Consider the following 206,342-nt stretch of genomic DNA (forward strand, 5'->3'; position numbering starts at 1 on the left):
AAGCTTATAAACACCTAACAATACGGCTATCTCGCCCAGTAAACGCATAGAGCAGTCCAATGCATGAAATAGGCACTCACGTGATTGATATTCAAATCTCCGAATATACAATTATAATCTTTTCCAATGACCTTAAAATCACTTGGAATCAAGTGACAATCAGTTTGTGTGCGTTAGGTTCAGCATCTCGACTAGCCCAGCAGTCTAAGACTTTTCCTACGATACAATCATAGTACAAAACACACCTGCACTGGCCCAGACCACGTCTGAGTGAACAATTAACACAAATATTTACAAAAGGAGCACATTGCATGGTTCCTATTCAGAAATGAAAGCGATTTCATGGGTATTTCCGTAATTTGAATTTCAATCACGTGAGTGCCTATTTCATGCACTGGATTGCTCTATGCGTTTACTGGGCGAGATAGCCGTATTGTTAGGTGTTTATAAGCTTTGTATCCTTGCTGTTGGAGACTGTCTCACTGATGTATCAACCATTCTGGTATTTGTTTGCAAAAATCGCGTCATTTTGGCCGAATTTCAGCATATAGATGGCTCAGCCAGATGGCTAACAAGCTTCAATTATAACCATACTCCGCATGCAAGTACTTTACCTAGTACTGGTCATTGCTGACCCACGGCGCAGTTGCTGCTCTGCTTGTCCTGTGTTCCAGAGGAAGAAACATTTTGTCTGTCGTCAAAAAGCTGCACAGATCGTGCTGCCACCAGAAACTGACCTATAAAATCAAACCACCAATACTTTGAGTTGATGATAGACTACTTGAACAATGTTGAGAGTGAATATCGTGGCATACGAAGAACCCTACGAACCGCTGCAGCTAAAAATCACGTGATTTTAAGACATTTGTATCGTTTTCTACCAGAAGAAAGTGACAAACTTGGCTGCCACGCTGGTGTTATTCAAGTTACACTTAGCCTAACACATGACAATAGTTAGGTAGTTGATTGGAGGATATCGATTTTTTGCGTTGCGGACCCTACCATAGATAATATATACCTTACTATGCGTAAATCCACAGCGCGTTTATTTCACTACACGTGAGCAGGTATAGGGGTGGGCCACAACGAATATGACAAGTCATGGCCACTAGTACGCTCACGCTCCTGGCTAAGTTACCAGATGGTGTTCTGTTTGAGAATGTAGAAAGCATTGAAGTGAAGATCACTACTAAAGGGGTTGAATTATCGGGGCAACATCGTCTTGCGGACCGTGATCATGATTCAATTCGAGAAGCGAAGACGATTTGTGTGGAATTAAGTAAGCATGAAATTTGCTATGTGCTGTACTGCTATTCTTGTGTTGCTAGTAGCTCACCAGGAGTCCGCGGGCCAAAAAAATCGGCGCGCTAGCCACAACTGGCTCCGCTGTAATTTATAGTCACGCTGGGGTTGGCTTTTTTTTTCGGCATTTGTCCTGCTTTACTTTAGGATACTAAATTCAACGATTTTCGCTTAGGTTCCCTGGGCTAGTGGTGAAGCACCTCGTACAGGCTCTGCCTTCTGTGCAAACCCTCCAGTGCCCAACTGGTAGACTTGATAATAATAATAATATAGTACTTTCATTTCATAATTGATGGTTTTCTCTCAAACCACAACCACTAGACACCCCATGTTATGTACCTATCAATGTAATCCCAACTACCACTAATACGGGCTGAGGTGGGGGAAGGTCGAGATTTGCATCACAGAAAATTACAATTCCCCCACCTACTGGGGAAGTGCTGGCGATGCAAGCCCTGGCCAAGTCTCGATCTGCAAACCCCGGGAATACTGAGGCTCGGAGGAGATTTGTATGGTCATGTGGCGTTGGTCTAGTGATGAGTTAGCTAGTTCGAGTGGATTCTGGTATCAATGTAGTAGCTAGCACCTGAGACACTCCTTCCTAAACTGAAAGCATACACCTTTGCTGTCTGAGTGAATTTCTTTAGTGAAGACAAATCCCCACTATGTCGGGGAAATTTAGTGCCATCAATTCACCCACCATCCCCGACCTTTCCCCACTCTCAGCCCATATCAGTGGTAGTCGGGCATTACGTTGATATGCACATTACAAAGGGGTGTCACGTAGGTACGTGCTGTAGGTAGATCTGTGACCGCGGTCAAAGTCTTGACTGGCCGAAATTTCGCTTTGACCTGTGACTAAGAGCCTTTTTTCGACCTTTGACTGGTGACTTAGCGATGATAGTTTAGCACTTTTTGATTGTGGGTTGGAAGCTTTTACCCTTGACCGTTGAATTGGCACGATTTTGGTGGCCTTGACCTTTGACTTAGACTTTGACTGTGGTCGCAGATCTACCTACAGTGAATGCCTGTGTGTCACCCCCTTGCATTACATGTACAATGATATAAAAATAGTTATACTACACAAGCTTATTTAAATAAAAGTCCTAAAATAGACTATAGGGTACAACAACTAATAAAACTACATAACTATCTACTTTTAATACATACTACAGTGGCGGACCTAGAAATTTCAGAGGGGGTTTCATGTTCACTGAGGAAGTTTCAATAACCGTGAGATCCCAGACAGTCCAGCTGGGGTAGCTACATGTTTATTAAACTTGATAGCTCAGTGGCCTCATGATAGCTACATAAATCTACAGCTAGGCAATGAATCAGTAAAAATCACTCCACAACATTGTTTCACAGTAGATCGGATCTTACCAATACAGGCCTTTGCAGAAAGTTATGAAGAAACATTAAAACGATAATTATTTTTATTTTAGCATTTTCAGTCATTTCAAGGGCGAAAGTATGAAGTTTGGCCAGTAGGAAAAGTCTCAATATGATAGATGATTTTATTGCCCACACAAATCGTAAATGAATTTGGGATGCTCGCTCTATTTTCAGATGGGTTTCAGCTGAAACCATTGCAACCCCCTAGTGTATCCGCCACTGTACTACCACAACTACAAGCAAGGGTAAGGGGTCTGCAATAAGCTGGAAATCTCAACTGTTCTCAGGTTATGTGCAATTTTGCATACTTGACCTGGAACAGACGTAATAATTTTATATACATATGCACTACTATACAGTGCACTTATGCATGCTGATGGTTAGCAAATTAAATAGGTGCATGCACTGTTAAGTGCTTCAAATTCATTGCCATACAAGCATTGTTTGACAATTGTATAGCTGTTAGAGACTGTAACATGCAACATAGTAGATGTAGTTCAAATGTCATAATGCATGGGAAGTTACTGTGTATAATATAGCCTTCTGTTACCTATATTTGTGTTTTTGTGAAGCTCCAATATCTCAAGAACAGAGTATGAGAATTAAGGATAATAACCAAGGAGCTACTTTCAGGAAGGCCAGTGTTTCTGCGACTCCAAGCAAACTTCCATTATATTCGAATGTATTTCAATTTGAGCAATCAAAAAATCTGATCACTGAAGTACAGAGAAAGTCAGCCTTAACTGAGGACATGCATTATCATAGTCTTCCAGAAACAAAGGTTGCACAGCCTGTGGATATATCTCGACCCCATAGTGATACAGACATCAGCACATTTCCTTGTCAAACACAAGATGATGCGACTCCTAGTAGAAAATTGTCATTGCATGTTAAGGGAGGTGAAAAATTAATATTGGAGGAACCTTTTCACGAGGGACTGTCTGTTAATATTGATGAAGTTGACTATGCTGAAGATGAACAGCATGAAGAAGAAACTTGTGATCCACTCTCTTCATTGGTTTCTCACAGAACGCGTACAATGTTTTATATACCAGATAGTCCAACAACTCCCATCGCTGAAGCAAGTCCTTTTCTGATGCTGAATGGTCCTACTCAAGCTGAGTCAACTCCTGGTTTATCGAAGAATGTGATAGGTAGTGGAGTGGATTTGTCTTTCTACCTAAAAAACGGTTGGTGTATAAGTACAAAGTATATGTTGTTATGTGATGACTTTCGTTATAGAATACAGTGGCCATAATACCGTGTTTAGGTCAGAGGCAGTGTTTCCTTCACAGAAGCCATTTGTATCAACTGGTGGTGGTGATCAGTTTCCTGATGTTTATGTGGGGTACTCAGTAAGTTATTATATCAGGTCTATTGTGTGGTTTTAAAGGGAATTATTTTACAATTATTATAATTCCCTTTAACAAAGGTTATGTAACACAACTGCCACTTCCCTGTATTCAAAGACAGTACTGCTAAAGTTAAAGGGAACCTTTTATGTGTGACCCACTGAGCAAAAACCTGACTAGTTAGCAATTTTCTTGAACTTCATTAATTTTTATGACTTATTTGTTGTCTAAAGAGAAAAACCAATCTGGTGAGTACTTTTTGAGCAAACAATCGATTTGTAAAGTGCCCATATATGGACAATAAAAAGCAATTATTTAATTGATCATAAGTTACGAGTGTAATAGGCTATATGGAGTTGGGACCTGTGTCATTGTGTTCACCATGAACTGGGGCATTCATTATATCCACCCATGCTATCCAGCAAGAAACAAAACAAAGGTATTCTGACTGGTGAATGCAGTGGTGTATTAGATATTTCAATTCAAATTTTTGTTTACTAAAGTAATTAAAGCGTGCGTAAATTTTGTAGCATGCATTTTTACCCAATGTAGTTCAATATATGGCATTAAATTTTATCTCAGAAACAGAATTATTCGAGTTTTTGCTCAGCGAGTCATGTATTGTTTGTTTTTGTGGGTTGAATAATTTGCTCAACCTTGCATGCACATACGTCATACTCACAGAAATGCGCATGTGTACTCATAATGCATAGTGCAGCACACATGTAAAAGGAAGTAGTGAAGATATTACTAAACTATAAAAGCACACTACATGTACTGTAAATGTAGCTGATAAACGTGACTGCTCAGCAAAAATCTGTCTAGTTCACAAACTTCCGGATTTCTTTTTATTTTCTCAGTGTTATCTACATTGTTCAAGAAATGGTTCACCAAAGTTTCAGTGAGTAGTTTTGGAATTACAGTGCTAGACAGTAGGAAGAGCAAGGAACTGTGTATACTAAAAATAAACTTCAGGCATTACATTCGCAGCCATAATTTCCATTTGGATTAGTCTACAGAGTTGGGATTTGGCTTACAATGTTCACCGTGGATTGGCAGATTGACCAAGGTTTAGTTTTCACCCTTGCGCATAGGCATATGAAGGCAGTTTTATTGAAGAAACGGCAATGATTTTGTTACTTCTACTGCATCGTAAAGATTTTTGAACTAGGCGAATAAGATGGTGTATAGGTTTAATTACTTTTTTTCTGAGTAATGGCTTGATTAAAACTTGCGTAAAGTTTTCTTTGAAACATGCATAATTTCACCAATTTCTTTTAAATTTCATTTTTCTCAAAACGCATGCTTGTGCGAACTAGACAGGTTTTCGCTGAGACGGTCACAAATATGGCATTATAAGTTGTAAGTATGTAGTTCAAGGGTACCATGACAAATGGAAGAATGGTAAGGCCTCCACTAGAAACTCTTGTATTATTTAATAAAATTTGGACTAAAATGTATGATGGTGGTACAAGGATTGTTGCATGAAATTTAATTCACTTTGAATGCATTTGCATTGTGTACTTGAAACGTTAGTTCCAAATACACTCATTGCTTTCATTTACACTTATTACAGCTGGGTTGTAACTTGGTCACATTAACTACATCAAATTTTGTCTGGGCTAAGTGGGTCTCATCTCTGCTTTTATCATACAGTGTGACCTCCCCACTATTATTAACGATAGTACTGTATATTAGCGATCATATATAGTACGTTCACGTTCAGCTGAATCCTGAAAAACAGCTAAAAATTAAAAGTGGATTTTTTCTCAACAGAGTTAACATTTCAGCCAACCAGATGATTATTGGTAACAGCAAAGGTGTCAACAACAGACATGTATGGTTTGGCTCCATTACAAGTTCGGGAAAGGGCTATAATGGACACTGTACTTATATGGCTTCCCCATAGGAAATGTATTGTGAAAATTTTGATTGACTGTAAATATTATGTCAAACATTTTAACAAAAAGATTTTGAAATATTTTTAGTGGGTCAAGCAGTACTACAAATGAGCCAAATTTCAAGATTGTGTGTAATTGCATCCATGAGTTATTAAATGTTTTTGAGGATTCAGCTCAATGTGAACATACTATAGGTTTGAGCTTATCTGGCCAAAAATATCACCCCAAAACCACCCTCACAATACCTTCATGGCACCTTGGCAGTATTGGTGAGGCATAAGCAAGCCCAAAAGTGTCTACAGAGCAGCCCAAAATGCTTCCTATAAGTTGCTATGGAATTTTATTTTTTATTTGATAGAATTTTCTACTTTTCTACTGACTGACTGACTGAATGCCTGCCTACCTGATGCCTTCAGACAAGTGTAACTTGACAACCACTAAAGCTATGAGCCTGATTTTTTCACTGTTAGACATTGCTTCAGCCCAACTGGTGCCTTTTGGCATACCACAGTACGTACAATGTACTTCATGAACTTACCTGTGTCCTCCTTTAAGCTCCATTTATCTTTGCTGACAGCGTAAGGTGTTATTTCATATCAAGGTGTCAATTTGTGGTAGCGCAGTGTGATGGCTTCCCTATACATAATGGTAATGGTCAGAGTTTTCCGTTGTTACTGGATTAATTGCAGAGGTCCTTCTTGTAATGTTCTCCATTTGTAAAGCTGTGCAATGAGCTGAACGTAACTGAAACGAAGTGTAATGGCACTTTGCTTTTCAGTAGTACTTGATGCGTTCAGATGCAAAATTAATTTAATGGCATTATATTTAACGGCATGTCTGGCGTCATTCTTCCTTTTGATACAGTATGTGCAGGTTCATTATTCATAATAATATTTATATTACTAAATAGTAAACCAATAAATATATAGAAGAAAAAATTAGGAACATGTAATTAAGCTATTAAAAAAGTGAACAAACAAATAGAAGGAAAATGAGGAATTTTCAGTTGATTAGAGATCATAGCCATAAAAGGTAGGGAAGCAAGGGAGGTCAAGATATACTAGTGGACATTTAATCCTTATAACCATGACTGAAGTAAGAATTAAATGTCCACTAGTATATCTGCAGGTGTAGTGACCTCCCTTAATTGTTTTCCCATGGCTATGATCCCTTATCAAATTGAAAATTCCTAATATTTCCTTCTACTTTTAGAATATCCAGATTTGGTCATGTGAAGTAATGAAATAATTGTGTTTGATGATGATATAAGGGTACGTGCTCATTAAGCATCAGAGCACATCATTGTTGTTTGGTTTCCACTATTGGAACTATAAAGCTTGTAAATACAGCTAAGACCTGGGTTATTTAAAGTACAATGCAATGAGCTCTCTGACTTATTTTTCCTTACAGATAGACTTTATAGGTGCCCACTTGTACTATGTAAGTAGAATGGAAACAGATCATTGAGAAGTGCACAGTACACATGATGCCATGCCAGGTACATGTCCAACAAATACTGCCACTCACAATTTCATTAACTGAAACAAAATGTTTTACAGATCAGTATTGTTCAAATCCATTATATTATGGGCACAAATCATGGCTTCCTAGTAGAAGCTCCTAGCTACTTGGTTTCATCTCTGACTCTGTTTTCCTCTTTTGATAATGCTTCAGTTTAGCAAAATTAGAGTTTCTTATTGTTGTGGACTTTGCAGGAAAGAACATTTTGCAATTTACATAGAAGGTATTGCCAAAAACCTTATTCGGTATATATTTCAAATAATATGTACCTTAGTATTACTAAATATAGGTTTTGCTCTTGAATGGATAATGCTGTTGAATAGGAATGGTATTTAGTGAGGCAAAACGTTTACTCTTAGCTACCTATTTTGATGCCACAAAATCTAATTCCTTGTATTTTACAATAATATTATATTTGGTATTTTTGATATTTCAGTATCACAGTTCAGTATTGGGCTTTGGTATATAGTATTGTGGCTTTTTAATACCTCTGACTAAATATAGGTATATTGCAGAGCCCTGTTCACATCATACAGTACGATAGTACTGTACCGTAAAGTCGGGTTGTTAAGCGTGTGCGCTTGTAATTTTCAGAGAAAACTTTTTGTAAAAATCATACTATCTGTTAGGCGCATATGCCTAATAAATAATTGTGGTGAGTGTAACACGGAATCACCACATTGTGAGAGTAGTTAATAGTTGCCACGCCAGTGTGTAAGAATATTTGGCTCCATTTCTGGGTGAAATCCTTCGTGATAAACAAGATTATTACTATCCAGATGGCTGATTTGCTGTATACGTAGCAAAGGGAGACCTCAAGGGAGGTGTAAGTGCTTGATGAGACATTAATTTTTCAGTACTCTTAGGTTTTCTTGACGTTTCTTGCTGTGTGTAGCTTTATCGTCGCATTTTCCAATGTGTGCTTATCATCCATGGTTAATTGCAAGAAATGTGTATGTGCTTAACTTGGGCACGGCACCATTTCTTTCTTTCGGTATGCGTGGATTGCAGAGGTGGTTTTTGTGCAGTTCTTGATTCGTAATGCTGTGTAATGGGTTGAGCTGACAATGAAGCTTAATGGATACTTCACTTTTCAGATGATAATTGGGGCGCGTGGCACCATTTCAAATGTGGTATGTGTGGGTTCACCAATCATAATAATTATTTACAAAAAAAAGTTAACAAACAAGTACACAAATTATATTTTAACTAGAGCAGGGACCATAGCACATTGATAAAAGTACTGAAACAAGCTGGAGTATAGTGCACAATATTAAATCACTGTAAAACAATAAGAAGTGTGATATCCCTACTGTACATTTTTATTATGGTATCTTGAGCACAGTAGGGATATAACGCTTCTTATTGTTTTACAGTGATTTAAATATCGTGCGCTACTCCAACTTGTTTCAGTACTTTTTATCGATGTGCTATGGTCCCTACTCTAGTTAAAAATTCCAAATTTTTTGTGTACTTGTATATACACTTATAGTTATAACACGGTTACAAGGGATATGACAAATATATGCACAAGGGCCGCAGGGCCCGAGTGTGTATATTTTTGTCAAATCCAAAGTAATCGTGTTATAACTGTTATATTCTACATCCCAGTAGATGAAACAATTATAGATAGCAACTTATAGTGAAACTGTACCTGTTGAAGATGGAAATCAGTAGAAATCCTTGATGGATGAGACATTTTAGACTCTTTAGTGGTGCCATGCCCATCTACTTGCGATTAGTGAAGGAGACAAGAGTTAGTGAAGGAGACAAGAGTTCATCGAAAATCCTTTGCCTTGCTCAGGTAAATAATTCTTGGTTGATTTAGCCACTTGTTATTAGAGGCTTGTTTAGATAAGGATTTCATGGAATGTGTGAAGTTACACCATATATGGTAAGTGTAGCCACAAAGCTTGGTATATCACTTTATATACCTAGGGACCCGCCGATTATACTCTTAATTTTACCTATTATGCTATGCTGCACTGCTAAAAAATTTACCTATTATGCTTAAATTTATGCTCAGTACTTACCTATTATGCTCAAATTATGCCCAATTATTTATGCCTCAGTTCTCATGCTCTACTAATAATTTCCAGGTAATATGGATAAATAATAAGTGGCTCAAGCACAAACTTACTTGTCAAAATGCATATCACAGAAAAGATCGATGTGCTCTAATAGAACAGTCAGCTATGTGATTGTTCTATTAGAGTTACTGACTGTTATATTAGAGTATATCGATCTTTCTGTGATAGCTATTTTATTAAGCAAGAATTCATACTATTACACAAATGTTCTACCTCTTATGCTAGCATTATGCTCAATGCTTTCAGGCACTTATTATGCTCACAATTATGCTAGCATAATCGGCGGGTCCCTATATATACCACAATTTGCCTTGGTATATCAGTTATATACCACAGCACAGTGCTTTTGATCTCAACCATAGGTGTGGTATATATATACATAATTTTTGTGTTGCGTATGTTTTAGCATCCACTGAATAATATTGTAAGTTGCTTTATCTTTGTGGAAAACTATATTTCATGTTTTCGTATGACTTACACTGAACAGAATATATTTTTTGCAACTGCTCTATTAGAGTATATCAATATTTTGTAGCACTAGTAGCTACAGTGGTAAAAAGGATTTAGCCACGATCTTGATGCTTACTGTATCTTAGATGAAAGCCAGCCAATGGCTACAGTATTAGCTAAAGGCAGTAAGCCACAGCTAATGCTTGGAAATTTTCCATAGCTATGTAGTTGAGCAAAAAAAATTATGTAAGATACATAATTTTTGCATGCCATAATGTTTTACAACGAAAAAACAAATTATGGTATCACACTGTAGTCCAGACCTACTATATGGCCAGAGCACCAGTACACCGAGAACCCAATGAGATATGATGTTGGAATGCTACCTAAGAAGAGTATGAATGATGTATACTATAGCTTAGATGAACGCTTTGCTTTCAAAGAAGAACGAAACAAGGTATTGTGCTCGTATTTGTTATTGCACTGTGTACACATTCATGTATTTTCTACTCAGATTTTGTTGATAAAAAAGAAGGATGTTTTTCAAAGAATCATTCATTTGGACCCTAACAAGTTTGTGCCGATAATTGCTTACTTACATGGTAACCAGTACCAGTAGCTAAAATGCTGATACTTTGCTAATGCACATGTAGATGGGCGTCCTAATAGAGATCCAACAGTTGGATATCAAATTATGGAATATTATAAAGATGGTATGTGTTTGATATCTGTGTCTGTGTTCACCAAAAATTAGCTTACGACAGTAATAATAACTTGGCCAGGTATAAAGTTGAAAATGAGTTGGATCACTCTGATTATCCACGTCACCCAGGGGTCATTCCATGTCAAATCAACCAGGAATTTAGTGTCACCTCTCGGATTTTGACAAAACTTGGTGTGTTTGTAGTACCTGTGGTGCTTATCACTCATGCTAATTTTTAGCTTCATACATCTGATTTATGACCACAAATATTTTGAATATTTCATGAAAAATTGGTCCATCTCTAGTAACATTGCTCAACCTCGAAATATTTTCCCCTCGAAATATTTAGGCTATATGGTATGTTGTGGTATGCAGTGGAATTTTGTAGCCTATTATTGCTGTATGGGAGTGTACACCTCCAATAATCACTCACAACAAGGCCAAGCCAAGTTTGTCTTATAGAGTGAAGGTGTCTAAGTACAGTGCAACCTGTACTGGTGACCACTTGTATTGAAAGACCATTTATGTGATGCAGTAAATTTATACTTTTCTAATTGGATATTAATGGATAGCACCAAAGCATCAACCCTTTCTAGCAAATCCAAAAACGGTCTTTATTATACAGGTGGACTTTAAATGAGATAACCATGCATCGACAAACATGTGAATGCTGTACCATCTCTTCAGAAATGCTTTATTAAGTCATATCCCTCCATAGTGCACTTACATACATAGCCCCACTCCACACCATTCAAGTTACATACATGGCTACATAGGTACAACAGACCTCCTCAAAAAGGATACCGTATAGCTGATAATTATTGAAAGGTTTTATTTTCAGATATTTCGAAGAGGCCCTTCTCTTCGAAAATAAATTCCCACGTCTGGTTGTTCTTCGAAAATAAATTCCCACAAGTGAAAGCAACGATCCAACTTTCGGTGATTCGCTTGTGTATTCCTCGAGTTTTAGCTCAGTATTACCGATGATAATGAGTAAACTGTATCATTACTGTGCCAATAACCAGAAAACAGGTGATCCAGAATGGGATTGATGCCGTCTGCTCTAGAATCTATGCTAGCTACGATCGAGCATGATCGAGCCAGTGAATTTACTCCACTTGAAACTCCCCCAGTCTTCTCTCCAGTGCACAGGGATAGGGGTTATTCCATCAGTAAGTCAGTTTTTGGCAAACATTCACGCATCTTCATAATTTGTAATACGAATTTCTTTTATTTGAAGTCCATCCGGACTTCGAAATATACACTCTTCGAAATTAAAATCCTTAGAAATTCAGATTTTGCTTCTTGTGCAAAATTTAAATAACCCGCTATATGGTACCCAGACACCTTGATAGCCAGGATATGTTTTCTTGACCTCACTTTGTAATTGTATGTACGTTTGGACCCAACACAAGTCTGTGGTTTCTCACTTTATCAATGGTCCAGAGAATAGAAGAGTTACACTGTATACAGTAGATGCATTACTTGTACCAAGAGTTTTTTATAATATGAGTACCTCACTATGTGATTTATAGTACTATAATTAATAAATGGTTTTTCGAAGCATTTTGCTGCATTCATGCTTTGAAGATCAGTACAGGCAAATGCACATGAAAACGTGGTAAACATGCTTACATCCTGCGTGAGTATGTGCATGAATTTATGATTTGATCTTCAAAGTGGTCATGAGTGTAAACTAATTTAGTAATTAATTTCACACATTGAGGTACAAGTAATGCTTGTATATGGTAAAACCCCTCCATTCCTAGGACCATAATACAGTGCTCATATTACAGAAACCACAGAAGTATCTTGGTCCAAATGTATGTGTACCATTAGCAGGGGCAGATCCAGGGTTTGGCAAGAGGGATGCACCATGACCAGCATAGTAGGTAGCTATATAAAGCAGAAGCACAGGAAGCTATAGGTATCTTATGACTGAACATTTTGATGTAGGGTAGTTTTACACAAAGATCTAATAAATCATGCTTTCTAAGTAGTCTGCATCAATCAAGAGCTGTAGAGATCAAGTAGTGACATGCAATCACGAGTTCAGTTACAAACCCAAAGGAAGTTGTCATATAGAATGACATGCAAAGGATCAAATGCATTAAAATTCCTAGCAGGCTATACAGCTAAGTGTACATATGTCCTAGTGCTACAGATGCAAGAACTCATAGTGGATTAGTGCTACAGATGCAAGTTGCAATTACTGTGGAGGTTAGAGTAATTGACTGACTACTCTTTTGGAGTATCTCAATCTTTTGTATGATTTTTTTGGAGAGGAAGAGGGGCACATGCTCCCTGTGCCCCCCCCATCCCTTCTCTGGATCCGCCACCGACCAGAGTGGGAATATAAACAGGCATCCTGCTTATCAAGGTGTCCAGGTATCCCTTTGAGGAGTTTTGTTGTGTGTACCTATGCAGCCACATACATAGCTTAAATAGGGCTAAGTCTAGTACAGTGGGATTAAGAGATGGTACAGCTTTCACATGATATGTTTATGGACCATGGTTGTAGATCTGTAATTTAAAGTCAACTTGTCTAATAAGGACCATTTTTGGATTTGCTAGAAAGGGTTGATGATTTGGTGCAATATCCAATTAAAGTAATTGATGGTCTTTCAATACAGGTGGTCACTAATACAGGTTGTACTGTACCTAGACACCTTCACTCTGTAAGACAAACTTGGCATTGCCTTGTTGCAAGTGGTTATTGGAGGTGTACACTCCCATACAGCAATAATAGACTACAAAATTCCACTGCATACCACAACATAATTCATTATATCTCTTGATCCCATTGTGGTCCCACCACAAACATTTTATCAAACATAGACCATGATCCAATCATTATTCACAAAAAAATTTGAAGAATTTCAAACAGCACTTTTCAAAATATAAAGGACTATAGTTTTCAATACAGTACTTTCGAACCATAATTAAGCAGATATCCCATAATTTAGGGATCACTGAAAAGGTAAATCAACAGTCTTCCATCAGTGAAAATTGTGTTTAAAAATATTTACACAGTGCAAAGTTACAGTTGATTTTGTAACTAGAGATGGAGCAAATTTTCATGAAATATTCAAAATATTTGTGGTCATAAATCAGAAACTATGGGGTGTATGGAGCTAAAAATTTGCATGGGTGATAAGCACCACAGGTACTACAAACATACCAAGTTTTGTCTAAATCCGAGAGGTGACTCTAAATTCCTGGTTGATATGACATGGAATGACTTCCAGGTCTGGGTCAAGCAAGCCTTATCTGCTTAATAGAATGTGTATTTCTGCCAGTTGTATGTATGAAATAAGCTCTTGCATGAATGGGGTTACATGAACATGTCTCACTTGACGGTGGCTATAATAGGGTTAAGGTGTTATAATACATTCTACGCCATGTGTTTTTATGAATGGACTATACCACTTCCCTCCCTCCCTCCCAGTAGTACCAATATAATTAACTATTTATAGGTAGTGTCTTTGGAGCTTCATGTCATTTAGTTGATGTGTAGTTAATGCATTACATATGGACAAGATTTAGTTGGTTGTATAAGTTGCGTGTCTGTGTTTAAAGTCATTGACAGCAGCCCACGGTTGTGGCGCACTATCCAATGTGGTGTTGTGTAGGGTAAGGGGGTAATAGTATGATGAGGGAGATCCAGCCATATTACGTCGCATGCATGTGTCAATGAATTAATTTTGCTCAATTGTGTTTGATGTACTATAGTGTCCAGTCCTTTTGCCCAGTGTGGAACTTATTTGGTTCAGTAATTTTACTACATACTACTGTAGTATGTATACAAAATAACACCTGGATTTAAAAGTTGTAATTTTAAAGGTGGTGGCTAAGAAATAGCAGCAATGAATATTAATGTTAGTAAGTTTTAATAGTGACTGCATTGTTAGCATTAGGACCATTGTAGCCATTTCTTGGGTACTAATTTTAATTTTGCATCTGGCATTTTAAAGACTGTACCCTTTTACACTTGGCTTATCTGTTTTTTTGTTTTTTTTTGTGTTGTATAATACATTTTAGGATCAATTCATGATCTGTTCAAAGTTTGTGTTGCTAAGGTTCAGTGTAATTGCTTCCTGGAGATTTATCAAAAGATATATGAGAAGTACTCTAATGCAAAGAAAGAGAGGGACAAGCACAGAAGTCCTTACATGTTCAATCTACCTCCACAGTACTACCTAAAGCTTGAAGGGCTGGAAAAAGAAGTTTCTTACTTTTCAATTCAATTGGAAAACCTTGTCAGGAATTTCAATACAATAGTTGTTCAAATGCTTGAAGCTGTTATGAGTCTTCATTCTCACAATCTCATACACAGGGATATAAAACGTTAGCACTACATGTCATTTGTTTGTGTGCTTGGGTACTGTATATACGTGTGTAGCTCTTAAAATTACTTTTTATTATTTGCAGCACACAACTTCCTAGTCAAAAGGTTGGAATCTTGTCACTGTCCGCAATTGATTTTTTGCTCCTGTGAACAGCCAGGCTTTCAAGTTCTCCTAGGAGATTACGATTTTGTTACATTTGCCACTGATGAACAGTGGGATTTTTTAAGGACAAAGTATGAATATAGCTATACCACTAAACGTGGAACTGTGGGCTACAGACCCATAGAGGTGTGTATAAACAACTTTTCTTGTGTGTCAGTGTGTACATCTTTGTAGCTAAATTTCAATAATGAAGGAGTGGAGATCAGTGATCCGAAAAGTGACATATATAGCTTAGGAGCATCTATCTTAGAAATACTTGTTGGTAAAAACTGGAAAACATGTGACAGAGAGGTACGTATGTACTTACGCAAGCAGACAATTTACTTTGTTCTCTCTATATAGATTGAAGACATGCTAACGGTTTGTTTGTCCCCTCTTTCAAAAAAAACTGAAGAATCATTCAAGCCACAACAATACCAGGAAGAATTAACTGAGGTTTGTATACCTTAATGATGAATTAGGAAACCCATTTACAGAGTGTGTTATAACGAGAATCTGTTGATATGGACAATTGTTAAAGCTAAATGTACTGTATACATATGTAATTTTATATAGCCTATGTCAGGTGTGTGCCAACAACCAGCTGTGGGCTCACTTGGTTTCCTGAAATTGTTCCTGTTAGGTGTATCTACCTTTCTATGTTTGCTTGTCCGTATGCATCCATGTGAGCAAACTGATTATGTGGTAAAAGCAGCCAACATTTCAGAAATGAATAAAGGCTAAATGAAGCCTGTATTAAACTTCTGCACAGGTAAGCAGCTTTTGCCAGTTTGAAAAACAAGTGTGGCAATTCGCTGCTGACATTGTGAATGAGCCTCCTATTGGTTGAAAATGCATTTAAAATGAAGTTGTAGGCCTTGCAGGCTACCAGAATAGTGTATTCCTTCAATTTAAAAGGTTGCATGTCCTCTTTTTCACTAGTATGTGTACATTAATGAAAAGCAGCCTAGTGGCTTTGTCTAGCATTAGAAAGCATGATAGAGAAACAAAGAAAAGTTGAGAAGACACTTCTATGCATAATTTGTATTGAAAGTGGTTTGTTCAGCTTTATATTGTTGAATTAGCATGCAGTGTATAGTAATACAATTAATTTGTTTCAATTATGAAATACATTTTATTACAATTCTACAATACAAGAAAAATAAACTAACAAAAAAGGTGATTAGCTATACTCACTTACATTGTAGACATTGATGAAGTATAACTAAATATTTTCTCATGTATTATTACAAAACAAAGACTAATGATCTAACTGCATGGCATGACGAAAATCATCTTTACGGAATGGACTATATGCGTGGTCTATTTATTCAATGAAAAATAATCAATTTGCATTGATTAGCGGCGTGCCTGAGAATTTTTGACAGTGAACGACTATTGCAAAACCTCATTAGACAATCAATTCTTAAATTCTTCCACCAATAGCAATTGCCTTAATTTTGCAAAATCTCCACCGACCTTCTGGGAAGCACACCATTAGTCAAATAGATGTTCTTTATCCCAAGCAAATTCAACAAAAGTTTGTTTGTTACCCTTTGAAGTGTTTCTAAATTACTGTCTGTATGCTTCGGGAACAAGCTCATATGCTTTCAAAATAGACTCTTTAACTACTGGCACTCTGCTCACCAGGAAGGGCTGAATAAATCTCTATGGCCTTTCCAATTAACACACTTTGTAATAACACTGTCCAGATTTCTTCTGGCCACTTTAGGCTGGCAGCAATTTTCTCGAAATGCATATAATATTTATCCACCTCTACTTCCTGAAAAGGTGGTACAAAACGAAAGTGCTTTCCAACATCTACAACTGCTTCTGTGTCTACAGGAGTAGCTACTTTACTCTTAGCCTTCTCTAATTCTATCTCTTTGGCCTTGTATTCTATTGCTAGCTCTATCTCCCATATTTCTAATTCCTTTAACTTTAACTGTATTGACTTATATCTTTTCTGTAGCTCAAGCTTCTTAAGCTCTAGAACATCTTCTTGACTTGTATTCGCTCTTTCCAGTTCTTCTTCAGACAGGAGCTCCTCCTCGGTTAAATAGCTTAAAACTATCTTCTTGACTTCTCCCTTACCCATTGACGATGTGACTGACAGCTTGTAATGTTAAGCGACTAGCAACAATTCAGCCTTCTTGAGGTTATTAAAAGCTTCCAAAGTTGAACTAGCCGTGAAACTCTCTACTTCAAATGACATGTTAATAACAGTATTCGAATTAACTCCAGCAACGAACACGTAACAATCTCAAACACACAGCAACAAGTAGTTAAACACCAGTAGTGCTGTAAAGCCTTAATAAATAAACTAAAGTCCATTTGGTTCCACAAGTGGTACTTTGAGATAATAAGTCACTCTCTAGAGTTCCTATGGATATGTATATCAAGACTCACGGTAGTGAGTCGCGCGGCCAAGAAACTACAAAGCGCATGCCCAATTAAAAGACGCGCGGCCACTACTGTGAGTTATTTACGTGTAGAACCGGTTTCGCAATATTAGTCCTAGATTACGCAACATCTGTCAATAGATTTGTATTGCGTTACGTGATAAAAAAATCTTTAGGAGTCATCATCATAGTTTTCTTGCGACCTCGCTAAAATAAAAAAGTAACCATCGCAAAATAAAAAATAGGCGTATTTCACTTTATTTCTCTACCTTATGTTACAACTACTGTCACGTTATACCAGTCAACATAGTCGTGTTTGTATAGTCCATCTAGCACTGACATTATCCAATCCTGGTTTGCCTATACGCGTATTTTCTTCAATCAAACCTCTAATCCCTACAATAACTTTTAAAGGCACGACGTGGACACAAACTCTAATGTCTGATAAACAAGTTGTGACAACGTGCTGAACCGTAAGTTCCCTAGGGATGGCGTTTTAAGCAGAAATCTTTTAAATTCCATTTAGTGCCACACCCCAATCGAGCGTTTATAAATCGCCAGTTGTCTTATGGTGTGAAGAACAAAATCACTAGCGAAGGTGCTTTAAGCATACTCTTCAATTCTCTATTTACATGTAATTTTTAATAGATTAACCACAAAGGCCTGAATACAAAAGGTAACAAGCCTTTAGGGGTTACCACCTCTATGTAGTGTTTACCATGTAGCTTGTGCTGTGGCTTTCATTAAGTATTATGCACACACAAATGGTGCAACAAAATTTTGTAATGGATTGCTCGAATGTGGTTGGTGGTGTTGTGGCTCGAATGTGGTTCGTGGTTTGCCAGTGACCATGTATGAGTTGGGGTTGTTCCACACAACTTACACAATATTTAAATTTCATGATGGCCATGAAAATTTCTTGCCATATGGTAAACATACAACAATGTATAACAACGTTAATCAACATCACATCAAGACTTGACTAAAAATAGTTCCAACAATAGTGATGATTTCTTGTATGTCAGCATGACGATACTGAGACCTGTAAAAGAATAAGCAGGCACTGAAGTTAACCTTAAATTAAACACTCATGCAACTGACCTGGAACATTGGTCGCAACACCAAAAACACTTGTTTCGATATCTGATGACACAATCCAGCAGGCACTGAATTAAAAGAGAATGTATAAAAAATCAATATGCTGGGCTGTATCAATAATAGCATGGATAATCAAAATGAACAAAAATTATATCCCAGGCTAAGTGAATGAATAACATAACTGTTAGGTAAGCATGTCAAACCTGAACATTGGGACATTAGTCAAACAAAAGTACGCTATCACAACTTGGTCACAATACAATGTTTGTACCACTGGACTTCACACTGGTTGCCCAAAAATTGTGCCATTCCAGGGCAACAGCATAATTATGAAACAAATAGTTACTACAACACAGAAGGCTTACTGTTGTACCGTCTACACTGATATACCATAATTTAAAAACATAACAGGTAGCTAGGCATTAAATACAATACACTTAACATCTGGGTACTAGGAATCACTAACATCACAACATGTAAACTGACCTAGAAATTAACACCCTTGATGCCACTACAGTCTACACTGGATATTTGTTTGAACCCATCAACACTATACCCGATACATCTGAGTAGACTGACCTGCAAATTCACATCACTAGTATACAGTGATAATTGATAACTACAAAAACAACAATTGCAATAATACAATTCTTCTGTACGTCAACTGACCTGAAATTCATGACACTAGATACCGAGACCTGTAAAAGAATAAGCAGGCACTGAAGTCAACCTTAAATTAAACACACATGCAAACTGACCTGGAACATCGGTCGCAACACCAAAGACACCTGTTTTGATATCTGACGAAGCAATCCAGCAGGCACTGAATTAAAAAGAGAATGTGCAAAAAATCAATATGCCAGGCTGTACCAATAAAGGATGGATAATCAAAATGAACTAAAAATATATATATCCCATATGCAGGTTAAGTGAGTAACATAACTGTTGGGTAAGCATGTAAACCAGAACATTAGGTCATTGGTCAAACAAAAGTACGCTATCACAAACTGGTCACTGATAATTGATAACTACAAAAACAACAATTGCAATAATACAATTCTTCTGTACGTCAACTGACCTGAAATTCATGACACTCGATACCAAGACCTGTAAAAGAATAAGCAGGCACTGAAGTCAACCTTAAATTAAACACACATGCAAACTGACCTGGAACATCAGTCGCAACACCAAAGACACCTGTTTCGATATCTGACGAAACATTCCAGCAGGCACTGAATTAAAAAGAGAATGTGCAAAAAATCAATATGCCAGGCTGTACCAATAAAGGATGGATAATCAAAATGAACTAAAAATATATATATCTCATATGCAGGTTAAGGTTACGGTATAGTCACGGGCAATCGTTCAAAATTTTGAATGCCTATCGATACTTTTTGAGAAGCCCATAAAACCAGTCTAGCAGCGTAAAAAGTTTTAAATGAAGGTGAAGCCCTTCATATTTAATGTTTTTATGTAGCTACAGTGTAGTTTGAGGCAGGTGGAACACTACAATTTGTTGTAGTAACACAAGTAAGCCAGCCCGTACATCGCTCAGCTCCAGCTGTCACTACCATGTTTTTCCGCCGCCAAATACAGCAAAAGCGCCAAATACAGCAAAAGCTGTAGGCTCTATTGGCTTTTCTGGGGCATAGTGATATTGTATATTAAATTTATTAGGTCCTGTGGAAGCGTTTTTGGCGTGTTTCTTCCCAGTGACTCAGATACATGCCTTCAAAGAGCTTGTTTCACTCGAAAAAACTACTAAAAGTGCAATAAAACGTCTATACAACCAGTAACTTAAAAAATCGCTTCCACAGGACCTAGATATTTAAATTGTTTAGCCACTTGTGTTGAAATTATAAGGATTCAGTAATCTGTTAGTCTGGTTTTTGGCGGCGCGTTTTTATAAAACATCGCTCTATTGTAGACCACACACCCAAGAACAGTCGTTGTTCTGTAGTAAAAACAAACAAGCACAATTAGTTGTATTGCTAACACAACACAGTTGTTGAAATTATTTATCCCTGCTTGGTTTAAAGCAGGTTTTGTAATTTGTTCCGCCCACGCATTTTAAACTATTCCGTAACCTTAAGTAAGTAACATAACTGTTGGGTAAGCATGTAAACCAGAACATTAGGTCATTGGTCAAACAAAAGTACGCTATCACAAACTGGTCACTGATAATTGATAACTACAAAAAGAACAATTGCAATAATACAATTCCTCTGAACGTTAACTGACCTGAAATTCATGACACCAGTATCTTTGTTCTTGCATGGTCTCAACTTACATATGTACCATGATCACATTCAACTGCTAGTGGATAAACCAGTATGACCAGATGGCCTGCAAAAACCAACAAGCAGGTGTTAAATACAATACACCTAAAGCCTGGAATATGAAAAATATTATAATAAGCATTATTCCACACTGATATAGTAATAGATTATAGGACGTTGTGGAACTTGCCTAAACGTGTAAACTTGAACAAGAGGACAACTGCATAATCTGGACACTTGGAATTGTCCAATACCTGATGAACAAGTTAGTACTAATGATATTCACGTCAACATTTTATCCCAGCTGGGCGAATCTCTTGTAACTGAGTAAAAGGTGTTTATTTTCCACCTGCAACCAAAGTTCTACATTTCTGTGGTTGAGTGTACATAAACTGACCAGGAAAATCAGTATGCCATAGGGTATGGAAATGGTTCCTTTCCTTCTGTTGTGACATTACTTACAGCTGACTGGTAAATGATCATCGATGTCCCCATGGACCCCAACAATGAGTATACCAATAACTTCACAAGTTGGAATAAATTTCCTTTCAACATGTGGTGGAATGAATTTCCTTTCAACATCTGGTGGACAGGTCCAAAACCCTATCGCACAAACACGGTGAATCAGTGTGTGGCGATGTGACACGTTGCACAAACTTCACTCCTCGTTTCGTTAGCATTCAAGACCGGCATATATCATAGAGTCCCTCAGTATTCTTGACTCTTACTTTTTCAAGCGTTGCTCAAGCGATGTAGTTTCTCATGAGGGGCTCGAGTTTCTCAGTAAAATCGAGCCGATTAAAGTACGCCTCACCATCTAGTTACATTCTTAAAGCATTCAATTTAAAACCACGTATCACGAGTGTCCGCTTAAGGTAATTAGGGACTTTCCACGAGATTTCCCCTAAATAGATCACGTGTTAGTTGTCAATCCGGTGGATTCTGGTGGTATACATGGTTCAACAATGCAGTAAGTGTACATATGCTGTCAATAATTGTTTGTGCACTGCTAAACTAAGTTATTTTTGTGTGGTAAGTATGCTTGAGGAAGGGTCTGGGGGACGACACTAATGTTTTGACAGCAGTTGATGATGGCCAGGCAAAGAACTGCGAGAAGAACTACTGTGATAGTGTGATAGTAGGGAAAAATTCCCACCCCTATAGCTCTGCCTAGGGGCATTAACTACAGCTACTGTATTATGTTACTGATATGTACATCCGGGCCAAGAATAAAGGTGAAAATGGTAGTAAGGCTCAATCCTATTATTCTGCTGAACAGGCAAGGGAGTCTGGGACTCTGGGGGCATGCTCCCTCAGGAAAGTATAAGTACTACAACTTTTTTGTTTTAATTGCTTCATCGAGTATAAAAATTTCAGTCAAAAGGTGATGATCGAGGCACTGGTCTTATGCACTGGTTGGAGTGGTTGTATCGATACTGCACTGTGGCAACCTTGAGGGGTTAGTGCTGGCATTATCCTTGGCAATACTATTCCATCTCCCCGAGTCTTGATGATTGAGTCCTCCATTCCTTTCTCTGCTGCTCCAATCCTGAAGTTGTGACCACAGTCAAAAGGTGACGATCGAGGCTCTGGTCTTGCATCTATACTGTACTGCAACACCCTTGAGGGGTTAGTACCGGCATTGTCCATCGCAATACTGTTCCATCTCCCATATACAAGTCTTGATGATTGAGTCCTCTATTCCTTTCTCTGCTGCTCTAATCCTGAAGTTGTGACCAAAATAATAAAAAATGGTTATAACATGATAAATGATTATGGTGATAACAATTACAAATGTATTTATAGCTGTGTAGCAACTGTAAACTAATTGGTCACTTGCAAGTTTAATTAGGTGTCTGAAGCATTTAACATGCACAGATATGAGATATATTCGTCACATGCAGGCAGTAAGGATAGATTTACTCTAATAGAACAGTCACACTACACCGTAAATTCATACTTCCGAATTTACGGTGTTATGAAACAATCATTATTATGTATGGATTTTACTGACTCTCCAAGATAATATTCTGCATTAATGTTAATTGCTCATTTCCAAAAAAAATTACCTTTTAAACCAAATGTAGAGTCTATCACTGACAAAAATGAGTGATATCCACCCCAAAAACACCTTTGCTGTAAAAAAGGCGCGCCCAAGAAACTACAAGTACCTGGAACCCAATGTAAAAAAACAAAAAGAAAACAGCTCAGCTGAAGTGAAAAGTAACTGGTAACTTAAAGAGCTGATATCTGAAGCGGCCAAGAATACAATTACTAAAGTTTAATCCATGCAAGAACACCTTGGCTATAAAACAGGTGTGTACATGAAGTAACTGGCAACTGAAATGGCTGATAACTGAAGCGGCCAAGAATGAATGGTCATATACAACTAATTCAAAAATTTAACACTGAACCTTTATAATTCGGCTGTGTTCTATATTCACTCTTGCTGCATCGTAAAGTAATTTCTTTTAACTCTAATTGGCTGGTAATTTGGCCGCCTTTTTTAATAGTCAGTATAATAGAGCAAAAAAAGGCGGCCAAATTACCAGCCAATTAGAGTTAAAAGAAATTACTTTACGATGCAGCAAGAGTGAATATAGAACACAGCCGAATTATAAAGGTTCAGTGTTAAATTTTTGAAATAGTTGTATATGACCATTCATTCTTGGCCGCTTCAGATATCAGCCATTTCAGTTGCCAGTTACTTCATGTACACACCTGTTTTATAGCCAAGGTGTTCTTGCATGGATTAAACTTTAGTAATTGTATTCTTGGCCGCTTCAGATATCAGCTCTTTAAGTTACCAGTTACTTTTCACTTCAGCTGAGCTGTTTTGTTTTTGTTTTTTTACATTGGGTTCCAGGTACTTGTAGTTTCTTGGGCGCGCCTTTTTTACAGCGAAGGTGTTTTTGGGGTGGATATATATATATACTTGAAATCGACTAGGAGAAAACATCCTGACTGCCTGGCAGACTCCCGTAAGCATTCAAGCGTTAACCGAATGGCTGCAGGTTCGAGGCTGACCAGGTCCAGTCATGAATTTTTTCTCCTTTCTCCACCTTACAAAGTACAAACACACTTTATATAACAACTTTAAACAGGCTGTAGGACCAGGTGTCCTGCAGACCTTCAGCACTTGTGCTGTAAAGTCTTAATAAATAAATAGACTAAGAAATTAACAGCTGTTAATTTCAATTATCTAATTAGTGTCTGTTACATGTGATAATCTTCTCGCCAATCACAAACAATCTACAGGAACCAAACACATGAAGAACAACAGAATTAGCCATATAAAGCAATCATCACCTTTACAGGTACCATTAACCCATTACCAAGGACTTTAAGACTGGTGGTCTGGGCTAACCTAACAACTGTGATGAAAATCGGCTAACGAATCCACTCAACAAACAAATCGGTGACAACGTAGTTGTTCTTGGCTCCCAGACAAGCCCCCAAAGTTGTTACGGGCACGATTGGACGTAAGGCGAAGGATCAAGGTTCCGCTGTGTTTTCACCTCAAACACTCGTTATTAGCTCTTAATTATGCATGCGCTACAACCACAACACTAATAGTAATAGAGGCTATTTTTGTAGCATACATTCATTCATTTGTTGCTCCAGTACCTAGCACTAGCGTTTACGCTTCAATAATGAATCAGTATGTAGTCTTAGTCATAGTCTGGCACTGCCCACCTACTCAATATCAAATCAGTGAGTTTATACCAATTTGTAGTTGTGCATTCACTGTAAATGTTGGCTAAACTGTATAGGAATATCTATGCCATCCTACAAAGCTGTGGTTTTGACTACTATCATGCATAAATATTCCAATAATTTAGGGCATGTACGACCTTCGTGACCTAAGAGGAAGAGCAGTACCAGCAGTTGTAGCTCGATAATGGTGTGTCCAGACAAATAATGCCTGGATTATTGTTAAGGAGCTGTTTTCAGCTCAGTCCGTGAGTCCACTCAATGAGTCCAGTCTGCAAAATACATTAGGCCCATGATAATTGCCAATTAAAATTAGGTAATGTCTATTATTTCCAACGAATTAAATACGATTATCACAATAACCAAATAATTGCCCATCCATGTTATAAAAATCATATTATTTGTTCTTAAAGAGTAGTACCGTACATTAGGGATCATGAAAGTTGCACCTTCTCACAAAAAATATTGTACAGAAACCATGCAGCCTCACTATATACTTTTATGGCACCTTGGAAGCTGAAAATGAAGCATGATGGCCACTTTGCTATTTCAGTAATTGATAGTTAGGGCATGTACTCAAATGAAAATATTAAGCCTGGTGTCATTCTTTTTTCTAATGTGTATGTGCACTTTTGCACACGCCTACCAGTCATAATAATGTAATTACAATAAAACAAACAAGTATGGTTAAGGATTAAATGTCCACTCAGGTGTTTCCTTGTACTTGTTATAATAACACACTGGTGTCAAGTGCTGGCTTCTTTGGTTGCACAACATACTACTGTATGAATCTGTAAAGAAAAAGAAGTGTATTACACACTGCAAGCTACTAACTGGTAGACACTTATGTATTTGATGAATTCACATCATATGTGCACACTCTTATGGTTATATTATTTTGGCTGGTTAGTTTTGATATTATGCATATGTGCAACTTCGATTGTAATTGTTTCTTTTGTAGCTTGGTATTAGTTTATTTGTGATGTCTACTTATATATAGAAATATATTGATCTGGAAGAGAGGAACACAGAACTCATGGGACGAGGTATTGCTATTAAAGAATTATCTGAAATCAACCAAATCCTCGCATCTGTAAGTTTTAACTTATTGAACTCTCATTTATAAAATGTCTTCCCAAGATTTGTACTACTGAGTCGTCGGTAGATATAAATGAGACAGTAAAACAATTCAAAGTGCTTGCTGTCAAAAGTCATGATGGGATTCGCACTGTTTTAAGTACAGTGATTAAGGCAAGCAGTTTATTATGTATGTGTGATTATGTGTGATTATTTTAATACACAGGCTAGTCATGTCAATGACAAGTGTATCATGCACTGTTGGAACGTCTACGAGAGTAGCTGGATATGTGAAATTATTCAACAGTGTGTTAAGGTACAAAGGTGATAAGATTTTGTATTATAGTGTTATGATATATTATGTGTATAGGTTTATCCGCAACAGAGACCACACATTCAGCAACTGCTCAATAAAAAATGGTCATGAAATGAATGCAGTACACCTTGCTATTCCATGGAAAAGTGAACATGTGGTAGCTGGTTGGTGGAAGAATGCATAGCAAAGAACAAATATAGATGATATTTTTTGAAATCTTGTTCATTAATTTTTTTTTATGTTTTAGCAATATCACTCTTAGTCCACGTAATCTTCATCATTAGTTTCTCATCCTCCAACACTCAAAAGCAATGAGGGAGATTAGATTTTTATTTATTTACTTAATAACTGAATTATCTAGTTAAAATGACCCAGAATGCGTGGGATTTTTTTTACTGCTCTAGCTAGGTACCACTTTAAAAGGTTGCGCTCAGCTATCAGTGGTACAAAAAATCCTTGATGCAATCAGTTCTGGATGGGATAATAAACAGTTGTGTGGCCCTATTAGACTGTAATTCTGTGGATCCACGTAGCTCGGCAGATGTTATGCATAAAGATGACCACCTAAAAGTTAGCTCATGACAATGGTGAACATTCATCAATATTGATGAAAAGTAATCAGTGCTGATCATGCATGATGTGACTGCGGTTAGCTATAGTTCTGATTGTTTCGCGGAATCAAATTACGTAATAGTACAAACCCTAAACAATACCCTTGTAAAAAAAAAAGTACCCTTGTAAAAAAAAAGTACCCTTGTGGTTTTATATGACGAAATTGGCGCAATGTATTATATAGTTAGTTAGCTGGTTAGCCCGCCATATCAAAGCTACAGTTTTATTACACCTCTATAGCTAGTTTGCCTTGACCAGTTAATGGATGTGCAACTGAAAGTATCAAAATTTACAGAAGGAGCAATTACGTGCAGTTTACACTACTCAAAGCTACCTAATTCGGAAGATGAACTGATTGAACTTAGTCAACTGCCGAACACATTGACTTTCGAGGTTCCGACATCATCATCAGTATGCAAACAATTGCAAGCAGTTAAGCACTGCCTTAAACTTTTAACCTTGTTCGCCAACGACTTACTTATCAACGACGATGACCTGCGTTACTGCACTCAGTCTGTTGAATATGTGAAGTCAGAACGTGTAGAAGGCGAAGACGATCAGAAAAATGGCATTTGCAGAAGCGAACTTTCAAGGTATAGTTATCTAATCCAAAACAGCCAAGCTGTAAAAAAAGTGTGCGGCCCTCAGAAAGGCTATGGTGAAAAAAGATGTGAAATCCAAGGTGGCGGCCAAGAAATGGCTGTGATGGTAGGTCAATGGTAAAAATTTTAATAACGACAATTCAGGTGAATTTTTGTGCCACTTCACAAAATTTACCTAAATTGTCATTATTAAAATTTTTACCATTAACCTACCATCACAGCCATTTCTTGGCCGCCACCTTGGATTTCACATCTTTTTTCACCATAGCCTTTCTGAGGGCCGCACACTTTTTTTACAGCTTGGCTGTTTTGGATTAGATTTCATTTCTTTTTGTATTTGTATACCCCAAAGCCGGCCTATGGCCAGCTTTGGGACTTTTTTAACCTATGTTTTTTTCTTTACTACAGGAAGAAGAAAAGATGAAGTAGATGTACTTTAAATATTTTATCAGTAAATGTATAAATTATATATACTGTATAATACATATGTGACCGGATTTGCGAAAAGGGGTCTTCCACACACATCCAATTTGCCAACTTTGACAATTGATAACTTCAGATTGGAAAGAGCTATTGCCTTGAATTTTGGGCAGTGGTGAGCACCACTATAGCTGAATACATGGTGAAATTTTCAGGTTAATATGTTACTTGAACACTGAGTTATGGTCTCCAACGGTTACAGAATTGGATGTGTGTGGAAGACCCCTTTTCGCAAATCCGGTCACAATTAATAATATTATATTGATTACAGAAATCTCCATGGTGGTTTCTTTGTAACTGAACACTCTACAAGGTGACTTCTTCTAATTGCTCTCTCTACAGGGTGAATTGTTTGTAGCTGAACGATCTACAAGGTAACTCCTTCTAGCTGATCTCTCTACAGGGTGATGTGTTTGTAGCTGAATTCTGTATAGGTGATTTGTTTGCAGCTGAGCTCTTTACAGAATGGTTTCTTTGTAGCTGAACTCTCTAAAAGGTAACTTCTTCTAACTGATCTTTCTACAGGGCAATTTGTTTCTGGCAGAATTTTCTACAGGGTGATTTCTTTGCAGCTGAACTCTCTACATGGTGGTTTCTTTGTAGCTGAACTCTCTACAAGGTAATTTCTTCTAGCTGATCTCTCTACAGGGAGATTTGTTTGTAGCTGAACTATCTACAAGGTAACTTCTTATAGCTGATCTCTCTACAGGGTGATTTGTTCGTAGTTGAATTCTGTACAGGTGATTTGTTTGCAGCTGAGCTCTTTACAAAATGGTTTCTTTGTAGCTGAACTTTCTCCAAGGTAACTTCTTCTAACTGATCTTTCTACAGGGTGATTTGTTTGTAGCTGAACTATCTACAAGGTAATTTCTTCTAGCTGATCTCTCTACAGGGTGATTTGTTTGTAGCTGAATTCTGTACAAGTGACTTGTTTGCAGCTGAGCTGTTTACAGAATGGTTTCTTTGTAACTGAACTCTCTACAGGGTGATTTGTTTGTAGCTGAAATCCCTACAAGGTAACTTCTTCTAGCTGATCTTTCTACAGGGCGATTTGTTTGTAGCTGAGTTCTCTACAGGGTGTTTGTTTGCAGCTGAATTCTCTACATGGTGGTTTCTTTATAGCTGAACCCTCTACAAGGTGACTACTTCTAGCTGATCTCTCTACAGGGTGATTTGTTTGTAGCTGAACTCTCTACAGGTGATTTGTTTGTAGCTGAACTCTCTACAAGGCGATACTTCTAGGTGATCTCTCTACAGGATTCCTTGTTTCTAACTGAACTCTCAACAGGGTGATCTGTTCATAGCTGAACTTTCTACTGGGTGATTTGTTTGCAGCTGAACTCTCTAAATGGTGGTTTCTTTGTAGCTGAACTCTCTACAACGTGACTTCTTCTAGCTGAACTCTCTACAAGGTGACTTGTTTCTAGCTGATCTCTCTACAGGGTGACTTGTTTCTAGCTGAACTCTCTACAGGCGATTTGTTTGTAGCTGAACTCTCTACATGGTGGTTTCGTTGTAGCTGCACTCTCTACAAGGTAACTTCTTCTAGCTGATCTTTTTACACTGCATATTTGTTTGTAGCTGAGTTCTCTACAGGGTGATTTGTTTGCAGCTGAACTCTCTACATGGGAGTTTCATTGTAGCTGAACTCTCTACAATGTGACTTCTTCTAGCTGAACTCTCTACAGGGTGACTTGTTTCTAGCTGAACTCTCTATAGGTGATTTGTTTGCAGCTGAACTCTCTACATGGTGGTTTCTTTGTAGCTGAACTCTCTACATGGTGGTTTCTTTGTAGCTGAACTCTCTACAAGGTAACTTCTTCTAGCCGATCTTTCTACAAGGTGATTGAGTTTTTTGCAGCTGAACTCTTTACATGGTGGTTGCTTTGTAGCTGAACTCTCTAAAAGGTGACTTCTTCTAGCTGAACTCTCTACAGGATGATTTGTTTGCAGCTGAACTCTCTACATGGTAGTTTCTTTGTAGCTGAACTCTCTACAATGTGACTTCTTCTAGCTGAACTCTCTACAGGGTGACTTGTTTTTAGCTGATCTCTCTACAGGGTGACTTATTTCTAGCTGAACTCTCTACAGGTGATTTGTTTGCAGCTGAACTCTCTACATGGTGGTTTCTTTGTAGCTGAACTCTCTACAAGGTAACTTCTTCTAACTGATCTTTCTACAGGGTGATTTGTTTGTAGCTGAATTCTCTACAGGGTGATTTATTTGCAGCTTAACTCTCTACAAGGTGACTTCTTCTAGCTGAACTCTCAACAGAGTGATTGATTTTTTTTGCAGCTGAACTCTCTACATGGTGGTTTCTTTGTAACTGAACTCTCTACAGGGTGATTTGTTTGTAGCTGAACTCTCTACAGGGTGATTTGTTTGTAGCTGAACTCTCTACAGGGTGATCTGTTCATAGCTGAACTCCCTATAAGGTAACTTCTTCTAGCTAATCTTTCTACAGGGCGATTTGTTTGTAGCTGAGTTCTCTACAGGGTGATTTGTTTGCAGCTGAACTCTACATGGTAGTTTCTTTGTAGCTCTACAATGTGACTTCTTCTAGCTGAACTCTCTACAAGGTGACTTGTTTCTAGCTGATCTCTCTACAGGGTGACTTGTTTCTAGCTGAACTCTCTACAGGTGATTTGTTTGCAGCTGAACTCTCTACATGGTTTATTTCTTTGTAACTGAACTCCCTGCAAGGTGACTTCTTCTAGCTGATCTCTCTCTACAGGGAGATTTGTTTGTAGCTTAACTCTCTACAGGTGATTTGTTTGCAGCTGAACTGTCTACATGATGGTTTCTTTGTAGCTGAACTCTCTACAAGGTAATTTCTTCTAGCTGATCTCTCTACAGGCCGATTTGTTTGTAGCTGAACTCTCTACATGATGGTTTCTTTGTAGCTGAACTCTCTACAAGGTGATTTCTTCTATAGCTCATCTTTCTACAGGGTGATTTGTTTGTAGTTGAACTCTCTACATGATAGTTTCTTTGTAGCTGAACTCTCTACAAGGTGATTTCTTCTATAGCTGATCTTTCTACAGGGTGATTTGTTTGTACCTGAACTATCTACATGATGGTTTCTTTGTAGCTGAACTCTCTACAAGGTAACTTCTTCTAGCTGATCTCTCTACAGGACAATTTGTTTTTACCTGAACTCTCACATGATTGTTTCTTTGAAGCTGAACTCTCTACAAGGTGATTTCTTCTAGCTGATCTTTCTACAGGGTGATTTGTTTGTAGCAGAACTCTCTACAAGGAAACTTCTTCTAGCTGATCTCTCTACAGGGAGATTTGTTTGTAGCTGAACTCTCTATACACGATTTGTTTGCGGCTGAATTCTCTACATGATGGTTTCTTTGTAGCTGAACTCTCTACAAGGTAACTTCTTCTAGCTGATCTCTTTACAGGGTGAATTGTTTGTAGCTGAACGATTTACAAGGTAACTTCTTCTAACTGATCTCTCTACAGGGTGATTTGTCTGTAGCTGAACTCTATACAAGGAAACCTCTTTTAACTGAGCTCTGTACAGGGTGAATTGTTTGTAGCCGAACTATCTACAAGGTAACTTCTTCTAGCTGATCTCTCTACAGGATGATTTGTTCGTAGCTGAACTATCTACAAGGTAACTTCTTCTAGCTGATCTCTCTACAGGGTGATTTGTTTGTAGCTGAATTCTGTATAGGTGATTTGTTTGCAGCTGAGCTCTTTACAGAATGGTTTCTTTGTAGCTGAACTCTCCACAAGGTAACTTCTTCTAGCTGATGTATCTACAGGGTCACTAGTTTGTAGCTGAATTCTCTACATGGTGGTTTCTTTGTAACTGAACTATCTATAAGGTGACATCTTCTAGCTGATCTTTCAACAGGGTGATTTGTTTGTAACTGAACTCTCTACAAGAAAACTTCTTCTAACTGATGTCTGAACAGGGTGAATTGTTTGTAGCTGAACTCTCTACAGGGTGATTTGTTTGTAGCTGATCTCTATACAGGTTACTTATTTCTAACTGATCTCTTGAATTCTCTTCAGGGTGACTGCTCTATTAGGATGACTGCTCTATTAGAGTATCTCGATCTCGCACTTGCTACACCAAGTTGGATTTCGTGTTATAACTCCGTGGCTTTAAGTCTGATTCTTCTACACCATTGAAGAGCCTTTCTAAGATGATAACTCCATCTGTACAGCGATTTTCAAAGCATTACCCCAAGTGGTTTATCTGGTAGGCGTGGCAAGCATAATAATAATAATAATAATAATAAAAATTAGCTAATCTCGATTGCGTAATTGTTACACACTGTTGATTTTTTCGCTGTATTTTCCTGGTTTTTAGCTCGATGTCTTTCAAACCACAAAAGGTTTGAGGTTCAATAGTTAACCTATTCACCCACCGATTTTCAGCTTCTTCCCATACGCGGTTTACCCTGTAGGCGTGACAACATATTGGTGTTATTTTTCGTGCATAATCGCTCATAACTCTTTGCCTGTTTATGGTATTCCAGCCAAAGTTGGTACAGAGATGCGCCTTTATACCCCCCTTCTGTGTGCCAAATTTCAAGGCAATCGGATAACGCGTTCGCGTTTTATAGCAGTTTTTGTAAGTGTGCGAAAAGAGGAAGAAAAATAAGAAGAAAAAAACGAAGAAACTAAGCCAATTTTTGAAGTCGCATATCTCAGGAATGCCTGAAGCGATTTCGCTCAAATTTGGAATGTGGAGTACTGAAGTTGGAGGGAATGTACACAGCAAAATTTGTCTTGTTTCATCAAGGCAGCACAGAGCTACGGAGGTGCGAAAATTGCGTTTTCTTTCTTCCTGTCAATATACTCACGGGGTTGTGCTCCGGCTTCTTGGGCCGCACGACACACTACCGTGTGTCTTGATAACCACAGGCGCAAATAGTTACCGCAGTAGCTATCGAACCTCTTTGCATGGACCCGCCCCTGTGAAATTCACGATCAGCAGCAGAGGAAGAACATATAAGTCAAGATTTGATTTCCACTGCATACTAGGAACCTGATGCCTGTTCATCTTTTCTAATGATTATCATACAGACCAGGCTGACCTAGAAACAATGAAGTGCTATTGAACCATTTCAGCTTATATTATATCAGCTTAGTTTTAATAGCTATGTGGACCCAAAGAAATGTTGTTGAGATCTGTTGTGCTTACGTGACCAAAGGTCAGCTGCACTCTTCCATGCCATGGCACTACAAGTAACAAGATGTAAAAGTCAAATGTACAGCCTTTCATTGCCACATTTCAAGTTTGTTCCAAATTTTGATTGTTCATTATGTTAGCTAGCTACCACGTGATATAATATTGAATTAGTTAATGTGTAACTATACAGATTACACAATAATAGTGCTAGCTATAGCTTATGCATAGGTGAAGTTCCCATGTACTTTGGATTTTTAAGGTTGAGATACTCTAAAGATACTCTAATACAATACTCTAATAATCTAATAAAGCAGTTGGGCACAGTTGAGTCAGACTGCATGCATTGTAAAACAATTAACTATAGGGTCATTCCATACCAAATCAAAAAAAAAAAAAAAAATTCTAACCCCTTTCGATTTTTGTGAAACTTGACACAAACGCTGACCCTATCAAGAAACTTTTTCATACCAAAATTTGGTTCATTTCATTGGTCTCCCTTTAAGTTATGACCACTCAAAGTTTCTGCTCAAAATTTTATTTTGCTTACACATCTTCAATAAAATGGCCATAACTTTGCTTGCAATTCATGTAAAAGCTATTGGGTCAGATTTGTGAAATCCTTATTAAATTCTCGTTTAGGTGATGTATAATGTTTTATAATTGCTCAAAGGAAAAGATCAAACCACAAAAATGTAGCTTTTTCCTTTGATCTTAATTTTCATATATATATATATATATATTATTTAATTAAATTTATTTTTGGTTTACATGTTACTCTAATACCTATCATTCATCACTGTGAGTTCAAAGTTGGAATCAATAGTAGATCATGAGTTATAAGTGTTAATGTGTAGCCTTGTAATTACTGCTGTTTGTATGGTATATTTACTGTGTAATTTCCAATACCAATTGCAAGTAAACTTATTCTTAGTATGTCACAAATCATTTTATGCATTAAAATAGTTGGGGTTTGTATTGACAAGGGCTCACTACAGTGAAACCATACTAACAGAACCACTTTTAAAGCTAAGAAAGTTCGAGCAATAATTTGGCTGCCTAATATAGGAATCACTGCTTATGTTTTTGCTGCGAGTTCATGCAGTGTCCTATAAAATAGAAGTGGCTAGTACTGGCCATTATAACAAGGTGGTCTTATTATAGAGGTAGCTATATTTATAAGGGATTTACTGTACAACTAATGATATTCCAATCTATTTTCATTTTACATACTGTATAATAATAATATTCGGCCACAGATTATGATGATAGTTTCCAATCTTATACGTGTGTATAATGGATGCAAATGACACAGTTATTCATACATATGTACATGTAAAGTGGAATCGAAATGACATGTCTTAGTGATATTCAAAGCTTCTTGGTCTTAATACCTAGATAGCTGCTTCATATAGTTGCATTAGAGCAGAAATATCCTATTTTAAGTTGGCCACCCTTATAAAAAGGTGGCATTTAAGGTAGCCGCTAAGATATGTTACACTGTATATCACTTTTGAATCATACATTGAAAGGGCAAACCTACTACTGACCACTTAAAGGCCACCTTTATATGTTTGTACCTATAAACAATGCCTTTGCTGGAAAAGTGTACACCTCTAAAACCACTATGCATAATTGTCTTACTCGTCAAAAATTTGATGGAATAGAGTGGAAAGTGGCCACTTGTATAGAAAGGCCACCACTCCATAAGGGCCAATTTTAAATTGTTGCTATGCACTTATGCAAATGTATTAAGCAGCTATCTGCACATTAAGGCCCAGAAATTTTGGCCCTAAAGTAATTGGCTTAAACTCCATACATCAACTGTATCATGATGAAACTACTTGGATATAGCAATGTAGCTCATAATTTGATTCTATAATTGAGAGTTGTAGAATCATAAAAATGTTCCATTGAAATTACATCGTACAAAGGTTCACTACAGCAATTGCACACTGATACATATTTATAGCTTTAAGTGAAATACATCAATAATCGATTAAAGAAAGGGTCAAGGCAATTAACTTCAGAGTGTTATAGTAAAAGTTGAGACTGAAAGTGGTGCATATTGCATGATGGTCTCTACAATCATTCACATGTAACTTTGATATGCAGTGAAATCTGATGCATTGATATCAGTACACAGTTGAATTTTTGAAGGTGCAAGTTAAAAAGACTGTTAATACTGCATCAGTCATTCATTACTACTTGTTAGAAAAGCTCTAGTAGATTACAATATTAAAACATTCATGCCTGTGTTAAGAACAAAGAATGCAGCTACATAACATTATGTTTTATTTGTAAGTGTTTCTAATTACAGTGGAACTTGTCTTAGCGGTCATCTGTAGTGAAAGGCCACCTTTCTATTAAGGGCCAACTTTAAATTGTTCTAGTAAGACATGTATACTCATCAAACTATATAAATAGCCACCTGCATATTAAGGCCAAAAAAATTGACCCTGACTGGCTTAGACAGTTTCCACTATAGCTACATTAACTTTGTGTATCAAAATACATACAGGTGTACTTGCATATCAACAATCAGCATTAAATGCTAACAGTAGCAGTAGCAGTTACTGTAACTAGTCAAAATTTCATCAAGTTCAATATTTCACTACTATATAATAGACTTGGTGTCATAATCAGAAACAATATAATTATAAAACCTTAATAAGGGGTAAATTACTTGAGTATATGTATTTAAGTATAAGCTTTTACTGTTTTTTTTTTATAAAACATGAACAAATTAACTTTACTTACAAACCAACAATGTATAAAATTATTGTGACATAGTATTATATAAAGTTACTTGCAATTGGTATTGCATCTTTGCATACTTGAACCATACAAACAACAATAATTACAAGGCTACACATTAACACTTATAACTCATGATCTTCTATTGATTTCAACTTTAAACTCACAGTGATGAATGATAAGTATTAGAGCAACACGTAAACCAAAAATAAATTTAATTAAAGAATATATATTTTTGAAAATTAAGGTTACGGGATACTGAGTGACTGTCAACCAAAAATGCGGGCTTTGTGTTGTTGTGCTGTGTATCAGCTGGTAACAGGTTTACATTGTTGGGAGAATCATAGCATGCTGACTGGACAGGTACAAGGTACAAGAAAACACACGTAACAGTACAAGATAACATAGAAACAATACACTTAGCAACTGGCGCACCTGTAAGCGCATGCACAGTTTTGTTGATTAATGGCGATATTTTACTGAACCAAAAATCAGGACTGTCAAACTAGTTGTTAACATTTTGCATAAACAGACTACTAGTTTGGCTTCTTGTCTAGGTCCTGATGGAGCCATTTGTTAGAAATAATGTTTCTAGTGCTTGTGATATCAGTTTAAAAATTAATTTTGTGATCACAGTGTCTTGATTTAGGCACATTATTCACAAATTCTCTTGTCAGTCTCTCACAAGTGATGTTCTTCAAACCTTAGAATTGTTAGTAAGTTCTCATGGTTCTTCATTGGTCTGATTTTTGGTTCATAGTTTTCACTAATTGACATGGGAACAACTCATGTTTCCATAACAACATTTGAATTCCATGTCGATTAATGAGAAGTTAAGAATGCATAAATATTTGATAACAATGCATTAAGAAAAATCAAACTCCTAATCATGAAAAATGATTGATAATGTACATGTGGGGTTTACAGTATCCCGTAACCTTAAGATCGAAGGAAAAAACTACATTTTTGTGGTTTGACCTTTTCCTTTAAGTAATTATAAAACATTATTGCCATTTTATTGAAGATGTTGTAAGCAAAATAAAAATTTGAGCAGAAACTTTGAGTGGTCATAACTTAAAGGGAGACCAATGAAATGAGCAAAATTTTGGTGTGAGAAAGTCTCTTGAAAGGGTATATGTTTGTGTCAAATTTCACGAAAATCGAAAGGGGTCCAGATTTTTTTTGTTGATTTAGTATGGAATGACCCTATAATATTATTGTATGCTTATTAACCAGTATATATAACTGATGTGAGAACAATAATAGTCTATGTTGCTCATGATCAGTAACTCTTGATTCACACCACAACAGTCAGATGCTGATGGTCTGACAGCAACCGGTGCTGTAAGCATTAAGTAGCTAGTAGTGATGCATTACATAATTATGCACTTATGCATTAGTTATATAATTGGCAGTAACTGAAAGTGGCATAGCTATATTATCACTTTTGCATAATTATATGGGTGTAAATTCAGCTGAAATACAATTCAGTACACTGTTAAAATGAGGTGTTACAGGTGCACCCATCGTAAAGGTGTTCATGTACACCCATGGTATTTACAACACCCTAAGGGAGTACTGTAGCACTAGGGGTGTTATTGAACACCACAAATGTCACTTTATTCCCCATAATAGCTAAGCCACTGTAAGGGTGTTTGCCTACACCTTGGTATATTGAAACCCACAATCGGATGCTTCTATTAAAAATTAGGTTATAAATACATTTTGTTAACTTCTATAAGAGTGACTTGGAAACAATCATGTGATAAGTATAAAAGTGTCGCAAAAATATAATTGTGTACTGCTAATGTGGTTTGTTGTTGTTAATCATTGCGTATAAAGTGAAATCAACATGAAGGTTACCGGAATGTTATAGCAAGCCTACATTTCTTTTCAACAAAATGCCACCATGGAGAGCACTAGAACACCTTTAAAGTGTACTGTGACGCCTTTATAGCTATTCCTAGAACACCCTTAGGGAGTATTGTAACGCCTTTGTAACACCTTTTAGTTGCTCCTAGAGCACCCCTGGGGAGTACTACAACTCCCTTCAAAGGAGTTTAATTTAAACAGCAGTTAGAACTCCTCTAAAGGTGACTGGATTACACCCTATTTTTAACAGTGTAGTGACTTTTGAAGTATATTGCTTTTAACTGAATCAATGGCTGCCTGCCCTTTCATGCTTTTTTAAAAAAGCTTTGATGATAAACTATGTAACTTTTAATAATAATATTATTGTGTATTAGATCAACCTATACTGGTTCTAGCTGCAATAAAGTTTTGAGTAGGTTGGCTGTTTGGTAACATGACCACTTTATGGGTACTTTTACATGTTAGGTCCTAAACACTGAATGAATTATATAGCACTTTTTTTGTTTATCTTAAAGTTAATCTGTGTAAAAATCTCTGTAATAATACTGAATAAAAAGGCACTTTCCTATTTAGAGTGGAAACCCTAGCAGTGACGTAGTTATGCTATTGTTGTGATACTCTACATTATCTTTTTTAGTCTTCTGGTAAAGTATTAGCATATTCATTGAAATAAGCAAATATAAAGGTAGTTCAATAATCACTGAAATAATGTAGTTATATATATAATAATAATATCTAATCCAAAACAGCCAAGCTGTAAAAAAAGAGTGCGGCCCTCAAAAAGGCTATGGTGAAAAAAGATGTGAAATCCAAGGTGGCGGCCAAGAAATGGCTGTGATGGTAGGTTAATGGTAAAAATTTTAATAATGACAATTCAGGTGAATTTTTGTGCCAAGACCCTTGGCTGCCACCTTGGATTTCACATCTTTTTTGCTATATCTAGCTTCTCTCTCTACAGGGTGAATTGTTTGTAGCTGAACGATCTACAAGGTAACTTCCTCTAGCTGATCTCTTTACAGGGTGATTTGTTTGTAGCTGAATTCTGTACAGGTGATTTGTTTGCAGCTGAGCTCTTTACAGAATGATTATTTTGTAGCTGAACTATCTACAAGGTAACTTCTTCTAACTGATCTTTCTACAGGGCAATTTGTTTGTGGCTGAATTTTCTACAGGGTGATTTCTTTGCAGCTGAACTCTCTACATGGTGGTTTCTTTGTAGCTGAACTCTCTACAACGTAATTTCTTCTAGCTGATCTCTCTACAGGGTGGTTTGTTTGTAGCTGAACTCTCTACAAGGTGACTTCTTCTAGTTGATCTTTCTACAGGGTGATTTGTTTGTAGCTGAACTATCTACAAGGTAACTTCTTCTAGCTGATCTCTCTACAGGGAGATTTGTTTGTAGCTGAATTCTGTATACCGTATAGAGGGAAACTTTGGTGGGGGTAAACTTTGGCGAGTGGCAAGCTAAATCGCATTTGGCGAAATAAACTTTGGCGAATTCAAGCTCAATCCATAGCTATAAAGATGCTAATCTCAGGTGCTATGAGCAATTGGCGGGTTAAACTTTGGCGAATTTGTAGCAAATTCGCCAAAGTTTTCCCCCGCCAAAGTTTCCCTCTATACGGTATTGGTGATTTGTTTGCAGCTGAGCTCTTTACAGAATGGTTTCTTTGTAGCTGAACTCTTTACAAGGTAACTTCTTCAAGCTGATGTCTCTACAGGGTTACTAGTTTGTAGCTGAATTCTCTACATGGTGATTTCTTTGTAACTGAACTCTCTACAAGGCAGCTCCTTCTAGCTGATCTTTCTACAGAGTGATTTGTCTGTGCTGAATTCTGTACAGGTGATTTGTTTGCAGCTGAGCTTTTTACAGAATGGTTTCTTTGTAGCTGAACTCTCTACAAGGTAACTTCTTCTAGCTGATGTCTCTACAAGGTCACTAGTTTGTAGCTGAACTCTCTACATAGTGGTTTCTTTGTAACTAAACTCTCTCCAAGGTGACTTCTTCTGGCTGATCTTCCTACATGGTGATTTGTTTGTAGCTGAACTCTCTAAGAGTATATACTTCTTCTAGCTGATCTCTCTACAGGGAGATTTGTTTGTAGCTGAACTCTCTACATGTGGTTTGTTTGCAGCTGAACTCTCTACATGATGGTTTCTTTGTAGCTGAACTCTCTGCAAGGTAACTTCTTCTAGCTGATCTCTCTACAGGGCGATTTGTTTGTAACTGAACTCTCTACATGGTGGTTTCTTTGTAGCTGATCTCTGTACAGGTTACTTGTTTCTAGCTAATCTCTTGAATTCTCTTCAGGGTGACTGCTCTATTAGTGACTGCTCTATTAGAGTATCTCAATCTCGCACTTGCTACACCAAGTTGGATTTCGTGTTACAACTCCGTGGCTTTATGTCTGATTCTTCTACACCATTGAAGAGCCTTTCTAAGATGATTACTTCATCCATACAGCGATTTTCAAAGCATTACCCAAAGCGGTTTATCTGGTAGGCGTGGAAAGCAGTCGTTTTTTATTAGCTAATCTCGATTGCGTAGTTTTTAAACACTGTTGGTTTTTTCGTTGTATCTTCCAGGTTTTTAGCTCGATTTCTTTCAAACCACAAAAGTTTGAGGTTCAGTAGTTAGCCTATTCACCCACCGATTTTCAGCTTCTTCCCATACGCGGTTTACCCTGTAGGCGTGACAACATATTGGTGATATTCAGTTTCATGAATAATCGTTCATAACTCTTTGCTTGTTTATCGTATTCCTGCCAAAGTTGGTACCGAGATGCGCCTTTGTACCCCCCTCTGTGTGCCAAATTTCAAGGCGATCGCGGCCGCGATCGGATATGGCGTTCGTTTTTATAGCAGTTTTTGTAAGTGAGCGAAAAGAGGAAGGAAGAAAAATAAGAAGAAAAAAACGAAGAAACAAAGCCAATTTGTGAAGTCGCATATCTCGGAAACGCTTGAAGCGATTTCGCTCAAATTTGGAATGTGGAGTGCTGAAGTTGGAGGAAGTGTCCACAGCAAAAATCGTCTTGTTTCATCAAGGCAGCACAGAGCTACGGAAGTACGTTTTCTTCCTGTCAATATACTCACGGGTGTTGCGCGCCGACTTCTTGCAATTGGGCCGTACGACACACTACCGTGTGTCTTGATATATGTAATAGTTATATCGCAGGCACGAGTGCGTATATACAGGCAAAGTACGAGTGTCCGTGATATAACTAATATGTTATGTAGACTCACCTAGTTAGCAAAATCTTTAGTTGCTATACCCTTCTCTTATATAAGGAACCAAGTAAACTGTGATTGTGGGATTGAATGTTGCTAAACAAACTGTGATTGTAGGATTCAAGTTTAATACATCAAACAGTAGTTTGATTTTATTATTGTTTTAATTATAATTGCTACATTTACAAAAGTAAAAAAAAAAAAAAACTACTGTTGATGTATTAATATTGAATGTCACAATCACAGCTTGCTTGATTCCCTATATAAGAGAAGAGGATAACAGTATATGAAAGAAATTTGATGATTTCTGGATATAGTGTGCACTCCTATTAGGTGTGCGATGTCTCAAGTTAATGAGATATATGCACTGGTGGCAGTGCGTATATCTCGTTAAGGCAGTGTGTAACAAGATAATATATGCACTGCCTTAACAAGATATATGCACTGGTAGCAGTACATATATCTCGTTAACATTTTGAGTCAGCGCAATATGTGATATGTACTGGCTTTCCTTTGATCTGTGGTAGATATAGACTCAAAATGTTTATGAGGTATATGCACTGCCTTAACGAGATATACACACTGCTACTTAACAAGATATATTCACTGTAAGTGTGTATATCTCGTCAACTCAAGACATTGCACACCTATTAGGAGTGCACACTATACCCAGAAATCATTAGATTTCTTTGATGTTATACTTTATCTCTCTTTCCATATATAGGGAAGCAAGCAAGCTGTGATTGTGGGATTGAATTTTTCTTAACAAGCTATGGTTTTGGAATTCAATTTTAATGCATCAACAGTAGTTTGTTTTTTGCTTTTATAAATGTAGTAATTAAAGTACACTAGTCTCTTAAAATCGCTATATTAGCAAAAGTAAAATCAAACTACTGTTTGATGTATTAAAATTGAATCCCACAATCACAGTTTGTTTGCCATAATTCAATCCCACAATTACAGCTTACTTGGTTCCCTATATAAGTAAAGGGTATAGCAATGAAAGGCGAGTCTTCATGCTAAACTGGAACATATTAGTTACATCACAGGCACTCGTACTTTGCCTATATATATGCACTTGTGCCTGTGGTATAACTATTGCATATATATGCACTCATATATATGTGTATATATACAATATGCACTTTTACTATCATATTGAGAAACCCACTGTATTGTATCTAGCTATGATATCTCTTAATTTTATGTACATGACTATCATGTATCCATATTAGATCACATACACTTGATGCTGACAGTACAAGGCAAGGCACACAAGTGATTACATCAATGGCATCTGAATCCTTTTCATCTATAAAGAGCAAGCCAACTCCTAAAGTAAACAGCTGCAGTGGTCGTGAACCTGTGCGTACATCAAATAGTTCTAATACTCCAGCAGTAGAACAACTGCCACCTTCACAGATAACAAAACCAGCATTTTTGCATCACCAAAACTTGGCACAAGTTGATCATAATACCGAACCCAAATCAGAAAAAAATATAGTGTCTTCTGGCCACAGTGAGTGTTTATTCTTGTACAACTTTTTTTTCATCAATACTAGCTACTGTAGAGTATAGAACTATAGATAATCAATGTTGGAACACTCTAGATCTGTTCCATACCATTATACTTAATAGGAAGTATAGGAATAATAAAGTATATTATCTGCAAGTGTATATGTGACACCCTTGTTTATAGCTATTTGACAATTCAACTCATTTTAAATTGTTAACTTGTGATCTTACTATTGCTCTGTCATTTATATTATGGAGATTAACCTTGATTTGGGGTTTCCCATACATTGATCATTATGGATTGTTTAGTTTTTATTATAAGCTATATGTTATTTTGTAATATCAGTTTAAGATTACTTTGAAACTTACTGTCATATGGAATGTGTGCTTACTTTCAAATGCATATTGTTACTTTGGACAATTTTCTAATTGTTGTGTCACCAAGTCAGCATAGCAATGATATGACTGAAATCACAACTCTGCCTTACATATCGCATCATGGTAACACCTTCACTCCAATTGTTATATAACGGCCTTTATAAGTTGTTTGCTTTCACTTAGTTGATATAACTACTTACCTATGGGTATATACACTGTTGTATTGACAAGTGTACATGTGCAGTATAGGCGAAAGATATAACATGTTTTGCTCATCACAAATCATTCAATGATCACTGAGAATCAGCAAACCAAAAGGTTACTCTCAGTACATATACAAACTTGCAACTGCAATTTCATGACAGTCTAGGGTACTAGCTAGATGGCTATACACATGTACTTCAGTTAATTGTGGCATAATCTCAGGCATAATAGGTATGCGTGGGAATCAGGAATTATGCTAGCATTTTGAAGTGATTAACAATAGGAAAATCTGCAGATTGCACAATTTTGTTAAAAAAGATTGAGATACTTTAATAGAGCAGTCAGAAACTCTAATAGAACAGTCACTGAATATTATTTACTCTAATAAAGCAGTCACATTGCAACAAAATATTGTAATACAGCACCCAACCAAAGAATTCAAGACCATTGGAAGCTTAAACATCAATGAAAATAGTCTGATAAAGTATAAACTAGCATTATTAGCCAATTATGGTGGCATAATGTTGGGAATAATGGGCAATTCTCAAAAGCATAATAGGTGATTTTTTGAGCATTGCTCAAAAGCATAATGCTCAAATTTTGGAGCATAGCAGCCTCATGCCTAGTCATTATTTTCTATAAAATGTGTGTTCTGGAGATAAAATGTACCTATTTTCAGCTTTTAAAGAACTATGTATGCATGCCAAACAGCACCTTTGCAATCAGTCTGGCTATTTCAAAAATGTAAACTATTCCTGTTATATAACATGCATTATATAAAACATGGTAGTCAGCACAGCCACAGGGAAGCCATTACATGCAATTAATTGATACCTTTTAAAAAAGAAATTGGACACATCCTATTGCAACTTAATTACTTTTTGGACAATCGTAACTAGTTACAAGTTACTAGGATTGTAACTAGGTATATATTTATGTACTTTTTTTAAATTACCAAAGCAACTAGTTATATACCCCTAACTCTGTTATCTTAATAATCGGTTATGTATAGGATAACAAGCATCCTAAAGTAACTTTTAGTAACTATTGTAATATAAGATACCTGTTGCATACTGACCAGTATTTCAGCTGTGGGCGCGCGCCTGGTTTACTGAAATTGTTTTCGTAAAAGTGTGTGTGTGTGTGTGTGTGTGTGTGTGTGTGTGTGTGTGTGTGTGTGTGTGTGTGTGTGTGTGTGTGTGTGTGTGTGTGTGTGTGTGTGTGTGTGTGTGTGTGTGTGTGTGTGTGTGTGTGTGTGTGTGTGTGTGTGTGTGTGTGTGTGTGTGTGTGTGTGTGTACCTATATATATCTACCTATCTATATGTTTGTCCGTACGCACCCACGTGAGCAAAATCGTTTAATGACGGTAAAAGCAGCTTTTACGTAAGAAGTAAAAGTGAAATGAAGTCTGTAATAAACTTCTGCATAGGTGAACTTTGCTCTGACAGGGCCGTAGCCAGACTTTTTTCTGGGTAGGTTCTTTTAGAAAAAAGTGGACCTTTTTGAGGCCCTTTTTATGCACACCCAACATGCGAAGCATGCTGAAACTACTGAGGGGGGTCTGGGGGCATGCCCCACAGTGAATAACACAGTGAATAAGAATATGAAAGATTGAGCGCTCTGTTGGATCGTGCATTGAAGCATGGATGCTATTTATGGGCTCTGCATGGGAGGGGTTTGTCCACCAAAATTTTTATATTATGAAAGTCCTAGTTTAAACAACTGTTTTGTAAATAAAATAAGTATTATTGTAGCTACCTAATGTATTTGTGTTTATGCGATTCCTGAGCACACCAGCAGGGCTGACTGCTCTATTAGAGTATCTCGATCTTGCATTGCATTACAAGCACTGAATGAGCCAGCTACTCGGAGCACTTAATTTAGCTTCTTATTAGTGGTGTTTATTAAACTGAAGCTAATGGATTTCAAGTTGGTTACTGAAAATCTGGATTTGTATACTAAAATTGTGGACCCTTTTGCTAAAATTGTGGACCTTTTTCCCAAGAGGGCGGTTCTTCCGAACCCCCCTGGCTACGGGCCTGTCTGAGGCGAGGTCTGAGGTAGTTTCCGGCTTTTCGGCGGACTGAAATACGAGTGTGGTGACTTTCCTCAGACTATTATTATTATTATTATTTGTTTACTGTACAGAAACCTCCATATGGAGTATATAGTACAACAGATTAAATTAAGAATAAATTGTAGTGATTGTACTTAGCTATAATTAATACATTGTTTAAATGTGCTTAAGGTAGGTGATTCCACAGTACTGCTAGATAGGTTATTCCATAATTTAATTGTAGAGGGGTAATAAGAGTAAAGGTAAGAATCAATTCTGGAGTGTGGCTGCAAAAATCGTTGATCGTGACTTCGTGTTTGGCTTGCTGTTGGGATTAAATAGTTTCCATTATCGATGTGAACTTGTCTATGCACCATTTTATACATCATGACTAGCTTCAAATTGTTCCGTCGTTGTTCAAGAGTTGGTAGATTCAGGTGATCTAGTATCTCAGTTACACTAGCCCAGGGTGAATAATTGTTTGTAATAAACCTTGCAGCTCTTCGTTGGACCATTTCTAACTTGTAGATGTTACTGTTAGTGTATGGAGACCAGACAGTTGATGCATACTCTAAGATAGGACGTACCATTGCTAGATAACACAGCTTCTTAGTTTGTTGAGTGCAAGAGCTAATATTACGTCGCAAAAAAGCATTCAATTTGGCTGAGTTTGCTTTACAGGTAACATGTTGGATATGGTTTGTCCACTTCAGGTGTTCATCTATTGTTACTCCCAGGTAAGTGGCATTGTTAGATCTACAAATTTGATGTTGTTTCAGAAAATATGTTGAGTTAGTTGTTAATATCCTGTTAGTGATCTTGAGGTGTACACATTTGCTAAGGTTGAAAAACATTTGCCAGTCTTCACTCCACCTCACTATGGCATCAAGGTCTCTCTGCAATACTAAAGTGTCTTCATTTGAATAAATCGGTCTAAAAATAAGTATATCATCAGCGTAGAGTCGTATCTGAGAGTTCACTAGAGCTGGTAGGTCGTTGATAAAACAAGTAAATAGTAAAGGGCCAAGTACTGTACCTTGCGGGCCGGGCCGGCTTGCGGTACGCCAGAGATAACTTCACACTGCTCACTAGTTACATTCCTCTTGAGGCATTTAGCAACTGAAAAACAACGGTGCAGGCCTCGTACAGTACCAGGAATAGCCTATATCGCTTCGAGTTGAAAGGGGGCGTATCCCTTACGTACGCGAACGAAAATGAAGAGCAGCTTTGAGACTTTGTCGAGAGAATTTGTGGGGAAAAACACGTTAGTCACACTATAAAACAGTTTAGAAGATAGTTCTGTGCGTAATATGTTGGTAAAAGCGGTTTATTTAACAAACGCTTCCTTAGCAGTGCATAGCAACGTAATTGAACGAATTACGAATATTTCATGAATTACAAAATAAGAGAATTAGCTAATAATACTATTGCACAACCCAAAACTACCCTATTGTAAAGTAGTAATACATAGTTGGTTAATTCATAGTAGCATATACTGTCTATAGTTATTCCAGATGAGTTAGCTAGCTGCATGGCGCCTGGTTTTTAGAAGTAGCACAACATTAACTTGTTTCCGGCATAAATTAGTAAAATTGTTTTATGTTCAACAGTTTTTCTTTGATTGAGCATCAGAGCCATTGAAATCTACTCCTAAAAACTGTATACATGACGTGTTGGGCATATTCTACATAATTCATTTGTATGTGCTTGCTATAAAATTATATGCTAAAGAAATGTTTCCATTTATGCTTTCTACATTTTATGAAGCTAAATCATTAAAATTAATGATGTCAGGCATGACTATTCACCATGTGTGTTTATTATAAATGTTTGTTTGTTCATAGTAATATGTAACATAATATGACAAAAGGCTTTGGGCTAATCTGTGCTCCCTGGTAAGTGCATGGTAAGGCCAGGTACTTGTTCTTATTTGCACAATTTGAGATTTGCATGGTAATTTTATATTCATTATTGAAGAAAAGGCTCCAAGACACATGTAACTGTAGGTTGTCTGGTACTACTAAAGGATAGATAGAGCCTATACTATAGTTACATCATTTGGAAACAATTTTGCGACATCAGTGAATGTTCTATTAGAGTATGTAAATACAGTCTTCATGGATTTCATTGATATACATAACACATTCAGAATGTTTGTGTGTATAGACACCTAGTAAAGTGCTATATACATCATATGGACCAATGAATTTGCTTTAATAATGAATAACATTTAAGAAACCAAATATGTCATACCTGTCTCATTGAGTGGTATGAATATACTTAACAGTTGTAAGGATTTCATTACCTCAATAAGTAAGTAGCTGACCACTAAAGAAGGCAATACAGAACAACTGACTTTAAGTACAATTGTTTCTGATATACAATAACAATTATTTTGAAGTTCTCTAATAAAGCAGTCGGCCAGGTTTGGATTTAATTTGTTTACAGTAAACAGTGATCACTTGAAGAAAATTCAAGGGTTTGCCTTGAAGACAATTATTATGTGCACTGTATGAGCTAATGAATTCCTTTCAATAATGAATCATGTTAAAGAAAATTAATGTGACATAGAAAAGGCTTACTGTTGCATAATGCCATATGAATATAATTTGCACTTGTAGGGATTTCATTGGTTAGATAGGCAACTGATCAACAACTAAAAATGTTTGTATACATCAATCATCTCTCAGTATGGCTATCTCTGTTATATGACAGAAAGATTTTCAAACACTCTAATAAAGCAGTCTGTCATTTTTTTGTATTGAATTCTTCCATATGTTTTACTGTAACAAAGAAGCGTGAAGCAGTGGAGATACACAGCAATTTAGTTGGCCCAATTTTAATAAAATTATGCATCATACAGTACGAAACTCGTCTAGAGAGACTTGGTTTATATTCACTGTATTGTAGACGTCAAAGGGGAGATCTAATTGAGACCTACAAGATATTGAATGGTTACTATGACATCAACCCTACCTCATTTTTCACTTTGAGTAATACGGATACCACCAGAGGTCACTACCGTAAACTCTTTAAATTTCGATCTCGGCTGCTAGTGAGGCATAATTTTTTCACCAACAGAGTAGTTAATTTGTGGAATTCTCTTCCAGCAGATGTTATTTCTGCACCAACCGTGGCATTGTTTAAGAAGAATCTTGATGATTTATGGAGAACAACAAGATATGGGCACTCTCAAAGGCCTGCGGCCTAGCTTGACAGTCTTGTACTGCCAAGCAATTTTTGTCCATTAATAATAATAATAATAATAATAATAATAGTACGATAGTAACTGTATAGTAGGGACCACAAAGGAGTAGGCGTGGCCCACGAAATAATATCACCCAAAAATCAGCCTCAATTTTCCCTTACGACGATGAGGCAGCATTGGTGAGGTAAAACTAAGCCCAAACAAGCTTTCACATCGCCCCGAAACGCTTTCAACAAGTTGCTACGGAATTTAAAAAAAATTTTATTCAACAGAATTTTCTACTGCCTGAGTAACTGACTGACTGACTGACTGACTGACTGACTGACTGACTGACTGACTGACTGACTGACTGACTGACTGACTGACTGACTGACTGACTGACTGACTGACTGACTGACTGACTGACTGACTGACTGACTGACTGACTGACTGACTGACTGACTGACTGACTGACTGACTGACTGACTGACTGACTGACTGACTGACTGACTGACTGACTGACTGACTGACTGACTGACTGACTGACTGACTGACTGACTGACTGACTGACTGACTGACTGACTGACTGACTGACTGACTGACTGACTGACTGACTGACTGACTGACTGACTGACTGACTGACTGACTGACTGACTGACTGACTGACTGACTGACTGACTGACTGACTGACTGACTGACTGACTGACTGACTGACTGACTGACTGACTGACTGACTGACTGACTGACTGACTGACTGACTGACTGACTGATGACTGACTGACTGACTGACTGACTGACTGACTGACTGACTGACTGACTGACTGACTGACTGACTGACTGACTGACTGACTGACTGACGCCTTCAGACAAGCGTAACTCGATAACGGCTAAGGCTACGGGCTTGATTTTTCACTGTTCGACGTCGCGTCAGCCCGACAGGTGCCTTTTGGCATACCGCAGTACGTACAATGCATTCTTCATGGACTTACCAGTGTCCTCCTTTGTGTCCCATTCATCTTTGCTGACAGGGAAAGGTGTCGATTTGGCGCGAGCGCGGGATGGCTTCCCTTCGAAACGGAAATCGTCCGTATTTTTCATCGTGGCTATTTTGATATGCAGAGGTGCTTTTCAAACAGTTCTTGATTCGTACTGCTGTGTAATGGGTTGAACATAGCCGACAGCGAAGCGTAATGTATACTTCACTTTTCAGATGATAATTAATATGATTGGGGCGCGCGGCCGATTTCTTTTTTGGTATGCGTGGATTTCGGAGGTGTTTTTCGATTCGAAATGCTGTGTAACGGGTTGAACATAGCTGACAACGAAGCGTAATGGATACTTCGCTTTTCACACGATAATTGATATAGCTGGGGCGCGCGGTGCCTTTTCAGATGCGGTATGCGAGGGTTCACCAGTCATAATAAAATTATTTACAAAAAAAGTTAACAAACAAGTACACGAAAAAAATTGGAATTTTCAGCTAGAGTAGGGACCATAGCACATCAATAAAAAGTACTGAAACAAGTTGGAGTAGTCTATGATATGTAAAACAATAAGAAGTGTTCTGTATATCCCTGGAATTTTCAACTAGAGTAGGGACCATAGCACATCGATAAAAAGTACTAAAACAAGCTGGAGTAGTCTATGATATTAAATCACTGTAAAACAATAAGAAGTGTTCTGTATATCCCTACTGTGCATTTCCGTTATGATATCTTGAGCACAGTAGGGATATAACACTTCTTATTGTTTTACAGTGATTTAATATCATGGACTACAACTTGTTTCAGTACTTTTTATTGATGTGCTATGGTCCCTACTCTAGCTGAAAATTCCAAATTTTTTCGTGTACTATTACCTATAGCAGTATCCCTACTATGTAAACTAAATACATTGCAGGTGGGTTTTGAATTAACTATATATTGTCAAAATGGCTTCCCTGAATACAGTTTGAGTGCAGAATTTGAGGGTGCATGCATTGCTTGTACATGTCATATAGCTATCAACAGTTTGTTTTCAGTATATAATTGCTGTATATGTCTTTATTACAGAATCAATGCGTAAGCATAGCAAGGTATGCAAGTAGCAAATAATTATATAATATGTCTGTGATAGTTATAGTATTTGTAATCGTACTATATACTTAGCTACTGTATGTGCTGTATACAGGTATAGTTGGAAAGTTTGGTACCAATTTATCATTGTAGCTACTTAAAACATTTTTTCATTTTAACAAAAACTATAGTCTATGAATTTACTTGTGTTCCATATGACTAAAGTAGAATTTTGTTTTAAATAAACAAATGTAACTGGGGTATTTTTAAGTTTATACTTAATAATTTAAACTATACACACATTATGTAGTTGGAATCAGCGATGTCTTCTCTTGTGGAAAAAGATAGCAGGTTGATATACACAATGCATGAAGTATTACATTTTGAGGACAGAGCTATATATTTAAAAGAGGTATAGTAACTGACTTTATCATGACTTTACATTCAAAATGTTTACTTTTATAGTTAAATGTAGGTGAGATTCATGATACATCCCACTGCAAGGATTATAGCATTGAAATCAAAAAATATTTTGAAATTTTAAAGCAATGCAATTGTACTGCTGAAGGATATATTCTTTGTAAAGATTGTAAAAAGTACTGGAATTATGTGGAGCATCATTTACAGGACAGAAAATGCCCAGACAATTACTGTCCTTTGTGGTGAGTAGCTTAACTTATATAGATGTAAATGTTTATATTTATGTACGTCCATGCGTGTGCGTGCATGTGTGTGTGCACATCCAGTTGTCTGGTGTCAATTGGGGAAGCAGCCACCCAACTCAATGGGTACTTGGTGTTAACCAGGGAAGTAAATGTTAACTTTTCATGTCCCACATAATGAATTATGGTCCAGATGGAACTTTGGATGGCCACATTTTTACCTGTAAGACATGGCAGTCTCCTGCAGTTGCTAGTCCTGCCTCACGAAGTTTATTTGTGCTAAGTCACAGCACACAGGTGTCCCAGGACTGGTTCACTGGTTTTACCAGCATGGTGCTTTTGTGTAGATATCAATCACATGAAGGAAGAGTTAAATCAGCCATGCTGTATAGGCTATAGCCTTAGCCTTGTAGACATATACACCTACTGCCAGAGCTGGGGTAAATTATATACAGTACTTGCAATAAGCATCTTATTAATGCATATTCAATACTTCTATGCAATATTTAATGGAATCTATAAAGACTTTTGATTAAGTATATGGATGCATATACTTAATCAAAAGGTCACATTTTTAAGGTTGGCTATACAGCATAATTCCTACTCTACAGCACCTGATTTCTTTTATAAATACTATATCTCTGTTATTATCAGTTATAATACTAGAAATGCTAACAAGGCTCAAGTAGCTTTCAGGTCTTGTGTTATATGATCTGAGTGTGCTTGTATACAGCCAATCAAAATTTTGAGATTTTTATCTTGCTATTTTATCTTGTCTAATTAAATGTAATTACAATGTAAAACACTTTTCAAGTAGTTCTTGTATATTTTTAAAGTGCGCAAAATGTGCATGTGTGTATCATTAATGTATTTCTTTGCACCTACCAGGAGACTATGCCTAATGGATAAAAGACAATTTAGTGTGTGCAAATTTGCACCGCCTGGAATGGTGCTGTTTTCTGTAAGTTTGTAGGCTGACAATACTCAATATATTTATTATTACCTTGTAGCGAAAACAAGAAAGAGTTGGAACAGTTACTGAAGATTACAGCAATTACAATGCATTTAAGGAAATTGGTTATGGAGGATTTGGAAGAGTATATGGACACACTGTACAGAAATCTGGCAAGAAAGTAGCAGTCAAAGAGGAAGCAAGAACGGTTAGTTATGTACACTTAGTAGTAACCTTTAAATGCAGTGTATGTACCTAGCTATCTTTGGTCAGTAATCTTGAACGTTTTACGGAAATTCAGAATTTGGATCACCCAAATGTGCTGTTCTTAGATGAATATGTTGTAGGTGTGTATCTTTGTATTTGTGTGTGTGTGTGTGTGTGTGTGTGTGTGTGTGTGTGTGTGTGTGTGTGTGTGTGTGTGTGTGTGTGTGTGTGTGTGTGTGTGTGTGTGTGTGTGTGTGTGTGTGTGTGTGTGTGTGTGTGTGTGTGTGTGTGTGTGTGTGTGTGTGTGTGTGTGTGTGTGTGTGTGTGTGTGTGTGTGTGTGTGTGTGTGTGTGTGTGTGTGTGTGTGTGTGTGTGTGTGTGTGTGTGTGTGTGTGTGTGTGTGTGTGTGTGTGTGTGTGTGTGTGTGTGTGTGTGTGTGTGTGTGTGTGTGTGTGTGTGTGTGTGTGTGTGTGTGTGTGTGTGTGTGTGTGTGTGTGTGTGTGTGTGTGTGTGTGTGTGTGTGTGTGTGTGTGTGTGTGTGTGTGTGTGTGTGTGTGTGTGTGTGTGTGTGTGTGTGTGTGTGTGTGTGTGTGTGTGTGTGTGTGTGTGTGTGTGTGTGTGTGTGTGTGTGTGTGTGTGTGTGTGTGTGTGATATCCACAAATGAATCAAATTCAGCTGATGATGATAAACAACATCTTGAATTACCACTGTTATTTGTTACCAGACACTATTATCATCGTGAGTTTATTAGCACACATAATTTTGTCATGTCATGACAACTTGGTTATACAGGAGGATTAAATGAACCATTTGGAAAAGGGAAGCCCAAGTGCTTGCTAGACTACATGTCAGCTGCACAAGCTCAAGCTTCATATATCTTCCGCAATCTTTTGGTCATTTCACTGCATACGTTTAGGGCATTGGAATATTTTGCATCTAAAGGTCTTGTTCATAGGGATGTAAAACGTATGAATTTTAAGAAGTCTTATTTCACTCTATATGTACATTACATATTATAGGCTCAAACATTCTTTTAAAACTTGATTGTCTTTGTTCTTCTGGTATCGAATGCTCATGTCCTGGCAAAGGAAGGGTTACTGCTATACTGTCAGACTTTGATCTGGTAGAGAAAGCTACTGTTGATGGTAAATGGGTAAAGTTAAGTGATAGTGAGCCTTCTGGAACACGTGGAATGAAGGCGCCAGAAGTAAGAAGTAGAATTAATACATACCTATACATCTTGCATTTATTTAGCTATTTTTTGTTGATGAGAAAGGAGAAGATACATTTACTGACAAAGCTGACATCTGGAGTGCTTTTTTAACAATAATGCATGTACTAATAGGAAGGAATGAAAATGAAATGGCTCTGGATAAGGTAATTGTAAAAATTATGTAATATATTGTATGTGGAAATCCTATACATTTTGGGAACATTGTACATCCATTGTTATATAATTTATATAGTAATAACTTGCTTATAACTTGGCAACTACATAGGTAAAGTTTTCCCTGAAGATGAAGATATTTATGACCTTTCATGCCATCTAGAAGCAGCATCTATATAATTTCCTGCCAATTTAGATAGGATTACTCATAAGTGTCATAGTGACCAAATTACACACTTTAAAATTGTCATTTTTAGTTAGTCAAAGTACACACCTTGGGAGTTCTAGAAATGGCACAAAACAAACACATTACATCTTTTTGCAACTTTTTCATATACTACAAACCAATAAGTGTCTGAAGTGACACAGTGTCTTCCCAGAGCCTCTATAGTGGTGTGTGGGTTTTGAGCTTTGGAAAATTCAGTACTTTTTTGTACTCACCATTTTTATGAATTTCTTTACTCAGTAAAAGCTGTTACTACTTTTGCCATGAGAAGATCACATGTACCCTCCCGCTTTCAATTTGGCGATTGTGGCTGGACTAATATAGAAGGTTGTGGGTGTAGCGAAAAGGAAGTCAGCGAAAAAAGGAAGCCAGGCACGAATCGCATACATTTGGTTTCTTGTGGTGCACAAAAAGAATGTTTCAGTTTCAAGCAACAACCTGCTGTAATATTCCTCCTCAGTGCTGAGTTAAACTTGTCCAAAGGCTTCAGTCCATCAGTTAAAGTTCATTGAAAAATAGATGCTCATAGAATACATTTCTGCAGCACATAACTATGCCCACCAGGCTGCATCCTTTTTGATTTGGTTATTTATGCATGGTGTATGAATAGTCCAACTCAAGCATAATAATACAGCATGTGTTCTCCTATAAAATATATACTTAAGTGTACACATTACAATACTGATGCATCAATGAGAATTGTAATGTTGTAAAATGTCATGTATATGAATTGTGTATATGTATGTATGGTTTATAGGTTACTGAGTTCTTAGACGATATCAATTCAGGGATCCACAAAAGCGCAGATCAACTCCAAAGCACTATACAGGTTTTTAAATACTTATGTAACTTACAAATTGGTTGATAGCTATTTCATTGTTCAGGAATTACAAGATTATTCTCACCAACATAAGGATGGTACACTTGAACAGATCATCAGTGTATGTAAATGTAGCTACATAAAGCACAATAACACCTTATTGCTTGTAGGAGCTTGAAGATGTTCAAAGTAACATAAAACAGCTGTGTAGATTTCAAGGAGGAAGACAGCAAACTGAACCTTCCACAAAAGCATATTCAAGAGGCAATTACTGTCCAAAAGCTGAGCTACTCACAGCAGTACATGGGGTATGTGCATTGATTTGTTAATATTAAAACTGTAGGGACAGATTTGAATTGTATTGTAGTTATTGCACTGAAGCTGAATGCTGGTACATTGATGAGCCATATAGTATGCCTGTGCATGTACCTTGTTCACATGAAGCACATGCATGGTGAATGTCAACAAACAGTACATATGTCATAATGCTTTAATGAGTGATTTCACTCTAAAAAAAATGCTAGCCATTTTTTCACATCCAGCTATATAGCTATGCTTTATTGCTACTAAATAATTATAGTTATACAAAACATGAAAACTACATTCTATATGACATTCAATTTTTCGTTGAGTTAATATTTCTCCATAGTTTTACTGTTATTGTCATTTATTGAAATATAATTATTTGCATACATCTTTGAGCTAATATCACAGTAGGACTAAAATATCTTACGTTATTTACAATTGCAAGTCCAAGGAGAAGTATGATGCACATGTGGGCATTTTTGTGCAATTTCCACAAAGGTGACTGTGCTAACAAGTCCACAGTATAGCTAAATCTAATGTATAAGGTTTATAATAAGTCACTATAACAATGTAGGTCACTGTGATGCCTCAAGTTTGTATCAAGAAAGCACAACATGTGTTCAAGTCGGAAAATTCAGTACAAGATGCAATGAAGGAAACATGGGAGATTATACAGAATGGGATGTGTGTAAGTTACACACCAAGCACTTCTATAGCACTGTGTGCATCCCATATACATAAACTTTTATAGTTTCGTCCTGAAAACAGACCTCAGGCTAAAGAAGTTGTTGAACAATTTAGTAATTGCCTGAATAAATTTTTAGAAAGCAGTGCTTTCAATTGAGAGAATCACAGCCTCTTTCAAGTGTGAATAATTCTTGGTCTTTGATGACAGCAGAACATAATACGTCATAATAATTTCACAGATAAAAGTGAGGAAAACAGACAAATTTGTTATAGACTATATGTGACCGGATTTGCGAAAAGGTACCTTTTTCACACACAAAATGTGACCTATTTTTTGAACTTTAATGCTTCATAAATTTTTGATCATAGCATATAATTGCTTGAAATTTTCAGTGGATGTAGCTACTGTATCTGGCTACATTTTGATACCTAGAGCAAGTTAATCAGTATAAGGAGGCAAGTGTTACATCATTTTGTTTGCTGGTATGTCAAATGTGTGGAAAAGGTACCTTTTCGCAAATCCGGTCACATATAGCTAATCAGTGCTATTATAAGTTTTATGCAGTGTGTATGTATAGCGCTAAATATTTTGCTTATTTTGACACATCTAGTCATTATTATAGTATACAATGATTTCTGATATAATATTGCCATGCCATTCTTGTTGTTGTTAAAGTGGTTATAATAATACTATGCATGGTATTATAAACACGCTTATTTGGTTTTCCTTGTTAACATTTAATGTTCTGCACTGTAAATACTATGTAATTATATAAGAGCTATACTGCATGTATACCTGTCCTGGTTGTCCAATCATTGCTTGCATGCCATCTCAAAACTTTGCCAACAGTACTACATAGTTGAGACACAGGGGAGAATAAGAGACTGGCTGGCTGACATGTCATCTATTGTGTTTGTTTTTGTCTGAGACAATTACATGCAGTTGGTGAATGATTAAATTAAAGTGCACACAATAAATTGCAGGTTTTAAAGTAGAAATCAAAGCAATTATTTTTTTTTACATCTGCAAGCAATATACATGGGATATGCAAGTAAAATAGGTATAAGTACTGTAGCTGCATGAAGTATAACAAAGCAGCAAATGTACCATACCTGACAAGCTGCTAATGCTAGCTAATGTATAGGCTATCAGATAAGGTACCTTAAACTAATTTGCTACACCCATTCACTATAGTCTGTTAATAGGCATTTAACTGGAGTGGTGGATCTAGGATTTCAGAAGGGGGGTGCTATTGGGAATTTATGATGGGAAACTAAGAAAAGTGATAATTAGATTGTACAAATAGCAGTACAGTGTGCAAATCATATAGGGTCTGGGGGTATGCCCCCAGGTGAAATTAAAGTTTTGGTAATTTAGCCTTCTGAAATTGAATTTGGAAATAGTTTTGACTGAAGAATGATGCCACTTAATTTTTTACATGGGTCACAATGTTTAAATGTAATAACAATAATGAAGTGATATCATAATTCTACAGTAGTTGTAAATCTGGCTGTCATATACAGCAGTGGCGGATCCAGGATGGGGCATTTGGGGCAAATGCCCCCCCCCCCCCCCCCCTTCAAGAAATTGCATACAAGATCGAGATACTCTAATAGAGCAGTCAATTACTCTAATAAAGCAGTCACGATGTTCATGAGGCAGTGTAGCTTACCTATGAAGCTATAAATAGGATTTTATTTTACATAACAGACGTGATATAGTTGGTAAGGATAACTAGCTATTATTGTCGTGACCTTTTTTTTTTTTTTTTTTTTTTTTTTTGGTCTTAGCATTAAGTTACTAAAATATCCACTTATTAAGCAAAAAGAAGTTGTTTCAGAAAGATTTTCAAGAAGAATTATTGATGATTGTATAATGCAGTGCATGAAAAGGAATAAAGGAATAACAACCTAAGCACTGTGTCTGAGCCGGCTTATCGCAATCCATTACCCTGCTGAAAGGGGTGCTGATGTGGAATTGTGGACAACTACAATAATAATCACTGCTTGAAGTTTCTTAGTTTACTAGAGTGGTATATCCCCAGTATATGGAACAGTTAATTGTTTGGAATTTTAGTAGCTTTTCAGTAAACCTGCATTCACTGATGTTTACTGAGAGTTTAAAACTTAGTAAAACAATTATGTTCCATTTACTTAAAGTTACTGACATTTTACTATCAGTATAACTGGGCACAACTACAGTAAAGCAGCTTAACAAATTAGTAAACTAAGAACCTTCAAGCAGTGAATGCAAAATGTGAAAAGTAACACTTCAAATAGAGAATTTTGACACAATAGTGAGATAGTAGTGCACAGGTCAAGAAGTAATTTCAGCTCAAACATACACTAGTCCTAATGTGGATGTTCTATTAGAGTAGTTGACTGTTCAATTAGAGTATTTCAATTTTAGCAGCTTTAAAATATAAATCTTTCTCCTAAATTATAATTTGAACCTTTCTTGAAAGAGATTAGCCAACTTCTCTTGCTCTTTTCCATCTTCTCATTGCCCATGAATACAATTGCACCTGTACTGTAACTTCTAGTAGTTTCATATAAATTTACACATCATATAGTGTAAATTTTTGGAGGAGGGTCTTTCATCCTTCAGCATCCTGTATTTGTGCAACCGCATATACAGCATGCAAGTACTGTATGATGCACACCCTTACATGCATGTGATCTGATGAAGGAACTTCTTTAGTTTTGTCCAAGCACAACTGTTTAAGTCATGGATATATACCTGAAATTGAATTACGTTATATTGCATGGTTCCATAAATAGCTACTAACTGGTCTGTTAGCTATATTTCCAACATTGCAACATCACTGTTTTACAACAGTATAGAATAAGGGGTTTCTACATATCATTCATGAGGATCTGCACTCCTTAAATGTACCACCAATGTGCTGTACTAGCTATACATACATCAAAATGTGAAGAAAAACAGCCCACCAGAATCTTAGAAAGGGTACAATACTTACAGCACTTACACTCTACCTAGCTATGTGTGGTAAGTGTGCAGTCCATTCACACTCATTTAACAATGTTCAGTTAAAAGACCAATGCCTTTCATTGATATTCTAAATAGCTAATCTTGTAGGAAACTTAAAAGTACTAGGTAAAATACAATGGGACTTAATTTAGTACTTAAAACTTCTTTTCATCTTAGTTAAAGCATCCTTCCAATAAAATTACTGATAGAAGTCATTTGCTGCCTATGTAGCTAATCACTGAACCTACAAAATAAATTGCAGCCAGCTAGTGCTAGCTGACCAATAGTTAATGGATTATGGATAAGTCAATATATCAACTAAATTCGTACTATAATATGGTTAGTTTATTTAGCTATCAATAGCTCACTAGGCAAGCAACAATTATTTTGGAACATTTTAATCAGTGAATGCTCGATTAGAGTATTTCACTACAAAGTGACTGTTCTATTAGAGAGTATTGATCAACTCTTTGTTTCATCTTGGCATTTGCCCTTCGTTATCACTACTACCATCACCTCTTCTGTTGTTCGAGTTTTGCATGTAGTCTTGGAAGGTTTACTACTAATGCACAAACTATATAAAGATTAAATTATGGGCATTAAGTAGAAGTTTAAAACTTGGGGTGTGATCCTTTGCTGTAAGAAAGTGATAGTATCAGTTAGCTGATGGATATTGGTGAGTATGATACGTGTGTTATGTCCTATGGGATGGTTTGGTTGTAGCTAGCTAGTTAAGGTAGAGATTTCCAACTAAATTAAATAAGTAAAATTCCATGCATTTATTGGTATGACATATATTGTACTATTTTTCAGGGTCATTTTAGTACAAACCTCACCCCAATTGGTGGTTCCTATCAAAAGATATAAGAGTTGACAGTGTGATGATTTTTGTGTACAGTATTTTCAGTGCTTTTTACATATATCACATGGCACCAAACACAATATTCAAAGTGTCATAAATCTAGATACGAAACTAATAATGACATGAAATTTTCATCACATAATTATTTTATGGAGAACAGCATATGAGCTAGGTAAAACCTCTCAAGAGTGACCCATACATGACCACTTCTTTGTAGACTGACCACTCAGAACATTACATGAATAAAGCAAGTGATTTACAAATAAAACTGTGTGTATTGTGTAATACTAAGTATACACAGGTACCCAATGCATTTTCAAGGATAGCTAACTAGAAAAATTAGTAATATTATATAACCGATGATGGTAAGTAATGGCATCACAAGTCACAATTAACAAATACTTCAGAAACCTGACAATCAGATAGCAAAATGTAAGACCAATATTACTATTAAAATAGATTTGTTTGGACACTGTTCAGCTTTATTTGTCACATTGTAAGCACTAAGGATAATAATTATTATATAACACAATGACATCACTATACTACAAAGAGAAATTATAAATTGTTTCTGACCAAAATTACAATCACTGAAGCTGCTATAAAATGGATCAAAACAGCAATAAATACACCAACAGGTAAGTTTGAAGCCATGTAAGATTGGTATCACATGCCAGTCTCCACTTTTGAAAAGATTATGCTCAACCTTGAACCTTATATTGCAATTCCGCACAAGACAACAAACTGCTCACCTTCAAACTATACTTGCATCGATGCAGAAGGATGCCTTGAAGCCCAGGGTGATTGTAATGCTGAATTCTGAACAGTGTTAGATGATGGCGATTTACTGCCTTTAAAAGGGCCACATTTTCGTCGTAATCTAACGTCAATGGTCCTCCAATCAAAAAACACACTGAAACATTGAAATCAGCATATACGGTTTGCCCAGAACACTTTCTTCGTCCTCATCTGCCATAGATTCACGCGGAAACACTCGGAAACTTTGGCTATCACCGGTGCCGTATTCTTCCAATCAAGACACACGGTAGTGTGTCGTGCGGCCCAAGAAGCCGGCGCGTAACACCCGTGAGTATATTGACAGGAAGAAAGAAAATGCAATTTTCGCACCTCCGTAGCTCCAGGGGCGGATCCAGGGGGGGCTTTGGGGGCTGAAGCCCCCCCCCCCTCATATTTAGGCTTTACTTGATCAATATGCTGAGTATCATAGGCGACGGAAAGGGGGGGGGCTAGGGGGCTAAAGCCCCCCCTCAGAATGATATCACACCGAAATTATCTTTCTTGGAGTGGGGCTGAAAACCGTGATAAAGATCGAGATACTCTAATAGAGCAGTCACTCTAATAAAGTAGTCAGTGTGTAGCGGCTATGAAAGGATTTTTATGTAGTTTATCAGCTAGAAATGGTAGTTGGTGAGGTGGAAAGCTCTTGTCAGTTGGTTGCGACCTTTTTTTTTTTTTTTTTTTTTTTTTGGTCTCACCTTACCAAACTATAGAAATAAGTCTGGGTCAGCCCAGCCCCCCCTCATATTAACTACTTCCTCCGCCGCTGCTGAGTATTATAATGAAATTTTGTCTTAGCATAATGATCACTAATAATACAAATACTCATAAAACCACCTTATAAACATCTTTCCAAGGTATTATCAGTGGATTTATGCTAAAGTTTATGCAATAAGGACCCGAATCAGCATTGGAGGTGTACAAGATCGAGATACTCTAATAGAGCAGTCAGCTAACTACTCTAATAGAACATTCACTGGAAACATCATAGTGTTGATTCTGTTATGGAATTTTTCCAAATCTGTCTGCACCTATACATACAATAAAGTGTATTGGTCTGTTTAAAGGGCTTCATTCATCTACCTGTGCATGTAGTTAATATGTATGGTAATACTCAATTCAGGTACACAATTTCCATTGAAAATGCTCTCAGATTCAATCTTGTATTGTTCAAATTTCAAAATTTTCCACTTTCAACATTATTATTCTAACATGCACTTATTCACTGTTGTGCAATTGTGAGAGGGGTGCATCATGTACTTGATTGTCCGTACCTACCCAAACTTTTCCATTAACAAAATGCTTCAGAGAGCCATACCTATAATCTAAATGCAGTATATAAAATATCTACAGGCAGAAAATATTATGAATTTTATGTGGAAATGTCCCCAAATTGCAGTATTTTAGGATATATTTTCCAAAATTTTCCTGGGGGGGCATGCCCCCAGACCCCCCTAGTTCCAGCATGCTTTGTATGCTGGGAAGTGTGCTTTGCACACCTCTACCCAAGAGATTAGTACCTTGAGTTAGCCCCCCCTTTTATAAATCCTAGATCCGCCCCTGAGTTCTGTGCTTCCTTGATGAAACAAGACGATTTTTTCTGTGGACATGCCCTCCAACTGCAGCACTCCACATTCCAAATTTGAGCGAAATGGCTTCTCGCGTTCCCGAGATATGCGACTTCAAAAATTGGCTCAGTTTCTTGGTTTTTTTCTTTTCTTCTTCTTATTTTTCTTTTTCTTGTCGCACACTTACAAAAACTGCTGTAAAACTCGAACGCCATATCCGATTGCCTTGAAATTTGGCACACAGAAGAAGGATATAAAGGCGCATCTCGGTACCAACTTTGGCAGGAATACGATAAACAGGCAAAGAGTTATGAGAGATTATTCACGAAAAATAACACCAATATGTTGTCACGCCTACAGGGTAAACCGCGTATGGGAAGAAGCTGAAAATCGGTGGGTGACTAGGTTAACTATTGAACCTCAAACCTTTTGTGGTTTGAAAGAAATCGAGCTAAAAACCGGGAAGATACAACGAAAAAACCAACAGTGTGTAACAATTACGCAATCGAGATCAGCTAATAAAAAAACGACTGCTTGCCACACCTACCAGATAAACCGCTTTGGGTAATGCTTTGAAAATCGTTGTACAGATGGAGTAATCATCTTAGAAAGACTCATCAATGGTGTAGAAGAATCAGACTTAAAGCCACGGAGTTATAAAACGAAATCCAACTTGATGCAGCAAGTGCGAGATCGAGATACTCTAATAGAGCAGTCATCCTAATAGAGCAGTCACCCTGAAGAGAATTCAAGAGATCAGCTAGAAATAAGAAACCTGTATAGAGATCAGCTACACACAAGTCACCCTGTAGAGAGATCAGCTAGAAGAAGTTACCTTGTAGGGAGTTCATGCAACTATGGAAAGAGATAGTTCAGCTAGAAAAAATCACCTTGTAGAGTTCAGCTACAAAGAAACCACCATGTAGAAGAAGTTACCTTAGAGAGTTCAGCTACAAAGAAACCACCATGTAGAGAGTTCAGCTGCAAAGAAATCACCCTGTATAAAATTCTGCCACGAACAAATTGCCTTGTAGAAAGATCAGTTAGAAGAAGTTACCTTGTAGAGAGTTCAGCTACAAAGAAACCATTTTGTAAAGAGCTCAGCTGCAAACAAATCACCTGTACAGAATTCAGCTACGAACAAATCACCCTGTAGAGAGATCAGCTAAAAGAAGTTACCTTGTAGATAGTTCAGCTACAAACAAATCTCCCTGTAGAGAGATCAGCTAGAAGAATTACCTTGTAGAGAGTTCAGCTACAAAGAAAACACCATGTAGAGAGTTCAGCTGCAAAGAAATCACCCTGTAGAAAATACTGCCAGAAACAAATTGCCCCATAGAAAGATCAGTTAGAAGAAGTTACCTTGTAGAGAGTTCAGCTACAAAGAAGCCATTATTTAAAGAGCTCAGCTGCAAACAAATCACCTGTAGAGAGATCAGCTAGAAGAAGTTAACTTGTAGAGAGTTCAGCTACAAAGAAACCATCATTTAGAGAGTTCAGCTTCAAACAAATCACCTGTAGAGAGTTCAGCTACAAACAAATCTCCCTGTAGAGAGATCAGCTAGAAGAAGTTACCTTGTAGATCGTTCAGCTACAAACAAATCACCCTGTAGAGAGATCAGCTAGAAGAAGTTACCTTGTAGAGAGTTCAGCTACAAAGAAACCACCATGTAGAGAGTTCAGCTGTAAAGAAATCACCCTGTATAAAATTCTGCCACGAACAAATTGCCCTGTAGAAAGATCAGTTAGAAGAAGTTACCTTGTAGAGAGTTCAGCTACAAAGAAACCATTTTGTAAAGAGCTCAGCTGCAAACAAATTACCTGTGCAGAATTCAGCTACGAACAAATCACCCTGTAGAGAGATCAGCTAGAAGAAGTTACCTTGTAGATAGTTCAGCTACAAACAAATCTCCCTGTATAGAGAGATCAGCTAGAAGAAATTACCTTGTAGAGAGTTCAGCTACAAAGAAACCATCATGTAGAGAGTTCAGCTGCAAAGAAATCACCACTGCCCAAATTTCAAGGCAATAGCTCTTTCCAATCTGAAGTTATCAATTGTCAAAGTTGGCAAATTGGATGTGTGTGGAAGATCCCTTTTCGCAAATCCGATCACATATGTATTATATATATAATTCAGTACATTTACTGATAAAATATTTACTTCATCTTTTCGTCTTCCTGTAGTGAAGAAAAAAACATCGCTGTGCCTAGAGTCACGGCAATCACGTGAATAAAAAAAAAAACTTAGACAAAAAACCTAAGAAAACGAAAAAAAAAAAGTTTGGATAAAGCGAGGATCGAACCCAGGACGTCCCATACTCTAGCCCAGCGCTATATATGTCATTCATGAAGAAGCCTATATAAATAACACCAATAAAGAAGAAACTAAACCTGAACCCTTACCTAACCCTAACTCTAAAGTACAAGGCGCATCCCCTAAAGTCGAATGCTCGGGGCATACTACCAGGCGCATCCCCTAAAGTTGAATGCTCGGGGAATACTACTAGGCGCGTGCCCTAAAGTCGAATGCTCGGGGAATACTAGACTCTGCCAACCCTAGCTCGCCTCAAACTCAACAAAAACTTACCTTCATACAACTACTGTGTGAATTCTGGTTGACTGCGCCGTGACTTTAGCACCAGTCACGGTGCCGTGACTCTAGGCACAGCGAAAAAACATAGGTTAAAAAGTCCCAAAGCTGGCCATAGGCCGGCTTTGGGGTATACAAATACAAAAAGAAATGAAATCTAATCCAAAGCAGCCAAGCTGTAAATTAAAAAAGTGTGCGGCCCTCAGAAAGGCTATGGTGAAAAAAGATGTGAAATCCAAGGTGGCGGCCAAGAAATGGCTGTGATGGTAGGTTAATGGTAAAAATTTTAATAACGACAATTCAGGTGAATTTTTGTGCCGCTTCACAAAATTTACCTGAATTGTCATTATTAAAATTTTTACCATAACCTACCATCACAGCCATTTCTTGGCCGCCACCTTGGATTTCACATCTTTATGACAATTCAGGTAAATTTTGTGAAGCGGCACAAAAATTCACCTGAATTGTCGTTATTAAAATTTTTACCATTAACCTACCATCACAGCCATTTCTTGGCCGCCACCTTGGATTTCACATCTTTTTTCACCATAGCCTTTCTGAGGGCCGCACACTTTGTACAGCTTGGCTGTTTTGGATTAGATTAGAATTACGTACGCAATTATTTGTATGGGATTCGTGTAGGGATTTTTATTTCTCAAACTTTGATTTGACATATTTCAATAAATACCGCATGGATTTTAATCCAGTAAAGTGCATTACGAAGTACGAAGCACTGACTACGATTAACTGGAACGTCAGCTTGTGAAACATTTATTGAAGGTGTGTAATTTAAGTAGCAAAAATATGTGTGAAAAATTGGTTGGTTGGAAATCGCTAGTTAAGGAAGAATCAGTATAATAGCTAGTTGCCTAAGGCCACTCCAAGTCATACCTTAGTTTCTGGTCACTCCCTAGCCCAAAAAAGGATGTGGGCGGGCGGATGATCAGGACTTCAGAACTATAGACTCTTACATATACAATACACACACAGGGGGGGAAACTGGGGCATTTTTCCCCGGGCCCCAAGGCCCCATGCATGAAGGGCCCCTTGAATACCTGTTTAAAAGACCGATTTACTCTAATAGAGCAGTCAGATCTAAATACTCTAATAGAGCAGTCACAGTATTGTTCAGAGGTGCAGTGTAGCAAGTTTATAGATAAGGAGATATGGTTGGTGAGGGGTAGCTGATGTCATTGTCAGCAGGTCACGACCTTTTTTATTTTTTTATTTTTTTTGGTCTTCAACTTACAGCTTGGGTGAAGTTGTGATTCAGAATGGAAACCTCCTTGCCTCTGGGGCCCCACTTTAACTTTTTGCCCTGTGCCCCTTAATTTCTCTGGGCGGCCCTGGTGATGACACACTGTTATTATTTGCTCAATTTAGCCAGTTCATGTTAGTGTATTAATAATATTCTTATACATGGCATACTAGCTAGTTATGCTTGCATTAGAAAAAATGTTGATGACTAGCTTAAAAACAACTGAGCACAACAATGTACAGCTAAGCACTATAGGAAACATTTAAGCTCTGCTCATGTATAGCTACTTTTGCTTTCCGTGCAAGTGGAATGTCTCGTTTGCTATGTCAGAAATTATCAAAGTTAAGTTGTTCAAATGATCCAAAATGAAGTTTTTGCACACCAACAACTCTTCATTCAAATGTGTTTTCAGCATTTGAATGAAGAGTTGAAGTCTTAGCCCACTATGTGTTTTCAGCATTCTATTCAGTAAACCTTGAGAAAAGTAACTGTTAAAATTTTGAGTCATTGAGTACTCCAGGCTGGTGCTTTTCAGTGATCATGTGGGAGGACTTGCCAATCTAGGACCATACAGTTATTTAATCATGAAAAAAATTGAAGTTTAAGTTCACCAAATATTACCGGCTTTCCAGTCAGTGTGCCATTGTCTAATGATAAAGAAGTTCAACTAGAAGAGTAAAAAAATTTTTTTTCACATTAAACTAGAAGAATTACTAGAATCATTATAGAGGACCACATTTGAAGGTTAAAGCCGGCTATGGCCTATTAGGCTAGTGGTTAAAGCTATGATTATACTGAAGTTACTGGTAACAGAAGCACCTATATAATCAACTAGTCAGAAACGTATTAGTAGTGTGGCATATAATACCTGGCTGTTCTATTAGAGTTAAGGGTAGTACCACTGCTCTATTAGAATCCCTAACTGCTCTATTAGAGTGTATCGATCTTTAGCTGTGTTTAAAAAATCAATGTCCTTGGTTTTCACTGGGTCATGCACACTTAAGTGCTTGTTGGGGCGAGCCCCACACTATAGCTGGAAAACGGTACGTGCGAGCGGCATGTTTACAGACATATACGAGAAAAAACTATCAAATTCCATATTGTAGGCATTCCAGTATCCAAGATTTTTTAATAAAAAATACTCCATATACTCCCCCAATAGAACCTTGGCACAAAATGACAACTCATGTTTAACTTGAGATTGCTCCGTCATCCAAACTCCAATAAGGATGAAAATCGCTGTGGGATTTTTCCACACGCTGATCATCATGAAAATCTTAGTTTTATCATGCGCGTTACATATAAGTAAGTTTTGTGTTGTTTTGTAATCTTTTCAAGCCTTGTAATGTATGTAGAATACTTTAAAACTTTAAAAAATGTACTGTCGGGTGGAAGGTAGTCACTGGTGCTTACTTTAAAGTGCGTAGTTACTTCACTCGGGTTAGCGATTTTCAGCTCCAGAGCAATTTTCTGATGGCTGTGTCATCAGCTCAAAAGTATAAACCACTTCAAAGTTGGCATAACAATGCCGTAATTGAAACCACAACTCCACCTTAGGTATTGTTGCATCATTGTGGCACCTCCACTTTAGTTGTTTACCTTTATGAATTGCTAACTTGATGTTTTTACCAACTTAAGATAGCCATTTGCCTATGGATATACACCATTGTATTGAGAAGTGTGTAGTAGGTGAAACATATTTGCTCACCACAAAGCATACAAAGATTGCTGAGATCCAATAAGACCTGAAGTTACTCTCATTACATGTACAAACTTGCAGCTAGAAGCAACTGCAGTTTCAAGACAGTCCATATTGCTAGATGGCTTCCTGATTCAATTGTGCCATTTTTTCCTGTAAAATGTATGGGGAGCCCCGGAGAAAAAAATGTACCTTTTTACAGTTTTTAAGCACTGTGCATCCCAAAGTAGCTAATTCCAACCCAACATACTATATATTTCTGAGATCGGCAATCAATACTCTATCTATTGAGCATATAAAAAGTCCGTTTTTCCAAAATTTAAAAAATCGGTCTGGAATGCCTAACAGCGATTCTGGAACTCCATAAATTTTGCACAAAATTTTCTCCGTGAATCTTCCATTGGAGAGTTGGCACAATCAATTCGCTGCCATACGAGTGATTGAACAAACGATTGGATCATTTCTAGGGTTTCTGGGGGCAAGGAATGCGATGGCACAGCTAGTTTTCTGCTAAAAATATTTTTGTGTGGAGTTTTATGCCATTTGTAAGATTATTTTGCAATATAGCCACCACAATGTAATGTTCTCTTTGCAAGAAATGACTCAGCACATGTTAGTTACACCAAGGTGAGCATTTGTGTCCATGTAGTTTTCAATATTACTGTGCTAAAAGTCAGCAAATTTGCACCACAAGTAGCTCATCTCTTTGATGCACTATTTTGGTAACTGTCAAGGAGCTGTACATTAAGAGAAAAAATAATCATGTAGCAGCTACAAATCAACAGTACAACTTGTTTTACATGCACATTGTAGTTTTGAGTGGAGGTGACCAGTACAGAGTGGTTGCACTTCACCATGTGTATGCTGTTTTGCCATCCGCAAGATGCTAAATGCATGCAACTATTTAGTGGCTTTCTATGGAGGTGACCTTTATTCAGAGAGTCTTACAAGTAAGGTTACACTGTGGTCCATGTATTAAGGTATTTATAACAGAAAACAGAAGTTCAAAATGTTATTGCAAAGCTGAGTTATAAGCCTTTGTTCAATTTTGCCATTTTTGGGACTTTTTTCAATGGAAGGATATGGAGAAAATTTGCTTATAACTCCACCATCCTATGACGGATTTTTAAAAACTAAATGTTTATGAGATCCTGCACAAGGCTCTGCTAAATAAAAACTATTTCCATTAATTTTAAAATTCTCCCGGAATCGCTACCAGAAACTAAGGTTTGACTTGGTGTAGCCTAATGGCTGGACAGCTGTTCTGAAGTAAGCCAAACCCCAAGGGGTTTCCGGAAACCCCAGAAACTTGCCCCTGTTAGGGTTGGTATTCCCCGAGTATTCGACTTTAGGGCAGTGGCGATTCTAGACCTGACCTACGGGGAGAGTAGGGAACAGCATATAACTATTGTTGTATGGCTGTAATATAAAGTAGGGGGTCTGGGGTTGCAACCCCCAGAAGCTGCAGGATCTTTGCTATTTGAAAGCTTGAAAATAGCCTAAAATTTATGCTATAAACATGAAAAATGCTAAAAACAACAATGCCAATCTATACTGCAACTTTCTCCCAAGATTTCTATGGAATCAAACTATCAATCAATGATATTCTTTCCCTAAATGATTTAGGAAGCATTCTTCAGTTAACACTGACACATTCAATGAAAAACAGTAATTAATAATCTAAGCACATTGTTTTTATACTCAAATTTGTGAGTTTTACAATTATAAGTATATATATATATTTTAAAAGTTATTTTTCAGCAGACTCCCCCTTAAAATTGCCTATGCTTAGGGGCACACATCTAGCAGTTACCCTGAGTATTCGACATTAGGTCACGCATTTAGTAGTTGCCCCAAGTATTAGACTTTAGGCCAGGTAAAGAATAAAATAGTTTGTAGGAGCTTGAATGTTTAAACATTTAGAACCAGGGCAACGGAAGTAAAAAGTACATAGTTTATTGCTGTCAAAATTGTTAACAAAATCATTCCAAAAATAATTCTTGAGTTTGAATTTGATAGTTTGGAGTGTTTGGCATAGGTCAATTAATGGTAAACTGTTCCACAATCTGGGTATACGGTATAAGTAGGAATTCATTACACTGTTTTTAGATGCTGTCGTGTGTCTGAGTTGATCCTGTGGGTCCAGAGTTAAATTCTACAAAGTTTAATATGTTGAACTTTTCAGATGGAAATTTTACTGATTTTATAAAATAAAATAACAACATGATGTCAGCTACATTGTAAATATACATGAGTGGAAGAAGTTTCAGTTTCAAAGGTCTTTTTATAGTTACTGGTGTAGTCGTTAAGGATATATTTGGTCGCCCTCCTTATACTCTTTATAATATCGGTAGCTCAAAATCAAATAGTAAACAGGGCTTCCACAAGCAAGAACAATACATTAAAGTAGATCTAATCATCGAAATATGCAGTTTCTTTCTAGTCTCCAAACAGGTAATTACTAACTGTCTTTAAATTTATAAGCTCTAAAAGTAAAGTTTAGATAGTGTAATCTCCATGATAAAATAGATCTTTACAACTATCAGAGTAAGGAATGGCATTTCTGTTTATAGTATACAATGAATTAAATTTGTTGTGATAACGTAAAAATATTGGAACACTGAAGACGGAGTTATTGTTACCACTCCAATGAGATACTGATGACAAATCATCTTGAAATTCATACATATTGGATGAATGAATAGCAGAGGGAAGGTCATTAATGTAAATTAGAAAGAGTAAGGGGCCAAGTATAATTCCCTGTGGTACACCTGACAATACTGGTAAGCAATTAGACAAACTGTTGTTGATAGAAACACATTGTACCCTATTGCATAGATATGATTTAAAAGAGTGCCAGTGATCCCAGTGTTCCAGATTTTGATGCTAAGAAGGCTGGATATCATTTTATAGCATAGCAAATGTCACTTGCACCTCAGAAATACTGGTAAAACATAAGTACTATTTCTTTAAAAGGCTTTTGCCAACCTTTATAGTAGCAGATAGCTTGATTTGGAGTATTTTCTTTAATGAATAATGAAAAATGACCTCTTGCCTGCCAATTTTTTTGTGGATGAGAAACAAGTAATCAAGTTTGCCTGGCCTTAGGGCATACGTCTATAGTAGTTTCCCTGAGTATTCAATGTTAGGGCATGCATCTACTAGTTGCCCCTAGTATTCAGGTTTAGGGCACGCAATAAGTAGTATTAGCATTAGGGTCGGATTGATGGTTTCCTCTTTCCCTTTAGGTTATGTTTTTCTTGCTATATACAGCTTGGACTACTACTTGAGTCACATTTATAAGATAGAAAAGTAGGGGAGGTGGGTAGCTAGCAGTGGTAGCACTATGGTTAGCACACTCGCATACCACACCAGGGTTCAAGTGCCATCTGAATTTTGTGGTTTGTTTTCATTTTAATGACTCTTCTTTTACTGTCGGTTTAATAGCCAGTAGTGATGGATTAATAGCCTGTAGTGACGGCTTGATAGCTTGTAGTGATGGCTTAATGAACCGACTTTCGGTTCAGTATCCACTGCCTAAAAAAAGAGAAACAATTAGCACATGAATACAAATTTGCATGACCAGAATTTAGAATACAGTGAATTACTACAAGTTCTAGGAGCAAGACCAGGTCGGTAGAATCATTGGCATGATGTGTGGTATGTGATCCACACAGATGCATTATGGTCAGTCTTAGCAGAAAAAAGCATATCTAACTTGTATTGTAAGAAAATAGATTGCCGTTATCCAATTTTTTAATTTTTTTTACAATTAATCAACATATTATAATGACAATAACAATTAGATATATTTTAAGACTGAAAAAGGGACAACTAAGTGTCCCTATATAGGGCCACTCATTATGGGGAAGCATCTGATGATCTGTAAGATATGGAGCGGATTCCCCAAATACACATGGCAATAGAGAAAAAGATAGGGTGCAGCAAAGCCATGCCAAAGTGTTGCTGTAGGATAAAGCACTTTGTTTTGAGAAGAGCTCAGCAAGCCAGCAATAAAATGTGATTGCTTCCTTTCCCATACCCCCAGTTGTTGTAACAAGCAATGGTGTAAAAGAAGCTAACTCCATCTCATGAACTTGGTCACCACATACTCCCTCTTCTTCTGCATCTCGTGACGTCTATAGACAGATGGTATATATTGATACATTGTGGTAGCTCTGTGCGTTTGGGTGAAAAACCCTTACATTGAAAAAGGCACTTTGCTGGCGCCCCCAAAAACCATGAACATGAATGTCAGCCCATTTTCCAATCTATATTATAAGAGTGAAAAGCCGTCTGTCTGTCTGTCTGCATTCCATTTGATGTCACGCATTGTACTCTCGAACCGCTGCGCGTTTGGAAGCGTCTTTGGCATCACGGAAGCGCTGATTATTGAGCTCAATAATGACGCTTTCGAAAAGTTCGTGCGAGCTATCGTTAGTCGTCTAGGGGCCGTTGAAGGAAGGTGTGTAGACTAAAATTCGCTTGAATTCTTTCTATAAACCGCATGCAAACCGCAAGTAAACACCTATCTCAGTCCATTTGTACAAGTCTTTATAATACTAAAATATTGCTGTAACGATGTGGTGAAGTAGATAGGTTAATGGTTTAGGTGCCTGCCTTACGTGCGTGAGGTTGTGGGTTCGAGTCCAGCTGGTGTTAATTTTTTTTTTTCGTTTTGGGCACCTTTTCAGTACACCTTTTTTCGCACTGTACCGCATGTGTTTTTGCCAACTGTACACACGTGATATTTCTAATTCAAATTCATTTGATGTGCTGTGTAAGCATGCCCGAGCATGCCGCCTAAGCGAAAACGATCGTCTACTTTTTGTGCGTTTCAAGCAAAGAGACGCAAGCACAACCAAAGATTGGATCCAGAGAAGAGACGGGAAGAAGCAGAACGACAAATACTGCGCCGCCAGGAGGCTTCAACTGGAGCTACCACCTCATCCAGTGCTAGGTGTGAACTGGACTCACAACAGAGACGACGACAACGTGACGCAGAAGCCCATCGTGTGGCCCGCCAGGACGAAGAAAGAAGATCACAGGAACGGATCCACGATGCAGCTGCCCGTCGACTTGCGCGTGCGGACCCGGCCACCAGAGAAGAAGAACAGCAGCGTGATACAGCTGCCCGTCGACTTGCGCGTGCGGACCCGGCCACCAGAGAAGAAGAACAGCAGCGTGAAACAGCTGCCCGTCGACTTGCGCGTGAAGACCCAGTAACAAGGAGGGAGGAGCAACAACAAGATACAGCTTCCCATCAACAAGCTCGAGCTGATCCACTCTACAGAGCTATGGAGCAGCAGGCTAACACAGCACGCAGACAACAGGTACGTGCAAGCACACACCCAAGCTTTAGGGGGCTTAACTATCAGCCACACAACTTCTTCAACACTACAGATGTAGGCACACTTAGTGTAGAATGCACACACTGCGGTGCATTAAAATTTCCCCAGGAGACCGAATCCCTTTGTTGCTTGAAGGGTAATGTCCAGTTAGAGGCATTTCCACAGCCCCAGTCATTCTTGAGACACCTGTATGAAGGTACAAACACAGCAGGTAAACATTTTCTAGCTAGCATACATAAGTATAATAGTGCATTTCAAATGACAAGCTTTGGCTGTAACGAGATAACTATGGCTGGCTTCAATCCTTCTTTTGGAGTACAGGGTCAAGTCTATCATCGTATAGGTAGTTTAGTTCCATCAACAGGTGAGTCTCCTAAATTTTCCCAAATTTATTTTATCGACAACCAGCAAACTGAAGTAGCTACAAGATGTGGGATAGTTGATGGGTTAAGGCTTGACATAGTTAGGGGTATTACTGAGCTTTTGCATGACGATAATCACTATGTTTAACTTATTAAGGTAGCTAAAGAAATATTTGAGCAGCATGATGAGCCAGCAAATATTAGGGTAGTGATTAATGAGAACAAACGGCCTGTAGGAGAGCATGCTAGGAGGTACAATAGCCCGATGTGTGACGAGGTAGGAGTGCTAATGCCTAATGATAATGTAAATAATAGGGACATAGTTTTGCACTATAGGGATGGGTCTTTGCAGTGCATTTCTGAACTTCATAGGGGGTATGATCCTTTACAGTATCCTTTACTCTTTTCTTATGGCACCGATGGATGGCACATCAACCTGAAATTGGCTAATGGTAGGAAATTGACAGCCATGGTGTATTACCGCTACCACATCATGGTCAGGCAGCAAGTTCCTGTATTGCTTAAGGCTAAAAGGCTTTTCCAGCAATTCCTGGTTGACGCCTGCTGTAAAATTGAAACTGAGCGCTTACAGTTTCTCAGGCGTGAGCAAAAGGCACTACGTGCTGATTGCTACCAGGATTTGCGGGATGCAATGGTAGATGGGGATGGTGACCCCAGGAATGTTGGTCGTAGGGTGATCCTACCGTCGTCATTTACTGGTGGACCACGCTACATGCATGAGCGTCAGCAGGATGCAATGACCTACGTTAGGAAGTATGGCCACCCCGACCACTTTATCACCATGACCACCAATCCTAATTGGCCAGAGATTAGGAACAATCTACTACCAGGTCAAGAGCCTCTGGACCATCCAGACTTAGTGGCCCGTGTGTTTAGGCTTAAAGTGAAGAAATTGTTAGAGATGCTCACAAAGGAGATGATTTTTGGGAAACCACGGGCTTGGCTCTACTCAACAGAATGGCAAAAGGGAATGATAATCCAATGGAAGGCAAGTGCATGCTACTGTGTGGTGACTTCAGGCAGATTCTACCTGTCATTCAAGGTGGCACTAGAGGTAACATTGTTGATGCTTGCCTCAAGCGATCTCATCTGTGGGACGGTGTGGTGGTTAAACAACTACACACTAACATGAGAGTGCACCTGTGTGGGGATGTGGCAGCTGGACAATTCGCTGAAGAACTATTGGCCATTGGAGATGGGAAGTTTCCTATTGACACTCTACCTGATGTTGTCCAGCTACCTGACACCATGGGAACCTTTGTGGATAGCAAGGAGGAACTGGTTTCCAGGGTGTATCCAGATTTGCTCTCTAACTTTAGGGACTTGGCTTGGCTTTCTGAACGCTGCATTCTTGCTCCTCTTAACAAGACCACTCATTCCATCAACATGACTCTGGTGGAGCAGTTACCTGGTGACTGCTGTGACTACAGGTCCTTGGACACCATACCTGATGAATCTCAGGCTGTTCACTTTCCAACAGAATTCTTGAACTCTTTAGAGGTATCTGGACTACCTCAGCATCTTCTCTTACTTAAAGTAGGCGCTCCTATTATTATTCTACGCTCTCTAGATCCTCCAAGGGTTACTAATGGCACTAGGTGTGTAGTTACTAAACTGTCGGCTAACACAGTCAAGGCCAAGATTTCTCACGGTAGGTATGAAGGACACGATATTATAATACCATGCATTCCTCTCATTCCGAGTAACTCGGTTTTGCCTTTTGAATTTAGACGGCTTCTATTTCCAATTGCACTTTGCATTGCCATGACCATTAACAAAAGCCAGGGCCAAACTTTTAAGGGTGTAGGATTAGATTTGACGGACAAAACCTTCACACACGGCATGCTTTATGTGGCACTATCTAGGGTAGGTTCAGCAGATAGATTGACACTTTTAGTTAGAGGGGATTGCAAAACACGTAATGTAGTCTATAGTGAGGTTTTTAGATAGGCAAACACATGCACTTTAGTTAGGTTTGTCTGCTGCTACTGCTGCTTTGTGATATTATGGATCAGCACCTGTGGATGGTGGTAAGGAAGGTATTATGGTAAAAAAAATGTATCAGATGGTTGCTTTGTATATTTATGTATGTGTGAAACTATTTATCTTTTCTATTCTTTTGTCTTTATGCATATCCTGGATGGTTTGCTCGGAGGAGGGATGACTGCAGCTACACAATGAAATGACACAGTCCCGTGGCAGACTGTTCTTCACAACGTGCCCTGGGAGCTATTTATAGACTTTGCAGCAATGATTTGAACTCTTTCTACACATGCATACAAAGCAGAGTGGAGCATTTTTCGGTTTTTCCTGTGCAGCAAAACAAAAGAAAAGGCTGGCAGGTTTTTTCCATGAGCTGTTTTGGGCTGGATGACTCAAAATATTTTGTTTTCATTTATTATTATTTCTTGCTAGCCCCCACTCTGTGCCCATGCTGTTATATTTTATAAAGCCGTTATATTTTGTCATAACAGAATCGTTGTAGTGCAGATTACAGTAATTCATGGTATGTTTGGTTGATGGTAGAATTTGAGCAACTTAAGTCACAAAATATTCCAATAAGAGTGCACTTCTCCACAATTATTGCATTCATGCCAATCCTTACACCACATTGTTTCCTTAGTCTTTTATAAAGTATCTATAATAGTATATTACCAACTGTAATTTCATTTAATTTCCATGTCATTGTACATACTGCCCTGCACGATAGGGCAGGTACTACAGCTAGTTATACTATATGTGCAAGTGCTGCAGTATGACAATCATGTGCACACAACATTAAAGTGCATTTAATTATTTTTGCTAGCTAGCCAAATAGTAAGCTTGACGGTTGCAACTCGGAGTGGCTTCGGCCACTCCAAATAAATTCTCTCCACCTCCCACATCTGGTTACTCTAAATATTCCATTATTCCGTATTCTTCCAGTTATTCTAGCATACTGTCAGGCTCAGTAAAAACCATATTGTATCAGTGTCAGCTCACGTGTCAGTGTGCTGTCAAGTCTGCCCAAATTCACGTTTGTGTTTTTGCAAATTAAAAAGCAAAGTACAAGCATTAAGCATGCTTTATACAGCCTTCTATAGCTGTGCCAGGCATAATTCAAAAATGATTTTACAATTTTGATCTCTTTATCATCATTTAGAGAATGACCGGTTGGAGGGAAGAGGACAATTCCTTTGATGATCATAGTAATGAGAGCCCCAGCAGCCAGGTTTTTGTACTGATGGTGAACAGGTGTTTGTAGTGAACTGGTAGTTAAAGAAGCCTCTCATTCCAAGTTAGAAAATAATGATTGTGACAGTAGTGATTCTCTTTCTAATTGCAGTGTTTGTTTTGCTGTGCCTGGTTTTCTTCACTTTTTATGGAAGAAGTTCTTCAGGATTGTCAATTCTTAGAGCCTCCAGATCCAGTTGATTTGCTGCCTTCTCCAAAACTTCAGAGAACTACTGTGAAGAAAAAGGGAGGACAAGCTGTTTCATCAGGGTTACCTAAGGCCACTCCAAATAAATTCTCTGTTTCCCGTCTTGTACTCAAGCATATTTGCATGTGGGCGGGCGGTCCATTTCCATTATTTCATTAGATTGGTAGCTGTTTAAGCCATTATTATAAACTGTATAAAAGCATGCTTAAGCTTGTTCCTTCCTTTTAAGTTGCAAAAATAGCACAAATGGTAAGTTTGTGCTGACTTGATAGCACTGCTGACGCGTGAGCTGACATGGTTTCAAATGAGCCTGTCAATAACCGGAAAATAATGGAAGAATATGGAATAATGGAATATATAGAGCTGACAGTAACTATAGATGCGGGCGGTGGAGTCATGGAACAGTTATTGACAATATTGATTCTTACAAAGACTTGGGCATTATTTTGGACCACCAACTTAAGTTCCACCTGCATACCACAGAGGTTGCTGCAAAAGCTAATCGATTAGCTACTAGGATTAATTAAGAAATCTTTTGATTATTTAGATTCTGATATGTTGACTAAATTATTTACAGTTTTCGTACGTCCAACACTTGAATATGATAACGCAGTATGGGGGCCTTTCTTTGTACTTGATCAAAGGAAAGTGGAGAAAGTCCAACATAAGGCTACACGTTTATTGCCATCATTATTAAGAGATAAACCGTACGAAGAGAGACTAGCAGCGCTGCAGCTACCATCCTTGGCTCACAGGCGTCATAGAGGTGATATGATACTACTTTACAAAATTATCAATAACTATTTCAATTCAGATTTTTCCATCAAGACACACGGTAGTGTGTCGTGCGGCCCAAGAAGACGGCGTGCCACCCGTGAGTAATATTAACAGGAAGAAAGAAAACGCAATTTTCACACCTATGTAGCTCTGTGATCCCTTACCCGATTGGAACCAAATTTGCTAGAGAGCTGCCGGCCTGTAAGGGGAGTCCACACACCAAATTTGAAGAACATCGCTCCAGCCATTTCCGAGATACGAGCGAACAACATTTCGTTTTAATTTCTTCGTTTTTTTTCTTCTACTTCTTCATTTCGCACACTTCGCAAAATCCGCCATAAAACACGAATTCGTGCTCGGATCGGGCTGAAATTTGGCACACTTAAAGGGCTCATTAAGGCGGATCTGTGTACCAACTTTGGTAGGAATCCGATGAACAGTCACGGAGTTATGATCGATTATTTGCGTAAAATAAGGTCGAAGGTCTGTCACGCCTACAGGGTAAACTCCTTTGAGGAATCAGTTGAAAATTGCTATGTAGATGGAGCAACCATCGTAGGAGTGCCTTTTTGTGGTTTGAAAGGAATCGGGATAAAAACCACGGAGATATGACACAAAACCCGACCTGTGTCAAAATTACGCGATCGATTTTTATGAATAAAAACTATTAGTTTTCGTGTCTATCAGGCAAACCGCTTAGAGCAATGAGCTGAAAATCAGTATGTAGCTGGAATAATCATCATAGAAAGTCCTTGCAGTAGTACAGAAGAATTGGATTACAAACCACTGAGTTATGATTCGAAAGGCAACTACGTGTAGCAAATGCGAAATCGAGATACTCTAATAGAACAGTCACCCTAATAAAGCATTCAGCTGCATTTATAATTTACTCAATTATATTACATTGCAAATTATTCTGTAGGGAATTCAGTTACAAACAAGTCACCCTGTAGTCAGATCAGCCAGAAGAAGGTACCTAATAGAGAGTTCAGCTACAAAGAAACCATCATGTAGAGAGTTCAGCTCAAACAAATTGCCCTGTAGAGAGATCAGCTAGAAGAAGTTACCTTGTAGAGAGTTCAGTTACAAAGAAACAATCATGCAAAGTGTTCAGCTACAAACAAATCACCCAGTAGAAAGTTCCGCTATGAACAGATCACACTGTAGAGAGTTCAGTTAGAAACAAGTCATGTTGTAGAGAGATCAAGTAACCTTGTAGAGAGTTCAGCTACAAAGAAACCACCATGTAAGAGAGTTCAGCTGCAAACAAATCACCTGTAGAGAGTTCAGCAGAAACAAGTCACCCTGTACAGAGATCAGCTAGAAACAAGTCACCCTGTAGAGAATTCAGCTACAAACAAATCACCCTGTAGAAAGATCAGGTAGAAGAAGTTACCTTGTAGAGAGTTCAGCTGCAAACAAATTCCCTGTAGAGAGTTCAGCTAGAAACAAGTCACCCTGTAGAGAGATCAGCTAGAAACAAGTCATCCTGCAGAGAGTTCAGCTAGAAGAAATTACCTTGTAGAGAGTTCAGCTACAAAGAAACCACCATGTAGAGAGTTCAGCTGCAAACAAATCACCCAGTAGAAAGTTCAGCTATGAACAGATCACCCTGTTGAGAGTTCAGTTAGAAACAAGTCATCCTGTAGAGAGATCACCTAGAAGTATCACCTTGTAGAGAGTTCAGCTACAAACAAATCACCTGTAGAGAGTTCAGCTACAAACAAATCACCCTGTAGAGAGATCAGCTAGAAGAAGTCACCTTGTAGAGAGTTCAGCTACAAAAAAACCACCATGTAGAGAGTTCAGCTGCAAACAAATCACCTGTAGAGAGTTCCGCTAGAAACAAGTCATCCTGTAGAGAGATCAGCTAGAAACAAGTCACCCTGTAGAGAGTTCAGCTAGAAGAAGTCACATTGTAGAGAGTTCAGCTACAATGAAACTCTCATGTAGAGAGTTCAGCTGCAAACAAATCACCCTGTAGAGAACTCAGCTATGTACAAACAAATATGCCCTGTAAAATATCAGCTAGAAGAAGTTACCTTGTAGAGAGTTCAGCTACAAAGAAACCACCATGTAGAGAGTTCAGCTGCAAACAAATCACCTGTAGAGAGTTCAGCTAGAAACAAGTCACCCTGTAGAGAGATCAGCTAGAAACAAGTCACCCTGTAGAGAGTTCAGCTAGAAGAAGTCACATTGTAGAGAGTTCAGCTACAAAGAAACCACCATGTAGAGAGTTCAGCTGCAAACAAATCACCCAGTAGAAAGTTCAGCTATGAACAGATCACCCTGTTGAGAGTTCAGTTAGAAACAAGTCATCCTGTAGACAGATCACCTAGAAATATCACCTTGTAGAGAGTTCTGCTACAAACAAGTCATCCTGTGGAGAGATCAATGCAGCTAGAAGAAGTTACCTTGTAGAGAGTTCAGCTACAAAGAAACCATCATGTAGAGAGTTCAGCTGCAAACAAATCACCCAGTAGAAAGTTCAGCTATGGACAGATCACCCTGTTGAGAGTTCAGTTAGAAACAAGTCATCCTGTAGAGAGATCACCTAGAAGTATCACCTTGTAGAGAGTTTAGCTACAAACAAATCACCTGTAGGGATTTCAGCTACAAACAATCATCCTGTAGAGAGTTCAGCTACAAAGAAATCATCATGTAGAGAGTTCAGCTGCAAACAAATCATCCTGTAGAGAGTTCAGCTATGAAAAGATCACCCTGTAGAGAGTTCAGCTATAAGAAGTCACCTTTTAGAGAGTTCAGCTACAAATTAAAGCAACCACCATGTAGAGAGTTCAGCTGCAAACAAATCACCCTGTAGAGAATTCAGCTACAAACAAATCTCCCTGTAGAGAGACCAACTAGAAACAAGTCATCCTGTAGAGAGATCACCTAGAAGTATCACCTTGTAGAGAGTTTAGCTACAAACAAATCACCTGTAGGGATTTCAGCTACAAACAATCATCCTGTAGAGAGTTCAGCTACAAAGAAATCATCATGTAGAGAGTTCAGCTGCAAACAAATCATCCTGTAGAGAGTTCAGCTATGAAAAGATCACCCTGTAGAGAGTTCAGCTATAAGAAGTCACCTTTTAGAGAGTTCAGCTACAAATTAAAGCAACCACCATGTAGAGAGTTCAGCTGCAAACAAATCACCCTGTAGAGAATTCAGCTACAAACAAATCTCCCTGTAGAGAGACCAACTAGAAACAAGTCATCCTGTAGACAGATCAGCTAGAAGAAGTTACCTTGTAGAGAGTTCAGCTGCAAACAAATCACCCGGTAAAGAATTCAACTACAAACAAATAGCCCTGCAGAGAGTTCAGCTAGAGTCAAGTCACCCTGTAGAGAGAATCCTGTAAAGAGCTCATCTACATACAAGCAGATCACCCTGTAGAGAGTTCAGCTACATTTCAAGTCACCCAGTAGAGAGATCAGCTGCAAATTATCCTGTGGGGATTAATTGACATGTAATAAATATATGCAAGAGTTCATAATATAATGAACTCTTGATATATGCATTATATGTATATAATTTGTACATTTACTGATAAAATCAGAATGAGTTAAAGTATTTATAAAATCTGCTTCATCTTTTTCTTTTTCCTGTGATAAAGAAAAATATATAGGTTAAAAAGTCCCAAAGCTGGCCATAGGCCGGCTTTGGGGTATACAAATACAAAAAGAAGTGAAATCTAATCAAAAACAGCCAAGCTGTAAAAAAAGGAGTGCGGCCCTTGAAAAGGCTATGGTGAAAAAAGATGTGAAATCCAAGGTGGCGGCCAAGAAATGGCTGTGATGGTAGGTTAATGGTAAAAATTTTAATAACGACAATTCTGGTGAATTTTGTGCCAATTGACCAAGGGGCACCAAATTCACCTGAATTGTCGTTATTAAAATTTTTACCATTAACCTACCATCACAGTCATTTCTTGGCAGCCACCTTGGATTTCACATCTTTTTTCACCATAGCCTTTTCAAGGGCCGCACTCCTTTTTTTACAGCTTGGCTGTTTTTGATTAGATTCTATATACCTACTCTGATACCACCATAATTACAAGGGGATATCAGTTTAAGCTTTTCAAATGTCACTCAAGATTAAACTGTCGATCAAAAAAAATTTTAATAGGTTAATTAATAATTGGAACGCTTTGCCTGCAGTTGTAGTCAACGTAAATTATTACTTATTTGATTTGAAATTTACTTTTGTATAATGGTTAATTGTATATTGTGTGCAGATCCGGTATACAGGCTGTGCCTTTACCGGTACTTAATTTAATCATAATCATAATAATCAAGAGAGTCTGGCACTCCCCAACCACCTACAACTTTGCCTGTTTGTGCCCCTCCCCTTGCCAGCTCCTGGATCCACCCCTGCTGATGATATTGCCTGGTTTCTCTGGTAATTGAAAGATAATTGGATGGAATAGATAAGGGAATTTGGTTGTGAAGTGCTTTGTAAAATGTCTGCAGTCTGGATATCTTATGTCGAGTTTTAAGTTCAGGCCAGGAGAGATGTTGGAGCATAGAAGTAGCTAACTAAACTGTATCTACTGTAATCTTTCAATACCCATCTTGCTGCTCTTCTTTGAATACTTTCAAGCTTATGTACATCACTGTTATAAATAGGGTCCCATACTACTGAAACATATTCCAGTTCCCATGCTTGAGCACAAATCTGTCCTGTCCTCTCAAGTCACACGTACTGGGAAATCAAATTGGAAATCGTGTGCGTTTCCTAACCCTTTTATGTACACTAATATCTATGGTAATTCGTAAACGAATTTATATGGTTATTCGTTGCCGTTCGCTGACATCCAACCTGAAAACCTCTGTACTGTATTTTTCCAAGTGTACAAAGTGCCATGCACTAAGGCGTGATTATTAGTTTTGCATCTAGTTTATGTATGTGTATGTATGTAATTGAATGGGTGTACAGGCTTCTAAGCCTCATCCCAAATCACATCATAATCAAACTATGTACTAATCCAGTCTTTCTATTTATTATGATGCGGGCGGGAGGGCATTACCATTAGGCCATTATATTATTAATACACTGATGTACAGGCCTTGTCCAAATTCTCCTTCTTTCCTCCCACAAATTAACATTGGTTTTTAGTTGCAATCGTGCTCTATCGAGCTAGCAGGATTTCAGTTGACTTGAAAAACAGTCGAAAATAGAATCCACTGCAGTAATTTGCCAAGGAAACAACACAACAGACTCCTGGCGCACTGTAGCGTTAATTAAAAACGTCATCGATGACGGTTTGGTATCACGTGTTCTTCTGAGGATGGACAGAGTAAATAATGGCTTACCATGCGGTAGCCAAAGAAGGATGCGGGCGGTGGATGAGAAACTAATAAGGCAGGTTATATAGAGCCGGTACCGGTTACACTGTTTTGCCGGCTATTTTGCCGGCAGTGGAGGGTATAATACTTAGAATGTTACGTGCATTAAAAAAAAACTTGTACAAAAAACCTAAGAAAGCGAAAAAAAAAAGTTGTCTAAGCAAGGGTTCGAACCCGGGCATCCGTACTCATAAGCAAAGTTTGTAGGTGGGGACTATGGGGTGCCATTTGTCTCAAAACCCCAAAAATTGAGATCTAAACTAAATATCGTCGATATTTACTAAACATCGACGACATTTGCTAAATATCGACGACATTTAGCTAAACATCGACGACATTTGCTAAACATCGACGACTTTTGCTAAACATCGATGATATTTACTAAACATCGATGACATTTACTAAACATCTACGATATTTACTAAACATCGACGACATTTACTAAACATTGATGACATTTGCTAAACATCGACGATATTTAACAATTCATCTGTTTTTGCGTTTTAATTTTCTGCGAATCCTTCAGTATAATAATATTATGGGCGCTTATACTTGTAAATACTAATTGCTGATTAGCTGCTTGTGACTGTAGATGAACCATCTGTGGTGCTATGCGTGACTCATTAGGCTTGTTTTCATTCGGATGAGTCCACGACCTTTAATGGAAATAATTGCTGCACATTTATTAAGATCAATGTTGCTGTCATCGGCGACGAGAGGAACTGATTTCATCTGTGACTAAGGATGTGAGGTATGGAGTTACCTTTTCAGTTGTAAATGTGACAACTTGTAAACTGCACGTATTTCACTTTTCATCACTGGGTGCCAATACGCTCGGTGACAGCATTATTGAATATAGCATTATTGAATATAGCATTATTGAATATAGCATTATTGAATATAATGCTGTCCGCTGTCACTGGGAGTATAATTCGGCTGAGTATAATTATTTAGTTGCATGAATCAAGTAGTGTTTTATTTAGTTGTTTATTAATACTTTACAGGACTGTAATGCACCTATCAATGTAATTCCTGACTACCACTGATACGGGCTGAGGGTAGGGGATGGTGGGGGAATTGATCGCTAAATTTCTCCGACAGTGGGGATCTATCTTCACTAAAGAAATTCACTCAGACTGCAAAGGTGTGTGCTTTCAGTTTAATTAGGAAGGAGTGTCTCAGGTGCTAGCTACTACGTTCGTACTAGAATCCTCTTGAACTAACTCATCACTAGACCAACGCCATACAACCGTACAAATCCCCTCCTAGCCCCGGTATTCCCGGGGGTTACAAGTTGAGACTTGGTCGTGGTTTGCATTGCCAGTACGTCCCTACTAGGTGGGGAATTGTAATTTTCAGTGATGCAAATTCCTACCTTCCCCACCTCAGCCCATATTAGTGGTAGTCGGGGATTACATTGATAGGTGCATAACAGATCAATACACAAAATTAATCTAATAAAATTGCTTGTTGTAATATTCATATGAATCTCAGCAGGCCACAATTTGAGTGCTCTTGTCAGACTGGTACTTTTTATTTAGTCAAATTTTCCAACCAAACGATATAATATGGACTTGCCTGCAAAGATGAAATTCTGAGATCATTTCAACTTGTCAACTAGCTACATACAAGGGTAGTTCCAGAAATTTGCTGCCTGGTCTCCCAACTCAAAGGTAGAGCAACTTGTTAAGCTTGATTGTCAGTTGTGCATTATTGGTTGAATGCTTTTAATTCACCCTCAAGGAATTTTAATATTGGTAACTTAGATCAAGATACTCTAGTAGAGCAGTCAATATTAAATTACTCTGATAGAATCATCAACATTATAGAGAGGCAACAGGGATAATTGAAGAATTTTATTTACTATAGAGTCATCGGTATAATTTATTTTATAGCAGGTACAGTGGAACCTCTCTTATCCAGGTAGTCTGGTATACTGTCCTTATCTCAGAAGTATCTGTAACTAGCTAATATAGTAAAGCTAACTGTTTTGCAATGTTACTATTGCTACTATACATTTTAGTGGGTAGAAGGGGAAGTCACTACAGAGCATTCGTGGTCACTCCCCTGGGTTGTAAATTTTTTATCACCTAGCAACCAAGTGGTAGTTAGAATCAACAAGCCATCTAACATGTAAACATCTTATTTTCAATACACTACAGGCCACATGCATGTGACTAATTTGGACTGTCTGGGCCTGGATAAAAGAGGTCCAGATAAGAGAGATTTCAAGGTTATTTCACAGGTCCCTTAGTCCTGTAGAGCAATGTGTGAGTCAGAGGCTGTACAGTTGAATTACAAAGCGCAAAATGATTCCAGTTTGTGTCAATGAACGCCTATCTACTGTATCAGTGTGAAAAATTTAAAGCGAATGAGAACGTTTGTAGCTATATACAGTAGTTTGAGGCAGGCAAGTTGTAGTAGCAACTAGTGATGTGCGATATGTGATATATATCGAAATATCGTGATAATTTTTATATATCGTAATACAATATAGAATCTTTATATCGCGATATAAGCCGAAGTATAGATTTTAGTTATAATTAGAGAAAACTGTACCCAAGATGTCATTGTACACTGTAATATTTTTTGATAAAAGAACTTGTAATGTTGTATGCTAGTGATGTACCATGTTGTATTGTACTTCTAGTACATTAGTACTACAAGTGTCATCGGTGTAAGTACATGTACACAAGCTGAGTGATGAGTTTGTATATCGTGATATATATTGTATCGTGATAATTGTGTGTAATAATCGTGATATGAAAATATCCTATATCGCACACCACTAGTAGCAACACTGGTAAGCATAGGCGGATCTGAGGGGGGGCCAAGGGGTGCTGTGCCCCCCCTGGCCCTTCTTTGGCCCCCCTTGGACCTACAGTACCATATGTATACCAGAAACTAGAATCATGCATTCACACTGCATTTAGAAGTATAGAAAGCCAATTGGCAAATAGAAGACAACGCTTATAAATGTGCCTAACATTTATAGTTAAACTGTACACTGTAAAGAAAGTGAGGCAAATAAATTTGAATTTTGTGCAAGGATCGAGATACTCTAATAGAGCAGTCACTACTCTAATAGAATAGTCGCAATTCTGATGTCATCAATTTACAAATTTTACAAATCGTAACAATGCTAGCTACTCCTTATTTTGATTTGGTATACACTTTACCATCAAACAAGTTATCTCAGATAGGCTAACCAATCTTTGTACGCATTGCAAATCATACACTTTTAAGCTAAGCATTATCAAAAATGCTCTGAAATTCAAACCTGGGAGGTCTGATTTTTAAAATTTTCTCCAACTACAGTTTTACAAACTGTATGCCCATCGTTCATCCAGCTATATGCTGAATAAGGTTATGCAAATGAATATAACTTGTGTTCTAGAATTTCCCCATAGCTCATAGTAGAATAAACACTGTTGTGCACTAAAACTTCTTGCCCCCCTTGGCCCCCCCTGACAGTGTCTCCTAGATCCGCCTATGCTGGTAAGTCAGTTGTACCTCGCTCTCACAGAGGCTCCAACTCTCATGCCTTAGGTGTGATTCATAATTTGGCCTTCAATCACGCCCAACATTCTCATGCCTAAAATTGATGCTCACTCCCAGAATTTTCTATTGCTGACTATGCTTCACTGAAGGCTCCCTGAGGCTAAAAAAGGTTGCGGCATGTGCAAGGATTTCAGCAGTCACGTGGTAATCTCTCGTTAAAACTTTAGTTTGGTGGTCAGAGTTCTCAATGGCGGTTGACTGGTTCCACAACTGAGGAGAGTTGTATAAGGACAGCAAACAGTGTACTGGAACTTTGAAAGGTCACTGGGAATCCAGGCGGTTGGTTGCTACAAGATAGCTACAACCTGTGTGGACATGGTTAGAAGCTAGATAGTTGAGCTGGCAAGACATCTTGTAGAAGTGTGTACTCCAGCTGATCACATGAGCGTCATGTTTGTAATAGAAATTGTAATGAATTGCCACAGTTGTAATGTACAGTAGCACACAAACACATACACACATACACCAGCTATTAATATTTTACACTTTTAGCTAGTAATACACAGTTTCTCAATGATGTAACTATGTGCAAACACTTTCAAATATAACTAGTACAAGGAGGCCATGTTATTATGTTATGAAATCCTGAAGTACTGGTTATAATTTAACTTTGTTGAATTGCATGCTTGGACTACATCTCCACTGTTCACCTTTATGAAAAATCTCACTCCCAAGAAAGATCCAAGGTTGGAGCCTCTGCTTTCACTCAGCTATCATGTTATTCTGCTGCACGATACTGCAAAAGATGTAGACTCTACATTTCTGGGGCATATTGATACTGTGTGTTAAATTTTATTTGGGCCTGTGGAAGCATTTTTGGCATGTTTTTCCCAGTAATGAAGATACAAGCCTTAATATAGCTTGTTCACTCAAAGAAAGTAATAATGGTCCAATAAAACATCTTCACAAACATGAACTTTAAAAATAAGACCTATTTTCATTCTGTAGTTACTTGTGTTGAAATTATAAGAATTCAGCTTCAGTAATTTGTGAGTCTGGCTGAGGAGTATTTTGGGAAATCATCACTATTGTGGACCACAGTACCACACTCCCAAGAACAGATGTTTTGCAGTGTTGTATTACTACCACAACATAGTTGTTGAAACTCTACAACACATTTTGTAATTTGTGGAGGTTTTTACTCCCATACATTAAAAATATACACCTTAACCTTAACTGGTATACGGAAAATGGCTGTGTGTGGTTACTAAGCACAGCTATGTATAATTTCAGTCTTGGAATATGGTGGTGGACCTGGACCATGTTGTCCAAGTGGACCAACTAGCTATGCAAATACAAATTGCTTAGCTTTTACAACAAAAATTAATGTGACCTTAGTCATCTATCATTTGCACATTTACAAGGTTTTATATAGGGGGGTAGTGCATCATAACCTGAGATTATGTCTAATCATTATTGGGTACCTGAGAAAGCACCAGAAGCAGTTTGTCAAACATTTCCTGGAGAAGAATACCCACACAGATCTGCAGAGGAGGTATGACACTCTTTAAGTGTCTTCAATAAGAATTTGTGTTAATTGTATAATTATTTTTGACTTTTAAACTACTGCTGCTTAGCCTAGGTTTACTGGATTGTGGAGACCTTGAATACAATTGCTTTCTTTACCTTTTCAAACATACTTTCTTTAAACAGGTTGGTAGGATCAGGAATCCTATAGACCTTCTTCAACACTTGTATTGTAAAGCTTTAATAAATAAAATTGACAGTGCTGATCTCTTCCATTGTTGCCATTTCATGCAGTAAGCTCTTTATCACTTGATGACGTCTCCAATTTCCTGGGGTTCAGCGAGGTCAACCAGTTTTTATTGAAACCCTTCTAAAGTAGCTTTATTACTCTGTACAAATCCTATGAGCTCACATGAGTGTGTTGTACATCTTCTGGTTCACTTATATGTCAATGAAAGTATGAAATTTTTATAAACAGTTCATATTTAATTAATACTTGGAAAGTACTGCTTCTACCTTTTGCTACCATGTCAGTACTCAGCAGCAGGCTGCTACAATTTTCAAAGTCAATGGCAATAAATCATCACAGTTTTTTCCAGTTTTAAGAGTCAACAATTTGTAAACACCTCAGAACATGAGACATATTGTGTGTAAATCAACAGCTGTAATTTCAAACAGCTATAGTGTATTTTTTTACATCTGTACAGCAAACTGAAAAACACACATGTGCATTGTGTGATGTCACTAAAGTCTAGCCTCACTATATTATGTTTTTTTTGTTTTCTTTCCTTTTTAGTTGTCTCCTGGTATACACTCACAAACTTGATGTGGACATTCTGACAAATCACAAAAGAAACCCAAAACAGTACGTTTCTGAGCTCTGACTGTGGATCATCGATAGCGAGTTGATGAGCAACTGCATACTAGGTAGACCTACATATGAAGCAAATACAGTGGAGTAGAATCCTACACTGACACTGCACCATTTAGTAATATGCTTAATTCTTTGTTCCACTACTTGAGAAACTTTGGAAGTGGTGAAATTGATTGTCACCAAAGATCTGCTGTAGTGATTTCAATGGTTGCATACTTCATACTAATTAATTAATAAAAGGTTAAACATGTTAATGTTTAATATCAGTACAAAATACATAAGTACTATACACATGTGTAACTCAGTAGCTGCCAAGCACAGATAAGATGTGCTTTATTACAAAAGGTCATCTAAGAATAGATGTAGGGGTGCTCGAACACTTTCTTTTTACTGTGTAGTAACTACAATAGGAAGGTACTGCTATAGAAGCTACAGGTGCACTTGTATTTTATAAACACTAATATCTTTTAAAAATTAATGTGCTTGTGCCAATTATGTTGGCATGATTGTATATTAACAGGCTAGCAAAAGCATCAAGTATTATGCCAGCAAATAATACAAGATTTTAAAGCAATGTGAATGTAAGAAATACGTGCAGCAAAACATGAACACACTATGCATAATGCTGCATTTGATATCAAATGCACAGTACTCTTATTTTTACAGTTTTTGGCTGATTTGATATACTCTAATAGAGCAGTCGCTTACTCTAATACAACAGTCACAATTCTAATAAAACAGTCATCTCTCAAGCATATTATTTAATTGCATGTGATAAGGCATTTAGAATGTAACAATATCTTCTCAACCAATCAGTTTGGTTTCCACCAAAAACATTCTGCTGATCTTCAACTACTATTAACTGTCCATGACTTAGCATCCAGTTTAAATGACAAAGCACAAACTGATTGTATACTGCTGGATTTCAGCAAGGCATTCGACAAGGTTTCCCACAAACTCTTACTGTTAAAGTTAAGGTACTATGGAATTACCAGAGAGACAATTAACTGTATTTGGTCTTTTTTAGCCAACTGTAAATAGTAAGTTTTTTGTGATGGTTCTATTTCAGAAGCTGTCAACGTTACCAGTGGAGTACCTCAGTGCTCTGTATTGGGCCCCTTACTGTTCTTGTTTTTATAAATGACTTTCCCAGCTGTATTAAATCTACTTGTCACCTAATTTGCAGATGACTGTCTGTTGTAACGTATTAAGACATGTACAGATAGGTATCTTTGGAATAAGAAGGCCAATAGCTAGCTAGCATTCACAGTACATTAGTCATCTTGCATACGATACGCAAGGAAATTTTGACATAGAAAAATTTAACAAAATTGACGAATCAATTAAATTCATCAAACTTAAGTTCGTCAAATGTCTTTAAAAATACAGGTTTTGTCTATAATTTTTTGATTTCGACAACATTTTATTCATCAAATCTGCTGAAATGTGAATTCGTCAAACTTTTCTTGCATCAAAATTTCCTTGCGTATGGTACAGCAGTGTAGGTAAAGTACAAGAAGTGATGCATACACATTTTTAAGTTGACATATAGAAGTGTAAAAACAAAATACAAGAATGGGGTATGGTATCAATGAGACAGCAACTCATTTACAGCCATATGCATATAGTGCATTTTTGAGCTAGGTTTTGAATATATGTTAGGTGGTTATTCACTTGGGTCAGTCAAGCCCATGAAACAACTAATTTAATTGCCATGTAATAACACTATATGTAAATGGGTAGTGTCAAGACCAGTATAAACCAAGATTTGAACTGTACTAGATCCCTTCTTCTCCCTACCGAATTGGTCTGGCCACACAAGGCAACCCAACATACACCACGCATGCACAAATTAAAGTATGTAGCTGTCATTGTGCACAAATCCTGTATGTTATAGAGTCTCTAGACCCTCGTTCACGTGAGAGTCTGTCTCTGCCAGACTGAGTTCTGTCACTGGAACATTGAAAAGTGAAAAACGTGCAGTGTACATGCTGTCACATTTACAGCTTTGGAGGCTAACCCCATACCTCTTATCCTCACAGATGAGTTCCTTCCTCTCAGTCCAACTCGTCGCCAACACAGCAACATTAACCTTAACAGATGCGCAGCATTAAAGGAGGTCCGAATGCCTAATGAGTCATGTAGTACCACAGATGATTCATCTACAGTCGCAAGCAGCTAATCAGCAATTATTAGTATTGTACGCGCCTATAATGAAAGGATCCGCAGAAAATTAAAACGCGAAAGCAGCTGAGTTGCTGAATATCGTCGATGTTTAGCAAATGTCATCAATGTTTAGCAAATGTCGTCGATGTTTAGTAAATGTCGTCGATATTTAGCTAAATGTCGTTGATGTTTAGTAAATGTCATCGATGTTTAGCAAATGTCGTCGATGTTTAGCAAATGTCGTCGATATTTAGCTAAATGTCGTCGATGTTTAGTCAATTTTTGGGTTTTTGAGACAAATGGCACGCCATAGGGGTCTATTCTACGGAACGGAACGGAACGGAATGATGGACTAAACTGCGGAACGGAATGCTTTCTCAGATTGAAGCTTGCAGCTTACCATTGCTGTACAAGTTATCAGTGGCACTTTCCAGCAGGTACCCCAAGAAAGATAAAACGAATGATTTAAGGATCGATTGTGGGTTCTTGTTGGTTGTTATTAGTAACGAAGTACTAATTGTGGGAATAGCTGACTCAGTGTGTTCATCTTCGGATATATCAAGTAGGGAACTTAATGCATGACTTGTTTTTACTAGTATGTGAGTTATTTTTACTTACTTGACTTTAGAATGTACAGTCTGAGGCCCAGCCTTTCTAATTGGCATAAATCAGTATGTGTATAGCTACACTACAAAGGAAACAAGTATAGTGACAAGCTGAATCAACTCAGTCTAAGCAGAATCTAAAGGAATTTTGTGCAGTGAGTGAGAAGCAAACATTCAGATACCTCAAGGAGGCTATATTGTGTGAACATCAATGATTCATTAACAGAGTAGTGGACTATTGTCAGATATCTCAGCCTGAGTACTGAGTTGAATTCTGGATGGGGTCTATTTTACAGAATGGAATGCTTTCTGAATCAACTTGCAGCTTGGCTAGCTGCTACCATTGCTGAAATTGCATTTTATCAGTGGAACCTCCAGGAATTCAAAATGGAATAGGATAATTATAAAACATTAATTGATTGTTTAGGTAATCATGACTTTATTCAATCTAATAAACAGAATATATGGTTGATTGAGTGAGGTATCACTTTCAGAATGTTCAGACGACCAGTGATGAGATGCATGGATTCATCGAATTTTTGTTGTGGTTGGAGACATTAAATATCCAAAAGCAAACTGACTGTATAATATTAATTCACTTTCTTTATATTTTCTCAATTTTGAGCCTGTATACAAATAATTGAATTTTCCTTGTCAATAGAAATCCTAGAATAAGATGGGAGAGAAACTTATCTTTGTTTACCAAGAGTTCGTAATACTGATTTGTATGGGAGAGAGTGTCTAACTCTCAGTATGGCCTGTACAAACACCCTGCGTAAAGTTCACCTTTCATCAAATCAACACCTTTACTGGGGGATAGAAAACTGTTGATTAGTGTTGCTGAAGAAGGTAAAGCCTTTGTTCTGAAAGAAGGCCGAGGTGTTACTTTAAGCAGGGTGTTTGGTGAATGCATTCAAGTTAGACACTCTCCACCTTATTATGAACTCTTGGTACAACTTCAAAGGAAAATGAAGAAACATACAGATGAATCAATAAAATCACTACAGTAAGGTGAATTACAGACTAGTGAGATCTTGGTTAATTAATGACAGTGGTTGGAGATTAAGTGTGGTAGCTTCTTGTTCTTGAATATGTTGCAAAGTGGAAGTACAAATCAAAATGGGATATCAATTTCATTATGAAAAATTTGTATACATAAATAATCTAGCATTACTATTTCATTTGTCCTACACTTAAACATGCTACAACAGCAGCGTTGAAACCGGGTCGGGTCATCCGGGTCATCCGCGTAAACCGGGTCACGTTTTCTCCGGGTCTGACCCGGTTTACAAATTATCCGGGTCTGACCCAGATTGGATCACGTGAGAAACGAAATTGATCGTTTGACGACGTGGAACCTATAAACGCTAGTCGCGTAGCTCTTTCGTGAGCCACGCCCACTTGTCGCGTTACAAACATACGCTCAGCCACGCCCATTTATTAGTAAGTACAGTCTGTAGCATGAAACTGTGTCCGTTTCTGTCTGCAAACTTACGTGGGGCCACGCCCACTAATCGATTAATGTATGAGTTGTATATAGTCTAGGTCTAGTCTTGCAGCAGGATAAGTACTTTTGTGAGCCACACCCATTTTAATATATTGGGAAATTGCAATACTAAGTATGTACGAAGCCACACCCAATTGCTGTCTGTAAACTCACAGTAGCTACGTGGAACCAAACCCACCCACTAATTTTAAATTATAAACTTACCGGCTTAGTTATCACATAACTACTCGTTTACTCAACACGAATCGAAAGCTCAAAACGCCGCCTGAGTCGCTCGAGAATACCCGAAACATAGCTCTTATCGCGCGCCTCGGCTTAATTTAATCCGGGTCACATCCGGGTCTGACCCGGATTGCTATCCGGGTCAGTGGGTCATCCGGGTCAGCAGTAGTGACCCGGTTTCAACGCTGTACAACAGTACTAGTGTCAGTACATTGGCAGTGAGTCTACCATGAAATTTCAACTCTAGAGTAGATCCAACACAGGACAGCCCGCACTATAACAAATACATGTGATCCCATTGTAATTTCATGGACCAGCTGGACTGGGAATCACTTGAAAATAGACGAACAAATTTAACCTGTTTTGTTTGAAGTAAAGCATGTGAAATGTTACACCTAGGATTCTTAGGTGGTATGTAATTAATGTGAGTGTTCCATTTCAGGTCTGACTAGATACATTGAAATTACACACACATCCTGGTCCAAATCACGTTTGCCTGGTGGCTACGGGCATGGTTTCACATGCGGCTTATAATAGAGATTAGGCTGATCTTGGAGTTTTGGCATTTAGCCTGATTCAAGGCTAGCAGTCAGACACATCCTTGAATTGCGCAACAGATAAAATCAGCTCACTATTGAATACGGCATTAGTCCACTGCACCAGCTGTTAATATATAAATAACTCCATGCATACACTTCAGTGATGTTTGCAGAATATACTCTCCTTGCGGTCTGCCAAAATATTTGCTCCTCACACACTGCACAAAATTCTTCAAGTTTTAATTCAGCTGGCTCTTTCCTGTTACCAGTATCATCCTGCTTGCTTTATTTATACACTGACTTATGACTTGAAAGACCGGCCCAGACTGTTTTCTAAAGTCTAAATAAGAAAAACAGCTCACATAAAGTTCCCTTCCGTATGGATGAACATCACTGATACAGCTCATCCCACAATAATACTTCGTTACTAATGACAACCAACAAAAACCCACAATCGATCCGTTAATTCTTTTATCTTATGTTTAATTACCCACTGGAGATGCCACAGCTAACTTATAAGGGAAGTTTCAGCAATGGTAAGTTGCAAGCTTCAATTTGAGAAAGCGTTCCGTTCCGTGGTTTAGTCCATCATTCCATTCCATTCCGTTGAATAGTCCCCACCAAGTTTGTAACGATTATACCACCGGTGCTGCAGCTAGTCATATTATTTAGTTTCTACGTTATAAACATCCGACTGAAGTGACTTCTATATATAACAAGAGTGAAGAAGAAACCAAAGCTGAACCCTAGCCTACCCCTAATGCTAAGGAACTACTTTTCGCATCCCCTAAAGTTGAATGCTCGGGGCAACCTACTAGACGCGTGCCCTAAAGTTGAATGCTCGGGGCAACCTACTAGTGCCGGCACAATAGCCGTTAGTGTTTGCAAACCGGTACCGGCTAAATATACACTTCGAACTAATAATCACCAAATAGGGCCTAATGCGTACGCATTCGAGTCACGAAATTTGGAATTAAACCGCGTGGTCATACAGTACAAATACTGTGCCGTCAAGAACTTGTGGTAGTCTTCTACTGTTCATTAATCATACCGAACAGCATTATAACGATGTCTGAAACCGACTGATCGGCAATCTGAATGGCTCACTTTGCCAGAATGATGCGCGCGCATTGTTAGCGCATGGCGCTTCGTATACCGCAAGATCTTGGAACAATACATGAATCCCCCTTGTGGGCTGTGACATAAGTAAACATACACTCCTCGGACACACCCGTAACCACCATGGCGCGTGACTTACCGTATTTAGTGAAGGCATTCGCGCATTCAGCAAGTAGTAAACAAACCAGAATTGTTTTTAGCTAGGTGTAGCTAAATCTCGTATCGCTCAGTTGCATAGCCCATGATGAAATATTAATACGTAGTTTGAATGGATCCAGACACTTTGAAGACTGATTATTCTACAGCCAAAATAAAGCTGTGTGGCAAAAAGTTGATTACAAGTGTGACTCATTGTTTGCCAAAATCTGAACCAAAAGAGTACAAAATTCCGAGTGTTGCTATTCCAGAATTTCATATACCAGCAGTAATAGAGCTGAACATAAAAACTAAAACCGATATTTTTCACCGTAATGTATATGGTAGTTCAGGAAATTGGCTCTGTTTTATTATGTCACAACTGAGCAATGGGCTGAAGTACGCTTCCAACCAGTACCAGCAGCAGATGGCTATAGAAAGGTTAGTAATAGATTTTTGCAGTGCTCTTTATAGCAGGGGCGGTTCTAGAAAATTTTCCGACTGGTTGAGTCCAGCTCTAAGATGGAAAAGTTACCATGCAGGAGCGGGTCCATATAGACCATGCATGTACACGCTAAGGCGTGGTCCGGAAAAAGTTGCTACGGCTTCACAATTCACGATATTTTACGGAGAAAGTGAGGGCAAAAGTATCTAGCGTTGTGTTGCAAAAGCCTTCCCTAAGCGGAATAACCAGCCATGGAACAAGTATGTTATGTACTTTTACCTAGTAACTTTTCAATAGCACTGGTCTAGTACGATTTCTTCGCATTAGCATTTATATGTACAGAGCGCGTAGCTAATACTGCTAGTTGCACGAATCTTTAAAAATTGCGTGACGCATACGTGTGTGCGCACACAAGATTTAAAAACATTTTGTTTCACGAAACAGGTTGCTGATGTCGGGGACTAAGATTCCCAATGTAAGCAACCCTTCCGTGAAACAAAACACTTTAATTCTTGTGTGCGCATACATGCACGCATGCGTCACGCAATTTTTAAAAATTCGTGCAATCAGCAGTACTGCGGTTTTCCAAGTCCTTGCAATGCAAAGCGTCATGCGCTAATTTTGTGTCAGTATGCGCAGTTCTTTAAATACACCTGTAATAATCTGTGGCTGTCGAGTTGTATGCGTAGGCATGCTTGAAGTCCTGTCAGTCAGTAGTTGTCACTGAAAATCCACTGTTGAACAACTGCGCACGTACATGCTTGTATAGCGCATGACGCTTTGCATTGCAAGAACTTGGAAAACCGCAGTACTGTATTTTTCCAAGATCTTGATGTGTACAAAGCGCCATGCACTAACAATGCGCGCGCATCTGACGAATAAGGCAGTGCTGATTCGGTTTTGCACGTCGTTTTATTCAGTTTAGTACTGATTAATGAACAGTAGAAGACTAACACAAGTATTAACAGTACATTATTTAACTCTCTATCACTGTAACTTACAAATTTCGTAACTCTCATGCGTGCGCATTGTTAGTGTATGGCACCTCGTATATTGGAAAAATACAGTACTGCTGATTGCATGCATCTTTAAAAATTGCGTGATGCATGCGTGTATGCGCACACAAGAATTAAACAGTTTTGTTTCACGGAACACATTGCTTAGGTTGGGAATCTTAGTCCCCGACATCAGCAACCTGTTCCGTGAAACAAAATTCTTTTAAATTTGGGTGCGCACATACGCATGTGTCACGCAATTTTTAAAGATTTGTGCAATCAGCAGTACAGCGGTTTGCGTGAACCCTGCAAAAAAATGTTCCAGTAGAATGACGCATATGCGCTAGCGAATTTATCAGTTTTGAATGTCAAAAGTAGCCGCAAGTGTTTTAGTAGTGCCTGATGGCAGTTGTTAAGGTGGCGCTAAAGCAATAATGCGCATTCTTGACAACAATCTGCTGTGTCTCAATTTAAGACATATTGAAAGTTAGTACTTGATTTTGCATATAAATAAACTATGCATACAGGAATCTATCATTCGTAGAGAGTATAAAACGTAGAACTGCTCTCAAACCAAGAAATTGGTGGTACTTAGTGGACCAGAGAAGACGCGTTATCTCGCAATAACCTAAAGTTTTAGCTCCAATACTTCACATGATGAAAGCACAGTATTACAAGAATCATTCTACATATCAATAAGTGGAAGCGATTTACAAGTCGAAATAATATTATTATTATATGACGTTTACAAGCAGATGAGAGCCTTGTTCCTCCGTTCACATCAAGCGAAGAAGCCATGCAATGGATATATGATATACCGATACTTAGAATTATTCAGACACTATTGCTTACCATTCATACAAAGTTTCGTGGCTGTTCAACCCGAGTCTACAAAGAAAAGATAATGTTTGTAACAGGCTCTATGATGATTCGAAACAATAATAATTATTAATGGCGCTTGTTTTCACATTCTCCGCAAGGTTGTTAATTTGTTGTAAAAGTGAGTTACATTCCACCTGAACTGTGTAACAGCAGCTGCTTGTTGTTTTTGCTAACAACTCACCTGTTATTCCTGACTGTTTCTACACTTGGTAAGTTTATATTATGGCGTAGCACCGAATTAGCCCTGCCTGATTTACCACAAATTGCGTAGTATATGATATGTTACGTCATATGCATTTGCTATGGCTTCTTGTGTGCGTCATTGCTTTATCGCCACCGTAAGGACAGAAATCACTTCTCACAGCTGAGTGTCATTCCAGTGTGGCACGGAGTCTACAATTCACTCTGTATAAATACGTGCATGCGTCTAATTGGAATAATTTTTGCAAGGTTCACGCAAACCGCTGTATATTATCTACCTGGAATTTCAGTTCCGTTTGAAAATTATACTGTTTGCGTGATGACGTCAACCGGTTCAAAACAATGCGATTACATCATCACGCAAAACGCCTGTTTTCAAACGGAGCTGAAATCCCCAGTATGGTGCAATCAGCAGATTACATTTCCGTTTAAAAGTTTCGTGATGCATGCGCGTATGTGCACACAAGACTGAAGGTGTTTTGTTTGACGGAGTAAGTTGTTGACGTCGAGGACTAAGATTTCCAGTCTGTAAAGGCAACTCCGTGAAGGATTGTATTTAGTACAACTGTGTGTATTAATGCAGCGAAATTGTCTTTTACAATCGTCCAGCACGTGCCTTTCTTTGTGCTGGGGGTGGTAGGCAAGGGCAGTCCATCAAGCCCGGGTTAAAAAAAATTTATATAAATGCAGCACATGCATTACGCGATTTTTAAACAGAAATGAAATCTGCTGTAACTTTTGCTTCCATTTGAACACTTGTCACGTGCATGGTTCACTCAATACGCAAGTGTTCAAACGGAAGCAAAAATGTCCACCATGCTTTTCATTTTGCTTTTATTTCTTACATAAAAGCTGTTTTCACCATTTAATGATTTTGCTCACGTGGATGCGTACGGACAAACAGATAGGTAGATAGTTAGGCACGCACGTACGCACACACATGCACACACACCACACACACACAAATACACACTTTTATAAAAACAATTTCAGTAAACCAGGCACACACCTGGTTTAACAACATGCACTACTGAGCTCGTTAAGTCAATAATTAAGACTGGAATATGCGTGGTAAGGCATGTGTATGGGCAGCTGAATTGTCCATCTGCCCGAGCTATTACCTATAGTCTAAAACCATACTGTATTTAATGGAATACTTGTGGAAGACTAACCACTCACTGCTATAACAATATTCACTCACTGATGAAGAACGGTGTATACTACACTTTCACTGTTTAGTAAAATGGTGAGTAAAATTTGGTGATTCCATGCATACTTGCCAAATTCGCCAAAATTTTCTGCTTTACGGTGGTATATCAAACTTATTTCCATCAGCCAAGAAATGATGCAGTAAACAATAATGTGTAGTGTGTTGCATTTTTGTGTGTGTACATTACGAATTTACTTTAAAATTTTGAAAATTGTCCTATTGTGCTGGCATAATGCTTGATGCTTTTGCTAGCCTAATATGTTCCAAAATTATGCCAACATAATTGGTACATGCCTAGACTTCACTACTCACAGCTCAAACAGAACATACAATTTTGTGAATGAACTATGACAATTTTTAATACTGCCTATTTTGTTTTAGACACTTTACAATCCAACAGTCTATGTTTTTCAAAGTGTAATAATAATTATCAAAAATGCTATCAAATCAGATATTCAAACATAGCTAGCTATAGGAGGTCTAATTAAAACCATTTCTCTGAAGATATCCAACTAGAGTCATAGAATGGATATACTGTATCCAGTGTTGGGGATAACGTGTTACGTAATAATTATTACTTTTGTGGTAACAAAGTAACATAATGAAATACGCTATAAAAACAGGTAATATAACTCAAGTTACTTTACTTACAAATGTAACGTGTTACCTAAGTAATATAGTTACTGTAACGAGTCTAATATTATGTAGTATTATTACTACAAGTAATGAAGTTACTAATCTCGTTAATAATCCACTGAGTAACGCCTAGCCACAATGAAGTAATGAAGCCTACTGAATGAAGCTTATTCACCAGCTTCTTACAAGATTTGCACATTTCCCAACAGCACAATCATGTCGCGTTATAAGGTGGTAGTTTCACACGTGACAGCTTAAGGCTGTGGACACAAAGTAATATAATATGTAATATTATTATAGTTACTTTATTTTTTGGGTAATATGTAACTGTAACTAAATAGTTCTGTTGCAAGTAATATGTAACTAGTTGCTTGTAAAAGTAACTGTCCCAACACTGACTGTATCCTTCATTCATCAAGCTATACCAACCACAATTATGCAAAAGGATACAAACTACTTTATCCTAAAACTCCTTGCCCCTCCTCCAATCTGCCTATGCTTGTAAGCCATGCTTTTAACCTAAATTAACATTTGTACCATAACTAACCACTTTCCAACTTTCGATAAGCATGTAGGTCATAGTAATCTCTAAGAAATTATACAAACCTTGCTGTTGCACAAAAGAACTTATTTACTATTTGTATAAGTTGATTCAAACAGTGATGTTGCTAATGTAGAAAAAAAGCTCTTTTTAGCAATCTATTTGGACTCTAGGGCAACTGATGGAAGTACAAATATTGAAAACTGTAAAATCAGCTTCTAGAGAGTGCTTAAACTAGGTAATCTTGTCTTCAAGAGCAATGTACGTAATTACTACATGCATGGTCATTTCTATAAGCAGGTCCAACCATCCACACATGTCAGGTCACAAAGTGCCTTTATGTAAATGCTAAACCTTCTTTAGCAATATGCAATCTCAAATTTTTAGTCCTTTCAAGTGTTACTTCATCCATCATACAGCCTGTAAATGGCTAAGCAATTGAATCGTTGCTGTACCCTGTGATTTCCTTTGTAACTGCATGGCACGCTTATACATTTTACTATTTGCACACTCTCCGAAACTGATGTTTTTGTATTAGAGGAGCCTTCAATGTATGCCAAAGTTTCATTATCTATCTTTGAATTTGCACTACAGCAAATCTTGCATCTGAGTAGAGAAACACTATCAATGCTAGCTACTATACACTTACTACGTACACTACTTAACTCAGTTGAGTTGACACCTTGTCATTATCTTTATGTACCGTACAGTAAAAACTTTGGCAAATATTATTTCAATCACCAAAGTTTTTTTCCACCAATTTTTTCAACAGAGGGGTTTTATCACACTTTTTAACTGCCAAAATTTTTTACTATACGATAAATATGCCACATTTATAAATTCAGTTACTACTTATGATGTTCATACAGATAGTGTACACTGTCAACCAAAAGTTTAGCGTAATCTCTTGTCTGGATATTTTATAATTCCAATTTGAAAATTCCACAAGTTATCACCAGAAAGCCGCTGATTGCTGGACATTATTTCTAGCACTGTTGTGGTAAACATTTTAATATAGAACTACTGAAGTACTTCATGATCCCTACTATACAGTACAATGTATATCATATTGTATGTATGATATTATGTGTACAAATACAAAGTATTAACATTTTATCTTTAATTTTTTAGGCCCACTTGTGATGAAAATTCATCATTACCAAATATATCTTCTGAGTACTCCAGTACTGCTTGGACTAAACCTATAGAAGAGACACCAAGCAGCTTACCACAATGGCCACAGTCTGCACAAGTCACATCGATGTCAACGTCAAACTACAACTATAAGTCAAATTGTATGTCAAGTACTTCGCTAACATTTATGCAAAATGAGGAAAGGTTTTCAGTGGGATTCACTAAAGGTACAGCTATGTTGTAAGATATCGTGCAGTCTATTTGATGTACAGTACATGAATAGGTTACAATTCAGAGAAGAAAGTTTGCACAAAGGTTTGCATGCATTTACTAGGATTAAACCATGGTTTCTAGTCATTCCTTTATCCACTAAGCCACATGCAGTCCACATACCATAATTATATAGATAAACTACAGTACAGTATGATAGGGAATTTTGACGGAAGAAAAATTTGACGAATTGGTTACTTTCATCAAATTTTATTTCGTCAAATGTCAGTAAGCATACAAACCCTTTCCTATATTGTTTCTTTTTTTGCTTCAAATTACAATGTTTGTTCTCAACCATCAACACAAGGACAAGGGCAGCTCCAAGAATGTTTGCACATTTTCTGTTGCATGCACAAGGGGGTCTGGGGCATGTTCTCCCAGGAAATTTTTGAAAACTATGTATTCTGAAATTGAATCTGTTAGCAATTTATATTTAAAGCTGGCACTTTACACATAATTAGTAATTGATTGGTATAGGATGCTTATGCTTGCTTCTGCTGGCACAGTATCAGGAGTAGGCTAAAGAGTAAAGAGCTATGTAAAGTTTGAAGGATACAACAAATGGACATCCATTCTGGGGGTCTTGGCCAAGGCATGCCCCCAGGATAATTTCATGTCTTAAACTCTCGTTAGACTATTTTCACTGTTTTGGTACAGGTAGGGTAGTTGACTGCTATATTAGAATATTTCAATCTAAACCTTTGAAAATCAATGCAAAATCAAAATTTAGCATACTTGACCAGTTTCTGGTCAGAATCCCCCCTGGATCTGACTCTGACAAATAACTAGACTCACAGTAGAGCTTGGAGAATCCATTTATAGTACTTAAGGATAACTGATAAAGGATAACTGTGCCAATTATTCCAGTGTAATTTTGAGCATAAGAGGCTAGCAAAAGCATCAAGCATTATGCCAGCATAATAGGATGATTTTCAATATTTTAAACTAAATGTGCAATGCATGCCAACAACATGAACACACTACACTTTCATACTGCATTTCTTATCAAGAAAGTGTGTAATGTTTTTACTTTTTATTGTTTCTTGGTACACTTTGCGGAAATAAGATTGAGACACTCTAATAGAACAGTCACTTACTCTAATACAGCAAAGGCTGATATACTCTAATAAAACAGCCAACTCTAGAGCATAATCTTGATTTTAAGAGCACAATTTTGAGCACAATTTTGAGCACAATAGGCTGGATTTTTGAACACTGCTAAAAAGCATAATAGAGCATAATTGACTTAAGCTATTGCTGTGATTATTAAAACATGAAAAAGATCCACAGAGCGTTTACAAAGTGATGCTATATACAGGCATTAATAGTTGATTCTGTAATATGGTGAACATTACGGTGTGAGGGTTGACTTACGTACTTTAGCCATGCATGTGGATGTGACCTTATAAAATAATTTTTCTTTGTGAAATGTTATATCTATACCCCATAAAATATATTACTTAAGGTGTCAACTTGCATCACTTATACATTAAACTTAAACACAGTCCCTCCAAAAATACCAAAATACAAATGCGCTTCCTGCAGTAGGACCTTGATATTCTTTTGGATTTTGTTAGCCACTTGAACTATTGAAACATTATAACTTGCAATTCATATAATTAATACAATCATGTTACATACTATAGTGAATTGTTGTGTACAGTGTAAATATTTTATGCTTTCAAAATAGTCAGAATACATCACTTCATTAGTTTCATTGACAGATCAAACCGTGACAAGTTCATTAGAATGTGATTCATTCATTAATACAGAAAAGTTATCTGAGGTAAACGCTCACGTATTTATGCATCTACCTACATATACAAGTGCTTTTTGTTTGTTTATATAGGTGACATTGTTGCACACTGTCTATCATGTTTTACACCCAAAAGGGTCAACTTGTGGTTTCAATGGACGAGAGGTAAAAATTGATACAAGTCAATAATTTTCAGCTTATATATAAATGAACATAAAATGTTATAATAATGTTTCTATTTCTGGTGTGTTTACATTAAAACATCCATATGCAAACTATTATTATTGCCTACAAATATGAAATGTCTATTGATATTTCAAGTACTGTATGTATGTATTACTAAGACTATTTATTTATCAATAGGATTGTGAAGTGGAATCCGACATAAATTTTGCTGTTTCATTCAAAAATTATTTAATTAATGTGAAAGAATGTTCTTGTCCTCATGATCAGCATCTCTGTGCAAAGTGCAACCAATATTGGAAGTATGTGAAACAACACTTGGAGGATCGAAAATGTCCATTGGATCATTGCCCAAAACTCTGGTATGCAAATTTTATGTATAAGTTGGTCATACTACTTTGTCAGGTTAATCAATGCTTTTATCTCAATTATCTATTCTGCACACTTGTAGGGAAATTTGTATCCACAAACAACAGTACAAGTTCTGCAAATACACTGCACCACCAGGGCTAGTATTATGCTCAGTAAGTATACAGAAATATTGACTTTTTACTCTATTACTTATTTAATTTACAGGATAATCCTAAGAGAGTTGCAATAGTACAAAAAGAATATAACAATTTCAAAAGAGATAATATGCTTGGATGTGGTGGATTTGCAAGAGTTTATCAAGTAATCCTACAAAGAGGTGGTAAATTGGCCTTAAAAGAAGAACTTTTACAAGTACGTATCAATCATAGTATTTGAATATTCAAATTATAACACAATTATCACCATTATCATAGCAAGCTATAACTTATATCATGCAATACGGTAGTATTGTATATTAGGGATCAAGGAGGTTTTGGTTTTTCTGGCCAAAAGTATCACACAAAAACCATACCATCCTGGTGCCTTGGCAGTATTGGTTAGGTATAACCAAGCACAAAAGTGCCTTCAGTATGACCCTAATTGCTTCCAAAATAGATAGCTACAAAATTTTTACAAGAATCATTCAATGAAACTGACTTTAACTGCCTGCCTGATGCCTTCAGACAAGCATATCTCAATAATGGCTAAGGCTATGGGCTTGAGTTTTTCACTGTTGGATGTCGTTTCATCCCGAGACATACCTTTTGGCATACTACAGTACATACAATGCACACACCTTACCTTTGTCCTCCTTTGTGTCCCACTTCTATTTGCTGACAGCCCAAGGTGTCGATTCATGGTAGTTTGTAAACGGGAATCATTTGTATTTTCCGTGTGACTGGATTGATGCTTCTAATACTGTTCTTCTTTTGTAATGCTGTGTAATTGGTGAAAGCAAAGTGTAATGGCCAATTCACTTTCCTGTCAGTAATTGACAGTTGGGGTGCACGGATTGTCTGTTTGTCTGTAGTGCTGTGTAACGGACTGAACATACTTGAAAGTGAAGTGTAATGGCCACTTCACTTTCGAGTCAGTAAGTGATAGCTGAGGTGCACGTTCAGACAAAAACATTAACTCTGATGCCACCCTTTCTTTTGATCTTGTATGCATGGGTTCACCAGTCATAACAATGTTACAAAAAAATAAACAAAAAAGTATATATTAAGGAATTTTAAGTTTGATTAGGGATCACGGATCACAGAAAAAACAAAGTTAGGAAACAAGGGAGGTCACTTGCACCTGCAAGTATACTGTGAACATTTAATCCTTAATTCAGTCATGGGTAGCAGCAGACTGAATGTTCACTAGTATATCTGCAGGTGAAGGTGACCTCCCTTGTTTCCAAACTTTTTTTCTGTGATCCTTATTTTAACTTTCCTTAAATACTTAACATAAACATAGCAGGCTGCAAGGTTGTACATTCTAACTTCTTGGTGCACCAATAAGTGACATTTTCAAATGTCCTTTCCTAGATATTAAAATTACTCCTTTTGCTACATTTCTTTTAAACCCTTCATGGGTAGTGTATAAATGCATACATTTATCTACACTTACAAACTGCAATAGAGCAGCTCCTTATACTCTTTAATAGAACAGTCACTTAATATTGATCTACTCTAATTGAGCATTCATTGATTAAAATGTTCCAAGATAATTGTAATAACAAATGTTGCTAACGTAGGAGCAAAATACAAGCATAATAGGAACACTGAAAGAGCATAATGGGTGAAACTTTTGGGAAACCCTTAAAGTATTCTGGGCAAAATTTTGAGCATATTTAACTCAGACCTATCTATACTCATGATGGAAACTTCTGCCCTCATGTCCATATATCAAGACACACAATAGTGTGTCGTGTGGCCAAGTACAGCCAGTGTGGGTGCATTATATTCAGACAAATTTGTAGAACTAAGAACAGAAAATAACTATTTTTGCTGTGGAAAGTCAGTCCCTCGGTGTGGAACACATTCTGTTTCAAATTGGAGCTAAATTGTCCCAGCCATCACTGAGATGTGTGTCTTCAAAGTTCAAGTATCTTCAGTTTTTCATCTTCTTTTTGCACCGCATAGAAAATTGTTTTAATGCATGTGTGCTTTAGTAAATTTACTTCAAATTAGGAAGGCAGTATATAAAAGCATAATGGAGCACATTAAACAGTCCAAATGTCATACACATCAGATAAAGAACAATGGAGTTATGTGAAATTTTTGAAGCGATTTTTGCTTGATAGATTGAGGAGTCATACTAGAATAATGCATAAGTTGTCCATAAGTTTTTATCACACCCCAAGTAGTTGAAGTATTATAAGCAGACTGATTGCAGGCACACTTCATGCACGTATTATTATCAGTCATATATATTTAATCAAGAATAGCCAAGCTGTAAAAAAATGTGCGGCCCCTAAAAAGGCTGTGGTGAAAAAAGATGTGAAATGCCAAGAAATGGCTGTGATGGTAGGTTAATGGTAAAAATTCTAATAACAACAATTCATGTGAATTTGTGTTTCGCACCAAATTCACCTGAATTGTCGTTATTAAAATTTTTGCCATTAACCTACCATCACAGCCATTTCTTGGCTGCCACCTTGGATTTCACATCTTTTTTCACCACGGCCTTTTTAGGGGCTGTACCTTTTTTTACAGCTTGGCTGTTTTTGATTAGATATCACTTCTTTTGTATTTGTATACCCCAACTATGGCCGGCTTTGGGGCTTTTTAAACTTATCCTTTTTCTTTACAGAATAAAAAGACAAAGCAGATTTTTAATACTTCAACTGTTTTTGATTTTATCAGTAATTATACAAATTATATTCATATATTTATTATATGTCTATGATTCCCTACTGGAAACTTGTTCGCAGCTGATCTCTCTACTAAGGGACTTGAAATGTAGCTGAACTCTCTACAGGTTGATTTGTTTGTAGCTGAACTCTCTACAGGGTGATTTGTTTGCAGCTGAACTCTCTACAGGGTGATTTGTTTGTAGCTGATCTCTCTATAGGGTAACTTGTTTCTAGCTGAACTCTCTACAGAGTGGGTTTTTTTGTAGCTGAACTCTCTACAAGGTGACTTCTTCTAGCTGATCTCTCTATAGGGTGACCTGATCTCTCTGTAGGGTGACTTTTATCTAGCTGAACTCTCTACAGGGTGATTTGTTTGTAGCTGAAATCTCTTGTTTCAAACTGATCTTACTGTAGGGTAACTTGTTTGTAGTTGAACTCTCTACAAGATGGTTTCTTTGTAGCTGAACTCTCTATAGGGTGACTTCTTCTAGCTGAGCTCTCTCTTGTTTCTAGCTGATCTCTCTACAGAATAACTTGTTTGTATAGCTGAACTCTTTACAGGGTGGTTTTTTGGTTGTTGAACTCTCTACATGGTGAGTTGTTTTGTAGCAAAATTCTCTACAGGGTGACTTGTATGTAGCTGAATTCTCTGCAGAGTGACTTACTTGTAGCTGAACATTGTATGAACTATAAAGTGACTTGTCTGTAGCTGGAATCTCTACAGGGTTACTTGTTTGCAGCTGATCTCTATAGGGTAACTTGTTTGTATAGATGAATTCTCTACAGGGTAGTTTCTTTGTAGCTGAACTCTCTTCACAGTGACTTGTTTGTAGCTGAATTTTCTAGAGAGTGTAGCCGAACTCTCTACAGGGTGTATGACTTGTTTATAGCTGAATTCTCTTCAGTGTGACTTGTAATGTTCAGATTCTTCTGAATCACTACAGCGATATATTTGTAGCTGAACTCTCTATAGGGTGACTTGCTTCTTGCTGAACTGTCTATAAGATTAACTATTTGCAGCTGAATTCCCTACAGAATAACTTGCAATGTAATAGAATTTTATAATGGAGTAAATAAATTAGCTGAATGCTCTATTAGGGTGACTGCTCTATTAGAGTATCTCGATCTCGCATTTGCTACACGTAGTTGGCTTTTGATAGGCTTGAGTACATTATGCTTTTAAAATTACCTATTATTCTTTCTGGCAATTCTTTTTTATTCACCTATTATTCCCAAAATTATTCCCAAATATTCCTGGAGTAATTCCTGGAATTGTAAAAGTCAAATGGATATTCTTCTGCAACTGAAAATTTAACCACTTGCAAGCATAAAAACTATACCAAACATCGAGATACTCTAATAGAGTAGTCACAGCTAAACTTATTTGAGTGTTTTATTAGGGTAAGTGACTGCTCTATTAGAGTATCTCGGTCTTTTTGCCCGGTTTTGTGCCAGCAATGGTTGTGCATGTTCCTTTACGAATTTTCTGCGATACTACATGAAAAATGTGTGAATTCTAATTAATTATTCTGAAAGATCACCCTATTATTCCGGGATTATTCCTGATTCTTTTTACCACCTATTATTCCAAAAATTATTCCGGCATAATGTACGCATGCCTAGCTTTCGAATCATAACTCAGTGGTTTGTAATTCGATTCTTCTGTACTACTGCAAGGACTTTCTATGAAGATTATTCCAGCTATACACCGATTGTCAGCTCATTGCTCTAAGTGGTTTGTCTAGTAGGCGTGAAAACTAATACTTTTTTATTCATAAAAATCGATCGCGTAATTATGACACAGGTTGGGTTTTGTGTCATATCTCCATGGTCTTTATCTCGATTCCTTTCAAACCATCAAAAGGCACTCCTACGATGGTTACTCCATCTACATAGCAATTTTCAATTCATTCCATGAAGCGGTTTAACCTGTAGGCATGACAACAAATCGATCTTGTTTTACACGAATAGTCGGTCATAAATCCTGAACCATTCATCAGATTTCTACCACATTTGATACTAGGATTCGCCTTTGGACTCCCTTTCTGTGTGCCAAATTTCAAGGTGATCGGAGTACGTGTTTGCATTTTATAGCAATTTTTGCAAGTGTATGAAAAGACAAAGAAGAAAAAAAATGAAGAAAAAATCGAACATTTGGCAGCTTGTATCTCGGAAATGGCTGGAGCGATTTCCTTCAAATTTGGAATGTAGTCTCCCCTAGCTTGCGGACAACTTTGTAGCAAATTTGGTTCCAATCGGATAAGGGATCACCGAGATACAAAGGTGTGAAAATCGCATTTACTTTCTTCCTGTTAATATACTCACAGTGTGGTGCGCCGGCTTCTTGGGCTTGATGTATAATAGGAACATGTAATGTGGGAAAACTACATGAATAAGCTAACAATCAAAATCAGCTAGACTTGAATGGTCTGCTTTTGCTGGCTGCTTTTCCCATGCCCAGTGGCAATCCATACGTGCAGTGTGGGGCCTTAATGGAGCTCTGGTCAGCCTGGGTATGGCTGTATGAGGCTGTATAGCTCCGTGGTGTTGAATAAAGACCTGTGCTGTTTTCCTTTCATTTAAGCCTGTTTTGAGACCTGATTGACCCATAACTTGGCCTAATTTATCCCTATGCCTTCCTTTTCAATTTTTTAAAACAGCCTCTTGCCCTCCGTCCAGACCCCCGCCGTAATGCCCTATTAAAGCTCACCTGTCATTTTATAAACTATCTAAAATGGCAGTAACTTAGCTGTTGGCTACTTGCACAGTGGATTCTCAGGAAGGTAAGGAATTGTTGTAAAACATGTGAAAAATTGGTACATATAGCTTCAAACATTGGCGAGTAACAACACACTAAATACTTAAAACCAGCATTTCTCGATACCTTTAAATAGGCGATAAGACCAGTGCTCCCAGACTGGTTCACATATATTTAACAGGCAAAGCATAACCCAAAGCTAAGCAAAACAGCTACTATGTTTGCCAGGAATTAGTAGTTGGGTACAAGTTTTGCTGCCTAATATATACATCTGTTCCATTTCTTTCTATTGATGTGCATGGTGTACAAGAGGTCACTTTTAAATAGATTATATTACAAAACAGTTAACTGTATGAAAAGGTATTTTAATATCTTTTTCCTATACACCTTTGTGTACTTGATTCTAATATTGCATTATATAGCTTACCATGTGTTGTACATATTTTATAGAAGATGCCTACTCAAATGAAAATGAATGCAAGACAGCTCAAAATATTACGAAGCTTTAATCACAAAAATGTGATAAAAATTAAAGAAGTTGTGATAGGTCAGCAAATTTATAATTTATATGTGTATATGATATGTATATTAATTTTGTTATAATTCTGAAAATGATATTCTTTATAGAAGATTCTATTTTCAGGTCAGCCAAATGCTGAAGGAAGAGTGCCTTTCTTGTATGTAATGCCTTCAATCAATAGACGTGAGCTTTTGTACATGTGTATTTGTACACTTGTGTGCTCAATATTATCCATTGCAAAAGAACACTTCTGTTTATAACTGCACGAAAATGTAATCAAGCATAAGCAGATCTAAGAAACATTTTTGGGCAACAATGGAGACTTCAGTGGGATAAAGAGGGGCATCAAGGATAAACCTCATAGGCTATTTTTTCTTATGTATGACTTGTTGCATGAAGCACACTTGCATTCAAAGAGTCTACTGGTTATCTACTGAGAAAGATTACACTCCTTGTGATTGAATCTGAGGGCATCATCATAGACATTCAAGTGTGCTGGTTTAAAAGCATGTGAAATTAGTATGCTGGGATAGAACCGGTTTAGCAGTCATGTGCAAAAATTTAAAGTAAACTTGTTGTGGTGTAAATCATGTCTAAAATCCAATGGAGGGGTTGGTTAGGAAGACAAAAAACTCTCACCACTCCTGCTATACTTGCCTTTAGAATCCACCTATTATACAGTATGGTAGTACTGTTTAGTAGGGATCATGGAAGTTTGGACTTTCTTGCCCTTCAATATCACCCAAAAAACAGCCTTGCTATATATCTTTAAAATAGCTAGGCAGCATTGGTTAAGCAAAACCAAGTCCCAAAATGCCTTCACAGCAACCCCCAAACACATCCTAAGAAAATATTTAACTGAACTTTCTAGTAACTGACTAACTGATGCCTTCAACTAAGCATATTTAGCTATAGACTACACGTATGCTTAACACTATGGGCTTGATTTCTTCATTGTTTGATGTCGCTTCTGCCTTTTTTGCCAACCACAGCAGCTACAGTACATTCATCATAGACTTACCTTTGTCTTCCTTGTGTCCCATTTCTTTCTCCACTGCCTGAAAGGTGTTGATTTGTTGTAACACATGGTGGTGTCTATAAGTGCTACAAGAATTGTCAGTAACTTCCAAGGTGAGTGGGTTGATTGCAGAGGTGCTTCTTGTACTGTTCTTTGTAACACTGAATAGCAGCTGAAAAAGAGTGAATAGACATTCGCTTTCCAGTAGTTGATAGTCAGGGAGTGTGTTTTATCACAATTTCTGAAGTGACTGGATCAAGTGCTTCTTGCACTGTTCTTCATTTGTAATGCTGTATAATGATGGGTGGAGCAAAGCTGAAAACGAAGCGAAATGGCAACAATACTTTTCAGTAATTGATAGCTGGGCATTATGCGTTGGTTCACCAGTCATTGTTATATAAAAGTAAACATACCAGTATAGGGAAAATTTTATATTTGAGTAGGGATCATAGAAATAAAAAGCAAGCAAACAAGGGTCACAGGTAATAGTTGTAACATGGGCATGAAGGCTTTAATAGCCTGATATGTTTGCCTGACTGCCCAATGGCCGCAGGCCCAAGGGAATACATATCAGGCAAAGCTCGAATGCCCCATGTTACAGCTAATATGTAATACGTATCAAGCTGACAGTCTGCACAGGGTGATCGATCACCCAAACCAATACAAATGCAGCCAATGGGTATATTATAGTGTTCTATAACTGCCCAATATAGAACACTTGGGCTTTTATGGCGAATGTAGAACCCTTTTTTGCTTTGATACTCCCACACAAAGTTCTTTATATATATATATATATATATATATATATATATATATATATATATATATATATATATATTATATATGTGTTTCTGGTTCCCTTCCTAGTCATTGTTTTGCTGAATGAATTGTGCAATCACCATGCAATTATTTGAAAGGTTTTCATGTCTTGCACTTTTTCTTATAAAGATATGATGCACTAACTACATTAACTTTGTTTTTCCCATGTTACTGCTATGTCTTCATTACTGTAGTGTACTGCATCCAAAAATTGGGGGAAAAAACAAAACAAAAAAAACAAGTATAGTCAAGAGTTCATAATATATATATTATGTACTCTTGGTATAGTTAATTTCGGGGAATTGGTAGGACCAGAAGCAATTAATTAACTTTGCGTGGCCAATCAACTCACTAAATGTACAGAGTCTAATACTACTAATGTGTGTGTGTATTAATTATCGCATTGCAGTATTGTAGCATGTTTGTATGTTTCCCAATGATATACTTGCATATAACAATGTGGATAGAGTATTATGGTTTTGTGTGTACTTCTTACAGGAGGACTGAATGAGCAGTTCAAAACTGGTCAACGGAGTATTTTGGAATATTTGAAACATTATCCTGGTCATAAAGATATAATTCTTCGAAACTACCTTGTAGTGGCATTGCACATCAATGAAGGATTAGCATACTTTGAAAAACTAGGCTTAATTCATGGAGACATAAAACGTAAGGACTGCAATATTTGACCGGTTGAGCAAAAACTGGCTATTTTTGCACATTCATTGAATTCCATTTGTTATCATCTATAGTAACAAAGGGTATACAGCCAAAGTTTCAGACTTTTATGATGAATATATGGTCTTGGAATTATAGCGCAAGACAGTTGGAACAGTGATAAACTTGATTTATACAGTAACAATATAGCAAATAAATTACAGGTGCTTAAATAATCAACCATAACTTATGACTGAAATAAGCTATGGAGACAGCTTGGCTCATTCTGTTCACCATGAACTGGCAAATATATCAAGGTATAGTGCTTTCCCTGTACTCCCCGTGCTGACAAAGAAGGCCATTTTAACAAAGAAATGATGATGGTAAATTTTTCTACTGCATCATAAATAAGTTCCCATAACTCATGTATACTTTGCTGTACGAACAAGCAACAAAGAGTTTCTTACTCTCTATGGACGGTGGAATTCAGTAGTGTATAATTTGTATTGATTTGAGCTTCGTTTCAGTGCATACCAAAGTGATTAAAGTGTGCATACATTATATATGTAGCATGTGTATTTTTACCCAGTGTATTTCAATACATTTTAAGCAAACAGATTGTGCGAAAACAGATTGTGCGAAAACAGCTGGTTTTTGCTCAGCAGGTCCCATATGTTTTTAATTTACTGTCATCAATATTGCAGGTTCAAACCTCTTAGTGCGGCAGTATTGCAGGTGTCGATCGATCTTTCTGTGCAGTTGTTGGCCAGTAAAGTTTAATATCATGCTAGCAGACTTTGATTTCATCAAAGAAGCAACAACTAATGTGGAAAGTGCTGTTTGGGCAAACTTGCTGCCTTATGAACCAGCTGGAACTGTTGGAATGAAAGCACCAGAGGTAGACATGATGATCATTTATACTGTCACAGTTATAGTAGTAACTTATCACTTGCTCATTTTATGTACATGCTGCAGTGTATAAATAGGATCTATTTTACTTATAGCTGCATTTCGTGGATGCAAAAGGTAATTTAGTGGTTACTCCAAAAGCTGATATGTGGAGTACATCAGTTACTATCATGCATGGACTTCTTGGGAGAGTTGACCAAAATGATTATGCACTAGACAAGGTTAGGGCTAGCTATAAAAAGTAAAATGTAAAAAAGAAAACTAGAACACTATTCATTGTTGTGCAGATAAATGAATTTTGTGGTGATGTCAGCAATGGGGTCCACCAAAATCATGAGCTCTGCCAAGAAGGAATTGAAGTAAGTGATCATGATGTATAGTTTAATAGTAGAAATAGTTCAGTATTGGAAATCATTCCAACTGGTGATCAAACCATTTAAAAAATCATACTTACCTGTATTGGATTGTTTAAGGCAACAATGCAAGGTGCAAATTTTCTATCATGTGTATGATGGATGTAGCAACTAGCCAATCATCGCAAGATTCATTATCTTATATGCCTGCATGCTTACTGGTTCACTGACTTGTTGCCTAACATTTCATGTGGTAGCTTCTGCTTGATAAAAGGTGTAACAATTACTATATCACCAAATTGTTCCAGAATCGTGTGCTGCATGCTGCGTTTCATCAAATCTTTACAATCAGTGTTAGCACACCAGTGTATAGAAAAGTGGTATGATTGCAAGCTGTTCAATGCCTGGAGTCTCTTTTTGGCTTAGAGCTCTGTAATGGTGGCACAAGGATACTTGTGGGTAGGCCTGCACCTAAATATGTGTCTTTAAGAATTATAGGTCTCCAATTTTGTGAGAATAATTCCAGAATTATAGGATGTTTACAAGCATAATAATACAACATTTAGACATTGACGGGAATGTTCGGTGGAATAGGTGTAACTTTCTGAATTAGCTAAAAGGATATGTTGAGTAAGAATGAGATCTTGTTGATGCTACATTTGTAGAAATGAAGGCTGAAAGCTTTAATAGAATGTTCAAATACTCTAATAGAGCAGTCATTGTTTTGTCATAATTATAATTAAAACAATCTTCTGCTAAGTAAAAGGATGGAATTGCCCATAACCTGTCATTGTGAAGCTTGAATATAGCTAAACACTAAAACTTGGTCATAACAGAGATGGGCTATACAACTGCAATGAGTATAAATAACTTCTTCTCATTCTCATTAGCTAGAACTGATGTTAGAGATGTAATGCTTTTTGTGCCAATAGCTTTAAAGAGTAGTAAATTAAAAGAGCTACAGATACATCTTTAGGTAAAAAGCTGAAAATGAACTTTATTGGAATTATAGGTTAAATATGAGAATAAAATAATAATTAGAAAATGACATGCATAATATGCTTTGATTTGGAGGAAAATGAGGTCTTTAAAATCCACTAAGAGACCTGCTAGTAGGTTCTTAAAAATGGTTAGAAACCTGCTAGCAGAAAGACCTCAAACACCACAAATCTGACTTTTGATGCAATGTTCCCTCCAAGCATATTCAGGCTGATAGCCTGCAGTGGACGACCAGTCACCCAGACCAACATGTGGATAACCACTCTATTCATTTTATAGGCATAATAACTAAAACCTAAAAAAAAAATTCGGTTATGGGAGGTACAATCTAATGTTGTACGCACATTCGTTACAATGAATGGAGAAGTCCAGAAATATCACGGAAAATTCTGTTTGGTGCCCATCTATTTCTTTTGTCTTCTATTAAACAATGGATGGACTTTAATTTACTAAAGACCTAAATGGGTAAGCTTAAGCTTCCTTGTAGAAATGTTATGCTATGTGTAATGTGAGTGGGGTCCGTATTCGAAACTGTGCCTGTTTTTCGTACTACTGTGGCACCACTGAAGGTGCAACTTGTGACAATTTGTTTCCACACATGCTGCTTCTTTGACACATGTGTTCGTTACACTGCTGTGAACACTGGCTACCGCTGATCTGGGTAGACCTTATTGATTACTGCTGTTTCCCAGCTGTGTCAGATCAAGTCTAACTTGTGAAAGGAAGCGGTGCAAGCTTTGATTTTTCAGCACTTCGACAAAAGCACATTCAGTCTTCCGCAATTATTTTAACAGTGTATGACAATTTTAGAACGACATATAACCCAGTTCCACAATGACTCCACCTATATTCCCATATAAAATGCTTACATTTCTAAGTTGGTTAGAGACCATGCCCTTGGATCTCCGTGGATTTTAAAAACCTCGCTTTGCTCAGTTTTTAAAATTCACAAAGATCCTCATACTAGGTTTCTAACCTACACTACTAGGTTAGGAAATGCTGGAAGGAATAATTGGTAAATTTTTGAGCATATTAGGCTTAGGACTACTTATGGCTATTCACCAATTAAGATAATTCATCACACCAATGTTTGCTAAGATAATATAAGCTTTGGCATCTTAAGGATTAATAACGTAATTTGCTTTATTTTTGTGTAAAAATATTTTCGTAAATGGCTGCTCTATTAGAGTAGTTCGATCTTGTATAAAAATTTTGTGCAAGAAATTTTCGTACAGATTTTGCATACGAAAATTATTTTACAATGAAAAAAAATCAAGGTCATTTTAAGAGTTAGTGTCAATTGTTAGTGCATCATCTAACACCTTTCCTTTACTTTACTTATATAATTATTTTGAATGCCTATCAGTAGTTTTTGAGAAGGCCATAGAACCAATCTAGCAGTCTGAAAAGTTTAAAGTGAACATAAAGCCCTTTATATTAATTGTTTGTGCATAGCTACACTGTAGTGTGAGACAGCTGCAGGTGGAACAATGGACTACGAGTGGCTGTAGTAACACAGGTTAGCCAGCCCTAACAACACTCTCCAGCTGTCATTCCTGTAGAAGCATTTTTTCCCAGTGACAGAGATACAAGCCTTCAAGGAGCATGTTTTACTCAAAAGAAACTACATAAAATGTCTTCACAAACAGCAACTTAAAAAATCACTTCCACAGGACCTACATATTTTAGTTGTTTAGTTACTTGTATTGAAATTATAAGGATTCAGTGATCTGTTAGTCTGGTTTTTGGCAGTGCATTTTTATAAAACATCACTCTATTGTGGGCCACATCCAAGAACGGTTGTTATTCTGCAGTGAAAAAAACAAGTACAAAAAAGGTTGTATTGCAGCACTATTGCCACTTGTTGACTCATAGAAAAAAGTAGGGAAACAAGGGAGGTCACCTACACCTGCAGATATACTAGTGGATATGTAATCCCTAATTCAGTTTATATGTGCAAGTGTGGGTGAACTCCCTTGTTTCCCCACTTTTTTCTATGATCCCTAATCGAACTTAAAATTCATAATTTTTCCTTATACTTGTTTGTTTACTTTTTTGTAACATTATTATGACTGGTGAACCCGTGCATATTAGAAAGAATGGTGTCCGGATGAGTTAATCAGTGTTTCGTCTTAACATGCACCCCAACTATCAATAATTACTAACTCGAAAATGGCCATTACACCTATTTACACAGCATTACAAATGAAGAAAAATAGGAGAAGGTCTCTGCAATCAGTCCAGTCACCATGCACAGAAAATATGGACAATTTGCGTGTCCCAACTATCAATTACTGACTTGAATGTAAGTGGTCATTATGCTATTGCTTTCAGCTATGTTCAGCCTGTTACATAGCATTACTAACAAAGTACAGTAGAAGAAGCGCCACTGCAATCAATCCAGTCACCACTGAGATTCCTATTTAAAAACACAGGGAAGTCATTGATCTACTGCAAATTGACACCTTTGGCTGTCAGCAAAAGGAAATGGGACACAAAGGAGGATAAAGCTAAGTCCTCTGTACATACTGCGGTATGCCAAAAGGCACCTGCAGGTTGAAGCGATGTCGAACAGTGAAAATATCAAGCCCATAGCCTTAGCCGTTATTGAGTTACACTTGTCTGAAGACGTTAGTCAGTCAGCAGAAAATTCTATTGGATATATTTAAATTCTGTAGCAACATATCTGAAGCGTTTTGGCCGTTCTGGAGACACTTGACTCTACATAACCAATACTGCCAAGGTGCCTTGAAACTATTGTAAGGCTGATTTCTGGTCAATATTTTCTTGTGAAAAGCCATGATCTCTATTATACAGTACTACTGTACTGTATGATACTCTTTAATAAAATATTCAGTATGTTGAAATATTATACTTTAGTATATAATAATATTTACTGTATGTAAGAATGAACATTAGAGCACAAAACAAACACAATTAACACTGAAGAATTTGGAAGTTCCTGAAATCATTTTTATCTGTTATTAATGTGCATATTATAATAATTATAGATACTGGAAGAAATTTTTAAACAAGGAAATCACCAACATAATGTACTACTCAATAAAGCTTTGCAGGTACTATTAATGGTGTGATATGTTCACTTAATACACATTCATATATGCATGCATGTATAAAAACTTCACCACAAATATCATGTTAGTTTGGTATGCTGTAGGTACATGGATGTAAAAGTGCTTGTACCTTCAATATTAATATCGTTATTGTGAGATGTACCTATTATAACATAGTAAATGTAGCTAATAGAACATTAATTTTATTCCTTACATACTATTTTACACACTTGTGATTGTTAGAGTGGATCTTAATTTTGTTTTTTACAGATTTTTATGACTGTTAAAAGCAACATGGTTGATCAGTGCTACTTTCAAACTGGATTTCGCCATAACACAAATTCAGAGTGCAACTTACCTGTCAAAAAGCATGAAGAAAAGAAGACTTCACCCATGGCAAACATCATGACTTCAGTACACGTGGTATGAACGATAAAAAATACACTAATGACAATATCATTAAACTAAATCAATTCTTTACAGGCTTGTACAATGCCCCAAGTGTGTCTCGCTGAAATGCCAGGTATGTTTCAGTCAGATGACCGCCAGCAGCGAGCTATGAAGAAGATTTGGAAGCTTGTTCAGGATGGCCTTTGTGTAAGACCCATGCACACATATTCAATGCAAACTGATAATGTATATATGTGCATAGTTTCGTCCAAGTGCCAGGCCGAAAGCTTCACAAGTGTGTGATGATTTAAATCAGTTTATTAGAGAATATTACCCATAAAGCAAGTAGACATAATCGGACTGAATTTCATGGACATGACCACTATCTGTGATAAAAGGATCGTGATTTTTGGATTTCCATTTCTGTATCAAATAACTACCTATAGTCTGAAGTATGGAAGAGCAAATGTGGAACAGTGCAATATGATGTAATACAGTATGGGTCGCAGAAAATACTGACGACTATTGGTGACTACAATCTTGCTGCTGCCTTACTTTTTTGTTGAAAATTTGCAGAACTTTCCCCCTTATATTACAAGTAACTGTTGAGTGTATAGTAATGTGTAGCAGCAAGAACTTCTTAATTGTTTGCATAGAACACTATAATACAAACTTACATTATATTATGAGTGTACAATGATATGTACATGGAATGAGTAGTATACACCAGGAAATATTAAAAAAACACTACACACTACTCAATTTATTTCCCGATCAATTCCTGCAACATTTTCTAGAGTCATCTCCAAATTAAATTTACAAATAACACTAATCAAAATTACTTGTATCCCAGAATGGAACAATTTACCCTATGTTTTGTATACGGCCATGCGATAATGGCAAACCTATATCTCAATAAGTAACAACCATTTTATCTTGATAATTGATATTATTTCAATAATGGTGTGACATCATAGGACTGATAAGTGACCGGATCTGCGAAAAGGGGTCTTATAGCCTTTCCAATTGCATGTAGTTGGCAATGAAGTTTGGTCACTTTACACTCTTAACATAGCACTATTCCTGGATGTAATTTTGAGACAACAGGTTAAACACATGATGAGTTATCTTGGAAATTTGGAAAGGCTATAAGACCCGTTTTTGCAGATCTGGTCACAGTTTATCTCGATAATGGTATTACATCATAGGACTGTTTCATATAAAATCAAGTAGTATTTTATTTTATTCATTTATTAATGCTTTACAGCACAAGTGTTGAAGGTCCGTAGGACACCCGGTCCTACAGCCTGCTCAAAGACCTTAGCTACTCAGACTTTAGCTACTTAAGGTGTGTTTGAAAAGTTGGAGAAAAGAGTAGTCTGGTTGTTAAGCAAGAAATGTATCACTTAGGTTGGCACCTTCCAGTATGACTGTGGTTGGTTTACACAAGATTTCGATAAGTAAATTCATTAACTAATTTACGATAGGTGATAAGGTATCTAAATAATCTTTTTGTACAATGTAAAAACAGAGTGTAGTTAATAGTTATTTACTTGTTGTATATATTTCCCTTTATAGAGCTAGCACTGCCATGACACTGTACCTGAACTTGCATTGTTTCTAACCACACAAGTATGATCTGACATGGTCACGAAATAGAAGTATACTATCTTTACGATCAAATTTAAATATTTGTTTGGCTATAATGCCAGTTGTATTCTATTCCTTATAAATATTTCTATAAATACAAATCACTATTAACGGGTTATGTACAAAACTTAAAATAATACATACAGTATGTATAGTCTTCATGTAAAATAAGTACATGCATGTACATAAACTAGTATCTAAATATTATAGCATTACAAACTTCAGCAGTTGCATTGCAGCAAAAGTTTACACACATATATGTAAGTTACAAACTTGAAATTTACATAAAAAAACAATACAAAAGTACTTCTTCACAATACAAATTCCATTTGGTAATAGTTTTACTTATTATGTTCATTCTTAAAGTATACATAAGTGAGTAAGAAAGTTTCTTGTTTAACTTGGATATACTGTTTTTAATGACTCTATTACTTCATTAGCAGTTTTTCGATTGTCTGGCATAAACTGGAAAACAGAAAAAAAATTAATTGCAGAATTTTCTAAAAATGTACCCACAGCTTAATTGCTACAGCTCAAGAGTAAATACACGTGTTTGTACAATTCCAATTTTTTGTTTACTTTCTCAGCATTATCTATACATTGTCCAAGAAATGGATCACCAAAGTTTCAGCCTATCGTGGAGAGTAGTTTTGGAATTATAGCACTACACAGTGGGAAGAGCAAGGAAATCAATTTGTACAGTGACCGTATACTAAAATAAACTACAGCTGGTTGATTTGTTAATCCATTATGAACATTTTTAAGCCACATTCCAACATTGTAGATTAATGCAAATAGAAGCTACGGCTGCAAATGTAAGCACAAGGCATACCTATAGTCACTTACACATATAGGTATGTAGTTGAAGAAATGATGACAATCTTGTTTACGTTTACTGCATTGTAAACCATGTGACTTGCATACTGTAGGAGAATGAAACAAAGATTTTTGAACTCCCATGAGCAAGTTTTAAGATTTGAGCCTTTCTGCAGATGTAATTTTACAATTTTACTTTGTTTTTTTCTTCAAACACATGCTTGCGCGAACAAGTCGGGTTTTTGCTGAGACGGTCACATATTGTAGCAGCTGCCATGTGTTTCAAGATATCCAAAGTTATACAGTATATAAACACACAGCTTACATAGATTTCAAGAAGATCGACTACATATTAAGCTATAATATTAGTTTAGATCAGTGAAATAGGAAGTCTGGCAGCAGGGGATCTGGGGGATGCAGCACCCCCTCCCCCCCAGAAACTGTAGCATTTTGGCTTTCATGATGTCTCAAATTTACCAGAATTAATTTTGTATAGGCACAATTTAAAACATTTTCAAAGTTTTTAACTAAAGAATGATAATTTAGGCAAGATATCACTCTAAGGAGGGTTCAGCCCCCTAGCCCCACTCTTCCACCACCTATGGTTTAGATAGGCTAAATGTTGGTTCATTGAAAAAAGGATTTTATGATTCAAGATTGTGCAGTTAGGCAACTAGGCATCACTAAGTACTTGGTTTTCATGATCGAGGGATCATTTTTATACATGGAACATTTCAACCACGTGACTCAGAAGCTCAGTAACTTATTTTCTTAAGTTCTTATCTCAGCGAATAATCTTAGTTTGGGGTCTCTTTATTGGGGTTAGATGGCTAGAAATGGTACCACTAAAACCAGCGAAATCTATTATTTGTTTTGAAAAGTGCTGAATACATATTACTTATACCATGCCCACTCAGGATTCACCTGATAACACTGTATATGCCCACACCCTTGGGCATATATGTGACCGTCTCAGCAAAAACTCGACTTGTTCGCACAAGCATACGTATTGAGAAAATTGAAATTTTAAATACTTCGTAAAATTACGCATGCTACAAAAAAATTACACAAGGTTTTATCAGGCCAGTACTCAAAGAAGGAAGACTCAAATTGATTAAAACTATATACCATCATATTCGTCTGTTCATGGAGAGTTCGAAAATCTTGTTTCGTTTCTTCTACCAAACCGCCTTCATATCCATATGCGCAAGTATCTACAGGGATAATACTATACCTTGGCTGATGTGCTGATCCATGGTGAACGTTTTAAGCCAAATTGCAATGTTGTAAACTAATCCAAATGGAAGTTATGGCTGCGAATGTAAGTGCTTGTAGTTTGTTTTCAGTATAGTCGCTGTACAAATCGATTAGCTTGCTCTTCCTACTATCTAGTGCTATAATTCCAAAACTACACATCACAGAAGGCTGAAACTTTTGTGGTCCATTCCTTGGACACTGCTGATATTGCTGAGTGAATAAAAAATTTTTTAATTGTGCGAACAAGTTGGGTTTTTGCTGAGGCGGTCACATATATCAGGTGAATGCTGATGTATAAGTCCGAGGATCATCCTTATAATACCCAAGCTCTCCAGCTTGCAGCCCTTAATATATCAGGCAAATCCCTTGTGGCCATGGTACAATATATGTATACACTTGCTAGTTGTATACATATGTACATACAAATATGTGACCGGATTTCATATAACAAGGCTTCCACACACACAAAATCAAACTTACGATTTTACCAGAAATGGATTGCTGGTCTAATACACTATCATATTTCACACTGTACTTCCTTCAGCACTGGCAAGTCTGGTTTCTGTAGCAGCTTTCTTCTGACCCTGTCAAAGCCACGAGTGTGAGATTGGCACTATTAAATGGCCATGGCTTTGTGATAATGGTGTGTAGTGAGCTGGGACTTCACAGAGAGCTCGCCAATAGTGTTCTCAGTCAATTTGGAGTAATTTGAGGGCCATGGAGAGCCCAAACTTGGCCTCTTACTTCATTTTATACCCGTATATTAAGACCACCGTCCACCCCCACCCTCCCACCCTATTACTACCACCTGTGATATTATTACCCGCTCGAAAAAAGCTGCTCAAAACAGGGCAAATTTTGGGTATCAGAAATGTATACACCCACTCAGTGATAGCTAGTGAGCAGATGAACAATTGGTGCAAATTTTGTTAGCACAGCTGTAGGCACTGGGAAGTTATTACACAATGATTCCTTAAAATCGCCATATCTCCTAACAAAGCTTTGTGCGTCGAAGCCTTGTTTTGTCAAATTCAGTCACATATACCCTTTTGGGAAAATTCAGGTACATTGATATATGCCTAGCTGCTTAACATGTGTAGATTATACCTGTACTCCTGAATCAATGACCTTAATGGTTCGCTTCATAACAATCCACAATGGTGTCTTGTAAATATCAGGCAGCTGGGATAAACACCTCCAGTATAAAATCTTAGCCTGAAATGCATATACATGTATTATATAATACTAACAAATTTATGGACCATTCACATAGAGTAAGTAAATTGCTTTTATTGGTGCTAATGAATGCTATCATAAGGCTACTGCTATTCAAAGTGACCTTTTGCCATTAGTATTAATCAGACGAGATACGACACTAACGTGAGCTTGTAGGATTTGTATAGAGTAATTTAGGAGGGTTTCATTGACAACTAGGTACTAATGAAAAGCTTTTCTTATATGCAATTTAATGGTGTGGTGAATCCCACTGAAACCTATAGTGGTTTCATATTAGTTACAGGGCAATTGGGACTGCATCATCACATGATAAAGAGCTTACTTCACAAAACAGAGGGCAAACGACAAAATTGGTATTGTTGTATTATGACTAATAAACTGCAATACTACATGTAGTTGCACAGCACTAGTAATATGTACTTTTCATAAAATAATATACATACATATTATTATCAAGACACACGGTAGTGTGTCGTGCGGCCCAAGAAGCCGGCATGCCACCCGTGAGTATATTAACAGGAAGAAAGAAAACGCAATTTTCACACCTATGTAGCTCTGTGATCCCTTATCCAATTGGAACCAAATTTGCTAGAGAGGTGCCGGCCAGTAAGGGGAGTCTACACACCAAATTTGAAGAAAATCGCTCCAGCCATTTCCGAGATATGAGCGAACAAAATTTCGTTTTAATTTCTTCGTTTTTTTTTCTTCTACTTCTTCATTTCGCACACTTCGCAAAATCTGCCATAAAACACGAATGCATGCTCGGATCGGGCTGAAATTTGGCACACTTAAAGGGCTCATTAAGGCGGATCTCCGTACCAACTTTGGTAGGAATCCGATGAACATTCACGGAGTTATGACCGATTATTTGCGTAAAACAAGGTCGAAGGTCTGTCACGCCTACAGGGTAAACTCCTTTGAGGAATCAGTTGAAAATTGCTATGTAGATGGAGCAACCATCGTAGGAGTGCCTTTTTGTGGTTTGAAAGGAATTGGGATAAAGACCACGGAGATATGACACAAAACCCGACCTGTGTCAAAATTACGCGATCGATTTTTATGAATAAAAAAACTATTAGTTTTCGTATCTATCAGGCAAACCGCTTAGAGCAATGTGCTGAAAATCAGTATGTAGCTGGAATACTCATCATAGAAAGTCCTTGCAATAGTACAGAAGAATCGGATTACAAACCACTGAGTTATGATTCGAAAGGCAACTACGTGTAGCAAATGCGAGATCGAGATACTCTAATAGAACAGTCACCCTAATAAAGCATTCAGCTACATTTATAATTTACTCAATTATATTACATTGCAAGTTATTCTATAGGGAATTCAGCTACAAACAAGTCACCCTGCAGTCAGATCAGCCAGAAGAAGGTACCTAATAGAGAGTTCAGCTACAAAGAAACCATCATGTAGAGAGTTCAGTTCAAACAAATTGCCCTGTAGAGAGATCAGCTAGAAGAAGTTACCTTGTAGAGAGTTCAGTTACAAAGAAACAATCATGCAAAGTGTTCAGCTGCAAATAAATCACCCAGTAGAAAGTTCCGCTATGAACAGATCACACTGTAGAGAGTTTAGTTAGAAACAAGTCATCTTGTAGAGAGATCAGCTAGAAGAAGTCACCTTGTAGAGAGTTCAGCTACAAAGAAACCACCATGTAAGAGAGTTCAGCTGCAAACAAATCACCTGTAGAGAGTTCAGCTAGGAACAAGTCACCCTGTACAGAGATCAGCTAGAAACAAGTCACCCTGTAGAGAATTCAGTTAGAAACAAATCACCCTGTAGAAAGATCAGCTAGAAGAAGTTACCTTGTAGAGAGTTCAGCTACAAACAAATCACCCTGTAGAGAGATCAGCTAGAAACAGGTCACCCTGTAGAGAGTTCAGCTAAAACAAGAAGTTACATTGTAGATAGTTCAGCTACAAAGAAACTACCATGTAGAGAGTTCAGCTGCAAACAAATCGCCCTGTAGAAAATTCAGCTACAAACAAACCACCCTGTAGAGAGTTCAGCTATAAACAAGTCATCCGGTAGAGAGATCAGCTAGAAGGATAACCTTGTAGAGAGGTTAGCTACAAAGAAATCACCCTGCTTCATCTTTTTTCTTCCTGTAGTAAAGAAAAAATGATAGGTTAAAAAAAGCCCTAAAGCCGGGCCGGCTTTGGGGTATACAAATACAAAAAGAAGTGAAATCTAACCAAAACAGCCAAGCTGTAAAAAAAAAGTGCGGCCCTCAGACAGGCTATGGTGAAAAAAGATGTGAAATCCAAGGTGGCGGCCAAGAAATGGCTGTGATGGTAGGTTAATGGTAAAAATTTTAATAATGACAATTCAGGTGAATTTTGTGCCAAGACCAAGCGGCACCAAATTCACCTGAATTGTCATTATTAAAATATTTACATAAAACACGAATGCGTGCTCGGATAGGGCTGAAATTTGGCACACTTGAAGGGCTCATTAAGGCGGATCGCAGTGCCAACTTTGGTAGGAATCATACACGGAGTTATGACCGATTATGTGCGTAAAATAAGGTCGAAGGTCTGTCACGCCTACAGGGTAAACCCCTTGGAGGAATGAGTTGAACATTTATATGTAGATGGAGTAACTATCGTAGGAGTGCCTTTTTGTGGTTTGAAAGGAATTGAGATAAAGACCATGGAGATATGACACAAAACCCAACCTGTGTCAAAATTACGCGATCGATATTTATGAATAAAAAAAACTATTAGTTTTCACATCTACCAGGCAAACCGCTTAGAGCAATTAGCTGAAAATCAGTGTGTAGCTGGAATAATCATCATAGAAAGTCCTCGCAGTAGTACAGAAGAATCGGATTACAAACCACAGAGTTATGATTCGAAAGGCAACTTCGTGTAGCAAATGCGAGATCGAGATACTCTAATAGAACAGTCACCCTAATAGAGCATTCAGCTACGTTTATAACTTACTCCATTACAGAATTATATTACATTGCAGGATATTCTGTACGGAATTCAGCTACAAACAGTTAATCTGATAGACAATTCAGCTACATGCAAGTCACCCTGTAGAGAGTTCATCTAGAAACAAGTCACCCTGTATCAGCTAGAAGAAGTCACCTTGTAGAGAGTTCAGCTACAAAGAAACCATCATGTAGAGAGTTCAGCTGCAAACAAATCACCCTGTAGAGAACTCAGCTACAAACAAACATGCCCTGTAAAAAGATCAGCTAGATGAAGTTACCTTGTAGAGAGTTCAGCTACAAAGAAACCACCATGTAGAGAGTTCAGCTGCAAACAAATCCCCTGTAGAGAGTTCAGCTAGAAACAAGTCACCCTGTAGAGAGATCAGCTAGAAACAAGTCACCCTGTAGAGAGTTCAGCTAGAAGAAGTCACATTGTAGAGAGTTCAACTACAAAGAAACTACCATGTAGAGAGTTCAGCTGCAAACAAATCACCCTGTAGAGAACTCAGCTACAAACAAATCGCCCTGTAGAAAGATCAGCTAGAAGAAGTTATCTTGTAGGGAGTTCAGCTACGAACAGATCACCCTGTAGAGAGTGCAGCTACAAACAGATCACCCTGTAGAGACTTCAGTTACAAAGAAACCACCATGTAGAGAGTTCAGCTGCAAAAAAATCAATCTCTCTGTAGAGAGTTCAGCTAGAAGAAGTCACCTTGTAGAGAGTTCAGCTGCAAATAAATCACCCTGTAGAGAATTCAGCTACAAACAAATCACCCTGTAGAAAGATCAGCTAGAAGAAGTTACCTTGTAGAGAGTTCAGCTACAAAGAAACCACCATGTAGAGAGTTCAGCTGCAAACAAATCACCTGTAGAGAGTTCAGCTAGAAACAAGTCATCCTGTAGAGAGATCAGCTAGCAACAAGTCACCCTGTAGAGAGTTCAGCTAGAAGAAGTCACATTGTAGAGAGTTCAGCTACAAAGAAACTACCATGTAGAGAGTTCAGCTGCAAACAAACACCCTGTAGAGAACTCAGCTACAAACAAATCGCCCTGTAGATAGATCAGCTAGAAGAAGTTACCTTGTAGGGAGTTCAGCTACAAACAAATCACCCTGTAGAAAGTTAAGCTACAAAGAAATCATCATGTAGAGAGTTCAGCTGCAAACAAATCATCCTGTAGAGAGTTCAGCTATGAAAAGATCACCCTGTAGAGAGTTCAGCTAGAAGAAGTCACCTTTTAGAGAGTTCAGCTACAAAGCAACCACCATGTAGAGAGTTCAGCTGCAAAAAAAATCAATCACTCTGTAGAGAGTTCAGCTAGAAGAAGTCACCTTGTAGAGAGTTCAGCTGCAAATAAATCACCCTGTAGAGAATTCAGCTACAAACAAATCACCCTGTAGAGAGTTCAGTTACAAAGAAACCAGAGTTCAGCTGCAAAAAAATCAATCACTCTGTAGAGAGTTCAGCTAGAAGAAGTCACCTTGTAGAGAGTTCAGCTGCAAATAAATCACCCTGTAGAGAATTCAGCTACAAACAAATCACCCTGTAGAAAGATCAGCTAGAAGAAGTTACCTTGTAGAGAGTTCAGCTACAAAGAAACCACCATGTAGAGAGTTCAGCTGCAAACAAATCACCTGTAGAGAGTTCAGCTAGAAACAAGTCACCCTGTAGAGAGATCAGCTAGAAACAAGTCACCCTGTAGAGAGTTCAGCTAGAAGAAGTCACATTGCATGTAGAGAGTTCAGCTACAATGAAACTCCCATGTAGAGAGTTCAGCTGCAAACAAATCACCCTGTAGAGAACTCAGCTACAAACAAATATGCCCTGTAAAAAGATCAGCTAGAAGAAGTTACCTTGTAGAGAGTTCAGCTACAACGAAACCACCATGTAGAGAGTTCAGCTACAAACAAATTACCTGTAGAGAGTTCAGCTAGAAACAAGTCACCCTGTAGAGAGATCAGCTAGAAACAAGTCACCTTGTAGAGAGTTTAGCTAGAAGAAGTCACATTGTAGAGAGTTCAGCTACAAAGAAACTACCATGTAGAGAGTTCAGCTGAAAACAAATCACCCTGTAGAAAGTTCAGCTATGAACAGATCACCCTGTAGAGAGATCAGCTAGAAACAAGTCACCTTGTAGAGAGTTCAGCTAGAAGAAATTACCTTGTAGAGAGTTCAGCTACAAAGAAACCACCATGTAGAGAGTTCAGCTGCAAACAAATCACCCTGTAGAAAGTTCAGCTATGAACAGATCACCCTGTTGAGAGTTCAGTTAGAAACAAGTCATCCTGTAGAGAGATCACCTAGAAGTATCACCTTGTAGAGAGTTCAGCTACAAACAAATCACCCTGTAGAGAACTCAGCTACAAATAAATATGCCCTGTAAAAAGATTAGCTAGAAGAAGTCACCTTGTAGAGAGTTCAGCTATAAAGAAACCACCATGTAGAGAATTCAGCTGCAAACAAACACCCTGTAGAGAACTCAGCTACAAACAAATCGCCCTGTAGAAAGATCAGCTAGAAGAAGTCACCTTGTAGAGAGTTCAGCTATAAAGAAACCACCATGTAGAGAATTCAGCTACAAACAAACACCCTGTAGAGAACTCAGCTACAAACAAATAGCCCTGTAGAAAGATCAGCTAGAAGAAGTTACCTTGTAGGGATTTCAGCTACAAACAAATCACCCTGTAGAGAGTTCAGCTACAAACAAATCATCCTGTAGAGAGTTCAGCTATGAAAAGATCACCCTGTAGAGAGTTCAGCTATAAGAAGTCACCTTTTAGAGAGTTCAGCTACAAAGCAACCACCATGCATGTAGAGAGTTCAGCTGCAAACACATCACCCTGTAGAGAATTCAGCTACAAACAAATCGCCCTGTAGAGAGACCAGCCAGAAACAAGTCACCCTGTAGACAGATCAGCTAGAAGAAGTTACCTTGTAGAGAGTTCAGCTGCAAACAAATCACCCTGTAGAGAATTCAACTACAAACAGATAACCCTGCAGAGAGTTCAGCTAGAGTCAAGTCATCCTGAAGAGAGAATCCTGTAAAGAGTTCATCTACGTACAAGCAGATCACCCTGTAGAGAGTTCGGCTACATTTCAAGTCACCCAGTAGAGAGATCAGCTGCAAATTATCCTGTGGGGATTAATTGACATGTAATAAATATATGCTCTCTTTTTATATTATGAACTCTTGATATATGCATTATATTATATAATTTGTACATTTACTGATAAAATCAGGATGAGTTAAAGTATTTATAAAATCTGCTTCATCTTTTTCTTTTTCCTGTGGTAAAGAAAAATATATTGGTTAAAAAGCCCCAAAGCTGGCCATAGGCCGGCTTTGGGGTATACAAATACAAAAAGAAGTGAAATCTAATCAAAAACAGCCAAGCTGTAAAAAAAGGAGAGCGGCCCTTGAAAAGGCTATGGTGAAAAAAGATGTGAAATCCAAGGTGGCGGCCAAGAAATGGCTGTGATGGTAGGTTAATGGTAAAAATTTTAATAACGACAATTCAGGTGAATTTTGTGCCAATTGACCAAGCGGCACCAAATTCACCTGAATTGCCGTTATTAAAATTTTTACCATTAACCTACCATCACAGCCATTTCTTGGCCACCACCTTGGATTTCACATCTTTTTTCACCATAGCCTTTTCAAGGGCCGCACTCCTTTTTTTACAGCTTGGCTGTTTTTGATTAGATTATATATTACATATATGTATGTACTCTTACATATGTAGACAATTACATGGACAAGTACATGTAGATTTTGTGCTGAAGGTAAAACTCAACCCATTCATGCACTTTGTGCCACTTAAAGTTTATATTCACACATTATTAAAAAATCTAACCCCATAAACAGAAGTTAAAATTCTTGCCAATGGATTTTCTTCTTTATAAATTTTATATTCTTCTACTCCTTGGAATGAGCGCATCCTTTCTAAGCTCACTATGCCAACACCAAGCAGCTGCATGAATCATGTGTAAACAAATTGAGTATAGATGGACACAATAAAATACCATTTTCAACTTTTCAAGAGAAGCTCTAATAGAATCCATTTCATTATTTATCAATCCACTGAGTTCACTGTCTGTTGCTGATGTTTCATTTTCTGCTGAGAGTAGACTATGTTTTTCTTTAACCTCAGTTTGTATAAAGACAACCTATATTTTAAATAGAATCTTAATGATATTACTGGTGACAACTAGTATAGCACCTTTTCCACAATCTTCTCTAATAGCACTGAAGATTGATTAATGCCATGGGATGCATCTTTAGCACATTTGTTAGTAGCCTTTAAAAACTCACTGATCTAAGCTTTACATAACTAATAAACATTTACAAGTGCCATTATACCTGGTTCTGTAATTCTGAGTTCGCTTCTTTGCCAACCAACACATTTGTCATTGTAACACACCCAGACCACACATCTGACTTGTGATTAATCACAACACCACCTTGATCGGATTTGAAGAATGACTATACACACAACAGGTAAAATGAAAACACCATGAATACATTCATAATAGTTTTAACAACTCACTACAAACATCGAGATATAGTAGGTAAAAGCATTGAATTGTCTAATGTATTTGAATATATTTAAGAACATGCAGCTGTAACACTAGACTGACAATAATTTATGATTGTATTAGGCTATAATTGTGTATCACGTGAATGTAACTGATAGTGTAAACACGTGTGAGTGTGCGATATTAAGATCGAGTTACTGTCACTACACTGGTAGAAGAGGATGGTTTAGTCAGTATGGCAGAACATCATATAAGTTTACCTAAACCCTTTTCGGGTGATGATGCGGCGGATTGGTTTCAACGATTCGAGATCTGTTAGAGAGCCAACTGATGGAACGCAGCGGTGAAAGCAGTGAAGCTACCAACCTTGCTGGAAGGGGAGGCACTGGCTGTTTGGCTGGGACTCATGACAGAACAACAAGACGACTACACTATCGCTAAGAAGGAGATACAGTCGGCAGTGATGCCCATGGAGTTCGTATTGCTGGATGAGTTTCACCGAAGAAAGTTACGCCCAGGCGAAGCAATATCGATATTCGTCCACGACCCCAAGAAGCTGCTAGAAATGGCGGTTTCGTCACTGAATAAAGAAGCTAAAGACCCACTTTTGTTGCACCAGTTTGTAGCTGGCTTGCCAGAAACTATAACTCGGCAGCTAAGAGCGTCCGGAGAAGTAAAGACCCTCGAAGCAGTAGTCACACGTGCAAGGCTTTTGATGGCAGTGGATTCTCAACCTGTTGCTGCTATTGAAGAACCAACCAATGAACCATCAGAGGTACGACAGCTAAAGGATCAGGTGGCAGTTTTGACAGAGCAAGTAGCCCTGTTGTCAACACGTCAGAGGAGTACTAACCAACCACTACCCAGGAACAGACCACACTGTTTTAGTTGCAACCAGTTCGGACATGTACAACGTGATTGTCCTGTCAGGAATCGTCTGTGTTTTACCTGTGGCCAGCCAGGACACCTATCAAGAAATTGCTGGTATCAGGGAAACGAGCAAGGGGCGCCTGCACTGGGCGACAGGCGTCCCCGTCAATAAGCCCTCACACTGACCTTATGGATGTTATGACTGTTACAGTTAAATCTCAAGCGACCATAGTAAAGGGACAGTTAGGTGGTGTTGCAGTGGATCTTATGCTTGACTCAGGTTCGTCAGTATCTTTGGTGCAATGTGATGCACTATCAAACATACAAAACATTGTTGATACACCCCAAGCTAGGCCACTGCGTCTTGTGACAGCCTCGGGAGATCAGTTGCCGATCCTCAGACACATAAGGGAAAAAGTATGGCTGGGTGAGTTTGATGTGTTCCATGATTTCGTGGTTGTTAAGAAACTTGTCACATCTGTGATTCTAGGAATAGACTTTTTACAACAAAATGGGCTAATTCTGGATTTCAGTCAAACCCCAGTTGCTGTCCGTAAGAAATCCCCTGACCCTCTCCCATCTACAGATCCTGTTGCATTGTCCCAAGTTATTCCAATATATGAAGATGTTTGCCAAAATCAAGCCCATGTGTGCATGTTACAATCCCTTATTACTGAGCCAGAAGTTGACGTTGTAGATGAGTGTGCCATCCTCGACTATAAAAAGTCATCTCAGTTTGAGCTTCCAAAATGTACTAACTCCCAGCTTAAATGTATGTTGGAAGGTTATAAAGAACTGTTTTGCACGATCCCTGGCATGACAGATAGTACACACCACTACATACCTACTGTAGGCAATCCGGTGAGGGTCCCACCCAGGCGTGTCCCAGCACATTATCTTAGTGAAGTAACCCAGCAAATTCAGACCATGCTAGAGCAAGGTATTATTGTTCGTAGCAAAAGTCCCTGGATGGCTCCAGCTGTTTTTGTGCCCAAAAAGTCAGGCCAGTTGAGAATATGTGAGGATTACAGAGAGTTGAATAAACGCACTACCAAGGATTCGTACCCTTTGCCACTTCCTGATGAAGTGCAAGACCAACTTACTGGGTCCATCATATTTTCGACGCTTGACTTACAGAGCGGGTATTGGCAGCTGCCTGTTAATGTTGCTGATAGGGAGAAAACAGCTTTCTGCCCGGGCCCTGGTATGGGACTATACGAATTCTGCAGGATGCCCTTTGGATTGACAGGTGCCCCTAGCTCATTCCAACGTCTTATGGACAAGACCTTGCATGGGTTGCCCTTTGTTACTATATATCTCGACGACATTTCAATCCACTCAAATGATGTTCAGGTACATGCCCAGCACTTAAAGGTTGTATTTCAACGCTTACAAAATGCTGGCTTAACACTTCGGGGTATGAAATGCCACATTGGATTACCCAGTGTGCGCTATCTAGGGCACATTTTTTCAGCCAAGGGAATGTCGCCTGACCCCAGTAAGGTTCAAGATATCACAGATTGGCCAACTCCAACAAATCCAACAGAAGTCCGCCAGTTCCTTGGTCTAGCTTCTTATTATAGACGTTACATTCTCAATTTTTCAAATATTGCTGGACCCCTTTACTCTCTTACACAAAAGAATGTACCCTTTACTTGGGATCTAGCATGTAATGAAGCCTTTAACACCCTAAAGTCTCATTTGGTACAAAACCCTGTTCTTGCATATCCCTGTTTTCACCAAGAAGCTGAACCATTTGTTCTACGAACGGATGCCAGTGCCATAGGATTAGGAGCTGTCTTAGAACAATATGGGCATGTGATAGCATATGCTAGCCGGTCTCTTACATCCTCAGAGCGTAATTATAGCGTCATACAACGTGAATGTCTTGCTATTGTCTTTGCCCTTAAACAATTTCGTCACTATCTCCTGGGAAGGTCATTTCAGATTCACACTGATCATGAACCCTTACAATGGTTGTCTGCACAAAAGATGGAGGGTATGTTGTGTTGCTGGGCCCTAGCAATGCAGGAATATGACTTCACCATAGTGCATCGGAAGGGCTCGGCCAACACCAATGCTGACGCACTGTCACGGTTGCCACCACCTTTGTGTGCACTTACTGTAGCTTTACCACATTACTCACTACCAGAATTGAAGAAAGCTCAAATGCTGGACCCCATCATATCTGTTGTTCACAAAGCACGACTGCAATCCTGTGATGTGCCTCGTGATACCACGTTCAATCGAGGTATCTTACGTAGGTACAAACAGTTGTGGAAACAACTGGCAATTGCAGATGGTGTGTTGTGTCGAACATACTCCCTTGGGCCTTTGGAAGGAGCTGTAACAGTGCCTATTCTTCCACCTTCATTCCAGCAAGAGGCGTTGACCCTAAGCCATGATATACCCACTGCTGGCCACCTAGGCATAGACAAAACCTTAGATAGACTGCATAGGAATGCCTACTGGGTTAGCATGGCAAGGGACGTAGAGCGCTATTGCAGGAACTGCACTATTTTCCAGAAATCCAAACTTAGCCTACCTCCACGTGCTCCGCTACAGAATATGCCGATTGGCCAACCATGGCAAATGGTTGCTGTTGATATATTGCAGGTCCCACTCTCAACCAACAATAATCGATATTTGCTTGTCCTGCAAGACTATTTCACTAAATGGGCTGATGCTATACCCCTTCCGGACCAAACAGCTAATCGTATTGCTACAGAAATAGTAAAAATTTTCTGCACATATGGACCACCACTATCCATTCACTCGGATCAAGGTCGCAATTTTAAGAGTACCATTTTTGCACAAGTCCTACAGGCCTTTGGTGTTCATAAATCTCGTACCACTCCCTACCACCCACAAGGAGATGGTATGGTTGAGTGTTTTAATCGAACGTTACTCCAGTTGCTTCGGGAATATGTTACCTCAAATAGTGACTGGGAGGTGTACCTTCCCCATGTGCTGTATGCATATCGAACATCATGCCACACCACAACAGGAGCTTCTCCTTACTTATTGCTCTATGGTAGAGACCCACTGACCTTCCAAAGAGAAAAGCAGCTTGCGTTTGATCCTTACACATACTCGGTATCAGTCCAAGCTAGACTAGCAGAGTTGCAAGATTTTGTCCACACCAACATTGCCCTGGCAGCCCGTAACCAAAAATTACATTATGATCAACACACAAGTACCCCATCCTTTAAACAAGGAGACCCTGTGTGGCTCTCTGTCCCAACTGTAGGCAAATTGGATCCTCGATGGGAGGGGGAATGGGTTGTAAAATCTGTGAAGAGTCCTGTCAGTATTGAAATAGATGATAGTAAACGAACTAAGATTGTGCACACTAACAGACTGAGACACTGTTATATTCCAGATGTGAAAGAGTGTACAACACATGGAGCTGAGGATGCTAATACATGTGCTGATACCTGTGCTAGAGGTGACTGGGCACCACCAGGAATTGAACATGTTATTCTGCCATCATCAGATAATATTTCCGAATCAGTTCCACGCTACCCTCAGAGACACCGCAGGCCACCAGATCGTTATGTTCCATGACATGCTTGTGGACAAGCTTCTTCTGGGAGGGGCAAGTGTAACACTAGACTGACAATAATTTATGATTGTATTAGGCCATAATTGTGTATCACGTGAATGTAACTGATAGTGTAAACATGTGTGAGTGTGCGATATTAAGATCGAGTTACTGTCACTACACAGCTATGTAAAACAAAATTCTTTGTGTCACTTTGTGATGTGTCATGTTGTAAATTCACCAGTATGGTCTTTAGTATGGAGGTCTTTCTCAAAAATATCAAAACACCAGCCTCACTATAGCTTGGTAGGATAGGCATAATCAAGCCCATAAAAATCTTCACAGGGATCCCAAACCCTTCCAATGAACTTATATGAAAACTGAATTTTGTACTATCCGACTGCCTGACTCAATCCAGCCAAACATAACTCAACTACGGATAAGGCCATGGGCTTGATTTGTGATAAGGTCAATTTGGCTCAAGATATGCATTTAGCCAGCTGAAGCAGCTACAATTCACACAGCTTGGACTTGTCTCTGTCCTCCTTTGTGTCCCATTTGTTTCTCCACTACCATGTAGGTATTGATTTGATGGTAACACATCATGGTTAATTTTTTTGTAGTGTGACCGAATTGATTGCAGAGACACTTCTTGCACTGTTCTTTGTTTTTAATGCTATGAACAACAAAGCCATTTTGTGTTCAATAATTGATACTTGGGGTGCACATTCACTTGCACGGTTAATTTTTATTTGCAATGCAATTCTATCCTTTGATACAGTATGCAATCGTGCACCAGTAAGTAATGTACACAGACAAGTGTAAGGAAAAATAAGCATTTGAGTAGGAATTATACAGATATTTCAAAAAGCACTCAAACAAAGGAGATCATTTAACTATATTATATACCTGCAGCTATGGACATTTAAATCCTTACTTCTGTTACGACTATACTATTGACAGGTGGTATGTGAAATTAAATGTCCACTAGTATAGCTGCTGGATGATCTCGAATGTTTCATTACTTGTCTGATTCTGAAAATAGAGCACGAGGGGGACATAATGACAGACTAGTATAGCACAAGGCAAAATCAACTGTTGTATTAGTCTTCAGCCTCATAGACAGTGCTTCTTGAGAGCATTCATTATGAGTAATCAAACTGCTTCAGTTTTTGGCCATTAGACTATCAGTAAGTAAACAATCTATTATCACAGAACAAACTACTGGTTTCAGCGATTTATAAAACAATGCATGTGATCAACTATGGTATAAATGAGGTTATCTTTTCACTATTGTACTGTACCGTATGGAAATATGGTACACTTCAGCACTTAGTATATATAGATAGGTGACAACCTCAGGTGGCTTAAATCCTTCAGTTCCAGCTGGATCTCGCTGGACCATTCTGTCCCACATGTCAGATGAACAGTCTTCCTCAAGACACAGCAAGTCCAAGTCACCCAACACATACAATACTTCACCATCACCAGGACATGTGCACAATAATGGACCAACACACTGACAGTTTTTGTGCACCAAAATATTAGAAGCTGTGTATAAAATTATGATGATGCCATTGTTACTACAGTGTAAAGAAACTTACATTTAATGTCTCGATGTACAATTTTTTGACCTTCCAAATAACTTAGTCCTTCAAACACATGTCGGAATAGGACAGTAAAGTTGCGGAATACAAAATCCTTTTTATCCTGGTATACTCTCATGTAATCCAAAACACACTTACAATCACAGTCCTCCCGGTTAAATTGTGCATCAAGGCCTCCTTAATATATGAGACGGCAAATGTTAATTATTACAATACATACTGTATCTATTCAGACACTTACTTTGGTTCTTAAAAGGCATGACAAAGAGAAATAGTCTTCTATTATTTTTACCACATGGTCCTACATACATTAACACAAACCTTCATATCTTTCAAAATGCATACTACATGTACATACCTACAATGTACTCTAAGACATTTATTACATGTTTGTGTTCCAGTCTAAGTATGCGTTCAAATAATCTGCAGCCACCAGTGATCAAGGGATGCTACCAAATAAAGTGAAATGTTTCAATTTGCTGATTTATACGTGAAATATCTCTACCTTATTCTCCACTTTAAGGGCAAGTTGTGGTCCAGATTCTGATACGTATCTGTAAACTATACCAAACCCACCACGTCCAATAAATGTAAAATCTTTGTATTTCAAGTAGTCGTTACAAATGCCACCAACTTTCCCTGGTCTGATTTCCTGGTAAAACAAATATTGTAACTACAAACAAGTTGATATTGTGGTACTTATAAAATACTATCCCCTACTATATAAAAATTGGATTATTACAGATTTTATAATAATATTATGGTCTTAGCTCAGTTATTTAGTTTTGGTTTTGCATTATCGTATTTTGCAATCCATTAGTTATTTCATAATTCACTAATTACCAATTTTTCATTGCTAAGTAAGGGTAATTCAAATATGTAAACACTATAAACCACATATAACGGTTTTCTGTTAGCTTAGCTGTTTTATAGAAATGACTCACTCGACAACTTGACAAAACCTCAAATCTGTTTTTTAATTTTATGTGTACAGGGGGACATATCCCCTATCAACTTGAAAGGATATAAAATTGCTGGTAGTCTAAAAGGGCCCAAACTACAATTTTTGGTTGTTACAATACTCGTACAGCCTATTATGGCTGCATAAGCCAGTATAGTGACAATATAAAAAAAGCATGGAAATTGCACGATGTTTAAGTGACAACTGTTTTGATAACAAAACTGACATATACTCACAGGTATTAAAACTAAAGCAGCTAGTACTGTTTCTCTACTTGTTTAATGCCTAATTTGAGTTGAAAATCTGTCTTTGAGGATAAGGCAATCAGTGAAACTTGTATACCACTTTGTTCTTTGTAATATGACTTCAACATTCCGAAAATCTAAACTGCAATTCTATACAACCTCTGTATATGAGTTATCGATTGATTATATTAATACAGTGGTTCCTCTATTATCTGAACTCATTGGGTGTTCAGAGAGATATCAAAAAGTTCAGATAATAGAAGCCCATTAGGCATACTGTATGCACATGTTTTTTTTTGGAAAATGATTTTAGATAACCAGGAATGTCTTGTTAAAAACAGCTACATGTACACAGCTCACTTACTGAATGTATCAAAAGTCCTGCATCAGCAAATTGCAGCAAACTATATTGCTTCCTTGCTATACAGTACTTCCTATAATGGTACAACGAAGAATGCTAATTAGTGTTAATTGCATAGTAAGTAAACATACAGACTAGAAAATAGTACAGTCTTCATGTAAACTGAGTATAAATAAATCATGTACAGTAAAGTTTCCCTAAGGACCTTTCAGTCCAAATATGAGTTAAGTATCCAAATCTAAGTGACTTCCCTAAATATTCATGTGAGCTATGCAGTATGATAAGATGGCATTATACACTATGAAGGTACATATATTTGAGGCACGTAGTTTTTTTGGTATGAAAATACCCAAATTCAAGGAAATATCCAAGTAAAAAGGGTCTAATTACATACCTTTAGATATACACATTTATTTTCCATCATGCACATGTACTTGTGGCTGTGTCACTATATTTTGCTAACTCTAAGTTCCACAACTAATTTACTGTATGGCTCTACAGTATTGGTTCACAGGAGTGATTAAATATTAAACCTGATATTAAGGATTCCTTGCTATAGTATGTTCACGTTGAGCTGAATCCTCAAAAACATTTAATAACTCATGGATGCAATTACACACGATCTTGAAATTTGGCTCATTTGTAGTACTGCTTGACCCGCTAAAAACATTTCAAAATCTTTTTGTTCAAATGTTTGACATAATATTTATGGACAATCAAAATTTTCACAATAAATTTCCTATGGGGAAGCCATATAAGCACAGTGTCCATTACAGCCCTTTCCCGCACTTGTAATGGAGCCAAACCGTACATGTCTGTTGTTGACACCTTTGCTGTTACCAATAATCATATGGTTGAATGAAATGTTAACTCTATTGTGAAAAAAATCCACTTTTAATTTTTAGTTGTTTTTCAGGATTCAGCTCAATGCGAACATACTATAGTCAAATCAATAAAAGTAGAAAAGGCATACTTATATCTGTAGATAAAAATGCAACTACACAAAATCAAGACACTGATAGTGTATTGTGCGGCCAAGTACCAGCCAGTGCGGGCATGCGATAGACAAGTTCATATTTTACAGGTTCCATTTTCATGCATCTGTAGCTCGATGGTTCCTAAATGGAAATTAACCATTTTTGCTGTGGAAACTCCCTCGGGTGGGGCATCTCTTTTTCAACAAATTTGAGCTGAATCTGCCTAGCCATCAGAGATAAACATCTTTAAAGTTTGTTCTACTTTCTTCATATTTTCTTCATCATCTTTTTGCACCAATTAGAAAAATGATATATCTTGTATGTACTTTTGTCAAATTTGTAAGAGCATAATGTGCATATTTATAGTCCCAGTATTGTACATCAGATAAAGAACAAAGGAGCTATGTATGATTTTAGCACAAACTGTAAAAGTAACTTTTATCATATCCGCAGGGTAAACTGCTTGAAGGAATGAAGCACTATTGTGCAAAACCTTTGGGGAAGTTAAATAAACATATGGATGCACTCATAGTGTCAAGTGACAACACGTCGATTGGCTTTGCAGTTTTTTTTTTGTCCCATCGGGGACACGATTGTCACCTTGATTAGCACACAAACTAGGTATAAAAATGCAATTTGTACATAATGAACAACTAACAGTAGCTTTGGCTCCACTTTGCACACAACAAGCAGCAGTGAAATAGCATAGTAACTTAGTCTTTGTGTGACAACATATGGACCATTCAGCACTAGCCTTTTTGGCACACTCTATTTTTACTATATACTATACGGTTATCAACCATGTGATCTGTGATGGCTTGTTGATTTCAAGAGCCAAGAAGCTTCTAGTATAATCCAAGGGATTCCCATGAAGTCTGAAACTTTGTAGACTGCTGGTAAAATATGGACTAGTTAATATCTTATGGCAATCTTGAAATCTCACTTGCAATCTTAGAGATGTCGAATCTTATCCCTGATTTTATTGAGTATTATGATCCCTTGTCTGAATTAGTGGAGTATTGCTAGATGTACTATGGTTGAAAAGAATTTATTGCTATCACTTTTGTACATTGAGAGTTCACAAAGAAGTGAGGAAGGCCAAGACAAACAGCAAATATTGCCATAACCTTTAAATAAAGTGCTTGCAAAATAATCCACACGTGTTTCACTTGCTAAACTCATCAAGAGAAGCCTATTGGCACCTTGTATTTAACCTATAAATGAAGTACGCAGCAGTTAAAGTGGTAACAAACAAATTCACACAGAGCCACACAAAACAACTACCATAACCCTCGGCGCCCTGAGGGATAATTGGTATGTGCATGGAGTAATCATCATAGCGCAAACATTTTGTGGTATGAAAAGAAATTGCGATAACAATAACAAAAACGCTTGCTATGTGTAACAAAATGCACAATCACATTTTGTTAATAATAGGTGTATGGTAGATGTTGAAGTGTAGCACCGTTGAGTGTGGCTGCTTTACTCAACTTGTCTTCAAGCTTGTGTGTATACTAGAATAAAAAAATATTACTTGCCACATCTACCAGGCAAATTAATTGATGAAGTCAACTGAAAATTGGTCTAGCAGATTAAAAGCCAACTAGGTGCAACAGTGCACAATTGAGATACTCTAATAATGCAGTCATCTTATTAGAACATTTAGATATGTTATAAGTCACTCTATTAGAGTGTTCAGCTATTTTTATTTTTTACTTTTCTTATTAAGGCTTTATACATACCACAAGTGCTTAAGGTCTGTAGGACACCTGGTCCTACAGCCTGTTTAAAGTTGTTATGTTTGAAAAGGTACAGAAAGGAGAAAAAATACAACATGTAGAGAGTTCAGCTACAGATAACACCCTGTACAGGGTTCAGTTAAGTAAAAAGTCACCGTATTAGCTACATGATAATTATTAGACTCAGTTTATGACACATACGTAGTTAGAAGCCTTTTTCTTGTTTGACGATTCCTAAAGATAAACAAGAAGCCATAGGCTGGCCTTGGGGCTTACAAATACAAAATTAAGTGATATCTATAGCAAAACAACCAAGCTGTGAAAAAGAGTGTGGGTCTTCCAAAAAAAGCCAAGGTGAATGGCCAAGAAATGGCTGCAATGATGCTAATGCCAATCATTTTTAATGATCACAAAATGATTGGATTAGCATCATTGCAGCCATTTCTTGGCTGCCAGTCTTGATTTCACAATGACTGACTTTTCACCCTGGCTTGTTTGAGGGGTCGCACCCTTCTCCACAGCTTGGGTATTTTGGTATAGATATCAGTTTCTGCAGGCACATGCAATGTATCCAGCTTACCACAACTGATCACAGGTAGATGGACACATTTTATGTCGCAAATGATGAACAATGTAAAGATGGTACTTCATGTCATCATTTTGATTGTCATCATTGTTGGCAGCAGCCTGTGCAGTTGCAGGTGAATCACTTAGGAACTTTTCAAAGCCACTAGCAAACTCTTCATCAAAGTGAGCGTGACATTCCTGTTTAATAAGCAAGAAATATACTGCTAAACATTGCTAGTATGGACTATTACAAGTAAATCCACAACATAGCAATAAATCCAATCAGAACATTTATTTCTTTACTTGTCAACTACTGTGTAACCTGTTAATTGGGACATTTGAAAATGATGATACCTGTATTTGGTAAGGGTTCTAATGTATCCCTTAGTATGTGAAAAATCAAGATAATCAGGATACCTTTGGTTGGCCTTCATACACTGGTTTCACTTTAAATGTGTTCTATTGTATTAAGGTACTCATCACAACTAACCTTCATCGTTTTATAAAACTTGCAAACGGGAACTTCAATTCCATGTAAAATGGAGTACAGTGTGTGAATCCTCTTCTTAGAGAGCTTAACAACCTGTTTTACTTCAGAAGGTTGTGTAGTTAACTAAAAAAAGATATTGCAAGCAACATAAAACTTGCTACAATTGTGATTTTGTGATTTATGATTTACCATGTGTGGATAAAATTACACAAACACTGTTGTATAAGTTATTTACACTGTTTACATACAAACCAGAGCTTCCCCAGCAAAATAAAGTAGAGCGGTAAAATTGTCAATTTGTTACCAACATAAAAGTCAATTTGTTAATTATATGCATTCTTTTTACCACATCAAAAGAATTTTGAATAAAGTAGAGCGGTGCTGCGCCACTCTACCACTCTTTAGGGAAACCCCTGCAAACTAGAATGACGAATGTTTGGAACTACTAGTAGTCTAAGAAAAATTTCTAGTTTTTCCTTACAGTAAACATAATAAGTTGCAGCAAAGGAATGAACAACACTAGACATGTGAGGTGATAATTACATAACAAAATACACACCCTTATACTAATGCTAATACTACATAGCCCTATGTGAGGTTTGCCTAGAATCACTCTGCTTGCTTCGATCATTGGAGGCGTGATGTGAAACAGTAAAGTTTCAAAAGATTCATGTTTTATTCGTTGTGATAGACAACACACACAAATACATCGATGTGATACCCATGCATTGATACCTTCCTGCCACAAGTAAGAAGATATATGGAACACAAAAGAGGACAAAGGTCAGTCCATGATCTGCACATTATACAAACCTACTTTGGTATGCTAAAAAGCACCTATCAGGCTGAAGTGACATATAATAGTGAAACCCATAACACTATAGCCATTACTGAGTTGTGCTTGTCTGAAGGCATTTGGCAGTAAATCAATCACAATGCTATTTTGAAGTACAATACAATGTGTCATAAATAACCAAACTTGTCCATATTTGCATGTATGTAAAGCTGAAAAGTCATTTGGTCATCATCATTTCAGGCAATTGAAAACAGTGGAAATAGAAACTGGAAACGGAAAGTGGAAATGGAAAACAGAAAATGGTCAAATCATCATATAAATGTATCCTAGTATAAAACCCTTGTTCAGTGGCCACCTCTTAAAGACCACGTTCTTATAAAGACCACCTCTGTACAAAGACCACATTGTAATTAGGTCTCAAAGATGGCTAAGGCATATACTGACCACTTCATGGTCACCTTTTATAAGATCCCCTCTTTACAAAGACCACCTCTTCATATTGCAATAACAGCAGGTTCCTAATATCCTATGTCATGACTGCTTTATCAAAACAGCTAAAAGACTAGTGTCTTAAGGTCACCATCCTCTATGAGACTTCCCTTTTCGTTGATACAATAGGTTGCAGTGTACTAGCTACTGTACATTTGACTTACATGGAACATATTTCTTGTATGACACATTCTGGTACCATATTATTATCTATGCTGGTACAAACTAAGCGATGATGGTATATAACTTGAGTGAAGTGTGGACAAAGAGATGACATTGATATGAGTCATGAAATACATACCAAATATTACCATGTAAAGATGTGGTCTTTATCAAAGGTGGCCACAAAGTGGTCCTTAGCCATCTTTGAGATCTAATTACAACATGTTCTTTGTACAGAGGTGGTCTTTATAAGAAGATGGTCTTTAAGAGGGGGCCACTAAACAAAGGTTTTACTCTGGGTACATTTGTATAGTAATTTGACCATTTCTGTTTTCCATTTCCATTTTCCACTGTTTCCAATTGCCCCATTATTTCTTGCTGTCACCTAGTGTTCTTGCCAGCTTTTGTATGTATTCAAGCAATTTTATTTATGCTAGGAGTACCTTGTGGTGGATTAAAAGAAATCAGTGACAGCAACACTAAAAACTGTAACAAAATACTTTATTAGAACAGTCACCAGAAGTAAAAAAAATGTACATCAGAAACATTGACAAAACGGATGCCTGCTATTCAAACCTAAACACTCAAACCTTTAAGGGTTACACTGTAGTCTGTTCATGTTCACCTGAATTCCAGCAATATCAAAGAGGTGGATATAAACAAGCATGGTTATATATCAAAAATGTATTCACTATGTACATGTTCATCATCAGCATACAAATTCACCCAACAGTAATATGGAATAAGCCTCACAACACTCAGTTAGTTGTTCTGGTTTGTATCAAAGGCATGTAGATAAACAGTTATTGTATTTATATACCATAATAATGGTAAATGTTTACAGCAAAACAAGAGTTAAAAAAACAAACAATTTGATGTTGTGTTACCTCTAAAAACCAGGCGTCATGCAGCTAGCTAATTCATCAGGAATTAACCATAGATAGTATATACTACTATGAATTGTATTACTACTTTACAATAGGGTAGTTTTGGGTTGTACAATAATATTATTAGCTAATTATCGTATTTCGTAATTCATAAAATTTTCGTAATTCGTTCAATTATGTTGCTATGCACTGCTAAGGAAGCGCTTGTTAAACAAACCGCTTTAACCAACATATTACGCATAGAAGTATCTTCTAAACTTTGTTTTTTTTCCTCACAAATTCTCTCAACAAAGCCTCAAAGCTGTCTTTATTTTTGTTCGTGTACGTAAGGGATACGCCCCCTTTCAAATTCGAAGCAATAGGCTATTCCTGGTAGTGTACGAGGCCCGCACCATTGTTTTTCAGTTGTTAAATGCTTGAAAACTCAAAGGGAAGGTAGTTTACAAAACCTGAGAAAATCTGCCACACCCGTATTTCAGTCTGCTGAAAAGAAACCACCTCAGAGCAAAGTTCACCTGTGCAGAAGTTTAATACAGACTTCATTTCACTTTTACTTCTTACATAAAAGCTGCTTTTACCATTATTTAACGATTTTGCTCACGTGGGTGTGTACGGACAAACATAGATAGGTACACACACACACACACACACACACACACACACACACACACACACACACACACACACACACACACACACACAACACACACACACACACACACACACACACACACACACACACACACACACACACACACACACACACTTTTACGAAAACCATTCAGTAAACCAGGTGCATCTGGTTTAATCATGTGAATAGGCAAAATTAGAGTTGTACTGATCCCCACTTTTTAGGGAAAACCGATATCCAATATATTTTACCCTGTTTTACTGATAGTTAACCGATACCCGATTGTAGGTCTGTACAGGTTATACTTGTGCATACTCCACTAAAAGTAGAGCCAATGTTGTGAAATTGTACACTTACTTCAACTCAAAGTTGCTAGTCAGACAAGTGGGCTAGGGCCTGAACCATCACTGTTTATCTTTGTGGTTATTACAAAATGTAAACAAATTACCTAAGTACATACCAGAGCCTTTGACACCAGCCCTCCAGCTGCTGAAGTTGAATAGACTAATAATCTGCAGGTAGTTGGAAAAGGCGGATACGGTTGGACGCGGACGCGGACACAGACACGGATAATTTTAAAATACACTTTTACATTTACAAAACAGTTATTTTTCATACCTAACATTGTTTTTACAGCAACATTCGCTTCCAGACCCAGGCATCGATCTTGTCATAGCACTTATCCATATATAAGCGCATGTGTGAAGGATAGACTAGCACTCTAAAGACCATATAGTGTTGTATACGTGCTCTAGAAATCTAATTCAGAGTCATAGAGATTAATCTAGCATGTCCCAACCTAATCTCATAGGCCAGGTCCTTGAAACCCTCAACACTTGGTATAAGCACCTGCGCCTTATACTAAAAGGCATAAGATTGTAGATTTGGCCCTCTAAGCTAAGTTGCATGGGCATACAAGCTAATCTCTACAACTATATTAGACTTTAGAGCATGTGTGCAACACTATAATGGTTTTTGGAATGCTGTGGAGTGCTGGTCTAGTCCTTCGCACGTGCGCTTATAAATGGATAAGCGCTATGACAAGATCGACGCCTGGGTCTGGAAGCGAATGCTGTAAAAACAGCATTAGGTACACTGTACTGTATGAAATATAACTGTTACATAAATGTAAAAATGCTTTTTGAAAATGTCTGTGTCCGTGTCCGACTGTATCCACCTTTTCCAACTACCCATAATCTGCTGGCCACAGCCCATTACAACTGATTTCCGATTATGGTAGCTTCTTGCTATATGCTTATACATTATGTATGTACTAAGAGGAAAATGAAGTTAACTTGCATGAAACCACCGCAACAAACTACTTATCCACATACAGTACATATACACATCAATACCCCTACTTCTTGAAACGCAGGAGCAAAATCCAAAAAGCATAATAGTGCCATATGATTTCTTTAATTACCTCAAAAAAGGTTGTTCTATACAATCCATACTATAGGCAACATATGTAAACACCAACTTAACAGTAAACAACTATCATAATGGGAGTAAACTATTCATTATTTACATGTAAGAAGCCATACCACACTTTATGCATTTTGCTATTTGATGTTGCAAGAGATCTGTACAACACATACTTACTGCTCCATCACGAGTTTCCTTTTCTGTAAGTGCCATTCCTGTAAATCAGGGTACTACATTAATATGCAAGTTGTGTATTAATGCATTTCATGCAGACTCAGACCTGAGACTCACTAGTTTTGTTCTCAAATTATAGAGAAACACATCTTGGACTTAGAATGGATTGTAAGGGTGCATAAGTTATATCGCAAAAAACTATTTTGTTAATAGGTATGTCATTCAAAGAGCTGGTGCAATACATTTTCACTATTCCTGGGGTAAAATCTTTCTTAAGTCAGCGGCTGTGTCAGGATCCTTTAGAACACTTTTTTGGACTACAGAGAAACAAATGAATTCATACTGGTTCCTACTTAACCTGCTGAGTATTACTCAAGAGGTTTCAATACTTTTGTACTTCTCAAGGATTTTCAAACGCAAGTGTATTTCATAACAAAGCACACTATAGAAATATTATAATATTAAGGGTACTCCTTTCGTGTATTTAAAAATTACTAATTTAGATCCATGTGCTAACATCATGTCTCTTGTTTCATTGAATATTAGTGCATAGATCCCTACTTCATTCGTGCAGCACATGGATGCACCCTACCTTTCACAGCAACTGATGTGCATGTGTATTATACAACTGAATTGAAACAACATTTAAAAAAATCTCACCAGTAGATATGTTACTTGATTTAATATTGGACATTGCTAAACGTGCTGATGAATTAGTTATGGTTACGGTGACATTTGATAGGAATATTTCATTAGATTGGAATTGGGATGATTCTGTATTAGATTGGGTGCCCATATCTTGTGGTACACCATAAGCAAAATGTAGTTCTTCATCATTAAGTACAACTGAAAATTCTGAAGAACTCTTAGCTTCACTTAACATGTCTGAAGAAAACTGTGCCATATGATTGATAGCCTCCATAGATGTATGCATTTGCTTTTGTTGTCCATTCTGCTGTTCACTTGGTTGTTTAGTGTCATCAGTATTTCTGGTTGTCCCAAAGTCCATCATTATGGGTTTTGTATTGCTTGGCAGTATACCATCAGTTCCAGGAACTAATTCTTGAGGAGCATTCAAATCATTCCGTATTCCATTAGTTGCAACACCACTGCTACATGTTTATAGTTACTACAATACTTCTTATGTATCAAATCAAGGCATACAGTATTAGGTATTGTGTCAAGTGGTCAAGATAGCTGGCAGCAGTGTGTTATGAACAGGAAGCAGCACAGTAGGTAGTCACAATCTGAAGGTAGTGGGTTCAATCCTTACAGGAGGCATGTGTGCTTTGAGGGTCCAATTGTTTAGTCATTACAGCATTGGCCTGTTAACCCAGGTAGGGCTGAAACAGAAGTATCCATATTAACGGGATATCTCAGTGGTGAATCTAGGATTTTTCAGTGGGGGTTTCAGGTTCAGGAAGTTTTCAATAATTGTGATCCCAGACTGAGAATTGTATATATGTAGCTAGTCGAATGTTAACTCAGTCCGCTCTCAGTATTGATAGCTCAGTGGCCTATAGTTACATAGATCTATAGCTTAGCAAAAAATCACTCCAAAACATTGTTTCAAAGTTGAATCTTACTAAACCAGGCCTTTGCAGAAAGTTGTGAAGCAAAACAACACTTGTACTCAACAATAATTATTTTTAGAGGTGCTTAACATGCTTAAATGCCAGCTGTAATGGCATTTTCAGTGATTTCAAAGGTAAAAGTGTGAAGTTTGACCATGGTTTGGCTAGTAGAAAAGGTCCCAATATAATACAGTATGTATAACACTTGGTGATTTTATCACTCACACTAATCGTAAATACATTTGGGGCATGCACAATTTTTAGAGGGGGTTTCAGCTGAAACCATTGCAACCTCCCTGTACCTGCTACTGTATTTGGGTAATATTTCAACAATTTGAAGCCATCAGGATAGTTTCTAATAATTTAAAGCAATTTCATGATGAATTTTTTTGATACAAAGCCTTTACATTGATTGATTGATTGATGATTGTTTATTACCTCTAAACAGTCAGACAAGCTGCTCTTCCCTGCCAGAGTGGCATACATACTTACACTAATCATTATATTGCAATCCCAATGGTTGTACGAATACCATGCTTGCTTCTGTTCTAAATTATGAGTATAGCCAGTTGGTTCATGGTAAAATATGTCATGTTTTTATAGTTGTCACTATCTTTAGGAAAGGTTTAGTTCAGGATAGACAGATAATAAAAATTGCTATCTGTTTCAGCTCTAGTCTGATGTCAAGGAATCACAGCTGCATGGACATAAAAAAAATGGGTGCTAGTAGGCCATACCTTATAGACAGGTTGTAACCTAAGGCGCAGTTGGATTTCCAGGAAAAAGTGAGGGGAAAGTATTGAGTGTTCTAATGAGAAAATTTTCCTAAGCAGAATTAGTCACTGGGACACGAGTATATGATATGTACCAATACCTACCAACTCACCCTGTAGTACCAATAAATTAACTTTAAGTATGATTCCTTCGCAGTAGCATTTAAAAAATTTTCCTAGTATAGAGCACATACATTCTTTGCCCTAAAAAAATGACGTCCTATTGTACGCACATGATTTTATAGAGTGCCACGCCCTAGGTTACAACGCATCTATATAAGGCCAACATTTAATAATTCTTGTTTCCTGTTACCTTCATACCACTTTACCCTACGTATTGGTAAATATTATTTTAGCTAGACTACAAAGATATTTTGAAATAAGAAATATTTCTGTGTCAAAGATTAAGATAGTCTAAATAGATCATTTATGTATGTATACAGCAGTAAAGAATGTGTGTATGTGTGTGCGTGTACGTGCGTGTGTGTGATCACTTATTTCAACATAAAAATGAGTGACACAATACTTGTTGGATGCTTTAAATGTTGATGACTTACCTGAAGGTGCCATGGACCCAACAAAAGGTTTTGAATTTTACCAACTGGCTAAGGAACTTATGGGTTTAATCTAAGAAAGTAAAAGACAAACAGCCAGCAAAACAAATAAAATGAAGCAGAAGGTAAATTAATCAAGAAGAGGTTAACAGGGTTGCAAGAATAATGAGGCTCAGTCAGGATACAGAAGTATATTGTTTTATCTACTAGTTTAATGACTTAATTTCATTAACTTATTGCCACCAACAAAGAGATCTTTTGAAAGTGTCAACAAAAATTTGGGTTTCCTCAGCCATATTACAATTGGAACTGTTTCTATTAGTAAGATAAAAACTCTATATAGATGGGTTTAATGAGAAGGCGTGGGACTATATTACATCATTTTTGTATAACACAATCCGGATTTATGTAGGGCAATAGACAAGGAAAATCAATGTAGAATAAATATTTTCAAAGTGTTTCTGTGCACTGCAATACTGCATCAAGGAATTACTACCCAAAATACAAACCTTATATTCATACTTTATCAATACTTGGGATTTGCTGAAAAAAGAATAATGGGGTGACTTTTCTGTACAGGTGGTTTATGAACACGAAATTTAAATTACCTCTTAAAAACTTACTGTAGTCATACTGTGGTATGCCAAAAGGCACCTATTGGGTCGAAATGAAATCGAACAGTGGAAAAATCAAGCCTGTAGCCTAAGCTGTTATCAAGTTACACTTGTCTGAAGGCAGACAGCCTTCAGACGTCTGAGGACGTCAGACGTCTCAGACAGCCTTCAGAAGGCTGACTGACTGACTGAGTAAGTAACTGACTGAGTAAGTAACTGACTGAGTAAGTAACTGACTCACTTACTCAGTCAGTCAGTCATAGAAAATTCCATTAAATAATTTTTTAAAAACTCTGTATATAGCAACTTGTTGAAAGTGTTCTGGGTCGATCTGAAAGCTTGTTTGGGCTTAGTTTTACCTAACTAATCACTGCCTCATCGTTGTCAGGGATAATTGAGGCTGCATGTTTTTGGGTGATGTTATTTTGTGGGCCACACCTACTCCTTTGTGGTCCCTACTACAGTACTACCGTACTGTATGATATTATAATATTTGGATATTCGACTATTCAGTCGGCATGACATTATTTGATTTAACACACTATTCAACTATTTATAAAATTTTTTAGTTCAGATGAATAAAGCCAACCTAGAAGCTTGAGGCTGTGAGTGAACTGGAATATTCATACTATTTTACAAATAGCTCTCAGGCTTTACCTTACTGCCCAACAAAGACTTCAGTGCTTATTCATTCTCACAAATTCCTCTATCCAATGTGACCGGCAGGAACGATTCCGTAACACGGAATTGATGCACAACAGTAATTTTTGTACTTGAATGCTAGAGTGATTCTCTCGGTGATTCTGGTGCGTGCCACGCCCACACTTAACATTACAGTTAGTTGTTCATTGCGAAACAGCGAAATGTACAATTACATAATGAGGCACTCGGCAACCAATATCTATGTCCCATAACTCCCATTACCACACAATGTGTTGTTTGAAATTGCAGTACCTGTGGATCCTTCCTGAGAACACTCCATCTTCTCCTACCCGTGTAATGCTTAACTCTCCAGTAAATAGTTTCGTAAAGCATTCCTTGTGTGCGGACGAAGAAAAGAGGAACTTTGTACTCGACTTTGTAATAAACTCCTCGCTCATCGCCCTGTATTCTTCGGTAGGTATTCTTATAAATTAGTGCTTCGTTTACTGATTGATACGTTACCGTTCACTAAAATGACGAGTACAGCACCTTCAATCAATATCAGCCTATCAGATTCTGTGGCGGAAACAATTCCAGAACTAAAAGATATATGCAGCGATATTAAGAAGGGTAAATACCACTTGGAAATAGTGAACAAGCTTGATGCACCGTCCTCTAAGGGAGAAGTTACATTAGCGATCACATTGAAGACCACTACTCCAGTTGTTGTGGTGAAACCTCCAGAAAGTACATCTCCAAAGTGAGACACTGATTTTGTGCGTGTGGCAAGTGGGGTGTGTTAGTATGACCAAATTTTGGAAAAACAGTCCAGCTCACAAGTGAAATACATAGAGCAAAATCCACTCTTTTATGTGTCACCACTTAAGCACTTATGCACCAGCTATACTGAAATATTTCACAAAATTTGTTATAATTACTTATGATTCCAATCACTATAGATCCTTTGCAGGTGAGCTGCTGCCATAGCAATATCTGCCATCTTGGAGTACAACCCGTTTTTGCAGCCCTGATAGCGTCGGTTTCTATAAGAGTAAAACAGTACCAGTAAGTAGAGCTGCTTCTTCTGTATTCTATGGCAAAGGTTGACCAGGTTAAACCTATGCTCTTACTCCTATGCTATCAGGGTTGCAAAACGGGTTGTACTCCAAAATGACAAATGTTGCTATGGCAGCAGCTCACCTGCAAAGGGTGTATAAAGTTGATGGAAGTTTGGAATGTATATTTTGATCTTAAAAAGCATTTGAGTTGTAAAATGTAACATTAAGGTTGATTTTCCAAAATCCGGTCACATTAATTTTATTAATGGCCAGAAATTTTGTGCTTGAGAGTCATTGGTCATGCTGGAGCATCAGAATTAACAATAACTGACATGATGTCTTATATGCCAAAATGAGAGGAGAGTATAGGCTAGTTCTATTACAGGATAAAAACATAGAGTCCAGGGTGAAATAAAATACCACTTAATTCAAAGCTAACTATATGAATTAAAAATACTATCTTAATAAGCCCCACTATAAAAGAAACCACATGCAGAGTCTTCTAATCATGCATCATACATATCAAAAACTGTCGCATTTACAGTACATTTAATTTTTTTTACAAATTAAAATAACACCATTTTTCAAACAACTCATCATAACTTCCGCATACTTCAGTTTACAGAGATGGGGTTGCATTTATCAGAATCCTTGATAAATTGTGCATTGGGTAATATGTAAGATTTTTTATAGCGACCAATAAAAAGAGGAGAGAGCGTTGTACAGTGAATTTATGTGTCCAGGTATGAAATTGTACTGTGAAAAAACTTTTTTTGAATGTTTTGTAATGTATCTTTGTAAAATGGCCAGTTTAGCCGTTAGTTTGGGTGGATTCTTAATCAGTGCGATCAAGAGTTCATTATAAACTCTTGGTACGATTCAACTCATCAAATGAGATCGAGTTTAGCGAATTTGGGTAAGGGTAACCCAGTGTACTTTTGAGTTGCGTACTGAGGTAATGAATTTCTCCTATAGAAAATTGTATGGAGTACACATTGTGAGGAGTCAACTTTAATAATTGCCACTATGAAAGTGATCAAGGGCTTTGTTTTTATGTATGGTTTGTGGCACAAATTATGGATTCTAATGGACACACTTTTGCCTTATTTGTATGTAACGCAAATACATGTATTTTCTATTGGGCAAGAAACAATGGCTGTTGACAAGATTTTTTAAAACTGATCAGTGGGACCAAGCTAAAGCTACAAAAAGAGGACATGAAGTAGTTTTTAGGCTGTTTTAATACACACTTCACTTCTTATAAGAATTAAGGCTAAAATTCAGTGCTTTGTAAAAATTTCCAAATGTGACAACTTCCAATAGCCTTTTTTGATATATTTATTGCTCTAGCTGACAGTATTGACAAGTTTTTCTGTATCACAATAATACTGTGCATATTTCACATATAATAGGATTTACCCTTTGTGTACTTTTCCAGTAGTAAATTATCCAAAGACATCAAGCAGTTAAACATAACTGAACCGGATGTAAGTATGTATAAATATTATTCTGATTGTGCATGTCCATGTAAATTATAGCTAAAGCACTGCCGCACATGTATATGGAAAATCCATTATAAGGGTGTGTGTGTTGAGGGGCTAATACATGAAGCTGAGTGTAGCATTAGCTTCGAGACATCCCCTGAGTGTTGTATTTTTTGTACATGGTGCTTTTAAGCGTGTACCTATTTACCTACCTACCTATCTGTCTATCTATCTAATCTATCTATCTATCTATCTATCTATCTATCTATCTATCTATCTATCTATCTATCTATCCATCTATCTATCTATCTATCTATCTATCTATCTATCTATCTATCTATCTATCCATCTATCTATCTATCTAATCTATCTATCTATCTAATCTATCTATCTATCTATCCATCTATCTATCTATCTATCTATCTATCCATCTATCCACCCCTGTAAAATTTAAACTTCTGCAAGCAGGACCCTAACACACCATTTAGTGTGGCAGGACACAATGTGTGAGTAATGTAGTGTAATGGCACAGCACAACAATTGATAAAGCTTGCATTCATCTCCCAGGGAAGGATTTACAGAGGTAGCTAACATGTGCCCTCTTCAAAACTTGTTAAAAAGTTGATATACTCTAATAGAGCAGTCAGATATATACTCTAATACAGCAGTCAGGTATACTCTAATAGAACATGTATGTAAATATCCATATCAGACATTCTAACATTAAATGCGAAGTTGAGCATGACCTTATACTGCTGTAGCTTTGGTGTGCAGTGTTAAAAGATATAGAACTCCAGAAATTTATCACTTGTGTTATGCAAAATGAATTCATGCTAAGCATATTTGTATAGTATGTTTTGATTGTAAATCATGACATTTGTATCAGTGTATTTCCTATACCAGTGAGATAACTATCACTTACAGATTACTATATATGTCTCTATGTGTTATGCTGTCTGTTTCCACTAGGTACGTAGTTTTATCTAGTACTAGCTTCATCCCAGGGGCACTTATATGCATTATAGTTAATGTACTTTTTGCATAAAATATAACAATTTGCTGAGTTTTGATTCGTTATATTGAAAGTCTCTCAGTGGCTGGGGGCTGTGCCCCCAGACCCCTGCTTCTAGTAACTCAATACTGCTGTTTGAACCCCCCTTTAAAAAATCCTGGCTACACCCCTGAAAAACATATCTCTTCGACTTGAAAGAAGGCATGTCCCCTACATGAGCAAACAGAAATAAAGGGCAGCCTTGAGGGATTGTATAGAGAAAGCATGATAGACACTTGACATCAGTGGTGGAGGAAGTAGTTGTGAAGGGGGTCTGACCAGAGTATAGAATCTCTGGCAGCAGGGTCTCAAAGTTCAACAGAATTAATATAGGCACAATTTGAAGCATATCACCAACTGCTGTAGTCAAAAATATTCTATTTACATTTTATAAAAACTCTTTTGGCATTGTTGACTACTGAGTTAATAAACATAGAGCATTTATCAAACTAACCTTTAGACACTTGGAAACACTTGGTACAGTGGCATTACTAGACGTGATTCTAAGGGGGTTTCACTGGTTTCCGGAAACCAGTCAACTTTTGAGATTGACAAATAATTAAATGCTGAACTAACTTTTAGCTTCAAAGTAACGTATTTAAGTACTTGGATAGTTTATTACGTAGCTACTAGTGATCAAATTACTCTTCACCACACAAAATGATCCAAAATGCTTCATTTGCACCTTCGAATGCATTAAGCGCCTCTAAATACAATATCGTTCTTGATTTGATAACTTCTTTAACTGCTTGATAAGGTATTAAATCTCTCTGTATATGCTTAGAACTAACATTTTAGGGCGATTATCACTTGTAGTTAACTAAATAATCTATATAGTAGGTTCTAATTCCAATACCACTGTATGGACCCCTTAAGTTGGAAACCATTCAGCATTTTTTTCTAGAACTTCCCCTGGGCATTACACTGACTCTCTCAAGTAAGGGGTCAGTGGTTCGATCCCCCTTGGATTTTTTTTGTTTGTTTTAAACTATTAGGAACATGTTTTATAAAGTGTTTTGACTGCTCTATAAGGGTATTTAAGCATTCTATTGGACACACATTTCAGCTCCACTCCAGGAAAGATAATTTCAGTGAGACATCATTCCAAGGGGGGGGGGTTGTTGATTAATTACATATCTAGCACCTGGCTTTTAGAAGTTGTACAACATCAACTTGTTTCTCTAGGTACATGTTATTATTCTTTGCATTAAAGGGATTTCAATATTTGTGTACATGCTAATAATCATACAGTATGGTATGGTAGTACTGTATATTAGGGATCATGGAGATTTGGGTTTTCTAGCTAAACATTGCCCAAAAACCAGCTTTACAACTCCATCCTGGCACCTTGGCAGTATTGGTTAGGATAGTGAAGCCTTAAAGTGCCTTCAGCGTGATCCTGAAGGCTTCCAATAAATTGTTATGAAATTTAAAAAAAAAGTTTATTCAATGGAATTTTCTACTGACTAATTACCTGCCTGATGTCTTCAGGCAAGCATAACTCGATAACGACTAGGGCTATGGGCTTGATTTTTTCACTGTTCAACGTTGCTTCGTCCCGAGATGTGCCTTTTGGCATACCACAGTATGTACAATGCACGCATCATGTACTTACCTTTGTCCTCCTTTGTGTCCCATTTCTTTTTGCTGACAGCACAAGGTGTCGAGTTTCAGTAGTACGATTCATGGCTTCCCTACAGTATGTTTGTAAATGGGAATTGTCTGAATTTTCCGTGGTGACTGGACTGATTGCAGAGACGATTCTAACAACTGTTCTTCTTTTGTAATGCTGTGTAACGGGCTGAACATAGCTGAAAGCGAAGCGTAATGGCTGCTGCACTTTCGAGGCAGTAGTTAATAGTTGGTGGGGGTGGGGGGGCATGAATCGTTGTATTTTTGTGGTGACTGGATTATTGCAGAGGCATTTCTTCTACTGTTTTTAGCGCTGTGTAACAGGCTGAACATAGCTGAAAGCGAAGCGTAATGGCCACTGCATTTTCGAAGCAGTTTTTGATAACTGGAGCACGCGTTCAGATGAAAACATTCATTCTGGTACCATCCTTTCTTTTGATGCAGTATGCGTGGGTTCACTACTTTTTTTTCTATGATCCCTAATCAAACTTAAAAATTTCTAATTTTCCTTAAGCTTGTTTGTTTACTTTTTTGTAACATTATTATGACTGGGGAATCAAGGGAAGTCGCCTACACCTGCAGATATACTTTAATCCCTAATTCAGTCTTGGTCTTGGGTTTAGACTGGATTAAGGATTAAATGTTCACTAGCATATCTGCAAGTGTAGGCAACTTCCCTTGTTTCCATGATCCCTAATCAAACTTTTAAAACAAGTCTAATTTTTCCTTAAGCCTGTCTTGTATAATCATTTAGCCAGAAAATGCAAGGATACTGGATAAGATATACCACCTTAATGCATCTGCAGAAAATAATGAGGCTGCACTATCAGCATCAGTTTCACATACTAGTGGATCAAGATCTACTGGACCATCAAAGTCTGTAGCAACCTATGGTAGGTTGTGTTCAACACATTCTAGCATTCACAATGCATATCATAATCTCTGTATGTACAGTTGGATCTCCATTATCTGAACACCTGTGTGCCAGTGTTGAGATAAGTGATTTTTTTTCGGATAAATGAGGGGCATGCATTAATATACAGAGTTCTGTTCAACTACTCTAATAGAACATACATGCTTACTTTGATAGAACATTCACCTAATGACAAAATACTCAAATAGAGCAGTCTCTTATACTGTTTGGATAATCAAGATTCAGATAATTGAGGTCCTACTGTAGTTAAAAAAGGTCTACTATAATTATGTGTTACTAAAATACTTAGATCTTGTATCACCTACTGAAGAGAAGGTAGGAAACATCTCTGGATGCCATGATGGTGTTTGTTAGGATTTGTTATTATGCAGGATATTGGTCTTGACAAGCCAACTAATCGACACTTGAGGGAAGAGTACAGGCACACATTTTATCATTTTTTTCATGGGAAAAGTAACATGCCATGTCCTTTTAACCAGTCTACTAAGGTGCTCAATAAGTTTATATGTATACAGTTTGCATGTACATAACTTACTAGCTATGTGAATTAACACAACTAAGCTATAGCAATAGAAGACTTATGTAACCATAATATATAACAAGAACATTGATTGCTCTAAATTTGTACCATACACACTTCTTGATTCTCATTGGTATGCTTGTTTGTTAGCGTATTTCTAATCCAAAACAGCTAAGCTGTAAAAAAGGTGTGCAGTCCTCAAAAATGCTATGGTGAAAAAAGATGTGAAATCCAAGGTGGCGGCCAAGAAATGGCTGTGATGGTAGGTTAATGGTAAAAATTTTAATAATGACAATTCAGGTGAATTTTGGTGCCGCTTGGTCAATTGGCACAAAATTCACCTGAACTGTCGTTATTAAAATTTTTACCATTAACCTATCATCACAGCCATTTCTTGGCCGCCACCATGGATTTCACATCTTTTTCACCATAGCCTTTTTGAGGGCCGCACACTTTTTTTACAGCTTAGCTGTTTTGGATTAGATTTCACTTCTTTTTGTATTTGTATACCCCAAAGCCGGCCTATGGCCTGCTTTGGGACTTTTTTAACCTATCTTTTTTTCTTTACCACAGGAAGAAGAAAAGATGTAGCAGATGTACCTTAAATATTTCTGATTTTATCAGTAAATGTACAAATTATATATATAATACATATATTTATTACAGAACTGTCCATGGTGGTTTCTTTGTAACTGAACACTCTTCAAGGTAACTTCTTCTAGCTGATCTCTCTACAGGGTGATTTGTTTGTAGCTGAACTATCAACAAGGTAACTTCTTCTAGCTGTTCTCTCTACAGGGTGATTTATTTGTAGTTGAATTCTGTACAGGTGATTTTTTTGCTGCTGAGTTCTTTACAGAATGGTTTCTTTGTAGCTGAACTCTCTACAAGGTAACTTCTTCTAACTGATCTCTCTACAGGGAGATTTGTTTGCAGCTGAACTCTCTACAGGTGATTTGTTTGCAGCTGAACTCTCTACAAGGTAACTTCTTCTAGCTGAACTCCCTACATGGTGGTTTCTTTGTAGCTTAACTCTCTACAAGGTGACTTCTTCTAGCTGATCTTTCTACAGGGTGATTTGTTTGTAGCTGAATTCTGTACAGGTGATTTGTTTGCAGCTGAGCTCTTTACAGAATGGTTTCTTTGTAACTGAACTCTCTACAAGGTAGCTTCTTCTAGCTGATGTCTCCACAAGGTCACTAGTGTGTAGCTGAATTTTCTATATGGTGGTTTCTTTGTAACTGAATTCTCTACAAGGTAACTTCTTCTAGCTGATCTTTCTACAGGGTGATTTGTTTGTGGCTGAACTCTCTACAAGGAAACTTCTTCTAGCTGATCTCTCTACAGGGAGATTGGTTTGTAGCTGAACTCTCTACAGGTGATTTGTTTGCAGCTGAACTCTCCACATGATGGTTTCTTTGTAGCTGAACTCTCTACAAGGTAACTTCTTCTAGCTGATCTCTCTACAGGGTGATTTGTTTGTAGCTGAACTATCATCAAGGTAACTTCTTCTAGCTGATCTCTCTACAGGGTGATTTGTTTGTAGCTGATCTCTTTACAGGTTACTTGTTTCTAGCTGATCTCTTGAATTCTCTTCAGGGTGACTGCTCTATTAGGATGACTGCTCTATTAGGATGACTGCTCTATTAGAGTATCTCGATCTCGCACTTGCTACATCAAGTTGGGTTTCGTGTTATAACTCCGTGGCTTTAAGTCTGATTCTTCTACACCATTGAAGATCCTTTCTAAGATGATAACGCCATCTGTACAGCGATTTTCAAAGCATCACCCCAAGCGGTTTATCTGGTAGGCGTGGCAAGCAGTCGTTTTTTATTAGCTAATCTCGATTGCATAATTGTTACACACTGTTGGGTTTTCGTTGTATCTTTCTGGTTTTTAGCTCGATTTCTTTCAAACCACAAAAGGTTTTAGGTTCAATAGTTAACCTATTCACCCACCGATTTTCAGCTTCTTCCCTTACGCGGTTTACCCTGTAGGCGTGACAACATATTGGTGTTATTTTTCGTGAATAATCACTCATAACTCTTTGCCTGTTTATCGTATTCCAGCCAAAGTTGGTACAGAGATGCGCCGTTATACCCCCCCTTCTGTGTTCCAAATTTCAAGGCAATCGGATATGGCGTTCGTGTTTTATAGCAGTTTTTGTAAGTGTGCGAAAAGAGGAAGAAAAATAAGAAGAAAAAAAATGAAGAAACTAAGCCAATTTTTGAAGTCACATATCTTGGGAACGCTCGAAGCGATTTCGCTCAAATTTGGAATGTGGAGTGCTGAAATTGGAGGGAGTGTCCACAGCAAAAATCGTCTTGTTTTATCAAGGCAGCACAGAGCTACGGAGGTGCGAAAATTACGTTTTCTTTCTTCCTGTCAATATACTCACGGGTGTTACGCGCCAACTTCTTGGGCCGCACGACACACTACCGTGTGTCTTGATTGCGCATGATTAGAATCTACAATTAGCTCACATGTACATGAGCATTATACAAGTCTTAATTATTAGATATGTGGAGAGACCTACGTATATGATGATGACTTTGCCAGTGGTTTAGATTTATTTCTTCAAGGTCTAACAGATAACCTTCCTCCAGATGTTAATTATGTATCTTACATTGTGGACCATCTAAAGAACTATTGTAAATCTTCACCAACTTGTTCTAAATTGTGGTAAGAATATATGCACGAGTGCATTTAACAAACACATGCATTAATTATGATTTGGAGTTTCACATCAACTTTGTCTACTTGTACTTCATTTATTCAATAGGGTGTACTGTTGTGCTAACCAGATTCATTCTGTGTTCAAACATGCTAGTGAAGGATTGGTGATATTTTCTGTAAGTTTGCATAATGTACAAACATGTACATACATATGCATCAACATGTATGCATGCAGAGGTAGATCCTAGTAAATGGTTTTAGGGTGGTTTCACCTAGATTCCTGAATCCAGTCTTCTTTTTGAAATTGAAAAATACTTCAGTAGAAGATTGATGTATTCTAATAGAATAGTCAGAGCAATTTTAAGCCAAAATCACTAAGAGATTACTTATTTCACAATGTAAAGTAAACCTCTAGTCTTTTGCTTTGTCATGGAATCATCCAAAATTGCTTCTCTAGTAAAACACCTTTAAAATTAATAGTAACTAAGTGAGATTCAATGTGAAATAATGTTTTGGATTCATTGCTAGCTACTTTACCATGCTGTGTCAGGGGAACCAAATGCCTGATCTTCCCTGGGTTGACCATGATTATGGCTTAATGTGCTGTTCTACTTTGTAGTTAGAAACCACTCAGAAAATTTTCTAGAACTGCCCCGGTAAACAGTGCACTCAGTTCAGTTTTGCAATGACTGTTCTATTAGAGTATTGGAATGCTCTAATAGGATATTTCAATTGTAAATTGCTTTTTGTAGGGGAGGATAGTAAAATATCTTTCCCTAAATTTTCATTGAAGCTGTTTAATGATTCTAAATTCAATGGACATGTATGTCAGGTATGCTAAGTACATATCCATGCATGTATAACTTATAGGGGGAGTAGGGAGACACTCTTGCCCTATACTGGATCATCCATTGATATGCCTTATGCATATGCATTGTATTTATTTATTTATATGTGTGTGTGGGTGTGTACGCATGCGTGTGTGTGGGTGTGGCTAGAGCTAGAACGGCTAGGCCAACGCTCTAGCCACTTGGTTGTGTGTGAGATAGAATAGCCAAGTAGGTAGAATAGCCAAGTGGCCAGAGCATTGGCCTGGTAGTTGAAAGGTTCCAGGTTCAATTTCTGGTTATGTTGTTGTTGTTTCCCTGAGCAAGAAACTTTACTTCACATTGCTCCAGTCTACCCAGCTGTTAAAATGGGACCTGACGGCTTGGTGCCAACTGGGGAAACAACCCACCTAGCTGTAGCATCAATAGTTACCTGGTGTAAACTGGGGAAGCAAACTGTCCAGCAGGGTGAAGGTCCAGGTGGGACTTCGGGTGCCTTCACCTTCACTTGTGAGAGATGGTACAGCCTCCTGTGGTGCCCCAGGAGGATTTACCTATGTTGACTCCTAGCACCTGAGTAGTGCAGTGCTCTTACCACAATCTGACATCCAGGTGGGACTTGCGTGCACTACTGGCATGTGAAGTATACTAATAAAACTAGGAGAATCTGAGAGTGTAGGTTCTCTGAGTTTTGAGGTCATGACTATTTTTGTACTACATATGTAGCTGCAAGCCATTTAAATCTCAATAAACTGACATGAAAGGGTAGAAAGAAATTGGTTGCTAAAGATATTGTATAAATGTTATGCTTTGAACCTTCTCCATATATTGTCTCTTTGTACAGGCATTAGACTAGAGTATTTGCCTGCTTATTATAATCTAATCCAAAACAGCCAAGCTGTAAAAAAAGAGTGCGGCCCCCAAAAATGCTATGGTGAAAAAAGATGTGAAATCCAAGGTGGCGGTCAAGACCAAGCGGCACAAAAATTCACCTGAATTGTTGTTATTAAAATTTTTACCATTAACCTACCATCACAGCCATTTCTTGGCCGCTACCTTGGATTTCGCATCTTTTTTCACCATAGCCTTTTTGGGGGCCGCACTCTTTTTTTTACAGCTTGACTGTTTTGGATTAGATTTCACTTCTTTTTGTATTTGTATACCCCAAATAGGCCGGCTTTGAGGTTTTTTTAACCTATCTTTTTTTCTTTACCACAGGAAGAAGAAAAGATGAAACAGATGTTGAATACTTTAAAATATTTCTGATTTCATCAGTAAATGTACATTATTTTTATATATGTAGTACATATATTCATTACAGAACTCTCCATGGTGGTTTCTTTGTAACTGAACACTCTACAAGGTAACTTCTTCTAACTGATCTCTCTACAGGGTGAATTGTTTGTAGCTGAACTCTCTACAAAGTAACTTCTTCCAGCTGATGTCTCTACAAGGTCACTAGTTTGTAGCTGAACTCTCTACATGATGGTTTCTTTGTAGCTGAACTATCTACAAAGTGATTTCTTCTAGCTGATCTTTCTACAGGGTGATTTGTTTGTAGCTGAACTCTCTACAGGTGATTTGTTTCAGCTGGACTCTCTACATGATGGTTTCTTTGTAACTGAACTCCCTACAAAGTAACTTCTTCTAGCTGATCTCTCTACAGGGCGATTTGTTTGTAGCTGAACTCTCTACATGGTGGTTTCTTTGTAGCTGAACTCTACAAGGTGATTTCTTCTAGCTGAACTATCTCTTTCCGTAGTTGAACTCCCTACAAGGTAACTTCTTCTAGCTGATCTCTCTACAGGGTGAATCGTTTGTAGCTGAACTCTCTACAGGGTGATTTGTTTGTAGCTGATCTCTATACAGGTTACTTGTTTCTAACTGATCTCTTGAATTCTCTTCAGGGTGACTGCTCTATTAGGAGGACTGCTCTATTAGGATGACTGCTCTATTAGGATGACTGCTCTAGTAGAGTATCTCGATCTCGCACTTGCTGCACCAAGTTGGATTTCGTGTTATAACTACGTGGCTTTAAGTCTGATTCTTCTACACCATTGAAGAACCTTTCTAAGATGATTACTCCATCTGTACAGCGATTTTCGTAGCATTACCCCAAGCGGTTTATCTGGTAGGCGTGGCAAGCAGTCGTTTTGTATTAGCTAATCTCGATTGCATAATTGTTACACACTGTTGAGTTTTTCGTTGTATCTTCCTGGTTTTTAGCTCGATTTCTTTCAAACCACAAAAGGTTTTAGGTTCAATAGTTAACCTATTCACCCACCGATTTTCAGCTTCTTCCCATACACGGTTTACCCTGTAGGCGTGACAACATATTGGTGTTATTTTTCGTGAATAATCGCTCATAACTCTTTGCCTGTTTATCGTATTCCAGCCAAAGTTGATACCGAGATGCGCCTTTATACCCCCCTTCTGTATGCCAAATGTCAAGGCAATCGGATAAGGCGTTCGCGTTTTATAGCAGTTTTTGTAAGTGTGCGAAAAGAGGAAGAAAAATAAGAAGAAAAAAAACGAAGAAACTAAGCCAATTTTTGAAGTCGCATATCTCGGGAATGCCTGAAGCGATTTGGCTCAAATTGGTAATGTGTACTGAAGTTGGAGGGCGTGTCTACAGCAAAAATCGTCTTGTTTCATCAAGGCAGCACAGAGCTATGGAGGTGCGAAAATTACGTTTTCTTTCTTCCTGTAAATATACTCACGGGTGTTGCACGCCGGCTTCTTGGGCCGCACGACACACTACCGTGTGTCTTGATACTTGATTGTTCTAGAACAAGTACATGCAAGGAAAAATTGCATAGAAATGCATAAATACCTATAAAGAAACAAGGGAAAGCTGCAAGACTGAAGGGATTTTAATGTTTAATAGTACATCTGCAGGTGTAGATGACCTCCCTTGATATCTTAATTTTTATATTTCTATTATTCCTAATAAAACTTGAAATTTGTAACTTTTCCTCTGTACTTTTGGTAATGTAATTATGACCGGTGAACCCGCACATGCCGCATCTAAACTCTAAAGAAAGAATGGTACCAGGCATACTGTATAAAAATAGTTTTGCATCTGAATGTGAGCCACAACTATTAATCACTGAAAAAAGAAGTGGCTATTATGTTTTGTTTTCAGCTATTTCAGCCTGTTACACAGCATTACAAAGAAAAAACAGTATGAGAAGCACTTCAGCAATCTGTCCATTTACTATGGCATGATAGCAACATGGGGATGTCACTGCAATTCAACAGAGCAAAATGAAATAGGACACAAAGAAGACTAAGATACTGATGATGCGTGCATTGTCTGTAATACAGCAAGGTAAAATGCACTGTCAGGCTGAAGTGACACCTAGCAGTGAAAATATCAAACCTGTAGCCTTAGCCATTGTTGAGTTATACTTGTCTGAAGGCATCAAGTAGGCAGGCAGACAGGCAGTTAGTTAGTTTAATAATCAGTCAGTACAAAATTGCATTTAACAAGTAGTTGCAACTAATCAGAAGCATTTTAGGTTGTACTGAAGGCATTTTTGGATTGTTTCCACCTAACAATACTGTCAAGGTGCCATGAAGGTATTGTCCGTTGATTTCTGGTCAAGATTTTTAAGTGAGAAGGTGCTAACCTGCTTGAGATCCCTAATGTACTGTATGATACTTAACTGCTCTATTGCTTTGATTACTTTTACTTCTCTATTATAATACTTGATTGCTCTGTTAGAGTATTTTACTGCTCCATATCTCTAATGAATAAATTTGGTATAGCTTTATGGTTTAAATTTGATGGTTTGCTAATACATAATCCATCCCCTGTACAAAAAACGTGACTGCATGGAGTCCTAGCTTATATACCTTTATGTGTAGAGCAAAGTATATTTGTAAAATTGTTAGTGTTCATGGATAACAAAGTTTCTTGTGTTATAGAATTTGAGTGATGAACGAGTTGGAAAAGTTTACGAGGAGTACAAAACATACCCAGAGAGAGATATAATAGGACATGGAGGATTTGGTAAAGTTTACAAGTTAACATCGGACCTTGTGGTTAAGGAAGAGTTTAAGGTATGCATGTTTACCATAGGTACATGTACATGGCTTCACTTTTTACAGCGTCCATTGGTATTCTCCAACCCAACAGTATTTCAACGTGTGATGAAATTTGGCTTTGATACTAGGCATCATGTGATACCACTGCTAGAATATATTGTTGGTAATGTAAATTGTTGTATTATTGTTGTTGTTGTTGAATATATTGTTGTATTGTTGTAAATTGTTGTTGTATTTTTATACGTATGTTGTACTTATCTATATAACAGCCATGCAGGGTTAAAAACATGTGCAAGTACTGACAATAAGGAGGCTATAGTGGGGACTAGTGTAGTCTACTGGGGTAACAACTGTTTTAGTTGTAGAATGAAGCTTACAAACAAAAAAATTAACACTTTTAAAGCAATAAGATTTCCAGCTAAGCCAAAGTGCCAATGCACTTTATATCTAAAGTTTTCAGATAAATATGTACATTTTTTTGTTATTCTGATGTAGGAGGAACAAGAGAAGATAGTTCTGAGAAACGTGTGTTCCTATCTGTAATGCCTTATATGAATCGAAGTACGTTTGTATATAATAATTATATTACTTAACAACATTGTCATAGTAGTATTAAGCTGTGTGGTATATATTGTGATAATTTGACTAAAATACTAGACACTATACTAGTGGATCTAGTATATCTATATATAATATGTAAATCCAATGCAAAAAATTTAAACAGAGGAATAGGGATTGCTTTAAAATAAAAGCCACCAACCAAGAAGGGATCGCTAGGGTGGTAGTGTAAACCACATCTCTATTTTTCCTCGACACAGGAGTCAAAATAGGAATTTGTGGTTTACATTACCACCCCAGCAATCCCTTCTTGTTTAGTGGCTTTTTAGCAATCCCTATATTCCCCTTTTTGTATTTCCAATTTTTTATATATTTAGTATATAACTGGAGAATACAGACACTTTCCTATTCCTTGCAATTTCGGCAAACGTACAAAGTAAAAAGCGTGATCACATGACAGTATGGGAGACAATTGTTTGGCATTTTGTAGCACGTACTGTTTTAGTACTCGAGTGAATATAAGGACATCTGATAATGAAATAACTAAACACAGCTTTAAGGGAGGCAAGGAGACTGGATGAGCAAAGACGTTTTTTCACGAATTAAGTTTTATAGATTACGCTTTACGGATTTAAATTGCAAGTTGTAGAAAATTGTCTGTATACAGTGTAACTATTTAGAGTGTGGTTGTTGGGATTTACCATGGATATTAACAGAATATTCTTGGCACACACTGTGGGTTTATTTGTTATAGTTACATATGTATATCTCAGTACAATGTCAATGTCATTGTTACCCAAGTGAAACTATGTATGGGGATGATCACTATGAGTATGCTGGGATGTAACTGGATCAACAGGATACAACTGTTTATTGTAATGTATAGTTATTTCCCTAAATTTTGAATAATGCATATACGTATACACATATCTGCTTCTCCATACACTTATCACATGATTAAAATTGGTATGTACATATAACGGATGATAATCATCTTAGCATGCACTGGGATATATAAATTACATACATTATATATGTATCATGTAATAGTAAATTCTTAATTTTGAACTTTAATTTGTAGAAGGTCTACATGAACAGTTTAATGGAACTTCTTGTAGATGTATCTTGGATTACATGTACGAGTTTCAAGATGAAGAGAAGTGCATCCTCTATAACTACACAGTGATATTCCTACATGTCTATAAAGGGCTAGAATACTTACACAGCAAAGGAATTGTGCACGGAGATGTTAAAGGTTCAGTTTTTGTAGCAATGTTCTTTCGTAATGTGATCAGTATACCAGAATACTTATACAGTACACTAGTATCTGTATAATTATTGAGAATCATCAAGGCTCACGGTAGTGAGTCGTGTGGCCAGTAAAGCAGAAACACTCGCCGCAGATATTAAATGACGCTACCACTACACGTGAGGATTTTTCAGGAACGAGTGTTGTCAAATTTGGCCTTCCTGTAACTTACCCGTCACTTACGCTATCCCTCTGAAACTCTAGAGTTGAACTCATCGTGTCACTAGTAACTGCCACACAAGCAGTGAAGCAAATCCATGTCAATTGTTTTGTGATTGAGATTGCTGACATCAAAGAGGAAGTTTCATTTTTTTTATCGCATGCGGTTAGATATAACCACAGGTGTATGCCTTGCATTCCTTTGTGCATTCCGAACACTGATTGCCCTGCTGTCGCTTTAGTATTCTCTCAATCGCCTCAAGATTCACATCTTCGATTTCACCATACATGATTACCCTACAGAAACAAGTCACCCTGTAGAGAGATCAACTAGAAACCAGTGACCTGTAGAGAGTTCAGCTACAAAAACAAGTCACCCTTTAGAGAGATAAGCCAGACAAAGTAACCCTGTAGAGAGATAAGATAGAAACAAATCACCGTGTGGAGGATTCAGCTACTGTGTAAACAAGTTACCTTGTAGAGAGACCGGCTAGTTTAAAAAAAAAGGAGAGATCAGTTAGAAACAAGTCACCCTGTAGAGAGATCAGCTAGAAACAAATCACTTTGTAGAGAGTTCAGCTACAACCAAAATCACCCTGTAGAACGTTCAGTTACAAACAAATCACCCTGTAGAGAGTTCAGCTACAAACAGAATACCCTGCAGAGAGTTCAGCTAGAGACAAGTCACCCTGTAGAGAGAATCCTGTAGAGAGTTCATCTACAAGCAAATCACCCTGTAGAGAACTCAGCTACATTTCAACTCACCCAGTAGAGAGATCAGCTGCAAACAAGTTATCCGTAGGGAATAATTTACATGTAATAAACGTATGTATTATATATATATATATATAATTTGTACATTTACTGATAAAATCAAAAATAGTTAAAGTATTTAAAATCTGCTTCATCTTTTCTTCTTCCTGTAGTAAAGAAAAAAGATAAGTTAAAATTCCCCAAAGCCAGCCTATGGCCGGCTTTGGGGTATACATACAAAAAGATGTGAAATCTAACCCAAAACAGCCAAGCTATAAAAAAAGAGTGTGGTCCTCAGAAAGCCTATGGTGAAAAATAATGTGAAATCCAAGGTGGCAGCCAATAAATGGCTGTGATGGTAGGTTAATGGTAAAAATTTTAATAATGACAATTCAGGTGAATTTGGTGCCGCTTGGTATTGGCACAAAATTCACTTGAATTGTTGTTGTTACCATTAACCTATCATCACAGCCATTTCTTGGCCGCCACCTTGGATTTCACATCTTTTTTCACCATAGGCTTTCCGAGGGCCGCATTTTTTTACAGCTTGGCTGTTTTGGGTTAGAGTAGGGTATCTCTCACACTTGTTTCACATGTTTGGTTTTTCTTTATATCTCAGCAAATACTCTCAGTACAAAAGGTTCGAACTACTATAGTTACTTTGTGTACAGATTGATTTTCATGCTATTTCATCAAGTGGATTACTCTTTAGGCATGAATACAAATTCTTTACTATTTTGCATAACTTCCTTGTTCTTAATTTGATCTGAACAAAAATTGAATTGTAAATGTGCTGCATTATACTCTTACTGCCCTCCACATATCTCAGTAATGGCTGGTTGGATTCGACTAAAATTTAAAATAGAAGGTACCCTACTCCAAGGGAGTATTCACAGCAAAAAATTCCGCTATCAAGTTACAGATGCATGAAAACAACATTACGGCAGTTTCTTCATTCCTGTAAAATGCATCTAATCCAAAACACCCGAGCTTTTATATAAAAAAGGGTTTTGCCCCCAAAAAGCCATGGTGATAAAAAGATGTGAAATCCAAGTTGGCGGCCTAGAAATGGCTGTAATAGGTGAAATTTTTAGTATGATAATTCAGGTGAATTTGTACTGCCTCCTCCAAGTTTTTCTAGGATTTGGCAACAAATTCACCTGAATTGTCATTATTAAATTTTCTGCCAACCATCACAGCCATTTCTTGGCTGCCAACTTGAATTTCATATCTTTATTCACCATGGCTCTTTGGGGGCCTCACCCTTATAGCTTGGCTGTTTTGGATTAGATATCACTTCTTTTTGTATTTATATTCTCCAAAGCAGACCATAGGCCAGCTTTGTGGCCTTTTTTTACCTGCTATGTTCTTTACTATGCTAAGAATTAATCTTAAAGATGCATTTTTATAATTGTACAAATTTTTGTATAAATGCATTTTCTCAACACGCCAACAGAATGTAACTATCCAACTTGCTACAATTTTGGATAGTTAATTAATCCCTGTTACAAATTACTATGTAACTAGTTATATTTTTATAATCTACAACATAACTTAATTACAAAGTAGCTGACCTCTCAACTGGGTTACTTGTTTGTAGCTGAATTCTCTACTGGGTGACATTTTTGTAAATGAACTCTCTACAAGATGATTTGTTTATAGCTGAACTCCTGGAGGATGATTTTTGAAATCCATACTGTTGTTAGCTGAACTCTTCACAGGGTGATATTTTTTGTAGCCAATACATGGTGTATAGCTGAATTCTTCAGTGATTTGTGTGTAGTTGAACTCTGTATGGTGATTTGTTTGTAGTTGAACTCTGTATGGTGATTTGTTTGTAGCTGAACTGTGATTTGACCTCTACTGGGTAGCTTGTTCTAAGGTGAACTCACTAAACTTGATGTGTTTGTAGCTAAAGTCTCTACTGGGTGACTTGCTTGTAAGCACACTTTCTACAGGATTTGTTTATAGCTGAACTCTATACAAAGTGACTGCTACCCGACAAGTCACCCAGTGGAGAGTTCAGCTAAACAAGTTACCCAGTAGAGAGCTCAGCTACAAACAAATCACCCTGTGGAATATTCAGCTACAAAAAAGCCACCCTGTAGAGAAATCAGCTACAAGCAATCACCCTGTGGAGAGTTAAGCTGCAAAAAACCACCCTATTGAGAAATCAGCTTGAAACAAATAACCTGTAGAGAGATAGTTCAGCTACAAACAGGTCCCTCAGTAGATAATTCAGCTAGCTTCTACACCCTTTGGATATCTATTTCAACAAAAAAATTATTTAGTTGAAAGTTTCCAATGCAGATTGAACTGATCCATTTGGATTTTCTGTGCAGTAGCTGCAGATAGTTAAGTTTTGTCTACTTTTGTTACCTTTTACACATAGGTAAAGCCTTTTTGCTAGGCTTGAGCCTATTATGCTCAAAATTTTACTTATTATTCCTTCCAGAATTTCCCAAAATTTTCACCTATTATTCTGTTTTATTCTTGTGTCTAGCCTATTATTCCAAGCTAAAGTTTCTGTAGCTAGTCACTTAGCTTTCAAGATGCTGATCTATGTAGTTTTGTCAGAATTAATTAATGGCCACAAATGAAGTGCTCCCTCTTTTACATCATTAATTTTTCTAACAGTAAGTAGTTACAACAGACTTGGAATAGCTATTTGCAAACTGCAGTATTAATTCAAGTGTTTTAAATTATTGGTGTATTAAAGCTATGGTTGTAGCTACGTACTAAGATAATGATCAAAGACTTTAAGAAGATACACTGGTATTAGATGTACAAGTTTCAGAATTGCAGATATAATCATGCAGTTGAACCCCTGATGCTGGCTGCAGACTATTAACATGAAACAATCTGAATGCTTTATTAGAGTATTTGAACGTTCTATTAGAGTATATCGATCTTTTAAAGGCTTTCAGCTCCTTTTCAGCCAGCACTCTTATAATAATGTCAGCTATATATCACTCTTAGTAGCTTAACTCTTTCTTTTAGCTAATCAAGAATAGATATGCCCCTTAATTCCACCGATTATTCCCATGGACATCCGATAATTCTAAAATTCTGTCTTTAACCATCCTATTATTCTGGAATTATTCTCATGAAATTAGTGACCCATTATTCTCAAAATTATGCCGGCATAAAAGGCGCAAGCCTACTTTTTGCTGAAAAAAAGTTTTGAAATATCTTGGGAGAATGCTATAGATTGGCATTGTTAGTTTTAGCTATTCTATGTTATTAACATAACATTAATTTAGGCTGTTTTAAAGCCTTTAAATTGCACAAACCTGCAGTGTTTTTGAGGTAGAGTCCCCAGACCCCCTTGAAACTTTACTTTATACTACAGCCGTAAAACAACATTCATGCTGTGCTCTCCCCTGTATGCCAGCTCTAGAATCACCTCTGCCTTTACAAGACCATAGGAGTAGCAACCCAGGGGAGCAAGGGGGGCTGGAGCCCTCCTTGCAATTTTTTGATTGTAAATTGCAAAAAGATCAAGATACTCTAATAGAGCAGTCAGTTACTCTAATAAAGCAGCCACAGTATTCAGAGAAGCAATGTAGCAAATTATGAAGTTGTGAATAAGGATGTTTATGTGCTTTATCAGTGATACAACCTATATTGTTTAGTAGAGGGCAGTCATTCTTAGCAGGTATTGACCTTTTTTTTTTTTTGCTCTTCAGCGCCAAACTAGAGTCCCCCTATCTAAAAATATCTTGCTACACCTATGAAGACCTTGTATCAAGGTTGCTCTAACTTTAATGTGGGTAAATGTGGTCAATCATTTGGTAAGGATATTTTAAACTAAAACAAGTACACAAAAAATTGAAATTTTCTACTAGCGTAAGGACCATAGCACATCACTATTCTAGTTGAAAATTCCAATTTTTTTGGGTACTTCTTTGTTACCTTTTTGTACATAATTATTATGACTGGTGAACCCACGCGTACCGTATCTAAAATAGCGCCGTGTGCCCCAGCTATATTAATTATATCTGAAAAGTGAAGTATCTGTTGTCAGCTATGTTCAACCAGTTACACAGCATTTCAAATCAAGAACTGTTCAAAAAGCACCTATCTCTGCAATCCAAGCATACCAGAAAAAAACGGTGCCGCGCGCCCAAGTTGTATCAATTATCATCTGAAAATTGAAAGTATTCGTTGTTGTTACCGCTCTTCGTTTTTGTCTATGTTCAACCCATTACACAACAGTACAAATCAAGAACTGTTTGAAAAGCACCTCTGAAATCAAAGTAGCCACTATGAATAATATGAACAATATCAGTTACGAAAGGAAGCCATCATGTGCTACCGCCAAATCAACACTTTTCGCTGTCAACAAATATGAATGGGCTGCAAAGGGGGACACTGGTAAGTCGTGAAGAATGCATTGTAGATACTGCGGTATACCAAAAGGCACCTCTCAGTCTGTAGCAATGTCAAACAGTGAAAAAAATCATGCCTGTAGCCTTAGCCATTGTCGAGTTATGCTTGTCTGAAGGCATCAGTTAGTTACTCAGTCAGTCAGTAGAAAATTCCATTAATTTTTTTTTAAGTCTTGTAGCAATTTGGTGAAAGCATTTCGGGTCAATCTAAAGGCTTGTTTGGGCTTAGTTTTACATAACGAATACTGTCTCATCGCCGTCAGGGAAAATTGAGGCTGGTTTTTGGGTGATGTTACTTTGTTGGCCACACCTACTCCTTTGTGGTCCCTACTGTGCAGCACTATCGTACTGTATGATAACAATTGTGATCCTTAAGCATGTACGTAATAGTTTTAATTATGATTGAACGTATGGTTTTGTTGTATTTTGTGTGCTAATTCAGATCGAAATATATTGGTCCACCAGACCTGTCCATGCTTAAGTCCCATACGTTGTAAGTGTCCTGAAAGTGGTGGAGTGAAGTATGTGTTGGGTGACATGGGCCTGTTTTGGGATGACAAAGGACATCTCAGTTCTAAGTACATGGAGTGGGCAAAACAAAAATCTGATGAGCCAGCTGGCACTGCTGGGATGAAAGCAACAGAAGTAAATGTACATTCACTGTTGTATTAGCTTGATATTCTCATACTGTAGTTATACTTCATGGGGATGCAAGATGAGAAGTGTGGTAGTACCGAGGCAGACATTTGGGCTGGTGGCATGACAATGATGAAGGTTGTGGTTGGGGGACATAAGCAAATAGAAGCCACAGAACATGTCAGTTACTGTTTTTGTTTATTGTTTTAGTTTAATGTTTATTGCAGATTAATCGATACCTAAAAGCCATCTCTATTAATAGCAGTGAACATGTACACAACATCAGTAAAGCTAGCAAAATTGCACAAGAGGTATAACTATTTGTAGTTTGTACTAGATACAGTATATATATATATAATTATATATATAATATATCAAGACTCACGGTAGTGAGTTGCACGGCCAGTAAAGCAGAAACGCGCACTGCAGACAATAAATGACGCGACCACTACACGTGAGGATTTTACAGGAACGAATGTTGTCAAATTTGGCCTTCCTGTAACTATATATCTAATCCAAAACAGCTAAGCTGTAAAAAAAGAGTGCGGCCCTATAGTGAAAAAAGATGTAAAATCCAAGGTGGCGGCCAAGAAATGGCTGTGATGGTAGGTTAATGGTAAAAATTTTAATAACGACAATTCAGGTGAATTTTGTGCCAAGACCAAGCGGCACCAAATTCACCTGAATTGTTGTTATTAAATTTTTTACCATTAACCTACCATCACAGCCATTTCTTGGCCGCCACCTTGGATTTCACATCATTTTTCACCATAGCCTTTCTGAGGGCCGCACTCTTTTTTTACAGCTTGGCTGTTTTGGATTAGATTTCACTTCTTTTTGTATTTGTATACCCCAAATTAGGGATTTTTAACCTATCATTTTTTTCTTTACCACAGGAAGAAGAAAAGATGAAGCAGGGTGATTTCTTTGTAGCTGAACTCTCTACAAGGTCATCATTCTAGCTGATCTCTCTACAGGGTGATTTGTTTGTAGCTGAATTCTCTACAGGGCGATTAATATTTGTTTGCAGCTGTACTCTCTACATGGTAGTTTCTTTGTAGCTTAACTCTCTACAGGATCACTTGTTTCTAGCTGATCTCTCTACAGGGTGACTTCTTTCTAGCTGAACTCTTTAAAGGTGATTTGCTTGTAGCTGAACTCTCTACAAGGTGACTTCTTCTAGCTGATCTCTCTACACAATGACTTGTTTCTAACTGAACTCTCTACAGGGTGATCTGTTCATAGTGGAACTTTCTACTGGGGGATTTGTTTACAGCTGAACTCTCTACACGATGGTTTCTTTGTAACTGAACTCTCTACAAGGTAACTTCTTCTAGCTGATCTCTCTACAGGGCAATTTGTTTGTAGCTGAATTCTCTACAGGGTGATTTGTTTGCAGCTGAACTCTCTACATGATGGTTTCTTTGTAGCTGAACTCTCTATTAGGTACTTTCTTCTAGCTGATCTGACTACAGGGTGACTTGTTTGTAGCTGAACTCCCTACAGAATAACTTGCAATATAATATAATTCTATAATGGAGTAAATTATAAACGTAGCTGAATTCTCTATTAGGGTGACTGTTCTATTAGAGTATCTCGATCTCACATATGTTACACGTAGTTGGCTTTGGAATCATAACTCAGTGGTTTGTAATCCGATTCTTCTGTACTACTGCAAGGACTTTCTATGATAATTATTCCAGCAACACACCGATTTTCAGCTCACTGCTCTAAGTGGTTTGCCTGGTAGGTGTGAAAACTAATAGTTTTTTATTCATAAAAATCGATCGCGTAATTTTGACACAGGTTGGGTTTTGTGTCATATCTCGATGACCTTTATCTCGATTCTTTTCAAACCACAAAGAGGCACTCCTACGATGGTTACTCCATCTACATAGTAATTTTCAACTCATTCCTTCTAGCGGTTTGCCCTGTAGGCGCGACACACCTTCGACCTAATTTTACGCAAATAATCGGTCATAACGCCGTGAATGTTCATCGGATTCCTACCAAACTTGGTACTGAGATTCGCCTTAATGAACCCTTTACGTGTGCCAAATTTCAGCCCGATTGGAGCATGCATTCGTGTTTTATGGCGGATTTTGCAAAGTGTGCGAAAAGAAGTAGAAGAAAAAAACGAAGAAAAAAACCCCAAACTTCGGAAATGGCTGGAGCGATTTTCTTCAAATTTGGAATGTGGACTCCCCTACCTAGCCGGCACGTCTGTAGCAACTTTGGTTTCAATCGGATAAGGAATCACGGAGCTACAAAAGTGTGAAAATTGAGTTTACTTTCTTCCTGTAAATATACTCACGGTGTGGCGAGCCGGCTTCTTGGGCCGCACAACATACCGTGTGTCTTGATATATATATACATATATATATATATATATTGCCATCATCTGTATAAAATACTTAACAAAGCACTCACTTTTTAAATAGCCACATAATTATTTTGTTGATGAAAATAGCTTATGTCATTACAATTTATACATCAATATTTTCATTTGTGTAGCTGAAAAGTGAATTTAACAATTTAGTCTTGGGCAATACAGGATTTAAAGATAAAGGTAGAGAAGTTTGTAGGAAACTTAATCAGATAGAAAAGGTAAATAGGGAATATTGCCTACTTTTATGTTGATCTATGTACATATACAGTAAGCACACACTTTTACGAGTACTACCTGAATTTCTTTGCATGCACAGAGCTCCAAATTGTGTTGCAAGGAATCTGTGGTAGCAGAACTGAAAAGTTATAGGGTCATTCCATACCAAATCAACAAAAAAAAATCCGGACCCCTTTTGATTTTCATGAAATTTGGCACAAACATGGAACATTTCAAGAAACTTTCTCACACCAAAATTTGGCTCATTTCATAGGTCTCCCTTTAAGTTATGACCACTTAAAGTTTCTGCTGAAAATTTTATATTGCTTACATGTCTTCAATAAAATGTCCATAACTTTGCTTGTGATTGACGTAGAAACATCTGGTTTAGAGTTTTGAAATGCTTATTAAATTCTCTTTGAGGTGATATATAATGTTTTATAATTGCTCAAAGGAAAAGGTCAAACCACAAAAATGTAGCCTTTTCCTTTGATCTTAATTTTCTAAAATATATTCTTTAATTAAATTTATTTTTGGTTTACACGTTGCTCTAATACCTACCATTCATCACTGTGAGTTTAAAGTTGGGACCAATAGTAGATCATGAGTTATAAGTGTTAATGTGCAGCCTTGTAATCACTGCTGTTTGTATGGTTCAAATACGCTAAGATGCAATACCAATTGCAAGTAACTTTATATAATAGTACGTCACAATTATTTTATACATTGTTGGTTTGTAAGTAAAGTTAATTTGTTTATGTTTTGTAAGAAAACCCAGTAAAAGCTTGTAATTAAATACATATACTCAAGTAATTTACCCCTTATCAAGCTTGTATATATTGTTTCTGATTATGACACCAAGTCTATTGTATAGTAGTGAAATATTGAACTTGATGACATTTTCACTAGCTACAGTAACTGCTACTGCTACTGTTAGCATTTAATGCTATGCAAGTACGTATTTTGATACACAAATGTAGCTATAGTGGAAACTGTCTAAGCCAGTAAGGCCAATTTTTTTTGGCCTTAATAATGTAGGTGGCCATTTATATAGTTTGATGTGTACAAATCTCTTACTTGAACAATTTAAAGTTGGCCCTTAATAGAAAGGTGGCCTTTCATTACAGGTGGCTGCTAAGACAAGTTCCACTGTAATTTGAAACACTTACAAATAAAACAATGTTATGTAGCTGCAGTCACACAGGCATGAATGTTTCAATATTGTAATCTACTAGAGCTTTTCTTACAAGTAGTAATGAACGACTGATGTAGTATTAACAGTCTTTTCAACTTATACCTTCAAAAATTCAATTGTGTACTGATATCAATGCATCAGATTTCATTGCATATCAAAGTTACATGTGAATGATTGTAGAGACTGTCATGCAATATGCACCACTTTCAGTCTCAACATTTACTATAACACTTTGATTTAACTTTGAAGTTAGTTGCCTTGACCCTTTCTTTAATCGATTGTTGATGTCTTTCACTTAAAGCTATAGATATGTATCAGTGTACAATTGCTGTAGTGAACCTTTCTACAATGTAATTTCTGTGGAACATTTCTATGATTCTCAATTATAGAATCAAATTATGAGCTACATTGCTATTTTTATCATGATACAGTTGATGTATGGAGTTTAAGCCAGTTACCTTAGGGCCAAAATTTATGGGCCTTAATGTGCAGGTAGCTGCTTAATACATTTGCATAAGTGTACAGTAACAATTTAAAATTGGCCTTATTGGAGTGGTGGCCTTTCTATACAGGTGGCCACTTTCCACTCTATTCCATCAAATTTTTAATTTGACGAGTAAGACAATGCATTGTGGTTTTAGAAGTGTACATTTTTCCAGCAAAGGCATTATTTATAGGTTCAAACATATAAAGGTGGCCTTTAAAGTGGCCATGCAGTAGTAGGCATTCACTTTCAGAGTATGATTCAGAGTGATATACAGTGTAACATATCTTAGCAGCTACCTTAAAGGCCACCATTTTATAAAGGCCAGCTTAAAATAGAATATTTCTACTCTAATGCAACTATACGAAGCAGCTATCTAGGTATTAAGACCAAGAAGCTTTGGATATCACTAAGACATGACATTTCGATTCCACTTTACATGTACATATGTATGAATAACTGTGCATGTCGTTTGCATGCATTATACACGTGTATAAGATTGGAAACTATCATCATAATCTGTGGCCGAATATTATTGTACAGTAAGTAAAATTGAAAGAATACATTGGAATATCATTAGTTATACAGTAAATCCTTTATAAATATAGCTACCTCTACAATAAGACCACCTCTATTTTATAGGACACTGAACTTACAGCAAAAACATAATCAGTGATTCTTTTATTAGGCAGCCTTATTATTGCTCCAACTTTCTTAGCTTTAAAAGTGGCTCTGTTAGTATGGTTTCAGTGTAGTGAGCCCTTGTCAATACAAACCCTAACTATTTTAATGCATAAAATGATTTTTGACATCAAGACACACGGTAGTGTGTCGTGCGGCCCAAGAAGCCGGCGCGCCACACCGTGAGTATATTGACAGGAAGAACGAAAATGTCATTTTCACACCTTTGTATCTCGGTGATCACTTATCTGATTGGAACCAAATTTGCTACACAGTTGCCCGCCAGCCAAGGGAGTCTACATTCCAAATTTGAAGGAAATCGCTCCTGCCATTTCCGAGATACGAGCTGCCAAAGTTTCATTTTTTTTCTTCTTCGTTTTTTTTTCTTCTTCGTCTTTTCGCACACTTGCAAAAATTGCTATAACAAGCAAACACGTACTCCGATCGCCTTGAAATTTGGCACACAGAAAGGGAGTCCAAAGGCGAATCCTAGCATCAAATTTGGTACAAATCCCATGAATGGTTCAGGAGTTATGACCGATTATTCGCGTAAAACAAGATCGATTTGTTGTCACGCCTACAGGGTAAACCGCTTCATGGAATGAGTTGAAAATTGCTATGTAGATGGAGTAACCATCGTAGGAGTGCCTTTTGGTGGTTTGAAAGGAATCGAGATAAAGACCACGGAGATATGACACAAATCCAACCTGTGTCACAATTACGCGATCGATTTTTATGAATAAAAAAGTATTAGTTTTCACGCCTACTAGGCAAACCGCTTAGAGCAATGAGCTGAAAATCGGTGTATAGCTGGAATAATCTTCATAGAAAGTCCTTGCAGTAGTACAGAAGAATCGGATTACAAACCACTGAGTTATGATTCGAAAGCCAACTCCGTGTAGCAAATGCGAGATCGAGATACTCTAATAGAACAGTCACCCTAATAGAGTAATTTATTTACTCCATTATAGAATTTTATTACATCACAAGTTATTCTGTAGGGAGTTCAGTTGCAAACAGTTAATCTTATAGACAGTTCAGCAAGAAGACAGTCACCATGTGGAGAGTTAAGCAAATATACCACTATAGAGATTCAGAACATTACAAGTCACACTGAAGAAAGTTCAGCTATAAACAAGTCATGCACTGTGTAGAGAATTCAGCTACAATTAAGTCACTCTCTAGAGAATTCAGTTACACCATAGATATTAGACTAATATCTATGGTTACACAGAATTCTGCTACACACAAGTCACTGTGGAGAGAGTTCAGCTACAAACAAATTACCCTTAGAGTGATCAGCTACAAACAAAACACTTTGCAGAGTGTTCAACTGCAACAAATCAATTACCTTTAGAGCGATCAGCAATGAACAAATCAACACAAATCTACCTGTAGAGAGATCAGCTAGAAACAAACCACCCTGAAGAGAGTTCAGCTACAAAAAATCACCCTGTAGAGACATCAGCTAGAAACTAGACACAATGTAAGGAGTTCAGCTACAAGCAATCACCCTGTAGAGAGTTCAGCTAAAACAAATCAACCTGCAGAGAGATCAGCTACAAACAAATCACCTTATAGAGAGTTCAGCTACAAACAGATTACCTGCATGTAGAGAGATCGGCTACAAACAAATCAACCTGCAGAGAGATCAGCTATATACACACAAATCAACTTGTAGAGAGATCAGCTACAAACAAATCACCCTGTAGAGAGATCAGCTAGATACTACACACAATGTAAGGAGTTCAGCTACAAACAAATCACCCTGTAGAGAGATCAGCTACAAACTAGACACAAAGTAAGGAGTTCAGCTACAAGCAAATTACCCTGTAGAGAATTCATCTACAAACAAATCAACCTGTAGAGCAATCAGCTAGAAACAAATCACCCTGATGAGAGGTCAGCTACAAAAAATCACCCTGTAGAGAGATCAGCTAGAAACAAATCACCCTGAAGAGAGGTCAGCTACAAAAAAATCACCCTGTAGAAAGATCAGCTACAAACAAATTGCCCTGTAGAGAGATCAGCTACAAACAAATCAACCTGCAGAGAGATCAGCTACACACAAATCAACTTGTAGAGAGTTCAGCTACAAACAAATTACCCTGTAGAGAGATCGGCTACAGACAAATCAGCCTGTAGAGAGTTCAGCTAAAACAAATCAACCTGCAGAGAGATCAACTACAAACAAATCACCTTATAGAGAGTTCAGCTACGAACAAATTACCCTATAGAGAGATCGGCTACAAACAAATCAACCTGCAGAGAGATCAGCTACACACAAATCAACTTGTAGAGAGATCAATTACAAACAAATCACCCTGTAGAGAGATCAGCTAGAAACTACACACAATGTAAGGAGTTCAGCAACAAATAAATAACCTTATAGAGAGTTCAGCTACAAACAAATCACTCTGTAGAGAGATCAGCTAGAAACTGGACACAATGTAAGGAGTTCAGCTACAAGCAAATCGCCCTTTAGTGAGTTCAGCTACAAACAATCAACCTGCAGTGAGATCACCTACAAAAAAGCACCTTGTACAGAGTTCAGCTACAAACAAATTACCCTGTAGAGAGATTGGCTACAAACAAATCAACCAGTAGAAAGATCAGCTACACACAAATCAACTTGTAGAGAGATCAGCTACAAACAAATCACCCTGTAGAGAGATCAGCTAGAAACTAGTCACAATGTAAGGAGTTCAGCTACAAGTAAATCACCCTGTAGAGAGTTCAGCTAAAACAAATCAACCTGCAGAGAGATCAGCTACAAATAAATCACTTTATAGACAGTTCAGCTACAAACAAATTACCTTGTAGAGAGATCGGCTGCAAATTAATCAACCTGCAGAGAGATCAGCTACACACAAATCAACTTGTAGAGAGATCAGCTACAAACAAATCACCCTGTAGAGAGATCAGCTAGAAACTAGATACAATGCAAGGAGTTCAGCTACAAGCAAAATCACCCTTTAGTGAGTTCAGCTACAAACAAATCAACCTGCAGTGAGATCACCCACAAAAACGCACTTGTACAGAGTTCAGTTACAAACAAATCACCCTGTAGAGAGATCAGGTAGAAAAATTCACCTTGTAGAGAGTTCATTTACAAAGAAACCATCATATAGAGAGTTCAGCTACAAAGAAATTACCCCGTAGAGAGTTCAGCTAGAAGAAGTCACCTTGTAAAGAGTTTAGCTACAAAGAAACCATCATGTACAGAGTTCAGCTACAAAGAAACCACCTGTACAGAATTCAACTACAAACAAATCACCCTGTATAGAGATCAGCTAGAAGAAGTTACCTTGTAGATAGTTCAGCTACAACAATTCACCCTGTAGAAAGATCATGCTAGAAGAAGTCACCTTGTAGAGTGTTCAGTTACAAAGAAACCATCATGTAGAGAGTTCAGCTGCAAACAAATCACTCTGTAGAGAGTTCAGCTACAAAGAAACCGCCATGTAGAGAGTTCAGCCTCATACAAACCACCTGGTAGAGAATTCAACTACAACTAATCACCCTGTAGAGAAGAAGTTACCTTGTAGAGAGTTCAGCTACAAAGAAACCACCATGTAGAGAGTTTAGCTGCAAACAATTCACCTGTAGAGAGTTCAGCTAGAAACAAATCACCCCGTAGAGAGATCAACTGGACGAAGTCACCTTGTAGAGAGTTCAGCTACAAAGAAACAATCATGTAGAGAGTTCAGCTGCAAACAAATCACTCTGTAGAGAGTTCAGCTACAAAGAAACCGCCATGTAGAGAGTTCAGCCTCATACAAACCACCTAGTAGAGAATTCAACTACAACAAATCACCCTGTAGAGAAGAAGTTACCTTGTAGAGAGTTCAGCTACAAAGAAACCACCATGTAGAGAGTTTAGCTGCAAACAATTCACCTGTAGAGAGTTCAGCTAGAAACAAATCACCCCGTAGAGAGATCAACTGGACGAAGTCACCTTGTAGAGAGTTCAGCTACAAAGAAACAATCATGTAGAGAGTTCAGCTGCAAACAAATCACCCTGCAGAGAGTTCAGCTACAAAAAAATCACCCTGTAGAGAGTTCAGCTAGACGAAGTCACCTTATAGAGAGTTCAGCTACAAAGAAACCATCATGTAGAGAGTTCGGCTATAAAGACACCACCATGTAGAGAGTTTAGCTGCAAACAAATCACCTGTTACAGAGAGTTCAGCTGCAAAGAAACCATCCTGTATATAGTTCAGCTACATTTCAAGTCACCCAGTAGAGAGATCAGCTGCAAAAAAAATCCTGTGGGGAATAATGAGCATGTAATAAATATATGTATATAATTTGTATAATTACTAATAAAATCAAAAATAATTGAAGTACTAAAATTCTTCTTTAAGTTCTTTTCTTCTTCCTGTGGTAAAGAAAAAAACACATGGGTTAAAAAAGCCCCAAAGCCAGCCATAGGCCGGCTTTGCAGTATACAAATACAAAAAGAAGTGATATCTAATCAAAAACAGCCAAGCTGTAAAAAAGGTGCGGCCCCCATAAAGGCCATGGTGAAAAAAGATGTGAAATCCAAGGTGGCGGCCAAGAAATGGCTGTGATGGTAGGTTAATGGTTACATTTTAATAACGGCAATTCAGGTGAATTTTGTGCCGCTTGGTCTTGGCACCAAATTCACCTGAATTGTTGTTATTAAAATGTAACCATTAACCTACCATCACAGCCATTTCTTGGCCGCCACCTTGGATTTCACATCTGTTTTCACCATGGCCTTTATGGGGGCCGCACCTTTTTTTACAGCTTGGCTGTTTTTGATTAGATACTAATATAAGGTAACTTGCAATTGGTATTGGAAATACACTGAAAAATACCATACAAACAGCAGTGATTACAAGGCTACACATTAACACTTATAACTCATGATCTACTATTGGTCCCAACTTTAAACTCTCAGTGGTGAATGATGGGTATTAAAGCAACATGTAAACCAAAAATAAATTTAATCAAAGAATATATATTTTTGAAAATTAAGATCAAAGGAAAAAGCTACATTTTTGTGGTTTGACCTTTTCCTTTGAGCAATTATAAAACATTATATATCACCTGAAAGTGAATTTAATAAGCATTTCAAAAATCTAAACCAGATGTTTCTACATCAATCACAAGCAAAGTTATGGCCATTTTATTGAAGGCATGTAAGCAAAATAAAATTTTCAGCAGAAACTTTGAGTGGTCATAACTTAAAGGGAGACCTATGAAATTAACCAGATATTGGTGTGAGAAAGTTTCTTGAAAGGGGCCACGTTTGTGCCAAATTTCATGAAAATTGAAAGGGGTCCGGTTTTTTTTTTGTTGATTTGGTATGGAATGACCCTATAGTGTAATACCAGAGATATGTAGCAAGACTAAATGTAGCATGTTGTAACCACTAAAGACAATCACTAAACAGTTGTATTTTATTGTACGTATGAACATGGTCGGACACAGATGCAGACACAAAACAGTTACTTTTCATAACCGACATTGTTTTGTACATTAATACTAGCCTCAGCTTCCAGACCTCAGCTTCCAGACGAAGATGTCATCTTTGCATAGCAATGGTAACGCCTACTTATTTATAAGCACATGTACACAGGATAGGCTCTAGTGTACTACAGAAGGCTAAATGTGACCGGATTTGTAAAAAGGGATCTTCCACACACATCCAACTTTATGAACTTGGAAGATCATAACTTAATTTTCAAAAAAAAACTTGAAAATTCTCCATCTAAGCTATGCCGTTACTCACTGCTGCCAAATTTCATGTCAATGGCTCTTTCCAACCTAAAGTTATGTCAAAGTTGGTAAATCAGATGTGTACGTGCGTGGGTGCGTGTGTGCGTGCGTACGTGCGTGCGTGTGTGTGTGTGAGATCCATTTTTGCAAATCCGGTCACATGTATGTATATAGGCCTAATGCAGAGTTATATGTGACCGGATCTTGGAAAAACTCAATTGAAAATTTCAACAATTTTTTCGATATAACTTTTTTTTTGCACATTTGGATAAAGCAACTATTAAACCTTCTTGCTGTGAAGTTTCACACCCATAACTTCTTTTTCTTAGGAGATATGGAAGACCATGTAGTAATTTCACATGCGTGGAACAACAATTATAACTTATAAATTGGGTGATTTGTTCAGGTGCTGGAATGGCTAAAACGTAGTCTTAGACAATAATACATGGGATTTAATTGCAGAAATGTACCAAGAATACGTCATTAAACCATCAGAAATGTCTTTTAAAGTATTCTAGATGGTAAAAACGGAATTATTGGTAAACAAAGTGATTTGTCACCATTTGTCACCCTTAATCACTCACAGAACTCAATACATTACCATAAAAGTTAGTTTGTAACGTACAGGAGAGAAAATTGGCCATATCTCAGGAATGCTTAAAGATATTAAGCTGAAAGTTTGACACAAGTTAGATGAGTACCCAGTACCTTATTTAAGCTATAAAACAGAAAATTGACCAATGTGCCAAAAAGGTAGGTTTTCCAAGATCAGGTCACATATTACAATTGTTGATATGCCCCAGCTCAGTCTCTATACCCAGTATAAGCACCTCATAGCTGGCAATTTTACAAAAGCTGCTCTTGGAGGAGTTTGGTTCATGAGACTATGTACCTGTAGACATTTTCAAATGCATTTTACATTTGTGTATCGGTTAATTCTCATAACCAACATTGTTTTGTACACTAGTCTCACTCAAGTTCCAAACCCAGACATTGATCATTAATAAATGAATGTGTTTAGGGGGTCTATCATGCTACAGAAGACTATAGCCATAGGAAATCAGCTCCTGTGTCTGACATCTGTCTGACTAGCAAGCTATACCACATGTGGCCTAGTGATAGTTAGAACACTTGTCTTGATCAACTGGAAACTACTAATCATTAGTGCTGATTTGTAGTATATCTTCATGGCATATGCTTTTTAAGCATTACATTTAGTGAAGTGTAATTTTCAGAGCACTACTGAAGCTATACATCAGAAATCAACTAAGCCAAAAATGTAGCATTCTGTACAACTCTAATTTACATTAATGCCACCATATTTGTCCATAAAATCTTGTTTGTGTTTTGTACTCTTCTTTTGCTCACAAGGTCAGTATTCGGTTACAGAGTGGACCCCTCTTTAAAAATCACAATTACAATTACAAATCATTAACCAGTTTTTATGGTCACTCTAGTTTATGTAGCTAGTACTATACAGGGTCAACTTGTGTATGAATAGGTATACTGAGTATCGCTCAAAAATATTATGTTCAGAATTAGCTATGCTTTCAAAATATTGTACTTAAACGCTGACTGTTTTAATAGAGTGTATCATTTCCTGACTGTTCTATTAGAGTAAGTGACTGATCTATTAGAGTATCTTGTTCTTATTTCAGTAAAATCAGTAAAGACCCCATTGATATAGTTTCAAATATGAATTGTAGCAATAATGCATATGTATTTACTTTTTGATGATTGCATTGCACAGTTGAATTTCCAAAAATCATCCCTATTATTCTGGCATTAGTTACTTACTATGGTTTAAATTATGCTGGCGTAATTGACTGGGGGCTAACTATTCATCTCCTGTCTTTTTGTATGTGTGTTGATGCTGAAGTGGTAATACCAAGATGCTAAAGTACTAGACTGAGCATGAAAAAAATGGAATGCATATTTAATAATTATAGTACATGTGAAAATAGAATGATAATTGTTGTATAAACTTGCAGCTTTTGACCAGTGGTGAACTCCTCAAACAAGCACGCTGGATGTTATCATACACTTATCCAGAAAAGCTTCCACTGCCATACATGCTTGGAGCAGTTCATGTGGTAAATGTGAATGTTTTGTCATGTAATAAAGGTATACTAGAACAAGTATTAATTTAATTTCAACAATTATTCTCCACCAAGGCAAATGATTGTGGAAGTATTGCAGTGAATTTGGAAATAAATAATGCCTGGGGGGAAGATGTAGACTTTTTCCTAATAGAACAGCCACTACTCTGCTAATAGAGCAGTCATTTCCATAGTTCGTTAAACTGAGAATCCAGATAAGTGGGGTCCAGATAAATGAGTATAGCATAGACAATATGCGCACTCTATGAACAAAACACTCCACTTTTTATGGTGAATGACAGTTAGAAACCCTTATAAAACTACAGGTAACAAACACTATTAATTTTTGACTGCTGCTCACCACTACCATTACAAGCAGGGGATACTGCTCACCAGACAAGAGGACTCTATTGCCTTGGAAGAAACATCCATATGGCTTACTGTACACACAATGAAGCAATTTGCTACAGGCTACAATACATTTATGTACTCATTGTTGTGATGTAATAAAGAATCACATGTTTGTTAGTATGCATGTTATCTATATTAGGAATATTAGAATGATAAGCATAATTTTGGGAATAATAGGCAGCAGTGAACAGAATTTTTTGTGACCTAATTTTTGATAATCATTGATCTACAGACACACCAGTAAAGTTCACTTTTCACCAAATGGATAGCCACACTACACATTTGTACCACAGCCATGTCAATGGTTTGCTCTGGTTTCTATGTGGATTTCTAAACACACGTGCCAGTCACTGGGAATGTTCTGGCACCTTGAAATTCCACTGGTCAACTGAAACACGAGGCTAGAGGCATGAACATCCTTGGACAGTTGCCCAGATGATCTCTATGTAAATTTCAGTGCAGATGGTCTTGAGAGCCCAATATTAAGGCTGGAGACTCCATATGACCTACTCAGCCATTTTCTGCTCATACCAATTGCTCACCCATTTTTAAAAGGATTTACTTGATGATATCACTACAGTAATATCCCACACAATAGTCACTACTTCACCGTAATTGTTACATATATGACTATAATTATGCAGGATGTAGCATAAATGTACATACTACAGTCAATATGATTTACACTAACTTGTGACTTTATTAGGCAACCAGTCTTCACCAACAATGCCTGGACAGACTTCCTCATATATATTCTACAACAATGTGGGCAGGACTAAAGAAAGTACTATCGATTATAACCAGCTGTGTAAAAGTATGTGGTATAAGTGGTTGGTTCTAGCGAGTTATGTATAATATGTATCCTGTCTATGTAGTGAATCATTTTAAAATGGATATGGGAATGTCCATACATAATTATTATACCACACTATGTGGGAAGATTGAAAATATACCAAGCTGTGGTTTATAACTGATGTGCCTAAGCTTTTCGTATTATATGTTGTGGCTTCAACACAATATTCTTACCAAAATAGTTGCCTAGTCTATTGTAAATCAAATCTCCAATTGTTCCTTCACTAGATGTGGTACACATGTAACAGTTGTAGCAATGGGCTAGGGCTTTGCCTGATATGTATGCCTGACAGCCAGAAGGTTAAGGGCATACATATTAGGCAAAATTCCAAATGCTCCATGTTACAGCTAATATGTATAACACTTCCAATCTGCATCAGGCTGATATAAGCCAATACGAGTGCTACCACTGGATGTATTATATATATATATATATACATGCCTAAAGGATTCGATTATGGATCAGCAGCTGGACGTTCTGGCTACGTATACTTGGTTATGATGAATGGAAAAATCCTAGAAATATCACAGATAATTTTGGTTTTGAGAGTTTGATATTTTAATCAGTGCTATTAAATTGTTTATAGACCTGTGTCAAATATGCCAGCATATTACAAAGCATAATAGGCTGAGTGCTATGCCAGCATAACAGGGACGGATCCAGGAGATGGCAAGGGGAGGGACACAAACAGGCTTGTAGGTGGTTGAAGAGAGCCAGATTTTCTTATTAGTTGCTGCATTTTTGAAGGAGCAAATAAGTCGATAAAACTATTGTACTCTAAATAATTCTCACCATACATTTGATTGTGGTATCCAGTTTTTGTCATGCCACTAGATTCGAGTTTAGTCAATGTAGGAATTAAAAAGTTTTGTTTAATATTAGCTACTTTCTTTCACTCGAGAGAACAATCACAGACAATCGAAGTGATCACGTATGCTAAGCACTGACTACACAATGATTGAGACCTGAACAGCAATGCTGGTTAGTGCTATAGCCCATAGCATACTAGCTTTGATCAAACACAATATCTCAGGTGGCTGTGGTACTGTAGAAGGAATGTCACTACAATATTTGGCTCAGTCACCATTATAAACCTGGCACAGCTGTCCACAGCTGTCCTGTGAGACTCTCCCCACCTATTAGGTGAGTGGTGCATAACAATTATACAATGCACTCATGCTCTGCCTATATAAACACGTCACCTTCAGACCTAACGGCCCTCAGGCTTGTGCGTTTGTATCTTGCAGAGCACTCGTGCCCGTTGTTTAACTACTAAATAAACTTTTAAGTTACTCATTAAGACAGTCCATGTTGGTAGTTCATACTATGAAGCATGACATTAATATGCAGCAGTAGAAATATTTGCTCACATATGACATCATTTGTGTGCGTAATCTAGAAAGCACTGAAGATAAAGGTTAGAACAGTAAGGAATCCTACCAGAAGCAATAGTACAGTAGGACTTGATTATCTGAATCTTGATTTTCTAAACAATATAAGTGACTGCTTTAATAAAACATTTCGTTATTAGGTGAATGTTCTATTAGAGTAAGTGTATGTTCTATTAAAGTAATTGAATATTTATTTATTTTTATTAAGGCTTTAGAAGTCAGTAAATGAATGGGCTTTATTATCCAAACAAATTCACTTATCTGAACACTGTTATGATTGAACTGGCACACAGGTGTTCAGATAATGGAGGTCCTACTGTACAAAGAAAACATTAATTACAACAATTACACTTTAAGACTTGATAGCTAGATTAAGGGAAACTTATCAAAAATGCTACCACATGTAAAAATTAGATGGCAAAGCAGTACAGTGCTTGCTAATGGCTATATTATACAAGGCCAGAAATCAAAACTTCACCTACCTCACAAAAGAGCTCTCATTTGTAGCTGTTAACTCTTCAAGACAAATGATGTCATAATTGATAGTAGGGCTGCAACAAATATTTGATTCATTTGGATATTAGTTTGTTGAGATTTTATTTGGATACAAATTTATCATTCGGATATTTGTTTACTAGTCAATTGGAGTATGTGAGGCAGTTATGAGTCACATTTTTGCATGTAATTTCCAGTTGAAAATGCACATTCACCTCAATTTTTTTTCAATATTATTTCAGTATAAGTACATAATGTCATAAACTTTTCTCCGTGAACAATTGGATATACAAGCTCTACTACAACAAACCATGTTCGTACAAACAGATGCTATCATGAGTTATGGTATGTATTATGAGTCTAGATCTATACAGCACATCTTTTACAATAGAACACCTTTGGTAATTCATGATGGGGTGTGGTCCATATTTGAAAATGTGCCGAAATGCTTGGTGAATAAATCATAGCACTAGTTCTCACCTTAGCCCAATGTTTTTCAACTTGTAGGGTAGTGATGATAACAAAATACTTTCTGTCTGGTTTTCATGGCCAAATTCAAGTTATGCATACTAATCATATGTAATTTATTGCAACACAATAAATTGAAGTTAACGTGCCTTGGTGTGGGTGTAGAATGGATACAGTGCAAATCTACGTACCATACCATAGTAAATGAAGCCAGCATTCTTTAGTGATAAACTAGCCTTTTGAGTAAAGTAATTAAATCCAGCAACACAGAATCCTTGAGTTGACTGTAAGGTCCATTAGAGAGGCATTGTATATTAGCAGTGCTAGCACCACAAACTGAAATCAACACTTGTTTCAGGTAAAAGTTGAACCAATCTTGTAGGATACATGAACGTAATGACATCATAATGATTCATTGTAATAAACTGGTTGGACAGGTTTGAGATCACGAGATCATGCCATAGTGCATGGCGTGTTGGCGGACAGAAAAAAATTTTTTCCTCCCACCCAAAATCATGCATTAAGTATATGTGCCAGTGCATATGTTGTTGTATGCGCTTGTACGGTTGTTCACATAATGTATGTATATATAAAATAATAATAAAAATTGAACCTTTGTATGCATAACTTTGTTACATTGCTTACTTGGTTTTTGTGCATCCAATTACTGATATTGAACTTAGATACACATATATAGTTAAACGGCAACTGAGGACCAAGTGCAGGTGGATGAAGTGCTAATTATCTGTGCATGGCCAAACCAAACCAATTACGCTATATTTAACTTATATGATTATTCATTGGTTGCTGCTATCACGTTGTGTTGCTATGTATATATGATGCGTTGCTGCAATCTTGTACTAATCGAAAGACATATTTGCTTTGTGGTCAACTGTAAATCCAGTTAAGCCATATCCACAATGCTTGTCTGCGTGGCTTGTGCAAAAGTTATTACACCCTACTCCAACAATTTCCTCAGTTGCCCTTTCCCCAAAGTACTTGTGTATATAGATATCTGTATGAATGTTATTTGTATTTTGTGCTGTTATGTATATTTATGGCAATGGTGCAATGTTATGTGGTAGATATTTGCATGACTGTTTGTTTGTTTGTTTGGTGTTGTTGCATACACGTTATGGCTTTGTGGAAAATGTTATTGTGGTTAGAACTAGGAAAAAGTAGGCAATAGAGCTAGGTGCGGTGGAAGGGTGGTGTGTATAGCTAGGAAAACATTATATAGTCGTGTATTTTGTATGCACATATACTAAATACATGGTAAGTGGTGATTGTACCCCAGGGGTTTGCACTGCTCAAGTATGCCGAGTGCACACTGCCCCGCGGGTGTTTCTACACCAATCAGCATGTTAAGGCTGTATTGCCCAGACAAAATCGCCAACTGGGCTACATTGTGAATGTAGCCCGGGTGGGTGGCTCCTTTGATTTGAAGTGTGAAAGTGATAAGTAACTGGATAATAATAATTGAGTAATAGTGTATAGATGCAGCCAGTATGGTACATGTATGTATTGTTTTCTTTTATGTAGTTTCTCCCAGAACACAGAATGGATGCCTCAGAAATAGTCAAAATATTGGAAACTGTGCAGAAACAGAAACTTAGTTGGTAGTTATGTAGACATAAACATTAATTTTATATTTGCACATACATATAATTATGTTATAACATTTGAAAAACTTTCACACACATGTAGTTGTATGGTTTGAATTTGAGAGATCATAATTTTGGTTTAAAGTATCGCTTTTTCAAACCTATTTTTCTTTCCATGTTTTGCTCAAGAATTATATATTTTGCTCAGCATTAATTTTTGTTGATTGATGATTTCCAAATGCGCAGCTAAAATTTTTCACCTTTAAGTGACTGTTCTATTAGAGTATCTCAATCTGCACTTGCTCTTAACACTTATAACTAGAAGCTAGCTAATTTGTTAACATATGTGACTGTTCTATTAGGGTATCTCAGTCACCACTTGTTCTTTACATTATGCATTGTCAATATTTTATTGTGTGTGACTGTTCTATTAGAGTATCTTGATCTTTTGTGCAATTTTTATATCCGCTTCACAAAAATTGCACATATTATGCCAACATTTTGCTCATTGCTTTTACCTACCCATTATGCCAAATATTTTGTGACATATCCCTATTCTCCACTAATTGCTCTATATTGTTGCTCATTGCTGTTCAAATTTCAGATCAATAAAAACTGTGTCAAAATTGGTAAATTTGATTTATGCAAGCACAAAGACTCCTTAAGCTTCTTGCAAATTCAGTCACATAATTTATGCCTCCACAGACTTTGTACTTTTGTAGTAGTAGATAGCCATGTAGTACATGTTATTATGCATACATATAGTTAAATAATTTTGCAGAAGATTTAACATGGTAGTTTCAAACCAATTATGAAAATGTAGTCAATTTAATAATAACAATCAGGAGCTGATGTAAGATTTTTTGAAAGGGGGGGGGAGATTAAGCTGGACAGGGACATAGGTAACTAGCCGGACATTAGAAGGTATCAAGCCTTCTCACAAGGCCTTAGTGGTAAAATTCATGTAGTATCCATGGTCAAATCAGCCATTTGGGATAATGACTACATTAGTGTGCTGTGAAACAGCACACTAGCATGCCGGGTCTGGGGACATGCCCCCAGGAAAGTTTTGAAAATTAAGCCCTCTAAAAGTGAATCTGTGAGTGTTTTTCAGTGGAAAACAATGGAATTTCAGTTTATATCATTAATTTTTACTTTTCCATTAAATCAAGACTGATTGCAATATGTATTTAGTAGCTATTATGCATGCATGATAATCTTTTTATTGGTAGGTACCAAGCATTTTAGATATAGCTAGCTATGTACCATAATGCATCAGCTCCTTTTTGCCATGCTCTAATCAGCTAAATCTGTGAGGCAGAAACATGTATAGCTAAGTAGTAGTGATGTTAAACGTAACTGAGATCACTTATTATTAGTATACATGCTCCTTAGCCTAGTGACACTTTATCAGCAAATGTAGTGTACTGAAAAGCAGAAGAATACAGTGAAGCACAAAGCAGGGTACTAGTAGCTATTAGCCAGGGCACTGGCGATTTTTAGCAAAGTGCATTTACAAATATGGCCTTTCTGAACTTGCTGTTGTGATGGTCAACTCATTTCTAGATCTTCCAGGTTATGCAGACTGATCTATAGCTAGCTACAAATGCCATCATCATAACCCACAGCATGGGGTCATATCAAAAGGTAACTGATACAGACCTTCATAGACAAAAGTGGGTGAATATGCTATAGCTGCCTTAATAACCAAAAGACTATAGTTTGCTATTGGCTGAGTTGGTAGCTACTTATTAATTATTATACTGAAACTGATAACTTTAACCAACTAACACTTTTTTGAATCATTTTAAATATAAAAACCACACTAATCACTTCTTATAGCCATAATGGAAAACACTGCTAACTATCTGAATAAAACAAAACCCTACTTTTGTAACTGGAGATGCAACCCACAATCGAAACCAGTTTTTTTGGAAGAACTCTGGAGGAAAAGGAAGCTATAGCTACTCTCCTGGAACAGAGTTGAACAATACAGGTACAGTAGGTATAGTTACATAGACTCGACAATTTTTGTGTGGGTAGTGATGAACAGTTCCTGAAATAAATCTGCTTTTGATACACATAGAAGGTTTAGGATTTTATTGGCCAAGTACTAACTTAGAAACGAGAGGGGAGCTACAGCCTCCTTACCCCCCCCCCCCCCTCAACATCCGCCCCTGGCAATGCACACCCATCTTCCATCAAATCTTACTGTACAATTTAGCACATAAGTTTGTAGTGGCAGTAGATGGTAATGCATTTCAACAGCAACATAATCAACAGCAATATATGCTGCAGAGAATGCATTGTTAAGCTGGTATATCTACATGAATTTCTACATCTATAATACCTGCTGATTTTTTTATTTTCTCATGATGTTGATCCAATGCCATCACATAGACATGCAGCCACTACATGATTTTTCTGTATGTTAATATGAATATAGGGACCTACTAGCTGATTATGCTGGTGTAATTAAATTATGAGCATAATAATAGCTGTCTGGCATAATGCTAGCATAATAAGAAGGATATTTGAGCCATACCACAAATCCTTGATGGTCAAAATATATATAATTATATCACAGAAAAAGACTAATATTCTCTAATAGAACAGTTAATAACTCTAATAGAACAATCAAGCAGTTGACTGTTCTATTAGATTAGAGTATATCGATCTTTTCTGTCACATGCATTTTGAAGAGCAAAGATGTGCTTCAGCCACTTACTATGTGCCCATAACTGTAAATTTATTAGCAAAACATAGGAAAATGAGGCATAAAGCTTGAGCATAATTTCATAATAGATAAAAGTTTTGAGCAGTACAGCATAGCATAATAGATAAAATTTTAAGCATAATAGGCGGGTCCCTATAAAAGTATTTCCATTACCACTATGAGAAATCTCCAACAACCAAGTTGTGAACTTTCCGAAAAATATTACAAGTTTAGGCCACTTCAACTAAATTACTTATTTCTCGGACCCAACCGACCCATAAAATTTGTAAATGAAATGTTTTTGTTCATTTTTAAAGATCACGTATTCAATTGTGTGAGTTGGCCATCCATATCTGCTATGCATGGGGCGAGCTTGGTTAATACAAGAAGATCAGAGTTGTAAAAGCAGACTTTGGATGGACATTTGATCATTTAGATGTACTAACCATAACTAATAGTTTGTCATCGAACTCAATCAAACGCCATAGTTACACGTGTTGCCATAACTTCAGTTTAAATAATTATTACCACCTATTATTATCATTTAATATAATTATACCTACCTACCGACCCACTTTTCAACTAGTTTCAGTCCGAGAAACAAAAGATTTAGGTGAAGTGGCCTTATTCAGATCTTATATATTATCACATCAACAGTTTGGCTTTTGTAGAAGCAACTTCACATTACAGCAACTACTATCTTTGTCCTCTAAAGGCTGCATTTATTTACACTTCTCTAAAACCATTGACAGTGTTCCACACAATAAAGTATTATCAAAGCTATGATTTAATGGGATCACTGGTAACTTATGGTCTTGGTTTTGTTTATATTTGGCTTCTCACTACCAATATGTGTCTATTAATGGCTGCCTTTCCAATATTCTACCTGTTAAGTCTGACATTCCACAAGGCAGCATATTAGGCCTGTTACTATTTTTAATTTACATAAATGATATGTCTCCCATTGTGGAGCATTCAACCTTATTTAAGTTCGCTGATGACCTCCAGTGTTATCTACCGATAAAGTCTCATATATGGACTACACTCATCTCCAAAATGACTTGAACTTATTATTATTGTAAATAATTGATCTTACCCTTTCCTTTGACACAATTAAGCAAAAGTTAAAGAACTATTTAAAATTTTTAGATTAATTTTATTTCAAATAATAATTGTACTTTCCATTTTGTATGCCCTTGTTGTAAGCTCCCTTACCCCTGTAACTATAATTTATTGTAAATAATTTAAAGTTTATTGTAATTTTTAAGTTGTAATTAAATAAGTAGTTTTACAGGCTTTTGGAATTGATTGCCATTTGTCCTTCAGATCACTTTTAATTGTATACTGTCTTATCTTCTTTGTACCTCACCATCTTTGTGATTCTGCATGTGTATCTGTAAAGCAATGAACATAAATAAATGAAAATTGCTAGGCTAGTACATGTTATCAAAGGTGGTAGTCAAGAAATGGCTACAACGTGTTATAACATCATTGAAGCATTCTTGCTATTGTCTGTTCGCGAACACCTGAGCCCTTTTTTCTTGTTAATAACTCTTCGACAGTTAAAAAGTGATTTGAGATGCTGTGGTTCCAACCAACTTATGATTGCTGTGCGTTTACACAACAAGACTCTGCGTGCTGCCAAAAGAGATACCTTACGTCGTTCTACTGCTAGACAAGAGAAGTCTCTTTGTAAAAACCCGTGGAAGTTTGCTCAGGAAGCTTGTCGTCCACCTGATAAAACCGCTCCTGATTTTTCTGCACAGACATGCTTACAATACTTTGAGTCTGTGATGTCATGCCCAGCCTCATATCATGGCCTTCCTGATTGGATTTCTGAAGTTTGGTGATTCCCAGATCTTACATCTGAGTTTGATATGTCTCCTATTCGTCCAAGTGAGTTTTGAAAAAATGTTCATCGTCGTCTGCTCCAGGTCCTGATGGAATCACTTATTTTCATTTGAAGAATCTCCCCAGTTGTCACAACTTTCTAGCTACTCTGTACTCCAAGATTCTTTTACAATCTCATTCTGCTCCTGCATCATGGTGCCAGGGCAAAACCATATTACTGTATAAGAAAGGTGATGCTAGCCTTCCTAAGAATTTCTGCCCTATTACGTTAACATCAGTAATTGGAAACTTTTTCATCGTATATTATCACTACGCTTAGAGAAGTTTGTTTTAACGAACAAATTGCTTGATTCTTCCATCCAAAAAGGTTTTCTTTTTGGAATCAATGGCACAATTGAACACATCTTTAGTATTGACTCCCTGTTAGCCAATGCTAGGTCTTCCAAGAAGCCCATTATTATGTCTTTTCTGGACCTGAAAAATGCTTTTCGTTTAGTTTGCCATCAGTACCTTTTCAATATTCTACAATACTTGGAGCTACCATCTGCTTTTATTTCATATAATTATTATCAGTTGCTATTCTCATCTCTGTGCCTATGTTTCCACAGCTGATTGGAACACAACAATATTCCAAATTAGTATGGGAGTGTTCCAGGGAGATCCACTGTCTCCCCTTTTGTTTAACTTAGCTATCAATCCATTGTTTGTTTTCCTTTCAAAGTCAGAACATTGTGGGTACTCTGCTCAGTTATTTGTTCCCCATTCAACTGATTTACCTCCGCCTGGTGTACCTATTTATGTTTTTTGGTCTGATTCTTCTACAGACTCTCCTGCTGGTTGGTACAGAGCTAATGTCATCTCCTATCATTGTGATGGTTCCTGTAGTTTACATTATGACAACGGTGATATAGAGCCGTCAGTGGATTTACATACTGTTGAGTGGTGTTTTGCTGGTTGTTACTGTAAGAATTTTCGAGTCGATAAACCGATTAACACCCAACCTTCAGCTTCTGTTAGGGCAGCTTTTGCTGAACCAAAGACTTGTTCCTCCAATGTTCACAAAGCAAAAGGTTTTGCTGATGATTTGACTGTCATTTCTAGTAAAGTTGACTCACATCAACAAGCTCTTACTTCATTAGTGCTGAAAGCTGCTGACATCTGCTTTGAGTTTCAACCTCCCAAGTTCGTATCCCTTCATTTTAATGGCCATCGTGTCGTGCCTACTACAGAGTTCTCAATGTCTACTGGTAATACTATCAATTAATATCTGTAGTATTAACTGTACAAAATTTCTAGGCAAGACAATTGGTATTTCTCCCACTGCTACTCGTAAGCTGGCCTCTGACAACATCAAACAGCAAATCTTATTGTATCTCCAGCATATTGACAACTGTTCTATTACAGGGGAATACAAAGTGTGGATCCTTAAAAACTTTGTTACATCTGTACTTCACTTTCATATTGCTGTGGAGAGACTTACAGTGTCATCCATTCAATCTGCTCAATCATCTGTGCTGAGGTTTGTGAAACAGTGGCTAAATTTACCTCGTAATTGCACTCCATGCAGGAACTGTTTTCCATCCTGCATGATGTTTTAAACCTTCCTTTTTTGCCTCATCTCAAGGAATCTGCTAAGCTATCTTATATCCTGGCTGTTGAACGCTCTGTTGACCCAATTATTGTTCAATTGCGGCATTCTCTCTTGTCTAATGTCTTTCAGGATGCACCAGATGTTGTTTTTGATGCTGTTTCTGCTGCTAAATCTTCAGTTTCTAACATTCATTCCTCTACTTTTAAAAGCAAGGCTCGTACCAGTCTCATGTTCGCTATTGGAATTCCACTCTTGAACCATTGACTGTACAGAATAAATTCCTGGATATAGTTGCCCTAGAACAAAATTGTCCCTTGTGGAAGAGATTAATGTATGGTTTACCTGAAAAGCAACTTTCTTTCTTATTGCGTGCCAGTTGTGACACCGGCCTTACCAACACCTATGAATCTGGCTCGCTGGAATATAATCACTAGTCCAGTTTGTACCCTTTGTCACTGTACTCAACCAACAACTAACCATATTTTAACTGGTTGTTCTATTGCACTTGATCAAGGCAGATACACTTGGCGTCATGACTCTGTTCTGCAGGTTCTTGTTCGCAACTTTAAGAAGGATTTACCACCATGTTATAAGATTCATGCAGATCTTCCTGGCTACCAGGCAAGTGTTAGTCTCCCAAGTATTATTCCAGCTCATATCAAGACTCACGGTAGTGAGTCGCGAGGCCAAGAAGCACAAAGCGCGCGCCCACAAAATAATAAACACGCGACCACTAGTGTGAGTCATTTACAGGAGGGATCGATTGTGCAATCTTTTAGAATCCGCATGGCGATTCATTTTCTTCGTCATCGCATCCCATTGGAGCGATTTTCTTTCAACCATCAAGTCGTATTGTAAAAAGGCTGCGGCTATCAGGGGTTTTTTACACAATGTATCTGTACATTTAATTTCGCGGCTACTAAGAGTTGTTCGTTGGTTTATGAGATCGCTTTTGTGCTCTCTGAAGATTCAAACTTGCCGCCATGACGTCGAGATGTGAGGCGCCCGTCTCAATTCCCAAACCCAAACAGTGTGGAAGTGGTTAGCCATAGCGAGCTGGCTGATTTCATTGTGCTGTCAACTCTTGGTTTAATTGTGAGTCCTGTCACTGATTTGTTTTAAATTCGCCATGGTATGCCTCCACTGACTCGTTATAGCGTGACTCCGCAGCCCATGCAGGGCCGTACATAGCTATAGCCAGCTGTTTCATACCCGCTGTAGTGATATAGTTGAAGTAACTTACTGCTACATTACCCGTGCACGTCTTTAATCCTTCTGTGCCTGTGAAATTTCAGTGTTCACTTAAAAAGCCAGCATCAGCGCATCACCTTTCAGTAACCCACAATTATAGACCGAAACTCTTTAATGATAGCATGAATATACTGTAATATAAACATTTACATTATGATGATCCCATAAAATTAAAAAAAATGACTACGATAGCACAAGAAGCCAGATACACTAGCGTTTGGCTATGAAGTACCACCAAGAGTTCATAATATAGTAGTGGGGTCTTGGTAGCTACCACATATTAATTTTTCTTCACCATTTGTGTGATTTGTCCATTGACCATAAACTCACCCGCCAACAGTCACAACATCAGTATCCACCCTGCATATACAGAAAGGGATACAGTATGGTAAGGCACAGCAACAACCATGTAATCATATAGTCAGACTAACATGTCAACAAACACTTACTTCCACTATTATGATTATTGTGAAAGTGAGCATCCCATATAGCCATTCCCAAGATGTATTCAGCATACTGCAGCAGTTGATGACCAATTTTGGAATATATTACTTGACTTGTTTTGTGGTTCTCACCTACATTGTTGACATAACAATTTTTGTTGCTAGGAGACATATAAACTAGGAGGGACTAATGGTTATAGCATAATGGTAAACAAGTTACACAATAGCAAAGGAAATTTTAATTAAACTAGCAGTGATTGGATAGTTGATAGATAAAAGTAGAAGACAATTTGTAGTATTTCCAGTCCTGATTGTTTGAGAATAAGCACATTAGCTGCTATAAGCATGAAAAAAGCAAGACAGACTAAATTTTAACATGTAAACTCATTATGCACCTACCAATGTGTTTCTCCCTTGGATGTAATGCCTGTAAGTGGGGCTTTACAAGGCGAATTGACATGAAACTGCTACTTCACTATGGGGCATTTGACAATCATTCATTAAACACCCAAGTATTTTTTCTAAGCTATGTAAAATCCCCCACATTGCAACTGGAGCCAATGGTGTGGTTTTGACACAATAGGTTTGTCCTACCATGGGGCATTTAACATTTGGTTGTGCCCACTATAGCCCTATATATGCCCGAGGGGGAGGGAGGGGTTAGTAGGGCAATACATTGATATGTACATTATATATAATATGGTGCATCTACTGGGGTAAGTAGATTAAGCCTGTACCTTGCGGGCCTAAGCATGTTCCTCTCCTGCTTTAAAAAATAATCTTTTATTGCCTGCCCCTAACTGGAGTTTGCCTGACACCTTCAACATCACAAAAAGCTGTCTATAATGGTTAATTTAGCTTCCATTGGCAAACTACAACACTCAACAATTATATCAGAGTATGCATAACTCTATATATCTGCCCAGTTACTATATAGTAGGGTCCATGGTTGTCTCAGATCTGCTTATATTATTATCACATCAATCAATCGATACATAGTAATTACGGCCTACTGTATGTACGCATTGAGCTGAGCCCTCAAAATATTAACTTATTTGTAGTATTGACTTACCCGCTAATCATTCAAATGCCTGACACATTATTTATAGCCAAAGTTTTCACCATACATTATAGGAAGCCATAAAAGTATATAGCCTATTAACCTTTCCTGAACTGTTGGTGGAAGCACTTGTTTGCTCTTGATATCTTTGTTGTCATCACAACCATCTTGGTTGGTTAAAATGTTGAGAAAATATCCTCTTTCATTTTTAACTGTCTTCTCAGGGTTCAGCTCAACTTGTTCACGGTCTGATCCACGCAGCTAAAACAAGCCAGCTACGAGGCTCTGGCAAGGGTGTTTCACGTCGGCTCACGCTGTAGGTAGATCAGCGACCGCGGTCAGTCTTGACCAATTTTCACCTTGACCTTTGACTTGCAGCATTTATCATCATGACTTGAGCATTTCTTGTTGAACTTTTGACCTCCACTTATTTCTCTATTTTCCTATACGCACCTACACTTGTAACCTAGTATGGTAATTTCTTAGTGCGAGCTACCAGCAGCTGGGAGAGAAAACTCATTATAATTACAGCAAAATACCTGTTGGAGCTTTAAAACATCTTCTTGGAGATCCTTACTTCTTGTGAGTTACGTATAATTCCGTAAACTTGATAGTAGCTACGTATAGTTTTCGATTGTGGGTTTCACATCTTCTGTATCGTCTTGACCCTTGACACACTGTAAGAGCTATTTTGTGGCCTTGACCGTTGACTTAGAGTTTGACCGCGGTCGCAGATCGACCTACAGCAAGAGCCTGAGTGACACCCCCTTGCTCTGGCCTACATACAAAAACATAGTATATAATCCCAGGAAGCTACTATGGCATGGGATTCCTGTCTAAAAATACGACGGTAGTTATATAGCCGTTTACAATGACTTAACTATACACAAACTTACCCGGAAATTTGCTGGGAGAATAGTGTGATGCATTCAATGCCGTCAGGTTTCAGCATGTCCATTCCGAGGCATACATTCAGCAACAACTCGCAGCTGATTCGGCTCAACTTGTCACGCACAGATTTCGACTACACTAGTTATATCACCAACCCACTGCTTCAGCAAGAACAGTTAAAACTGTAGCCTTGACTTTGCCGGTTCTTATCTCACGTGAAACATCATGCGAGATATCACGTGAGTCCTTGTGGGAATTTGAACACTAAGCGACCGCAGGAGTCATACCAACAGTGTGACCTTCACACTTCTGGATTTACAGTGTATGTAATATAATACCTAGCTGTATGTTCTCTAGTAAACAAAAAGTAGTGATATCCTGTGCCAAAAGCAGCCCAGCTGTAAAAAAGGCGAGGCCAAGAATGCACAAGTACATGTTCATGGAGAAACCAAAAGACATGATATCAAAATCTGGCCAAGAAAGCATTTACAGTATAGGCACTTTTGTGCATTCAATTTCTATATGATTCACATTATCACATCCAGCTAGTTGTACATGTGTGCTTGCAATATAACAATACTACTGAGATGATAAAAGATATTACACTGCATTGTTGCAAAAATTAATTTAACTAAAAATTTACAATTGGTTTCTACTTGGCCATCTTTTTGCACTGTATATTAAAATAAAAAGATGGCCAAGTAGAAACCAATTGTAAATTTTTAGTTAAATTAATTTTGGTAACAATGCAGTGTAATATCTTTTATCATCTCAGTAGTATTGTTTATATTGCAAGCACACATGTACAGCTAGCTGGATGTGATGATGTGAAGCATATAGAAAATGAATGCACAAAAGTGCCTATACTGTAAATGCTTTCTTGGCCAGATTTTGATATCATGTCTTTTGGTTACTCCATGAACATGTACTTGTGCATCCTTGGCCTCGCCTTTTTTACAGCTGGGCTGTTTTTGGCACAGGATTACATCTACCTTAAGCAGACCTGATCTCGTGGTAGTTTCCACAGATTCCATCACATTATTATATAGAACTCTCTGTAGTTACTAATACTGAACATCACCTTTTAGCTGCAAGGAACCGTAAAGAAGATCACTATGGTTCATTACTAACTGACCTTCAACAGGCTGGATTTTCAGTTAATCTTGTGACAATTGAGGTTGGCTGTTTGGGCCATTTCATGCCACAGACTGTCTCTAAACTAAGCAATGTATGCCATCTACCAAAGAATACTATTCGTTGTATTCTTCAGCAAGCAGCTCGTGTTGCAATCTCCTGTTCATATAGGATCTTTAACTCCCGTGCTTCCACTACTTGGGATGTAGTTGATCTGTTTATCTGTTGAGAAGCCATGTATAATTGTTTAGTTTTGTATGTAGTTTTTTTTTTTTTTGGTCTTGCCAGGGCTCCATACTTTTTAGTAATAACTTGGTAACCCTGAGACTGGACTCCTGACCCCTTGTAATTATTTTTTCATGTAATTGTCAATTATTATGATGTTTATCTATCTTTGTTACATGGGCCAGCTGCCCAAACATTTAGTAGCGCTGTGAAGCCCTTTACATTGGCGGATCCAGGATGGGGCATTTCTCAGTGGGGCAAATCCCCCCCTTCTCACCTTTTGGAGGAACCATACTTCTGGTTAAAATACTAAACTTTGTCAGGGCTAGATCAATTAACTCATGAAAACGATAATATTATGCAAATTTTAGTAGCATTTATTACAAATTCACCTGAAATCAAAGCAAACCAAAGTCAATCTAACTGTGAAATTGCCCCCAGTACCTTCGTGCGTACTAAGCGCCTCTAAAAATAATTATCGTGTTGTTGTTCAAGAGATTCATAGCCTTTTACACAGTTTTTAAGACTTCACAACCATCTGCCAAAATGTCAAAAATCAACAGTAGTCAAGTGGCTCAGCAGCATTAAAATGCATTATTGTTACAGAGCGGATAAAAGCACCAAATTTTTTTAGAGCTTCTGTAAACCATACTAATGGGTTTTAGCCTAGGAGCCCTCACCAAATCATTAATATTCACCTGATTTTCCAATTTGAATTTTTATAAATTAGCAATTTATACTACTATTGTATGATTTGTATTCCATCAGGTGTAAATTAAATATACAAGAGTAAAAGCATGTTTCTTCTCCAGAACATATGTTTTGAATGGCTTCAGACAACAAAACATGATGTTTATTAAAATAGAAAAACAATTAAAAGGTGGTGTTAATCTCTGTATTGCTTTCTCAAAGTGTGTATTAAGAGGAAAATTGAGCCATGTGTTTTGGGGAGTTGTAACTGTTTAAAGAGTGTCAGATTTCTTTATAATCTGTTGTGTCAAATTTTCTTCTGGTGAGTTCCTAATGTCTTACTTTTATTAGAATAAGTACAGTATGCATTGCTTGGTAGATGACAACATTTCCAAACAATATGGAGCTAGATTGGAAAAAGTGTATTATTTGCCAACAGGAAACTGTTGAGCCTTTGAAATGCCCATTGCAGGGTCCAGGAACAAGTGAAGATAAATCAGAAACCTACAGATCCTTTCTGGCCAATGTAGAGCAGTTTCAGGCCATTGGCACACTTCCAATGAATATCTATTTTGAAAATAAAAGTTCTGCTAATTTTTTATCACACAGTGCATCTTGGCATAAAAGTTACCACTTGAAGTACAACAATTCTAAGCTTAAAAAGGCAATGAAAAGAAAATCTTGCATGGATGAGCATGAGTATGAAAGAAGAACTAATAAAAGACAGGCAATTGATATGGATGTTTGCTTGTTTTGTCAGAAAGGAAATGAGGAAGACGATCTTCATCAGGTTCTAACATTTGATGCAGACACAAATATACGAACCATGATTACTGAGCTACAGGATACTATTCTTCTTTCTCGAATTGATGGAGGAGACCTAATTGTAAAAGAAACTAAGTATCACTTGAAATGCTTGGTTATTTTAAGAAATCGTTTTAGAAGCCATACCAGAAAGTTAAGCCAGCAACATTAAAAGACAGATAAAAAATTGAATGAGTCAAGAACATTTGTAGAACTAACGAACTACATTGAAAAAGCTGTAGATTCTGGAACTCTTATATTCAAGCTTTCTGAAATACACTCCCTCTATGTGAATCGTCTTGAAGATCTAGGTATTAACAAACTGGTCAACAAAACCAGGTACTTTGTTGCAGCATTTTCCAGAAGCACAAGAGCAGCATGATGGCAAAAACACCATTATTGTTTTCAAGGAAGGAATGAAAAATATGTTAAAGGAAGCCCTTAAGAAACGAGACTTCTCAGAAGATGCTGCGATACTTGCTAAAGCAGCAGTGATAGTTCGGAATGACATTTTTAACCACCATTGTGTTAGCTTCACTGGTGCATTTCAGCCTAATTGTCAAGAAGATTCTTTGCCCTCCAGCCTTAAATCACTTGTTTCACTAATATTAAATGGTCCCAACTTGAAAGATCAGGACAGACATGAAACACAAGCTTGTCTTACTGCTGCCCAAGTTCTACTGTACAATGTAAAAAGGAACCACCCTCTAGAAATGATGTGAAAACAAGGCATACTCTGCAGCGAGAGCCACCTATCCCAGTATATATTGGCTTGAATATTCATCAAATGACCAGAAGTAAGAAGCTTATTGATCAATTATATCAGATGGGAATCAGCATTTCATATGACAGAGTTATGGAACTTGAAGAATGGATTGCCACCTCTGTCTGTGAACAATTTGAAAAAGATGGTGTTGTAGCTCCTACTGGTCTTCGGAAAGGTTTATTTACTGTTTGTGCACAGGATAATATAGACTACAACCCTAGCTCAACCACTGCTGTCAATGCCTTTCATGGCACTGGAATCACTCTTTTCCAATTTCCAACTAAGGCGAACCCTGGTGAAAGCAGACCTCCTGTAACAATACCACCTTCTGGACCCAAGCAGCACTTCCTACCTGATAATTATGCCATGGTCCCAGCTGTAGCTCTGACGGCAAGTGCTATTGATGTACCAATGCATCTGAACAGTAATACAGAACCGCTTCAAACCTACCTGTGTGAGGCACAATCCAAGGAGAAATGTTGGAGTGAGAATGCACTGACCCTTGTTGAGAAGGAAGAACTTACCAGTGAAGATTGTTTGGTGTGGGCTGCATATCATGCTTCACAGCAACCTCCCATAGAAGATCCTCCAGCTGTGTGTATGCTACTGCCACTTTTCTATGTAAAGACTGCTACCCCTGCAATGGTAAAGCATGGCATGAATGTACAAAGACAGGTAAGTACCTAAACCCTGGACAAATTCCAGTCACTACCTTTGATCAGCCACTATTTGCCCTGGCAAAGCTTGTACAATGGAAGTGGCCAGATACTCATGGTGAGTCAATGCATGCTGTTATGCTTGGTGGCTTGCACATAGAGATGGCCCTCTGGAGTACACTGGGAGATGTCCTGGAAGGTTCTGGCTGGCCTTCAGCATTAACTGAATCAGAGGTTGCCTCATCTGGTACAGCTGACTCCTTTTTGAAGGTTTCTCATCTTGCGCGAACCAGGCATGCCCACCAAGTAACTCTCTTAACCCTCCAGAAACTTCAAAAGGTGGCCTTTTTGCGCAATCAATCTGAAGCAGCTTGGAAAGATGACATGCAGAAGAGAAGTGCTACGTTTATGTACTGAGATTTTATCTTGAGGTATGAAACTCTTATTTTGATCTTTGTCCAGGCTCATAGAGAGAAGAACTTTGCTTTGTATGTGGAAGTCTTGGAGAACCTGGCACCTCTTTTCTTTGCACTGGATAATGTAAATTATGTATAATGGTTGCCTGTCCACATTAGAGACATGAAGTGTTTGCCAAGTCCTATCAAAGATGATTTTGAAAAGCGGTTCTATCAGAGACCAATAACAGATTTTCAGCAATTCCAGTTGACCAAGCACATGAGCAAGAAAATACCTACATAAAAGGCTCTGGCGGTTGTATTGGACTCACAGAAAATGCTGCTGCATTTAGACGATGGATGTTGTCAGGACCAGAGTTGGCAAGGTTGCAGAAACAATTTGAAGAACAGTACATGTATGGTGCTGACCCAGAACACCCAAGGAATTTTCAAAACCATGAGCAGGGTCTCTCAGCTCAGAAAACCTTTCAAAAGCAGGTTAACAGCCTCTTTAATACATTCATCAATAAAATTGGAAATCCTTTCCTAGATGATTTTCGAGAGCTAGTAACACTTGATAACCGTAACTGTGTAGATGATTCAGTTACAGCTGCCCTGCGTGCCTTAGAAGATACTGGTATTGTATCACACAGTATCATGACTTTGTAAAAAAAGTTATTGAAGGTCGTTCTGTATCTATACATCAGCCAATCAAGAAAAACTCATTTGCACTTTTCAAAAGACCTCAGTCAAAAGCTATTTCTAAGCAAGGAAAGAAGTTTAAAATGCTTCAGAATAATGTAGCACTGTTTGGCCGGTTGTACATCTCCATGCAAAGCCGTGATGGAGACTTAAAGGAGTTCTTTGCCCACGAGATTCAGTCCTTTCCCCCTGCTCTCTAAGATTTGGGAAAGCTGCATTTATCAAACTCTAAGTCAGATTTGCTGAATTACATTGGACAGTCAGGGCTATCTGATCCCCCTCAAACATATGAATGCACAGTGCTAGATGGTGCAGTTATTGTGCACTTTCTTCCCACCAATTTAGTGTGTAACTTTGAAGAGTATGCAGATCAGGTTTTTATTCCTTACTTGACTAAACAATTACAAAACTCCATGAGAATAGACCTTGTGTGGGTCACATACCTTCCAAACAGTTTAAAGGAGTCTACAAGGGAAAAGAGAGGCAAGGGTGTGCGAAGAAAGGTATCTGGTCAAACTAAACTACCTGGCAATTGAGCAGATTTCCAGGAACTGTCCACTTTTCCACCCAACAAGGTTGTGTATGTGACATCTGATGAATCTGTAGTATCTGTGGGCCAAACCAACTCTGTGATGCCAGACTGCATCCATGAGGAAGCAGACACCAGAGTTGTTGTGCACATATCACGTATCACATACATTGGAGCAGGGACTTAAGACAATTGCAGTACGTACCATGGACACTGATATTATTGTCATTCTTGCTGGTGTATTCTTCAAACTGACAGCAACTAATCCTCTTGCTGATATCTGGGTTACCTTTGGTACAGGCAAGAATTTCAAATTATATAGTATTAATGCCATCTGTACTTACCTTGGTGAGGAAAGAGCACGAGCACTACCAATATTTCATGCTCTAACTGGCTGCGACACTACATCTGCATTCA

At 37.4% G+C, this 206,342-nt stretch overlaps 5 protein-coding genes and 2 long non-coding RNA genes across 17 annotated transcripts; 4 read left to right on the forward strand and 3 right to left on the reverse strand.

Moving 5' to 3' along the window:
- The first annotated feature begins 1,071 nt into the window (after positions 1-1,071).
- LOC136249010 (uncharacterized) lies at positions 1,072-26,336 on the forward strand. The gene is made up of 14 exons (XM_066040892.1): positions 1,072-1,279; positions 3,270-3,887; positions 3,940-4,052; positions 10,328-10,468; positions 10,526-10,613; positions 10,665-10,724; positions 14,756-15,061; positions 15,146-15,351; positions 15,400-15,516; positions 15,568-15,660; positions 25,698-25,790; positions 25,838-25,948; positions 26,001-26,090; positions 26,145-26,336. The coding sequence occupies exons 1-14, from the start codon at positions 1,102-1,104 to the stop codon at positions 26,199-26,201; spliced, it is 2,271 nt and encodes a 756-aa protein (XP_065896964.1). The 5' UTR covers positions 1,072-1,101; the 3' UTR covers positions 26,202-26,336.
- On the reverse strand, positions 18,071-21,810 carry LOC136249009 (uncharacterized). Of its 3 annotated transcripts, XR_010697976.1 has the most exons (7): positions 21,446-21,810; positions 20,946-21,050; positions 19,463-19,527; positions 19,374-19,402; positions 19,191-19,323; positions 18,708-18,772; positions 18,072-18,648 (listed from the first exon to the last, which is right to left on the reverse strand). It is a non-coding gene; the product is annotated as an uncharacterized lncRNA (long non-coding RNA). The 3 variants fall into 3 exon arrangements; XR_010697977.1 differs by lacking the exons at positions 19,374-19,402; positions 19,463-19,527; positions 20,946-21,050; positions 21,446-21,810 and adding an exon at positions 19,783-19,801 and having other exon boundaries at positions 18,080-18,648; XR_010697975.1 differs by lacking the exons at positions 19,374-19,402; positions 19,463-19,527; positions 20,946-21,050; positions 21,446-21,810 and having other exon boundaries at positions 18,071-18,648; positions 19,191-19,367.
- Positions 26,337-26,890: 554 nt separating the features above from the next.
- LOC136251669 (uncharacterized) lies at positions 26,891-56,180 on the forward strand. Of its 2 annotated transcripts, none has more exons than XM_066044118.1 (17): positions 26,891-27,295; positions 42,029-42,312; positions 50,185-50,207; positions 50,498-50,599; positions 50,653-50,849; positions 51,738-51,810; positions 51,860-52,009; positions 52,061-52,148; positions 52,685-52,747; positions 52,802-52,975; positions 53,029-53,216; positions 53,264-53,386; positions 54,380-54,451; positions 54,507-54,563; positions 54,613-54,750; positions 55,323-55,436; positions 55,573-56,180. In XM_066044118.1, the coding sequence occupies exons 1-17, from the start codon at positions 26,964-26,966 to the stop codon at positions 55,621-55,623; spliced, it is 2,229 nt and encodes a 742-aa protein (XP_065900190.1). In that variant the 5' UTR covers positions 26,891-26,963; the 3' UTR covers positions 55,624-56,180. The 2 variants fall into 2 exon arrangements, with proteins under 2 accessions (XP_065900190.1, XP_065900189.1); XM_066044117.1 differs by having other exon boundaries at positions 55,500-56,176.
- A 31,977-nt stretch (positions 56,181-88,157) lies between these two features.
- LOC136249011 (uncharacterized) lies at positions 88,158-90,700 on the reverse strand. The gene is made up of 2 exons (XR_010697978.1): positions 90,415-90,700; positions 88,158-88,446 (listed from the first exon to the last, which is right to left on the reverse strand). It is a non-coding gene; the product is annotated as an uncharacterized lncRNA (long non-coding RNA).
- Positions 90,701-94,720: 4,020 nt separating this feature from the next.
- On the forward strand, positions 94,721-119,374 carry LOC136249014 (uncharacterized). 7 transcript variants are annotated; one of them, XR_010697982.1, is made up of 19 exons: positions 94,721-95,121; positions 100,722-100,951; positions 102,707-102,780; positions 102,844-102,915; positions 103,114-103,295; positions 103,385-103,457; positions 103,510-103,656; positions 109,335-109,431; positions 109,528-109,587; positions 111,740-111,910; positions 112,603-112,796; positions 112,903-113,028; positions 113,095-113,166; positions 117,171-117,236; positions 117,504-117,656; positions 117,717-117,830; positions 117,886-118,971; positions 119,034-119,083; positions 119,202-119,374. XR_010697982.1 is itself a non-coding variant. In XM_066040894.1 (17 exons), exons 1-17 carry the CDS (start codon positions 94,814-94,816, stop codon positions 117,961-117,963), a joined length of 2,217 nt encoding a protein of 738 aa, XP_065896966.1. In that variant the 5' UTR covers positions 94,721-94,813; the 3' UTR covers positions 117,964-119,374. The 7 variants fall into 7 exon arrangements, 3 of the variants coding, with proteins under 3 accessions (XP_065896966.1, XP_065896967.1, XP_065896968.1); XR_010697979.1 differs by having other exon boundaries at positions 117,886-119,118; XR_010697981.1 differs by having other exon boundaries at positions 117,886-119,083.
- On the reverse strand, positions 119,329-150,638 carry LOC136249013 (uncharacterized). The gene is made up of 17 exons (XM_066040893.1): positions 150,462-150,638; positions 146,653-147,104; positions 145,996-146,033; positions 141,429-141,551; positions 140,952-141,136; positions 137,659-137,728; positions 136,594-136,740; positions 136,447-136,537; positions 136,330-136,389; positions 136,086-136,265; positions 135,839-136,032; positions 129,892-130,014; positions 129,752-129,847; positions 129,555-129,698; positions 129,386-129,502; positions 122,454-122,561; positions 119,329-119,738 (listed from the first exon to the last, which is right to left on the reverse strand). Exons 1-17 carry the CDS (start codon positions 150,605-150,607, stop codon positions 119,670-119,672), a joined length of 2,343 nt encoding a protein of 780 aa, XP_065896965.1. The 5' UTR covers positions 150,608-150,638; the 3' UTR covers positions 119,329-119,669.
- Positions 150,633-190,338, forward strand: LOC136249015 (uncharacterized). 2 transcript variants are annotated; one of them, XM_066040897.1, is made up of 18 exons: positions 150,633-150,909; positions 152,646-152,694; positions 156,129-156,267; positions 156,598-156,623; positions 156,680-156,796; positions 159,347-159,510; positions 159,611-159,680; positions 164,262-164,396; positions 164,445-164,544; positions 164,877-164,942; positions 166,021-166,194; positions 171,994-172,196; positions 172,245-172,367; positions 172,415-172,498; positions 174,702-174,794; positions 184,892-184,993; positions 186,117-186,224; positions 190,160-190,338. In XM_066040897.1, exons 1-18 carry the CDS (start codon positions 150,683-150,685, stop codon positions 190,238-190,240), a joined length of 2,061 nt encoding a protein of 686 aa, XP_065896969.1. In that variant the 5' UTR covers positions 150,633-150,682; the 3' UTR covers positions 190,241-190,338. The 2 variants fall into 2 exon arrangements, with proteins under 2 accessions (XP_065896969.1, XP_065896970.1); XM_066040898.1 differs by having other exon boundaries at positions 152,649-152,694.
- Positions 190,339-206,342: the final 16,004 nt, after the last annotated feature.

The sequence above is a fragment of the Dysidea avara genome, chromosome 3 (genome assembly GCF_963678975.1).
Source record: "Dysidea avara chromosome 3, odDysAvar1.4, whole genome shotgun sequence".
NCBI lineage: Eukaryota > Metazoa > Porifera > Demospongiae > Dictyoceratida > Dysideidae > Dysidea > Dysidea avara.

Bases quoted from the DNA above. Each gene is read 5' to 3' on its own strand.
- LOC136249010 (XM_066040892.1), top strand. From the start codon at position 1,102: ATGGCCACTAGTACGCTCACGCTCCTGGCTAAGTTACCAGATGGTGTT. The intron at 4,053-10,327 runs GTAAGTTATTAT...ATCACACTGTAG, and splicing joins ATGTTTATGTGGGGTACTCA to TCCAGACCTACTATATGGCC. The intron at 15,517-15,567 runs GTACGTATGTAC...CTCTCTATATAG, and splicing joins GGAAAACATGTGACAGAGAG to ATTGAAGACATGCTAACGGT.
- LOC136251669 (XM_066044117.1), top strand. From the start codon at position 26,964: ATGGATGTGCAACTGAAAGTATCAAAATTTACAGAAGGAGCAATTACG. The intron at 50,600-50,652 runs GTATAGTAACTG...TTACTTTTATAG, and splicing joins GAGCTATATATTTAAAAGAG to TTAAATGTAGGTGAGATTCA. The intron at 55,437-55,499 runs GTAAGTTACACA...AAACTTTTATAG, and splicing joins TTATACAGAATGGGATGTGT to TTTCGTCCTGAAAACAGACC.
- LOC136249014 (XM_066040894.1), top strand. From the start codon at position 94,814: ATGGATCCAGACACTTTGAAGACTGATTATTCTACAGCCAAAATAAAG. The intron at 117,237-117,503 runs GTACTATTAATG...TGTTTTTTACAG, and splicing joins TACTCAATAAAGCTTTGCAG to ATTTTTATGACTGTTAAAAG. The intron at 117,657-117,716 runs GTATGAACGATA...AATTCTTTACAG, and splicing joins TCATGACTTCAGTACACGTG to GCTTGTACAATGCCCCAAGT.
- LOC136249013 (XM_066040893.1), bottom strand. From the start codon at position 150,607: ATGAGCGAGGAGTTTATTACAAAGTCGAGTACAAAGTTCCTCTTTTCT. The intron at 141,552-145,995 runs GTAAGTATGTGT...ATCTTTTTTTAG, and splicing joins AGGAAACTCGTGATGGAGCA to TTAACTACACAACCTTCTGA. The intron at 130,015-135,838 runs GTTGTCACCTAT...TTGTGTGTATAG, and splicing joins AAGGATTTAAGCCACCTGAG to TCATTCTTCAAATCCGATCA.
- LOC136249015 (XM_066040897.1), top strand. From the start codon at position 150,683: ATGACGAGTACAGCACCTTCAATCAATATCAGCCTATCAGATTCTGTG. The intron at 172,368-172,414 runs GTCAGTTACTGT...TGTTTATTGCAG, and splicing joins AAATAGAAGCCACAGAACAT to ATTAATCGATACCTAAAAGC. The intron at 174,795-184,891 runs GTAAATAGGGAA...ATAAACTTGCAG, and splicing joins AACTTAATCAGATAGAAAAG to CTTTTGACCAGTGGTGAACT.